The following is a 288,358-nucleotide window of genomic DNA, read 5'->3' as shown; positions in this document are numbered from 1 at the left end:
ATGAACACGGATTTAACGTGTCCTAACTCCCAAATACTTCGATATTAGACCCGAGTTTTGCAAACCAGTCGAAAGGCTTAGAACGATCATTTGGTTGGGGCGTAGCCAGACGGCTCGACTGGGCGTGGAAGCCGGCGAAAAGGTGGTCACCACGCGATCATCATGTAAAGCGGTCTCCGTCGGACGATTGTGTCCGTGCGCAACGAATGGTCTCGGCACACGTGGATGAGTTCGGCAGGACTCTCCACTGAGCGGTACTGGGCGCAGTCGAACGACGGTCGACGAAGCTAGCGCAGGTATTGTTACGAGCCGGACCAGTGTAGCGGGGCCGGAGCTTATATTGTGTGCTGTGTGGCGTTCCTTCGTCTTGACCGGGCCCGGCAAACGGGGCCTGCATATCGGCTTAAGCCACCTAGCCGGGCAGCATGACCTCCACCTCGCCGAAATGGGGCGAACGACCGCCCTCAGCCCTGCAATGACCGCGGCGCAGTTAATCTGGGTAGGTATCTTCCTGAGGTATGACACCCGCCTTGGCACAAGGCTTTATATAGGCCTTGGCGAATCCTTAGCCCTCTTGGTCCTAGAAGTAGGTGTAATGCAGTGCGCGCGAAGCCGCCTCGCAGCACCGCAGTTCACTCGCTCGGCAGCGGAACTGTCCGTCCAGCTACAGGTGGCGCCTCTGGGAACAATGTTTGCCGCTTCTTCCTCACTCTTTTGACATCTAGGAAAGAGGTGCGACTCCCAGATCCGTCGGGAGCGGGTCCCATCTATTATAGTCCCCACCTCATAAAAGGTGGGAGTGGGGGTCTATACATTGCGTGCACGTTCGACACGATTATTTTCTACAAGGTGCGACTAAAAGCAGACAAAAAGGTTAATTGCAAGTTGAAGGTATCGTAAAAATGAAATATAATAGGCTGACAGGAAAAAAAGATCCACTAAAACGCACGCTTCCTATCATGACCGTCATAAATGACGTAGGTTTACAATTTGGTGGTCTTGTATTGGCAAGTTTATTATGGTCTATTTTGTGGTTACAACTCTTAAAAATATATGTTATGTTTTCCAATAATAATATTTCTAAATCTTTGTTGTATTTGCATTAAAAAACACGCTTAACTTTACTTTTGAAACATGTTTTAAATAATTTATCAATCTCCTTGACCATTATCGATATCAAAATATCAGCTGACTGCCGGCGACAAATATTTCCGGCCGATGTTGGCTGGAATTTTTTTGTTGGTGAAACTCGTGGCTGTGTGGCGGCTATTTTTTTCGGCTGGATATTTTATTTCGGCGGCCGGCTGGTATTTTTTGGTAAAACTGGCCTCTGGTCCACGACTCCACAGCTTACAACAGGAGCTAGCTAACATAACAATTCACCCGCGCCGTGTTGGTGGCATGAACTTTCCGTCGAGTGCTTAGGGGAAGGGGGGGGGGGGCGTTTTACGCCCCTCCGTCTAACTCGGCTCCTGGGCCACGCAGCGACACGTGGTAAGCGGCAATCCAAAGAGCGTCAAAAATAAGAAGGAAATCACTCGGTCATTTTAAGGTCAAGGAAAAGGTCAGGTCACCAGAGCTCATCAAAGGTCAAATTTTGTCGATTTCAACGATTTTAAACATCCGACAGCTAACTCTGGAACCAATAGGGCTACAGCGCCGTGGAAAAGCGCATTCGATAGCTCTTTTAACGCTCTTTCGCCAACCTGTCCTCAAATTTGACCTCAGATCAACGGTTTAGCCCCCAGGGGGCACCGCTCTGATTGACCTCAAATTTGACCTCAGATCAACGGTTTAGCCCCCGTGTTTTCACCGCTCTAGCACGTCTCTGTCAAATCAAAAGTTATAGTAAAAAAACTGCTGAAGATCTTTCATGACCTGAGATGACCTCAGGGGCACACAAAGGGGGTACAGGTGCAATTTCCGATTCAGAGTGTCATGTTTACATAGGTATGAACCGATGTTTGAGAGGGTGTAGAACGACATTCGGCCAAAAGAGGCTCATTTCAATTTTCTCCCATTGACTTATATGGAGCAGTCGCAAAATTGACCTCACCTTAGGTCACAACTCACAGATATATAAAAACGAGATAACCATTTTATACATACTGAAAGTTTCAAAGTGATCGCTCAGTCGGTGTAGCTACAGCGAGCTTTCTAACCTTTTCTGAGGTAAGGTCACTTGACGTTACATGGTGACCTGACCTTGAATAACCGGGATCTGAAATTTTCATAGCATGTGCGAAAAAGATGTCGGAACGGGTGTATCTAAAACAGCGGCGCTACGCGTCGCCGTTTTTGAGATATTCGCGAAAAACCTAGGGGGCGTAAAAACGCCCCCCCCCCCCAGGACGGCGCGGATCAAACGGCCCCTGAGACCTCGGGATGGTGCCCCTGAGACCTTGGGATGGTGCCCCTGAGACTTCGAGATGGTGCCCCCTCAGACCCGGGGAGAGTGCTCCTTCAGACCTCGGATTTCGGAAAAGTGGCCCTGGAAACTTGGAATGGTGCCCCCGGAGACCTCGGGATGGTGCCCCCAGACCTCGCGATGGTGCCGCCGGAGACCTTGGGATGGTGCCCCGGACCCTCGAGATGGTGCCCTCTCCGACCTTGGGATGGTGCCTGCCGAGAACTCGGGATAGTGCCCCCTGAGAACTCGAGATGGTGCCCCCGCGGACCTCGGGATGGAAATAGATGGACAATACCTATAAAACTAAAAACTAAAAAACTCAACTAAACTAAAAAAAAACGAGGCGAGGGACAGAAATGGGCCTCCGGGCCAGACCCCGAAAACGGTACCCTATTCCGATAGACCTTCTGGATGGTGCCCCCTTAGGAGACCTCTGGGTTAAAGCTCCCGTCGGTGACCTCCTTGATGAATTAAAAAAAAACTCCGTGATGGGCCCCCGGGAGGCCCAAGGGGGGAGAATGGCCCCTATGCCCTCCCTCTTGATCCGCCACTGAAATGATCTGACCCAAGATCTTACCTAAAAACGACCAAAAGCCTTCCTTCATTGTCCGAAAAACGCTGACAGTTGATAGCTCAATGACACTAGAGCCGTGCATAAGGAGGCGTGAAAACACTCTCCTCATCTCGATCTATTACGAGAGGACCATGTCATGGCGTGAGAAAGGTGTTCTCAAAATAAATGACACTGTATGAATGAGTAAATAATTCGCGCCCCGTTGGGCTATTGGTGGACCCTGCCACCTGATGGGGTGGTGCAGCCGTTTCGTCCTCCACCTGAGATCTCGGAAAGTTACCGACCGATTTTGAAAATTCGAAGAACGTTCGTTCGATAGCCCCACCAGGGGCTATCGAACCTTGTTACCAGGTTTCGTTGACCTAGGTGCAACCCATGACGTCACAAGTCAGGTCAAAGGTTGCATTTTTCACCGATTTAGTCTAAGGAATGCGTTACAGTCAGTTAACACATCAAATAAAAGGCATGTTATCGAAAAACATCGATGGAGCGTGGTTGCCCAATACATATGTTGCTTAAAGAGGTCACTGATGCCAGGTCAGGTCAAAGAGGTCAGGTCACTAATGGTCACAGTATGAACCCAACTATGCTAATTGCTAGGGTCGCTGATACATGTTTTATGGTCAATTTTACATTAAAAATTCAATGGTGTGGGCTAGACGGCCATTGGGGCCGGTTTAGATTACGTTCTGGTGGAGGTCAGGTCAAGGTCAGGTCAAAAAAGGTTAAATTTCAAAGTTGATATTTTGCATAAAAGGGATATATTCGACGCAGCTCATCACGGGAAATCCAATGGTGGTCTTTGGCTTGCTCTGTGTGTTCTGTGACGGCTAAAAATTGAGTTTGAAAATTTAACGAAATACATTTTGAGTAGTTTTTTTTTTTGCCATAACTTTGCTAAAAATGGAGTTGTCGAGTTTACGTTTGGCATATCTAGAGCAGATAGTTCTATAACATATATTCCAGCTGCAATTTTGAATGTTGTTGGTATTTTCGGGGTGTTATACTTGATACTTCTATAGTTTTGATGGTTGAAATCAATTTTTGTTTAGAAATCAGAGTTGGCAGTTTTGTAGCGCTGTTTATTTTACATCTTTTTTATCTTGAATACCTATTTTTTGCTATCTTCAAAACTGTAAGCGTGACAGCTCTTCCCGCTAAACCTTTTATTGGGTCGAAAATGACCACTCTGACGTCATTTGTGACTAACCTATCATAAGAGCTCTGGAAAAATTTGGTCACAAGGTGTAAAATGATGCCCGGAGGGGTCTTGAAAGTTTGGTGGCGACCTACGCTATACTTTAGGAGATATCGACTGAAAAGGAGAGGGAGCTGTTTCGCGCCCCCTCCCCCCAACGGGGCTCGAGGCTTTCAGTTGTTGCTCTCACATAACTGATAACTCTTGGTTATATTACAACGTAGTGGAATTACAACGTAGTGGGAGGTATTGCCAGCGTCGGACTCCGTATGATGCCAAGACGGACGCATCCTACCAGTGCTCAAGAATGATATCTCTATCGGGAGATGTCGAGCTCAACCCCGGCCCAGCAATCGGAATTAAAAGCGAGCGTAGGCTGTCGCTCATTCTTCAAATTGTACAAAGTCTAAAAAACAAGTTTGGAGATCTAAGACAGTCGGCTCCTGCGCTGCAGAAGTTTAGTATCATCGCATGGACCGAAACCTGGTTGAACTCATCAGTCGACTCCTCAGAGATTGAATCTGCGCTGCCCTCACACACGCTGCACCGGAGGGATCGTGTCGGCCGAGTCGGAGGTGGAGTTGCCTGCATGATCGAGGCATCTCTCAGCCCCGTGAGGAGGGAAGATCTCGAGACCGACCGAGCTGAAATGATGGTAGTAGAGATTAAGTCATCTCAAGCCCTACTAATGGCTGTATGCTACTGTCCACCAGACGACTCAGCAGCCGTGACGGCAACCGTGGCCGCACTACAGAACATCGCTGCCGCTGTCCCGTCCAAAGCCCTTCTAGCACTCGGTGACTTCAATGTTCCTGAGGTCACATGGGAGACGTCAGACGCAGGATGGGCTGTCCCAGCTCTCCAGCGCCGCTCCCGTCGAGCTATTGACTTCTTGGACGGCTGCCAGCTCGCCAGGCTCCGACAGCACGTCACACAGCCGACCCGCGGCCCCAACTTCTTGGACCTGGTGCTGACTACGGCGCTACAGACGGAGACAACTGTTCGGGACGGAACATTCCCCTCCGACCATCTAGAGGTGGTTTGTGAGTTCCGAGCGGTCACCCTCCCAACGCCACAAGTGACCAGAAGTAAGGCGCTTAACTACAAGCGTGCCGACTGGGATGGCATGCGCGCCGCGCTGAGGCTGGTCCCGTGGTCGCTGCTGAACAATCTGCCGGTGGACGATGCCACCGAGAAGTTTTACGACGTGCTCACATCGGCCATCAGAGATCCCATGCCCTCGGTGACGCTGAGTAGGCGACACCCAGCCTGGTTCGACCGGGAGCTTCGTGGGCAGCCCAGCTGGCACAAAAGGAGGCGGCTCATCGAGCTCTGAACAGGACGAGAACGCCCGAGACCGAGGCGGCTTTCCGTGTGCAGCGCCGCGTCTTTAAACAACTAGCTGGCTCTCGTTTTTATGGTTACTTGAAAGGACTGATTGGTGATCTGAGAACTAACCCAAAGCGATTTTGGTCTTTTTTGAAATGTCTTAAAGGCAAAAAATGTGCAATGACATTTCTCATCGACGGTAATCGTAAGGTCACCAGCGATATAGAGAAGGCCAGCCTTTTAAACCGTACCTTTGCATCCAAGTTTGTAGATCCCCATGTTGCAATGTACCCACAGACAGTCGATTACCCCATTGATAGACTGACATCGTTCGATGTATGTGCTGACACTGTGAAGGCGATACTTGAGAGTGTGAATCGGCACAAGGCTTGCGGCCCTGATAACATTAGCGCGCGTATTATTCGGGAATGTGCCGACGAGCTTACCGTGCCTGTGACCAAGCTCTGTCAACTGTCTCTGGAGCAAGGCGTTGTTCCGAAGATATGGAAGCGAGCGAATATTGTGCCGATATTTAACCCTCGCCCGTATTGGTGTTTTTCCAGCCGCGAACGTATAAGGGGGGGGGGGTCCGTTGGACCCCCCCCCCTGCCGTTTCGCCCCTGATCAAGCTAGAGCTTCTCGGAAAAAAACGAGCGTGTTGCCCGTGACGAGAGGAAGCCGATGATACCTAATTTTAAGGTCCTAGGTCATTGATTGACCTTGCAGGTCAGGTCAATGACCCAAAAGTCGGGAATATCGGGACCTGTTAGAACGTCGTAAAGTGTGGCTGCTAAGGGGTTTTTCGGGGCGCTGATCACGAATATCATGTTAGTTTTGATCACAAATGATGTCTTTATGCATTTAGTCCAGGTCAGGTCAGGTCAGGTCAGGTCAACCAGTAGGGGTCCTGCCGGGTATTCCTAGTAGGTGTCAACCGCCTCTGACAGCTTCGTAACATGTTACGGAGGCACCAAAACTACTTCGTAAATGTTCATATGGTTGCTAAATTCGAATTCAGCTCCAAAAACTGGCCTAGAAACATATAAAACTCGAAAAAGTGAACCGAGGTCACCAAAGGTCAATGACCTGACCTGACCTTCAGGTGACCTTGCCACCCCCCTAATGCATGGGGGCAACATCATATCACATGTTTGAACGCTTGAAACCACGAAAAGACTGCAAACGCGCGGCTAATGCGAGCCGACATACGCCGAATCGCGATCCCGGCCAAACATGGTCTCGAAAAGTAGGTCACAGCCAGGTCAAAGGTCATTGGGGTCAGGGTCATGAAATTTTCAGGGTAGGTGTAAAATTGATGGACGCGAGGGTACTGAAAGTCTCGTTGCGATCGGCCGCTTTTTACGCGAGTTATTCGCGAAAAACCATGGGGGGGGGTCCGTTCGACCCCCCCCCCCTATACGGGCGAGGGTTAAGAAGGGTTGCAAAACATGTCCGAAGAACTATCGCTCCGTGTCACTTTTACCCCTTCTTAGTAAAGTGTTAGAGCGAGTCGTTTACAACTCGCTTTTTAACCACGTGCGACCTGTGCTTTCTACAAAGCAGCACGGTTTTCTTCCTGGACGATCATGTGCATCGAACTTGGGAACTATGCTACACTCGGCCTGGACCAATGTATCTGCTGGTTCTCAGACAGACGTGATTTACACCGACTACTCTTCAGCCTTCCAAAGTGTCAATCACAAGTTGCTCATTCAGAAACTCAAAAAATCGTTTCATATAGCAGATAAAGCTCTTGCGTGGTGTGAATCATCTGGCTGGAAGGGAGCAGCGGGTCATTGTAAATGGCCAGTGTTCACCGTGGGTTTCTGTGACGTCAGGTACCCCCGAAGGCAGCCAGTTATCACCGCTCTTGTTTGCCCTTTTTATCAACGATTTACCAGAAGCCGTCCGTGCTGACTGTGTCATGTTTGCTGACGACGTGAAATTGTACCACCGGGGTAGATCATTGTATTGATCATTGTACAGACACTGCTTTCCTCCAAGCTGATCTCGATCGTTTATATAGGTGGTCAAAGTCCTGGGGTCTGACACTTAACCCCTCAAAGTGTAAGATTCTGACGTTGTCACTGCGCCGGTCTCCTGTAATAGGCATATATTCGATAGACGGCGCGGTGTTGGAAAGAGTGACAGTAATGCGAGATCTTGGTGTCTTGTTGGATGAAAAACTTACTTTCGGGCCTCATGTCGATTCGATCTTACCCAAGGCCAACGGAGCACTAGGACTTATGAGATTTTTTCAGACAGGAAAAAACGGCAGGTCCTTACGCTGTCTTAGCTGCAGCGATCGCAAGGCTATAATCAGCACTTACTGTGCGAATGTAAGGTCGGTAGTTGAATACTGTAGCGTGATATGGGGAGGAGCAGCTCAGGCACACATGAAGCGGGTGGAGCGTATCCAGCACAAGTTTTTGATGTGGCTGTGCAGTCACTGTTGCCTGTCAGATGTCTCGTTTGAGTATGCAGAGCTCTTACGCTACTTCGGTCTGAGTTCTCTGGCGGCGCGACGAATGCAACATGATTTGATGTTCATGCGCAATGTACAAAACCAGTCTGTAGACTCGTCTTTTCTGCTCGAATATTTTCCGCTGACAGTGCCCACTCGTGCTCTGAGAGCACGGTTACTGTTTCATGTCCCATATGGTCGAGTCAGCACAGTTAAATCAGGAATGTTTTGTAGACTGCCGCTATTATGCAACGAGTTTTTAGATGCGTGTCGTGATGTAGATGTTTGGAACTCTAGCGCTGGCCAATTCAAGAGCTCTGTTCTGGCTTATGTCAACACTCGTAGTGAGTAGATGCTTTACCTTTACTGCTAAGATGTTTTTATATTGTGTTTTTATCTCTGTTTTTATCTTTACAGTTGCACACTTTTTTCTTAACGTAACAGTCATTTAAACGGTATTCGCTGAACTGTACTTTATAAGTGCATGTTAGCCGTTTTCACGACGGAACTTTCGCAGAGGAACCTATTTGATACCTGAAAAGTACCTACTCTTTGAGGCCTTAACATCCCTCAAACTGAAATATTTTATGTTCAAAATAATTTTAGAAGTTTAAATCCGGGCATTCTTTGCCCTCAAATCACTTATTTATTTACAAACACAGCAATTTTCGGTTCTAGTAGCCCACCTTTCGACTATGAGGTATCAAATCAGCGTGGCAACTTGCTCCCTCTTTGCTCCCTCGGGTATCTAATTCCGGAATTCTTAAAAACAAGGAAAGTATATATCGAGTTCTCTTTTATACCTATTCAGTTATGTTTTAATGGTGATTAAAATATGGCAAATTTTTTAATTACATTTCATATAAGAAAACACGCAAAACAATGAAACAAAAATAACTACGGCAGATAATTACCTTCAGGTATCTAATTCCGACCAATCAGCACCTCAGTAGGATATGTCGTCATACAAGAATGGTGGTGAAGGCCGTTTGCAGTCCCGGCCGGTAGGTCACGTGACCACCGGGCGCCTCGGGTCACGCGGCGGTCGGGAGTCGGACGCGGGGCGTGGTCAAGGGCGGACGCGCGGGGCATCATGCTTTGCTTGCTTTGTCAACTTCATATAACTTACTATCGCACTCGTGTGAAAGCCAAACACTGCTCAGTGCCCTTAGAAATTGAGTTTTGGAAAGCTCAAGTCCCTATAGCTCCTCAGGTCGGCAACAGTTGAAGCCTCATCTGAACCCATGTGAAAAAAACGAGGGTAAGGAACCTTGTGTTGCTTTTTCTTTTACCGTCATAATTATCTCAAACCATCACAATTTTGAGTTGCCACATTGTCTGCTTCACTACATTCGTGTAAAACTTGGGTGAAGGCTGGTGGCTCAAAGAAAGGTGAAGATATTTCTTTAATGCCTAATCCTTGAAATATCCCGGCTTTACAAATCTACACTTTTTATTTTCTCCACGATACATTTGTTAAAATTATTAAAATTTAATCTACATTTGTTAAAATCGGGGCTTTGGTTTTGTGTAAACTAGATCATAAAGTTTACTATAGTTTTGTATAAAACCTGGTGGCTGAAGAAACTATAGTGATTTTGCTAAAATGATGTGCGGAAATTTGTTGCTTTCCAAATCAAATTACTTATACCTATATTTCATTCAAAATTAGGAGGCATTATTACTGTTTTTTCTTGTAACATGAACTGAGTTTGGGTACAGTGCTCCGGAAACGTTGTGGAACTTTGCTTGCTAGAGCAGTTTCCATAAAAATTGTTTCGATAGTTGACATGGCTTGTTGACAACTGTTTTGCTGTTTCTAAAAAAGTGAAAAAATATTTTCCTGCATTAAGCAGACAAGGCATGTTATTCTCATAAGCTATCGAATGTATGTGCGTGTGTGTGTGTGTTTTTTTTTAAGCTGTCAATTGTAACTTCAGTCACTTCACTTTAGAACATATTGCCCAGAATGCGTCACTGATCATGAGCTGGTATATCATATCATATGTAGCAAATACATAAATGAGAATAGTGTGTTATGAATTTTTGTGCATGCTTCTGGATCATCTGCAATTACATCAAAGGCTCGGCTCAAGAGTGTCCTGCCGACCAGCTTATGCCCAACACTTTCTGTCCGCAGAACGTCGCCTGCGACTCCCGCACGCCGTTTGCCCCGGCCGTCCGTACTGGTCTTCGCGCTGCGAGCCGCGCTGGAGTTCGCGGCGGCGTCGTGGAGCTCCCATCGGGACGGCGCGTGATGCCGGCGTCGAGCTTATAAGCCGTGAGCTTCGATTGGCGGCTCACGCGGTCACCAGCTGTATGTACAGCCTCGGCCCCGACGACCCCGCTAATGGCCGAGACCGGCATACCCCCGGCATGGGTCCGCTGTCCGGCGCAGCGCTGGCCGCCCGCATGCTACTTTTGGCTGTATCGCTGCCCAGCGGGAGCGCGCTCCACGCTGCGGAAGAGGTACACGTTGCGACCCGACTGAGGACCGCAACCGGATGGTGACACGTCGGCCTCTGCGCCCTGGCCGGGGCAGGCGTGACCGACGTCACAGTGGAGGAACGCCCAAACAAGACCAGCCCACCGTCGGAGCAGCATGGAAATATCATGTTCTGCCTGGACGTCGGACCCGGCGGCCGCAGTGCACCTGCACACGTGCGGAGAGGGGCGCTGGAGGCTACTCTGGAGCTTCTGCCATTCCGCGGCGCGACTGCTGGCAAAACGGCGGCGATTGAGGCGGTTGGGAACAGCTGCAGCAATGGTGATGGCGGTGCTGGCGACATGGCGGCTTGGGACTTCATCTCAGCGCGGCCGCCGCCCAGGCGCCGCTGCGCCCGGCTGCTCAGCCACCTACCGGATGGCGGGGTGGCCCTTACGGCCCTCACGCCCGTTCGGTCTGCGGCCACGTTGTGGGGTGGCGGTCGCGGGGTTAGCGGCGTTGGACTTCGTCCTTTATCCAGACTGCACCGTACCATCTGAACGGATGGATCTGTCAAGAAAGATGACATCCAAGGCGGCTATGAGGCGGTCACAAAGCTTCACCAAGAGCTTCTCCTTCATGGGGCCGGCCGGCCGTTAAGTCGCAACACCGGCTGCCGAGTGCCAACAGCTGCGTGCGCTGGCGCCGACGCGTTGTGGGCCGCGCTGCTGGCGCCCAAGCTGCGATATCAACCATCTATGAATAAGTGGCAGCGGTGGCGGCTTGTCAGTTGTTAACGTGCCTTAACAGACGTTGCGAATAGCCCGCGTTGGAATCGCATGGTTGGCAACACAACGCAAGTAAAAATGGGCTTCCTTGATGAACCTACTTTTTAAGCATTGTAGCCTTTGTAATTTTGGATGTTTTGCTGTAGATATTATTTTCTACATATATACTATATAGGCACTCACGTGCTTTAAATCGCGCAATGCAATTGAACCATGGTAAAGACAATGATAAATGAACTGAGAGCTGACATGCCCCATGCTTTGTGTATGTGTGTGTGTGTTTTTTTTTTTTGGCGAGTCGATAAAAGTGGTTTTGGACACTGGATGAGTTTTTAGGGGTGTGGTGAGGGGGATGTAATTCCACAGACCTTCTGTCAGATTCACTAATGCAGTAGGTCTGTGCGGTGTTTAGTTATCGGAGCATTCTTTGAAAGTCGTGAATAGGGCCACCGAGTACCTAAAGTCGTGATATTCCCCCACAAAAACTTCTTTTAACCCGGCAGTTGCTGGGGTATTTCGCCACCCACCGTTTGCTGGGGGGGGGGGGGGCGTTAAACGCCCCCAGCCGATAACTCGAGAACCAATAGGCGCAGCGAAACGCACGAGGCGGCAAACGAAAGAGCGCGACGAGACGCTTCAGATGAGTACTTTAAAGTTGAATTTCGAGGTCACAGGTCGGGTCAAGGTCAGGTCAAACACCTGAAATCGGGCTTTCAGTAGCATGGACTTCAGGACTTCGCAATGGGCGCCTCTCGTCACAAACTCTGTCAAAACGGGGCACAATCCATCATATAAAGCCTACAAGAGTGTCCGCTCCATGTAGGGGTCAGTCAAGCATAGGTCAGGGTCAAGGTCAGGTCAACCGGGTAGGCACATATCCCCGAAAATCAAAACTGATATTCGCAGCCTGTGACACATGTTTTATGGGTAATTTGGGGCGTAGAACACGATGGTGACATTCATTTTATCATATGTGTACGTGTTTGGCTAAGAAAGTTCAATTTAAGACAGTGGCGCAGCCAGGATTTCGTTTCGGGGGGGGTCATCGCCTCCAAAGCGGGCCCCCTAGTGTGCGGCCCCCACCCATTTTTCAGAATCTTTCCATATTTCATACGCATTCTGCTGAGCGGGCCCCCTTTACCTGCATGATAACCCTGAGCGAGTTTGAATCGGAAAATTTTGATAGAACAATAGCTCGGTAATCACCCGGTGTTCAATTTCCACGTGAATTGACCATGACAGAAATATGTTACTATGACGTATGAATTCGTATCTTTCGAGGCCGAAATGTGCCCCTTCCGCAATATGCATAGCATATATGCAAATGGAACTGTTGTCTGCTTCTGTCGGACAAGATTTAAGCAGTCCCATGTGCCTGTCCTAACTCAGTCATCTATTGGCTGCTGTAGTAGATTGTGCTTTATTCTTCTTCATTACGTGAATTCGCTCACACGCAGTTTTAACCCTCGCCGGCACAGGGGGAGGGGATGATGCAACCTCCCCCCTAATGTTTTTCGCGAATAACTCTGGTAAAAATCGGCCGATCGCGACCAAACTTTCAGTACCCTCGCGTTGATCAGTTTTACACCTACCCTAGAAATTTCATGACCCTGACCCAAATGGCCTTTGACCTGTGACCTACTTCCCGAGACCATGTTTGGCCAGAATCGCGATTCGGCGTATGCCGGCTCGCATTAGCCGCACGTTTGCAGTCTTTTCGTGGTTTCAAGCATTCAAACATGTGAGTTGATGCTGCTACCATGCATTAGGGTGGATGTCAAGGTCACCTGAAGCCTGAAGGTCAGGTCAGGTCATTGGCCTATGATGACTTCGGTACTTTTTCGAATTATACATGTTTCCAGGCTAGTTTTTGGAGCTGAATCCGAATTTAGCAACCATTTGAACATTTACGAAGTAGTTTTGGTGCCTTCGTAACATGATACGAAGCTGCCAGAGGCGGCTGGCACGTAGGTACTACGAATACCCTGCAGGACCCCTACTGGTTGACCTGACCTGACCTGACCCGACCTGGCTTAAATGCATAAAGACATCATCTGTGATCAAAACTAACATGATAACTACTCATGATCAGTACCCCGAAATAACCTATAGCAGCCACAATTAACGACGTTCTAACAGGTCCCGATTTTCCCGATTTTTCGGTCATTGACCTGACCTGGAAGGTCAACCAATGACCAAGAACCTTAAAATTGGGTTGTAGTCGCCGTCTCGTCCAAACGCTAAGCCTCCACACGCCAGATGCTCACTAGTGGTGTATTGCCACAAGTTTCTGTCAAAAAGCACCGAACTCCGTAAGATTTTCAACTCGCAAATCAATATCACACGCCAGACAAAAAGGGGGGGTGAGAACAAGTGGAACCAGAAACAGCCAAACTCGCGATAAATCATCATAGTAGTTGGTCCCAAAGTTGAACAATCAACCACAAATCGATAAAGCGTACGATAACCAACCTACCATCAAATTGGCGTCCGTAGCCTGAAGACGACGACCAAACCAAAACCAAGTCCAAGCCAAGATGCTTCGCCGCAAGCCTCAAGCCATAACGCCGCCTGTACCAACAAACCCGTTCATGTGACACACGTGGCGCACCAGTTTCGATATCCGCGCACGAGGACATAACAGAAATACAGATACAAAGTCATATAATGGTTGAAAGGCCCAAAAAACTCAGTTCAATCATGAAACATCACTCCAGATAACGTTACATGAATGATATCCGAGCGGAATATACCGAAACTTCATTGTACTTACATCCCAACGACATCACGCACGCGCCAAACCGAACCAAGAACGAATGAAGACCGAAAAGAGGTGGATGACGACAACACCTCCGATTTTCACACCTCGTCCGAGAGCAGCCAGAGCGTCAAGAAATTAACCGTGTCCTAAAATTTCACAGACAAAATTTACCAGATATAATAACATATTTCCAAGGGCATATACATAAATCTGAACAGACAATTCTCCGATAACATCTCTATTCTCGCAGCTCCAAATAATATTTATCGATATGACCAATAAACAAATGCACAAAACGCAATTCGCAACCATCTTAGACGCTAAGATTTATATATCACCATTTCGCGGTACAAACTAAATTTATTGTCGCAGAAACTCTTACGAGAAACAACAAATACTGGCAGGTAGCGCCAACATCCGTAATGTGCTGCCACCTATAACACACACTGCTCAACACCTAGCTACACCGATCAACCCTCAACCAAGAGGTCGCTGTGATCGGCCCTTAGCCCATCCAAACAGCGCTTACATGGGTATCGTCGGCTTCCTCTCGTCACGGGGAACACGCTCGTATTTCCCGCGAAGCTCTAGCTCGATCATGGGCCAAACACGAAGGGGTCGTACCACCCCACCCCCCCCCCCTCTTGTGCCGTCGAAGGACGCAAAATGGCCGGAATGGCCTGTGCCGGCGAGGGTTAACGCGCTCATATGGGACATGTATTGCCATGGGCCGGGTTTGTTGTGGCGTGGTGATGTGGTGACGTAGATTCTGTCTGCTATCGAGGTCCCGGCATGGTGTTACTTAGCGCGGGGTACGGGCCCGACCGTTGCGCCAAGTGCGCTGAAATTTGCGCAACTTATAGATTAAGGATGGGCAACGTGCCTTTGAGGGTCTCAGCTCGATCGGATTGATAGCGAGCACATGACACGTGCTCAAAAAGTGCAAATTCGCGTTATGGACTTTACATGTATGTATAAATCGGCTTGCAAAATCGGGCGAAAATGACTAAATTTGCTAGACACTGGTCCGGTCCCCGTGCAGTATCTCGGTAACCGTGGGCCCAATCGCCACGGGGTATCGTGTAGAGAATCGAAAGGGCTATCGAATGGTGTGCGGTGCAGGGATGGCACGCGCCACGTGCACCCGTGAGGGCACTTATGCTGGGAAATTTACGTTTCGGACAGATTTGGGACTTAATGCTATTTTCGGGTGACTGTTTGACGGAACGGGTTCAAACAACGCCTGTTGGCAAAAGAAATGTACCGCCTCTCATGGAAAAATTGTGAAAAGCTAATTGATCAAAAACAAGGTGGAACAAATCGCTGGAGAGAATGGTATTTGTTAATGACTTACTTAATTACACGGGTTTTACTGCATAACCTGGTACGTTTGACAGTTGAAAATGGCATAGTTGGAAAGAGCATTCAATTTTGTCCAAAATCCAATCATCGCTTTTGCATGACGAGCAACAGTATTCTTAAAAATATAAATGTCGGAAACCTCTACATAGTAATTCATCGATGGCTGTCATTTTTCAATAACCTACGTCAACCGTTGTTATAAACTACACATGACATGTTCTATAGTAGAACGCATGCTTATCAGACACGAGCACCTCGATGCAATGGATATTTTTCCCAATCCAAAATGCTTAGCCGTCAAAAAGCAATCAACCGAAATGGATACATCACCCACGGACACAAGACCAACCAAACGCCCACCGATCGAAAATACCCCTTATTCGCTTTGCGGAGCAAGCGGGTCACCCTAGCGGGCCCCATTCAACCAGGGGCCCGGGCCCTATCCACACGGGGGCCCGGGCCACGTCCACCTGGGGCTCCGGGCCCCGTCCACCCGGGGCTCCAGGGCCCGTCCACCAGGGGGCCCGGGCCCCATCCATCCGGGGGCCGGGCCCCGTTCTCCCGGGGGCCGGGCCCCATCCACCCAGGAGGCCCGGGCCCGTTAACCCAGGGGCCCGGGTCAATTCTCCCGGGGGCCCGGGCCCGTTCTCCGGGAGGCCCGGGTCCGTTCTCCAATCTCCCGGGGCCCCGGGCCCGTTCTCCCGGGGGCCCGGGCCCCATCCACCCAGGAGGCCCGGGCCCGTTCTCCCAGGGGCCCGGATCAATTCTCCCGGGGGCCCGGGCCCGTTCTCCGGGAGGCCCGGGTCCGTTCTCCAATCTCCCGGGGCCCGGGGCCCGTTCTCCCGGGGGCCCAGACCCATCAACGGGGGGCCCGGGCCCCATCCACCCAGGAGGCCCGGGCCCGTTCTCCCAGGGGCCGGGCCCGTTCTCCCGGGGGCCCGGGCCCCGTCCACCTGGGGCCCCAGGCCGACCCCTCACCCGTGGTGTCCCAGTAGGCATTTCTCGAAGCGGGCTCGTCCGATTAGATTAGGGCCTCTCTCCTCCCTATCTCTCTCTCTCTCTCTCTCTCTCTCCCTCTCTCTCTCTCTCTCCCTCTCTCTCTCTTTCTCTCGAGTGGCCCCTGACAGAAATTTCGGGGGGGTCAGCTGACCCTCTGACCCCCCCCTGGCTGCGCCACTGATTTAAGAAATGCATGTATCATGGTCGTTAAGTAGTCACGAGAAATTGCCAAGATTCAGTTCAAGATTTTGGAAAATGCGGAACGATAATCAATAATCGAAGATAGCCATTTGATTGTTCATGGTATTGGCAGTCTAATGGCATTTACGGCATGTCTGTATGTCTATTCTGTGATTTTATATGATTTTTTGAACATATGCCGTTTTTGGTCGAAAACTCAGAAATCATGACGTCACTAAAACCTCGATTTCTCAAAAATTTTCCAACCGATTTTTTTGAAACTTTGTCACGATAAATTTCAATCAATTTACTACAGGTACCCAAAGTTTGGCGCGCCTGCGGCGCGCCGTTTTTATGCTATGGCCACGCGAAACAAGTGGGGGCGTTTAACGCCCCCCCCCCCCCAGCAACTCGCGGGTTAAATAACCGGGGATAGGTACATGAGCAGAGTAAATGCTATTACGAACGCCTATCACAATGCTGAGCGAATAGGAAAATCCATAGATGGGGAATTGTGCCGCGTTACGGGTGCTCGGGCGCAGCCAATCCATCGTTACCCCAGCGGTGACCTTGACCCGCATCGTCTGTCTCGGCTCCAAAGCCAAACCGGCGTGGAATTGGGAGCGTTCGAGCACTCATGGTCCAGCGCAATTCTCCACCTAAATCCATTCCTGATACACATTTGCTTGCTCATAGTCATGCAACCCCGGTAAATTCACCCAACTTTCATATTGGTCGCACAATAGACAGATGGCCACAGAGATCAACTTAAAAGGCCATTGTTGCATTCATTTAGTGGAGATCATTAAAGAGCCGTGACAGGCCACAAGTCGCGTGACATCATACGTGTAACGACCAATGACGTCGGCCTGCAAACACTGGCGGTCGCAGCCGCTAGCAAAAGGGGGGGGGGGGCCAAAGTCACACTCGCGGGACATAACATTTATCCGTCACCGGGGGGGGGGGGGGGTGATCGGCTAATTTTTTACGTCCACGAGGCGCCGCACAGTTGGCATTACTTATGCTTCATCCATCTCATTCTTGCGTGAAATCTTTGAGCTCAATTTAAGGCAAAATCACCAGTTCCATTTACCGTCTCACGGTGTGCCCACCGGTCGGGCCGCTGCACCGTCCATGACGACGGATCGGTGTAGCATAGGCATACTGGAAGGTCAGGCACGCGGATTCATGACCTTACCACTATAAAACAATTCGGAAAAGTACAGATACATCTTGCTAAAAAGTACAGATACCTCTTGCTTTGAACAAGCATGTGAAACCCAGAGAGCATTTTTAGACTTATGACATTTACCCATATAGGTACCTAGTTGTGTGGCGGCGGGAGAGAGTAGGTACACCGGCCTCTGGAGACCCCCACAGGTTCCGAGCTTTCAGAATTGGCATCTGAGGGCCGCGCGCGACTCCTGCGGGGCTTCGCAACGGCTCTGTTGGGGCTCACTCAACCTGCCTAGTCCTACTGCTAAAAAGACTGGCCCTGAGCCCTAAGGACTTCATCAGTCTCTGCCAGCCCCAGGACCCACACCGGCTCATGGGGTCCCGACCTCGAAATATGAGGGAATCAGCGCGGGACCATCAGGACGTAAAGCAATCTCGATCAGGACCAACGTAAGGCTGTGCCGGAGACTGCGTGAGCCCTCTGATCTTCAGAAACCCACCCATGTATGTTTTCATGTAGAGGCTAGTTTAGGGCCCTCAGAGACCAGTACAGGGCCTGCAAACTACAAAGGCCAGTAGTTTGAGACCATCAGAGACCGAGTTGGGCTCTCAGAGGCTAATGCGGGTCCTTACTCATTACAGGCCAGCATGGGCCCTCAGAGGTCAGCGTGGGGCCCTAAAAGACCGGCATGAGCCGTCGTTGGACCCCAGAGGCCAGCAGAGGGCCCTCAAAGGCCAAGATGGGCCCTCCTCAGAGGCCAATGCAGACCCTTAGAGGCCGGCATCGGGTCTTCAGCAGCCAGTGCGGGGCCCTTATTGGCACCTAAAGGTTCGTCTTGGGACACCAGAGACAGAAATAAGGCCACCAGAGACCGGTGTGAGACCCTCAGACGCCGGTTGGGACCCCTGAGGCCGGTTAGGGGCCCTCATAGGCCAGATGTGGGGCCTCAGAGGTTGATGTAGGCTCTTAGCGGTCAACGTGGGCGCTTGACCGCCACTGAAGTTCCCTCAGAGGTCAGTGTAGGACGTTCAAAGACCGGTGTGGGAGCTATATTAATAGCTGGGCGTGGGTTTTTTTTAGCCTCGTGACGATCGAATAATTGCCAGGGCCCCATACACCTATATGGGGGCCCATTGGTTGTTTGAGGGGGGGGGGGGGGGCAAATGATATGATGGCCACCTTTATTGACCTTTGGGGACATGGCCCTGATGCCCCCCCCCCGCCCCCGCGACCGCCACTGTGTACACATTACACACATGCCTCTGAGATTACATACTAGCTCATGCAAACTCTATGCAGGGCCCGGAGGTCCCACGCTAATCCTTAAGAAACCAAGCCGGCATACGGCGTCACCACCGGGCTTCTGAGGTGCACAGCACCAACCCATGAGGTCTTACTTTAGTGTCTTGGAGCCAATCTCCTTTAGCAGGGCCCACCCGCCACTGCCGAAGAGGGTCTGATGCCAGCCATTGCTGAATGCTGGGCCTACGAGAGCCTCAAGTAAACCCACGCTGATATTCCATATAAGATCCGGCCATACTCGTGAACCGGTGCCAGCGACGCTGACCGCCTGACCGCCAAATTGACAGAATGCGAAACTGAGCCCACTCATGAGTGAAATTTACGTCCTTTGATGGCGCAAGAAAGAAAATGAAACATACGAAAAGCTTTTCTAGGACTTTTGTTCGATCTGAAAGGTGGGGCCAAAAGATAGTATGGCCCCACCTTTCAGCACCAAAGGGGGGCCCCCCCGTGGCCCCCCCCTGCGACCGCCAGTGCCTGCAAAACCCAATGGAAGCGGCTAGCAGCGTGCAATAAAACAGGGCGCTGCTTTCTAAATGTCTGTCGTGCGCCATAAATGAATATATTCTTTGTAGCCTGGCAACTCAGTATCTTTTTTTAACTATTGTACTAGTATTTAATAATTTCATAATTTTATAATTGTGCTTACGCTTTATGTTGATATTAGTGATAAATCCTTAGATAAAGTAAATCGATGTGATATTTAATAGAAAAATAGCAAACTAACGCACCATTCATTCGAAAGCTGGGGAACCTACTAAAAAGAACTACTAAAATTCCTGAGGAACCAAAGGATCAAATGGGGATCAAATAGATGCCTGCTATTCCGTCGTGAAAACGGCCTATAGGAATGGGCATCTCAACCTCTGCCGGGGAATCCCAAACGCTGGGCATCACAGCCACTGATAGTGATATCCAGGGCTGCGGAGTCGATGGATATTTGGTGATTCCGGCTCCGACTCCCGGCAGACCTGTCGACTCTAGCCCACTCCTTCTCCGAATCCGAGTCTGTAGCCCTGCCAGGTCTGCGGAGTCCATTATTTTTCGGCTACTCCGACCCCGACTCCGGATCCGGTTTCCAAAATCGACTCAGACTCAGACTCCGACTCCGGTCAGAACTGTCGACTCCAACCGATTCCGACTCCGACTCCGCAACCCTGGATGTAACCTCTGCTTTGGGCATCGTATCCACCGACAGGACGGGAGTATCTCAGCCTCCGATAGTGGGTCAGTCAGTAGTCACAGCCACCGACACTCGACAGGAACAGTGTATCTACCGTCATCTGCAGACATTTCAACGGCCGGTCAACTGTTCTGCGTCAGGGAAGGAGTCACTCGCGTTGAAGAATATGCCTCAGTCATGCGCGGATTATCTGCAAACGGCACAGGAACAGCACCACTGGACAAAATGTCTGGAACAGCGCTTCATTTGCACGTGCAATAATCATGCATGCACTGAGGGAGGTAGGGGAGAGTGGGGTAATTTGGCCGGTGGTGTAAATTGGCCGCCCCCACCTGTACGAAAGCTGATAAAAGTGAATGAAATAACTTTAGTCTTTATTCATTTGTCATCGGCAGAACTAACTCGAGAAGAAATGTCGAAACTTTCCCCCTCTTAGTTTTATTCAAAATTAATAAAACGTGAATTTCGTTAGAAAATGGTAACTTTTACTTTCGTTTAAAAATTTGTATAACATGTAGTATTTGGGCTGTAAACGAATTCCAACATTATAGCGCCATTCTTGAGGGTGTTCAGCGGTTCCAAGAGCAATTTCATCTAGTTCTGTACAGCCATGACGACTTTATAGACAAAAATTTTCAGAATGGCAATGTGGGGTTATTTGGCCGGGACTAGCGGGGCAACTTGGCCGGTGCGCTCAGAGTCACTATGCTGGGACGGCCGAGTTGTCATGGTCAATTATACCATAAAGTACATAACTCATGACCAACTTTGACTACCTTGATGCCATATTTCCTATTGGACAGCTGTAAGGGCATGTGACGTCATCAACGGCTACCTAACGCTTTTTTGCTAAGAAATACTTACAGAAAAAAAGATACAACCGCCCAAATGGTCTCATTTTGTTCAGCTCGTCAAGGCGCATCGAATGATATGCATGATGACCTTGAACTCACGTAACCTTGAGGTCAAGCGACCTGAGGTTAAGTGACCTGAAGCCAACCTTTGACCTTGACCTCTCGAGGTCAACACATACATGTTTCGATGCGGAATGACGAGAGAATTACGATGGTACTTTTAGTTTTGGCCTAGCTTGATTACTTCAAAAGCTATTCATAAAAATCTGTCATTGCATCTAGAGCCGCTATTTTGACTATTTTCGAACCCTGTGACGGCTGAGTCAACCTCCAAAATGCTTCAAATGCGTCGTAGGACACGCGTCATTGCTGAATGTGAAGCTGACTCGCCGATAACAAAAATCATGGCCTCAAACTAACACCGGCCAAATTGCCCCACACCCCCGGCCAAATAACCCTGCTAGTGGGGCAATTTGGCCGCTTTGCAGACCTTTGTAATGCGTCACAATTTCAATATAAGTAGTTATCATATCATTTCAAGTTTACTGTCCAGGGAAGTAAAATGTATGCCACACCTGTCAGCGTTGAGAAAATGCAGAAATGTGTTGTCGATTTTTAGTTACATCGTTTTCTAAAAAAAGCGGCCAAATTACCCCACTCTCCCCTAATTAGACAATGCTAGTTCATGCGAACTACGTTTTGACATTTACAACCTCTTATCATGCTACAGTTGTTGCAATATTACATTTCCAGTGAATTTTATTTAACTAGCGCACCGACGGGAGTCCACGCCAACTTCGCTCCGACGGGGGGGGGGGCAAATACCTGCTCCCCCCGTGATATGTCGAGAACAAAGCAAGCTAGGGACAATTGGTAGATGGTATTGGATACAGGCGGACAAGATATGTTTTACCACATGCCGAGATATCCCTTTAACATTAGCACGTGCATTTGGGAAATGGCTTCCGGCCCGCCTCGGCTAATGTTGAAGGTATTTGGGAAACGATTCGGCCCTAGGGCTTTTTGATTTTCCCAGACAAAGCTTTACTGAATATTCTGAGCGGAAGAACTAATTTCAAAGAAGATATTTACGGATTGTGTGTTCACTAACAGCAACAGCAAAAGCAAGTGACTGCGTGTTTACATACTTTTGCTGTCAACGTAATTCAACTAAACAAGGTTATCGTTCCAATGCCAATGTATTTATTGCTGCAGAACATGGTGGGAATAATCATTATTTCTACATAATGCACGCAAAAAACGAACAATTTAAATGCGTGAAGCATCTTAACGTGCCACAATGAAACATTTGATATTGTTTCAGCTGGGATCCAAGACGCGTTTGATTCAGCGTTTCACCCAATTTTTAGTTTTCCTCGCGGTTTCCTCACTCCTGCTGGACTCCATATCTTTATTCTAACTTCTGGCGTTTCACCATCTTCATCCTCAGCTTTTTCAAACCCTAAGTAAGGGGGAGTAGGAATTTCATCTTTCATACTCAACGCAGCCTAATAATGAAAAACACAAACAAATAATCACGGTGACTATAAATATGAACATAGTATTAATATAATATTAACACAATATTAAGATTAAAGTGTAAAATATCAAATGAATATGATATTAACTGTTGCGCCGGTACGGCATGTGGTAAATCTCTTCCCAACCTTGGGCTGTGAAAATGCAGTTTTATTCACCTCGGTTTTTGCTACGGACCTCGTGCCTACCGGCACTCGGTCCTCCGCACAAAAACCTCTGTGAATAAAACGCATTTTCCCAGCCCCGGTCGGGAATATATAATCCCGCGCATGACTGGGGTATTTTCCATTACGCGAGTGACTGGGGGGAGGGGGGGCTCTCCAGAGCCCCCCTCCTCCTATCTCCGAAACTACTGGGCCGATCGTCAAAATTCAAACGGCGTCTGATAGCCCTGGAACAACTGTCGAACGAAACCTATTTTCATTGACCTCGAGGTCACCGATGACGTCACAGGTCAGGTCAAAGTAAAAATTATCGACATTTTTGTTAGTTCACAATTTAGGCTCTGGCCGCCGGACCGCCGGTCCGATCAGGCTCATTTTTGGTTTACGCACTCCTTGATGGATGCCTTAGATACCCTGAGGGTACCGAACTTTTACTTCGAATTTTTAACCCGCGCACCGACGGGGGTCTGCGCCAACTTCGCACCGACGGGGGGGGGGGGCGGATGACCGCCCCCCTGAGATCTCGAGAACGAAGCAAGATAGCGACAAGCGGTAAACGGCATCGGATACGCACGGCCAAGATGTACAATTTTTACTAAGGTCATTTTCAGGTCAGGTCAAAGATGACGTCACAGGGGTCGAAAAAGTCAAAATGGCGGCGCTAGATATGGAGAGTTTTTCTCGAATAACTTTCGAATTAGTCAAGATAGGAACAAACTAAGGGCATCATCGTGATCCTCTCGTCAATCCGCATCGAATGATATATATGTTGACCTCGAAAGGTCAAGGTCAAAGGTTGACCTCAGGTCACGTGACCTTGAGGTCATCATGTATATCATTCGATGCGTCTTGACGAGCTGAACACAATGAGACCATCGACGCGTCTGTATCTTGTTCCTGTACGGAGTTATTGGCCAAAAACCTTTGGTGACCTTTGATGACGTCACATGACCTCACAGCTGCCCAACAGCAAAACAGACCTCAAGGTAGTGAAGGTTGATCGTATATGAAGTCATGTATGGTATATGGGGCCATTCCGACCCGTTTTAGCGGTAAAAACAGGGAGTTGATTTTTCCCCCATTGACTTATAATGGGGAGGTCGCGAAATTGACCTGACCTTAGGTCACCGATATCAAAATTCCGAGATATACGAATTGTAGCTACTAATGACCCAATAATATCCTGCGACTTTCAAAGGCCTCCGACATCTACTGTAGCTCTGGCACGGTGACAAAGTTGCAAAAAAGTGACTTGAGGTTGGGTCATTCAAAGTGACCTGGTGACCTGACCTTAAAAGGTAGGAGGTTCAAACTTGCACACCATGTGTAAAATTGATGAGGTTATAGTCATACCAAATTTCGCGGCGCTACGCGCCGCGGTTTTCCCGCTATTCGCGAAAAACCTCAGGGGGGGCGGATATCCGCCCCCCCCCGTCGGTGCGCGGGTTAAGGTCAAGGCCAGGTCATCCTAGGTCACGAAAATTGTATATCATGTATCGGTCACGTGACGCATGTTTTATGGCCCATTTTACTCGTATATTTCGATAATAGTGTCGTCTGTGTCATTTGAGGTCATTGTCAGCTGAATTTACCGGAGGTCAGGTCACTTTCAGGTCAGAAGAGGTCAAATTTTGAAAATGAAATTTTTCAACAAAAAGGTGCCTATCAGATGCAGTTTGAGCTCCGGAACACGATGGTGTCATTTATATTGCTGTAAGACGTTAAAAACGTACTGAAAAATGGATTTGAAAAAAAAAAATTGTAAAATTTTGACAATAATGCGAATAACTTGGCTATTTTTTAAGATATTGGGCTAAAACTTGCAAATGTAGTTCATCAGTGTGTGTTCTATCACATATATTCTGGTTTTTGCGAAGTCAAAAACTTTTTGAAAAAAAATCAAAAAATATATTTTTGTAATTGTAAATACATATTTTTCAAAATTTTCAAAATTTCGAAAATTCGAGATAGCAGTTCGATAGCTACGTGTATTTGTAGTCCACTCATGCAAATAAATGGATCTAGCTTTTAAACTGAGCTCTTGAGAGCGTTTGCCGTATTTCAGTATTTTGCATGAAAATCGGCCGACATGACGTCACTCTGACGTCATTCCCGGCTAAACTATGGTAGCTAGAAAGTTTAAATTGTAGCACAATGTGTCAAATTGATGCATCTGAGGGTACCGCAAGTTTCGTGTTGATCCGTCAAACAGTTTAGAAGATATTGCTGAAAAACATGAGAGGGGGCTCTGTAGAGCCCCCCCCCCCCAGTCATGCGCGGGTTATTTTTAATGAGGCCATTTTCAGGTCATGTAAAAATGACTTCACAGGGTAGGGGTCATAGACAAAATAGCGGCGCTGAAGCAAAGATAGCTTTTCACAAATAGCTTTTGAAGTGATCACTAATCAAGCTAGGCCAAAACTAAAAGTACCATCGTAATCTTCTTCTCCGTCCGCATCGAAAATTAAAGTGCCGGTGCTCTGATGGCCAGCTTCTGGACCTACGTCGGCCTCTGGTAGCCCACATTATTCTTTCCTGTCCCCAGAGACAGACCACCAGGCTGAGCCTACGATCACCCAGATGGAGCCTGCTTCATTACAATTAGGAGCTACTCTTGCTGCACACCGGTGACCGTCCAGCCAGAAGTTCGACGTCGCGTAGTGAGGAAGACGATAGGTAGAAACAACAGATTGACGCCCGAGGACAGAAATAACAAGAGAATACGTGAAAGAGAATATGCGGGACACGGAGTTAGGTCGCCTAAAACCCGAAATGTAACGTATTGCTGAGCGAAAAAAAGGTATCAGGTAAACAAAATAAACACGTGTAAACAGTCAGAAGTAATCGGGTTTATCAATGTGTTCACATTGCATCCATGTTTCGTTTACGCATTTGCTTTTATGTGCACCGACGCCTTACAGTAAAAATTCGTTTGCCTTTCCGCTTTTGCCCCCCCCCCCCAGTAGTGACATTTTTACCCAGACTGGGGGGGGGGGGCAAACCGGTGGCTGCGGGGGTTTGTCCCCCCCCCCCCAGTTAACATGTTAGACGAAGCCCTGGTTAGCCATTACGACGCGTTTCAGTGAAACATTAATGTAGGTGATTTTCTTGTAGCAACTTGTAGCTAACAGCAGCCTTATTACATCTTGCTACTTTCAAAGAACTCGGTCATCTGCTGTAGCTCTGACACGGTGACAAAGCTGCAAAAAAGTGATTAGAGGTCGGGTCATTCAACGTGACCTGGGCCTTGTTTCATAAAGCGAGTCCGTAACTTACGCCGGTTTTTGGTCTTGTATTGCAAGTGCATGTGAAGCGATAAATTTATTTCCCCTTCTCCCTTCTGTTCTTGCTTGCAAGATAAATAAATTCAGCGAATCAAACTAACGTCATCGCTTCACATGCACTTGCAATACAAGACCAAAAACCGCCGTAATTTACGAACTCGCCGTATGAAACGAGGCCCAGGTGACCTGACCTTGAAGGTTAAGAGGTTCTAATTTGAACACCATTGATGTCATTGATGTGGAAATAGCTGTGTCAAAATTTCGCTTCCGCTATTTACGAGAAACCTCAGAGAGGGGCCGATAACGCCCCCCCCCCCGTCGGTGTGCAGGCTAATGCGTTATCCATAAAATTAGCCGTCTGAATAATCACTGCTATTTAAGCTATATGAATGGATAAGATAACACCTTTGTCATCTTTGGATTAATTTGAGAAATAATAGCATCGAATTTAACGTAATCGAAACATAGCTATAGCTTTTATCATTGATGCGCAATGACATCTTTACCGAGCACTCCAATTCACAAGCAAATACAAATACAAGTATTAAATATTGGATGCTGAAGTTCTTACCGTCTGATGGTGTCCACCGAGCAGTTGAGATGGAGCTCCGCCTTGATCTGGTTAGCTGTGATTATCGGCTGCCTCGTAACAAGCTCCAGAATCGCTTGTTCTTGAGCCTCATTCACAACACGAGGGTGACTTCCTCCATGCCGGTCGAGAAGGTTCCCATCTTCGTTGTGGCGAATGCCACCAAACAGCAACTGTTGCCCTGTTACGGCCCAACTCGCGAGCTACGGCAGCAATAGACATATTCCGCCGTTCTATCATCTGTATAGCCAGCATCCGCTCGCCCATATCGGCACGGACACCGACACGACCACGTCTGTTCTCCATGGCGGCAACGAGGACGAATAGGTGGCATTCCAGAGCCGCCAACGCACCATGAATGGGCTCCTTGACCAAATGCGTCACTCAAGGGGCTTGCAAGGGCGATACCAAGAGCGGTACAAAGGGCGAATCTAGTTAAACATCCTAATAATGGATGCCTATTATCTCCTAAATGGTAAATGGTTTCTGTTCTCTTTCTCTCTCTCTCTCTCTCTCTCTCTCTCTCTCTCTCTCTCTCTCTCTCTCTCTCTCTCTCTCTCTCTCTCTCTCTCTCTCTCTCTCTCTCTCTCTCTCTCTCTCTCTCTCTCTCTCTCTCTTTCTCTCTCTCTCTCTCCCTTTGCCAATACTATTCACTGGCGCAGCATTGTAAGACTCGTTTCCAGGCAGGTCCAGGCGCTCCCCAACCCGCCGACCCCAGTCCGCACGGCCAAACCGCCCAAACACCCTTCGGCGGATGACCTCTGACCTCGGCGACCTGACCCCAGCCGACCGATCGCGTCCCTTGTCACTCCTCCGCCCCGCTTCCCCCACTACGGCTGCGTAGTATTTGTAACGTGCGCAACGGTCACGTGGCATTATTTACCTCGGTGGTTTGTTCGGCTGACAAGAGGTGGCAGTAGTTGTCTGAGGATCAGAGGCGAGGCTAGGTTCTACGACTTCTTGGGGCATACTTTAGGGCGAAAAGGGGGTTTTTCGGCTTTCCATCCCAAAATGTTGGGAATATCTTGAAACAAGGTAGATATTCGAAAATCGGACGGCCTAACGGATCATTTGATACATCTTAAGCGGCTGAGAACGGATCGGCCTTCCAACCAGTGACCGAAAACGAGGTGATTAGTAGCAAGTGCTGGTGACTGTACAGTTGCTCTTACGGTTGCTCTTATCAATCGCTGGAAGTTTCAAAGCGATCTTTCACTCGGTGTAGCTATGACAGACATCGAAACTTTTTATGAGGTGAGGTCACTTCACGTGATCTGTCGACCTGACCTTGAGTGACCTCGGTCTGAAATTTACACATGTGCAAAAAAGATGCATGATCAAATTTGCCAGAAATATCAGAAATGCCAGAAATAACTCGCGCGCCAGCAGGGCGCGGGTTAAACTTATCCTGTACCGAGTTTTTTTCGGGGTGGGTTGGGGTAATCGGTGCATCCTAAACCTCAGTATGGAGTTTTGAATGGGCTCGGAAAGTGGCCGGTTTTGGCCCCTCCCTTTGAAAATGGCTGGATCCGCCCCTGCATGTGTTTCATAGTGTTTGGTTTTTGAATATGTTAGTTCTTTCAGATAAATATTACTTGCCCTACAACCTTTGTAAAAACGTTTCATTTTTCATAAGCCGACCGCCAGAGTCCTAAAAATACATCAGCACTACAATCATTGTAAACAAACAAATGGAGCACCACTTGGCTCTGTTCCAAGGCCCTTTTCAAATGGCCTTGCTTTTCAAGTTTATCTGGTGGTTTCCTGTTGGACGTAAAAGCCAAGCTGCTACGCGCCCAAGGCTATATAAGATTGAGATTGACTTGACTAAGATTGACATTTATTATATTTAAGAAGCACGTTGACTGAAAACAATCCCAAGTATCCAGGAGGCTGACAGAGGTCCTGACCCTGAGCAATATCAATATCAAGTTGAACTTGAAGTTATGAAATTTTGTTTGATAAACGCAAGTTGATCGGGCTCACACATCAGCAAGAAAAAGTAAAATTAAAAGAGCTTATCATTATTGGCCGAAAACAAGCTATAATATTGCAGGAGAAATTGGATCAATACTGAAGAGCACGCTGAGCATGGTATCATGACAGAAACTGTTGACTGATGAGTGCATGTTGATGTATTGGTATGAATATTGAATGATAACTTACAACAGCAAGATAAGTTAGTGCTAACTATCAAGTGACAAATCTAGAATGAATGGACTCGGGCAGCTTTACTATGCTTAGATGCTATGCAGATGGTAACATTACCATGCACATGTGCATCAGGTACTCAGTGTCTGGCAAATGAAACATGCGATCATTCCATTGCTACTGGAGGAGAAAGCTTGGATCACTAAATCCACTTTATGTTGACTTTGATGTTCATCATTACTGTATTTCTTGAAAAAAAGGATTGTAGTAATATTGTCAATGTGACAATCCATGCAACAATGTGATCATATACACATCACACATGTAATGTGTTCATAGTCATTTGTGATAGTGATTGTTGGTCCAATATACAATGGCAAAGCTCTCAGCATTTCTTTCTGTGGATGGCCAGCTGTGACTCAGAACTTAGAAATATTAGTTTTCTTCACAGGGCTGGGATAAAAAGTACTGAGGGTAATCTTCCACCAAGGAACTTTACTTTGACATGGTATAGAGACGTAGGCACAAGTAGTAGGTGCTTGGAGTGAGTGAAACCTGGCTGAGTCCGTCTGTCGATGACAGTTTTCTCATATTCCCTGGGTATAAGGTGATACGACGCGACCGAGGTGGTGACCGAAGGGGAGGGGGAGTGTGCGTGCTGTACCGAGAGTCTCTGAGAGTGGAGGTGCTGACAGTTCCTAGCACCGGCTCGCCGCTGGAGTCACTCTGGCTGAGCTTGTGTAGCACTACTACAGTGGTAATAGGTATCATGTACAGACCGCCTAGCGCGCCCGTGACTGCTGTGTTAGATGACCTGCAGAGTAAGTTAGCGCATGTGTGCGGTACCGATAAACCCCTGTATGTGCTTGGCGATGTTAATTTCGATTGGCTGCGGCTGGCTGAGCTTGACGTCCGGCGATACTCTCAGGTATTAGAGGACGTAAACGTTAAGCAGCTAGTGTCGGTTCCGACACGCCCCGTGTCGGGGACGGCGCTCGACCACGTCATCGTCCGAGCATCAGACGCCGTTACGACAGCGACCGTCGTTCCATGCAGCTGGAGCGACCACGACATCGTCATCGCCGAGACACCACTCACAAAGGAGCGCCGACGACCGGCCGAGATCACCGTGCGATCTACCCGATCTCTCGTGCCGGACTCGCTGTGTATGGAGCTGCTCCTGTCAGACTGGGACGCGGTGTACAGCGCGGCCGAGCCGGCGGCTAAGTGGCAGGCCTGGCTGGCGGTGTGGACGCCCGTGCTCGACCGTCACATGCCGGTCGTCACCATCAGGCCGCGGTACCCGCCCTGTCCCTGGCTAACCGATAATGAGGAGGTGCGTGCACTGATGCGGGAGAGGGACCTGGCCCGCGCAGCACAGCGGGACAACCCGACACCGGAGACGACGGGCGACTACAGGCGGTGCCGTAACGGCGTAAAGCAGGCTATCGGCCGCGCTAAAGCCAACTTCTTCGTCTCATCGTACCGCTACGCACGCAAAACGACATGGAAAGATATCCGCCGGTTTCTGATCGCGCCGAAGGGAGGACTGACGCCTACTGACGCGGCGGGGGTCGAGGCCGGCTGGGCCGACAGACTGAATGGATATTTCGCGTCTGTGGGGCCGAGAGTCGCGGCGGAGTAGAGGCGACCCAGCGCGACTCGAAGCCCCTCCCCCCGCGCCCGCCGCGCGTGGTGGCCGGTGCCTACCGGGTGAGACCAGCCACGCTGCCGGAACTCGCCGCGGCGCTGGGCAGGATGTCGTCGTCGAAGGCATGTGGAGAGGACGGAGTGACTATTGGCATGTTCGCATGACTTGGTCTGTGATCGCACCACATGTACTCGAGGTTGTAAACGCGTCACTTGTGTCGGGTGTACTACCGGGAGAATGGAAGCGTGCCACAGTTGTCCCCATCCATAAGTCCGGGAGCACTTCGGAACCTAACAACTACCGGCCTGTGTAGTGTGTCTATTCTTCCGGTGGTAGCAAAATTAGTAGAAAGTGTCGTCAGCTCCCAGCTATTGGAGTATTTGATAGCACACTCGGTTCTCACTGATGTTCAGCATGGTTTTCGGCCGGGGCGCAGCACAGGGTCAGCGATGCTGGACACGGTAGGATATCTCATGGACGGCATGGATAAGGGATATATAGGGTGCCTAGTGTAACGTAAACGAACATTGGCACCGTGATGTATAATTTGCGTTCAATTTTCAGTACAAATTTCATCCTGAAACATAATACAAAATTAAAAACACTGTACATATTCTCGCTTATAACAAACACTTTCGATCGAATACACGGCGTTTAGGTGGGCATACAATAGCAAACAAATCCGAATAAGGAAACTAGATACAAACATATATGAAACGTATAAATGGTACTTACTACGGTGCGCGTAGTCCTGGTCATAATCATGATAAATACAAATTACCAACTATCAAGATAAAAAGAAATCAAGGATAAACATAAATAAGATATGAGATCATGACATGTTCAAATTTCAAATTAACTATGCCTGGTTAAACGATTATTCAAATAAATCGCGTCCCGAATTTTAAGCATGATACAAAAAGACCACAGTACTTCCGCCGTACATATCGCCGTTGCCTTTCTGGCGATACACTCCCCGCCCCTATCTTGAGTCAGCTTCGATGAGGAGGACGAGCCGATGGACTGACCGTTTTATGATGATATCGGGTTGGCCGGTGTATGCGTTTCCGTCCGTCTGTGCTTTGTAGCGGAGGATTACGTCTCGAACGTTCCCATCGGTGCTTGGTTCGACATCGGTAACTTCAGCTAATTTCCATTTACCCCGTAGTGGCTTGTTTTCCTGTACAAGGACAATATCTCCTGGTCGAAGGTCGCAGTTCTTGTGGTGCCATTTCTGTCGTATCAACAACGATGCAAAATAATCCCGGTACCACCTTTTCCAAAAGGACGTAACGATTCGTTGAAGAAATAAAAATCTGTCGGCCAGCCTAGAAGTCTCAGCCCACTGTCCCTGTGGTGGCGCGATTTCTGTTCGTCCTAGAAGGAGGTCATTGGGTGATAGATAGACGCCCGCCGTGGGATCAGCCCCGGGTTTTCTGCCGATCGGTCGTTCGTTTAACAGGTTGGCAACTTCGAAAAGAACTGTTTGTAATTCGCCAAAAGTGAGAATGTTTTCTGCTATGACGATGTTCAAAGTGCGTTTCACTAGACGAATTAGCGCCTCGCTACAACCATTTTGCCACGGAGCGTCTGACGATTTTGTGAAATTCCATCGTAAACCTTGCGCGGAGCCTATGCTCGACAATTCATTCAGATCCCAACGACGGATCATATCTCGGAGTTCCTTTTTAGCGGCTGCTAACTGTGACCCCGCATCGGAATAAATTGTGGCCGGGTAGCCTCGCAGCGTAACGAAGCGGCGAAAGGTTTGCAAAAAATCTTCGGTACTATATCCCTCGGCGAGGTCTATGTACGTGGCTCTGGTCGATAAACAGGTGAACAATACGCCGTAGGCTTTGGCTTTCGTTCTGCGTTTCACGGTGTCTTTGATGAAGAACGGTCCGAATAGATCCAATGCTGTGTTGTAAAATGCCGGGGAGGGCTGAAGTCTTTCGGGTATGACTGGACCCATTATTTGGCTGTGGGTCTGTTTGAGCAACTTTCTGCATGTCACGCATTGTCGTTTGATCCGTTTTATCACCCTTCTGGCACCAGGCACCCAGAATTTGGTCTGTAGACGAGCTAGAGTGGACTCGACGCCTCCATGATCCCTATTATGTAACTTTTGAACGATTAAGTCGGTTAGGGGGTGCTTGACTGGCAAAAGTATGAAACTGTGCCGATTCCAATTGTCCCTCAACCACTTCGAAATGCGATTGCCGACTACCAGGATACCTTCGCTATCAATGCTGGGACCTAGTCTTCGGAAACGATTTTGCCAGTTGATGAGCAGCTGCCTTTGAGCATGTTTTATCCATAGTTTTTCAGCCTTTGCCAGAAGTGCAGCATTCAATGGCTGCCCAATGTTCTTAAAGGATCTGTCCTCAGCACTTCTTATCACTCGAGCTGTCACTCTGAGGAGCTTGTCAAAACTGCTAAAGTTGCTGATTTTGATGTCGTTGCATATATCAGGATCGGAAAGTGGCGTGACCGTCGTCATACCAACGACTATTCGATCCGGTAATTCGTTTTCGTATGGTTTCTGGCTGATGGGCCATGTTTCTTTTGGTCCTCTCAGGAATGAGGGTCCGTTTTGCCATGTGGTCTCTACCGCCAATTCTTCCGGTTTGGACGGTCTAGTTACCATATCCGCAGGGTTGTTGCAACTACTAATCCACCACCATTGGCAGGGGCTCGTTTTTTCTTGGATTTCGGCAATCCTTGTTGCTACGAAAGTTCCAAAGCCGTAGGATTCTTTCTGTATCTGTGACCTCACAATAATAGAATCAACAACGTAAACGACTGCGTTAAATCTGTAGGTCATTTCTTTTTGGATGGTTTCACCAAGTCGACACCCAACAATAGCAGCACAAAGCTCGAGTCTTGGGATACTTAGTTGGCGGATGGGAGTTAATTTGCTCTTTGCCGATATGAGGAAGGCCTTGTGTCTTTGCGCCTCCATTTGCCAATGGACATAGGCACACGCTCCGTATGCTTGCGAACTGGCGTCTGAAAAAATAATCAACGTTGGTTCTCCGATGGCCCCTGGCGGTCTTATACATCTAGGGAAGCGGAGATCTTCGATTTTGAACATGTCATTAAAGAATGCAATCCATTCGCTTCTACATTGAGTCGGCACGGGCTCGTCCCAGCTTGTTGATCCACTTTGCGACGAATGCTTTGTCACAAGCTGTCTCATCATTAATTTGCCCCTTAGAGTGAACGGTGCGATGAGACCCAAGGGGTCGTATATCGTTGCAACTTGTCTCAACAACAATTTCCTCGTCAACAACTCAGGTATCATGTGTTCAACGTTCTGCCTAGTTAAATTCGGTCCCGTCTCTAGTTTGCCTTGCTTTGGCGAGAAATTCAATTTGATTTCAAATAAGAAGTGATCGCTGTCTGGTTCCCATGTTACTCCCAGTATCTTCTCACGTTTAGTTTTCAGTAAAGTGACGTTTGTGTTTGCTGATTTAATTTGTCCAGACATGATCCAATGCTTAACTCTAAAATTTCCGAGAGCAAGCACGTTTTGAACGTCGGAGGCCAGAGAGAGGGCATCGTCTTCGCTCGGAACTGATTGCAGTAAATCATCCACGTAGCTATTTTCTTTTATCATTTCCGCTGCCTTTGGATAGGTATCCTTGTTCATATCAGCTATACTATGCAGTGCGACCATGGCAATGGTACCGCTCGGCCGATCTCCGAATGGCACCGCTGTAAGGGCGTAATGGCCAGGTTCCTGATCGGTTTGTAAATCACGCCAAAGATAGCGATGGACATGTTGGTCTCTTATCGATAACCGTATAGAATTATACATTTTGGAGATATCGGTTGTAACTGCTACGGCAAATTCCCTAAAACGAGTCAGGATTCCAAATAGACTATTAACAAAATCGGGACCTTTAGCCCAGTAGTCGTTTAATGCATGTCCCATGTATGAGGCCGATGAATTGAAGACGATGCGAACAGGTGTTGATGTAGAATTTGCCTTTAGTACCTCGTGATGGTGAATGTAATGGATTGGTCCATCGTATTGAAGCATCTCAACTTCTGATAACTTGCGAGATACCCCTCTGTTTAGCATATCCTCCATTTGATTTCGATAAGCCAGTTGTCGATTTTGATCTAATTTTCTGAGTCGAGATTCAGTCGATCGTAGCTTAGCCCTAGCTACTGCAACGTTGTTTGGAAGACATTCAGGATTTTTGATCCACGGATAATTAATGGTGAATGACTTGCTTTCGTCACTGTATACAAGACCGCCTTTTATCATTGCCAACTCCTTTTCCTCCTTTAAAGTGTAGCCGTTCATACCCATCGAGCATTTGCCACATCGGCATCCCCCGCATTTCGGACTGCAGCAGATTCCCAGGTTTTCAATCTTGAAGAAGTCTTCGAGGATGTTCTGCGTAGCTGAAACCGAATCGATTTGAATATTGTTCGTTCGTAGAAGCATTTGATTTGTACGTATTAATTCGTCTTGTTCGGTTCGCCTTCCGCTTGTCCCAGCAATTGAACCCCTTACACAATATCCGAACTGATTTTTTAGCAACTGGGTATTGCCAACCGTCTTCACAACATTTGGCATGATGACACAACAATCAACACCGACAAGGAGATCTACCTTGCCGGTTGGTCTGGAGATATCCGCAAGTTTCATTTCGGGAAAATATGATGCAATTTGCTTGTCGTCTATGTATTGAAGATCCGCTGTTATCTCGTCTATCCCATATGCGCAGATGTCCCACGCGTTGTTTTGCAAATCTATTAGAGAAATATTGTATTTCTTGCTATTTAGAACCGTGGGATAATTTCCAACTTTGATGAGAGACAATTCAATGTCAGTTCCAATCAGATTTAGCCGATCTGCTGCTGCATGTGTTATGAGCGAGATGTCCGCTCCGGAATCCCATAAAACGGTCAGTTTGCGATCGTTACACCGAACCGAACTTATCGCTAGTAAAGTTGAATGGTCCCTTGTCTGTGTATTGTGAATGGCCATGTGCTGTTCGGGTAGATTTTTTGAAACAGTTGTTCTGTGTAATAGCGAGTGATGCCTCTTCCCGCATGCTTGGCCAGAAACAATTATCTGACACCTTGTGCGTTGCAAACAGTCCTTCGCTATATGTCCTATCTGCAGGCAATTGAAGCAGGCTCCGACTTGGCGCATGCTGACTAATTTCTCCTCGTGTGTCATTTTACAGAAGCGATGGCATGAGGCGACGGTATGGTCTCCTGTCTTGTGAATCCAACATCGGAAATTTGATCCCGTGCGATGCATTTTGTTATAGTCCGGACGATTAGCGCCATAAACATTGGAGACTTGAGCAATATGTTCTAAACGATTCGTAACCTTTTCTATCTCGTCAAGAAATTGTCTTTGACTTAAGGTTTGGTTCTCTTCTGGAGAGCACATTTTCTCCATATGGTTCCTTTGTTCGTCGACAGATTCGGTCAGAGTACCGATGATAGTTTGATTTACATTTCGATTTTTGCCCAGCATTCGCACATCGTGTTCCATATATTCAATTACACGTTTTTCCTGAAGAATGTACTGTAAAAAATCTTCAAACATGTTCTTTGACACCCTGCCCTTTGAATCCACCCTCAAGATCCACTCTCGTTTTTGTGTAGGTGGTAACAATCGCTCTACCATGCTAATCATAGCAACTGTATCCATTTCCTCTGCAAGGTCCATTTTCTTCAAGTCTAGCCAACAACGTTCTATTGTATCGACCATGGCAATGAATTTTTTACTGTCTCCCTCAGGGACAGTTCTGAGGGATTTTAGTTCTTGGATAATTGCATCAACAAATTTTCTAGGATCACCGAAGGTCCTGTCTAAGCGATAAAACATCTCGTCAAAATTGTCTTCGACCCCCTTAACTGTTTCTAGTGCAGGACCGGTCAAACAAGAGCGCAGAGCATATGCGTCTTTTCCATACTGTTTTGTCATTAAACGATTGAAGTCTTGCCGAAAACTGGAGTATTCGCGAATGTTTCCCGAGAACCGAGGAGTATCTAGAGGCTTAACGTGTACTTCTGATCGTTTAGGAACATTTTCGGGCATGTGACGGGCATATGTAGCCCTGATAGAATCCAGCGTTGAATCGACCTCTTTCATAAAGGCATCACATTCGTCTAGTAGGGAATTCATCACTACGTGAGAAGCGGTTCTATTTATAACAGTGAGCAACCGATCGCTGATTTTGTCAATTTCCTTATGTGCTTCTCTGATATCCTCGAATTTTTCCTTCAAAACTAAAAGGTGTTCGTCATTACGACTTAACTCCATAAATGCATTGCATTTACGGGTAAACTTACGCCTTGTATTCGTTCGAAGCCGCTTGATCGTTTCGAGTGTTTCTTCCCCGTCTTGATTCATTTTCTTGATTTCGTTTTCTATTTTTTCCATATGCTAAATTTCCGTAAATGAGATTCTATGTATATCAAATTGTCTTGAGTTACGTTAACGCTCGTAGATGAAATGTAACGTAAACGAACATTGGCACCGTGATGTATAATTTGCGTTCAATTTTCAGTACAAATTTCATCCTGAAACATAATACAAAATTAAAAACACTGTACATATTCTCGCTTATAACAAACACTTTCGATCGAATACACGGCGTTTAGGTGGGCATACAATAGCAAACAAATCCGAATAAGGAAACTAGATACAAACATATATGAAACGTATAAATGGTACTTACTACGGTGCGCGTAGTCCTGGTCATAATCATGATAAATACAAATTACCAACTATCAAGATAAAAAGAAATCAAGGATAAACATAAATAAGATATGAGATCATGACATGTTCAAATTTCAAATTAACTATGCCTGGTTAAACGATTATTCAAATAAATCGCGTCCCGAATTTTAAGCATGATACAAAAAGACCACAGTACTTCCGCCGTACATATCGCCGTTGCCTTTCTGGCGATACACCTAGCAACAGCTGACCCATCAAAAGCTTTTGATAGTGTGCAACATTCCAGACTGCTAGAGAAACTTGCCTGGTATGGCATTCAGGACCACTGGTTCAGTAACTGGCTTGAAAATCGTTTTCAGAGGACTAGGGGAGGGGAAACACTGCTAGAAATCACTCATGGGGTAATCCAGGGATCATTAATCGGGCCAATCTTGTTTTTAATTTTTACAAACGATTTACCGTCATACCTTGAAGATAGCAAAATTGTAATGTACGCCGACGACGTGCAGTTTCTCCATCAGGGTCAACCGCGTCACATTTTGGATCTCCAGCAGAGAGTGGAACACACGGTCAACACAGCTCACCGATGGTTCACTGCAAACAGCCTAAAAATTAATCCTAAAAAACAGATCTGGTGTTAATTAAGTCCAAAAGGCGTCAACTGAACCATAACTTCACGATCAATTTCGGCAATGCCGAAATTCCTCTGTCACCCGCTGTCAAAGTTCTCGGTATGACACTGGACAGTAATCTGTCATTTGACGCTCAGGTGTCAACCGTTATTCGTCGCTGTTATGCTACCATGGGAGGTCTCGCAAAATTGGCGCGGTCTCTCCCGGAGGAGGTGAAGAAAATGATAATCGAATCTTTAGTTTTTCCCCATTTAGTTTATTGCATGTCAGTCTGGGCCGGATGTGGGACAACTCAGAGGCAGCGTATTCAAAAGGTTATCAACCACTGTGCGCAGATAGTGAAGGGTGTTCCGCGATCTGCCCATGTATCGGCGATACTGAGTGAATTGAGCTGGCCGAACGTGGATGTTTTGGTGGCTGAGCGTGACATGGCCATGATGCACAGCATACTGTATAACGACCAAGCGCCGGCCAGTCTGCGTGAGCGCGTTGTGTATCGCGACACTGTGTCAGTGCGAGACACGAGAGCGACCGATGCCGGTCAGCTGCAGTTGCCGCGAGTCCGCACCGAGCACGCTCGGAAGTTTTTCAACTCCCGAGCCGCGGCACAGTGGAACAGCGCGCCCGCAGAAATCAGGGAAGCTAGCACCGCCGCAAAGTGTCGCAGAATGGCTAGAGATCATTTTACTAGAACCGATTAGATGGTGAGCATGATATGTGATAGCGCTCTTTTAAAGGTGTATATATTTTTTAGAGTTTTTAATGTCGCTTTGTTTTAACTCGACCATATTTTAACTATACATAGTTCAATCGTCTGTGTTCCTGTGTACTGACGCAAAGACGTAAGAGCCGCGGTGAGTGGAAGTCTTTAAGAAATAAATGATCGTTCCTATAGTCAGTAGTTGTGTAGGTTTAGTTGGGATAGCTTAGATTGTTTTAATTTGGCAAGTGTCCATAAAAATGTGACCTGAGCAGTGCGCATACCTGACTAACCTGACAGCTGATCTAACCTCAATCATCACACATATTTGCAACCTACCCAAGACCTGCATAGCAGTAGCACCCAGTTATAGGTAGGTACTCACCCTAACTCAATCTTACCTGCTAACCTTTAACTTGCCAACAGTTAGCTCACCTTGCCAAGCTGCATCCAGGGAAACAGTCAACTGAGGAACTCATTGGGTGGCTGGTGTGAGTCTGTGCATTTAACCCGCGCCCGGCTGGGGGTCCTGGATTTCCACGCCCTGCTGGGGGGGGTGTTTGAACACCCCCCTTCTAACTCGGCTCCTGGGCCACGTAGCGATACGCGGAAGGCGGCGTTCGAAAGAGCGTCAAAAATAATGAGGAAATCAATTCGGTCAATTTTTTGGTCAGGTCAATGGTCAGGTCACCAGAGGTCATTGAAGGCAAAATTTCGCCGATTTCCAGGTCGAATGTCGACAATTTCCAAGAAGCCAACGCATAACTCGGGAACCAATAGAGCTACAGCGCCGCGGAAAAGCGCATTCGATAGCCCTATTAACGCCCTTTTCTCTCAGATTTGACCTAACGTCAACGGTTTTGCCTGCAGGGGGCAAAAACTGCAAAAATAGCCGATTTTTCGGAAACAGTTTTTCTGCAATAACTTTTGACCCAAGCATTGTACGAGCTTACTTTTACCGGACTCGTGTTCTTCTCGTCAAGACGCATCGAATGAACTATAACTTGACCTTGAAAGGTCAACTTGAAAATTTGACCTCAGGTCAAGGTCATAACCTGACCGGAAAGGGTCATGTTGCATATCAGTCGATCCGTATCGTCGAGCTGAACCCATCTAAGGCGTTTTCATCGCTCTAGCATGCCTCTATCAAAAGTTATTTGCGAAAAAACTGTTAGATACCTTTCGTGACCTAAGATGACCTCACGGCATAAACAGGGGTCACGAACACCATTTTCATCTTCAGTGTGTCTAAACCACTTAGAATTCAGTGTTTGGGAGTGTTTATAATGTCTTTCGTCCAAAAGAGGCGCATTTCAATTTTCTCCCATTGACTTATAATGGGGAGGTCGCAAAATTTACCTGACCTTAGGTCATCGATATCAAAATTCTGAGATATACATTTTGTACATGCTATTGGTCTTAGCAATCGCTGAAAGTTTCAAAGCGATCGGTCATTTGGTGTAGCTATGACAGACATTGAAACTTTTTATGAGGTGAGGTCACTTCAAGTGACCTGGTGACCTGACCTTGAATGAACTTGGTCTGAAATTTTTACAACATGTGTAGAATTGATGTATGATAAGTTGTACCAAAAACGGCGGCGCTCCGCGCCGCCGTTTTTGAGATGTTTGCGAAAAACCACAAGGGGGGGTGTTCAAACACCCCCCCAGCAGGGCGCGGGTTAAAGTGTTTCTTCTCTGAAGCTGCTCTGCACTGCTGTATGTCATGTTAGATGCTCAGAAAATGTGAGAAATGATAATTAAGCTATTTTAGTGCTTTGTTAATGCTTGAGACATGAACAAGTACAAATCCTGTAGGGTACAGCTATGAGGTAGGTGCTAGGTGAGTATGTTATGTGAATGTGCTGTTCCCTATTTGACTGTAGTAAGCATACAAACAAGCACAGGGTCACAGTTATATTCAATCTCCACATAAACATACAACAAAAACAGCCATATAGCCTCACTCCGAACACACCACAAATAACTTAAGCCTTTGCAGGCACAAAAATGCTTTGATTTACAGGACATGTATATGTTACAGGGAGTTTGAGAAATCCGTGAGTTTGCAAACTCCCTAGGGAGTTTGCAAACTCCCTGACCCATCAGTGAGTTTGCAAACTCACTAGGGAGTTTACAAATTCGCTAGGGAGTTTGCAAACTCACTGACCGGTCAGGGAGTTTGAGAAATTCCAGAGCGATTGGGCCAAATAAAAAGAAGTGTGCGGCATGTGGGTGTCATACGTGCCGTCCGTGATGTTAAAACAAAGGCGGCTAGTTGTAGGGCCTCGCACGCTGAAAAAAAACTTATAGATTATATGCACACCATTAATACCTTTTTCATTTTAACCCTCGCCGGCACAGGCCATTTTGAGTCCTTCGACGGCACAAGGGAGGGGGGGGGGGTACGACCCCCCCTCGCGTTTGGCCCCTGATGGAGCGAGAGCTTCTCGGAAAAAACGAGCGTGTTGCCCATCACGAGAGGAAGCCAATGATACCCTATTTTAAGGTCCTAGGTCATCGGTTGACCTTCCAGGTCAGGTCAATGACCCAAAAATCGGGAATATCGGGACCTGTTAGAAAGTCGTAAAGTGTGGCTGCTATGGGTTTTCCGGGGTGCTGATCACGAATATTGTGTTAGTTTTGATCACAGATGATGTCGTTAAGCGTTTAGACCAGTTCGGACCAGGTCAGGTCAGGTCAACCGGTAGGGGTCGTGACGGGTATTCGTAGTTCCTGTCATCCGCCTCTGACAGCTTCGTAACATGTTACGAAGGTACCAAAACTACTTCGCAAATGTTCAAATGGTTGCTAAATTCGAATTCAGCTCCAAAAACTAGCCCAGAAACATGTAAACTCGAAAAAGTGAACCGAGGTCACCAAAGGTCAATGACCTGACCTGACCTTCAGGTGACCTTGACACCCCGCCTAATGCATGGGAGCAACATCAAATCACATGTTTGAACGTTTGAAACCACGAAAAGCTTGCAAACCCGCGGCTAATGCGAGCCGACATACGCCGAATCGCGATTCCGGTCAAACATGGTCTCGGAAAAGAGGTCACAGGTCAAAGGTCATTTGGGTCAGGGTCATAAAATTTTCAGGGTAGGTGTAAAATTGATCAATGCGAGGGTACTGAAAGTTTCGTTGCGATCAGCCTCTTTTTACGCGAGTTATTTGCGAAAAACCTTGGGGGGGGGGTGCATCACCATTCACCACCCCCTCCTCCTCCCCTGTGCCGGCGAGGGTTAAACTACTCAGTGATCTATCCATGCATGTACCGCCGCTTTATTTAGTCATACATTTATTTAGTTCACGTCCCAATTAGATCCGTTCCACTCAAGTGTGGCTATTCCAGAGGCAGGCGCAATATGTCAAAGTAGAAACCGCTCACTGTTGGTCACTTATGCTAAAGTACAGGCACACGCACCAATTCACGCCCATTCCCACTCCGCCATAGACGTGTCATGGAGAGTCGGCGCTGCTGGCAGCCAGCCCAGCTGCGACTGGCGCACGCTGCTTGTTTGTCTTTGTTTTGTTGGGTTAGGCTCGGTCTGACAAGACCATTTCAGAGCCGGACGAATGATAGGAAATAGGGGGAGACATTGGTCTGGGCAAACGCCCTACAGAGTCGCCGGGGCTGAGCCCGTCCGAATGGACAGGCCGACCAGCCCCCCCCCCCCCAAGGTTACTGACTGCACCCGGCTACGGGGTCGCGCTCCCTCGGGAGCAGCGGTGCCGCTCCAAGGGAACAGCCCGCATGAGATAAAGGTACCTGCCCAGCCCGGAGTGGGTGTTTCGGCGTGGAGGAGCAGGATTTCAGTATCCTGATTCCTGAGGATGGAAACGACGGAACGGAGGAGCACGCTGCTCCAAACCTCCCCTTTACCGCCGCGAGTAGCATTTTTTTTCGGTAAAACATTTAAGGATCTGTAAGCTTTTTGTCGGCGTGCGACGGTTATATAGGCCGTACCACTAGTCGCCTTGTTTTAACATCACGGACGGCACGTATGACACCCACATGCTGCACACTTGTTTTTATTTGGCTCAATCGCTCTGGAATTTCTCAAACTCCCTGACCGGTCAGTGAGTTTGCAAACTCCCTAGTGAATTTGTAAACTCCCTAGTGAGTTTGCAAACTCACTGATGGGTCAGGGAGTTTGCAACCTCCCTAGGGAGTTTGCAAACTCACGGATTTCTCAAACTCCCAGTAACATATACAATATATCCTCTGTCCTTGGGGATCTTGCTGCCAAGTTGAGGTACGATGACTGTACTTCACGATTGATCAACCTTGTCTTCGTAGCCACTGCTTATATACGAGAAATACTTCATGCTTGTTTATAAACTGCCTTGAAAATTTAATGATCCACCTTCAATTCTGACATGAAGGCACAAATAAAATAGTTCCCTCTCCTCTTGGAATACACAAAGCAAAATATTTAATAACTTTTAGTGGATGGACAAGAGCAATTAGCACTGCATAGGTTCCCCTCAAGTTAACTTCTGGCACTGATGAATTACACTGACACCTCTGATCCAAGATAAACTTGGAATGTGTAAACCTGCCTAGTCAATCATGCAAGAGATGAACTTGAGGTCAACATGATATTTTGCGATAGGTATATATCGACGTTACTTGCACTTTGGAACCTTTTTGCTTATTCGCTTCATATTTTGTAACAAACGCGCAAAAACTGCAATATAACAGCGCTATATGCTTCTTGACAAAATGCAATTATAGTAAAACTTAACCCTAATAGCATTCAGTCTCAGTGGAAATGTAATTACAAAATATTTTGTAGTAACTATTAAATTCCGGCTGAAAACAGTGCACGGTTTAAAAAAGAATCATTCCCATGACGGTCCATTCTTGCGGTCCTGAAATCGCCACTATTTCCGGCCTCTCCAACGCAACTCGTTGTCCACACGTAAATATGCCTTTGCCTACGGAACCTCCGTCAGGTTCGCTGCTGTTGGGATGGTCGTCTGGAGACGTGAGCTGGGGTTGCTCAGAGAAACGTCTCAGACGGTCGACGTGAACATGCTGCATGTCATCAGCATTGTGCACGTGCTGTATACGAGCATTGACAGGGCTCTTCATATACAGCACACGATAAGGGCCTCGGTTGATTTTCTGAAACTTCCTAGTCAAACCGGGCTTGAACTGCGGATTGTGGAGATATACAAGAGAATTCGGTGGGAATGATGAGGTTTTGTCCTGAGTGTAGCCTTCTCCTGTGCCAGTATAGCGGATTCATTGTTTGCACGCACGACGGAGTGCAGTGAATCCAAGTGTTTGTGGAGGATGTCACGATAAGAATCGATGGATGCAAATGGATCAAAAGGAGCTTGTGTATCCACATCCAGTGGTAGGATAGGATCACGCCCAGTGAAAATTTGGGCTGGAGTGTCTCCAGTTGAACAATTGACTGATGACCGGATCGGAAAAAGAGCAAGTGGTAGTGCTTCATCCCAGTTTCTTTGTGAAGAGTCCACAAACTGAGATAAAATGTTGCTGATTGTCGAATGAAGTCGCTCGACACGTCCATTTGCTTGAGGATGACGTGGCGACGAGAAAATACGTTTGACTCCTAAAAGTTTGCAAATAGATTGCATTAGCTTTGACGTAAAGTTGGATCCACGATCGCTAAGCAAAATTTTGCTAATGCCATGACGAGAAATGATCTGCTGCCTGTGCTACTGCTTCAGTAGTTGTTTCGGTTAAGGGAACAGCTTCAGGATATCTACTGAAATGATCTATCCAACTGAGATAGTGTGTGTTACCACGGTAACTTTACTTGAGCGGTCCGACTATATCAAATGATGCAATGTGCATCGGGTACTCCGGAACGAGTGTTCGCTGAAGAGGAGCACGTTTGATATGCCTGTGGGCATGTCTTTCCATGCAAAGACGGCAGGACTCTACATACTTTTTCACATCTGTGTACATGCCTTTCCAGAAGAATGCCAGTCGTATCTTTTGTAAAGTTTTGTCGAACTTGAGATGACCGGACCAAATAGTATCATGAAACTTTTGAATAACATTCATTTTCATTGGCTGTGGAACTACCATCTGATCTATGTATGGGCGAGTCTTGTTCTTTTGCGGAGAAACATGATACAGCAAACCATCTGAACTAAGAAAATATGCAGATATTTCCTCATGTAGTTGCAAATCTTTGCGTTCCGTTTCTTTTCCTGATAACTGATCGATGATAGGTACTAAAGTTGGATCTTTTCTTTGTTCAAGTTTGATTTTCTCTCGAGTCCACCCTCCACTTTCCAGGGAGGTGCTAGAGACGTAACCAAGAAAGTCATCTTTGGACTATGAATCAATTCTTGTTCGAGAAAGAACATCAGCTTTGACATTCTTACGTCCCGGTAGATAATGTATTTCGAAATCAAAGACATTCAACTTTTGGGACCATCTGGTTAAACGACCACCTGGATTGGTACCTTTGAAGATACCACGCAATGGCAAGTGGTCTGTAAAGACATGAGTGAAGTGACCTAGAAGGTAACACCGCAAGGTTTCGAAAGCCCAATAGATAGCTAAACATTCTTTTTCTGTTGTAGAATAATTTCGTTCAGCTTTGTTGAGCTGACGACTAATGAACGCAATAGGGTGGAGATCGTTTCCATGTTTTTGCTCTAGAACTGCTGAAATTGCAACATTGCTCGCGTCAGTTGACAGATAAAACTCTTTGGTGAAACCTGGAAAACGTAAAACGGGGAAGTTCACCAATGATCGCTTGATGGCCTTGAAATTTTTTTTCACATTGGTCAGTCCATTCAAGTGGAATATCCTTTCTTGTAAGATTGATAAGTGGTGCCGCTAATTCAGACATATCTGGGATGTGTTTGCGATAGTAGTTTGTAAAACCGAGAAGTGATCGCACTTCTTTGACTGTAGAAGGCGTCGGAAAATCCTGTACCGCTTGAATTTTGGACGGGTTAGGACGAACATCATTTTCGTCAATGATGTGACCCAAGTACTTGATTTAATGTTGCATGAACGAACATTTTGAGGGTTTCAAAACAAAACGCGTTTCTTCGAGACGAGTTAATACCTTTTCCAACTTTTCTAAATGCTCAGAATAGTTGCGACTAGCTATCAAAATGTCATCTACGTATAGAAATGCATCAATGCCCTGTAAACCAGAGAGTGCTATTTGCAAAGCTCTGTTCAGAGCAGAAGTAGCTGATTTCAATCCAAAAGGAACAGAAGTATAGCAATAATGCTGATTGTTTGCCGTAAATGTTGTATACGGACGTGAAGATGGTGTCAATGGGACCTGGTGAAATGAACTGAGAAGATCAAGAATAGAAAATAGTGTACATCCAGCTAATTGATCAATAGCGTCAGATGCGAACGAATTTGGAAAACGATCGTCTTTGATTTTCTGATTGAGCAAGCGCAGATCAGAAACTAGTCGATATCCCCCTGACGATTTCGGAACGACAATGATAGGTGCATTGTAAGAGCTCACGGTAGGCTCAATGATACCGCTAGCTAATAATTTGTCTGTTTTGACATCACGATAAGCAAAAGGTAATCGATAGGGATGTTTGAAAGCAGGAGTTGCATCAGACAACTCAATATGATGCTCGTAAACATCGGTAAATTTAATGTCTTTCAAATCTTTTCCAAATGCTTGAATATGATCCATCAGTAGGTCACGTAACTGGGATCGATATGGTTCTGGAACATGATCAATTTTGAAGTCGTCGACTGTGATCTTGCTTTCAGCTGAGGCTGCTGCAGCGTGCAAGACATGATCTGATTGCACAGATGTCAGCTCTGGACTGGCGGAGATCATCGGTTAGCTGATCGATGACCCCGTCTCGCACCTCGACGTGCCGCTCCAGGTCTCTGACACGCTCGTTGAGCTTGTCGATTTCGGCTGTTAGCGACTCGCGGAACTCGTGGAGCTCACGTGAGAAGGAGGCGACGAGCTGACTCTCCAGGCCGTCGATCGCGTCGTCCAGCCGCTCTCTGAAGCCGCGGCCGCCGAGAGTCGACGGACTGGGCGTGGGCTCACCGCCCAACTCCCTTGCGCCACGCTTGCCGGCTGGTGCAGGATCTCCGGACTCGGATCTGTCTCTTTTCTGTCCTTCGGGCGGGTCACTGTATTTCCTTACTAGCTCGCTCACCGATTGTCGCTCCCTAGTAGTGTCACTGTGCACTAGTGCGGAGGTGTCTCTGGCACCACCATCCCGAGATGAGGCCTGCCTCGGCCTGGCCTCCGCGCGGTCACTCATCACGGGCGTACGGCAGCACTCGTACAAGAGAAAACGACGCTGCCGTTGCAGGCTCCGCGTTCACTGGAGGACTCACGCGGTCATAAGGCTACTGTTAGCCAGTTTCGTCACCAGTTTCGCGCGCGGTCATTCGTTATGGTCGGACACGCACTCACTCGCCACGCGGGCGGTGCGGGCTGGAGCGGAGCGTAGCACGACCGACCGCGCCGGCGGCAACCAGCTGACTCGCATCTCTGAAATTTTGTTTCCTGCTGGGTAAGTCGGCGACTGAACGGTTCCAATGCTTCAAGCAGCATACAAAGATGCTGCCATGAGCAAGACGCGGGCCCGCTATTCGCGAAAAACCTCAGGGGGGTTGATAACCGCCCCCCCCCCGTCGGTGCGCGAATTAAAGGGACCCTCCCACCTTCAAAAAAGTTAATGAATTGGCACGAAAGTGATGTCGCTCGGTTCAGAAAGAGCGAAAACGAATATCTACCAAATTTCATCGAAAAATATTCACCGGTTTTCAAGATATTAGACTTTTACTTTTGTTTACTTTTTGGGATCTCCGCTGTTCCTAGCGACTTTATTTGAAAGTGCGGCATTTGTTGCGCGCAAAGCAGCATATACCACCGCGTGCTACCAAACGTTTTAGTAAAAGATTTAAAAATCGTTAGATCTCCGCTGACGTCACAAATTCTAAGGGGGCATACCAATGCACTAGCCCCTTAGAATCCGAAAACTGCAAGTTTGAAATTCCATATCTCCGAATTAAAGCATTTGTCGATGTTGTGAGTGCCCAAACCGGTATTTGCAGGCCATGGCCACCAATTTGGCTATCTCAACTAAAAACTAATGTTAAGGTGGGAGTGTCCCTTTAAGATCCTAGGTCATCATGGTGTGTCAGAAGTGGAAAAAGACGACCGGCTTTAGTTCTCCAGCCTTGTCAATAGATGGCAGTACCGCAATATGGGCGGCGGATCGTGCAATTGACGTCAAATTTTCGGTACCTACTAAGAATTGAATGGCGGATCTTGTCATGCATGAATCACCCCGCGTTCGATGTCTCTTGGACGGCGAAGATTCTACGCCGTCCGGCCAATCACGTTCCGTAACCGCAGCCGAGCCCCCACTGACCTTGAACGGGATTGGCCGGACGACGTAGAATCTTCGTCGTCCGAGAGACATCGAGCGCGGGGCAAGTAAATCGGCCCACAACTTTTCTAACAACAGGGGTATAAAGTCAAACACCCTGCCAGAGCGGCGGCGCGGCGGCCGGCGGCGGCCGTTACGCGCCGTCGGGAGACTGCCGGCGCGGGGCGGTTCTGACTTTGCATTGCACTAAAACCTGTCAACTGCTTGGAATAGTCATTATAGCAAAATTTTCATTCAAGTGAGGAACAATCAAGGGCAGGAAGCATGTATGTTTGTGTGCATACTGTGCAAGTCAAGAAGCTGCATTAGCAGATACTCGCTAATATTAGATCCAGCCAAGTCCAAACGCATTCAACGGGATCTGTTTCTGATGCATCAATAACATTTATCGTTCGAGGGCGGACACAGTTGAAGCAATACAAAAAAATATTTTTGCACAGCTCTATTCCTTGAATAATTATCTTCAACGCCTTATTCCTAGTTAAGCAAATTAGTCCACCCTGGTTGAATAAATAAGGTGATTTCGCCAAAACGTCGCGGAAAAACAACCGAAAACGGCTGCACTCAATGTTATTTTGGGCATGTAGTCTGTAGACTCTTAAAAACTCGCATTGGGCGGATAGGGTTTCCCAGGTATTGGCTCCAGAACACCGTATTCGGCTCCCGAATATGTCCAAGTGATCCGCCTCGTTCCTAGTTAACCCGGCAGTTGCTGGGGTATTTCGCCACCCACCGTTTGCTGGGGGGGGGGGGGGCGTTAAACGCCCCCAGCCGATAACTCGAGAACCAATAGGCGCAGCGAAACGCACGAGGCGGCAAACGAAAGAGCGCGACGAGACGCTTCAGATGAGTACTTTAAAGTTGAATTTTGAGGTCACAGGTCGGGTCAAGGTCAGGTCAAACACCTGAAATCGGGCTTTCAGTAGCATGGACTTCAGGGCTTCGCAATGGGCGCCTCTCGCCATAAACTCTGTCAAAACGGTGCACAATCCATCTTATAAGGCCTACAAGAGTGTCAGCTCCATATAGGGGTCAGTCAAGCATAGGTCAGGGTCGAGGTCAGGTCAACCGGGTAGGCACATATCCCCGAAAATCAAAACTGATATTCGCAGCCTGTGACACATGTTTTATAGGTAATTTGGGGCGTAGAACACGATGGTGACATTCATTTTATCATATGTGTACGTGTTTGACTCAAAAAGTTCAATTTAAGTAATTCATGTATCATGGTCGTGAAGAAGTCACGAAAAATTGCCAAGATTCAGTTCAAGATTTTGGAAAATGCGGAACGATAATCAATAATCGAAGATAGCCATTTGATTGACCATGGTATTGGCAGTCTAATGGCGTTTACGGCATGTCTGTATGTCTATTCTGTGATTTTATATGATTTTTTGAACATATGCCGTTTTTGGTCGAAAACTCAGAAATCATGACGTCACTAAAACCTCGATATCTCAAAAATTTTCCGACCGATTTTTTTTAAACTTTGTCACAATAAACTTCAATCAATTCCCTACAGGTACCCAAAATTTGGCGCGCCTGCGGCGCGCCGTTTTTGTGCTATGGCCCGGCGAAAAAAGTGGGGGCGTTTAACGCCCCCCCCCAGCAACTCGCGGGTTAAGCTCTAATTAGATCAAGTGACTCATAAGGAGCGAAAAAGCGACAAAAAACATAAATTTCCCTATGGCGGCGGGCCGCCGGGTTGCCAGACGGCGCACCGGCTTTTTCCACTTTTGACACACCATGTCGGTTGACCTTCCAGGTCAGGTCAATGACCGAAAAGTCGGGAAAATCGGGGCCTGAAAGCCGTTAAGTGTGGCGGCTATGGGGTTTTCCGGGGTACTCATCACGAATATCGCGTTAGTTTTGATCACAGGTGATGTCTTTAAACATTTAGACCTGGTCGGGTCAGGTCAGGTCAGGTCAACCGGTTGGGGTCGTGACGGGTATTTGTAGAACGTGTCAACCGCCTCCGAAAGCTTCGTAACATGCTACGAAGGCACCAAAACTACGTCGTAAATGCTCAAATGGTTGCTAAATTCGAATTCAGCTACAAAAACTAGCTTAGAATCATGCAAAACTCGAAAAAAGTGAACCAAGGTCACCAAAGGTCAATGACCTGACCTGACCTTCAGGTGACCTTGACACCCACCGTAATGTATGGGAGCGAGCCAGGCGCGGATACAAGGGGGGGGGCCATGGGGGCCATGGCCCCCCCCTTGGCCGATTTTTTTTCAAAAATAAAATAAAAAGTTAAAAATTTAAAAAGCTGAAAAGGGGGCCTCCTGAAAATAAAATGGCCGAAATCCGATGAGTTTTTTTTTAACCTACCCACTTAGTTATTTCTTAGAAGACTAGCTGAGAAGACTTCTTTGTTAGGAGATTGGTAAAGCTTTTCATAACTTGGAGGTCTCTTATACTCACAGAGATGACCACTTTTACAGGGCCTCCTAACCTGTACAGAGGGCCTCCAAGCCTGCACAGATGTTGAGATGTTGCCTGAACAGCTAGATAAGCTCAATAGACGCAGTTTTTTTTTTGGGGGGGGGGCCCAACAAGTGGGAAGATGGGGCCTCCAACAGGTGGGATTATGGGGGGGGGGGCCTCCTGGTTTCTAATGGCCCCTCCCTTGAATATTTTCTGGATCCGCCCCTGGTCAGCGAGCAACATTAACCCTGGCATGTGCGCGGCGTTTGCCAGCTTCTAAAGTGTAGGGGCGTCGGTTGGACCCACCCCCTTGCCGTCTGGCCCCTGATCGAGCTAGAGCTTCGCGAAAAACGAGCGTGCTGCCCGTGACGAGAGGAAGCCGATGAAACCCAATTTTAAGGTCCTAGTTCATTGGTTGACCTTCCAGGTCAGGTCAATGACCCAAAGGTCGGGAAAATCGGCACCTGTTAGAAAGTCGTTAAGTGTGGCTTCTATGGGTTTTTCGGGGTGCTGATCACGAATATCGTGTTAGTTTTCATCACAGATGATGTCTTGAAGCATTTAGACCAGGTCGGGTCAGGTCAGGTCAGGTCAACCAGTAAGGGTCGTTGTAATGAAGTTCGTGATAATCAAGATACGCCGTTTCACGTCATATTTGAATGTCCGAGATAATGAGTTCGATTGAGATGAGCCGAAAAGAACAAGTGAAGGTAAGCGACCGGCGAGGGAGCGGCCCTCACACGGTCCGAGCCCGTTGCTGTCCTTGAATTGACTCTCCCGACTGCCGGGGGCTTCGGCCTGCTCCGGCGCGGCACGCGGCACATACACACGTCACACATGTACGTCATATCATAACACCAATCGTTGATTTTGGTTTTTAGGTAGTCAAGGAGTGGTTGAATGTTGAGTGTATCGTAGGCATTTTATAAGTCCGGAAAAAGTGCTGCTGTATATTGTTTAGAGTCGAAAGCGTTTCTAATATCTGCTGTAATTTTGACAAGGTTATCTATATTTGATCGTCCAGGAAGGAAGCCGCAATGATTTGGAGATTATACAAGGTTTTCTTTTTCCATAATGTAAAGAACTCTGTTTTTAATAATTCGTTCGAAAATTTTGTGAATTGTGTTTGTAAGAGAGATGGGTTGGTAACTGTTTAATTTAGTGGGATCTTTATTAGGTTTGTTTATGGGGATGATGTGAGCGTGAAACCAGTTTTCACGATAGGTGTGTGAGGTAAATGCATAATTCAATGAGTAAAGAAGGGCTGATTTAGCGGTTTTTCCTAAATTTTTAAATAGATGATAATGAATTTGGTCTGGGCCAGGACTTGAATAATTCCACCATGGTACTGATTTCGGCTTAGGGTTGTTGTTTGATTTTGTGTATGGTATATGAAGTTTTGCAGCGTCCGTGATGCTTTCGATGAGTTGCTGGGGGGCTGGTTGTCGCTCTATTTCATTTTCTAGGGTGTTCGTAAAGGAGTGCCAATCTGCTTTATTGAGGTTGAAACGTTTATAGGATTTGTGTTGTGTGGTGGTGTGTCCTAATGTGATGTGGATTGGTAAGTGGTCACTGAAGTAAGGGTCTGGTGAAGTTTCCCATGTTATTGAAAGTGCAAGTGATGGTGACGTGGCTGTAATATCCCGTGTGGTGTCAGTGTGTGCTGTGTTTCTTGCAGGGAAGGTATAGGGGAGCCGTCATTATGAATGATTATCTGAGAAGAGTCTGCTAATTCTAGTAGAGCTTGGCCTTTGGTATCCGGAGTTGTCCTACTTTTATCCCATAGTGGGTGATGAGCATTAAAATCTCTACATATAATGAAGGGGGATGTCGAGGAGGCTATCAGAGTTTCTAAGTCGTGAATTAGTTCTGGGAGGTTAATGTCCGGCGGGGCATAAGTATTGATGACGGTGAGAGAATTTTGATTAGTGCTGATTTCGATTGCTTGGATGTCAAAGTTTGTTGTAAATTGGATTTCTCGGAAAGCAATGTTACTTTTGATGTAGTTATGTACAAACTCCTCCTCTTCTTCCGAAAGGTTGAAAAACTGCATCTTTTCTAATTAATGAGTAAGTTGAAATATTGAAGTTATATGGATCGCTTGGTTTATGATGAGATTCCTGTAAACAAATGATAGATTTTGATGAAGCTATTAGGGCTTATTTTAATTCAAACCAGTTTTCAGAGACTCCCCTAACATTCCACTGCAAGAGTGTGATGTTTTTGTTGTGGGTGGTTGTGTTATGTGTGGTTGGGTGGTGGGACATTATTGTGTACATACTGTTCTGTTTACTGTTGTTTGTGACGGAGTGTGTAGTGGAAGTCGGACGGAGCCGACTGAAGGCGAGTGCGGCGGGTCCTGGGTGGCGTGGTGGGGCTGGTTGAGGTTGATGTGGAAGAGTCAGAGGATTGGGTTTTCTCCGAGTTGGAGAAGACGGCAGGCCGAGGTGGTGGAGGTCTGCGCTCGGGAGCAGGTACTGGCTTGGAGCCCCCGTTGGCTTCCGGCCTATGTAGGAGTCGGTTCCTCAGACGGTGGGTTGGCCGGACGTCTGCGGGGGTCCCGGGTGAAGACCCCAACTGGGGTCTCGGCGACCGCCTCAGGTCGCTGCGCTGAGCGGGCAGAGCCACTCGTCGCGCTGGCCGGTCGGGGAGGAGGAGTGGGGCGGTAGGAGTGGGCGTTGGTGGGTGGCTGGGAGGTGGGAGGTGCGGCGGACCGGCCAGAAGGGGTGGAGGGCTTGAGGGTAGGGTACTCCGCCTCAGCCAGTACTCAGTGGAGGGGGGTGGGACGTGGGAGGGTCTGGCTGAGGTCGGAGGGCGAGGAGTAGGATTGGGTGAGGGGTGGGAATCCGCGTACGCGAGCGTCGCGGGGATCCCAACCCCGGCGGATGAGGAGGGTGACTTGGGTCTCGTAGGCCCAGCGGGGGCAGGATGGGTTGTTCGCGGGGTGGGCGCCGCCACAGCCTGCGCACAGAGGATCTTCGGCAGGACACTGGGAGGATTCGTGCCCCGCCTCGGCGCAGTTGGAGCACGTGGGGGAGTCGGATCGGCAGTGCTGCTGGCGGTGTCCATAGCGCTGGCACCGCCGGCAGCGGAGAGGTTTAGGAGGGACTGCACGGACGGGGAAGGACAGGTAGGCAGCGAGGATGTAGGGGGGAGGTTCAGCGGTGGTAAAGGTTAGGATTAGGATTTTAGGGGAGCGGGGTGGGCGGTACACAGAGGTAACGCCCACCCTGGAGAACCCCTCCACAAGGTCGGACAAGGGAAGATGTTGCAGGGATGGGGCATATATCGATCCCTGGCTTTGGTTTAGGTGGGGCGGAGCCCACACCTTCACCTCACCACCCGCGATTCGCCGGAGACCGAGCAAGGCTCGCTTCTCCGACGCCTCGCAGGCGACAAGGAGGTCGTCCCCTCGCAGCGGCCGGGCACGAGGACAGCGCCCGATCGCCGACGAGAGAGCGTCCCCCACCGCCCAGGGGGAGAGGTCGGACATAGGAGAGCCGTCTGTAGTGTATCGAGTACCTAGTGCATCGGGTGTCCGAGGCTCGGCATCGGGCCCCCGGTAATACGAGTGTGAGGCGGCCGCACCCTGCTCGGCTCCAGTCAGAGCCAGCAGTCGAGAGGCTCCGCCCGGCCGCACAGCACGGCAGTGCCTTAGTGTTCTGCACCGCGAGTTTGTGAGAATACATCGGAATCCGGAGACGGCGGTGGACACTACATCTGGCGACGAGGATGAGATGCTGAATACTACCGACGATGAACGTCGAGGGGGTGTCGCCGCCAACTCCGTTCCTGGCGAGACCAGGAAAACCGGCACTGCCCTGGAGTGACTGGATTTTCAGTTTCCACAACTACCTGACTGCCCTGGGAGGTGAGGCCTACAGCACGGAGAGGAAGACGGCTCTCCTTCTGCACTGTGTCGGCGCCGAGGCGCAACGGGTGTACCGTACCCTACCGGTCCAGCCGAGGAGAGAAGACGAAGACGAGTTCCATGCGGCTGAGCGGCAGCTCGCCGAGTTTTATGAACCTCAGGTCAACGTGATCGCGGAGCGGTTCTTCTTCCGGCAGCGACGGCAAGAGTCGCACGAGCCGACGGCCGACTACGTGGCGGCGCTGCGCCGCCTGGCAGTAAACTGCTCGTTTGGACAAATGACAGACGCAATGATACGTGACCAAGTCGTGGAAGCAACAGTGCATCCGATTCTCCGCGAGCGTTTTCTGCAGGATAAGGGCCTGACCCTGGACCGCGTTCTGGAGATCGCCGAGGCATTCGAGCGATCCCGACGCGAGGCGACCGCCATGGCCGGGCCGGCGCGGCCCGCCGCCGACGGAGCGCAGTCACTGCATCCGATATCTGACGCTCGTCAGCGCCGCGGGCGCCGGCCCTGGCGACCCGCCCGGCGGCAAGACGACCGCCGCCCCGCCCCTGCCCAGTTGCAAGCCGACCGTCGTTCCGGACCTGCCCAGCTGCAACCGGACACGTGCCCCAGCTGCGGCCGGCGCCAGCACAATGAGCGCGGTCGGTGTCCCGCTACCGGGGCCAGGTGCAGGCAGTGTGGGCGGACGGGTCACTTTGCCGTGGTCTGCTGGTCTGGTGAACGGAACGACGACAGAAGGTGTCACGAGCTGACTGTTCTCTGCTGCGCCGTACCAAATACTGATAAGATGATGTGCGAAGTACAGATGGAGGTACCAGGTATCACGCAGACCGTGAATCTGCAAGTTGACACGGGTGCCACGGTGTCCGCTTTAGGACTCGGCATCGCCAGACGTCTCTTCAAAGGCAATCGTCTCAATAGAACGTCTGCTCGTCTGTTCGGTTTTGGTCGACACCAGCTTCAAGTGCTTGGCACGCTGCCAGCGCTGGTGACCTACCGTGGACGGCGAGCCAACACAGAGTTCTTCACCATAGATTCCGACGGTGAAGAAGCCGTCATGGGACTGGACCTGCTGAAGCAGTTGGACGTAAACCTGCACCCCGCGAGTGGGGCAATCGATCAGCTGGCGGTCACTGGGAGCGCAGAAGTCCCGGAACCGCCACCGTCTCAGCCCGACCCTGGCGAGATATGCTCACTGACGACAGTCCGTGGCTACCAGCACAGGATTGTTCTCCGTCCTGATGCTGTACCGGTGCGTCACAAGCTCCGCCGACTCCCGTATGCTGTTCGTGAAGAGGTCAGCCGCGAGCTGGACCGACTCCAGGAGGAAGGAGTCATCGAACCGGTCGAAGTCAGCGACTGGGTTCACCCGATGGTCGTCAGCAGGAAAAGGAACGGGAAGCTGCGCATCTGCGTGGATCTCAGGGACCTGAATCGACAGGTCATCGCCGAAGTTCATCCCCTGCCGACGGCAGAGGAGCTCCAAGACCAGCTGAAGGGCAACATCTTCACAGTTATCGACCTGCAGAGCGCATACCATCAGCTGGAGCTGGAGCCTGCTTCCCGTCAGCTCACCACGTTCCTGACTCACCGAGGCCTACGACGGTTCACGAGGGTTCCGTTTGGTCTGGTCTCGGCAGGATCTGCGTTCCAGAGATTGCTGGACAACCTGCTGGACGGCATCCCGGGATGTGTTCACTACATGGACGACGTCGCGGTCGTGGGAGTGTCACAGGAAGAACACGACGACCGTCTTCGGCGCGTCATGGCCCGACTGAAGGAGGCCAACTTGACAGTCAACAGAGAGAAGTCTGTGTTCAGCAAAGCAGCTGTCGACTTCTGTGGCTTCACGCTGTCTGCGTCGGGAGTCACACCACTGCAGTCACAGATCAAGGCCGTGACTGACGCACCACCGCCGGAGAACGCCAAGGAGCTGAAGTCGTTCCTGGGGATGTGTGGATGGTTTCTCAGGTTCGTCCCTGGGTACGCCGAGACCGTCCATCCACTGTACCGGCTGCTGAAGAAGGGCACCAAGTTCGTCTGGGACGACACAGCGAACCGAGCTTTCAACGAGGTCAAGCTGAAGATAGCTGCAAGCCCGACACTGAAGCCGTTCGACCAGAGCCTGCCTACATTCGTCACGTCCGACGGCAGCGGCAAGGGCGCTGGAGCTGTACTCACGCAGCTGAGCGCCGATGGAGAAGAAAACGCCGTAGCGTTCTGGTCTCGGGCGTTCACCCCTACCGAGCAGCGCTACTCAGTGTCTGAGCTGGAAGCACTGAGCGCTGTTCTCGCCGTGGAACACTGGAAACTGTATCTGTGGGGACGTCCGTTCACTCTCCGCACAGATCATTCGGCGCTGCAGACACTGCTCTCGCCCAGCTTCTCGGGGAGAGCGGGCGCGAGGATCGCGCGCTGGCAGGCACGCCTGCTGCCGTATGCGTACACAGTCCAGTACGTGCCTGGCCGGAACCTAACTCCTGCAGCAGACGCCCTCTCCAGGATGCCAGTTCCTGCCGAAGAAGCGGACCTGCATGAAGACAGCTCCGCTGAAGAAGAGGTGATCGCTCTTCTGACAGATGAAGAGAGCGTGCTGACCGAGCAAGACGTCCGCACCGCGTCAGCTGCTGATCCTGAGCTGCAGCAGCTGCGTCATCAGATCAAGCGCGGCTGGCCGAGCAGCGCCAAGGCCTGCCCGGTTGAAGTCCAGCCGTACTTCAAGATGAGACACGAGTTGTGGGTGCGCAACGACGACGTCATCCTGAGAGGAGCCCAACAAGTTGTTGTGCCCGTTCAGCTCCGCCGCAGATACCTGGAGCTGGCGCACAGCGCGCACGACGGAATCGTCCGCATGAAACAGGCGCTGCGGAATCTGGCGTGGTGGCCCGGCATCAACCGTGAGGTGGAGGAGCTGTGCCGAAGTTGCGAGCGCTGCCAGCACAGCGACGCAGTCCTCTCCCAGCGCGCACGCCCTGCGCCCATGCAGCCAGTCGACCTGCCGGACCGCGCCTGGTCGAAACTGGGAATGGATATCGTTGGTCCAATCAACGGAGCACCAGCGACTGCCCGTTACGCCATCACTCTGATTGACTACAGAAGCAAATGGGCGGAAGTCTGCCTGACGTCATCGACTGAGACTGAAGACGTCATCAAGTTCTTGTCAACTGTGTGGGCCAAAGAGGGCTATCCCGACGAGATCGTGACGGACAATGGGCCCCAGTTCACGAGCAGGGAGTTCACTGCGTATCTGGCCGCCCGAGGGGTGAAGCACACCAAATCGTCCGTCTACTGGCCTAGAGGCAACTCCGCCGTAGAACGCTTCAACAAAACGTTCAAGTCGTGGATCACAGACTGTCCACCAGCAGCGTTCATTGACGAGGTACGCAAGAGCCTGGCGGTGTATCGAGCCACCCCACACACGACAACTGGGAAGTCACCGTCCGAGCTCCTGCATGGACGACAGATGAGGCTGAACCTGCCTGTCATTCAGCCGTCAACACCAGGAGCCGACAGTGTGGCGTCTCGAGTTCGACGCCGACAGCAGTCCAACAAGAGGTCCTACGACCGCCGCCGTGGCGTGACGACGCCGCGCATCACTGAGGGCGACTACGTCTGCGTGAGACGGCAGGGACACCGCTCGAAGACGTCCTGTCGGTTCACGTCTCCGGTGCGAGTCACTGGGCGCGTCGGTCCCGCAACGTACCGTCTGGCTGACGGCCGGATCTGGAACGCCGCCCATCTGGGCCCGCTGACCTCGCTCGCCGCTGCTTCTCGCCCGTCGACCGAGACAGCTTGCGAGCCGTCGCCGGACGCCGCCGATGTGAGCGTGCAGCGTCCCAGGCGAAGCGACCGTGTCTGTAGACGACCGGACTACTACGTGTCGCAGTGATGCTGTTCCTTTTTTTGCGAGAGGGGGGAATGTGTAGTGTATCGAGTACCTAGTGCATCGGGTGTCCGAGGCTCGGCATCGGGCCCCCGGTAATACGAGTGTGAGGCGGCCGCACCCTGCTCGGCTCCAGTCAGAGCCAGCAGTCGAGAGGCTCCGCCCGGCCGCACAGCACGGCAGTGCCTTAGTGTTCTGCACCGCGAGTTTGTGAGAATACATCGGAATCCGGAGACGGCGGTGGACACTACACCGTCCATACGGCGGATGCGGATAAAGGATGGGGCAGGAGTAGAGGACGAGGGATAGGAGGTGTAGATAGGGGTAGGGTTACGGGACATGGTGGAGGGAGGGAGGCGAGGTGGGTGTGTGGGGTGCGTGGGTGTTGTGGAGGTGGTGTTGGTAGGTGGTGTTGTGTGGGCATATGTGAGTGTTGTCTTGTGTAAAGTTGTTAGTGGTGAGGTGCAGCAAAGTGTGACTTACGAATGTGTGGAGTGGCGATCGAAGGCAGCGGCAGCAGAGGTAGCACGTCGGTCGGAGAGCGAAACACGACTGTGAGCACGGGTGTCCTTGTCCTTGTATTATGTGGCTGGCCTGCCGCCAGAGGCGACATCGGCCGAGTTGTGATATAATGGTGTCTCTTGTCTCGGCGTGTATTGGCGGACGTGGCGTCGGGAATATGTCCTTTGATGGGCTCTGGAGTATTTCGTTTTCTCTCTTTTCTTTCATTTCTTCTTTAACCACTTGTGTTCGGTCCGGTCGGTGGCGGATTGCACTCTTTGACGGCAGCCTCACGAGCAACACAACTTTGTTTTTGGCCTTTTTTAACAACTTTTTTTGCCTTTTTTAATACGGGGTGGGGCGGCTTTAAATATATCCAAGAGTTTTTGGATAAGTGAGCCTTTTTTATTTTTTTATTTTTTTTTTGTTTTTGTTTTTTTTTATTTTTTTTTTTGCTCATCCATTTTTTTTTGTTAGTTTACATGGCACAGTGGAGGGGGACCGGGCGGCAAACCACGGAGTTGGACGGGTGAAGACAGTGAAGTAATAATGTGTGTTGCACTGCCGGCAGGGCGCGCGGCGGGCGCCGCCACCGGCAGCGCCGGCGCAACACTGGGGTGCCGAGCGGCGTGTGCTGCTGCGACGCCACTCGGCCTCCCAGGCGCTGGGTATCTCCATTGTGGGCGGCAAGGTGGACCTGTGTGCCGTCACGCCCGGCAGTACCATCCTATCGGGCGTCTTTATCAAGAACGTGTTGGCAGACAGCGTGGCCGGCCGTACGGCTCAGTTGCAGGTGGGTCCACAGTAGAGGTCTGCAAAGGCCGGCTACATCCAAACGGCTAGGGGGCGGGGCGGCTTTAAATATATCCAAGAGCACGGCTACGGCTGTGGCCACGACTGAAAGATTTCAAATTCAGTTGCTGCAAAAAAGTTTTTGGACTGTAACATGCTGCCTCGTGAATAATTTTATTGAAGTAAATGATCCAACACAATATTGAATTCTTATGAAATCAACATTGTGAGTGTAATTCACTACAAGAAAATTAATTTCCTTTTAACCCGGCAGGCGGTGGGCCTACCAGCCACCTTCCGCGCGGTGGGGGGGGGGGCATTTTTTGCCCCCCCCCCGTATCTCCGAAACTACTGGACGGATCCGGAAAATTCAAACGGCGTTCGATAGCCCTGTCAAATTTGTCGAAGGAAACCAAATTTCATTGACCTCGGGGTCACCGATGACGTCACAGGTCAGGTCAAAGATAAAATGTTCACCGTTCACGGGGCTTCTAGGGAAAGCGCTATAACACCGAGTAAAACGCATTTTGTCGAAAATCAGCGATAAGGCGTCAGTTGTCTAGTACATATGTTGCTATTAGAGGTCACTGGTCATACCAGGTCAGGTCACAGGTCAGGTCACCAAAGGTCACCAAGGGTCACCACATGAGCCCAACTTTACTAAGGTTATGCGATGCATGTTTTATGGCCAGTTTTTCATTTCCAACTCAATGGTGCTGGTTATAAGACCATCAGGTACGGTTTAGGTCACTTTCTGGTGGAGGTCAGGTCAAGGTCAGGTCAAAAAAGGTCAAATTTCAAAGTTGATATTTTTGCATAAAATGGGTATCGATTCGATGCAGCTCGTCACGGGGAGTCTAATGGTGGTCTTTGTTTTGCGCTACGAGGTCTAGAATTGCTAAAAATTGAGTTTGAAAATTTGACGTCATAAATTTTGAACAGTTTTTTCGCTCTAACTTGGCCAAAAAAAGAGGTATCGATCTCAAATTTAGTATGTAGATAGAAGGCGGTAGGGACTATCACATATATTCCGTTTTTTTCGAAATTCAAAAAACTTTTTGGATTTTTTGGCTATTATATTAAAAAAAATCTATTTTTTTATTTTTGGGGGTCAAAAGCCGAAAAATTCGAAAAACCAAAATAGCAGCTTTGTAGTCCTTTTGATTCCACACCTTTTATGTATGAAACATTTTTCTGTATCTCTAAAGCTGTAGGCCTGACAGCTCTTCCCGCGAAACCTTTTTTTGGGTCGAAAATGGCAAAAATGACGTCACTCTGACGTCATTAGCGGCCAACCTATCATAGCCTTTGCAAAATTTTTGGTCACCATGTGCGCTAGCTGTTCCCGGGAGGGTACTGAAAGTTTGGTGACGATCGGCGCAGCGGTTCTCGAGATATATTGAAAAAACTAAAGGGGGGGGGCAAAAAATGCCCCCCCCCCCACCGCCTGGAAGGTTAACCTTTGCCCCAGTGGGGGGGGGGCATATGTTAACACCCTATCGCGATTTTTGGGGTACCTTTTTGTACATCAATTTTGGACAAGGTGTGAAATTTTTGACCCCAGGTCATGTCAGGTCAGGTCACCAGGTCAAGTTAACTGAACAAGCCTAAAAAAGTTTGCAATCCTCTCCAGCCTGCAGTGTTTGTCAGAAAGGTTTGAAACTTGGTGGATTGCATGATGGTATGGGCACCTATAATTTATATATTTCGGATTTTTTATATCCGTGACCTAAGGTCAGGCCAGTGGCGTGACCTTACCATTATAAGTCAATGGAGAAAAATGAAAATGCCTCTAGATCCGTGTGTACGCATAGGAGCAGTCCAATTATTTCAGAATCACAATGCTTGGACCACTCGTGACGACCATGGTGTCTTTTTGCTGATAGCCTCTAGAAAGGTCATCGGAGGTCATTTGAGGCTACAAACAGATTTTTGCCAATAACTCTCGATTGGAAAGAGATAGAACGCTGGGGATGGCCTAATTGTGTTTGTCTTGTTGAGACGCATCGAATGATATGCAACGTTACTTTTTCCGGTCAGAACATGACCTTGACCTGAGGTCAAATTTTAAAGTTGACTTTTCAAGGTCAAATCATAGTTCATTCGACGCGTCTCGGCGAGAGGAACACGATTCTGGCAATAGAAATATCGTGGCTTTTTTTAGTCAAAAGTTATTGTCGAAAAACGCTTTTCGTAAAAACAACTATTTTTGGAGTTTTTGCCCTCTGGAGGCTAAACCGTTGACCTGAGGTCAATTTTGATTATTACCTTATCAAAAGAAGAGCTAAAGAGCTATCGATTGCTTTTCCATGCGTTTTTCTAGCTATCATAGTTCGTGAAATAAATGCATGTTTTCTGAAAAATATAATGCATTTGGCAAATTATGACCTTTGATGACCTCCAGTGACCCCAATATTGCTCTTAGATGAAAAATGACAAAACACTTTCAAACGTACGCATTAAGAGCCATCGACTGCTTTTTTACCGCGTCTTTCTAGCCCTCTTAGTTTTTGAGTTAGAGGTGGGTGGTAACATATGCCCCCCCCCCCCCCCCACATAGGGCGAAGTTGGCTGAGACCGCCACTGGGGCGCGCGTTAATAGTTGAACCAAAAGGGCATTTGAATAAAAATTAAGTCATCATCTTACATCCTTTCATAAGGGGAGAGGATTTTCAAAGTCAATCCATGGTTCTTTTATTATTTTGCGCCACTTTGTATTAGTTTTGTCTGCATTTTGTGTTTTCTTGTAAGGATAATACAGGGTGTCTCAAAAGTTCGTTTACACATTTCCCATGCCAATAAAGCATATAAGAACCGGCCAAAAGTATAAGGTTTTGGTGTCTGTGTGTACACTAGACAAATACGCATGCTTTGACGACTGATTAAGAAGGTTGGAAACCAACCCCTTTGCTGTATCTCCAAAAATATTAGCCCATACCGATTTTTGTTGCTCCGTCAGCTGCCGGAGGCTGATAAAAGGTTACCAGCTTTCAAGCTCTTGCAGGGGAATCCCCTGCAGTTTCTGCGTCGGATTTAGTTTTGACTAGCTCCCCGGCAACATCTGATTTTCCCTGAAGCCGACAGCTTGCATCGACACCATTCATGAGTATTTTGTAGGCATTCTCTGGCGCTAACTCCTTCATGAATGACTGGCGCCGACATCCCAAGCGCCATTTTCCTTTTCAAAACAACCCCAGTCCTGAACAAACGGGAAGTGCCAGGAGTAAATTTTTCGCATCATATGGTAGCAGAATGTGTGGGACGTCTGTTTCTCAGACACATTGTGCACATTTTGCAAATTCCAAGCGCTCGTCATTCCCCATGCCAAGACCTTCACTCGGTTGCGGAGTGTTTTCCTCGGGAGATGTTCCTTTGTAAACGGCCCAAACCTGTCCATCGTGTGGTTTTATCGGGATTTTGTGTTTTAACCCGCGCCCTGCTGGGGGGGTGTTTGAACACCCCCCCCCCCTTGTGGTTTTTCGCGAATATCCCAAAAACGGCGGCGTCCGCGCCGCCGTTTTTGGTACAATTTATCATACATCAATTCTACACATGTTGTAAAAATTTCAGACCAAGGTCATTCAAGGTCAGGTCACCAGGTCACTTGAAGTGACCTAACCTCATAAAAAGTTTCAATGTCTGTCATAGCTACACCAAATGACCGATCGCTTTGAAACTTTCAGCGATTGCTAAGAGCAATAGCATATACAAAATGTATATCTCAGAATTTTGATATCGATGACCTAAGGTCAGGTCAATTTTGCGACCTCCCCATTATAAGTCAATGGGAGAAAATTGAAATGCGCCTCTTTTGGACGAAAGACATTATAAACACTCCCAAACACTGAATTCCAAGTGGTTTAGACACACTGAACATGAAAATGGTGTTCGTGACCCCTGTTTAAAAAATCGGCTATTTTTGCAGTTTTTGCCCCCTGCAGGCAAAACCGTTGACGTTAGGTCAAATCTGAGAAAATTACTCAGAAAGGGCGTTAATAGGGCTATCGAATGCGCTTTTCCGCGGCGCTGTAGTTCTATTGGTTCCCGAGTTATGCGTTGGCTTCTTGGAAATTGTCGACATTCGACCTGGAAATCGGCGAAATTTTGCCCTTAATGACCTCTGGTGACCTGACCTTTGACCTGACCAAAAAAATTGACCGAAGTGATTTCCTCATTATTTTTGACGCTCTTTCGAACGCCGCCTTCCGCGTATCGCTACGTGGCCCAGGAGCCGAGTTAGAAGGGGGGGTGTTCAAACACCCCCCAGCAGGGCGTGGAAATCCAGGACCCCCAGCCGGGCGCGGGTTAAAGAAAATGATTCGCTGCAGATCTGCCTCTTGAAACTTCGTTAGATAAAATTTTACAATAACTGACACTTTTGGAGGGTCAGGTGTCCTTGGCATTGACGATTTTTGTGTTATTGTCCCAAAAATTAGCGTTATAGATATAATAAACAATTTTAAATAATAATTTGTCTTTATTTTACGATGACCTGCACTTTTTGAAAATGGGTAACCTCTGTCTGTGAGCTTCTTGCCAGTTTTCAATAGTTATGACCGCATGTTCAGCTGCTTTCCGGAACACGAGTCTGCTGTCGTGCGAGGGTCGTTCAAAACGCCGTTAGTCTCGCATGGTTTCGTACTTCAAAAATTTTAGCCACCGTTTTTATGAGATGATCATCATGTTGCACTCATCCTCGCCGACACTTAGCCATGTGCCATTTCCGACTTAACCATTCCCATTACTCCTGAAACAGAGAGTTTCACAACATACCCGACTTTGCAACCTACATTTTCGTGCATGACCCATGGTCAGAGGTGAACCCTTTTTGTGAGCTCATGAAGGGTCGAATGCACTTGAAAACAATGAGACTGCTTGAGGAAGGTTGTCACCAATGCCCATGCAAAATTTCGACTGTTAGTTTCTTGTTGATTCAGAATTATTGACAAAAAGCATGGCTGGTACCTGTCAACGAACTTTTGAGACACCCTGTACAACATGCCAGTTAAGTTAATCATCATTTCATTTTTGGGACGAAATTCAGGCTTAGGGCTACCTAATACCTGCCTTTTCAGCTGGATTTTCAGTGTCAGATTCTTTGTAGAGTATCTCAGACCACATCTCAAGACTCAAGGCCAGTTTCCAAACAATGTGTTTTGTGGTGTTTTGATTCTGCCTTTTCTCCTAGGGAATGTTGTCATGAACATTTAATTATTTTATTGTATCATATCTATTACCCACCATTAGACTTACCAATTGATCGTGCTTTTGCAACATGAATGAGTATTCTTCCTTACATAGACCACAGTAGATTCTGGACAATTCTAATTAATCAAATCTGTGAAATGCTGAGGTCCATGTGTTACCCCTACCCTTAGCGATGCTATTTCTACCACAAAGTGTATTTTGTAGTGGCTAAGAGTTGACTGAACTTGGATTGAAATGTTATTTCCTGTTATTTTCAATCAAAATTTACCAAATAATTTGGTTTCGGGGGTAAAATAATAGCAAATAGAATTTCCGTCCAATCTCGGTCAAATTCTGTCTTGGGATGTTATCGGTCGCTATTCAGTCGGAAATTTTCCCAAATTTCGGTTTCGGTCGGTATCGGTCAGCCACTTTTTGCAAAATGACACCACTACCTTGCACAAATCTTCCTGAATACCTAGTCGAGGTTGTGTTTAAATTTAGGGTCGATCCCATTTCAAATGACGTCACAGTGACGTCAGAAGTCAAATTATAGATTTGCAACTTTCGGTTTCCTTACGATATGTCCGACCAGTAGGACGCCTTTTGGGGCGACCAACGGAACGAGCGAGAGGGTGGGCCTTGCACGTGCGAACTTGCGAGGGGTACCTCCAACTAATTGTGCACTGCACCCTATTAACCGGTCCCTAGCGATGTGCCAAATTTGAGCGTAATCGGCCTATCCGTTCTCGAGATCTGAAAGCGGTACACTGCACGTGCGCACGTGCCAAATGGGTCCCAACTCCCAACTGACTTTTGCACGGCACCCTACTAACCGGGCCCTAACCATGTATGAAATTTCATCGCAATCGGTTCAGCCGTTCTCAAGATCTGGAATCAACTCCTGCACGTGCGCACGTTCAGCAGCACCCCAACTGTGACGCATGGATATGCATTGCCTAGTGGGTGCCTACCTACATGCCAACTTTCAGCGCAATCGGCCCAGTAGTTACCGAGATATTGCAATTGTTACAAAACAGACACCTCTTCGTTTTGCACGTGGCACGTGCATAAGGGGCCACCCCACCCATACGCATCGGGAATATTCCAATACCGTAGTGTCATGCAACTTTGGCCACCAAGGGCAACTTTGGCCCACGCCTGCAAAAAAGAATCTGTTTTGCTGTAGCTTTTTACAATTTGGGGAGACCCGGGAGGTAGGGGAGACCCGGGAGGTATGGGCCGGTTTTGTGAAAAGGCAATTTTCTTCCAGTGGGCAGTGGCTAGGCTCGGTTTTTCACTCTGTGTACGTGAAATTGCCTTTCGCCTGCAACGTGTGCCTGATATTAGGCATCTGGGATCAACTAGTTTGTCTCGAGATAACTTTCAATAAATCATGTGCTTTTTCGATCCATCAAAATGCACCGGGAGGTATGGGCCATGGCCTGGGAGGTATGGGCCGGTGCCATGTTTCATATTATTTTCTCCACAATGAGAATAATACTCGTAGCTGGTATCTACCTCGATCTCTCTTAGAGCCCAGGAACCGCATAAGCGGCGAACAGCGTGCTTCGTGGAGGTCACTTGGGCCCATATGTATTTTGGTAGACTCAATCATGCACCATGAAATAAGATGAATAATATTTTTCTGTTCGAATGAAATTCGAGTTAAATTTTCGACCTTGCGCGACAAAAATAAAACTAATTGACGCGGACATTTAATGAAAGCATCTTTTTATTTATTTAGGATCACCGGGGGTGGGTGATCCAAACCTCCCGGTTAGGACGCCATAATTTGCGTAGCAGCTCAGCTCATAATCTTGCAAGAAAGCTTCATATTGTCTATCCAGTCTTAATTTGCATGCTTCAAACTTTATGTTAGCGATGGTCTGACATCATAAAACGAGCCTGGCTCAAATTCATCACGAATTTTCTGTATGTACCGTATTTTACTCGAAGAGGGCAAAAACGCTTTATAGACGCTCATTGCCATAGAAGACTAAGGAAGGTTTTGAAAATCACTTGGGATGTAATGAACAGCTGGTACAGGGACCCGCAGTTGCTACTGTACACATATATTACCAATTTAGAATTGTGCTATTATTTGCTAAGTGCTGGCCATTGGAGAAAGGAAATGTAGCCCAAAGTATGGAGGAATAACACATGTTTCATCCTAGGACGTATGTTTTGTATAATTCCTCTTACCGCAACATATATTCTTTCAAAACTACAATCGTGCTATTTTTCCGTGCCGGTTGCCTCCCCAGAGCCGTCCTTGGTATCGCCTATAGCTTCCGTTCCACAGTGATGCAAATGGGGTTCACGAGTGGCCATAAATACCCAAAAGTCAAGTTTACCAAATCGAGTTAATTGCGATATGGCCGAGTAGACAAATGTTTGGGGCATCTGAAATCACATGGTTTTCATGTTTTTGTCAAAACCGGCCTCGTGTATAATCGTCAGAAGTCGTGACATTTTCTAGGTCGTAAAATGACGGTCAGACACTCGCAAGTTCAAACGCCGCTGGTTTGCGTTCATTTCGTACAAATTGAAAAAAAATTATGCATGGGAATGATCCCCAAAGCCTTCTGCTTCTAATGCCGGGTCACAAAAAGCCGTGTCTTATTCGCTTTGGCGGTAATCTGACTATTTATCATCATGTTGCAATCGCAGTTTTTTACTAAGAAAAAAATGCTTTCGCTTCGCCTACAGCACTTAACACAGTGTGTGCCCGTTAGTCCACCATACCATAGCCTTCCCTAATCATTTCTGAGTCGCATCGTGAAAGAATTAAGGCGCTAGCACAGGGCTGACCGGTGCTAGTCTAGTGATGTCAATTACAGAAAATCGGAATACCGATACCAAACCAAATACCAACCAAAACCGTGGGGAAATACCGAAACCGAACCAACTTTGAAAGATGAGGGAAATACCAACTATTTACCAATTTCTTAGCCTCTTATACATTGGTAAGCGTTCATAATACCAACAAAATACCAAACACATTAGGATTGAAATACCAAATACCAAGTTGGTATCGGTTTGGTATCGGTATACCAAAAAGTTGGTATCCGATTGACATCTCTAGGTGCTACATAGGTTTTTGTCCGGGCGGTTGGGTGCCGCAGTGGGCGCGCAGTGGGCGGGTGGGTGCCGCCGCGCGGCGTCCGGGCGGCGCGGCGGCGCGGCCGCCCGGGCCACCCGCTGCGCCGCGGCACCCGACCGTGCCGGACGAAAACTTCTGTAGTGCCGGTCAGCCCTGTGCTAGCGCCTTAATTCTTTCACTATGCGACTCAGAAATGATTAGGGAATGCTATGATATGGTGCACTAACGGACACACACTGTGTGAAGTGCTGTCGGTGAATTGAAGGCAAATATTTTTGGTAAAAAACTGCGGTTGCAACATGATTACAAATGGTTAGCTCACCACCAAACCAAAATAGATACGGCTTTTTATGACGTGGCATTAGAAGCAGCAGATCTCGGGGATCATTTTCATGTATAATTTTTGCAGTTTGTATGACATGAACGCACGCTAGCGGCACTTGAATTTCAAGTACCTGACAGTCATTTTACGACATCGAAAATGTCTCGACTTCTGACAATCATACACGAGGCCGGTTTTGACAAAAACAATAAAATCATACTTTTTCAGACACCCCAAACATTTGCCTGACTGACCATATTACGATTTATTCGATTAAGTGAGCTTGAATTTTGGGCCTTTTTCGTATTTATGGCCACTCGTGAACCCCATTTGCATCACTGTGCGTTCCCGCTACGTGAATGAATGTCACGTGACTACTACACGTTTGCACTCAGTACTAACACACCTAGCCCGAGGGCCGGTCCGTAGCGGGGAGGGGTAGAACGCCAGAGCTCCAGCGCAGTGGAGGTGGTGGTGGCCCGTATCATAAAGAGGCTACCGTAAGCAGAACTACAATGCCGCAGTACGAGGCTATGATAAAGTTTTCTTTAAATGTATTGATTAACAAGAAAGTGCAATGCTTATCCGATATAATAAAACGGTGTCCAAGGCCTTGGAAGAACTATAAAACATATTCAGCAACGTATAAATTTATGATACAGGCCATGACTTTTCACCTTGCCTCCGGGGAGGACCGCTCAGGAAGCCACATACCGAACGAATCGAGGCCTCGCAGCGCGGCGGCAGAAGAGGTGGATAAACCATCGCCAGATCTTTCAGTTACTTATGTTTCCAGAAGAAGGGGATTGGAGGGTGAGGACTGTTTTCAACCCACTCACCAACCCTTTCCTTATTAACCCGCGCCCTGCTGGGGGGGGGGGGGGTGTTTGAACACCCCCCATCCGCGCCGCCGTTTTTGGTACACCTTATCACACATCAATTCTTCACATGTTGTGAAAATTTCAGACCAAGGTCATTCAAGGTCAGGTCACCAGGTCACTTGAAGTGACCTCACCTCATAAAAAGTTTCAATGTCTGTCATAGCTACACCGAGTGACCGATCGCTTTGAAACTTTCAGCGATTGCTAAGAGCAATAGCATATACAAAATGTATATCTCAGAATTTTGATATCGATGACCTAAGGTCAGGTCAATTTTGCGACCTCCCCATTATAAGTCAATGGGAGAAAATTGAAATGCGCCTCTTTTGGACGAAAGACATTATAAACACTCCCAAACACTGAATTCCAAGTGGTTTAGACACACTGAACATGAAAATGGTGTTCGTGACCCCTGTTTAAAAAATCGGCTATTTTTGCAGTTTTTGCCCCCTGCAGGCAAAACCGTTGACGTTAGGTCAAATCTGAGAAAATTACTCAGAAAGGGCGTTAATAGGGCTATCGAATGCGCTTTTCCGCGGCGCTGTAGTTCTATTGGTTCCCGAGTTATGCGTTGGCTTCTTGGAAATTGTCGACATTCGACCTGGAAATCGGCGAAATTTTGCCCTTAATGACCTCTGGTGACCTGACCTTTGACCTGACCAAAAAAATTGACCGAAGTGATTTCCTCATTATTTTTGACGCTCTTTCGAACGCCGCCTTCCGCGTATCGCTACGTGGCCCAGGAGCCGAGTTAGAAGGGGGGGGTGTTCAAACACCCCCCAGCAGGGCGTGGAAATCCAGGACCCCCAGCAGGGCGCGGTTTAACTTACAGCTTACCGAAAAAAATGCAACACAATGGTGGCCGCCACGGATGTAGCGAATAGTGCCTCAGCCACACCGGTTTTGAGTAAACTAAGCATTGGAATTCAGGCCAGTGATCCTGAAGCATTATTTTATTTTTGTCGTGCATAAGCTGGGGTGACGTGGGCTAAGTTGATTGCGAAGAAACGGTTTTAGTTTCAGAACATTTCTGAGGCTAGTCGCGCCAAATAGTATACGGTTGTTGCAAAATGAGAAAAAGAATGTTGACGTGCTATCCAGATGATGGAATTAATTTGACACCAGAGCCCTGTTCGGGCAGCGCATCCTACTGCAAAATTTTGCACCACGCATGCGCAGTAGGGGTCTCTCGGGTGCCAGGCTCCGCCCTTCGGCGTATGACGTCACATGTGTGACGTCGGCACGCGCAAAATCTTTCAGTTTTGCGCAACAAGAAAATAGGAGCTGCAGGAGGCGAAAGTGGCGCGAATTAAAGTTTACCGTCCTATATTCCTATATTTCCTTATCCCCGGTAGGCAAAAATCAGTAGGTTAGGTTAGGTTAGGTTAGGTTGGGTTAGGGATAGGCAAAAATCAGTAGGTTAGGTTAGGCTCGGTTCGGTTAGGTTAGGTTAGGTTAGGTTAGGTTAGAACTTATTCTTTGGAGCGCTCTTGCGAGGAACATTATGAATATTAGAGAGAGAAAATATATGAAAAAATGACCTCTCCTCGACATTTAAAATTATTTGAATAGCCAAATATTTTTGTATTGATATTTCGACCAACAGGTCTTCTTCAGAATAAGACAATGTACACAATTGTACGAGAACGAGAATACAATAATTGATGCAGCAGACTTAAGTCTGCTGCATCAATTATTGTATTCTCGTTCTCGTACAATTGTGTACATTGTCTTATTCTGAAGAAGACCTGTTGGTCGAAATATCAATACAAAAATATTTGGCTATTCAAATAATTTTAAATGTCGAGGAGGTCATTTTTTCATATATTTTCTCTCTCTAATAGGTTAGGTTAGGTTAGGTTAGGTTGGTTTTGGATGTTGCGTGCCTTGGATGTCGTGGTCTTGGACGTTGTGGTTTTGAAGGTTACGTACTTTGGATGTTGCGTCTTTGGATGTTGCGTTTTTTGGATGATACGTTTTTGGACGTTGCGGTTTTGGATGTTTCGGTTTTGGACTTTGTGAATGCCCCCTATAAACCCGATTTTGGACTATTTTGGACGTGCGTACCTTGGACGCTGCGGTTTTGGATGTTGCGTACTTTGGGTGCTGCGGTTTTGGACGCTTTGATACGGACCCGACTCGGTATCTCGTGCGGGGACAGAGTTTCTGGTGGCTGCGAGGTCCGGTATGCCAGGCAAACCGGACACCGGAGGACTGCCTCTTTATAATGGCTGTCATCCCGACCCAGAACACATTCTGTCGCGCCAGCCGGAGGATTGAGGCGACCCCGATGTGGGTGCTGTGAAGTCTGGTAATGATGTCCCGCTGCTGAGACGAGGGTATCACCAGACACCGTCCCTTATATAGCAGGCCGTATTCCAAGGCCAACTCCCCACGGAGGTGGTGGAAGGCCCTTAGACTGGCCGGCAGGCGGCGCCGGTCATCCGGCCATCCCAGCTGCAGCTGTCGGATGACCGTCGTCAGAAAAGGGTCCGCCTCAGTGGCGGCCCGAATCGCCTCCAGCCGCTGCGGAGACACAGATATGCCATTAACGAGGCGAAGTGACGACTGACGAGGTCTCCACAGCGAACGCGGCTTGCGGCGTTTTGACTGGGGCTCGGCTCAGGGCATCGGCTACTGGGACCTGTGAGCCGGGACGATACACAATTTTACAATCGTACCGTTGGAGCTGAAGCAGCATCCGCTGAAGACGCAGCGGGGCATCACACAGGGGTTTTGCCATGATCGGTACCAGCGGTTTGTGATCTGTCTCCACAGTCACGTGCCGGCCATACACATACTGATCGAGCCGCGTCAACGCAATCTGATCGCCAGTAGTTCTTTTTCCAGCTGGGAGTACGCGATTTCACATGCCGTGAGTGAGCGGGAACAATATGTGACAGGCTGTCCCCCCTGAAGCAGGACGGCGCCGAGGCCATAGCTCGAGGCATCGCACTGGACGGCAGTGTTCGCCACGGGCCCCAAAATCCCCAGCCCAGCCCGGCCCGGGCCCATGGGTTCAGAGCCCGGCCCAGCCCGTAGCCCGCTCTTGGCAAATATGTCCAAGCCCAGCCCGGCCCGGCCCGTCAAAAATAGCAATCTAGTTATCGTCTTAGTCTACATATTGCTGTAATAAGCATGATTGATTACACTATTTTGAGAACAATTCAAATTGCATGAATATTAACATGGCAATCATGACTCCCTTCTTTTCAATGAATATAATCATTTCAAGTACCTACGGCACAAATTTTAACAGTAACAGCAAGCACCTCAGTCAATTAGGTCATGATTACACACCTATAAAAAGTTTACATGATTATATTAACTACATTCTATGAGTAAAGTTATCTTGCAAGCTGATGTGTGTGAACATTATCATGCATAATTGGTGACTCTAATGCATACTTCAAGGAAGTATTTGCAACTTACTCTATACTTCCCAGCACTTACCAGCAGAAAAAAGCTTGACTTATGGGAATTGATGAATCTGTCTGGGATTGACCTTGCTGTTAAATTCACTCCATTGATGCTGCAATATCAAAAGCCTGAGAAAGCATACAAAATAGGTGACACTAGCTTTAGCACTGTCTTCCAAAAAAGAGAATATCCATCCATTTATCAGCAAAACTGATTTAATCTATTTTCAATTCATGCCCACGTGTCAACTGAATCTCTGTGGACAACTATCTGCTGCTTTCCTTGCTATTTTATGCTAGGCTCTTTTCAAGATATGGATATCGCTAGCAGCGTAAGCAGAAAACATGGTAAGCTTGAAATGTCATTGGATACTTTTGCGACTTTTACGCATCATCATCATCAATTGAAAATGAGCGAACACTTCTTGATTGTCGCAGCTGCGGCAGATAGCGATTCTGAACAATTATATAATAAAACATATATGATCACATTTTTATTTTGTTTTTCGTTCGAGTTTTCAGACTTCGTGATTTCGGTTTTATTTTTTATTTGTTTTATTTTGTTTTTCACCTTGATACTTACTTAAAAAACGTATTTATTTGATATACTGTTGTGTATACTACCTACATCTACCTACTGTAGATGCCGCCACATAAACATAGCGCCATGATCGCAAATTTTGTTGAGAAGGGGCTGGTTTGTTGTTGTTGTGATTTATTTTGACAAATTTATGGACATTTAAAGAAGCTTTCATCGCGAAATAATCTGTAGAATTCCTCGTTACTTACAGTGTGTTTCGTATCCTTTTAAGGTTCTGTTCGTTAAAAAGCCGTCGATGAAGGAAAAAAGACTGTGTTGGAATTGTCTCTCTATCGCCATATATAAGTGTTAAACTTAATGTAGCCCTGTAGCCGATCATTGTTGAGTGGCTTCTTAGTTTTTGGAGTTGAAGTGCTATGTAAGTTATTCTGATAACAACATTTTAACTTTTATTAACAAACTAATGATGCTAGAGATTCTCTGATCTTTTTGGTTGCGGAATTTTTATGAAAACCCTCCTATGTGTGACATGATGTGATATTGGATGATTCTCAAGATTCCCAAAATTCAATATCAAGTAGGTTTTCTTTCACATTGCTTAAATTTGGTTTAGTTTTAGTATTTTCCCAGTGGGTTTTGTTTGAATCAGTTTCCAAATTTTCTTAAATTGACATTAGTTGCAAAACCCATAGTCCACAAAGCTCTTGGCCCGGCCCGTCCATAGCCCGTTGACTAATGATATTTGGGTGCCCGGCCCAGCCCGTAGCCCAGCCCGGCCCATGGCCCGTTGGGCTGGCCCGGCCCGTGGCGAACACTGTTGGACGGTAGCCGGTGACCGCGGATCGTAGAATTTCAGAACTGGCGCGCTCGTCAGCAGCGTTTTGACTCGGTCAAATGCGCTTTGACACACGTGGGACCACGACCACTCGTTGCGCGACTGTGTCAGCGCGCGGAGCGGGGCCAGGAGGTGGGAGACGTTCGGAATGTAGCGGGAGAGAAAACTGACCATGCCTAGAAACCGTTTCAGACTGGGCACGTCATTGGGGACTGGGTACTCGTGAACAGCCGCGACTTTCGCCGGATCTGGCCGCATGCCTCCCTCGGAGGTCAGGACATGACCCATCCACTTGATCTCCAGGACCTTGTAGCGGAATTTGTCCGGGTTGAGCACCAAGTTCCTGGATCGAGCACGATCGAGGAACGCACAGAGATTTCGATCGTGATCATCCTCCGCCTCAGACATGGACGCCCCCTGCCTACAACCACTACATCATCGGCGATAACCTCTACGCCGCGTAGACCACTAACTAGATCATTGATGACTCGCTGCCAGATTTCAGGGCTCGAAGTAACACCATACGGCAGGCGCTTCCACACGTACCGGCCGAAGGGTGTGTGGAAGCAACACAAACGCGCTGACGCCTCCGACAATCCGATCTGCCAGAAGGCGTTTGCGGCATCCAACACGCTATACACTTTAGCATCACTCATACGCGCGGTTATCTCGTCAACAGTCGGGGCTGGATAGTGCTCCCGGCGCACCGCCTTGTTTAGGTGGCGGGGGTCGATGCAGTCGGGAGTCGGATGTCACCTGACGGCTTATCTACGATCACGGGGTGGGAAACCCAGTCAGTGGGTTCAACGATCGGTGACACGACGCCAAGAGCCTCGAGCTCGTCCAACTTCCGTTTCAGTTTGTCCCTCACGTGAATACGGACCCTGCGAGGAGCGTCGACCACGGGGACCGCAGAGCAGTGTTCGCCACGGGCCCCAAAATCCCCAGCCCAGCCCGGCCCGGGCCCATGGGTTCAGAGCCCGGCCCAGCCCGTAGCCCGCTCTTGGCAAATATGTCCAAGCCCAGCCCGGCCCGGCCCGTCAAAAATAGCAATCTAGTTATTGTCTTAGTCTACTGCTATAATAAGCATGATTGATTACACTATTTTGAGAACAATTCAAATTGCATGAATATTAACATGGCAATCATGACTCCCTTCTTTTCAATGAATATAATCATTTCAAGTACCTATGGCACAAATTTTAACAGTAACAGCAAGCACCTCAGTCAATTAGGTCATGATTACACACCTATAAAAAGTTTACATGATTATATTAACTACATTCTATGAGTAAAGTTATCTTGCAAGCTGATGTGTGTGAACATTATCATGCATAATTGGTGACTAATGCATACTTGAAGAAAGTATTTGCAAATTGCAACTTACTCTATACTTCCCAGCACTTACCAGCAGAAAAAAAGCTTGAATTATGGGAATTGATGAATCTGTCTGGGATTGACCTTGCTGTTAAATTCACTCCTTTGATGCTGCAATATCAAAAGCCTGAGAAAGCATACAAAATAGGTGACACTAGCTTTAGCACTGTCTTCCAAAAAAGAGAAAATCCATCCATTTATCAGCAAACCTGATTTAATCTATTTTCAATTCATGCCCACGTGTCAACCGAATCTCTGTGGACAACTATCTGCTGCTTTCCTTGCTATTCTATGTTAGGCTCTTTTCAAGATATGGATATCGCTGGCAGCGTAAGCAGAAAACATGGTGAGCTTGAAATGTCATTGGGTAGTTTTGCGACTTTTACGCATCATCATCATCAATTGAAAATGAGCGAACACTTCTTAATTGTCGCAGCTGCGGCAGGTAGCGATTCTGACCAATTTTATAATAAAACATATATGATCAAGTTTTTATTTTGTTTTTCGTTCGAGTCTTCAGACTTCGTGATTTGGGTTTTATTTTTTATTTGTTTATTTTGTTTTTCACCTTGATACTTACTTAAAAAACGTTTTTATTTGATATACTGTTGTGTATACTGCCTAGATGCCGCCACATTAACATAGCGCCATGATCGCAAATTTTGGGACGCCGGTGAAAACAGGGCGCCGGAGGGCATATTAGTCACGTGACATTTGGAACCTCTCCCGCTCCATGGGCCTTCCATGTGCCAAACGTCACGTGTAAATTTCACGAACCTTGATCAAATCGCCCCAGGCGCCCTGTTTTCACCGTCGTCCAAATTTTGTTGAGAAGATGCTGGTTTGTTGTGATTTATTTTGACAAATTTATGGACATTTAAAGAAGCTTTCATCGCGAAATACACTGTAGAATTCTTCGTTACTTACAGTGTGTTTCGTGAGTATCCTTTTAAGGTTCTGTTCGTTAAAAAGCCGTCGGTGAAGGAAAAAAGACTGTGTTGGAATTGTCTCACTATTGCCATATATAAGCGTTAAACTTAATGTAGCCCTGTAGCCCATCATTGTTGAGTGTCTTCTTAGTTTTGGGAGTTGTAGTGCTAAGTAAGTTATTCTGATAACTACATTTTAACTTTTATTACCAAATTAATGATGCTAGAGATTCTCTGATCTTTTTGGCTGCGGAATTTTTATGAAACCCTCCTATGTGTGACATGATGTGATATTGGATAATTCTCAAGATTCCCAAAATTCAATATCAAGTAGGTTTTCTTTCACATTGCTTAAATTTGGTTTAGTTTTAGTATTTTCCCAGTGGGTTTTGTTTGCATCAGTTTCCAAATTTTAGTCGCAAAACCCATAGTCCACAAAGCTCTTGGCCCGGCCCGTCCATAGCCCGTCAACTAATGATATTTGGGTGCCCGGCCCAGCCCGTAGCCCAGCCCGGCCCATGGCCCGTTGGGCTGGCCCGGCCCGTGGCGAACACTGCCGCAGAGGGATCGGTGACAATCTCGTAGTCGTTCAAAATCAGACCCACCTTGCTTGTATCAAACACATCCCGATACTGGTCGATAATTCGTGACCGGCCACTGGGCGGAGGGGCGGGGGTCGGTGCCCGTGACCGGCTGTTAGATGAGTGAGCGAGCGGGGATGCGTGAGTGGGAGAGCTGCGGTCGGTCTCAGAGTGGTACACATACTCCAACGGATCACAGTCCTTGACGTCGATCAGCCCTAGACGGAGCGATGTCAATTTAGACTAAGGATCGGCGCGATAGCCGCCTGAACTACTTTACATTGTAGCGTACAGTTGTGCCCCGTCACAGGGTTACTAAGTTCAAGATTCACTTTTCCATCCGTGTACACGAGTCCCCCGTCATACATGCGGAGTGCCGTTGAGCACGGCCTCAGCCGCTCACCCTGCTCGTCACCCATCAGCCGCACATAGTCAGCACGTGTAATGGTGCCGCATTCAGCACCAGAGTCGATTAAAAATGTCACCGGCACTCCACCCGCAGTGAAAAGTGTTTTGTGGGCCTTACTTGGAAAACCTTCGGTCGTCATGATGTCGAACTCAGCCTCCGGGCTGACGTTGGCTGGCGGTGATACCTCCGGCTGTACCGCCGCCGCCGCCGGCCGACTCGCCGGCCGCCGTCCCTGCGCGGCGGCTGGAGCCGGCCGCCAGTCAGCTGATCGGCGCGCCGTCGGCTGAGCGCTGCCGCCGGCTGGGCGGCGCGGGCGCGGCTCAGCGGCGCGCCCCGGGCACTAGAGGTCTGCACCGGCCGGCTGCAGCCGCGGCTGGCTGCAGCCCCACGGCTGTGGGCCGGGGCGGCTGCAAATATCTCCAAGAACACGGCTACGGCTGTGGCCACGGCTGTGAGATTTCAAGCTCAATCTTAAGTACTCAAATATAAAATTTTAAATCCTAAATCTTACATTCTGATAAGCAGTCTAGCCTGTAAAAATCATGCAAAGGATGCCCAGCAACATTGAAAGTGTATAAGCCTTTGAAAACCTGTAATGGTTTTGCCATTTGCTGTAGGGGAGTTTGCACTTTGGTACAGAATACTAATTATAGGTACCAATTGTTCCTTCATCATCAAGAGCTTGACAGTTTCAGAAAATGCAACATGTTGCATTGTCACATCCCTCTCAAATCAATCTCACCTGGTCATTAAGAGAGCACCTTACAGCTATTGAAGACGAGCATTCAATAGTTATTTCAGGTAATAGAAAAAAAATCACGCCTAGGTAAAGGCAGGTAAAGGCTTCATAAAATATTATCTAAAATAACTCTTAGATGTATTTCTGGATTTTCGGCAAGTCCTATTACATAATATAAAACTGGCGCTTTATGTTCTAACTGGTGTGTGAGTGACCGCTAACAGAAAATGCTGATCAACGAAGCCAATGGAATTAGATAATAAGTGAGCATGAACCTTACTTACGGTTTATTCACATGATGGTGAAAACCCTGAACACGTAATTCACATGACGGTGAAAACCCTGAACACAATTTTTCTTACGCGAGGTGTTGACTTTACTAATAAAATGACGTCTTCTTCTAAAAATGTAAAAATAATTGATAATGATTCTTTATTTGAGGGCAAGTTTTTAATTGTTTAGCATTATTATTTATGTTTTAATTTTTTATGGCTGTTGATAGTGACACAAAACAAATAATTGCCACTTCTTTGCTATTGACGTCATGAAAAACTCAAGTAAAATTTTTGATTGAAAGAGGCAATTGTGACTCGCACGTCCTTGGGTGGGGATTTGAGCGAAGATCATTATTTGGAAAAATCAAAATAGATGAATGTTTTTCTTTCTTGGATGCTCACTAGTGTTTTGATGCCTTGCATATCAAATTAGTTTGAGACTTGCTCAGAAGGCTGCTTCAAGCCTGGCATATCACACCCCAGAAAATATGCAAGGTAAGAAAGAAGCAAGAGTTTTGACTAGACAATAACTGTTTGACAGTCCATCAACTTCAGTTTCATTTTCCATCCCTAACATTGATAATGAAAAGCATCAGGGTCTGTTGTTCTGTCCCACAACCATGCTTCAGGATTTGGCATTACCTAGATGTCTACACTGCTAGTGCTTCTATTCTGGTTCGTTGTTTATGTTTTCTGTTGATGTAGGTACCTACCTACCCATCTTTCTTAACCCCTTGCAAGGGCTTGTGTAGGCATGCGATGCGCATCAGGCTTCAGGCCGAAGCAGATACACAACCACTTAACCTATGATGCTTCATGAGCTTGAGAATCTATAGCCCATTGCAATGTGCTTTTGGCTATATGTTTCAACTAAAAACAACTTATTATATACTATTTGGTTGCATTTCATTGAAATTATCCACGGCCGGCTGACGGCTGGCTGCCCACAGTTTGCCACGGCTGTGGGCGGCTGTGGCTGTGGAGCCACGGCTGCGGGGCGGCTAGGCTGTGGAAAATTGCAGCCGTGCAGAACTCTACCGGGCACTGCTGGCTGCCGGCGAAGTGGTTCGTGCCTTGGCACACTGCACACGTTTTGCCGCACGCTGGGCAATACTTTCGAGCCATCTGGTGAGATTGGCAGCAGAAGCGACACTGTCGGGCCACCATAGATGCAGCTACTCCACTCTCAGTCGGCGGCCGCTGCTCGTCTCCGGCGCTGATCAGCTTGGAGTCACGGCTGGCCGCTTCTTCGGCAAAAGCGATGTCAATCGCCTGTGTGAGCGAGAGGCCAGACTTCTTCAGAAGGGCCTACTGTGTGCGGGAGTCCCTCACGCCCATCACAACGCGGTCCCGTAGCATATTGTCGCGATCCGGGAACTCGCATGTTGCAGCCATGGTCCTCAAAGCTGCCACGAATTGCAGGATGGGCTCGCCCGGCCCTTGGGTTCGATTATAAAACTTGAATCGTTCCATGACGATATTTTGCCGTGGGATGCAAAACGCATCGAAGCGCTCCAGTAGCGTTTCAAGGTCGCCATTTGTCGCTTCCCAGTCGGGAAAATGCGACGCAACTTCCTGAGCCCCACGTCCTGCGCAGTTAAAGAACGTAGCCACCTGTACCAGTGGCGGTTTTGTCATGAGTTCGGATGCCACTGCAGGGCCTATTTTAACATGTTAACTGGGGTGGCAAAACCCACCCGGTTTTCCCACCCCACCCGGTGGGGTGGGGTGGGGTGGGGTAGGGTTCACCAAACCCACCCGGTGCGGTTTTCCACCCCAGTCGTCTTACTTTGCCACCCCAGTAAAAACCGCCCAAAAGTCTGCCCACAGATATTAGCTGCCGACAATCACGGAGGCCCTCTCACTACTGGGGCGCCCTGCCGCAACTGTGGCGCCCTACTTTGATTGGGACTCATTACCGGTAATAGGGCACCCTACCACGACTGAAGAGCCCTATCAACATTGGGGCGCCCACAGTGACTATAAATAGGGCGGCGCCCAGACACGATTGGGGCGCCAACCACCTTTGGGCGCCCTATCAGAAATGGGACGCCGTACCACTACTGGGGCGTCGTAACACTAATGTGACGTTCCGCTGGTAATGGGGCGCCCCAAGTTTCTGGTGCACCCCGCCGCCACGAGGCACCCTACCACCACTGGGGCGCCCACCACTACTTGGGCCTCCGGCGCCCTGCTACAACGGGGCGCCCTACCATCACTGGGCGCCCTGACGCGGCTGGGCCGCCCATCACCATGGGGCACCCCACTACTCCTAGGACACCATCCCACTCCTTGGGCGCCCTTTCACAATTTGGTTCCGTACCACTCCTGGGGCCTGTAGTGGAGCGCACTTAACCCGCGAGTTGCTGGGGGGGGCGTTAAACGCCCCCACTTTTTTCGCCGGGCCATAGCATAAAAACGGCGCGCCGCAGGCGCGCCAAATTTTGGTTACCTGTAGGGAATTGATTGAAGTTTATTGTGACAAAGTTTTTAAAAAATCAGTCGGGAAAATTTTTGAGATATCGTTATTTTAGTGACGTTATGATTTCTGAGTTTTCGACCAAAAACGGCATATGTTAAAAAAAGAATCATATAAAATCACAGAATAGACATACAGACATGCCGTAAACGCCATTAGACTGCCAATACCATGAACAATCAAATGGCTATCTTCGATTATTGATTATCGTTCCGCATTTTCCAAAATCTTGAACTAAATCTTGGCAATTTCTCGTGACTACTTCACGATCATGATACATGCATTTCTTAACCCGCGCCATGGATGATATAACACTATATCATATCTATCACTATCTCATAACTATGGATGATATAATTACTATCTCATCCGTGCCCGCGCCCTGCTGGGGGGGGGGGGGTGTTTGAACACCCCCCTTGTGGTTTTCGCGAATAGTACACCTTATCATACATCAATTCTACACATGTGAAAATTTCAGAGCAAGGTCATTCAAGGTCAGGTCACCAGGTCACTTGAAGTGACCTCACCTCATAACAAGTTTCAATGTCTGCCATAGCTACACCGAGTGACCGATCGCTTTGAAACTTTCAGCGATTGATAAGGGTAATAGTATCTACAAAATGTATATCTCGGAATTTCGATATCGGTGACCTAAGGTCAGGTCAATTTTGCGACCCCCCATTATAAGTCAATGGGAGAAAATTGAAATGCGCCTCTTTTGGACGAAAGACATTATAAACACTCATAAACACTGAATTACAAGTTGTTTAGACACACTGAACATGAAAATGGTGTCCATGACCCCTATTTATGCCCCTGAGGTCATCTCAGGTCACGAATGGTGTCTAACAGTTTTTCGCAAATAACTTCTGATAGAGGCATGCTAGAGCGGTGAAAACGCCTTAGATGTGCTCAGCTCAACGATGCGGATTGACTGATATGCAACATGACCCTTTCCGGTCAGGTCATGACCTTGACCTGAGGTCAAATTTTCAAGTTGACCTTTCAAGGTCAAGTTATAGTTCTTTCGATGCGTCTTGACGAGAGGAACACGATGCCGGTAAAAGTAAGCTGTTGTTGTTGTTGTTGTTGTTTCCCTCCAGCCCTAGGGCGTAGCCAGTCGGCTCTGGAGGGAGACGAAGGCGGCCCCCAGGGTCGCCACCGCATCGTTGCTGCGCAGGTCCTCGTGGGTCGGGTGTATTGTTCCAAATACACGGAATCGGCTGTTCATCAGGGCGGGGCACCGCATCAGCACGTGTGCCGGGGTGTCCGTCTCTTCGCGGCAGAGCTCGCACCGGGCCGCGGGGCACCTCTTGTTTTCGCACCCGGCGCAGGCATTGGAGGGTTTCTTGCCGATTCGGTGTAGGTATTGTGAGGACCTGGACCAATGTCCGGCGCGCAGCTGATGGACGTCCACAGCGCTTGACCGGTCACCCCCGGGATCGGCGGGGGGAGACGGGGGCCCTGTAGCTGTCGGTACCAGCCGTCGGGCCAGGCTGCTATTGTCCTCGCGCGCGCCAGCCTTGCCGCTGCTCTCTGGATCGTCCTGGTGTCCAGTGGCGTGGCTGCGTTCTGGTCCAGGGCGGAGGCCTCCCCCGCCAGGGTGTCTGTCCTCTCGTTTCCATGGATCCCGCAGTGCGAGGGGACCCATTGAAGGTGTATGGCTCGTCCTGAAGAGGCCAGAGAGCGAAGGGCTCTCCAGATTTGGATTCCGAGCGGTGTCGTCTGCGCCGTCGGTCCCTCGCGAAGGCGCGCGAGTGCCGCCATGGAGTCGGTGCAGAAGATGATGGGGTCCTCCTCGTGTGCAGGGTTGTCTACTAGGTAGTCGGCGGCTGCTTGGAGCGCGATCATCTCCGCTCTAAAACTGGAACAGAGGCGGCCGGCGGCGACGCGGAGCTCTGTCACCTCGCCGTCCGGTCTCTCGATGAACGCGCCTGCTCCTCCGTCGGTGATGCCTCCGGATGCCGAGCCGGCTGTCCAGCACCATGTGGCGCACTGGGGTAGTGACGCCAGATGGAGCGTCGCGGTGGCTAGTCTTTGTTGGTCTGATGCTGCTGGAGGAAGTGCTGCACCAACGTCCAGGCAGAAGTGGACCGGGCCCGTCGGGGCCCATGGAGGCTCTCGTGGAGGGAGTATCGGTTCGACAGGGGGAGCGACCCCCATCGCCGCCAGGACTTCACCTCCCACTTGGCGCCAGCCGGTTGTCTCTAGTCTTGTAGGGGGGTCGTTGGATGCCACCGAACGGAGCGGGTCTCCCTCAGGCAGGGCGTGGGCCTTCGCCAGGAGTCGCGCCGCCAGGACTAGGCGGCGCTCCGCCACCGGAGCGAGGCCGGCCTCTGCCATGACGGCGTGGGAGGGAGTCGAGATCGGGCACCCGGTGATCACCCGCGCCGCTGCACGCATCTCCCTCTCCAGGAGGGTTGCATGAGCGGGGGATGTGGCCGGGAGCCAGGCGGCGGCAGCGTGCTCGATGGCGCCGCGCACATACCCGTTGGCGACGGTGTACTCGAGTTGGCGTTCTTCGAGACCCCAGTCTCGTCCAGTGAGCCTCCTGAGTTGGGCAGTTCGTGGGCGCACTCGTCGACGCAGGTTGCGGCAGTGGGGGCCGAAGTGCAGCAGACGGTCTATGGTGACTCCCAGGAGCTTGAGGTGGTCTCCCGCGGACACGGTCTTCCCCGCAACCCGGAGGGAGCAGTCAGTCGCGTCGCGGGACCACTGGGAGAGGACCAGCGCCTGAGTCTTCTCGCCTGCCACCTGCATCTTGGCAGAGCGCGCCCATCCCGAGAGAGCATCGGCTGCTCGTTGGGCTCTCTCCTTGGCGGTCTTGATGTCATTGGCCGCGCACAGGGCCGCGGTGTCGTCGGCGTACATGAAGGCGGTCGTTCCTGGGACTCTCTAGAGTGCAGCGACGAGGGGCGCCGACCATAACAGGAACAGGGTCGGGGACAGGACGCTGCCCTGGGGCAGGCCCGCCCTGAACGCCCTCACGTCGCTGTAGGTCCCGTTCAATTCCACACGCGCCCTACGGTCTCTCAGGAACTGCCAGATCCATGTGATAAAACAGAGCGGGATGTCTTGCTCTAGCAGTCTCACTCTTAGGAGTCGGTGATCCACCGTGTCGTAAGCACGACTGAAGTCAAACGCGAGGAGGACATACTTCTGGGCGCACGATCCCTCCTCAGGGTTCTTGCGACGCGCCTTCGGGCGGTTCCAGCCGTCTTGGACCTGCTGGACCAGTCTGCCGAGGCTGTCTTCCACCGAGCGACCCGCTCTGAAGCCGACTTGTTCGGCTGGGATGAGTTTCTTCTCTTCCGCGATGAGGGTGAGCCGTGCCAGGATCAGCCTCTCAACGAGCTTACTCACGTGGCTCGTGAGAGCTATAGGCCGATAGCTGGTCACCATCCGCTTATCCTTGCCTGATATCGGGATAGGGATGATGTTGGCGTTCTTCCACTCGTGCGGGACGGAGCTCTCCCTCCAGGATGCGTTGATGAGGTCGAACAGGGTGCGTTGGGCGGTCGGACCCAGGTGGCGGAGGTGTTCGTTGGCGATTCCGTCCGGACCGGGGGCCTTCTTCAAATGTAGCTTTTGGAGTTGGCGTTGCAGCTCTTCGGGCGTGAACTCGGAGCAGCTGTTGCAGCGTCTGCCGTGGCACTCACGGCAGCTGGACGGCCTGTTGTGGGTCCACTTGTGCTTCGCCTCCTTGTCCAGTTTGGGCGCGCGGACTTGCCTCGAGACGTGTGCGTACGTTTGGATGAATGCCGTCGCTTTCTCCTTGTCAGAGGCGAGTAGCCGGCCGTTGTATGTCATGGCCTCTCCGGGTCGGTGGTCGTCGGACGCCCCATCCCATTTCTTCAGAATCTTCGAGACCCTCCCCAGGCTGGCAGGCTTGTTGAGTGTGGTCTCGACGAGCTCTCTGAAGTGTGTTCGGGATACGCGTTGTTCGACTTCAGCCGCTCGACGCTTCGCTGCAATCCACCGTTCTCTGCTGGGCGGGTCGTCCTGTCGCAGCTGCTGGCGCGCCTCCCGACGCTCGGCGATCGCGATTTGCAGCTCAGGGTCGAGCGCCCAGGGCTTCGGGTCCGCTCTCGCCCCGCTGGGGATGTGGCGTCTGCTGGCGCGTTGGAGAACCTCTGTGAATCTGGTGGCGAGAGACTGGGCGGTGCATCGGGGGGCGGGCGGCTCCGATAGAGCGGCCTCGCACTCCTCCCGGAACGCGACCCAGTCGGCTTTATGGAAGGCTGGCTTCGTCTTGCGGATTCTCCGAGTGCCACCGGGGGTGGTCCTCACGCTCACCACCATCGGCAGGTGGTCGCTGCCGAGGTCTGGGCCCAGTCTCCAGGATGCCCCGAGCCGGGCGGCAAATTTACAAACTGTATACACGTCTTCGGAGACCGAGCCGTGACGTCATGCCAATGGGCGGAGTGAAAGGCTGTAGCGGCGCTTGGCAGGTGACGTTAAGTGCAGGGGCGGAGCGGAAGACTCGCGGATCGTGGAGCTTACCTACTCACTTCACTTCTCTCCTGCCCCTCCTACCCGACGGACGTGTTCCCGACCGCTCCTCCGCTCCAGACACGCAGGCCAACTGGTTCAAGGTCAAACAGACTGGTGGTCGCGGGCCGAGGCCGTGGCGACCCGCGGTGAAGCAGTGTTGTTGTTATAAGTAGCAAATATCACACCGATAATTGATTTACAAGTAAGGGTGAACCAGAAATCGTCGTCGCATAGACTCAAGGTAAGAGATGCCCCCAAAGAAAGGTATCGGAAAAGGCGGGAGAACTGCAAGCGTCACAAGTGCGCCAAAATCGCCTGCAAATGAAGGAAGCAAAGAAGACGTGAAGATTGCTGAGCAAGAGAGTGATTGCGATACAGACAGCGACACAGAAGAGCGAGGAACTGTCAGAGGTAAGGCCATTGGATTTTCTCCCTGTGGCAAATCAAAGAAACAGAGGTTTATATGTAGTGGCGGAGTCAAAGTGTGTGGTACCAGGATCACCACAGGTGAGGACAGTGTGATGTGTGATGTATGCAAAGAGTGGTATCATCCAGGATGTTAAGGGCTGTCTACTAAAGCCTTTGAGGCTCTGTCCGAACACATCAACGATTTTCTGTGGTTGTGCACAAATTGCAAACCCAACCTCATGTCAGTTATTCAGGTAGGCAAAAACATCGAGAAACGACTGGAAGAGACAGAGAGAAAGATAATCAAGGTATTCAAGGAATCCCAGACTGAGGACAACTGTCAGAAACAGATAGAGAATAGAATCAGCAGCATGGAGACAAAGCTGAGTTTTGAGATAAGAGAAAAACAAGAACAAATAAAAGAAACACTCAACAAGCAAGGAAGCAGCACAGAAGGGATCAAACGACTTGTTGAAGCGAAATTTGAAAAAGAGAAAAGACAACAGAACATCATCTTGCACAACATCAAGGAAAGCTTGGCAGATGATGCAGAAGTTCGGGTAGCTCATGACACTGAGGTGTTTGAAAAAGTAGTAGGTGCTCTTCTAGGAAAGCAAGATGAAGTGCAAGTAGAGAAGATATATCGGCTTGGAAAGAGGCCAGAAGGCAGTGATCGAGGCAACCCTCAACAGAAGCCAAGACTGATGCTAGTCAGAGTGAAGAACAAGGAGCAAGTGGATGTACTAATTAAGAGAAGAACCCAGCTTAAAGACAAAGGATTCCCCAATGTGTATCTGACCCGCGATCTCAGTCACGAAGAGAGGGAAGTTCAAAAGAAACTCAGGGCTGAGCTGGAAGCTAAAGGGAAAGACACTCATGTGATTTTTCAAGGGAAAGTCATCCGAAGGAAGTAAAGGCAGAGGGAGCACACATACAGGTAGATTAAAATGTTGGTACACGAATGCATGTAGCCTCCGGAACAAGTTGGATGAATTCCGTGCACGTGTTCAGAGTGAGCAGCCACATATAGTTGCAGTCACAGAAGTGTGGATGAAAGAAGAAGTGGCATTAGATGGGTATCATCAGGCTGTGAGACACGACAGGGAAGATGGGAGGAAAGGAGGAGGAGTGTTATTATTTGTTAACCCGCGCCCTGCTGGGGGGGGGTGTTTGAACACCCCCCCCCCCCTTGTGGTTTTTCGCGAATATCTCAAAAATGGCGGCGCGGAGCGCCGCCGTTTTTGGTACACCTTATCATACATCAATTCTACACATGTTGTGAAAATTTCAGACCAAGGTCATTCAAGGTCAGGTCACCAGGTCACTTGAAGTGACCTCACCTCATAAAAAGTTTCAATGTCTGTCATAGCTACACCGAGTGACCGATCGCTTTGAAACTTTCAGCGATTGCTAAGAGCAATAGCATGTACAAAATGTTTATCTCAGAATTTTGATATCGATGACCTAAGGTCAGGTCAATTTTGCGACCTCCCCATTATAAGTCAATGGGAGAAAATTGAAATGCGCCTCTTTTGGACGAAAGACATTATAAACACTCCCAAACACTGAATTGCAAGTGGTCTAGACACGCTGAACATGAAAATGGTGTCCGTGACCCCTGTTTATGCCCTGAGGTCATCTTAGGTCACGAATGGTATCTAACAGTTTTTCGCAAATAACTTTTGATAGAGGCATGCAGAGCGATGAAAACGCCTTAGATGTGTTCAGCTCGACGATACGGATCGACTGATATGCAACATGACCCTTTCCGGTCAGGTCATGACCTTGACCTGAGGTCAAATTTTCAAGTTGACCTTTCAAGGTCAAGTTATAGTTCATTCGATGCGTCTTGACGAGAGGAACACGATGCCGGTAAAAGTAAGCTCGTACAAGTCTTGGGTCAAAAGTTATTGCAGAAAAACTGTTTCCGAAAAAATCGGCTATTTTTGCAGTTTTTGCCCCCTGCAGGCAAAACCGTTGACGTTAGGTCAAATCTGAGAGAATTACTCAGAAAGGGCTTTAATAGGGCTATCGAATGCGCTTTTCCGCGGCGCTGTAGCTCTATTGGTTCCCGAGTTATGCGTTGGTTTCTTGGAAATTTTCGACATTCGACCCGGAAATCGGCGAAATTTTGCCTTCAATGACCTCTGGTGACCTGACCTTTGACCTGACCAAAAAATTAACCGAAGTAATTTCCTCATTATTTTTGACGCTCTTTCGAACGCCGCCTTCCGCGTATCGCTACGTGGCCCAGGAGCCGAGTTAGAAGGGGGGGGGGTGTTCAAACACCCCCCCCCCCAGCAGGGCGTGGAAATCCAGGACCCCCAGCCGGGCGCGGGTTAAAGACAATCTTCCAATGGTTGAATGCAATGAACTAAGCAATTTATCCTTTGAGGAGTCAGTATGGTGTCTAGTCAGACTGACAGGCTCTGAGTCAATGTTGTTGGGGCTTTGTTATCGGTCACCTAGTAGTGAGATGGGTAATGACAAGCAGCTCCTCAGTGTCCTGAGGTCAGCAAAACAGCTGCAGGCGAAACATGTTCTAGTCATGGGTGACTTTAACTTCCCACAGATAGATTGGAGTTTGGGTAAGGTCGATGGACCGGAAGACTCAAGCCAAGCACAGTTCTATGAAGTAGTGCAAGATCTGTTTTTGGTGCAACATGTTGATTTTCCTACTAGATTCAGGATTGGTCAAAGCCCTTCGCAGTTAGACCTTGTGCTTACTAATCATGAGTATGCTATCGATGAGGTGGAAGGAACTGCCCCACTAGGGAAAAGTGACCATTTGGTCCTTACGTGGACCTATCAGTTCCAGCCTGACGACTCACCCGCACAGCTCCCTGAAACAACATTGAGGCGCAATTTTCGAAAAGGAAGGTATGATGCCATGAATGAAGAATTAAAAGGAGTTGACTGGGCTTTCATTCAAAACATGGATGTTGATACAATGTGGACCAAAATTAAAGAGGTGGTGGTCACTTGTATTGAGAAATATGTCCCACTTTCAAAAAAGAAAAAAGAAAAACATAAAACACCTCCATGGTGGACGAAAGAGCTCACAAAAGAAGTGAAGACAAAATACAAGCTGTGGAAAAGGTACTCTCAATTGAGGTCACCGGTCAGCCACCAACATTACACTGCCCAGAGAAACAAAGTCACAAGAATGCTAAGGGAGTCGAGAAGGAGATACGAGGATCAGATTGCAAGTGAAGGAAAGCAAGACCCACAGAAAATCCACAAGTACATACGCTCTCAGCTTAAGATAAAACCAAAAGTTGGAGCACTTGAACAACCTAATGGAACACTGACTACAACTGATAATGAAGCAGCTGAGGTATTAAATGCTTTCTTTCAGTCGGTATTTGTCAAAGAAAATCAAAGTAGCTTACCAGATTTCCCTGATGTGATAAGTGATGACCATGCTTTGACAAGCATTGAGATAACCGAGTCAGAGGTGCAAGGACAACTACAATGCCTAGTGGAGGGAAAAGCTGCTGGTCCAGATGGGATCCCTGCTATAGTGTTTAAGCGATGCTCAGAAGGTATAATGAAGCCATTGACAAGCTTGTATAGAAAAACACTTCAAACAGGGAGACTGCCAAAGGAATGGAAGGAGGCAAAGGTAACACCAATTTACAAGAAGGGTAGTAAACTCAAGGCTGAAAATTACCGACCAGTGAGCTTAACGAGTCAAGCTTGTAAAGTTCTTGAGCGGCTGATTCTTAAAGGGACCCTCCCACCTTAACATTAGTTTTGAGTTGAGATAGCCAAATTGGTGGCCATGGCCTGAAAATACCGGTTTGGGCATTCACAACATCGAAAAATGCTTTAATTCGGAGATATGGAATTTCAAACTTGCAGTTTTCGGATTCTAAGGGGCTAATGCATTGGTATGCCCCCTTAGAATTTGTGACGTCAGCGGAGATCTAACGATTTTTAAATCTTTTACTAAAACGTTTGGCAGCACGCGGTGGTATATGCTGCTTTGCGCGCAACAAATGCCGCACTTTCAAATAAAGTCGCTAGGAACAGCGGAGATCCCAAAAAGTAAACAAAAGTAAAAGTCTAATATCTTGAAAACCGGTGAATATTTTTCGATGAAATTTGGTAGATATTCATTTTTGCTCTTTCTGAACCGAGCGACATCACTTTAATGCCAATTCATTAACTTTTTTGAAGGTGGGAGGGTCCCTTTAAGCATGTAAAGAAACATTTAAGTGACAATGATTTGATAAGCAAACATCAGCATGGATTCCAACAGGGAAAGTCATGTCAAACCAACCTACTAGAGACATTTGAGTTGCTGACAAAGTGGCTAGATGCTGGCAAGGATATAGACATTGTATATCTAGATTATCAGAAGGCGTTTGATAAGGTTCCACATTTGAGGCTCATCAAGAAATTGAATGCATATGGAATAAGAGGCTCCGTGATCAAATGGATTGGTGACTTTTTGAGTGATCGGAGACAGCAAGTCGCAGTAGGCCGTGGTACTTCTTCATGGACAGGAGTTGTCAGTGGAGTACCCCAAGGATCGGTGCTGGGTCCAACCTTGTTTGTTATTTATATAAATGAGATTCCCAAGATTATCAAAAGTAAATGCAAGCTATTTGCAGATGATACAAAACTATTCCATGCAATCTCGAATGATGCGGATGTGTCAGAGCTGCAAAGTGATTTAGACAAGCTTACTAAATGGTCTGCAGAATGGTTGCTCAAGTTCAATATTGAAAAGTGTAAAGTCATGCATTGTGGACACTCCAACCCAGCCAAGGAATATGTTATGAAAGAACCTCACAGCCCACCTAGAGTCTTGAAAACAACAAAAATGGAGCATGACTTGGGAGTTGTTGTCTCAGAAGATTTAAAGGCCACACTTCATTGTCAGACTGCTGCTTTAAAAGCCAACAAGGCATTAAGGTTTTTGAGGATGGCCTTCAGCAATGTTACTGTAAGAAACTTTAAAGTGCTATACACAACTTATGTTCGCCCACATTTAGATTATTGTATACAGGCAGTGGGACCTCATATGATACAAGACCTACAGAAGCTGGAAAAAGTACAGAGAAGAGCCACCAAGATCGTCAAAGCTATAAAGTCACTCACATATCAAGAACGACTATCAACATTGAAACTATTGAGCATTAAGGATAGGTTACACCGGGGAGATTTGATTGAAGTGTACAAGATTATGACTGGCAAGATAAGCATTGACAGACATCAATTCTTCGAACTGCATGAGGATCCGAGAACAAGAGGTCATGCATTTAAACTCAAGAAAAGGAGAACGTTGCATCATTTTAGAAACAAGTTTTTTGCCAACAGAGTCGTAACATCGTGGAATAGCTTGCCTGAACATGTTGTGGCAGCAGCGTCAGTCAACAGCTTCAAAAGAAAACTAGACCAACATTGGGCCACCGAAGTCTGACCAGTTAACCTGCTAACCCATCCGTTCATGCAAAATCCAGTCCCAAATCTTTGATATGAGCACCAAATAGACCCCTGGTCTACTCCAAGCTCATCAACCTAACCTTAACCTTAACCTTACTCGATGAGAAATTGTAATGTTGTGTTGAATATTTACAACTAGCTAAAACCCCTGATCTTGTTTGGGAAAATAGTTCATCCGAAAGACCAAGTAATACTTACGATAGCATAATTGGTAAACACAGTTGCCTGCAAAGCTTGAATGTCAATCAGACCGATCGTCCACCAAGCGCCTGTGGCCAAGTGGCTATGATTCTCGCATATCACCTGGAGGAGCCGAGATCGATTCTCGGGGCGGCGAGTTTTTCTCATGAGCTCCGACGTCTAATTGAACGGTTTTACGTAATTCTATAAGTAATATAAAGCAAACCCCTCTTATTGACGAACGCGGTTGGCGGCTCACACGCATGTTGCAGGTCAGAGTGGGTGGTATGAAACGACGCGTCTCGACCGTCTCCGTGTTGTTTGCTAGGTGTGCACGCTGTCAGTGCACGGGTTTTGTGCATTTCGCCGAAAATCATTCTGGATTCTAATGAAATCGGACGTCTAAATAGGCCGACTCGGCGGCGCTCTGAACGGCAGACGGCTTAAAAGATCAACTTGAAACTTATACGCCCGTCTAGCGGCATCGATTTTGGCGAGGCACTTTTCGGATCTCTAACTTATAGGCTTACGTAAAACCGTTCAATTAGACGTCGGAGCTCATGAGAAAAACTCGCCGCCCCGAGATTCGAACTCGGCTCCACTAGGTGATATGCGAGGATCATAACCACTTCGCCACAGATGCTTGGTGGACCGTCGGTCTGATTGACATTCAAACTTTGCAGGCAACTGTGTTTACCAATTATGCTATCGTAAGTATCCTCATCCATGATACTCGTCGCATCACATCAATCAAACAATCAAAATCAATCACGCTGCAACCATCTATACCAATACGGCCTTGGCAACGATTGTTTACAAACAAAATCGCGCGCTCGCCGCACTGCGCCGCCCGCCGCGCTGTGAAAACAGCTGGCTAACCAACTTCGCTCCGCCCCTTCTCTGACGTCATGGCCGACGTCACGCCAGCGGCTGGTGCAATATGATTGGCGCTCCGAAGGCGTGTATACAGTTTGTAAATGCGCAGCCGGGCGCGGGTTAAATTGAACTTTTTGAACCAAACACGTACACATATGATAAAATGAATGTCACCATCGTGTCTACGCCCCAAATTACCCATAAAACATGTGTCACAGGCTGCGAATATCAGTTTTGATTTTCGGGGATATGTGCCTACCCGGTTGACCTGACCTTGACCCTGACCTATGCTTGACTGACCCCTACATGGAGCTGACACTCTTGTAGGCCTTATATGATGGATTGTGCACCATTTTGACAGAGTTTATGACGAGAGGCGCCCATTGCGAAGTCCTGAAGTCCATGCTACTGAAAGCCCGATTTCAGGTGTTTGACCTGACCTTGACCCGACCTGTGACCTCAAAATTCAACTTTAAAGTACTCATCTGAAGCGTCTCCTCTCGTCGCGTTCTTTCGTTTGCCACCTAGTGCGTTTCGCTGCGCCTATTGGTTCTCGAGTTATCGGCTGGGGGCGTTTAACGCCCCCCCCCCCCAGCAAACGGTGGGTGGCGAAATACCCCAGCAACTGCCGGGTTAACTCTAGGACACCCTACTATCACTGCGGCGCTTTATTTTTACTTGGGCGCCCACCACTATTGGGGCGCTTCCCACTATCGGGGCTCCCTATCACAATGGGTGCACCTTACCACAACTGAGGTGCCGTACCACTACAGGAGCGCATTTACTGATAGCAGTAAGTCAAGTACAAACTCGCCCTTACTGCCAGTACTGGTGCGCTATGCCACAACTGGGACGTCTTACAACTAATGGGGCGCCCAGCGCTGTTTGGGCTGAGGGCTCAATGCCGCTACTGGGGCTTCATTACACTACTGAGAGGTAGTGTAATGAAGGCGCCCCCGCCACGCCTGGGGCGCCTTACCGATACTGGGGCGCCCTGTCACTACTGGGGCGCCTCTCAGGGACGCCAGACCGCTACTGGGTCGCTCCTACTTTTGAGGCGCCTTACCACAACTGGGGCGATATGTTGTTGTTGTTGTTACTCCTCCCGGTCACCGCCGAGGCGATGACGTAGCCACGCGGCTATTGTGGGCCGCGTAGCCGGCAGCTAAAGCCGCCACCAAGGGGCGATATATCGGTAGGTATCAACGGCGCATCAATGACAAATAGCAATATACAAATTACAGCAGTGACGGCGGAACACCTTCAATTAAGTGGGCACCGCCGCCTTTTGGCCGTATTCTTTCCATGCAACGCCAATAGGGCTAATGTTAACCCGCGCCAGGCGGGGGGTGGGGTGGGGTGTTTCAACACCCCTGCGGTTTTTCGCAGATATTTCACACAAAAACGACGGCGCTCCGCACCGCCATTTTTTTGGCACACCTGTTTGTGCATCTTTTCCGCACATGTTGTGAACATTTCAGACCCAGGTCGCTCAAGGTCAGGTCACCAGGTCACGCCAAGTGACCACCTCACCTCAGATGAAAAAATAGAATGCTCTTCAGTCTTCATAGCTACACGGACTGAACGATTGCCTTGAAACTTTCAGCGGTTGATAATAGTAGCAATATCTATAAAACGTATATCTCATAATTTTGATATCGGTGACCTAAGGTCAGGTATATTTGCGACCTCTCCTTTATAAGTCAATGGGAGAAAATTGAAAGGCGTCTGTTTTGCACGAACGCCATTCTAGATACTCAAACATCGGGGTGCAGGTAAACTTGACACACTGAAATGGAAAATGGCACCTGTGATCCCTCGTCATGTCCCCGAGGTCATCTCAGGTCACGAATAATATCTAACATTTTTTCGCTAATAACTTCTGATAGAGGCATGCTAGAGCAATGAAAACGTTTTAGATGTGTTCGGCTCGACGATGTGGATCGACTGATATGTAACATGACCTTTTCCGGTCAGGTCATGAGCTTGACCTCAGGTTAAATTTTCAAGTGACCTTTCAAAGTCAAATTATAGCTCATTCGACGCGTCTCGACGAGAGGAACACGATGCTGGGAAAAGTAATGTCGTACCTCTTTTAATTCAAGTTACTGCAAAAAAAAACACTTAACCTTCGCCCCAGAGTGGGGGGGGGCATATGTTACCGCCCTGTCGCGTTTTTTTGCGTGTGAATAAAAAAAAAACGCGCTGCGTAGCGCCACGCCGCTTGGACTAGGTTTTTGTACATCAATTTTGGACAATGTGTGAAACTTTTGATCCCAGGTTATGTCAGGTCAGGTCACCAGGTCAAGTTAACTGACCAAGCCTAAAAAAGTTTGCAACCATGTCCAGCCTGCAGTGCTCGTCGAAAGGTTTGAACTTGGTGGATTGCATGATGTTATGGGCGCCTACAATTTGATTATCTCGGATGTTATATCCGTGACCTAAGGTCAGGTCAGTAGCGTGACCTTTCCATTATAAGTCAATGGAGAAAAACGAAAATGCCTCTAGATCCGTGTGTACGCATAGGAACAGTCCAAATATTTCAGAATCACAATGACTTGGACCACCCGTGACGACCAAGGTGTCTTTTTTGCTGATAGCCTCTAGAGAGGTCATCTGAGGTCATTTGAGGCTACAAACAGATTTTTGCCAATAACTCTCGATTGGAAAGAGATAGAACGCTGGGGATGGCCACATTGTGTTTGTCTTGCCGAGACGCATGGACTGAAATGCAACATGACCTTTTCCGGTCAGGTCATGACCTTGACCTGAGGTCAAATTTTCCAGTTGACCTCTTAAGGTCAAATTATGGTTCATTCGACGCGTCTCGGCGAGAGGAACACGGTTCTGGCACTAGAAATAACGTGGCCTTTTTTAGTCAAAAGTTATTTTCAAAAAACACTTTTCGTAAAAACAGCTATTTTCGGAGTTTTTGCCCTCTGGAGGCTAAACCACTGACCTGAACTCATTTTTGATAATGATCTATCAAAAGAAGAGTTCAAAAGCTATCGATTGCTCTTCCAAGCGTTTTTCTAGCTATCATAGTTCCTGAGATAATGGCATATTTTCTGAAAAATATAATGACAATTCGCAAGTTTTGACCTTTGATGACCTCTGGTGACCCCAATTTTGCTCTAAGATGAAAAACGACTTAAATACTTTCAAACGTACGCATCCAGAGCTATCGACTGCTTTTTACCGCGTCTTTCTAGCCCTCTTGGTTTTTGAGTAAGAGGAGGGTGGTACCTAACATATTGCTCCCCCCCTCAACTAGGGCGAAGTCATGGCTGAGACCACCACTGGGGCGCGGGTTAATAAAAATGGTTATTTTGGAGTCTTTGCCCTCTGGAGGCTAAACCGTTGACCTGAAGTCAAACCTAAGAACATTTTACAGAAAGACCTGTAAAAGAGCTATCGATTGAGTTTTTCGCGGCGCTTTCGCTCTTACGGTTCCCGAGTGCCAACTGCCAACGGTTCCCGTTGGCAGTTTCCAAAATGTTGAAATAGCCAATTCATTTTATCTTTGATGACCTCTGGTGACCTGATTTTTGACCTGACAAAAAACATGACCGAAGTGTTTTCGTCCTTATCTTGGATGTTCTTTCGAATGCCGCTTACCGCATGTCGCTACGTGGCCCAGGAGCCGAGTTAGAAGGGGGGTGGGTGTTCAGACACCCCCCCCCCCCCTGCCCGGCGCGGAAGTGGTGGAGCACCGGCCCGGCACGGTTTAATGCCAACTGGTTACCAATGCATCTTTCTTGGCATTAGGTACAGAGCCATAAGCGATTCAAAATCTGGAGAGCGTCTCGGGGCAGTGGCGTGGCGAGATATTTATATTTATCTACAATCAACAATGGGGTGAAGTTGGTTGGAAGTAAAGTTGAAAGTTGGGGGGGGGGGGGGGGCGCCCACACAAGAGACAGGGGCGCCACCACTGCCTGGCCACCCCAGTCCATTTGTCTTAAAATAGGCCCTGTGCCACTGCATAAATTCTCTTCGCCACTGTCCATAAGCGTAACTTAACCCGCGCCCCACTGGGGGGGGCTATTTATAGCCCCCCCTCCCGTTTTTCTGCAATAACTTCCAAACCGCTTGACGTATCAACGCCAAACTTTCAGTACCTTTGGCTGCATCAATTTGACACCTTGTGTGAAAATTTGAACTTCGTACCTACCATAGGTCGGCCGGAAATGACGTCAGAGTGACGTCATGTTCGGCCGATTTCGACGCAAAACATTGAACCACGGCAATCGCTCCCAAGAGCTCAGTTTTTAAGCTAGATCCAATTTCTTTGCATGAGAGGACTCCGAATAGACTGCGCTATCAAACTGCTATCTCGGATTTTCGAAGTTTTGAAAATTTCGAAAATTTCATATAATAAAGTTCAAAATTTATATTTTTACATTTTTTTCAATTTTTTTTTTGAGTTTTCGAAAAAACCTGAATATATGTGATAGAACGCATTATTATGACTAACTCTAGCAAGTTTTAGCTAAATATCTTCAAAAATGGCCAAGTTATACGCATTATTGCAAAAAAATTACCAATTATCAGTTTTTCAAATCAATTTTTCAGCACGAATTTGACATCGTACGCCAATATAAATAGCACCATCGTGTTCCTGAGCTCAAACTGCATCCAATAGACACCTTTTTTGTTGAAAAATTTTAACTTAAAAATTTGACCTTTTTTGACCTGAAAGTGACCTGACCTGAGCTAAATTTGACTCAAAATGACCTCAAATGACAAAGACGACATCAAATTCGAAATGTTTGGCCTAAATGGACCATAAAACATGTGTCACGTGACCGACGGATGATATAATATTTTCGTGACCTGTGATGACCTGACCTTGACCTGAAAATCAAAGTACAAGTTTGGTACCCTCAGAGTATCTAGAGCATCTGTTCACGAGTGTGTGAACCAAAAATGAGCCTGATCTGACTTGTAAGACGGCGGCCAGAGCCCAAAACGTGAAGAAGCCAAAATGCTAATAATTTTTACTTTGACCTGACCTGTGACGTCATCGGTGACCTCGAGGTCAATGAAATTAAGTTTCGCTCGACAGTTTTTCCGGGGCTATCAGACGCCGTTTGAATTTTGACGATCGGCCCAGTAGTTTCGGAGTTAGGAGGGGGGGCTATGAATAGCCCCCCCCCCCAGTAGGGCGTGTTATACGCAGACCCCAGTGGGGCGCTATCTCTTTGTGGGTGCTCAAGCACCCCCAATCCTGAGCTCAGCACCCCCTGCCTTCTTAAAGCACCCCCAGCCTCCTCAAAACATTCCCAGCTGACTCAAGGCCCTCAATAATCAGAATGTCCATCTCCTAGTACTGTAATGAGCCCAGTGAATCATGCAAATACTATGCTTACTCAATTCAGTGACTAAGAGAATATACATTGAATAAATCATCACAAATTTAGATGCATGACATTTGTGTTAACATTACATCTGATATTATCAGGGGCCCGGGAACCATTTTCAAGTTGGGGGGGGGGGCGAGCCTAAAATACCTGACATGATGCATATGAAACAGTGGCATAGCTAGGGGTCTAAGGGGACACGTACCCCCTCCCCCCATCGAGTTCAAAGGGACCCTCGGGTCCGAGAGGCCCTGCGGCGCCATTTGACCGCTGAGGGTTAACGATGGCCATATTTCTACTCAGAAGGGCCCCGTGGGGCTCGTTAGAGCACCTCATGGGCATAGGCGCGGGAGCCGGGGGGGGGGGGCAGTGGGGGCAGCTTGCCCCCCCCCCAACTCTGGGGCCGTGGGGGCGGTGCCCCCACAGCTTTGAGACGGAATACCACACTTTTTTTGCAAATGTTTTCTTTTTTGTTGAAAAAGCCGAGGGGTGAAAAATAAGTGGCCTGAAACCGGTGAGAAAACTAGATTTGGGGGTACCCTAGGTTGATCTCTATTATGGTGTGCCCCCTCCCCCCCCCCCAGTCGGAAAGTAGTTCCCGCGCCCCTGCTCATGGTCCCTAAATAGCCACACTAAGGTCTCCATAAGGGCCCCACGCCGACTTCTGAGGGCCTCTTGCGGCTTTTAAGGACACCTCGGTGGTCTTCAAAGGCCTGTTAGGCCTGAAACAGACTCTTTCCGCAGTCAGGAAATCGCATGCGAGAGCCTATTCAAATACATGGAAGCACGCTCGCATCAATCGCACGCACCTCCCGCGAGCGATTGATGCGAGAGGAATTACAATGTATTTGAATAGGCTCTCGCATGCAATTTCCTGAATGCGGAAAGAGTCTGCTTCAGCCTTTACTGGCCTCTGAGAGGTCTTACCGGCCTTTGAGGGGACAGTTCTAGGGGCATTTCCTACCTGTGATGGTCCCACACTTATTTTTCTAAGGGCCCCATAACGGCAACTGTGGGCCCTCGTCGGCACCTATGAGGGCCCACACCGGTGTCTCAGATGTTTCACACCCCCAACTCTGAGTGCCTACACCAGTGCCTATTAAAGCCCTATATCGGCGGCTCTGAGGACCCACCCAACACCTGTGCATCTAAAGGCCACCCACTGATGACTTGAGGGCCCCACAACGGTGACCCTGAGGGCCCCACCGGCGTCTGACAGTACCATGCCGGTCTCTTAGGACCCCGCAGGACTTCTTCTGCCGGCCTAAGCCCTAAGGACCCCTTGCCGGTCACTGAGACCCCCAGCCGGCTTGTAGAGAGTTCGCGCCAGCAGCTCTAAAGGCCCCACACCCGTCTGTAACGGCTCTACACCAGCGTCTATGAGGGCCCGGAGCAACGCCTGTAAGGACCCTCATCGGCGCCTCTGAGAGAATCACACTAGCACCTCTGATCGTCCACACCGGCACCTGCATGGCGGCCCCACACCGGTGCCTCCCTTACCGGCGGCTCTGAGGGCCTTACGCCGGTGATTCTGAGGGTGCCACCGATAACTGAAGGCACCACACAAGCCCTTAGTGTAGCTGAGCTTTAATCCCATACCGGCCCTCCGAGGGCGCCACGTCAGTGCACTCATTGCCCCCACATCCCTCCCTCACACCCGGAGCGGGTAAACTGTGTTATACCTATAGCAACGATTTTACCACCGTTGTACGTTATGTATTTCTCAAAGTTGACTCAAAATGGTCCAGTACAAAATCTGGCCTGCCAAACTTATGGCCAAGGTCAGGCCCAAACACGTTTTGGGCAATCAGTCTCAGTCCATGACTCCATTCTTCGGCAACTATACGGTGCAAGGCCGATGCTGTAGAAACTTGCAATTTGTACCCTTGACCTGACCTTGACATTGACCTCAAACTTTAAATTAAGTATATGTTTTTAGTTATTCGTGATGAGATCTTTCGATTGGCGTTTGAATTTTCCAAATCGGACCATTAGTTCGGGAGATAACAGGGGGTAAAATTTATCCCCCCAGCCCCGCGCGTTCGGCTGGAGACCCCAGCCCCGCGCGGGTTAATCATCATCATCATCATCATCATAACCAAGTTTATTAAACAAATGATGCATTGGGTGAGCCAAAATTGTTTTACAGTGGCGCTATTAAAACAAGCTCTCGAACCGATTAAACATCATTTCTTGCATGATGCCTGATGGCTACAGTAAAAAAGAACAGCTAAAAAAAACTACAAAAACTATGGCATGCCTTTCTGAAAGCTATTGAGCACCCCCAATGATTTTTGGAAAACTACACCCATGCCACTGTCGCCATTCGGAAGCCAGTGTCGGCGACGCCATGTTTAGTTCTGGTGGAGGGCGAAAGTTCGTAGCCATTTTCTGACACCATGTAACGTAAGGTATTGTCCTGTCTGTATTGAGTTCCAGCACTCAGGTTGAACGAATAAGGCTCATCTCCTAAACACGGAGCGGTCACTCCGACCGGCTCAGTACACAACACAATAACAACAACATGGCGCTCTCCAGCAAACAACAGCTAGCTCCCTTGTGCTGCCATCTAGGAGCAGCATCAAACACATGTACGGTGCATTTAAGATACGCACGACACAATTAGGTACGAGAAAATACATACATGAGACAAACAAACATACGTACATTGCGCGATCACGGATCATAGAACGGACACAGCCCGTCTCTACAGTGTGTCACGAAGAGGAACCGAATACCGATTTTGAAACGGCATTTATTCGCAAAGTAGGGCATGGGTGTGTGCTTTACCCTATTTATAGTCACCGTGCTTTACCCAAGGCTATAGAACTCCAGGTAAAGACACCAGCCGTTTGACCTTGAAGGCCGCCGGCCGGCCGATGACGTCATCGGAGGCAAGCCGGCTCGGCCTACACATTGGGCGAACGCATAATGAAGGAGCATTGGAACGTTGCGGGAGCCGGGGAGAGATTGTAATGCGTTTGCATACCACCATTGTTATGCTGCTTGATCTAGACAGTATTCTTATCGTTATCGATATATCCTAGGCCTGGATGGCGCGTACGGCTCTCGCGAGATTAAGCGGTAGGTTTTGCATTTTTACATTTCCTGTTATATCTCAGAAACTAATCGACCTGCGATGAAGCCATTTTACACGATCATGGCCAGCTTGTGTACCAACAAGTCGACCGCATCTTCAACACTTACAAGCTTAACCCGCGCCCCACTGGGGTCTGCGTATAACACGCCCTACTGGGGGGGGGGGCTATTCATAGCCCCCCTCCTAACTCCGAAACTACTGGGCCGATCGTCAAAATTCAAACGGCGTCTGATAGCCCCGGAAAAACTGTCGAGCGAAACCTAATTTCATTGACCTCGAGGTCACCGATGACGTCACAGGTCAGGTCAAAGTAAAAATTTCTCCTGAATGCTTGAGACGAGGTGTTAGTATCACTGATGTTAGTTGTCGGACTTTCGTCCCCGTCTTGAGTTGAGATGTTAGTTTCACAACGTTTCGGCCAGTTACTTCTCCGGCCGTCGTCAGGTGTTCTTTGGCCCTTAGAAGGACCTGGATGTTGGTGGCGTTGCGCCGTACGCGTCATACCGTTCGAAAGCTCCTGTAGTCAGCGGGAATCGAACTCGGGTTTCCCCGGTGATAGTCCACGGTCCTAACCACTCCACTATCGAGGCAGACATCGTTATCACTACGTTATGGAGCTGGAAACTTGGTGTCATTTATCCCCCAGATGTTTTTGTGATTTCCTTAGTAGTGGGAGCCATATTGGGCTGATGTCAACGCTTGGCTTGCTGATGGGGTTGCTGGCCAGCGCCATGTGTGCGGCTTCCTTGATCTTTCTAATTTTCCAGTGTGGCTCCTTGTCGATGATGGTGGTATCATCCCAAGCAGGTCTGTGATCTCCTTCAGACCATGCATGCTCCGCCACACCGGATTTCAGTGTTTCGCCTCGGATGGTGGCCTTCCTGTGTTCTTCGAGCCTGACCGCCAGTGGGCGGCCAGTCTCGCCCTTGTATGACCTGCCGCAGCTGCACGGGATGTCGTATATGCAGTTCTTTGTTTTCTCCTTGGTGGTTGGCGGTCTGACCTTTGTGAGTGACCTGCGGAGGGTGGTGGTACTTCTGAACACCGTCCTGATGTTGTATGCTCCGCAGATTCGCCTTAGCTTCTCTGACAGTCCTCTGTTGTATGGGAGGGATACTGTCGCGATGGGCTTATCCCTTGGTTGTTATTGGGATGCTTCCTTGGGTTTGTGTTTCATGAAGCTCGTTGGGTATCCGTTTCTCCTGAAGGTGCTGGTAAGGCGTGACATTTCCATCTTTCTGGCTGCTTCGTCTCCATAGATGTTGGTGGCTCGGGTCTGCAGGCATCTGACGATGCCTTTCTTGACTGTGTCTGGGTGGTGTGACTTGAAGTTGAGGTAGCGGTCGGTCGCTGTTGGTTTGCGGTAGACCGATGTTCTGAATGCATCCTCAGATTTCTCCACTTGGACGTCAAGGAATGGTAGTTTGTTGTCGACTTCTGTTTCCATTGTGAATTGGATGGAGGGTCGGAGGCTGTTGAGGTGGTCTAGGAACGGTGTTATGTCCTCGCGATGGTCCCACAGGACGAATGTGTCGTCGACATATCGCAGCCACAGGGATGGTTTCAGTGGTGCTGTTTGTAAGGCCAGTTCCTCGAAGTGTTCCATGTAGATGTTGGCGATCACCGGTGGCAGGGGTGATCCCATGGCCATTCCTTCAGTTTGTTGGTAGTAGTCATCGCCCAGTTGGAAGGTGGTGGTGGTGACGCAGAATGTCAGGAGTTCCATGATGTCATCAGTCGGGATTGTCGTTCTTCCGGGCAGTGTATCGTCGCTCTCCAGTCTTGTCCTCACTATGCTCAGAGCTTCGGTAGTGGGCACATTGGTGAACAGACTCACCACATCGAAGCTTACCATTTGCATGTTCGGCGAAGGTCGCATGGCCTGAACCAGTGAGACGAAGTGGGCTGAGTTCTTGACATATGTAGGTGTTTTGCGTATTTGGAATTTCCGACCTCGACGAGCGTCTGTGGTAGAAAACCACCACTTTGGTAGGGGAAACTACTGCTGTCTGCTACAATTTGCACTGCATGTCAAGCCATTGTGGCGACATCTATGCATATACATTTCCGACCTCGACGAAATCTCGCGGCGCTTCCCGCCGACCCGCGCCGCCTATTCATACTGGAGACCAAAAGAGATTATGAGTTCAGAGTTGTGACAAATACCTAAAGCAACCACCACGTATGATCAGATTGACGGCATGTGTCAACAATAATACCCTGATAGAAGACCGGAGGCTCTGGTTAACCGCGTAAAAATGAATAGTTACTTCAGACGCGTACCGCGTAGGAATTCAGCCCAGTATCGTTGAACAGATAATGCATCGGCCTGAAAAAGTACGGTAACGATACCTAATTTTGGGTTTTTAGTCGGCCGATCCGTCCCCCCTGTCGAAAATCTGTGCAGCGACGCCCCCATGGCACGTAAGACAAAAGTACGTATCGCAAATGTTCGTACAGTATAAGGTACGCATGGACAAAACTACGTCAAGGACAAAAGTACGCATGGCAAAAGTACGTACAGTATAAAGCACGAATGGATAAAAGTACGTCAAGGACAAAAGTACGTATCGAAGAAGTACGTATAGGTGCATTATTAAGTACGCATGAACAAAAGTACGTCAAGGACAAAAGCACAGCACTGAAGCACATATCGTAAAAGTGCGTACAGCATAAAGTATGTATGGACAAGAGTACGTCAAAGGCAAAAGTACGTATCGCAAAAGTACGTCGAGCATAAAGTACGTATGGAATAAGTTGGGAATAAGTACCTACGTCAAGGACAGAAGTTATAGGCGTATCGCAGAGGTGTAGGACCTACGTACAGTACAAAGTACGTATACCTAGACAAAAGTACGTTAAAGACGAAAATACGCATCGAAAAAGTACGTGAATTATAAAGTACGTACCTATAATATCGCTTAAGTACGTACCCTTGCTGACTTGCATAGATGTCGCAATCGGTCGCAACTACAGCGAGACATGCAGTGCAAACGGTAGCAGACAGCAGTAGTTTCCCCTACCAAAGTGGTGGTTTTCTACCACAGACGCTCGTCGAGGTCGGAATTTCCAAATACGCAGGTGTTTTGCCACTCAGTGGGTTGATGATCTTGACGAGGAACTGGCTCAGAGGATGGCAGGCTGAGCCACGGCAGCTTACTATTGGTCTTAGCGGTACATTGGTCTTGTGTACCTTTGGCAGCCCGTACATGTGTGGAAGTTTGCTGTGATGTTGGCTCAGCTTTCTGTACTGGGCGTCCGTGAGTTGTTCCTCGTCCTTGTTCTTCTTAAGGAGCTTTGTTAGTTTGCGTTCACAGGCCGGGGTTGGGTCTTTCTTCAGTTTGGTGTACGATCCATCTGTCACAATGCTGTTCATCTTGTGTTCGTATTCCTTCTTGTCCATGACAACGGTGGTGTTTCCTTTGTCTGCTGGAAGTATGATGATGCTGCCGTCTTGTTTGAGGTTGTTGATTGCTGCCAGTTCCTCTTTGGTGGTATTGGCCTTTGGCGGTTTGGCCCTTTCCAATGCATGCCTGACTTTCCAGCGTAGTTCTTCTGCATGTTCTCTGTTAATGTGGGATGTTGCTTCCTCGATTGGGGCCACGATGTCCATGTTGTTTATCTGCTTGGTGGATGTTGCGAAGTTGAGTCCCTTGTTGAGTATGGTCTCTTCAGATGCCGACAGTTGTCGCTTGCTGAGGTTCACTACAGCTCTGATGGGCTGTAACGGAGTCCTGGTAGGTGCGATCTTCTTCAGTTTTTCGAGTTTTGTCATATGCTGCTTCTTTATGGCATGGTCCACGATGGTATGTGACCTGATGACTGATGATTTGATGCGGTTGAAGTCGTCGGAGCATGTTACTTTTGATCGGATGGTTTCTTCGATGGCAGATATTGATTGTTCGAGTTTCGCTTTGCTGTGTCGATGGAAGGCGATCCTTTCTCTTATGAGAGCTCGGCTGGCTTTCTCTCCGATTCGTCTCGCTTGTTTGGTGTACACAGGTGTCTTTAGTCTCAGTCCATTAGGGATGATGTCGTTATCCCGGCATCTGCACATGAATGTCAGATGGTTCTTCTCTTTTGCTAGCTTGATGTTCAGCTTCTCCCATTTTCGCCAGTTGTTCACTGTTTCGGGTCCGTACCGATCAGATATAGTTCTTCTGAATGCTTGAGACGAGGTGTTAGTATTCATGAAGTTAGTTGTCGGACTTTCGTCCCCGTCTTGAGTTGAGATGTTAGTTTCTGAACTGAAGAAAGACCCAACCCCGGCCTGTAAACGCAAACTAACAAAGCTCCTTAAGAAGAACAAGGACAAGGAACAACTCACGGACGCCCAGTACAGAAAGCTGAGCCAACATCACAGCAAACTTCCACACATGTACGGGCTGCCAAAGGTACACAAGACCAATGTACCGCTAAAACCAATAGTAAGCTGCCGTGGCTCAGCCTGCCATCCTCTGAGCCAGTTCCTCGTCAAGATCATCAACCCACTGAGTGGCAAAACACCTACATATGTCAAGAACTCAGCCCACTTCGTCTCACTGGTTCAGGCCATGCGACCTTCGCCGAACATGCAAATGGTAAGCTTCGATGTGGTGAGTCTGTTCACCAATGTGCCCACTACCGAAGCTCTGAGCATAGTGAGGACAAGACTGGAGAGCGACGATACACTGCCCGGAAGAACGACAATCCCGACTGATAACATCATGGAACTCCTGACATTCTGTGTCACCACCACCGCCTTCCAACTGGGCGATGACTACTACCAACAAACTGAAGGAATGGCCATGGGATCACCCCTGTCACCGGTGATCGCCAACATCTACATGGAACACTTCGAGGAACTGGCCTTACAAACAGCACCACTGAAACCATCCCTGTGGCTGCGATATGTCGACGACACATTCGTCCTGTGGGACCATCGCGAGGACATAACACCGTTCCTAGACTACCTCAACAGCCTCCGACCCTCCATCCAATTCACAATGGAAACAGAAGTCGACAACAAACTACCATTCCTTGACGTCCAAGTGGAGAAATCTGAGGAAGCATTCAGAACATCGGTCTACCGCAAACCAACAGCGACCGACCGCTACCTCAACTTCAAGTCACACCACCCAGACACAGTCAAGAAAGGCATCGTCAGATGCCTGCAGACCCGAGCCACCAACATCTGTGGAGACGAAGCAGCCAGAAAGATGGAAATGTCACGCCTTACCAGCACCTTCAGGAGAAACGGATACCCAACGAGCTTCATGAAACACAAACCCAAGGAAGCATCCCAATAACAACCAAGGGATAAGCCCATCGCGACAGTATCCCTCCCATACAACAGAGGACTGTCAGAGAAGCTAAGGCGAATCTGCGGAGCATACAACATCAGGACGGTGTTCAGAAGTACCACCACCCTCCGCAGGTCACTCACAAAGGTCAGACCGCCAACCACCAAGGAGAAAACAAAGAACTGCATATACGACATCCCGTGCAGCTGTGGCAGGTCATACAAGGGCGAGACTGGCCGCCCACTGGCGGTCAGGCTCGAAGAACACAGGAAGGCTACCATCCGAGGCGAAACACTGAAATCCGGTGTGGCGGAGCATGCATGGTCTGAAGGAGATCACAGACCTGTTTGGGATGATACCACCATCATCGACAAGGAGCCACACTGGAAAATTAGAAAGATCAAGGAAGCCGCACACATGGCGCTGGCCAGCAACCCCATCAGCAAGCCAAGCGTTGACATCAGCCCAATATGGCTCCCACTACTAAGGAAATCACAAAAACATCTGGGTGATAAATGACACCAAGTTTCCAGCTCCATAACGATGTCTGCCTCGATAGTGGCGTGGTTAGAACCGTGGACTATCACCGGGGAAACCCGAGTTCGATTCCCGCTGACTACAGGAGCTTTCGAACGGTACGACGCGTGAGGCGCAACGCCACCAACATCCAGGTCCTTCTAATGGCCCTTTCACACGTAGCAACTTTTCAGTCGCCGGCGACAGCAGCAGTCGCCGGCGACCGCCAGCCAACGATCGTGTGTGACGTAGGTATGACGTAAGCAAGTCGCTGGCGATCGACGTGCCACGGCCGGGCAATCGCCAGCAACTGGTGATGTCAGATCCGCGTCACAGGCCAGTCGCCGGCGACTCTTCTCGAGCAGCGGACGCCGCCATGACAGTTTTGTCCTCGGTGAGTGGTTTAGGTGATTTGTGATGCATTTTTTCTTAAATTGGTTGGTGTGGCTACCTTAAATTTGTTACACAGTAGCATAGGGATTATTATCTTGTAGTTTGCCTGCGGTGAAGCTGTTGTGACTTGAAATTAAGCTTGATTCGACAGTATTGGAGGGCTTATTTCATTTGTGGCGCACTTTCCCATGATCACCCATGATTTTGATTTGTGATAAATATGTATTTATTCATCAAAAGTGAATATTTTAATGACATTGAAATTGAAACTGGTTTCATAAGGTAACGAAAACTTGTTTGTTATGTCACAAGAACATTGTTTACATTCAGTATCAGTGCCCTTGAGGGCAAAGTACATACCCCATCAGTCTCAGCTATTTACCTACCTATGTTGTCCGACACAAGGAAATATTTGATAGCAACTAAATATTGCTGCTCATTAATTAGCATGATCAAAATCAAACAGGTAGCTTTGCAATTTTTGTTATTGTTTCTGCTGGAGTATTCCTTGGAACCACGGATAGACAACCCAGGCCAAAGTAAATCCGCATTGGCTTCATAATTGTGTGCGTGCTGGTATGGCAAATGATATGGCTTATTAGTACTTAAATAAATGCACAGTAGGTGGTATGTCGTGTATTTTGGCAAGGTATTAGGTGGTATGTGTTTTGGCCCTGGAGCTGTTTCCTATTCATTGCAGCAATGCTGTGAGTGCCAGCGTACCTACCATGCGCACACAAGCTCCACCAACGTAAAAATGTCATTCTCACACAAAACTCATAGTTGGATGAAGGTAGAGCAGACAGAATGAGTGGGCATTTGCTGCAGTGAAGATGAAGTCACTAGAGGCTTGAGACTTTTTTACATGCAGCAGCCTGGGGGATGTCCACAGAGGCGGAATATCCAGGCAATAGTTTTTACCATCTTCTCCCCTTGTGCCCGCTGTGTGTTGTGCTGACTGCTTGTCCCCCTTCTGGCTGTGACTAGACTCGCCTCTGCGTATCTCCCCAGGCTGCTCCATAATGTCTAAAACAGTCTCAAGCCTCTCGTGACTTTATTCACTCCAGTCTCCACAGCATATGCCCCAGTGTTCTAAAATTGGATTTTGGTTGGGTGTGCTGATGAAAAAAATCCTAGGATGAGAAAAAGAAAGTAAATACCTAACTGAACTATTTTGAAAAATGCTGTAGATAATGCTAATTTTTATGTCAACTAATAAACCAGGATTTCATGTCAGGATCTTGACAGGGTGTGAAACAAAAGGATGTGGGTCCATCAACTGTCAAGTGACATGTTAACTGGCTGTTCGAATACATGAAACCTTTTTCAGAGATGAAGTTAAGTCAGTCATTCATATTTTAGGCATGAAAATATTTTCCCCATCAGGTGTGAGTTGCCACCAAAAAGTCTGAAAAATGGTACACTGATATGCCCACTCATGCTACAGCTGCCGTAACAATACCAAAATTAGTAACAATGGTCTCATAATCATATTCAGTAAGAAATGAATTACCTAGAAAATTATTTTTAAAAAATCCACTTGCTTTCAAAAGGAATGAGCACTGCCTTAACCCTCGCATGTGTAGGGGGGGTCGGATGGACCCCCCATGGTTTTTCGCGAATAACTCGCGTAAAAAGCGGCCGATCGCGACGAAACTTTCAGTACCCTCACATTGATCAATTTTACACCTACCCTGAAAATTTAATGACCCTGACCCAAATGACCTTTGACCTGTGACCTCTTTTCCGAGACCATGTTTGGCCGGAATCGCGATTCTGCGTATGTCGGCTCGCATTAGCCGCGCGTTTACAAGCTTTTCGTGGTTTCAAACGTTCAAACATGTGATTTGATGTTGCTTCCATGCATTAGGGTAGGTGTCAAGGTCACCTGAAGGTCAGGTCAGGTCATTGACCTTTGGTGACCTCGGGTGACCTCGGTTCACTTTTTCGAGCTGTACATGTTTCTAGGCTAGTTTTTGGAGCTGAATTCGAATTTAGCAACCATTTGAACATTTACGAAGTAGTTTTGGTGCCTTCGTAACATGTTACAAAGCTATCAGAGGCGGTTGACACGTACTACGAATACACGTCACGATGCCTACTGGTTGACCGGACCTGACCTGACCCGACCTGGTCTAAATGCTTAAAGACATCAACTGTGATCGAAACTAACACGATATTCGTGATCAGCACCCCGAAAAACCCCTTAGCAGCCACACTTTACGACTTTCTAACAGGTCCCGATTTTCCCGACTTTGGGTCATTGACCTGACCTGGAAGGTCACCCAATGACCTATGACCTTAAAATTGGGTATCATCGGCTTCCTCTCGTCACGGGCAACACGCTCGTTTTTTCCGCGAAGCTCTAGCTCGATCAGGGGCCAAACGGCAAGGGGGGGTCCAACCGACCCCCCTACACATTAGAAGCTGGCAAACGCCGCACACATGCGAGGGTTAAAATGCTAGGTGTGAAAAATGCAAGTTTCTGAACCACAAATTCCAATTCTGTGCCACCGAATACCGAAACTGACTGCCAAGTGCCAATTGTGCAAGACAAAAAGCATCAACAATGCTACATCAAGGAGAATGATGCAAAGATAATTCTCATTTTAGCCTGAAGTGTAAAAACCTACCCTTAAATAAACCAGTATAACGCCTTTGGGGCGACTAACGGAGCGAGCGAGAGGGTGAGCCTTGCACGTGCGAAATTTCGAGGGGGTACCTCCAGTTGACTTGTGCACGGCGCCCTACTAACCGGTCTCTAGCGATGTGCCGAATTTGAGCACAATCGGCCCAGCCATTCTCGAGATCTGGAAGCGGCACCCTGCACGTGCGCACGTGCAAAATGGGTCCCAACTGACTTTTGCACGGCACCCTACTAGCCGGTCCCTAACCATGTACCAAATTTGAGCGCCATCGGTCCAGCCGTTCTCGAGATCTGGAATCGACCCCTGCACGTGCGCACGTGCAGCAGCACCCCAACTCTGGCACATGGATATGCATTGCCTAGTGGGTGCCTACCTACATACATGCCAACTTTCAGCGCAATCGGCCAAGTAGTTACGGAGATATTGCAACAATTACAAAAGTGACACCTCTTCGTTATGAGAATGAGCTTTCGCTTTACAGCATCATCAGATTCCTGATGATGCTCATTCTCAAAGCTCATTCTCATATTTGGTCTATTTTACAATAAATCTTTTACATTTCTGCCATGTTATTGATCATTTTTGCATATTTATATCTATTCATCATGGCAAAAAGCACCATCACACATATTCAAACCTAACCTGATTGGGTATTTGGGTAGTTTTTATGATGCTAAGCAATAGCCTATTCCAGGTTTCCTAATTTGCAGAGTTTTGGTTAAAAATGATTAGTAAAAAATGTCTTTGAAGTATGTTCTGACATGTCCGCCCTCTGTGCCTGACAGACAAGTCACAGCGTTACCTGATGAGTCAAGAGGCATTATTCTGGTCTCTGGAACACCACCTGATGGCCAACTCGACGGCATTCCTGACCCAAAAAGGAGCCTAGATCAAATTCAGCTGAATCTTCAACTTCTGCCACTGCACTGTTGACTCTGCGCAGGGACAGAATTTGCACCACGGCCCAAAGACGATCTTCCGTGGGACGGTGTGCTGCGCGCCAGTCACCACACTGACGGCGGTCACCTGTGTGCTGCACATTGCACAACTTTCTGTGAGATCAAGAGATCGACACTGACGGCCCCGGACGGTGTGCTATGATTGCGCCAAGTGTGCTCCCGCGTGTCCGGGCCTTGATACCAATACCGCACGCGAGGCGGCGCGCGTCCGCCAAGCCCTCACATCAAGCTGCGTCCAAGGTGCAGGTGGTGTTCGGTGACAGTGTGCAGCTTCTGCCGGCCCCGTGAACGGCACCGCGTGTGACCATGGCATGAACATTCGATTTTCTGACATAAGTGCAGTGAATTCATTTGTCATTTGCTTCTGATTGCTGTCGCCGCTCGGCAGATTGGTCGATTCTGCCAGAGTAAAGAGGTCGCCACGATCGGCGCCGGTGCGGCAAGGAGCAAGGCACTCAGCAATCGGCTGCCGGGAGGTGGCGGCGGCGCGGCTGACGACTCGGGCCTCGAAAATCCTGTCGTGTGCGTTGCTGGCTATTATGCGTTGTTGGTGTGCGCTGTTTTGCAAGGCCTTTGGAGCGGCATGTCGAGTTTTGAGTTTTGGACGAAGGAGCCTTGGTGTTTTGCTGGTCTATTTTCGATAAAAACAGTCATGAAGAGTGATATGTGTCCAGGCTGATTTTAAGATTTCTGTCACAGTATTGTCACCTTTGACCTAGGGTTGCATGTCTTTTTGGGTATCGGCATATTGTGCCACCGTCCTTGCCCCGTGTCCGCGCGTGCTGCATTTTTATGTGATCGCGCGTATGGTGTCATATACTGTCACCTCGCCATGTTAGTGTTATCCACTGTGTGGAAAAATGCATTTTGTTTGTTTCTTTTTTTGGGGGGAGGCCTACACTTGTGTTCCCCAATCCAGCGCTTTAGATAATACAGCATCTGTTTTGACATAATGAAAGCCTGTGTTTTATGTGGGTGGCAGGATTCGCCGTGCCTCAGGTCCGTTTCTGGCATTTGAATTTCTCCTACATTTCTAGAATGCCTTTTTTCTGTTTTTTTTTTCACATACAAAGCACGGTTCAAATGTGTGACCAAAAATCACTGTGATTGTCCCATGCTTACCACCAACCATTCCTACAATGCTAATGTCGTTACAGCGAAGTTTTTCATTTATTGAGAACAGGGTAGTAGTTGAATAAACAAGACAGGTGAGCAAAATCTGCAGCACTCGTAGTCTTGGCTGATGCGTTAGGAAAAATGGAGGAACTGCAAGTACACACCACTTTTCAGTTTTCATTTATATTATGTATTGTTTCAATAATAGATCTAATAAATATTATTCCAATATTACCTAGACGGTAGTTATCATCCTGCAAAACATGTCCAAATATTTAGTACCTTGAATATTGCAGTAAAATAAGCTGCGCCGCTGCATGTATCAGCAGCGCAATATCTGGTGCCAACTCAAGGTCAAGCGGGTCACGTGACAGTTGAGCGGCGGCTGGCTAGAACAGTCGCCGGCGACTTCAAAATGTTGGAAAAATTGAACTTTCTCGGCAACGCCGACAACTCTTCAATGATTGGCTGACACGACTGCTACGTCACACCCCGGCGACTGGTCAGCTGATATCGACAACTGCGGAGTTGCCGGCGACTGACCCCGGTCGCTGGCGATCGCCGGCGACAGTTGCCGTCGCCGGCGACCGGAAAAGTTGCTACGTGTGAAAGGGCCATAAGGGCCAAAGAACACCTGACAACGGCCGGAGCGTTGTGAACTGGCCGAAACGTTGTGAAACTAACATCTCAACTCAAGACGGGGACGAAAGTCCGACAACTAACATCAGTGAAAGTAAAAATTATTAGCATTTTGGCTTCTTCACGTTTTGGGCTCTGGCCGCCATCAAACAAGTCAGATCAGGCTCATTTTTGGTTCACACACTCGTGAACAGATGCTCTAGATACTCTGAGGGTACCAAACTTGTACTTTGATTTTCAGGTCAAGGTCAGGTCATCACAGGTCACGAAAATATTATATCATCCCACGTGACACATGTTTTATGGTCCATTTAGGCCAAACATTTCGAATTTTATGTCGTCTGTGTCATTTGAGGTCATTTTGAGTCAAATTTAGCTTAGGTCAGGTCACTTTCAGGTCAAAAAAGGTCAAATTTTGAAGTTAAAATTTTTCAACAAAAAAGGTGTCTATTGGATGCAGTTTGAGATCAGGAACACGATGGTGCTATTTATATTGGCGTACGATATCAAATTCGTGCTGAAAAATTGATTTGGAAAATTAATAATTGTTAATTTTTTGCAATAATGCGTATAACTTGGCCATTTTTGAAGATATTTAGCTGAAACTTGCTAGAGTTAGTCATAATAATGCGTTCTATCACAAATATTCCGTTTTTTTCGAAAAGTAAAAAAAATGTTTGATAAAATGTAAAAATATAAATTTTGAATTTTATTTTCAAAATTTCGAAAATCCGAGATAACAGTTTGATAGCGCAGTCTATTCTGAGTCCTCTCATGCAAAGAAATTGGATCTATCTTAAAAACTGAGCTCTTGGGAGCGATTGCCGTGGTTCAATGTTTTGCGTCGAAATCGGGCGCGGGTTAAGACGACGAAGATATAGCCTGAAGTACACTAAATTTTCTAGGTGCAAAACCTACCATTAAAACCCGTGAGACCTGTACATTAGTAGAACGGTCGCCCTGTCCGACGTCCGCGGTCGAAGCTGTCTATGCACCTATAAAGACGCTAAGACGGGTGCAATAACGGCGACTCGGTCCCGTCTCTGGCGAATCCAGAGTGGCCTTTAGGACCCAGGCCGAATCTGACCGTCTTTTTTAGGGAAACGGGATGATAGAGTTTATAACCGATGGTTTAAGAATGAATGAGAGGGATCCCGTCGTCGATGGTTGTTTGACAGACAACAACCATGGCGGATAACCATAAGAGATAATGCCTGAACGTAGGCAAGTATAATTGGTATGTCATATTGTTTAGGAATATAAAGTCGTAGTGGAGATCATTGAGGATGCGATCTCTACATTACGGGGATTCGCCACCGGTGAAGCTACTACGGTCCATAGAGGCAACGCCGGAGCTGTTCATGTTTTTCCCTCGGTCTCGGGCAACTCCGGGGAGCTGCAGTACCCGGCGGCCAAGGCGGCCACCTCGTCGACTTGCAGGTCCTGTGGGCTTCCGTAACGCTTCACTTCTTCACCCACGGAAGCACGGGTAAAGCAGAAGGATGTGGGGTGAGGTGTCTGTCCGCCTCTTTATTGTAGGTACGGCTCTCGCGAGATTAAGCGGTAGGTTTTGCACTTTTACATTTCCGGTTATATCTCAGAAACTAATCGATCTACGATGAAGCTATTTTACACGATCATGGCCGGCTTGGGAACCAACAAGTCGATCGCATCTTCAACACTTAAAAGCTTAAGACGACGAAGATATAGCCTGAAGTACACTAAATTTTCTAGGTGCAAAACCTACCGTTAAAACCCGCGAGACCTGTACATAATAGGTATACGAGCGCCCGGTCCCGCCGAAGCTCGGTATCGACCGTGATATATTCATAACAGGCAGATCCAGGAAACGGTCTTGGACACCGCGGGTCATACCCCAAAAAGGTGTTTCCGAAAAAAAACTTATCGGATTTCGATTTATTGTGCACTGCTGTGCAGTTTGATTGGCAAACTTTACCTCAGAAAAGCTGTGAATTGTTTTCGTTTTATTCTCGAAAAGCAATTTCGGGCGCTGCCCCGGATGTGGGGAGAAGACATATGCCTCAAATTTCTTCCCCTGGATTCGCCGGTGGGTCGTTCTACCCTCAGCTTTACTAAAAAGGTCTTCAAACCCCAACAGACAGCCGATGGTAAGATCAATTCAAATCCGATAACTCAACTTTGTCTGCCCTCCTAAATAAACTACACACTGTACGGCGCCAGGCCCCGTCAGAGCTCTGAGCCGGCCGTGACATTATCGGTTTTCCCACATTCAAAGCTCGATTAGAAACGTTCTCTCTCCCCACCCGATGCTGATGATGTCAATTCAAATACAATACCTCATCTCTGTCTGCCCGCCCATTCATTGCACTCCGTACGTATGTACGTACAGCGCCTGGTCCCGCCAGAATGATCCTAGCGCGCGAGTAGTTGCCTCCAGCCGCCTCATCACGAGGCCCCGCGAGGCCCATAACTTAATGCATTGCGTGAATAGCCGTTTCGCCCCCTGGTTTTACGTATGTTGTTATATTCAGAAATTTCCGGGGAACTAAACCATATGCAATTTACAATTTATACCGATTCTTTTCAATTTATTAAACCCTGATAATCCCTTTAAGGCCTTGTGGCAGTGTAGCGTTGTGGCCTGGTGCTGGGCTTGGCTGTGACGCTGATGGCCCTTTTTCAGACGGGTGACCGTATTCTGTACGTGGACGGCGCCGACCTGCGCGCCGCCAGCCATGACCAGGCAGTGGAGGCCATAAGAAGCTCGGGCGACACTGTTGAGTTTGTCGTCCAGAGTCTAGTGCATCGGGTGAGTAGCTGAGACTACAGCCGCCGCCGCGGTGACTCTGATCTCAATACACGCTCTAGTAGTAAGAACCTACCTGCCGGCTGTGTGGAAGGCGGAGTCGTGTCGGCGCCAGCGACCCACTCGCAACCTCGTTTCACAAAGAGGACCATTTACGACTTCCCATTAGTTATGCCAGCCTTTGCGTATTTGATGTCAATGCTGTATCATGAAGCTCGAGATCGTAGAAGTCATCGAAACTGCGGGACATCATTTACGGCAAATGCTTGATTCTGAATGCCAATTGATGCCATTTGCGTGCCATTTGGTTTTTTTTCTTTCATTATACGAAAGAACAGACATTTGTGAGTATGTATGGTGAATTTCTAGTTAATCCAACAATAAATATGGCAGTTAGTAGCCTGCTAAGCGTACCTAAGATGTCGCCGGCTGAAGCGGGATCGGCTGACGCGGGAAACGCGGCAAGCACAATTTTGTGTTTACACAGGTTTACACACTCATAACTCAAGTTGTTACTGGCCGATTTTCAAAATTCTTTGACCATAAGATTGCCTGTACATTTCTTAGTCTTCTCACAAAATTTGACGCGAATCGAATGTAATCAACGGTAAGGAGCGCGATGTAAAGACGGAACCGTCCCGCCCCGGCACAGTCTACAATTCAGGCGGCGCGTAACGGCTAGCGCCGGCCGCCCGCGGCGGCAGGATGTTTGACTTTACACCGCTATTACTAGAAAAGTGGTGAACCGATTTTCTTATTTCTTGCGTGAGAAGATCTGCAGTTCAATTCTGGACAGGTAGCCAAAATTTCACATTGATATTCTGTTTGCGGCGCGAGTTATCGGCGAAAAACAGGAGGGGTGGGCAAAATCCCCCCTTTCACTGCGCGTGTTAAAGTTTACTTAACCCTCGCATGTGTGCGGCGTTTGCCAGCTTCTAATGTGTAGGGGGGGGGGGGTCGGTTGGACCCCCCTTGCCGTTTGGCCCCTGAGCGAGCTAGAGCTTCGCGGAAAAAACGAGCGTGTTTCCCGTGACGAGAGGAAGCCGATGATACCCAATTTTAAGGTCCTAGGTCATTGGTTGACCTTCCAGGTCAGGTCAATGACCCAAAGTCGGGAAAATCGGGACCTGTTAGAAAGTCGTAAAGTGTGGCTGCTAAGGGGTTTTTCGGGGTGCTGATCACGAATATCGTGTTAGTTTTGATCACAGATGATGTCTTTAAGCATTTAGACCAGGTCAGGTCAGGTCAGGTCAGGTCAGGTCAACCAGTAGGCGTCGTGACGGGTATTCGTAGTACGTGTCAACCGCCTCTGACAGCTTCGTAACATGTTACGAAGGCACCAAAACTACTTCGTAAATGTTCAAATGGTTGCTAAATTCGAATTCAGCTAAAAAACTAGCCTAGAAACATGTACAGCTCGAAAAAGTGAACCGAGGTCACCCGAGGTCACCAAAGGTCAATGACCTGACCTGACCTTCAGGTGACCTTGATACCCACCCTAATGCATGGAAGCAACATCAAATCACATGTTTGAATGTTTGAAACCACGAAAAGCTTGCAAACGCGCGGCTAATGCGAGCCGACATACGCAGAATCGCGATTCCGGCCAAACATGGTCTCGGAAAAAAGGTCACAGGTCAAAGGTCATTTGGGTCAGGGTCATGAAATTTTCAGGGTAGGTGTAAAATTGATCAATGTGAGGGTACTGAAAGTTTCGTTGCGATCGGCCGCTTTTTACGCGAGTTTTTCGCGAAAAACCATGGGGGGGGTCCATCCGACCCCCCCTACACATGCGAGGGTTAAAATTTAAGAAAAAAACTAAGTACACTTAAGCAAGCTAAAAAGTATACCATTCGACGCACCTTGACTTGCTGAGTTCACTGGTGCTTTTTCGTTTTGCTCTATCGTAATTACATAGATGAAAGGTTATAAGCTAAAAACTTTTGACCTGTTTTTTTTAGCGAAATTTTTACATTTATACCCCCAAAACTCCCCTAAATATTGACCTAGAGCAACAACATTTGCACAAGGGTGAGAACTCTACGGAGCCCACCTACCTACCGAATTTGGTGTTTATAGGTGCCATACGAGCCAATCGCGAGGGGGAGTTGCATCGACCCCCCCCCCCCCCTGCCAGGCCGTGTTATGAAAAATGCCCTGCCATTGGCGAGGGTTAACCCTCGCCCTGATAGGGGGGCCCAGTGGCGCAGCCAGGATTTCGTTTCGGGGGGTCATGACCTCCAAAGCAGGCCCCCTAGTGTGCGGGCCCCCACCCATTTTTCAGAATCTTTCCATATTTCATACGCATTCTGCTAAGCGGGCCCCCCTTTAACTACACACGATAACCCTGAGCGAGTTTGAATCGGAAAGTTTTGATAGAACGATAGCTCGGTAATCACCCGGTGTTCAATTTCTGCGCGAATTGACCATGGCAGAAATATGTTACTAATGAGGTATGAATACGTATCTTTCGAGGCCGAAATGTGCCCCTTCCCCAATATGCATAGCATATATGCAAACGGAGCTGTTGCCTGCTTCTATCGGACAAGATTTAAGTAGTTCCATGTGCCTGTCCTAAGTCATCTATTGGCTGCTGTAGAAGATTGTGCCTTTAACCTTCTTCATTACGTGAATTCGCTCACAAGAAGTTTTAACCCGCGCACCGACGGAGGGGCGGATATCCGCCCCCCCCCCCCCCCTGAGGTTTTTCGCAGATAGCGGGAAAACCTGGTACGACTATTCTCTCATCAATTTTACACATGGTGTGCAAGTTTGAACCTCCTAACTTTTAAGGTCAGGTCACCAGGTCACTTTGAATGACCCAACCTCAAGTCACTTTTTTGCAACTTTGTCACCGTGCCAGAGCTACAGTAGATGTCGGAGGCCTTTGAAAGTCGCAGGATGTTATTAGATCATTAGCAGCTACAATTTGTTTATCTCGGAATTTTGATATCGGTGACCTAAAGTCAGGTCAATTTCGCGACCTCCCCATCAGCGGCGGGTAGCTGTAGGTGAACGGTCCACCGGGACCCATAAGCTTCTCGCTCTCGATCACCTCCAGCAGGCGCGCAGCAAGCGAGTATGCCGAAACAGCGTCGTATGCCCCTCTCCCGCTGGAGGCCCTTTCTTCTGCTGGACCCCTTCTGCTGCCGGGGGCGCCCCTTCTGCCATTGGCACCCATTTTCTTATGGAGCTCCTCTGATTTGCTGGGGCGCCCATCTGCTGTCAGGGCGCCCCTCGGGATATGGGCGCCTTTTTCGGATGGGGGGGCGGCCTCCTCCGCCGCCCCCCCCCCCTGGATCTGCGCCTGGCTGGCACGGAGGTCAGCGCTGGTCGGCATTTACACCGTTAACGGCGCCGTCTGCGGCGCCGTTAACGCCTTCGTAACATGTTACGAAGCTGCTAGAGGCGGCTGACACGTAGGTACTACAAATACCCGGCAGGACCCCTACTGGTTGACCTGACCTGACCCGACCTGACCTAAATGCATAAAGACATCATCTGTGGTCAAAACTAACATGATAACTATTCGTGATCAGCACACCGAAAAACCATATAGCAGCCACACTTAACGACGTTCTAACAGGTCTCGATTTTCCCGATTTTTGGGTCATTGACCTGACCTAGTTCAACCAATGACCAAGAACCTTAAAATTGAGTATCATCGGCCTACTCTCGTCACGGGCAACACGTTCGTTTTTTTTTCGCAAAGCTCTAGCTCGATCATGGGCCAAACGCGGGGAGGGGGTCGTACCACCCTCCCCCTTGTGCCGTTGAAGGACGCAAAATGGCTGGAATGGCCTGTGCCGGCGAGGGTTAACGCGCTCATATGGGACATGTATTGCCTTGGGCCGGGTTTGTTGTGGTGTGGTGATGTGGTGACGTAGATTCTGTCTGCTATCGAGGTCCCGGCATGGTGTTACTTAGCGCGGGGTACAGGCCAGACCGTTGCGCCTAGTGCGCTGAACTTTGCGCGATTTATATATCAAGGATGGGCAACGTGCCTCTGAGGGTCTCACTCTCAGCTCGATCGGATCGATAGCGAGCACATGGCGTGGCTTAAGAAGTGCAAATTCGCGTCATAGACTTTACAATACGTTTAAATCGGCTTGCAAAATCGTGCGAAAATGGCTAAATTTGCCCGACACTGGCCCGGTCCCCGTGCAGTATCTCGGTTCGGTAACCGTGGGTCCGATCGGGGAACACAGTATCGTGTAGAGAATCGAACGGGCTATCGAATGGTGTGCGGTGCAGGGATGGCACGCGCCACGTGCACCCGTGAGGGCACTTTTTTAGAAATTTTGTCCGAATGGATGAATGGGTGGCTATGGGCCCGGGTGCCCCGCTAAGCAGAGCTTGTTGCGAATGACACCACGGACCCACCACCCCACCTTGCCCGCGCCCGGTTCACCGGTGATAATTTGGATCGAAAGTTTAACACGCGCAGTGGAAGGGTTGCGAGTACTACGCCCAGTGGAACGGGGGGGGGGGGCGGATGTCGCCCCCCCCCCCCTAAGATCTCAGCTCCCACTGAAGCTAGAAAGACGAAATTTGGAGGGTAGGTGGGGGCCATGGGGAACTCTGTTGTGTGTGAATTTCATGACCCTAGGTCAATATCGTCAAGGTCAAATGAGGTCAAATGTGGTCAAATCTGCCATATGAGCGACTTTTTTTGCGTTTACACGCCGATAACTTAAAAAGTTACCGGCTGATTTTCTTTTTTCTTTCACTATACGAAAGAACAAACATTTGTGAGTATGTATGGTGAATTTCTAGATGATCCAACAATAAATATGACAGAAGCCTGCTAAGGGTAAGATGTCGCCGCCTGAAGCGGGATCGGCCGACGCGGGAAACGCGGCAATCACAATTTTGTGTTTACACACTCATAACACAAGTTGTTACCGGCCGATTTTCGAAATTCTTTGACCATATGATTGCCTGTACATTTCTCAGTCTTCTCACCGAATTTGACGCGAATCTAATATAATCAGCGGTAACTGCTCGATGTAAAGACGGAACCATCCCGCCCCGGCACAGTCTACAATTCAGGCGGCGCGTAACGGCTAGCGCCGGCCGCCGCGCCGCCTCGCCGCCGCGGCGGCAGGATGTTTGACTTTACACCGCTATTACTAGAAAAGTTGTGAACCGATTTTCTTATTTCTTGCACGAGAAGATCTGCAATTCAATTTTGGACAGGTAGCCGAAATTTCACATTAATATTATGTTTGCCGCGCGAGTTATTGGCGAAAAACAGGAGGGGTGGGTGAAATCCGCCCCCCCCCTTCCACTGCGCTTGTTAACGTGCCGCAGGTAGATATAGCATTAAGTCCTAAATCTGTCCGAAACGTCAATTTTCCAGAATAAGTGGGGTCCGGGCCCTATCCACACGGGGGCCGGGCCCTATCCACAAGGGGGCCGGGCCCTATCCACACGGGGGCGCGGACCCTATCCACACGGGGGCCCGGGCCACGTCCACCTGGGGCTCCGGGCCCCGTTCAACCGGGGTTCCGGGCCCCGTCCACCAGGGGGCCCGGGTCCCATCAATCCGGGGGCCCGGGGGCCACCCGGGGGTCCAGACCCCGCCCACCCGGGGTCCGGGGCCCGTTCTCCCGGGGGCCCGTGCCAGTTCTCTCGGGGGCCCGGGCCCGTTCTCCGGGAGGCCCGGACCCAATCACCCAGGGGGTCCGGGCCCGTTCTCCCAGGGGCCCGAGCCAGTTCTCCCGGGGCCCGGACCCATCCACGGGGGGCCAGAGCCCGTTCTCCCAGGGGCCCGGGCCAGTTCTCCCGGGGGCCCGGGCCCCATCCAATCGGGGGTCCGGGCCCCGTCCACCCGGGGACCGGGGCCCGTTCTCCTGGGGGCCCGGCCCCATCCACGGGGGGCCCGGGCCCCATCCACCCAGGGACCCGAGCCAGTTCTCCCGGGGGCCCGGGCCCCATCCAACCGGGGTCCGGGCCCCGTCCACCCGGGGCCCGTTCTCCCGGGGCCCGGACCCATCCACGGGGGGCCAGGGCCCGTTCTCCCAGGGGCCCGGGCCAGTTCTCCCGGGGGCCCGGGCCCCATCCAATCGGGGGTCCGGGCCCCGTCCACCCGGCGACCGGGGCCCGTTCTCCTGGGGGCCCGGCCCCATCCACAGGGGGCCCGGGCCCGTTCTCCCAGGGGGCCCAGGCCAGTTCTCTCGTCCGGTTAGATTAGGACCTCTCTCCTCCCTCTCTCTCTCTCTCTCTCTCTCTCTCTCTCTCTCTCTCTCTCTCTCTCTCTCTCTCTCTCTCTCTCTCTCTCCCTCTCTCTCTTAGAGTTGCAAAATTTCCCTACCGCACTACCGGCATGCCGGTAATTTTTCACTACCGCAGGTTTTTTCGTGGTATCTGGCATGTCTTGCCGGTAGCATGCCGGTATTTTTGATTTTGCACCAAAAAAAAATTATCAGCATATGATTCAAACTTTGGACATTAAGAGGCTATTGAATTGTAATAACAGCAATCTTAGCCACTGCAAAATACACTTTGTGGTAGAAGTTCCATTGCTAAGGGTAGGGGTAACACATGAACCTCAGCATTAGAGCACTTCATGGGCCGGATAAATCCGTTATCCACGGATAAATCCGTGGACCGGATAGGATTGGATCCCAAATTTGGAAAAATAGAACGGATCTGGGCGGGCCGGATTTGGGAATTGAATGTTGAACACGGATCAGAACGGATAAAATTGTAGCATTCAATATTCATGTTAAGAATTAGGTAACTTAACTTGTTAGGCACTGCAGCAGAAGTATTAATTGATTTACATGAGATTTATAAGCATACCTTTGTGAGCCATGATACCTAGTCTGTAAGGTATATGGCAGCACCAACCAAATTTTTAAATATAGATGGTCACAACATAAAATCTGCAGACTCAGCCATGTTCCTAACCGAGGAAGCAAGAACAACCGCCATGGCATCATAGGGCCTGTTCCAGCGCCTCCAGAAACCTCCAGAAAGCTCCAGAAAGCTCTAGAATCCTCCAGAGAGCGTTCCAGCGCCTCCAGAAAGCTCCAGAAAGCTCTCGCCAAAGCTCCAGAAACCTCCAGTAGCCTCCAGAGAGTTGAAAGGTCCAAATTTCTCTGGAGGCTCTGGTCTACAATTATGGTGCACATGTGACAATCACGAATGTAAACAAAGGACATTTGACTGATTATTTTACAACTTGAATGAAAAGAAAATTACATTGCTATAATTTTATTTATCTTTTTAACTAAAATTGAAAACAAATTTTGCGTTTCAAGAGAGAACAATCGTCATTCTTTTGGTATCTATGACGCCAATCTCCAGAAATCTCCAGATTGCGTTCCAGCGCCTCCAGTAAAACCTCTGGTAGAGCCTCCAGTCAAGAATTTCTTCTGGAGGCGCTGGAACAGGCCCATATCCACCATGGCTCGCTGGTTCCTGAATAAGATACGAATCATGTAAAAAAATGTGTTGATAACTCACTTGTCCTGAGAACAGTCCCCATATAATATGTATAAAAACGATAATGCGTTCTCGAATTTTTCAATCTTCCAGACAGCAACAAACACTGCGCAAGGTTAGAAACACATGCGCAATAACGGATGCTTTTACACAGCTGAATAAAACGCTGCAAAAAAAGTTTTAAACTTGGCGCAATGCCTCGTGGATGATTTTTTTTAGAAATAAAAACGATCCAAGACGATATTAAATTCTGATGTTATCAACATTTTCAGTGTAAATGACGCCAAAAAATATTTTCTGATCAGAAATTCAACTTAAAGGGTAAACGAATCAATATTACGTCATCAGCTCGCCTATTTCATAAAGAGAGAGCGGATCTTAAAAAAAATCAATCCTTGCTTGCTTTTTTGCGCCACTATCGTCAATTTTGTCTGTGTATTGTGTTGTGTCGTCTTGTTGATACGACAAAATGCCGGTTTAACTTATCTTCCTTTCATTTTAGGACCAAAGTCAGGCTCAAGGCTATTTAATACCTACCTTTTCAGCTGGGTTTTCAGTGTCAAATTCTTTGTAGAGTGTGTCAGACCACATTCCAAGGCTAGTTTCCAAACAATGTGTTTTGAGGTGTTTTGATTCTGCCTTTTCCCATATAGAATGTTGCCAATGTCATGAAACTTTATTTATTCATTGTATTATACTTATTATTACCTACCATTTGACTTACTAATTGATTGTGGTTTTGCTATATGAGTAAGTACTCTTCCTTTTATAGACCACAGTAGATTCTTAACAATTCTAATGATAGCCAACCTTGTGAAATGCTGAGGTCCATGTCAATGTGTTACCCCTATCCTTAGCAATGCAGCTTTTACCACAAAATGTATTTTGCAGTGGCTAAGATTGCTGTTATTACAATTTGATAGCTTCCTAGTGTCCAACGTTTGGATCTTATGGCGATATGCTGAAGTCTCACAACCGGTTTGTAATGAAACGGATTATTATGGATATTTTTTGGATGTATGGCTGAGATACGGGCCATGGGCGGGCCGGATTTTGAAATTCAAAGAAACACGGATAATGGGCGGATCTGGATATGACTTGCCGGATATGGGCCGGGCCGGATCCTGAAAAGCCTATCCGTGAAGTGCTCTACTCAGCATTTCACAGGTCAAGGTTTGGCTCTAATAAGAATTGTCAAGAATCTACTATGGTCTATCAAAGGAAGACAAAGAATACTCATTCATGTTGCAAAAGCATAACCAATTAGTAAGTCTGATGGTAGGTAATAGGCATAATACAATAACTAAAATAAATAAATGTTCATGGCAACATTCCCTAGGCAAAAGGCAGAATCAAAACAACACAAAACACATTGTTTGGAAACTGGCCTTGAGTCCTGAGATGTGGTCTGAGATACTCTACAAAGAATTTGACACTGAAAATCCAGCTGAAAAGGCAGGTGTTAGGTAGCCCTGAGCCTAACGTTGGTCCCAAAATGAAATGAAAATGAATTAAACTGGCATTTTGTCTTATCTTTACAAGAAATGCAACATGCAGACGAAATGAATGCAAAGTGGCGCAATGTGGCGCAATGGCAACCAAGGATTGACTTTTAAGATCCTCTGTCCCCCTAATGAAAGGATGTAAGCTGATGACGTAATATTTATTCATATGCCCCTTTGGTTGAATCACTCAAGAGAAATCAATTTTCTTGTAGTGAATAACACTCACAGTGTTGATTTCATTGGAATTCAATATCGTGTTGGATGATTTTTATCAATAAAATCATTCACGAGGCAGAAGTTTGCAGTCCTAAAACCTTTTTTGCAGTGTTTTAATCAGCTGGTTAAAAACTGTGTTATGGCGCAGCTGTTTCGAAATCCTTTATAACCTTGTGATAGATGGCCTTGACCTTGTGTTTGTTCCCGCGTTTGAGATGGGGGAGGATATTATATCGTTTTTATACATATTATTTGGTGACTTCTCAGGACAAGTGAGTTATTAACACATATTTTTACATGATTCGTATCTTACTCACGAGCCAGCAAGCCATGGCGGATAGGATGGCCTTGGCGGATAGGAAAAAGCTGATGTTGATCTCGCTTCCTCAGTTAGGAACATCGCCGAATCTGTAGTTTTTTATATTGTGATTTGTGACTATCTATAGTTCATTATTTGGTTGGTACCTGCAACATTTTAGGAGAATGTGGAAAATAAAAATTAAGAACGCTTGTGGTAAATGTGATTGCTGCTCACTGTGCAATCTTCAGAAACACATTTCAGTAATTCAAGCTCTTTTTGTCCTTGCTATTTTGATGAATGTGTTAATGCTTTTTGTAGGCAATACCTTTTTGATTACCTACAGGTGATATTTTAACAGCTGTAGACTGGAATTGTGTTTCAAAATTGTGGTGTTTGTGGGGCGAACTCAGCCAACATCAGGCTGCTGGTAGTTTTGGTTGAACAATGGGTGGCTGCTGGGTGGGGCAGCTACTGAAATTGCCAAAATGTGGCATCTCATGTAGGGGTAAGCCAGAATCAAGAATCAAGTTTTTTTGGTATGCCGGTAGTTTGGCGGTTTTTTTTTTTCTCTCTCTCTCTCTCTCTCTCTCTCTCTCTCTCTCTCTCTCTCTCTCTCTCTCTCTCTCTCTCTCTCTCTCTCTCTCTCTCTCTCTCTCTCTCTCTCTCTCTCTCTCTCTCTCTCTCTCTCTCTCTCTCTCTCTCTCTCCCTCTCTCTCTCTCGAGCGGGCCCCTGACAGAAATTTCGGGGGGGGTCAGCTGACCCTCTGACTCCCCCTGGCTGCGCCACTGGGGGGGCCATTTTGGCCCCCTGTGGTTTTTTTTTTAAATAGCGAGAAAACGGCGGCGCGCAGCGCCGCCAAATTTTGGGTACCTTACCGGACATAATTTGACACCTTCACACAAAATTTCAAGTCACAGGTCACCTCAGGTCAGGAGTTATTGAGGTCAAACTGAGGTTATCTTCGAGTAAAAATTAGCAAAAAACATGACATCTTGAAACGCTCACCAATTCTACAGTTAAAGGGACTATCCCACCTTCTAAAATGTTGTTAAAACCAGTTAAATTGTGCCCGACTTTATAGACTGGATGACCAGGAACACGGTTCTGGCATTTATTTTTCATTAAACATCTTAGGCTTCCCATATTCCAAACACAAACTTTCAAATAGGTGACGTCACAGCCCAAAATTACCTCCTTCCCCAGGCCACATTACTGTCATAAAGCTAATTCTTTTTAGTCTGTAGGCACCACAACAAAGTTCAGACCTAGTTTTAAGCGATTTTTCAACGAACAAACCCATTTAAATCAGAATGACTAAACGAGGTGACGTCACACTAACGGTCGCTCCATGTTGAAGATAGGGCCTTGTACAAGGCCCATTTTCAAACGAAGGGAACGAATTTCTTCAACACCAAGAGGCCGCGGGGGTTGCAACCTAGATAGATAGTGGTTTCTGAACCTCGCCGCAAACTTGGCTATCTCAACTCAAACCCCATGTTAAAGGTGGGATAGTCCCTTTAACAAGCAATTTTAAAGATCTTTATGTGGTTATGTAGAGAAAAGACGGCGCTACAAAACTGCAATCTCGGATTTTCGACATTTTGATATTTTGACCCCCAAAAATAAAAAAAATGATTTTTTTAGAAAAACTCAAAAACATTCCAAAAAATTTCGAATTCCAAAAAAAACGGAATATATGTGATAGTCCCTGCGCTCTTCGATATACATACCAAATTTTAGATCGACACCTCTTTTTTGGCGAAATTATAGCGAAAAAACTGTAAAAAAATTGATGACGTCAAATTTTTTAACTCAATTTTTAGCAATGCTAGACCTCGTAGCGCAAAGCGGAGACCACCATTGAACTCCCCGTGACGAGCTGCATCGAATCGATACCCATTTTATGCAAAAATATCAACTTTGAAATTTGACCTAATTTGACCTGACCTTGACCTGACCTTGACCTGACCTTGACCTGACCTTGACCTGACCTTGACGAAAACGTGACCTAAGCTGGCCCAAAAGTCTGCCTGACCCACATAATCGCATTTGTCACGTAAAATGGACCAAAAACATGTATCACACGACACTTTCATATTGTGACCCCCCCAGTGACCTGACCTCTGTGACCTGACCTGGTATCAGTGACCTCAACTAGCAAAATATGTGTTTGAAGAACATTTCCCCATCGATGATTTTCAATGAAATGCATTTTACTCGATTTTACAACGCATTTCTTGAAATGCCTGTAAACGGTGAAAATTCGACCTTTGACCTGACCTGTGACGTCATCGGTTTGACCGAGGTAAATGAAATTGGGTCACAAGGTAGTTGCCCGTTGGGGCTATCCAACGCCGTTTACCGCTTGTCGCTATGTTGCGTGGTTCTCGAGATCTTAGGGGGGCAAAATGCCCCCCACCCCCACCAGACCGCGTTGCTCGGCAGACCCCATCAGGGCGCGGGTTAAGAGCTTTGCAATTTAACAATTTAACCCTCGCCTGTAGACGGCATTTCGCCATCCTTCCAAGGGAAGGGGGGGTGGTACGACCCCTCTGCTGTTTTGAAACGCGGCGTCGTAGAACCTAGCGGAAAAACAGCGTATTGCTCTCGACGAGAGCTCGCGATTGCGTAAGTAACTTTTGACCATAGGTCAATATTTGGCTTATAGTTTTGGCAGGTCAAAGGTCAAATTTCGGCGACGCCTGTAGCGTCGCCGATATGGCAGAGCTATCGCCATGAGATTTTCACTGTTGTATTACTTGATAAATCTGGAGCATTTTGGTATATAGTTTTTTTCAAGAACTACTTTCTCGCCCACGAATATTTCCAAGACGACGCGGAGGAATTCGTCACCTCTCCCCTTCGTCGCCATGACAACGAAACTGGACGGCCGAGCTCCCCCTCTCCCGGGGCCGCTCGAGGGCTCACAGTCCGGCTAAAGTCAACAATGCCGGATGGTGGGACGGTCGCCGGGGCACGTCCCCGGCGGCCGGCCAGGCGGGGCTGCCGAGGCGGGTGGAGGGTACGCCGCGCCAAGGCACGAGGGAGCGGCGACCAGCCGACCGCTCCCGGCGCGCGTTGGGGTCCCAGCCGGACCTCTCCGTGTAGGGCGCCACTCATCCCCACCCCGACCGCACCCAGACCGGCCTGCAGCTCGCTGTCTGCTGGAACCACCCCGTCTGACCACGCACCAAACCCGCCAGCTGCTACAGCAACAGACGGAGACATACCATCAACATAAAGTTACCAACATAACGCTGGAGCTACTCAACATTCAGTCTCTTCTCCCAAAATTACCAGATGTTCGACAAGAGCTCACCCGGAGAAACGCCGACATTCTATGCTTTACCGAAACAAACCTGAAAAGTGGCACGCCCGACCGTCTCGTCATCCTCCCCGGCTATAATATCTTCCGACGGGACCGGATTGTCGGGCGTAAGAAATCTGGTGGAGGAGTCGCCGTCTTCACCAGAGAGACGATACAGACAACCAAGTAGAATCTCGTCTATCTACCTGCTCAAATCACACGCCGAAACCTTATGGCTCAATGTCAAACTCAACAAAAAACGATCAATCATCTTAGGCGTTATACATATTGGGTCCACGATAGATCGTACCAGGCCCGTCACCCTCATCTCTCAGATTTGAAGGAAGATTGGTACAAGGGGTAATCATAGGCTCCAAAAACACCTGCCAAAATATCAGACATCTCAGATGAAAACTTTTTGAGTTACATTGCATAATATTTTGTAAACTTCAGATTGTAGGGGTGAGTTTGATGAGCTATAACTCAAAAACGAGCTAAGCAAGCAACACACGGTAAACAGCTTTGAACTAACGATGAATCAAAGATTAATACAGTATTTTTAAAATTGGAAAGAAAAGCTTTACATATTGAAAAAAGGCGTAGTATTTTTTTAAATTGTCTATAACGGCCCTTGGGACCAAACTTTTTGCCATTTTTATTTCTTCAAAATAAACCTCAGGTCCTTTGAAATCGACATGCAAAAAATTAGAAAGGTGTTCTTTCTATAATATCCTCATTTAAATGTATACAAAATGGGTTTCCGGGGGGTCGGTACGACCCCAGCTCGCCGTTTCGCCTCTAATGGAGCTACAACCTTGCGGAAAAAACTAGCATGTGCGCCGTTACAAGATGCATCGCATGATACCTTATTTTAAGGTCTCGGGTTGATTGGTGACCCCTGAGGTCATTTCAAGTGACCAAAATTACGTGTCCGGTTTTTGATAGATAACTTCGCAACAAATGGTCGTAGAGCCGCGATTTTAGCATCTTTGTGTTTGCCTAGCTCCGGCGCGTCGAATGGTATACTGTTTGTTCTGGTGAAGTCAGCTTAAGTCGCTGACCTCGGGTCAGCACACTGCCGTGTATTTGGCTCCGCTCCCCGACCGGGCGGCCCAGCCGGCAGCCAGCCCGGGTGCGTATTATTTAGGCCAGGGTTCATAATGTCCAGGGCATGATGTGTCCAGTGCTCGAAATGGCCAGTGCCTTGAATTGGCCAGTGTTCATATTGTCCAGGGATTACATGGTCCAAATGTGGCCAACTGGCTGCAGATAGGGTAAATTCAAAGAGACCAGGGTTCATAATGTCCAGGGCACGATGTGTCCAGTGCTCGAAATGGCCAGGGTTCATAATGTCCAGGGCACGATGTGTCCAGTGTTCGAAATGGCCAGGGTTCATAATGTCCAGGGCACGATATGTCCAGTGTTCAAAATGGCCAGTGCCTTGAATGGGCCAGAGTTCATAGTGTCCAGGGATTACATAGTCCACCCAACCCAACCAAACCTAACCTATCCTAACCTAAAATAACCTAACCTAACCTAACCTAACCTAACCTAACCTAACCTAACCTAACCTAACCTAACCTAAGGTAATGATGTTTGCCTACCGGGGATAAGGAAATAGTTTCTCGCATGAATAGATTGCAAGCAATAGTAAATCAAATATTTTTAGGTTAAGTGGTTATGCATCAGGCTTCAGGCCTTCGGCCTGAAGCCAGATACATAACCACTTAACCTAAAAATATTTGATTTACTATTGCCTGTAATCTCTCCTAAGGCATTGCCTTCGGCACTGCACTGCTTGGCATTGAGCTGGTTCCGTGTTTTTTACATAATGACGTCACTTTCAGTGACTATGTAATCCCTGGACACTATGAACTCTGGCCCATTCAAGGCACTGGCCATTTTGAACACTGGACACATCGTGCCCTGGACATTATGAACTCTGGCCATTTTGAACACTGGACACATCGTGCCCTGGACATTATGAACCCTGGCCATTTCGAACACTGGACGCATCGTCCCCTGGACATTATGAACCCTGGCCTCTTTGAATATACCCTATCTGCAGCCAGTTGGCCGCATTTGGACCATGCAATCCCTGGACATTATGAACTCTGGCCCATTTAAGGCACTGGCCATTTCGACACTGGGCATAACGTACCCTGGACATTATGAACCCTGGCCAGAATGAATGCTCCCCGCCAGCCCCCGGGCATCACGTGACCGCCCGAGTCCGCGGCAAAGCCAACCAGCGCGGCGCTGGACTAACAGCGCCGCTACAAAGATGGTTAACAGTCGGGTCAGGCCACGAAGCTTGGTGAATGAGATCATATTGCACATCATTCGATTCGCAAGGTCTTCCCGAGTCCATTGGTAGCTTTCCCGTCTCTCTAGCTCAATTTGATCGAGAGTTATTGACGAAAAACTCTTATGACCCTAGTGACGTACGAATGACGTCACGCAAGGTCAACAATGCAAAAGTGAGGCAAAATGACTTCAATTGAACTTTCAGTAACCAGTGATGTCACTAGGCAGCTTTACCACACCATTTGTAGGCTCTCTTCCAAAATTACAATTCGAGACCATTACGGTGACGCAAAATAAGTACATTTATAGAAAGAACACCTTCCTAAATTTTTGCATACTACAAATGATCCAAAAATGTTTTTAAGTAAATAAAAATTCAAAAAAAATTTGGTCCCAAAGGCACAAAAATGCAAATGAAAGGAAACTCGAGGTGTTATATATAAAAAATAGTATATACTTCAAAATTTTTAAAATGCATATTATTCTTTGTTTCAATGCAAGTTCAATGCCGTATAGCATTTGACATTTGGATTATCCGTCTTAGAGTTACAGCCCGCCAAACTTGGGGCTGCAACGCAAGATCCAAAACATGTTATACACTATAACTCAAAAACCACTCATCTGATAAGCCTGAAATTGTTACAGGAGGATTCAGAGCCCCTGATTACCCCTTAGACCAATTATTTTTAAAATCCGAGAGATGAGGGTGTCAAATTGGAAAAAAGTGGTACGATCTATCGTGGAATGCCCCATATATCGGCCCCCTTCCTCCAAAGTATCGCAGACCAACAGCGACTTCGACCACATCGAGGACCAGCTGCAGTCCATCATCGCGGCTAATCCCTCCAAAAGGATTATGCTAGCAGGGGACCTTAACGCAGACGCCCACACGAACCCAGCGGCTCATCAGCGCATGGCGGAACTACAAAAATACGGACTGCGAAACCTAGTCAAAGAGCCCACCTTCTACCGAGGCGACACCAGGTCCATACTGGATGTCGTTATGGTGTCCGACCAGTTGATTGAAGGACCCAACCCACCCAAGTGCACTGCACAACCATGTGACTACTCGTCTCATCACCATCGGGTGACAGTCACCACCGACATGCCACGCATCAGGGCACAACCCACATACAGAACAGGGCGGGCATGGCACCGTATGGACAAGGTGGCATTTATGGCCGATGTTTCCAATGTGGACTGGAGAGTGCTAATTCCGAGATCAGACACGTGCGAACAACAGTGGAACCTGTTCATTCAAGAAATGAGCCAGATTATCGATCGCCACGCCCCCGCCCGCAGATATCGTGTTCGCAATCCGTCTCCACCGGTGGTTACTGGTTAGCGACGACACACTGCATCTCATGAGGCAACGCAGAGCTGCCAGCAACCAAAAGGACGAGGCTTACCACCGTCTCAATGCTCAAGTGAAGCGAGCCATCAGGAGAGACACACGTCAAAGCATAGCCGAACGGATCGCCAACACACCGCCCTCGGCACTGTATCGACAGCTGCAGCAGCTGTGATGGCGCCGAGACGCGGGCGGCCCGTTCAGGCCGAGGGACTAACACCGGGCCAGCTCAATGCGTATTTCACCAGAGTGGGAACTGAAACCAGGGACGAAGTTATTGATCGATTTGAAACGTCTAACCGAGAAAAATTAGGAGTGCCTCGTCAACCTCGTGTGCACACAGGGAAAGCTGAACATTGTACCGGTAACTCTGGATCAGGGAATTACTGAACATTGTACCGGTAACTCTGCAGATCAGGGAATTACTGAACATTGTACCGGTAACTCTGCCGATCAGGGAATTACTGAACATTGTACCGGTAACTCTGGATCACAAACAGGGAATTACTAAACATTGTACCGGTAACTCTGGATCAGGGAATTACTGAACATTGTACCGGTAACTCTGGATCAGGGAATTACTGAACATTGTACCGGTAACTCTGGATCACACACAGGGAATTACTGAACATTGTACCGGTAACTCAGCAGATCAGGGAATTACTGAACATTGTACCGGTAACTCTGCAGATCAGGGAATTACTGAACATTGTACCGGTAACTCTGCAGATCAGGGAATTACTGAACATTGTACCGGTAACTCTGCAGATCAGGGAATTACTGAACATTGTACCGGTAACTCTGCAGATCAGGGAATTACTGAACATTGTACCGGTAACTCTGCAGATCAGGGAATTACTGAACATTGTACCGGTAACTCTGGATCAGGGAAACTGAACATTGTACCGGTAACTCTGGATCAGGGAATTACTGAACATTGTACCGGTAACTCTGTAGATCAGGGAAACTGAACATTGTACCGGTAACTCTGGATCAGGGAATTACTGAACATTGTACCGGTAACTCTGGATCAGGGAAACTGAACATTGTACCGGTAACTCTGGATCAGGGAATTGCTGAACATTGTACCGGTAACTCTGCAGATCAGGGAATTACTGAACATTGTACCGGTAACTCTGGATCAGGGAATTACTGAACATTGTACCGGTAACTCTGGATCAGGGAATTACTTAACATTGTACCGGTAACTCTGGATCAGGGAATTACTGAACATTGTACCGGTAACCCTGCAGATCAGGGAAACTGAACATTGTACTGGTAACTCTGCAGATCAGGGAAAATGAACATTGTACCGGTAACTCTGCAGATCAGGGAATTACTGAACATTGTACCGGTAACTCTGCAGATCAGGGAATTACTGAACATTGTACCGGTAACTCTGGATCAGGGAAACTGAACATTGTACCGGTAACTCTGGATCAGGGAATTACTGAACATTGTACCGGTAACTCTGCAGATCAGGGAATTACTGAACATTGTACCGGTAACTCTGGATCAGGGAATTACTGAACATTGTACCGGTAACTCTGGATCAGGGAATTACTGAACATTGTACCGGTAACTCTGGATCAGGGAATTACTGAACATTGTACCGGTAACTCTGGATCAGGGAATTACTGAACATTGTACCGGTAACTCTGGATCACACACAGGAATTACTGAACATTGTACCGGTAACTCTGGATCACACACAGGGAATTACTGAACATTGTACCGGTAACTCTGGATCAGGGAATTACTGAACATTGTACCGGTAACTCTGGATCACACACAGGGAATTACTGAACATTGTACCGGTAAGTCTGCAGATCACACACAGGGAATTACTGAACATTGTACCGGTAGCTCTGCAGATCAGGGAATTACTGAACATTGTACCGGTAACTCTGGATCAGGGAAACTGAGCATTGTACCGGTAACTCTGCAGATCAGGGAATTACTGAACATTGTACCGGTAACTCTGCAGATCAGGGAATTACTGAACATTGTACCGGTAACTCTGCAGATCAGGGAATTACTGAACATTGTACCGGTAACTCTGCAGATCAGGGAATTACTGAACATTGTACCGGTAACTCTGCAGATCAGGGAATTACTGAACATTGTACCGGTAACTCTGGATCAGGGAATTACTGAACATTGTACCGGTAACTCTGGATCAGGGAATTACTGAACATTGTAACGGTAACTCTGGATCAGGGAATTACTGAACATTGCACCGGTAACTCTGGATCACACACAGGGAATTACTGAACATTGTACCGGTAACTCTGGATCACACACAGGGAATTACTGAACATTGTACCGGTAACTCTGGATCAGGGAATTACTGAACATTGTACCGGTAACTCTGGATCAGGGAATTACTGAACATTGCACCGGTAACTCTGGATCACACACAGGGAATAACTGAACATTGTACCGGTAACTCTGGATCACACACAGGGAATTACTGAACATTGTACCGGTAACTCTGGATCAGGGAATTACTGAACATTGTACCGGTAACTCTGGATCAGGGAATTACTGAACATTGTACCGGTAACTCTGGATCACACACAGGGAATTACTGAACATTGTACCGGTAACTCTGCAGATCAGGGAATTACTGAACATTGTACCGGTAACTCTGGATCAGGGAATTACTGAACATTGTACCGGTAACTCTGGATCAGGGAATTACTGAACATTGTACCGGTAACTCTGGATCAGGGAATTACTGAACATTGTACCGGTAACTCTGGATCAGGGAATTACTGAACATTGTACCGGTAACTCTGGACCAGCTAACACAGGGAATTACTGAACATTGTACCGGTAACTCTGGATCAGGGAAACTGAACATTGTACCGGTAACTCTGCAGATCAGGGAAACTGAACATTGTACCGGTAACTCTGCAGATCAGGGAATTACTGAACATTGTACCTGTGACCGCCGCATGTATGAATGCTGATGTATGTTCACCGGCTGTGGCTCGTCGCCGGCCAGGTAGACCGCCGGGACCGGCCGGCCGCGAGGGCGCCGGCCGCCCGGGCCCGGCCTGACCGGTGTAACGAAATTCGTTCCTACCCCGTCCTCCACCTCCCTCTGTACCTACTTACTGCCCAGCCCCCTCGCCCACTTACAATATCCTTATATGGTCCTCACTCCTCACCTGCGACGCCTGTCCTTGCCCGCTTCTGATTGGTGCTATGATATGACGTACATCTATATGTATGACGTGTGTGTATGACGTTTGAATATAGCGGCCGACGCCGAACGCCGAGCAGGAGCTGTGAAAAGATTGATTCGAAAGCCAACCGCCGTAGTGGCATGACGTATCGTTATTCAAAGTCTCGGCCGACTGTTTATTACTTTTGGATTCTGTCGTCAAATTTGCAATACATACTTGAAGAAAAGAAAAACCGTGTTGGTTATACGGCTGGAACAAGAGGTCCCAAAACAGACTATCACAGAAGAAGAAATTGTTTATTTACTTTTTACATTTGTTACAACCGGGCCGCCTGACCCTTTCGCCGCCGCGCAGCCTGGGAGGGCCGAGACCGGTCCCCCTGTTTTTGACGCCGGCGTCTGGAATGTGTATTGTTCACGCCGGCGTCCCCGTCCCAGGTATGCGCGCGGACCGGCCAGGTGCGGCTATTTTTGTGACCGCCGCGCGTCGCTAGACGTATTTTTCTTCTCCCCTCGTTTCCGGACCCATTCAGCCTCCCCATCTGTGCTTTTCTTCGTGACCCCATTTCTCGCCATATATAAACTACTGTAAACATGTTTCTGCCCCTGTTCTGTTCTGGCCTCCGCACCGTGCGGACGTGCGCCTGTCTCGTCTTGGTCGTCGCTCTGCAATACAGAAATACCTCTTCAGTGCTGTGTCGGGAAGTGTGGAAACAACGAGACACAGTGAGCAACAGTGAGCGGGCGGAGTTAGAATCGGGCGTGTGCGGCGCGTGCGCAACTCTTCATTCTACACAAGTTACCTTACCTTCACTCCTCTACCTTTCCTGGTCTGCTGAATTGTGGGCCTCCTTGTCGCTTGAATTGTGACTTCTATCTCTACTCACTTAACCTTCCCATTTTACCCTTCCTGGTCTGCTGAATTGTGGGCCTCCTTGTCGCTTGAATTGTGACTTCTATCTCTACTCACGTAACCTTCCCATTTTACCCTTCCTGGTCTGCTGAATTGTGGGCCTCCTTGTCGCTTGAATTGTGACTTCTATCTCTACTCACTTAACCCTCCCATTTTACCCTTCCTGGTCTGCTGAATTGTGGGCCTCCTTGTCGTTTGAATTGTGACTTCTATCTCTCACCTGTGTCACGCTGAATTGCCGTGGCTCCTGGCTGCTGAATTGTGGCCATCCTTCCTATCCGATCGATCTGCCTAAAGCCCTTCGCCTACTTGTGTTGAATAGGGTGGCACGAGTTTCATTTCGACCAAATGCCGTGGACCCGCTGGTCTGATTAGCCCCAGAAAGGAGTGTTTACAGTCCGCTCCGCCAGAGGAGAGTCGGGCGCCGCGCGGAGCGGTGTCCCGTCGAACACAGGCCGGCGCGCGGCCGCGACAGTACCGGTAACTCTGGATCAGGGAATTACTGAACATTGTACCGGTAACTCTGCAGATCAGGGAAACTGAACATTGTACCGGTAACTCTGCAGATCAGGGAATTACTGAACATTGTACCGGTAACTCTGCAGATCAGGGAAACTGAACATTGTACCGGTAACTCTGCAGATCAGGGAATTACTGAACATTGTACCGGTAACTCTGCAGATCAGGGAATTACTGAACATTGTACCGGTAACTCTGCAGATCAGGGAAACTGAACATTGTACCGGTAACTCTGCAGATCAGGGAATTACTGAACATAGTACCGGTAACTCTGCAGATCAGGGAAACTGAACATTGTACCGGTAACTCTGCAGATCAGGGAATTACTGAACATTGTACCGGTAACTCTGCAGATCAGGGAATTACTGAACATTGTACCGGTAACTCTGCAGATCAGGGAAACTGAACATTGTACCGGTAACTCTGCAGATCAGGGAATTACTGAACATTGTACCGGTAACTCTGCAGATCAGGGAAACTGAACATTGTACCGGTAACTCTGCAGATCAGGGAAACTGAACATTGTACCGGTAACTCTGGATCACACACCGGGAATTACTGAACATTGTACCGGTAACTCTGCAGATCAGCTAAAACCAATATCGTTCTCAATGCCTAACACAGATTCTAAAATGGAGGGCGACATTCCCGTGCACATTCTCAGGCTCTGTTTCGATTTTATCGGGCCGGCCAATATTGCTACAAATTATTAATACTAGCATTGTTACAGAGACCGTGCCTTCCAGCTGGAAGTGTGCAACTGTCATCCCCATTCACAAAAAGGGTGATCCGTCAAACGCTTCAAATTTCAGACCAGTCACGACGGTTCCAGCGATCTGTAAAATAGTCGAGAAATTGGTTCATGATCAAATAATCAATTATCTCAAGCACTACCATCTTTTCAGTACAGACTAACATGGATTCAGAGAAAATCACTCTACCTGTACACTGTACAGTGTACGGTGCTCATATCAATCACTGATGAAATATTAAAAGGAATGGACCGGTCTGAAGTAACTTTATTAAAGGGAGATAATGAGCTTTCTTTTTTCTTAAATAAAAATTACTCGACATCTATACTATTTCTACTGTAGTTTCTATAAAATATGAAAATATCCTAGCACATTTTCGTATGTGAAAAAGGTTTTTATTTTTGCAAAAAAGAAGCAGTATTTGCAGTACTTGTAACACCCACCGAAATGCGTTGTCCTTCTCTATAAAAAAGTCGCAGTATATGGCGCTTTTGTTTCAAACAGCGACGCTTGGGTTTTTGTTTGTGTTATCGCCTTGTCGTTGCTTGGTTGTAAGGATTCTAATTTGAATTAGAGTTAATTCGGTTTAGAATTAATTAGATTCTAATTCGGGGGTACATAGTGCCTACTCTTCTTTGTTTCCAAGTATTATTTTGCGCCACAAATGAAAGGCATGCGCCAGAAACGCAGCCAAATCTTGCGATTGCGACTACGAAATTCATTATTTCGGCGTCAGAGCCTGAAGCGAAAAATACAAGCATATTTATTTCAAAAAGACTTCAGGCTTGTCGAACGGTGTTATGAGAATTTTGATAACAGTACTGCATAAGTTTTTCAGTGATGCCGCAAAAGTGTTGTATCTATCTTCTTTTATTGTGCAGTCGGCGGGACCGATTCAAAATTGAGTCGTTGCTACTAAAATAGCAGCATATGGCGTCAGATGATGAACAGGAAAAATAGTTGCGTAAATTTAGACATAAACCACCCCCAAACCATGAATATCTTTTGAAGGCACTATAGACGACCATTAACTAACTAGATGTGATGAAGATCAAATGTAAGGAATACGCTCATTTTACAAAATTACATGCAAGTACCAAAAAGTGATGTAAGTACTTATTCAACGGTCATTTTCAGCGCTCCCCGCTAACGTGACTTCAAGTTGAGATATTTGCGGGAAGGTACCGAATTGAGCAAAATGGTTTTAATTTACATTATAACTTGTTGTGTTTTGTCAGAAAATGGTCCTAACTCAGATTTTGTGGAAAAAGGTCATTATCTCCCTTTAACATTGATTGATCTTAGTCGCTGTTTTGATGTTATTGACCACAGCATGCTGATAACAAAATTGAAACAGCTTCAAATCAGCGGCCCTGGTGGCGCAGTCGGTTAAGGCGTCGACCCGCGGTGCGGGCGGTGCCGGGTTTCGGGTTCGATTCCCGGTTCCGCCCGTTCCGCGGGCGTCGTCCCCGGCTGCGTCACCAGGTGTGGGGTAGGCTCCCACTTCAGCCGTAGCCTGGGGGGTGGGGAATAGGACGGCGGAAGGAGCAGGTGATCTTTCCTATAATTGGGACAAGAGCCCGTTGGAGAGAGGTCCGACTAAATAAAAAAAAAATTCGACCGGATGGATCCAGAGTTACATTGAAGGGCACACACAACGCGTCAGAGTAGACCAAACACTGTCTTCATCTCAAAATATCGGTATTGGAACGTTCCAGGGATCATGCTTGGGACCGCTTCTGTTCAATATTTTCAGCAACGATTTCTCATGTTTTATCCCAACGCACATGAATGGCTTTTGTGTCACTTTAGTTCGATACGCTGACGATGCCCATATAGCTATCACAGGACCTCGCAACAAACTGAGATGCGGGCTTCACTTGAAACAGTGCTTGATATCGCTGTACATGGTTTATGCAACATGGTATGAAGGTGAACGCAGGCAAAACCGAAATGATTCTGTGTGGAGACAGTCGACAGCTTCGGCAGGTTGACTCTCCATCAATAGTTTATGGGCAAAACGCTGAGATGTTCGCAAACAGTGAAAAACCTAGGAGTTGTTATGGACCCGTCACTGTCTTACAATTGTCACATCGATCGAATTGTTAAAAAGTGCATCGGCATCCTTATCGGTATACTTAATGTTAAATATGCCCTACATCAAGCATTGCTTCCGAAAATAATCGACGCCCTCGTTTTCTCTCATGTAAGGTACTGTGCACAAGTGTATGGCAGCGCAAATCAGTCAAATGTGTCCAAAATCCAAAAATATTTAACTTCGCTGCAAGGATGATTTCAGGCCGTAGAAAATATGATCATATTAGTAGCGTTTTAAGCGAATTAGGCTGGCTATTAGAGATGCCACTTTTGAACCCGCGAACCCGCTTTCTGCGGGTTTTCAAAACCCGCAGGGTTTTTGGCGGGTTCGAGAAGCAAAACTTGTCGTGTGGCGGGTATTTGGCGGTCAGACTTAAGAACCTATATATTTTTTTTTAAGATGCAAAACACAATGCCAAGTGCATTTGCTCAGGTTAGCAATACAATATTCATCAAAACAACTTTTAAAACAGAACCAAATATAGAAATAAATCAAGGAAGCACATTTCAAATGCAAAACTGAAAACAACCAGCAATAGCATCCACAGTCTAGCAATGACCAAACCAAGGTATAAGCAACAAACTACAAAGCATAAATAATTGCTGATGAAAGCATTCCATAAAACATAAAAGAACCTGAAAGCAAACTTATAGGAAGCTGAACTGAAGTCTATGTGCACTTGCAGTGTGCACTAGATATACATTATGGAAGAACCCAGAATCAGAGCAAATGCCACATGCTACTTTATTTGCGTCTGGTCGGCATAAAAAAGAGCTATCAACTAAACAAAATTTGATGCAAATTCATTGATTACCTATCCTATGCTCTGTTCCACCCTATATTGCGAAAATAACACACCAATTACCCTTACCAAACCCTTACAAAAAATCAAAATATTGACTGGGCGGCCCAAATATAACGCAATACAATACTGGCGCACTTCCGACATTCTGACAAGGATTGGCATTTGACTGCGTCAATTTTGGTCTCTGAGGCAAAGGAAAGCTGTCATTGATGACGCAATAATTTTACAATCAATTTTTCTGTCTTGGTTTTGAATACCTCAAAATAGCAGTTATACATGTTACATACAAAACCACGTAGCTGGTCGCATTTATTTCTTTTGTCTTTTTACGTGCTTATCATTTGTATGACGAGAGAGCCGGAGAGCATTACCAAGACCATGTATGAAATTATTACATTTAATTTAGTAATTACTGTCTCTTTATTTCTTAACCGGTTATTCACCTCTAAATGGTAAAACTTTAGCTGTTGTGTAAAATAACTTTATCAGAATGGCACATGAATATGCATTATACATCGGTGTTTTCGCAACAAGTTCGCACTAACTACGGCCGCAATAATTTAGTCGCTGTAACATTCTTTGCAATCAGCTGTTGGTGACGCTTCTGACGCATGTTTCCAGAAACGCGTGGTTCATTGGTGGTTAGTTGGTTTTTGCTGGGATTTTGCATGATTTGTATTACGTGTAGATCGACTGGATACTTATTATTCACCGTGTCACTATTTATTTTTAACTGGAAATCGCATATCTTTTATATCAACATTCATTTTGATAACAATATCATTCCAGAAGCCTAACATTGAGAGGGAGCCAGAGTAAAATTTTGATCCTCAGCCAATGCTGAAGGGTAAGGTGAGAGAAAGATTTTACTGAACTCTTTTCAGAAAGGAATTTCAAATGTATTGATGCATTATTCGTTTTCCACTATCCAGTGTGCACTTCCTGAGGACTTAGCATAGCAATTTCAAGTCCTTACTATTTGTTTGACTGTCTTTTTCTGCACAGCAATGAAGCAAGTAAGGTTTATATAGCTCTAGCATTGACCCAGCTGTATTTTTTTTTCTTGCAAAAGCAGGTTTTCAAAATTGCGGGTTTTTTGCGGGTTCGGCTCAGCCAAAATCAGCTTGCGGGTAGTTGTGGTTGGGCAAGGGGTAGCTGCGGGGCGGGGCGGGTAATGAAATTGCAAATTTGTGGCATCTCTACTGGCTATCCGGCCACAAGTTAATTATTTATTCAGATATCTGTTTGATCCATGACATTATCAGAACCGGCAGACCTCACATGATCCGATCATCACTGGTGTTTAACCGCGAGAGAGCTGCCCGCGACACCAGACAGTCAACTCAACTTAGCTTACCGCGCGTTAAAACAAACTATGGAAAGAGGCAATTCATGTACCGTGCAGCTCAAAAGTATAACAAATTTATAATTTCGAAGGGCTTGTCCAGTACATCCAGGCGAACGGTGCACAGAAACGCACGACGCACGTATATCGATTCAGGCAGATGCAAGGTGATCGGTCCGCATGTTGTGATCTGTCAGGCTTACGTGTGTACGTGAGATGATGTTTTTCGTACTCCAGCGTGGATGGGTAGCCATACGGCTTCCACGGTTGACAGTGATGACATCAGTCATCTTTTGCAAGCTCGTTAAAGATTTGGGCTATACGGGGGGGGGGGGGGGGGTTGACAGTGATGTCATCACTGTCAACCGTGGAAGCCGTATGGCTACCCATCTACGCTGGAGTACGAAAAACATCATCTCACGCTCTCAGTCCCAGCGGATAAAAACAACACCTAAGAATCTTACGTGTGTACCTAATTGAGTGTGCTTTATGACCTGAGTGTGAATACTCTTGTTTTACTGTATCTTGTCTAGGAACTGTGCCTCGACTGAAAAGCCCTCTTTGAGTGGATGTCGTTGTATGTTTAAATAAATAAATAGTTTGTTTCATTTTTCCCGATAACTTCCGGGGCAGAGCGCCCGGAAGCCGGCGGGGTCACGTCGGTGCTCGGGTGGCCGAAAATGCCGTCTGACAGTTGGGGTCGAAAACGTTTAATTCTTACCTGTCGGTGACCTCTTCTTGACCTTCAAACCCTCAATAAACCACGTGTCTGAGCTTTATTTGGCCGTCAGATTTGAATTCAGGACCAAATATTACCCTCGAAAGGTCAAACTGCAAGAGGTCACCAGAGGTCACTGACATGAACTTGACCTGAACTGGAGGGTGTGTCAGTGCCGTGTCATTAACATTTGACCCAAACAACGCCAAAGTGCAACCAATTTTTTACATTTTTTAGCTTATAACTTTTGATCTAATTACGATAGAGCAAAACGAAAAGCACCATCCTCTAGTTACTCCACATCAAACTCCCCCAAACTTCCCATAACTCCGCTCCAGTCTCCCTTCCCCCGAAAATAAATGCTGGACGAATAGCGCAACAACCCTAAGCTCGTGTACCGAAGCAGAGATAAAAAATGTATTTCAAGATATGTGTATTCATAGTCCGCGGTGGCGGGAGGCTTAACAAATTGACAAACGCTTTCGACATCCCGCCGCGGCACGCTCTCCGGGGATCTCACTCCATGCTTCACGGTCGCGAGTTTTGATGTTAAAAATCCAAAAGGCGGCCTACCACAGCAAGAATGCTTGGTCTGGTGGTGCCGCTACCACCTCCTGGGCCTCGACGAATACCGCGTCTTCTCCGTCCGGCTCTCCTTTCACGATGGTGGGATGGATATTTTGCGGGCCTCCGTTGGCTTCCGACGTCTCTTGCGGGATGCGCTGCAGGTTCTCCAGCTCATCCCCTGCAAAATGTTCATAACTGTTACGGATTCCGTCTTGTCGACTGCTGCGGCTGTGGGCTATCCGCTTGGATGGTGGTGCCCACTGCTGGGCCGATAGTGGTGCCATCTAGGTGCTCTGAGTCTACCGAGTCCTAGAGTAGATAAAATGTACTACAGTAGAGAATATGGCTGCATTTGGCAACGCTTGCGCCAGTTATTTGTGTCATTGCGCCGTTTATGTCGCTCTTTTTGTTTACATTTCGGTAGATTTTTCGTCGTTTGTTACTCTTGTCCTGATTGGTGATAATCGGACGCGTAGTAGTTGTTCGCCAATGATTGAAGGGGGCTCAAATGCGTCTCTTTTCGCGGGCTTCTGGCCCCCATTCTTCCTTGAAAGGTCATGTCGGGAGATCACTCGTGGATCGCTCGTGAATTTCGTGTCGTGATTGAATCTGAGGTCAAATAGATTCGAAGGTCAAGAGAGCAGTGTGTTTAAGCCCTGAGCCTGGTCAGTGAATTTTCCGTCCGCAACAGTGGTGCCGAAACTCGGGACTCAGTCAGTCAGCATGGCTGAGTTAGAAAAACTTCGACGGCGGAAAATAAGTGCTCAGGGCTGGCTCACAAGAACTGTTTCCAAGCTAGAAGGTGTATTGTCTAGCAAGGAGGTGCAGAAGTTGCCTCTGAGTGATTTGCTGTCCGAGTTTAAAAAGCGGCTGGAAGATTTCGACTTGACTGAGGCCGACTACGACATGGAGCTGCCCGACACTGACATAGCTGCTGCCATCGAAGCAGCTGGTGAGGTCAGGGACCAGGCCGTGCTCTCCAGGCAGAGAGCGGTCAAGCTGCTGGGAAACATGGAGGAGAGTGCCGAGGCTGGATCCAGCTGTTCCTCCTCGGATAAGGTCAGGCTGCCCAAGCTGCAGCTGCCCAAGTTTGCTGGGGATGTGCTGAAGTGGCCCCAGTTCTGGGAGGTGTTCTCAGTGACAGTGGACAAAAGTGACATGCCAGAGGTAACTAAACTTACCTACCTGCGCTCCCTGCTGTCGGGAGAAGCTCAGCGGTGTGTGGAGGGTATGTCTCTCTGCAAGGACAGCTACCAACACACTTGCGAGATCATCCAGGAGAGGTTCGGTCGGAAGGAGCGAATCATCTTCGGACACATCCAGGCCCTTCTACAAGTAGGGCAGGAGCAGAAGCTGTCGCTGAAGTGTCTGCAAGATGAGCTTCTTGTCCACGTGAGGAGCTTGGAGACACTGGAGGTGACAGGAGAGAGGTACGGAGTGGTCCTGACACCGCTCTTAGTGTCACGGCTGCCAGAAGAGGTCCACAAGAACTGGGCAAGAGAAGGAGGAGGCAAGGAGAGCGACCTGGACTTCCTGCTTCAGTTCCTGAAGAAGGAAATCAACAGCCTGGAGAGGTTCCAGGCCTTCAGTGGTCTGGCAGCACCTGCAGCTGAGCAGCTTCCTGGCCTGCGGCAGGAGCGGCGTGCCAGGTGGGAGAGGCCCGCAGCCTCTGCTGCTGCCCTGCAGACGTCAAGTTCAGCTGCAGCCTGTGGATTCTGCAGTGGTGGTCATCAGACGGCTAGCTGCCCAGACCTGCTCAAGCTGGCGGTGGGTGACCGACCCGCCAAGATACAGAAGGCAGGTATGTGTTTTCGTTGTTTGAGGATGGGCCACAAGGGGTATAACTGCAGTGAGAGGTGCAAAAACTGTAACGGTAAGCACCATGCTGTGTCGTGTTTTAAGCAGGGTGATCGTCCATCCCTTGCTGCTGATGGTCCCTCTGTGAAGCCGTCACTGGACACTAACTTGTCATGCTCGTCGCCCTCTCTGAGTGTGGTGTCCCCTACTGCCACAGTGATTGTGAAGGGGAGAAAGGGTACCACCAAGGCTACTGTGCTGTTGGACACTGGATCCAACCGGTCATACATTTCGTCTGCCTTGGTGAACAGGTGTGCCCCTGACTGGATCGGTTCACGTGAGATGTCATATGCAGCGTTTGGTGGGGGCGAGAGTGGTTCTAGGCTTAGAAACATCTACTGTGTCAAGATGTCAGGTGCCTGTGTGTCTCAGCCCACAGAGGTGGAGGTAGAGGTCGCTGAGGTTCCAGTGATCTGCGCTCCGCTCGCTCGGCCTTCGGTCCCGTCCAGTGCGCTGGCTGCGTTCAGCAACCTGGAGTTGGCCGATCCTCCACAGGATGGTCGAGAGCTTTCTGTGGACATTCTCATTGTATCGATATCTTGCAGAGAAGTTAGATTAGCCAAGTTTTCTTGTATTGCGTTGCGTAGCGGCCACACCCAACAGTATCGAAACAAGGTCGCCCGAAAAGTCGAGGGGCGTATACGAGGGGCGTATCCCTACTAAACTGCTGCAACTAAGCTACTCGCGGTACACCTCCCCCCTTTCAATAGACGCGCAGGTCAGGCGAGAGCGCACATTGGAATATACAAGCTTGCTAAGCGTAATGCAAATTAAGCGGGAACAATAAATGTCAGGTTCCAAAACTTTTACGTGTCGCACCACTTTAGTAATAATGATAGTCCGCACGTTTTGTGGGCTTCACACGACGACCACTGCGCGTGAATCGCGGAAGCTCGCCCGGTGCTGCTGTTGCTCCTGCTGGAGCTGCTGCTGTTGCTCCTACTGGAGCTGCTGCTGGTGGTGGTGCTGTACCCGTTCTCTGGGCAGGCTGAGCAGGCGGTGGCGGCGGTTCGGCTGCTGGCAGCAGTTCTTCGGGTTCCTCGGGTGCTTGTGACGATGCCGGAGGCGATTGCGGCGAGGACGACGGTGCACTTTGCGGTGATGCACTCAGCGGTGAGCTCCGAGACGGTTGTGGAGCAGCGATGTCCCAGGATGCTGGTCGGGTAACTGGCGGAAGAGCAGCATCTGGACTCGGGCGAGAATCGGGTGGAATCGGAAGGATGAAACGTCGGTTACGGACGACAGGCGTTTGCGTGGTAGCTGACGGAATGATGAATGAGTTTGGCTGCGCAGCTGGTCCGATGACGCGCACTGGTCCGTTCCAGTGTTTCTCGCCGTCATGGCGCACACGAACGTCATCACCCACTGATGGAGGGTCGAGGAGCGCTGCGCCATGCCTCTTGTCATATCCCTCCTTTTGACGAAGCTTTTGCAGATCATGATGATGCTGAAGTTCGATGAAGTCAGGCCATTGCGGCTTCATGTGCACCGGATGAATTGGTAGTCGGGTTCTCAGATTGCGTCCCATGAGCAGGCGTGCTGGACTGTGTCCAGTGACTTCCAGTGGAGTATTCCGGTAGGCCAAAAGCGCCAGCGTCGGATCCGGTTGCTGAATGATACGTTTGGCTGTCTGAACAGCACGCTCGACAGCTCCATTGCTTCTCGGGTTGTGAGGGCTACTCATGATGTGCTTGAAGCCGTACGTTTTGGAGAAGTCGGCGAAGGCTTGAGAAGAGAATTGCGGTCCACCGTCGGAACGAAGAATCTCTGGGATTCCGAAGCGTCCGAAGAGACCCCTGAGTCGGTCGATCGTGCTTGCGCTGGTGGTTGACGTCAGGTGAAGAATTTCCAACCAGCGACTGAAGTAATCAACGACGATGAGGAAGGTCCGGCCCTCATAGGTAGCGAAGTCTACCCCCACTGTATTCCACGGGCCATCGGCGAGCTCGGTGGGCTGGAGTGGCTCTGCATGCTGCCGCCGTCTGTGTGCTTGACAGAACCCACAGCGGTCGATCCATGCTTTCAGTTGGCCGTTGATACCAGGCCACCAGACTGACTCGGCGATCCTTTGTCGGCACTTGACCAGACTCAGATGTCCGTCGTCGTGAATCTTTCGTAGCATTTCACGTTGCATGTCTTCAGGGATGACAATTCGGCTCCCGTACATCAGTAGAGGTTTGCTGGTTTGATCGTAGGACACGCTGAAGTATCCACGAGCTGAATAGAATTCCAGCAGGTCAGGATGGACAGGAGATGACCATCCGATTTCAGTGAAGTTGATGACCTGACGGATCTTTCGATCTTGATGTTGTTGCTGCGCGATGTCTTCAAGCTTGCCGTGGCTTGCGGGCAAGGCTGACATGATGGCGTTGACATGGGCTTCGATTTCCGCCACGTCCTCGTCGGACGAGTGTTGTTCACTGACGGGTTTGCGTGAGAGGAGATCAGCAATGAGCAGCTGCTTGCCTGGCGTGTAGACAGCTTCTCCAGCATAGGCTGCCAGTCTCATCAGTAGACGTTGACAGCGGAGTGGCGTATCAGCGATGTCTCTGGCGTTGATGAGCGGCACTAGCGGCTTGTGATCTGTAAGCAGTGAGAATCGTTGAAGACCGTACAGATATCCGTGGAACTTTTCGCACGCCCACGCTCCTGCCAGGCACTCTTTCTCGATCTGTGCGTATTTGCTTTCGGCACTGGTCAGTCGGCGTGAACAGAATGCAACTGGTCGTAGCTCACCATCTTTCTTTTGCATGAGGCAGCCTCCAATGCCATAGGAGCTTGCATCTGCAGACACCACAGTCTCCAACTTCGGGTCGAAATACGCCAGGACTCCTGCTTCGGCTATCTTCTTTTTGATGTCTTCGAAAGCTTTTTGCTGAGGGTGATCCCAGATCCACTCGGCGTCCTTTTTCAGGAGGTCATGCATAGGTCCCATGATGCTTTGAGCGTTGGGCACGAAGCGCGTCAGGAAGTTGATGGCACCCAGCATCGATCTCAATTCCTGAACGTTTTCTGGCGGTGGCATGTCTTGCACAGCTCTGAGCTTCTCTTTGTCGGGTTGGACACCAGCTGCGGATAGGCGGTGACCCAGGAACGCCACACTTCTTCGGCGAAATTCGCATTTCGATTCGTTGAGCTTGATGCCAGTCTCTTTGATGCGCTGCAGGACTGCAGAGAGGCGCTTGTCATGCTCTTTGCCTTTGCCGTGCACGATGATGTCGTCCTGGAAGAATACGACTCCCGGTAGGTCGTCCAACATCTCTGCCATCTTGCGTTGGTACACTTCCGGAGCCAGGGTGATTCCCATCGGTAGGCGGTTGAAGCGGTACCGTCCGAACGGCGTCAGGAACGTCGTGAGGTGCTTTGACTTCTCTGCCAGCGGGAGATGAAAGAAACCACTGGTGGCATCCAGCTTGCTGAAGGTGTCAGTTCCTCGAACGGCATTGCTCAGCTCCACGAAGGTTGGCAGCTCGTAGCGTTCTCTCTTCACGGAGGCATTCAGCTTTTTGAAGTCAACAGTCAGTCTGACTTTGCCATTTGGTTTCGGCACAGGTACGATCGGCGCACACCAGTCGCTGGGTTCGCTGACCTTTTCGATGACACCGGTGCTTTCCAGGCGCGCAAGCTCTTCTTTGACGGGTTGCTGCAGCGGTAGTGACACTCTGCGTGCTGTCACCACGGCCTAGGGCACAGCTCCGTCTTTCAGCGTGATGCTGACCGGCGTTGTTTTCCACAGTCCGACTTCTTTGGCAAACAGCTCACTAGGAATGTTCACTTCATGGAGAAGCTTTACCAGTCCTAGCTTCAGTGAGTCTTCTCTGCCTAGCAGCGGGCGGACGAGGCTGTGTGTAGCATACAGCACGACGTCTCCGACTTCCTCATTTGGAGACTTCAGTTTCGTGACAACTTTGCCTAGCACGTCCACTTGGCCACCGGGACTGTTCAACTTGATGTTCGCTTTTTGCATTCTGTGAGCCAGATTCAGCTTTTTGAGCGTGTCATAGCTGACCACAGAGACGTCTGCTCCAGTGTCTATTTTCATCAGGATTTCTTCTTCCGCTTTGCCTATCTTCAGCATGACCATCCCCGAGTTCTGTTCATGTTCCACTGCACTGACCTCTGCTTTGTCCATCTCTTTCTTCATTTCTGTGCAGCCAGTCATTTCTTCAATGAGCCCCAAATATGCATCAGACTCAGCATGTCCAGCTTCTGCTTCTCCAGCTTGAACTTCTGCCACTTGATGAGGTACTGCGCTTCGGCAGACTTCTGGGAAGTGATTTCTCTTGTTGCATCTTGCACATGTTTTTCCGTACGCAGGACAGTTGTTTCTGCCGAGACGATGACTCCTACCACAGAAGTTGCACATTCTGCCACTGGTTTCCCAGTGGGGAGCTTGGTACCGGTTTCTGTTGCCTGCGTCGTGTGCTCCCTGCATGTTCCTAGTCATTGGCTGGTTTGTCTGAAGATTTGGACGAGTGCCAACACCTTGCTGTCTTTGGTTTCTGCTTTCTTGGTTGTTTCTCATGTTATCTGGATGGTAGGTCCTTTTGTTGCTTTGCAGATTGGGCTTTGACCATTGCACAGCATCAGCTTGCTTTGTTTCTTCTGATTTCTCCTTCACAGCCTTTTTCACTGCTTCATATTTCTTTGCGTAGTTGATCAGGTGATCCAGCTCCTGGTCTGTTTCAAGGGCAAGTCGTTCGATTAGACCAGTGTCCTTGACCCCAACAAGGAATCTGTCCCTGATCTGGTCGCGTTTCTGCTGAAAGCCGCAGCTCTGGGCCATTGAGTACAGCGCTCGGACATATTCATCAATTGTCTCGCCTTCATGCTGGTTTCGTTGATGAAACTGTGACCTTTTCACTGAACTGTTGGATTTTGGCAGAAAGTATGCAGTGAATTTGTCCATCACTACTTCGAAGTTGGCCCTTTCAGCTTCAGTTAGTCCAAACGAATCGAGAATTTCACCACTGTCTGGCATTCCCATGAGATACAGCAGTGAGGTAACCTGATATTCTTGAGATTCCCCATCCAATCGATGTAGAGTTCTAAACATTTTGTAGCTTTCCTTCCATTTTGGCCAATCCTCTGGTGCTCTACAATCAAATTTCTCAGGTGGTGGATAGAGAGGCATTATCACATGGAAAGTATTTCAATCCTTTTTTTTTTGCTTACCTCTTGCTTTTGAGCTTGCTTTCGTCTTGAATTGCTTTTAAAATAACCTTCAATATCAGCTTGAATTGCTTTGATGCTCTGCGTCACTTTCGTCACAAAAATATCCAATCGTTTTGCTGCGTAGTTTCACTGTGAATACCCTTGGCACTTCTCTAGCTTATCGACAATGAATTTGCTGATCATTTCTCTGTGTTTTCCTCACTCGGGGCACCATGTATCGATATCTTGCAGAGAAGTTAGATTAGCCAAGTTTTCTTGTATTGCGTTGCGTAGCGGCCACACCCAACAGTATCGAAACAAGGTCGCCCGAAAAGTCGAGGGGCGTATACGAGGGGCGTATCCCTACTAAACTGCTGCAACTAAGCTACTCGCGGTACACTCATCGGACTCGACTATTACTGGCAGGTGATGGGGAACGGTTTCATCAGGGTGGATGAGTCGGGTCCGGTGGCTCAGCAGACAGTGTTCGGCTGGGTGTTGTCTGGGCCCTCTGGTGAGCCTGCGGGTCACCGGACTGTGACTGGGACTCAGCTCCTCGTCATGTCAGATGTGTCTGAGGATAGACTGAGACGGTTCTGGGATCTAGACAGTGTAGGGATCTCAGACTCGCCGTTTGAGGAGGATGTGTCTAAGGACCCAGTCGTGCAGGAGTTTGAGTCGTCTGTGTGCTTCCTAGATGGGAGATATGTAGTTCAGCTTCCGTGGAAGCATGAGAAGCAGCTCTGTCTGGAGGACAACAGGAGAGCTGCTGAGGTTAGACTAGCTAGCCTCGATAGGAAGTTAGATAAGGACCCTCAGTTACATGCAGCCTATGACCGTTCCCTAGAGGAGCTTGAGGCTGAGGGGATCATTACCGAGGTGTCTTGTGATGAGGTGGATGGTCCTGTGTTCTACCTGCCGCACCGACCCGTAGTGCGTGAGTCCAGTGCTACCACTAAGGTTAGGCCTGTCTTTGATGCGTCAGCCAAGGGACCCGATGGCGTGAGTCTCAATGCCTGGAGACCGGTCCGTGCCTACTGCCAGACCTGGTTGAGGTGCTGATGCGGTTTAGGAGATGGAGGTTCGCGGTGTCGGCGGATATCCGCAAGGCGTTCCTCATGATTGGACTCAGGGAGCGTGATCAGCACGTTCATAGGTTCCTGTGGCACAAGGATGATGTCGTGAGGACCATGTCCTTCAACAGGGTAACTTTTGGGGTCAAGAGTAGCCCGTTCCTGCTTGGTGCCACGCTGAGACACCACCTGCTCTCGTGTCCTCCCTCACGTGCGGTCTCGGAACTTGGTGAGAACATGTATGTAGATGACCTCTTGTCTGGTGCTGACTCTGAGGATGACGCACTAGCTCTGTACTCTGAGGCGAAGGAGGTCCTGGCTCAGGCTGGGATGGAGTTGACTAAGCTGAGCTCTAACAGCTCTGTCGTGTTGGACAAAGCGGCCGCGCTGTCTAGTTCAGACGATGCCGCCGAGAGTCACCGTGTCCTGGGAGTCGAGTGGAAGCCCGGTGATGATGTGTTCTCGTTCAATGGGGTTTATGTTCCCGAGGAGGTGAGGGTGACTAAAAGAGTGATCTTGTCTTTCATCGCTAGACTGTTCGACCCGCTAGGCTTCCTGTCTCCCTACATCATGACTCTGAAGCAGCTGTTCCAGGAGACTTGGTGTCTGGGTCTCGACTGGGACGAACCTGTGTCTGACGATATCTGTAGCAGGTTCATGACGTGGTTGAACGGTCTGAGACTTGTCAAGGGGATCACTGTGCCACGGAGCTACTGTTGTGAAGGGTGGCGTGATGTCAGTGCTCTGACCGTGCATTCCTTTGGTGATGCTTCAGAGGTGAGCTACGGTGCCGTGGTGTACCTGCAGCTGACGCTGAGTGACGGATCAGTGGTGACGCCTCTGGTGATCGCTCGCGGCCGAGTGGCTCCGCTGAAGAGGGTCAGCCTGCCGCGTCTCGAGCTGCTCGCCAGCCTGATGGCTGCCCGACTGCTCAGGTTTGTGTTTCGCGCGCTCAACTTGCCAGCGGATTCTCCGTACCGGCGCTGGACGGACTCGATGGTGTCGCTCGGATGGATCAAGGGTGATCCGTCCAGGTGGAAGCAGTTTGTTCGCAACAGAGTGACAGAGATCCAGTGTTTGACTGACCCTGCTCAGTGGGTTCACTGTCCTGGATCAGACAACCCTGCTGATCTGATCACGCGAGGCGTCAATGCCAAGGCACTGACGGACTCGTGCTGGTTCACTGGCCCGGACTGGTTGAGAGAGGGTGATGATGGTGCAGCTGACCTTCCCCCCCCCCCCCCAGGGCCGGACTTGATCGAGTCTGAGCTGTCTGCAGAGGCTACTGGTGCCCCGGCTCCGGTCGCAGCAGCTCAGCTGGCGGCCACTGTTGTCGCTGCCAATTCGTCTTCGGAGCCTGTCTTTGAGGTAGAGCGGTTCTCCTCTCTGACAAAGGCCATTCGTGTCGCCGCTCTGGTGTTGAGGTTCATCAAGAGGTTGAAAGAGCGGCGAGTTTCTGGTAGAAGTCGTGACCTCCCAGCTCTGAGTTTTGTCGAGCTGAGGGAGGCAAAGATGTGTCTCATCAAGTTGACCCAGTTGCAAGCCTATCCTACAGAACTGAATGCTCTGGGACGAGGCAAGCCTCTTAGCGGCGGCTCCCGAGTTGCATCTTTGCGTCCGTTCTTGGACGAGCAGGGGCTGCTGCGAGTGCGCAGTAGACTGGTGAACTCTGACATGACTCTTGGTGACAAGTGTCCCATTCTGATCCCCAAGGGTCATCTCGCTGACCTGATCATCAGTCTTCAGCACGTGCTGTTGAAGCACGCTGGTGTTGACTCGCTCCTGACGACTCTCAGACGCGAGTACTGGATCGTCGGAGCCCGGAGAGCAGCCAAGAGAGTAAAGCGCGCCTGCGTTGCGTGCCAGAGACAGGATGCTGCCGCTCTGAACGCGCCGGTGGCGCCTCTCCCGCCTCTGAGGGCAAGTAAGGCTCCGCCTTTCTCTGTGACAGGCGTGGACTTCTGCGGCCCGCTCTTCTGTCCTTCCCGACAGAAGGTCTACATTTGTTTGTTCACATGTGGTGTGACCAGAGCGATTCATTTGGAGCTGGTCGATTCTATGTCGCTGTCGGACTTCCTGTTGGCTTTCAGGAGGTTCTGTGCCCGGCGTGGCATGCCGTCGTTCATATACTCTGACAACGCCTGTAGGTTTAAGAGTGCGGCTGCCAGTCTGCTGTCCGAATTCGGACCCGCCAGCCCGGAGTGGAAGTTCATAGCCCCCAGAGCCGCTTGGTGGGGAGGCTGGTGGGAACGGCTGGTTCGCACAGTCAAGAGCGCCCTGAAGAAGACGCTCGGCAGGAGCGTACTTTCGAAGGTGGAGCTGGAGACTCTGCTTCATGAGGTCGAGGCTGCGGTGAATTCTCGTCCTCTGACGTTTGTCAGTGATGATTTTGACGCTGCTCACCCCTCGACTCCGAGTCACTTTTTGTCAGGTGGAGTGGCAGGTGCCCGTGTTCCCGTGGTGGATGACTCCGCTGAGGTCACGGCGTCCTCTTTGGCAGAGAGGGAGCTTCAGCGCCAGGATTTACTCTCGAGGTTCTGGGATGTGTGGCAGGCTGACTACCTGAAGAACTTGCCTCACTCTGTGAGGAAGTTCAAGTCTCGAGGTAGGCTCCAGATAGGTTCGGTTGTACTTATCCGAGAGGATAATGTCCCGAGACTGTCCTGGCTGATGGGTGTAGTACAGCGTCTGCATCCTAGCTCTGACGGTGTTGTGCGGTCGGCGGACGTGAGGACGACGAGGGGTGTCCGCACGCGACCGGTGCAAAGGCTGCACGATTTAGAAGTAGCTGAGTAGGTAGGATATGCGGTAGTATTCACTGATTGGCGTTGTGTGTGGTTTCGACGCGCGCTGTGTTTCCGAGTAGGAAAACTTGTGTGCGATTGCTTTTGTATTGTGTGTGTTGTTTGCATTGCTTGTTTCGGTTAGATCGTAAGCAGGTTAACGCTCTAAGGTGGGGAGTGTTACGGATTCCGTCTTGTCGACTGCTGCGGCTGTGGGCTATCCGCTTGGATGGTGGTGCCCACTGCTGGGCCGATAGTGGTGCCATCTAGGTGCTCTGAGTCTACCGAGTCCTAGAGTAGATAAAATGTACTACAGTAGAGAATATGGCTGCATTTGGCAACGCTTGCGCCAGTAATTTGTGTCATTGCGCCGTTTATGTCGCTCTTTTTGTTTACATTTCGGTAGATTTTTCGTCGTTTGTTACTCTTGTCCTGATTGGTGATAATCGGACGCGTAGTAGTTGTTCGCCAATGATTGAAGGGGGCTCAAATGCGTCTCTTTTCGCGGGCTTCTGGCCCCCATTCTTCCTTGAAAGGTCATGTCGGGAGATCACTCGTGGATCGCTCGTGAATTTCGTGTCGTGATTGAATCTGAGGTCAAATAGATTCGAAGGTCAAGAGAGCAGTGTGTTTAAGCCCTGAGCCTGGTCAGTGAATTTTCCGTCCGCAACAATAACCATGAAATTATAGATGCACTTAACATTGCGTGGGAGGAAATGGAGGAGAAAGAAAAAAAGAGAGGGAGGGAAATAGTGAAGGAGGAAGAGAGGGAAGGAGGGGAGAGATGAAGGGAGGAAGGAAGGAAGGGAGGAAGGGAGGGAGGGAGAGAGGGAGAGAGAGGAGGGAAGGAGGGAGTGAGGAAGGAAGCGAGGAAAGATCTAGAAGGAAGAAATGAGGGAGGAGACTGAGAGGTAGGCAGATGAGACAAGACGGACGAGACGAGACACACGCGAACTGGCGTGTTGGCACTGATACTGCATTTCGGCACATGATGTGAAAATAATGAAAACAAGAGATTGCAAAGTTAGCATACTTTTTATGCACTACAATTTTGATAAAGTTAAGTTTCAGTAAACAGCCTCCATCTTAGTTGCAGACACAGTAGGGAAATGCTATAAAACGTACTCGAGCACTCAAAAAGTTGAGCGGGTCGCTAAAAACAAGCTAATGACGTAATACGCTCCATAGGTACAGTCACCAGCACTTGCTACTAATCACCTCGTTTTTGTTCAGTAGTTTGAAGACCGATCAATTCTCAGTCGCGCAAGACACGTCAAATGGTCCGTTTGGTCCTCCGATTTTCGAATATCTAATTTGTTTTTGTATAGTCGAAGCATTTTGGGATGGGGAGCCAAAAAACCTCTTTTCTGCCCTAAAGTGTGCCCCAAGAAGTCGTAGAACCTAGCCCCGCCTCTGATCCACAGACCACTAGTGCCATCTCTTGTCAGCCGAACAAACCGCAGAAGTAAATAATGTCACGTGACCTTTGCACACGCTACAATTACTACGCAGCCGTAGTGGGGGAAGCGGGGCGGAGGCGTGGAGAGGGACGCGATCGGTCGGCTGGGGTCAGGTCGCCGAGGTCAGAGGTCACCCGCCGGAGGGTGTTTGAGCGGTTGGGCCGTGTGGGCTGGGGCCTGTGGAGTGGGGAGCGCCTGGACCTGTCTGGAAACAAGTTCTACAACGCTGTGGCAGTCGAGAATATTGTGAGGAAAGAGAGAGAGAGAGAGAGAGAGAGAGAGAGAGAGAGAGAGAGAGAGAGAGAGAGAGGGAGAGGGAGAGGGAGAGGGAGAGGGAGAGGGAGAGAGGGAGAGGGAGAGGGAGAGGGAGAGAGAAGGAGAAAGAGAGCGTTGCATGGAAAGAATGGGACCAAAAGTCGGCAGTGCCCCCCCCCCCTTGAAGGTTTTCCGCCGCTACTGAATGGGGATGATGTTGAGGGTCTCGCAAATACTTCATAAAAGAAATGCTATTTTTTGCACAAACTATTAAACTTTTTTTTTGACGTTTGCTATGGAAATGTTAGGCCCAGTTCCTTCAAGGTCAGGTCCACGACTCCACAGCTTACAACAGGAGCTAACTAACATAACAATTAGCCCGCGCCGTGTTGGTGGTATGAACTTTCCGTCGAGTGCTGGGGGGGGGGGGGGCGTTTCATGCCCCTCCGTCTAACTCGGCTCCTGGGCCAAGTAGCGACACGCGGTATGCGGCAATCGAAAGAGCGTTAAAAATAAGGAGGAAAACACTTCGGTCATTTAAAGGTCAGGGCAAAGGTCCGGTCACCAGGGTTCATCAACTGTCAAATTTTGTTGATTTTAACGATTTTGAACACCCGACGGCTAACTCGGAAACCAATAGAGCTACAGCGCCGCGGAAAAGCGCATTCGATAGCTCTTTTAACGGTCTTTCGCCAACATGTCCTCAAATTTGACCTCAGATCAACGCTTTAACCCCTAGAGGGCACCGTTCTGAATGACCTCAAATTTGACCTCAGATCAACGGTGTTTTCACCGCTCAAGCACGTCTCTGTCAAAAGTCAAAAAACTGCTGAAGACCTTTTATGTCCTAAAATGACCTCAGGGGCACACACAGGGGTCACAGGTGCAATTTTCCGATCAGTGTGTCTATGGACCGATGTTTGAGAGGGTGTAGAACGAAATTCGTCCAAAAGAGGCGCATTTCAATTTTCTCCCATTGACTTATACCTAATGGAGCAGTGGCAAAATTGTCTTAACCTTAGGTCACAGAGATAAAAAATCCGAGGTATCCATTTTATACATACTGTTAGTCTGTTACCCTCAGCAATTACTGACAGTTTCAAAGTGATCGCTCAGACGGTGTAGCTACAGCGAGCTTTCGAACCTTTTCTGAGGCAAGGTCACTTGACGTCACCTGGTGACCTGACCTTGAATGACCGGTGTCTGAAATTTTCATAACATGTGCGAAAAAGATGTCGGAACAGGTGTATATAAAACAGCGGCGCTACGCGTCGCCGTTTTTTAGATATTCGTGAAAAACCTAATGGGGAGGGGCGTAAAAACGCCCCCCCCCCCTCCCCAGCACGGCGCGGGTGGTCGACATAGCAACTCGGACTGAACAAATGCCTTGAACGTTTCAACGGTTGAATAAGGTGAGAGGATTGAGGAAGGCTTGTGTCAGATTTTTCTTCTGTTTGTCGGTAGTTTAGGTTGAAGTCAATTTCGCGAGCTGTCCATAATCGTTCAAGAGGGAAAATTCAGCTGCACATCGTTCGGGTCAAAGTAAAAGGAACATTCTCAAATTTTGTAGTAAAGAGCCAGTAGTCTACGAATATATTCAAAAAAACAATTAGAAAAAGAAAAAGCGGACCGGTTTCGTCTATCAAAGACTTCTTCAGCGCTTTTTCAAAAACGTATAAGAAGAAAACTAGCACAGTGACAATCGTTTGAAATCAAATTGGATTCAGTAAGAACTTCATTGTCCGAAAACCGCTGACAGTTGATATAGCTCAATGACACTAGAGCAGTGCATAAGGAGGCGTGAAAACACTCTCCTCATCTCGATCTATTACGAGAGGACCATGTCAGGGCGTGAGAAAGGTGTTCTCAAAATAAATGACACTGTATGAGTGAATAAATAATCCGCGCCCCCTTGGGCTATTGGCGGACTCTACCACCTGATCGGGTGGTGCAGCCGTTTCGCCTTCCACCTGAGATCTCGGAAAGCTACCGACCGATTTTGAAAATTCAAAGAGCATTCGATAGCCCCACCAGGGAACTACCTTGTTACCAGGTTTCGTTGACCTATGTGCAACCCATGGCGTCACAAGTCAGGTCAAAGGTCGCATTTTTCACCGATTTAGTCTAAGGAATGCGTTACAGTCAGTTAACACTTAACACATCAAATAAAAGCCATGTTATCGAAAAACATCGATGGAGCGTTGGTTGCCTAATACATATGTTGCATAAGGAGGTCACTGATGCCAGGTCAGGTCACAGAGGTCAGGTCACTAAGGGTCACAATATGAACCCAACTATGCTGGGGTCGTGTGATACATGTTTTATGGCCAATTTTACATTTACAATTCAATGGTGTGGGCTAGACGGCCATTGGGGCCAGTTTAGATTACATTCTGGTGGAGGTCAGGTCAAAGTCAGGTCAAAGAAGGTTAAATGCAGGTCCCGTAGCTCAGTTGGTTAGAGCGTTGGACTCCGCGTGGTGAGAGCACGCGTTCCCGGTTATGACAGTCCGGGTTCGAAGCGCGACGGGCGCTCGACATTTATGGGCCTCCTGACAGGTATGGTTGCGGTTGGTGGCAGGCCGTAGCCAGGCGAAGTCAGCGAGGGGACCGGCCGTGCGCGGCTTTGGGCGCACGTTAAACTTTGGACTCTAAATTCTGCCATAGAACTGGAATTGCGCGATCGGAGGGTAGAGGGCAGGGTCATCGCAACAAGCTTTGCTTAGCGGTGGCTCTGTCCTTGTGAATCCTTCCCATCAAAAGGTTCGGACTAAATTTATAAAAAATGTCAAAGTTGATATTTTGCATAAAAGGGGTATCTATTCGATGCAGCTCATCACAGGAAATCCAATGGTGGTCTTTGGCTTGCTCTGTGTGTTCTGTGACGGCTAAAAATTGAATTTGAAAATTTGACGTAATAAATTTAGAGTAGTTTTTTTTTGCCATAACTTTGCTAAAATCGGAGCTATCGAGTTTAAGTTTGGCATATCTAGAGCAGATAGTTCTATAAGATATATTTCAGTTTTAATTTTGAATGTTGTTGGTATTTTCGGGGTGTTATAAATCAATTTTTGATTAGACATAAGAGTTAGCAGTTTGGTAGCGCTGTTTATTTTACATCTTTTTTATCATGAATATTTTTCGTCATCTTCAACACTGTAAGCGTGACAGCTGTTCCCGCTAAACCTTTTATTGGGTCGAAAATGACAGAACATGACATCACTCTGACGTCATTTGTGACTAACCTTTCATTAGAGCTCTCGAAAAATTTGGTCACAAGGTGTCAAAATGATGCCCGGAGGGCTCTTGAAAGCTTGGTGGCGACATTTGCTATACTTTAGGAGATATCGACTTGAAAGGAGAGAGGGGGCCGCTTCGCGCCGCCCTTCCCCCCCCCCCCCCTCAACGGGGCTCGAGGCTTTCAGGTGATGCTCTCACAGAACTCTTGGTTATATTACAACGTAGTGGAATTGCAAGTGGCAAGTATAAGCTTCCTGCCAGCGCCGGACCAGAGTGTAAACATGCAGGCTGAATTTTAACATTTAACTTTTGAATTTGTAAACCGTTGAGCTTTTTAGAAGTTGTATGAACTGTTCAGCTCCTTTTTTGGTCCATCACAGCGGGCTTGTATGTCATTTGCCAACCAAAATCAAATTAAAAACTTTTTATTTGGTCTGGCTACCTCGCCAACTTCTTAACTGAATCGTTTAGTAGCTTTTGATTGGGCACTGCCCACGTTGTCTGTCTAGCTTTTCGTGTCATAGACACTGTCTATGACACGAGAAGAGGCTGCTGACATCGTTTGTCGCGGTTGGATAATACCAATCCACGTCCCAGTGGCTGCTCGATCGCTCTTTCCCTGGCCCGCCTCTCCCGCCAGGCTAGACTTTGCTCGGCACAGCCGTCGCCTCAGTGCCTCGGGTGGTGACCCGTTCAAAGGGGCTCACAATTCGTATGGTGCCGTGGCTCTCAAACCAACACAGAACAGTGAAACGCACAGGCTCATTTTCCATATAAGGCGAACGGCTGATTCTGGCGCCGGGGCTTCATTCATGCCAAGGCGCCCAATCACAGCGCCGCATTTCAGTTAGTGTCGGGCGCAAAAGCTACTATGCTCCGCCCCTCCATCACGTGACCCTGCCCTCACGTGGCCTCAGTCACGTGGTGTTTCCACTTCTTGGCGCATGGCGGCGCTAGTCTCGCAGGGGCGGTGGTAGCTTGCTCCCCCGCCGTCCGGGGGTGATGGGTAGCAACTGCTGGTGACTGTACCCATGTTAGCATTAAATAACGAAATTCAATTTATGGACACTTCAAAGAAAATACAAAAATGTATGCAAAAATTATCTAAACACTGGTTTGTTGATGGTTTCCATCATTGGGCAGTGGCAGTGGTAACTGATTTTTTTTATATAGGGGCTAGAAAAAATCAGGGCTTATGCCAAAATAGTCTAAATTTCTAGCTCTGCTTTGAAAGCCCTTCAAATTTGATATTTGTTATTGACATGGACGTTAAAACAATTGGGTAATAACAATAGGATTCATGGCGTGTAAAGCTTGTATAATCCTAACTTTCCAATTTATTCAAGGGAAATAATGTATGATATTTGCCAATACCTAGAAACTCCGAGCATGCTATTTCCAATCTTTATCCCACTCAGGAACGAAACAAATCAATTACCCTTCCAGAGACCATTGCAGCCCATCAAGAACATAGGTAGGTACCATATGTTCTCATCACAGCATTATAGCACTTTGCATTATAAAAGCATGATGAGAAATACAGCTAAGCTTACCTTTAAGTCCAAAGTCAGGTCCAATTATCCGTCACTGTGTTGGTCAGGTCCGTCTAAGTCAACACGCTCTTCACTAACACCTCGCCCGCCGCCCCGCACTGCCCCGCACAACGTGCTGTATACTACTCGCAAAAGATGGCGGCCGCCGGCAGCCTCGCAAGGTATGCTAAAAACCTTTCGTAACTCACTTTTACTCCTGTCGGAACGTTCGGGAATTTTTTTTCGGGAGTAATGGAGAGTTGCGTCACAGAGTTATGGAGTGTCACACATGGAGTCATTTCGTCATCCATTAAAGGGACCCTCCCACCTTCAAAAAAGTTGATGAATTGGCATGAAAGTGATGTCGCTCGGTTCAGAAAGAGCAAAAACGAATATCTACCAAATTTCACCGAAAAATATTCACCGGTTTTCAAGATATTAGACTTTTACTTTTGTTTACTTTTTGGAGATCTCCGCTGTTTCTAGCGACTTCATTTCGGAAGTGCGGCGTTTGCGGCAGATGTTGCGTGCAAATAGCATATACCACCACTGCTTCACAAAGATGTTAGTATAAGGTTTTAAAATCTTTTGATCGCCGCTGACGTCACAAATTCTAAGGGGCATCCCAATGCATTAGCCCCTTAGAATCCGAAAACTGCAAGTTTGAAATTCCGTATCTCCGAATTAAAGCATTTTTCGATGTTGTGAGTGCCCAAACCGGTATTTGCAGGTCATGGCCACCAATTTGGCTATCTCAACTCAAAACTAATGTTAAGGTGGGATGGTCACTTTAAGAACTCTTGAAAACTCTTTCGCAAAATGAGGAAGGCTCGAAGTTACCCTAGAACACACTCAATAACTCTGCTGGAAAGGGTGTTCACTGGCGGATCCAGGGTTCCAGCGCGGGGGGCATACCAGGTCACGGAGACAAACCTAGGGTACCCCCAAATCCTGTTTTCTCATCGGATTTAGGCCACTTATTTTTCGTCATAGCCCTGACACGAGTTTTTTTAACAGAAATGGTAGGACACCTGACCGCCATTGGCAGATCCAGGAGGAGGAGGCTTTTGCGACAAATACCCGGGCAGCGCCAGAAATCGACGAAAATTGGTGGGGCCCGTGGGGCCCTCAGGATGACTGGTGTATACAGGGTGTCCCATAAGTTCGTTCTCACCTAAATTTTACGTTTTTAGGCTTTCTTGCTTAAAGGCACGCTGAAATTGGTTCGTAACTGAGCTTACATGGTTGCCATGGCTGGTAGAAATATGCTCCACAGTAACTAATTTCTGTAGACAAAATAGTTTTTGCTAGAGTGCCCGCTTCCTACAGAGACGGCTAACGCCGCAACATAGAGGTCTCCGATACGGGTACGTCTCAGTATTTAGTCAGCACGTGACCATTCGCGACGATTGAGGGTGATTGAGGCCTACCAGTCTGTAGCCAATATCCATCGCTAACTGGACGCACAGTCAGCAAGTGACGCCGATGATTTGTTGGGAGTCAATCACTGCAAGTTTATCCTCTTTCTAGCCAGCCCTCAGGAATGAGCCAAGTGGCCAAAACTGTGTGGCGCCAAAGTGGCCATCAAAAAGGTCAAAGGGTTAAAAAGTTGGTAAACAGACTTTTCATGATGGATTACCAGCTGTCTAAGAGTGTTCTTTCGGGGTACATAACTCAAGGTGACTTAAGCTTTGCTTACCGGAGGGCACAAAACAGTCAAAAACGTCTTAAAATGGCCAAACATGAGTTTCGTTATGCCTGAGGCTAAACAAAACTAGAGGGCTGATGACATCAACCAGGTCATCTGGACTAACTAGTCCACGTTCGAGATGAAACACCCGTCCAAACCCGAAAACAACCCCATAAGGGCGAAGGAGGAGGCCTTCATTTCGTCCCGTTATGTTCCTATGCAAAAGGCCAGGGTCACTGTGTTGTGGGGTTATAGGCGTTCTGGAGTTGATCAAGTTACAAGTGGCAACCCAGAAACAGTTTTAGGAAGCAGAATGCTTTTCCAAGAACATCTAGGAGGAATTTCAGCCCTCAAGCTGAACTCGAACCGCGAGTATGAACACATTTATAGAGGAGAAAATGGCATCCGGGAGGTCGTAGGCCCATCTTCAGGCAAGACAGTGCATCAGTGCACAGGTCAAGCAAAGCTTAAAAGCGGTGCAAGGAGACTGTGACAGGCGTTTGTGGCAAGATCACATGCCAGGCACCTCATCGGATCAAAATTTCATAAAAATTTGTTGGTTATGCTGAAGTTGAGGCTCGTCGAAGCGTAGCGCTGTTCCAGCCTCGAGGAGCTCACGGCGCATGTCAAGTCAGTCTGGGTTAACTTTAAGCCTGCTATGCAGCCAAACATGCCGGTTGGCATGCCGCAGCATGCATTCATGTGTTTGCCTATTAAATGGGGAGCACATTGAGGGGTCATAAATATACCAAAACGCAATGTACTCTGTTTCACATGCAAACATAATGTGAGAACGAACTTATGGGACACCCTGTAGAGCCGACCGAGGGCCGCCGGTGTGGAACCTTAACCCGCGCCCGGCTGGGGGTCCTGGATTTCCACGCCCTGCTAGGGGGGGTGTTTGAACACCCCCCCCTTGTAACTCGGCTCCTGGGCCACGTAGCGATACACGGAAGGCGGCGTTCGAAAGAGCGTCAAAAATAATGACGAAATCACTTCGGTCAATTTTTTGGTCAGGTCAAAGGTCAGGTCACCAGAGGTCATTAAAGGCAAAATTTCGCCGATTTCCAGGTCGAATGTCGAAAATTTCCAAGAAGCCAATGCATAACTCGGGAACCAATAGAGCTACAGCGCCGCGGAAAAGCGCATTCGATAGCCCTATTAACGCCCTTTCTGAGTAATTTTCTCAGATTTGACCTAACGTCAACGGTTTTGCCTGCAGGGGGCAAAAACTGCAAAAATAGCCGATTTTTTCAGAAACAGTTTTTCTGCAATAACTTTTGACCCAAGCGCTGTACGAGCTTACTTTTACCGGCATCGTGTTCCTCTCGTCAAGACGCATCGAATGAACTATAACTTGACCTTGAAAGGTCAACTTGAAAATTTGACCTCAGGTCAAGGTCATGACCTGACCGGAAAGGGTCATGCTGCATATCAATCGATCCGTATCGTCGATCTGAACACATCTAAGGCGTTTTCATCGCTCTAGCATGCCTCTATCAAAAGTTATTTGCGAAAACTGCTAGATACCATTCGTGACCTAAGATGACCTCAGGGCATAAACAAGGGTCATGGACACCATTTTCATGTTCAGTGTGTCTAAACCACTTGTAATTCGGTGTTTGGGAGTGTTTATAATGTCTTTCGTCCAAAAGAGGCGCATTTCAATTTTCTCCCATTGACTTATAATGAGGAGGTCGCAAAATTGACCTGACCTTAGGTCATCGATATCAAAATTCTGAGATATACCTTTTGTACATGCTATTGCTCTTAGCAATCGCTGAAAGTTTCAAAGCGATCGGTCACTCGGTGTAGCTATGACAAACATTGAAAGTTTTTATGAGGTGAGGTCACTTCAAGTGACCTGGTGACCTGACCTTGAATGACCTTGGTCTGAAATTTTCACAACATGTGTAGAATTGATGTATGATAAGGTGTACCAAAAACGGCGGCGCATATTCGCGAAAAACCACAAGGGGGGTGTTCAAACACCCCCCCCCCCCTCCCCCCAGCAGGGCGCGGGTTAAGAGGTACTGGCGTGGGACCATCAAAGGTATCGGTGTGGGTTCCCCAGAGGCAGTGGTGTGGGGCCCTCAGAGGCACTGGTGCAGGAACCACAAAGGAGCCGGTGTGGGCCCTCTAAGGTGCTGGTGTGAGGCCCTCACATGGACGCCGTTGTGGTGCCTCAGACACTGGTGTGGCGCTGAGCCCACACCATTCACAGATGGCTGTGTGTGGGGCCCTTGGAGTTGTTGGTGCGAAATGCGAATGCTTAATAACCCAGTAGGACCTCTCAGCGACCGACAAAGGGCCCTCAGCGGCTGGTAACGGGCCGTATGATGCCAACAATGGGCCTTCACAGGCCGGCAAGTGAGCGCCGGCAGTATCTTGAGGAGCCCTGTGGAGTCCTTAGAGATCGGCATGGTACTCTCAGACGCCGGTGGGGCCCTCAGAGTCACCGGTGTAGGACCTACAGAGTTACCGGTGGCTGGCTGCCAGAGGCACTGGTAGGGGCCCCAGAGGCGCCGGTGTGGGACCCTCAGAGTCGCCGATGTGGGGCCTCCGGAGACACTGGTGTCTCAAGAGGTGGCGGTGTAGGGCCCTGCCTCAGACATGTCTGTGTGGTGCCCTCACAGTCGCCGGTGAAGACTTTCAAAGACATCGTTGTGGGAGTCCTCACTCCTCAGAGACACATGCATTGGGGCAAGGGGTCTTCAAGACACCAGCAAGGGCCAGCAGAGGCCTTCAGGGGCCCTGTGGGATCCTGGAGACCGGCGTGGTACTCTCAGGCGTCACTGGGAGCCTCAGAGTCACCAGTGTGGGGCCCACAGCGTTGCAGGTAGGTAGCCGTCAGATGCGCCTATGTAAGACCTTCAGAGGCGCCGGTGTGGGGCCCTCAGAGCCGCCGCCGATGTAGGGCCTTAAGAAATATTGGTGTAAGTCCCTCAGATTGGCGGTGTTAGGCCCTCAAAGGCGCCGGTGTGAGACCATCACAGGCGCCGTTATGGGCCCTCATAGACACTGGTGTGGAGCCGTTCCATGCGGGTATGGGCCAGGACCATAATTAGAGCTGACGCTTAATAGGTCAGCAAGGTCACTCAGAGGCCAGCACAGGGCCCTCAGAGGCCGGAGTGGGGCCCTTATGGAGATGTGATGTGTGGCGACTCAGGAGCCCGTGACTCCGTGAGGTGCTCTCACGAGTCCTGCGGGTCTTACCTCAGTCGAAATAAGGCACGCTTGGACCCTGAGCGGCCAATTGGCACTGCAGGGCCTCTCGGACCCATAGGGCACCATGCATCTAATGAGGCGGCACGCGCCCCTTGTGCCCCCCCCCCCCCCCCCCCGGTTACGCTGCACTGGCTGCGGCCATACAGGTAAATCATATTCTAACCGTCCCTATTCCCAAGCATAGGCAGCGGCCGATTCCTGGTTTGCGCAATATGAGTGCCATCGTTAGACAATACGTTCAAAAGGGTTGAAGCGGCATGACTCCCCTGTGGTAAGAACTAAGAAGCAACATATTTTTAGACAAAATAAAGCAATGACAACTAAATTGAGGTTACTAAAACGACTCTGATCACAAAGGTAGTTATCAGGAAGGCTTTCTAATCCATTTTTATTTAGTTCCTCGTTATAGGCGTAAGAAGTGTAAGTCTGAACGGGGGGGGGGGCATACTTGTACTGAATGCCCTCCCCAGGCTCCTGTCGGGGGGGGGGGGCATATGCCCCTAATGCCCCCCCCCCTGGATCCGCCAGTGAGGGTGTTATCAATGGTTTTCAGGAGTTTTCAGGGGAGCATTTTCAAGAGTTTTGACCCATACGGATTCAATTTTTTCTCTGCAGTGCAGTGAACTCAGAAAGTCAAGGCGCGTCGAATGGTATACTTTTTAGCTTGCTTAAGTGTACTAAAAGTTTGTTTTCTTAAATTTTGGGTAAACTTTATTTAATTAATTAAGTTCAAATTAATCAAATTGCATTATATTGCATATCATTCGATTTGGCTGCTCATAAGGAACACAATGACACCATTTTGTAAGCTCTAGCATCATTATGTGCCAAGTTGTTGGCAAAAACGTCACTTGACCTCAGTTGACCTTATTTGACCTGACCTATGGACATGTACACCAAACAAAGAAGCACCAAGTGACCTGCTTTTAAGTACTGTGGTTTCAAAGCATAAAAACCAGTATAGCGCCTTTTGTGGCGACTAACGGAGCGAGCGAGGGGGTGAGTCTTGCACGTGCGAAATTTCGAGGGGGTACCTCCAACTGACTTGTGCACGGCACCCTACTGACCGGTTTCTAGCGATGTGCCAAATTTGAGCACAATCTGCCCAGCCGTTCTCGAGATCTGGGAGCGGCACCCTGCACGTGCGCACGTGCAAAATGGGTCCCAACTGACTTGTGCACGGCACCCTACTAACTGGTCCCTAACCGTGTACCAAATTTGAGCGCCATCGGTCCAGCCGTTCTCGAGATCTGGAAACGACCCCTGCACGTGCGCACGTGCAGCAGCACCCCAACTCTGGCACATGGATATGCAGTGCCTAGTGGGTGCCTACCTACATGCCAGCTTTCAGCGCAATCGACCAAGTAATTACCGAGATATTGCAACAATTACAAAACTGACACCTCTTCGTTTTGCACGTGGCACGTGCATAAGGGGTCACCTATATGCATCGGGAATAGTCCAATACTTGGTAGAAGGAATAAAGCTACCCTACAAAAATTACCGCGTGTAAATCGGTCAAGTGGTTGCTGAGATATAAGCCTCGCAAAAGCGTCCGCACGGCCGGCCGGCCGGCCGGCCGGCCGCTCATACTCAGAAATTTCCGTTAATCTAAGGAAAGACTTCGCTCGCTTCGCTCGCTCCGTAATGATAGAACGAAGCGCATATCTCCAGTATGTATTTTCCGAACTTCGTATTTTCCCATTGGCTTAACATTACGACGTATTGACCTCTAACTGACCTCAGGTCAGTGACATCAAAAAACCCGAACTATATGCTATACATTTCTATATTTTCTATATTTCTATATTTCTATTATATTTCATTATATTTCTATATTTCTATACATTCTTCTTCTGCTATACATATGCTATACAGTTTGAAGGAAATCAGTGAAAAACTGTGAGTAGGACAGGTGCAAAAAGAAAATTGAAATTTGACCATGACACTGTACCGGTTTTTCTGACTTGGTGACCTGACCCAAAGTCACCCGGACCTGAAATTTTCAGGTCATATGTGAAAAAGTTGTCCCATAGGCTGTGCCAAATATGGCGGCGCTGGGCGCCGCCGTTTTTACGCTATCGTCGAAAAACCTTAGGGGGGGGGGGGTCGCATCGACGCCCCTGCCAGGGCGAGGGTCAAGCACCGACTCGGGCAACTTTTTAGCGGTAATACCGAGGGGCACACATTTATGACGCATTCCCAAAAATGTGAATTATTATATCACAATGACGTTACGTTGCCATATAGTTGTGGAGAAGCAAAACGTCTAGTTCAGACAGAATGGCGGTGGCGAATAGGAAACTTGTAGCAATTTCCGCTCATAGTTCGGCTCGATTTCGGGTGATATTTGTGCTCCCGGTACTTATTTGATATAAACGGATTTTGTTATTGAGGTGAGATGAGCACTTTTTTAGAAACGTAGCAAAGTTCCATTCACAATAGCTAAAAAGTGTGCTCATGGTTGGGAAGAGCAGGGCGAAAAGCAAGAAGCGAGGCCAACAAAAAAAAAAAAAAAATCAGGAGTTATTTTTATTTACAAAACGAGGGGGTGAGAGCAAGGAGGGCGAGTACTTTAAGGACGATCCCAAACTACGTATCGGCACACCTTAAAACGCAGAAGCCTCTTTAATCGCATTCCAACAGAAGGGTCTTTCCTCGGCTGGTCGGCCATATTACAGTAATACACTGTTGCACCATGTCTGCGGCCTGCCTGTGTAGGGGAACGGCTATCTGCTAGGACCGCCCGGGCCCGCTCCTCGCACAGAGCCACTGTGATCAAAGAGCTTCGAACAAACCCAAAACTACGCTTTGAATCCCGAGAAATAATCCCAATATACACACTGCCGCACCAACTCCACGCGGGCTGCTACCGCATGAATCGCTCACCTTCCCCGGCCTCCCTCCCCAGTCGGTACGGAAACAGTCGCATGGATTATGTCATCCAGTGGCCCTCGAAACTCCCTGTGTGCACCCGCGGCCTTTGAGCAATTATCGGGCTGGTTATGCCCTCCGTGCGGTGGCTGGCCGAAGTTCACCAGACAGTTGCCGACTAGATGGGATACTGTTCCGCATCACACTAATCGGTACACTATCTGATACACCAGGCCTGCCCCGCTTCGGTCCCGGTATGAGCGCGGATTCTGCGCTCAATAGTACTGTCCACACTCCACAGCAAAAGTAATGTGTGGTTTCAGTCATGGGTATGTTCTGCTTCTGAAGCTTAGGAACGATTAGCCAGACTACAATGGCCGTTTTCACGACGGAATAGCAGGCATCTATTTGGTACCAGTTTGATCCTTTGGTTCCTCAGGAATTTTAGTAGTTCTTTTTAGTAGCTTTCCCAGCTTTCGAATAAATGATGCGTTAGTTTGCTATTTTTCTATTAAATATCACATCGATTTACTTTATCTAAGGATTTATCACTAATATCAACATAAAGCGTAAGCACAATTATAAAATTATGAAATTATTAAATACTAGTACAATAGTTGAAAAAAGATACTGAGTTGCCACGCTACAAAGAATATATTCATTTATGGCGCACGACAGGCATTTAGAAAGCAGCGCCCTGTTTTATTGCACGCTGCTAGCCGCTTCCATTGGGTTTTGCAGGCCGACGTCATTGGTTGTTACACGTATGATGTCACGCGACTTGTGGCCTATCACGGCTATTTAATGATCTCCACTAAATGAATGCAACATGGCCTTTTAAGTTGATCTCTGTGGCCATCTGTCTATGGAGCGACCAATATGAAAGTTGGGTGAATTTACCGGGGTTACATGACTATGAGCAAGCAAATTTGTATCAGGAATGGATTTATGTGGAGAATTGCGCTGGACCATGAGTGCTCGAGCGCTCCCAATTCCACGCCGGTTTGGCTTTGGAGCCGAGACAGACGATGCGGGTCAAGGTCACCGCTGGGGTAACGGTGGATTGGCTGCGCCCGAGCACCCGTAACGCGGCACAATTCTCCATCTATGGATTTTCCTATTCGCTCAGTATTGTGATAGGCGTTCGTAATAGCATTTACTCGGCTCATGTACCTACCTATCCCCGGTTATTTAAAAGAAGTTTTTGTGGGGGAATATCACGGCTATAGGTACTCAGTGGCCCTATTCACGGCATTCAAAGAATGCTCCGATAACTAAATACCGCACAGACCTACTGCATTAGTGAATCTGACAAAAGGTCTGTGAAATTACATACCCCCTCACCACACCCCTAAAAACTCATCCAGTGTCCAAAACCACTTTTATCGACTCGCCAAAAAAAAAAAACACACACACACACAAAGCATCGGACATATCAGCTCTCAGTTCATTTTTCATTGTCTTTACCATGGTTCAATTGCATTGCGCGATTTAAAGCACGTGAGTGCCTATATAGTATATATGTAGAAAATAATACCTACGGCAAAACATCTAAAATTACAAAGGCTAAAATGCTTAAAAAGTAGGTTCATCAAGGAAGCCCATTTTAACTTGCGTGGTGTTGCAAACCATGCGATTCCAACGCGGGCTATTCACAACGTCTGCAAAGACACGTTAACAACTGACAAGCCGCCATCGCTGCCACTCATTCATAGATGGTTGATATCGCAGCTTGGGCGCCAGCAGCGCGGCCCACAACGCGTCGGCGCCAGCGCACGCAGCTGTTGGCACTCGGCAGCCGGTGTTGCGACTTAACGGCCGGCCGGCCCCATGAAGGAGAAGCTCTTGGTAAAGGTTTGTGAGCGCCTCATAGCCGCCTTGGATGTCATCTTTCTTGGCAGATCCATCCGTCCAGAACGGTGCAGTGTGGATTAAGGACGAAGTCCAACGCCGCTAACCCTGCGACCGCCACCCCAGAACGTGGCCACAGACCGAACGGGCGTGAGAGCCGTAAGGGCCACCCCGCCATCCGGTAGGTGTCTGAGCAGCCGGGCGCAGCGGCGCCTGGGCGGCGGCCGCGCTGAGATGAAGTCCCAAACCGCCATGTCGCCATCACCGCCATCACCATTGCTGCAGCTGTTCCCAACCGCCTCCATCGCCGCCGTTGTCAGGTGTTGCCAGCAGCCGCGCCGCGGGATGGCAGAAGCTCCAGAGTAGCCTCCAGCGCCCCTCTCCGCACGTGTGCAGGTGCTCTGCGGCCGCCGGGTCCGACGTCCAGGCAGAACATGATGTTTCCATGCTGCTCCGACGGTGGGCTGATCTTGTTTGGGCGTTCCTCCCCTGTGACGTCGGTCACGCCTGCCCCGGCCAGGGCGCAGAGGCCGACGTGTCACCATCCGGTTGCGGTCCTCAGTCGGGTCGCAACGTGTACCTCTACTGCAGCGTGGAGCGCGCTCCCGCTGGGCAGCGATACAGCCAAACGTAACATGCGGGCGGCCAGCGCTGCGCCGGACGGCGGACCCATGCCGGGGGTATGCCGGTCTCGGCCATTAGCGAGGTCGTCGGGGCCGAGGCTGTACATACAGCTGGTGACCGCGTGAGCCGCCAATCGAAGCTCACGGCTTATAAGCTCGACGCGGGCATCACACGCCGTCCCGATGGGAGCTCCACGACGCTGCCGCGAACTCCAGCAGCGCGGCTCGCAGCGCGAAGACCGGTACGGACGGACGGGGCGCAAACGGCGTGCGGGAGTCGCAGGCGACGGAAGACGTTCTGCGGACAGAAAGGGTTGGGCATAAGCTGGTCGGCAGGACACTCTTGAGCCGAGCCTTTGATGTAATTACAAATGATCCAGAAGCATGCACAAAAATTCATGACACACTATTCTCATTTATGTATTTGCTACATATGCTATGATATGATCAGTGACGCATTCTGGGCAATATGTTCTAAAGTGAAGTAACTAAAGTTACAATTGACAGCTTAAAAAAACACACACACACGCACACACATTCGATAGCTTGTGAGAATAACATGCCTTGTCTGCTTAATGCAGGAAAATATTTTTCACTTTTTTAGAAACATCAAAGCAGTTGTCAACAAGCCATGTCAACTATCTAAACATTTTTTTTTTTGGAAACTGCTCTAGCTAGCTTAAAGTTCCACAACGTTTCCGGAGCACTGTACCCAAACTCAGTTCATGTTACAAAAACAGTAATAATGCCTCCTAATTTTGAATGAAATATAGGTATAAGTTATTTGATTTTGAAAGCAACAAATTTCCGAAAATCATTTTAGCAAAATCACTATTTTCTTCAGGCCACCAGGTTTTAGGCAAAACTATAGTAAACTTTATGATCTAGTTGACACAAAACCAAAGCCCCGATTTTAACAAATGTAGATTAAATTTTAACAATTTTAACAAATGTATCGTGGAGAAAATAAAAAGTGTAGATTTGTAAAGCCGGGATATTTCACGGATTAGGCACTTAAAGAAATATCTTCACCTTTCTTTGAGCCACCAGCCTTCACCCAAGTTTTACTTACACGAATGTAGTGAACCAGACAATGTGGCAACTCAAAACTGTGATGGTTTGAGATAATTATGACGGTAAAAGAAAAAGCAACACAAGGTTCCTTACCCTCGCTTTTTCAGATGGGTTCAGATGAGGCTTCAACTGTTGCCGACCTTAGGAGCTATAGGGACTTGAGCTTTCCAAAACTCAATTTCTAAGGGCACTGAGCAGTGTTTGGGTTTCACACGTATGCGATCGTAAGTTACATTAAGTTGACAAAGCAAACAAATCAAAGCATGATGCCCCGCGCGTCCGCCCGCGACCACGTCCCGCGTCCGACTCCCGACCGCCGCGTGACCCGAGGCCCCGGCGGTCACGTGACCTACCGGCCGGGACTGCAAACGGCCTACAACACCATTCTTGTATGACGTTATATCCTACTGAGGTGCTGATTGGTCGGAATTAGATACCTGAAGGTAATTATCCGCCGTAGTTATTTTTGTTTTATTGTTTTGCGTGTTTTCTTATATGAAATGTAATTAAAAAATTTGCCATATTTTAATCACCATTAAAACATAACTGAATAGGTATAAAAGAGAACTCGATATATGCTTTCCTTGTTTGTAAGAATTCCGGAATTAGATACCCGAGGGAGCAAAGAGGGAGCAAGTTGCCACGCTGATTTGATGCCTCATAGTCGAAAGGTGGGCTACTAGAACCGAAAATTGCTGTGTTTGTAAATAAATAAGTGATTTGAGGGCACATAATGCCCGGATTTAAATTTCTAAAATTATTTTGAACATAAAATATTTCAGTTGGAGGGATGTTAAGGCCTCAAAGGGTAGGTACTTTTCAGGTATCAAATAGGTTCCTCTGCGAAAGTTCCGTCGTGAAAACGGCTAATGAAACTCTGAATGTAGCTTATATGTATCGTCACCCCTGCAGCTGCAACTTTAGCTATTGACATCTTCTTTTCGATCACTCCGCATTAAACAATCGCCAGTCAAAGCCAACCGTTGAGATTAGTAAAACCCTACATTACTTTAGCGGTGGGCTGTACATTACATTTCTCTTGTGGATCGCATGACTGCACATGACTGGCATGACGAGCCGTGCTCAGTGCTGCATGACCTGGCTGCACGGTTGGCGGCCCGCAGCTGCCGGAGAGCTCCGCCGACATCCAGCCGCAGCCACCGCCCACCGAGGGGCCCCAGCCGGAGCCGGAGCCAGAGCGTCTGGGGTCGGAGCCGGAGCCGGAGTCAGAACGTCTGGGGCCCGAGCCGGAGCGGCCGGAGCAGGAGCCGGAGCGTCTGGGGTCAGAGCCGGAGCGTCCAGAGCCGGAGCCGGAGGTAGTCCAGGTGGGTGGAAGCGTTGCCGCCAGGTTCTGTTTTCCGTGTTTTGCATCATTATTTTTCACAATTATGCTTGTAATGATTAAGCTGGGTGTGGCTGTGATCGCACCTTGTTTCAGTTCAGTAGCTTTGCCGCTTGCCGTACCACTGGGAAGTGGGGACACTTGTCATCCTGCTATGGTTGGGCTGCGTGCTGCATGTCACTGTGACCGCCTCGCCACTGCTCGTGTGCGCGCTGATCGATGCAGTCCCCCGCCCCGCGTCTCTCTCTCTCTCTCTCTCTCTCTCTCTCTCTCTCTCTCTCTCTCTCTCTCTCTCTCTCTCTCTCTCTCTCTCTCTCTCTCTCTCTCTCGTCTTTGGCTGCGGCCACCGCTGGCCGTGTCGCCTGCGCTTGTGCACGGCGCTGCAGGCTGGCCGCCGTATCGCTCAGGCGTCGCTCGACTCTTCCGACTCGACTGAAGACGAAGAGGCGCGCACCGCCGGACGCTTCATCACGCCGGCTGGAGTGGAGGTGAGAACGCAGGCCAGCCGACCGCTATCACCTTGTATTCTTGTATTCTTGTATTGCATAATATCACCAACAGGCATGATCCCTATGATAGGTGAAGTCAAAAGATAAAATACGAAAAAAAAAAACATGCACAATAAACTATCATAATAAAAACAGTATTCTCATGTACATTGCCCTAGAGTCTCACGGATCCGGTATAGAGGACGAGGCGCCTCTTGATGCTTCCAACAGGATCACATAACACATCAGTTTGAGGCTGGGCTTCCAGAAATTTGTTGGTGGCACGAGGACAGCGCGTAAACAGGCCGTTTGCAATGCAGTTCACTCGCCCACGCGGCACATGGAACAATGTCGACACAGCGCTGCGTGTCGCTCTGAGCGGAGCGTGTAACGAGAACGACCGTAGAAGATGAGAGGATGACACCGAACCTTTGAATACCTTGCACAAAAATATAATGTCACTCTCAATGCGCCTGGCATGTAGCGATCTCACGTCGAACAGCTTCAGCAGGTAATGATATTCAATCGAGTCATGGTGAACGTTCGTCATGTTTGCCAGCCAAATCAAAAACTTGTGTTGGACACGTTCCAAACGCACGAGATGACACTTGGAAGCACCGGCCCAAACTACAGAACAGTACTCTAGGATGGCCCTAACATTTGCATTGAATGCCGCGAACACTGCTCTCCTGTCCAGTTTGCACCGCGGAGAGGTCGCCTGGAGGCTCCGCATGAGTAGCCCTAGTGCCCGATTGGCCTTTGAAACAATCACATTTGTATGGTCTGCAAAAGTAAGTTTTTGGTCAAGTACCACACCCAAATCACGAATCGAAGTCACTTCCTGCAGAGTGCTACCACTGATTTGATACACAGATGGATATATGTCTCTTTTGAGCGTGATTTTAAAAGTTTTACACTTCGAGGGATTCAGCTTGAGCCCCCAGACCGCCGCCCATTCCGTTACAGCATCAATATCGTTCTGGAGCCTTTGTACATCATCGTGATTTCTAACTTTCTGAAAAATCTTCAAATCATCGGCAAACATCAAGCAATCTGTCTTGACGACAGATGGCAGGTCGTTTCACGACGCTTATCTGGTAAATGTTTGGCTCACATTTGGTTCACATTTATTGCCTATTCGGTCAATTAAAGTTCATAGTTTATTCAAAGTAATCGAATTTCGGAGAACGTGTATAGTAAGTCTCTCTTGAAAGAATCGCTAAACGGAGCTGAAGTTGCCACCCCACAGGGTGTAACGAAGTTATGCAGACATCTAGTTTTACGCCATATCTGGTCGCAAAGTTTCTATTATGAATTTTCAGCAGGAAAATTGGATGAACGTGTACACTCGGGGGCAGATTGATGTTCTACAACTCTTTATCCACCGGGTTCCTATGGCTCAGCATTGGCAGCAGCCGCCTGGTACCCAGGGCTGAAAAAAGTGCTTCGGTGGTTGTCGTCCGAAAGAAAACGGGATTATTTGGTTGTCAACTCAAGATGTCTAATCCGCGCCCCGCTGAGGGTCCTTGATTTCCACAGCTTGCTGGGGGGGGGGGTCAACAACTCGCTCTTAAGTCTGATCCTAGGTCAAGTAGTGACAAGCAGTAAACGGCATTCGAAAGAACGTCCAAAATAAGGACGAAAATATGTCATTCATTTTTTTTTTTAGGTCAAGTAAAAGGTCAGAGGTCACCAGATAGGGGAGAGTGGGGAAAGATGCCCAGGGTTTTAGTATGTCGTATATTATTCGAAAATGACGATCGGAAAGCAAAAACTTGGAGTTTCAACGGAAGCCGACATAATTTTTCTCCAAAAATATCACACTTTCGTGCCTGAACTATGATCACTTTTTTTGCTATTAAGCATTTTCCTGAAGAAGTGAAAGGGGGCATCTTACCCCACAGGGTGGGAAAGACGCCCCCTGGCGTTGGGGAAGATGCCCCTGCACTATAAGTGACATAAATGGGCACGTGAATCGCCTAAACGAATCAGTAGTCCCTTCGAGCTTGCAGTAGACACCAAACGTCATCGTAAGGTCCCTCAAAAGTGGTCGTGAGGGGCTTCAGAGGTCATCGTTAGGGCCATCATAGTCAGGCGCGGCCAAACAAGCCTCCGTGGTGGCGTTCGGAGACCACTGTGGGGCCCTTATAGGTCTTCATGATGCTTGAGGGCCCTCGAGCCCATTGTGGGGACCTCAAATGCCAGCGCGGCCCGTGGAGCCAACGTGGGAGCCCTCAAAGGATGTCGTGAGGGTCCCTGGAGCCAATAATGGGGCCCACAGAGGCCGTCGTGAGGGCTCTCAGAGTCAGATGCCGCCCAAAAAGTCGCTGTGTGGGCCGAGAGACCGGCATGGGGAGCACCCGACCGTACTGGACTCTCAATAGTCCCAGATCGGCTTTTGTCTCTCATCACAAGCATTAGAGCACTTCATGGGCCGGATAAATCCGTTATCCACGGATAAATCCGTGGACCGGATAGGATTGGATCCCAAATTTGGAAAAATAGAACGGATCTGGGCGGGCCGGATTTGGGAATTGAATGTTGAACACGGATCAGAACGGATAAAATTGTAGCATTCAATATTCATGTTAAGAATTAGGTAACTTAACTTGTTAGGCACTGCAGCAGAAGTATTAATTGATTTACATGAGATTTATAAGCATACCTTTGTGAGCCATGATACCTAGTCTGTAAGGTATATGGCAGCACCAACCAAATTTTTAAATATAGATGGTCACAACATAAAATCTGCAGACTCAGCCATGTTCCTAACCGAGGAAGCAAGAACAACCGCCATGGCATCATAGGGCCTGTTCCAGCGCCTCCAGAAACCTCCAGAAAGCTCCAGAAAGCTCTAGAATCCTCCAGAGAGCGTTCCAGCGCCTCCAGAAAGCTCCAGAAAGCTCTCGCCAAAGCTCCAGAAACCTCCAGTAGCCTCCAGAGAGTTGAAAGGTCCAAATTTCTCTGGAGGCTCTGGTCTACAATTATGGTGCACATGTGACAATCACGAATGTAAACAAAGGACATTTGACTGATTATTTTACAACTTGAATGAAAAGAAAATTACATTGCTATAATTTTATTTATCTTTTTAACTAAAATTGAAAACAAATTTTGCGTTTCAAGAGAGAACAATCGTCATTCTTTTGGTATCTATGACGCCAATCTCCAGAAATCTCCAGATTGCGTTCCAGCGCCTCCAGTAAAACCTCTGGTAGAGCCTCCAGTCAAGAATTTCTTCTGGAGGCGCTGGAACAGGCCCATATCCACCATGGCTCGCTGGTTCCTGAATAAGATACGAATCATGTAAAAAAATGTGTTGATAACTCACTTGTCCTGAGAACAGTCCCCATATAATATGTATAAAAACGATAATGCGTTCTCGAATTTTTCAATCTTCCAGACAGCAACAAACACTGCGCAAGGTTAGAAACACATGCGCAATAACGGATGCTTTTACACAGCTGAATAAAACGCTGCAAAAAAAGTTTTAAACTTGGCGCAATGCCTCGTGGATGATTTTTTTTAGAAATAAAAACGATCCAAGACGATATTAAATTCTGATGTTATCAACATTTTCAGTGTAAATGACGCCAAAAAATATTTTCTGATCAGAAATTCAACTTAAAGGGTAAACGAATCAATATTACGTCATCAGCTCGCCTATTTCATAAAGAGAGAGCGGATCTTAAAAAAAATCAATCCTTGCTTGCTTTTTTGCGCCACTATCGTCAATTTTGTCTGTGTATTGTGTTGTGTCGTCTTGTTGATACTAACCCAGAACAACAACAACGTCTTGTTGATACGACAAAATGCCGGTTTAACTTATCTTCCTTTCATTTTAGGACCAAAGTCAGGCTCAAGGCTATTTAATACCTACCTTTTCAGCTGGGTTTTCAGTGTCAAATTCTTTGTAGAGTGTGTCAGACCACATTCCAAGGCTAGTTTCCAAACAATGTGTTTTGAGGTGTTTTGATTCTGCCTTTTCCCATATAGAATGTTGCCAATGTCATGAAACTTTATTTATTCATTGTATTATACTTATTATTACCTACCATTTGACTTACTAATTGATTGTGGTTTTGCTATATGAGTAAGTACTCTTCCTTTTATAGACCACAGTAGATTCTTAACAATTCTAATGATAGCCAACCTTGTGAAATGCTGAGGTCCATGTCAATGTGTTACCCCTATCCTTAGCAATGCAGCTTTTACCACAAAATGTATTTTGCAGTGGCTAAGATTGCTGTTATTACAATTTGATAGCTTCCTAGTGTCCAACGTTTGGATCTTATGGCGATATGCTGAAGTCTCACAACCGGTTTGTAATGAAACGGATTATTATGGATATTTTTTGGATGTATGGCTGAGATACGGGCCATGGGCGGGCCGGATTTTGAAATTCAAAGAAACACGGATAATGGGCGGATCTGGATATGACTTGCCGGATATGGGCCGGGCCGGATCCTGAAAAGCCTATCCGTGAAGTGCTCTAACAAGCATGTAATAAATGATTTGACGGGCTGCTTGAAGGACAGCCTACGGATTTAGGGGGGCGTCTTTCCCCATCAGGACAGGGGGCATCTTACCCCATGGTACCGAAGTAACATTAAATCAGTACAATTTGTTAGCCATAAAACTACACCCTGAAACAAACAGTTTGGGACACAGTACACGCATGTTAATGTATCACGACTATAGCAACTTAGCAAGGGACGCAAAAATTATCTACCTTCTTGGATATTTACAATTTTTTGACACCAAAATATTTTTTGAAAGTAGCAAATACAAAACATGCATTCACCAGCCAGCCGTTGCCCAACTGAGCTTCGCAAATTTTTGTGCAGTTAACAAGGCAGGCTTCCGCTTTACGCTAAGAACATTATTTTCCGGGTTCGATTCTTTGTTTCGCCGCTAGACGGGCTGGGGCGTCTTTCCCACCCTGGGCGTCTTACCCCACTCTCCCCTACCATTGAATGATTTTTTTTTCGAAACAGCGGCCAGGGGCGGCGGATTCGGGGGGCAGGGGGGCAGCTGCCCCCCTGGCAAACTCGTGGGGGGGCAAAAGTATCTTTTTGCCCCCCCCCCCATAATTTGTGACAAAGCTTAGACAAGAAACCATATATCTGATTATTCTGTTCGATCATCTGAAGATGTAACCAGATGCCCATATACTTTATCATACGTTGCCTTTCTTAAATGGCAAGCGTTCACGTTCAATTGAAGTTTTCCTCTCTTCAACCTAGTTTTGGAGGCATTATAAGCGTCAACGTGACGCAGCGGCAAGTGCAACCCAGGCCTTCAGTGACCGCTTACAGGGGCGACGGATACGGGGCGGCAGAGGAGGCATCGTTCCCTAAGAAACTTTTGGAGGAGGGGCAAACGTATATTCTTGCCCCTCCATAATTTGTGCCCTAAACATGAGGAAAATTTATATAACCTGATATTGCAGCTATGTGCTCCTACAGTTTGCCCAACGGTGCCTTTTGAATATGTGTAAATGCTAACCATTTCCGCTTTATATCTTTTTTTTTTGTCTTTTCAGATTCGATTTATAGATGTGTGCAAGAGACGCAACTCATACCTTCAGTGGTCGTTTACCTCTATTTTGTACCTACATAAGTGCCAAATCGCAAGCGGGCGGAGACGGAAGGGCTAGCCATTCGCTTGCGGGTAGTTAGGACTGATGAGCGCTCATAATAAGTCTCTCCCCTGATTTTTTCGAGCGCAACAGTTTCCAGCGCATAAAATGGTAAACGGCGAGGTAGTACACATTGACGACATTGACCAATGTACGGTATGGTATGAAACCCAAAGGCCAGTCATCAGAGATCTGCTTTGGGCATTCGGAGGCTTGTGTGGGGCCAGTGTGAAAACTGGATGTTCACAGTTCAGTATCCGCTTTATTTCAGTTTTCACTATAAAAAAGTAAAAATTAATGTTGGAAACTTTTGAGGGTTAGGGCACTGATCATTAGTGGCCCCCCTCTGTCTAAAGGCTGACTATAGAATAAAGAGCATCAAACACGAACAGTAGCAGCGGAACACCTTCAATTAAGGGGGGATGGGGGCACTGCCGACTTTTGGTCCCATTCTTTCCATGCAACGCTCACAGGACTAACGTTAAAATGCCAAAATCAAAGGGGGCACGGTGCCCGGTGCCCTCCCCGTTCCGCCACCTATGAACACGAAAGCAAAATCTGAGGCATTTTGGAAAAATGAGTATGCCCCGCAGCGTCCGATAACTACCACCTTCCAGTGGGTCAAGCCAACGGGGCCCAAGTCTATAATGGCACTTAACGATAGCACTAACCTTGTCTCACTTTTTGTTGAAGTCTGTTCCGAATGGTTTCGGCCACAGACTGGCTGCACTGAGGTCGTTTGGTATATGCAACTGTAATTAAACCCACCTGAGGCACCCTGAGTCCCTGACACCAGGCTAAAGCTGGGTTGGAAATGCTTCGTCTTTGCAGATATCACTGGCCGCTGATTCTCGAGTGCCTGAACCGGTAGATGTCGTGGCAAAATTTGGTGTGATAATTTGGACCTTACCGCAGTCAGCGCACCCTAAAGCCCTAATAAAGAAACGCCCTACCCAGAACTTCTGGATTCTCGTTCCAGTCCACCGTTCCTTCACCCCAGCCCGCCGCCGCGCTCCCTCACCTCAGCCCTCCGTTCCCAGCTTGACGAGCGTTTGGGCCTTAGTTAAGCCTTGCTGTAGGCTAACTGTATAAACCCATCGAGACAGCCCGTCTCGGTGAGCTTAGTTGGCGAACTACTGCCTTGGGGAGGGTTTCTGGCGGATCGCTGCAAGGCCATATATAGAAGGTACAGTCACTCCCCCGCCGACCAATCAGAGACAGATCCTGAGTGACGTCATCCCTGATGCTCGCAAGGGGGACTAAATTCCTTAAAGGGACCCTCCCACCTTAACATTAGATTTGAGCTGAGATAGCCAAAATGGGGTCCCTGGCTCACAATTACCGGTTTCGGCACTCACAACATCGAGAAATGCCTTAAATCGGAAATATTGAATTTCAAAATTGCAGCATTTTGATTCAGAGGGGCTAATGCATAGGAATACCCCTCTGAATGTGTGAGGTCAGCGCAGATATCTAACGATTTTTAAATGTTTGACTAAAACGTTTTGTAGCACGCGGTGGTATATGCTGCTTTGTGCGCAACAAATGCCGCACTTTCAAATAAAGTCGCTGGGAACAGCGGAGATCCCAAAAAGTAAACAAAATCAAAAGTCTAATATCTTGAAAACCGGTGAATATTTTTCGATGAAATTTGGTAGATATTCGTTTTTGCTCTTTCTGAACCGAGCGACATCACTTTCATGCCAATGCATTAACTTTTTTGAAGGTGGGAGTGTCCCTTTAACAACGTAAAAATGACAAACTTCATTTGAAGATTTTTGATGGTATTTTTCACATATTGCTCAACCGTTGATGTCACTGGAAAGCCCAACTAATTTTCTAGCGACAAAAAAGAGCAGCAATATGCTAAGAAATGGCCGGTTTTGAAGATATAGGCAATTTAAAAACCCTCTGCAGTAGCAGAAAAGCAGCGTAAAAACGCATCGAGCTTATATTTTTACTATAAATAAATCATTTTTCAGTATGTTTTTAGATAACGGATTGATATGATGCACAACTTTATTACAATATCTTTTATTATTCGTAACTTTATTTCGAAATAATATTTTCAAAAATGGCAGCTGTTGGCAAGAAGCTTAGAAGCGATTGTGGCGCACCACGCCATTATTGTCTTGAGGCCCCCTTATGATGTCATCAAAAGTGGAGTGACATGGGCCTGGATCGCTGTCCCAATAGGTTTAGATGCGACCGACTGTCTGAATGTTTGAGCGGTCTCTTCCCGCTGTGAGCTAGTTTCAGTTGATATCTGTCTCAGAAATACTTTTTAAAGGAAGGTTAAACGGAAATCGAGCGTAAAATGAATAGAGGAAATGGTAACGAGTTACCTCATTGAAGAATAGCGCTCGCCTACTTCAAAAGGTTTGGAACCGTTCTTCATAATCTGATATGCGATCGGGTTATGGCACAACTTTTTCCATTGGAGCTTTTTTCTAATACAGCAATACGAAAAGCGTTGCATCGTCCACTGGCAGATCCAGGGAGCGGGCATTTAAAGCAAATACGTGTCGGGTCGTGGCCGGCCGGCCGCGGACCATTTTCAGAAGTGGCGGGCAGACCGTGCGTCGAGTACTTGCTTTCTCGCGCGGCGGTACTGGGGTTCACTAGCATTGTTTAAAATATTTGCATTTGCCATGAACTTGAAATTATATACTGTAATTAACGATCATTTGTCAATTATTACAAGTTCTTCAAAATTCTTCTTTGAAAGCAAATGATTTCATTTCACTCAAGAATTGTCTTGTCCACCACTACAACCGCCACCCAGCCGCCATCCATTGGAAGAGATAGGCTCTGCGGCACAAAGTGTCGTTTTAAACTGGACCGGGAACCAATGTGTGATGACATTTCGATCTAAATTTATGCTCATTGTGTACCTAGAAGCATTGGGAACAACGCTCTGACTGTACATTTTTAGATTTTTGCCTCTAAATGAAAATATTTACAATCAAGTACTTTGCGAGCGCAGTTTAGAAGCTCCCGTAATGTTAAAGTCCTATCTCCTACAAGTATGTAAATACTGCTCTAGGGAACCAACAGTTCGCATCGTACTAGCTTTAAATTATATCCATATTGTTCCCAGGACTTTGCTGAACACTGTGGTGAGTGTACATTTTTCGTTTTTTTTGCTTTACAAGCGTAAAATTCGTCTGGTTTTACACCACTTCATTCGCCTCCATAGCCCGGTAACGGCGCCGCGCGGCGCGGCCGGCCGGCGCCCGCTGTAGTTTCAAACACTGCCCGATAGATGGCAGGCGCAGAAGTGGTCCCAGCCGTCCCGGTACGATTTACTCTCCCTCCCCTGGCCCCTGCAACGCCTGAAGGAGACAAAACGTACCTTATGTTTCCTAATGATAACACTTTTATCAGGATTTTTTTTTGCTTTATACTGTTCAGCAGTAGATCCGTAAGGAATCGAAATCCGAGTTTTTGGATTTTGGACACTTTTTTTGGGGGGTATGTCCCCTACAGCGTCGAAAACGCCTTTCTGGATCCGCCTATGACATCATCTCGACTGGGATCTTGCCCCCCACGCCAAAATCGAATCCGCCGCCACTGACAGCGGCACGCAACCCGGGAACCAATTATAGAGCTACGGCGCCGCGGAAAAGATTCGATAGCATTTTTGACCCTTTCCGCGCCTCTTCGACGGTGCCACTGGTCGACTTCCACTCACCTTTGAACAAATTACAAAACGTGCTCAAGTTAGTACATGCACTTCAGTCGTGCAGAAGCCACGGACCCTGCGTGCGAATACATTCTAATTCCTCTCCTTGATAGCGCAGCGCGCTCAGCTGTCAGGCTCAAATGTCCGGCGATCTTTATTCCTCGACCTTGGAAGTCCCGAGACACCATATCCTCGTGGGCATGGCATGGCGTGCCCTCCCCACATCAAAATATTACCGGCACTGGTGCGGTCCCACTGCGGACCTACCCCCAGGCGCCGCCGGGGGTGGGTATGACGTCACAAAAGGAGCCCCGGCGGATTGGAGGGGACGCTAACTGACCGCCGGCCAGGGGCGGCGCTGAAGGGTGCGGGCAGGGGCCGGCCGAGTCCTGGAAGGTACTGGATTTGCCAGACACGTGTTGCCAGTGGACAACCACGGCGACCACTTGGTATTTCATTGGTCGCCTTTATGAGGGTCGCCGGTCGGCCGTCCGAACGATGGTCGAACGACGCAGTATATACATACTAAATAGCTCCGGGGAGTTGGAATATGTCTGTAACTACCAGGAAATTTTCCACTGGGATGCCGCCGCGTAGGGAGGTAACGGACTCGAGAACTGCAAGTCGATTTGATGGGGTAGGGGCAGAGAATGGTTTGCGTAGGCAGAGGCGATTGGGTTGGGTGGGCAGACGCGAATGGATTGCGCGCTACTAACCGCACTAAGCGGAAGGTCTAAGTCCATTCAGGCGCTGCTCGTGGTCGCCATAGCCCATAAGATCGTCTTCTCGGTTGTCGTTGACAACGACAAAACGATACAATTTTTCACCCCTGTGGCGTCCATCTAAAAGCGGATGACGTCGCCATGTTCGGCGTCTTCCACGACTCGAGAGTTATTGCCGCTCAACGCTTCCTCTCACTCCCGGAACCTCTGATCGAACAGTTCGTGAGACATCCCCACAGAACCACAGAGCAACCACAGAACAGAAACTGCGATCACTATGCTGCCTCTCCACACTCCGCTCAGCACTGATGACCCGCCAGCACTGTGCAGTGTGCACCGTCCACCAGCCGTGACCCAACAGCGCCTTTCATCCGTATCCCGCAGGCACACACTGACCTGACCTGTCAAGCTCAGGGCAGTCGACTGCTGGCTAACAGGATCGGGTGGAAGCGGGGCGTTGGGTTGACTGGTAGGTACTATCATATATTTTTTTGTTTTTTTTTCGAAACTTAAAAAAAAACTTTTTTTGATTTTTTGGGTAATATATCCAATTACATTTTTCATTTTTGGGGGTCAAAAATCAAAAATTTTAAAAATCCGAGATTGCAAATTTGTAGCCCTGTTGATTTCACACCTTTTATGTCTTGATCATTTTTCTATATCTTCAAAGCTGTAGGTCTGACAGCTCTTCTCGCGAAGCACTTTTTTCGGTCGAAAATGGCAGAACATGACGTCATTCTGACGTCATTTATGGCCAACCTATCATAGCCTCTGGAAAATTTTGGTCACAATGTGTAAAATTGATGCCCGGAGAAGCCCTGAAAGTTTGATGGCGATAGCTGCAGCCGTTTAGGAGATATTGACGGAAAAGGACAGGGGGCCGTTTCGGGCCCGCCCCCCCCCCTTACGGGGCGCGGGTTAGAAATCAGGATGTCATCTTTAGTCAACCCTTGCCCTGAGCTTGACAGGTCAGGTCAGTGTGTGCCTGCGGGATACGGATGAAAGGCGCTGTTGGGTCACGGCTGGTGGACGGTGCACACTGCACAGTGCTGGCGGGTCATCAGTGCTGAGCGGAGTGTGGAGAGGCAGCATAGTGATCGCAGTTTCTGTTCTGTGGTTGCTCTGTGGTTCTGTGGGGATGTCTCACGAACTGTTCGATCAGAGGTTCCGGGAGTGAGAGGAAGCGTTGAGCGGCAATAACTCTCGAGTCGTGGAAGACGCCGAACATGGCGACGTCATCCGTTTTTAGATGGACGCCAGACCGGTGGAGGAGAGCCCACTGACGTCCAAGGAAAGGAGGTGGATGGCAACGTAATATGTTGTTGACTACAATAAAAAGCAGACATTAATCTGTAAGATGATATTTGCGAGCAAGACAAAAATAAATAGTTAGCTGCGAAAGAGCGTCATCAAAACACCACATCGTCTCGTTATGCACCATTGCTGCCAAGCTTCATTCTGAGCTATGAACCAATTCATCGCGTCTTGTGTACTCGTATATATACGCTCGTATATATACTCGTATATATACAGCCATATATGGCTGTTGTTTCGTCGTTTTTGCATTTTACCTATAGGTAGTTTGCAACAACCCTAGGGAGTTTGCAAACTAACTAGGGACTTTGCAAACTACCTAGGGAGTTTGCAAACTACCTGTTCGACCAGGTACTTTGCAAACTACCTAGGGAGTTTACAAACTACCTGATCGTTCAGGGAGTTTGCAAACTCCCTAGGTAGTTTGCAAACTAACTGATTTCTCATACTCCCTGTAACATATATGTTACAGGGAGTTTGCAAACTCACGGATTTCTCAAACTCCCTGTAACATATATATGTTACAGGGAGTACATATATATGTTACAGGGAGTTTGAGAAATCCGTGAGTTTGCAAACTCCCTAGGGAGTTTGCAAACTCCCTGACCCATCAGAGTTTGCAAACTCACTAAGGAGTTTACAAATTCACTAGGGAGTTTGCAAACTCACTGACAGGTCAGGGAGTTTGAGAAATTTCAGAGCGATTGGGCCAAATAAAAACAAGTGTGCAACATGTGGGTGTCATACGTGCCGTCCGTGATGTTAAAACAAAGGCGGCTAGTTGTAGGGCCTCGCACGCTGACAAAAAGCTTATTACGGAGCGAGCGAAGCGAGCGTAGTCTTTCCTTAGATTAACGGAAATTTCTGAGTATGAGCGGCCGGCCGTGCGGACGCTTTTGCGAGGCTTATATCTCAGCAACCACTTGACCGATTTACATGCGGTAATTTTTGTAGGGTAGCTTCATTCCTTCTACCAAGTATTGAACTATTCCCGATGCATGTGGGTGACCCCTTATGCACGTGCCACGTGCAAAACGAAGAGGTGTCAGTTTTGCAATTGTTGCAATATCTCGGTAACTACTTGGCCGATTGCGCTCAAAGTTGGCATGTAGGTAGACACCCACTAGGCACTGCATATCCATGTGCCAGATTTGGGGTGCTGCTGCACGTGCGCACGTGCAGGGGTCGTTTCCAGATCTCGAGAACGGCTGGACCGATGGCGCTCAAATTTGGTACACGGTTAGGGACCAGTTAGTAGGGTGCCGTGCACAAGTCAGTTGGGACCCATTTTGCATGTGCGCACGTGCAGGGTGCCGCTCCCAGATCTCGAGAACGGCTGGGCCGCTTGTGCTCAAATTTGGCACATCGCTAGAAACCGGTCAGTAGGGTGCCGTGCACAAGTCAGTTGGAGGTACCCCCTCGAAATTTCGCACGTGCAAGACTCTCCCCCTCGCTCGCTCCGTTAGTCGCCCCAAAAGGCGCTATACTGGTAGATCATATGCACACCATTAATACCTTTTTTATTTTAAACTGCTTAGTGATCTATCCATGCATGTACCGCCGCTTTATTTAGTCATACATTTATTTAGTTCACGTCCCAATTAGATCCGTTTCACTAAAGTGTGGCTATGAAGAAATAGTATGCAGAGCTCTAGCGAGGAACATCTTGATATATGTAGTTAGGATTTTAAATGACATTTTCCTCGATAATTAATTGGAAATTCAATAAAAAGTAAATAATATATTGTTTGGCAAATATCCGAACAACAGTTCATTCTCAAGCCACATGAAACAATTGACAAAGTTGACAAAGTTGACAATTGACAAAGATGTCATTGACAAAAGTTTGCTGAGTTTGCTCACGGCACCCTACGGGAGCCGTGAGATCTGGAAGCGCACAGAACGCATGATAATACGACACGGGCACCTCGATGCGATGTATCGTTGTTTTATTACAAAATGCTTGGCCGTGAAAAAGCAATCGAACGAAATGGATACCAATCAAATCGACACAGACCAATCCATGCATGGGAGCGTCTTTATTCTTCTATAACTTTTATCTTTAGTAAGATATATAGGTGAAAAGGCGCTGAAACAAATCATCAAAAGGAACGTCACCCCACAGAAGAAGGAAGACCGGCTTCAAGTAGTAATCTACTACAGGAGCAAGCGCGCATCAAGCCTGGTGATGAAAAACAGCGTACACGAGGGAGGAAAGTTGAAAGCGACTAATGTTGTCTACGCCTTCAAATGTACCTACGGAGACTGTGAGCTCCGTCCAGACGCAGTCTCTGACGAGACAGAGCTCCGTCCACATATATATATATATATATATATATATATATATATATATATATATATATATATATATATATATATATATATATATATATATATATATATATATATATATATATTTGTGAAGTTAGGGAGCAGTCCATCTTCAATACATTTTTTGTCAAACACGATAGCGTAATGAGCGTTGGTGATCTTCTTGTGGTTTTGCTCGATACTTCGCACTATGCTTTTCGTATCCGGGTCAAGTTGGCTAAGCACCTCTCCAAAAGTCGACATTTTATTCCAACGTTTCGTCAAACTTATGACATTATGAAGGAGCAAAATAATGAGTGATACAATGATGATGTTGATATGATACATTGCAGATCGGTCGGTACTAATCGTTACTCATAGTTGATTACATTGAAAACACATGATAACATTCGGTCGATACTAGTCGTTACTCATAGCTGATTACATTGATAACATGTAAGAAGCATATACCTATGTCGCATTCGTTATGAACACACGAAAATTCAAAATTAATGTCACGAAAAAACTAGCTCACAAAAAAAAATAAATCATTACACACGGATAATCACAAGGAGCCCCTCCGGGCAGGTGACCCCAGTTTCAGGTCAGCGACAAATCAAAAAAGGTTCCACAATGTAAGTATGCCATCATGATCCTGTTGAGTGTTAATTAGGGTTTTCGCATCCTGATGAGCACAGCCAGGGGCGGATCCAGAAAATCTCCAAGGGAGGGGCCATTAGAAACCAGGAGCCCCCCCCCATAATCCCACCTGTTGGAGGCCCCATCTTCCCACTTGTTGGGCCCCCCCCCCCTAAAAAAAAACTGCGTCTATTGAGCTTATCTAGCTGTTCAGGCAACATCTCAACATCTGTGCAGGCTTGGAGGCCCTCTGTGCAGGTTAGGAGGCCCTGTAAAAGTGGTCATCTCTGTGAGTATAAGAGACCTCCAAGTTATGAAAAGCTTTACCAATCTTCTAACAAAGAAGTCTTCTCAGCTAGTCTTCTAAGAAATAACTAAGTGGGTAGGTTAAAAAAAAACTCATCGGATTTCGGCCACTTTATTTTCAGGAGGCCCCCTTTTCAGCTTTTTAACTTTTTAACTTTTTATTTTATTTTTGAAAAAAATCGGCCAAGGGGGGGGGCCATGGCCCCCATGGCCCCCCTTGTATCCGCGCCTAAGCACAGCTTCAGTAATTTGAAGTCTTTGGCGATTACTCTCATGAGCGAGGATGGTAGTATTGTCGGTGAGGTCAGTACGAGTAAGTTTCCGTTTGTGTGCATCTTGCATGTGCTGTAGGGGGGATCCCGATTGCAGGTGGCAGGTCAGCCTACGAGAGAGGGAAGTTGTCGTGTGACCAATGTATATATATATATATATATATATATATATATATATATATATATATATATATATATATATATATATATATATATATATATATATATATATATATTTTTTTATCACAATGTTGGTTAAATGACACCGCAGCTTTGGCACTGATTAGTTTCTTTTCAAGTGACTCGATTGATCTAATAAGCTTTCTATTACTTGCCTCGTGTTCGTATAAGATAGTACCCAGGTTCATCGCAAATAGAACAATGTAAAGTTTCCATGACATGACCTTATTTATCGACGCGTTTCGTTTATTCCTTAAACATTTTCAAGAATAAGGTCACAGAGAAGAAAATTGGCAATCAATACACTGAGAAAGATGTGCTAAATCTCGCGCATTTAGCAGTAAACATTTCCTACTTAGCTGTACTATTGGTCTCAAGATAAGGGTCCAGGCGACCTGTAGGTTTGATGCGGTGAATACCCCCACCTTCGCCACACTCGCTCGGTGCTACGGAGCTCCGATCTCGCGACCGGTCACCTGTACTTGTAGACTGTGCCGCATGACATAGCAGTTGAGCGGGCCAGCGGAGCTTAGGCGGAAACTAGCGCCGCGTTTGACAGAGAAGGGCGCTTACCATTCCGGCGGGAGAGCCGCTCGCCATTTTAACTCCATGTAGCGTCTCGCTGACAATGAAAGACGCTACAGGACGACACTACATGGGTCGGCAAAAGTTATGTCCACTACCCATGACAACACTTTCCGGTTCCTAATCGTGTCTACACCTGAGGGATGACGATTCAGGCTGCACTCCTGCATTGCACGGTCCTTGGCGGCAGAACATGTGGTGACGAACGGACCTCGGGTCACGGATCACCGAGCTACGGCCATTTTCACAGAGATTGTCCACCTGAAAGGCTGCGTCGCTACATGAAGGTCTGACATTTCTATCAAGGGAGCTGAATCAGACAGTCGGCATGTTCCAGGCCGAAATGACACAGCGTGTCATTGCTGATTGGTTGGGACATCTGCCTGTTGTTTTTGTTTGCAAGTCTTAATTATAGACGAACTATCTGCACAGCCCGGTGTTGGTGGGATAAGCATACGGCTGCTGGCAGTGTCGCTGATCGAACGAGGACGCTTGAGCTACCATCGCTGATCGTTCCAGTTTGCAGAGTGGGCCTACCATTTCAAACGTTACAGAAGTCGCATTGAAAAAGGCGGCCGGGAAGAGGGGCCAATAGTTCGCGACAAAATTGGCCAAACGGCTCGCGCTGAAGCGCTATCACATCTCCAAACAGGACCGTGAGACGCTATTGGAAGAGCTCTCCGAGGCTCATTACCTACCTTTGGCCCAATGCTAGGCCAACGCATGGTCAATGACATGTTGACATGCATTTTCAATCAGGACGGCGCGCCAGCTCATCGCTCTGCCAAGGCCTAGCGGTGGTGCGAATTGAACGTGCCAGACTTCTGAAGGAAAGACATGCTAGCCGGCTGCCATCCAGACCTCATCCTGATCGACGAACTTCGGGCTATCGTCCAGCAGGACCTGGACAAACAGAAGCCGGCTGCTAGCCTCGGCGCCTTGTCGTTACAGCTCAAACGGGCAGGAAAAAAATCCAGCCGTATTTACTGCACAACCTAGTTACCAACATGCAAATTTGCGTTCGTAATGTAAATCCCTGTTCGTGGGGAATAAACTGAACGCAAAAGAATCGCTGTCCCCTATGTAGCAACTTAGAGAGAATATTTTTTTTTTAGAGGATAAAACTTATGCCGGACCATATAGCTCACGCATCATTCATTGCAGTTTCAACTTAGGCTGCAATACGTGGCAATTTGTTTAAGACGTAGCAATTATAATGTTGTCATGATCGGCATACCGCCGCCAACGTCGCTGTTTATATCATTATCTTAACGGTGGCATATTTCAACCTTCATAACTATTAATTTCCTACTGTTTCGTATAATCTCATTTATTGCGCTGAACAACTGTTGAACAGTTCATTTCAATAACTGCATTGTTAAACCTTCGGTAGGGTTAACCATTAAACAATATGTTAATCTCGCCCCGTTCGTTATGTGTTCGCTTTATGCTTCTATCGAACGTGATATCATTCCAAGAAAGCACTAATAGTGTAGAGTATAGAAGCCATTCCCACTGATGGGACTCGAAACGATGCAGCTAGGTAATGCATAAGACTGATTGGCGAATTTCAGCTTATAGACAAGGCAAGGAAACGTTCTCAAAAATCAAATCCACACTGAACAAACATATTTCAAGAGTGCACGTGTCTCGTTGTCGTTGTATCCGTTATTCCTCGTCGGACCTATCGACTTCCTGAATACCGAGAGGGGTCTAGAGTGTGTGTGTGTGGGGGGGGGAGGTGCTGGACCCTCGACGCCGTTTCGCCCATAATTAAGCTAAAAGCCTTGCAAACAAAAACAACACCCAGCGATTCACAATCATGTTAAAAGTGTCAGATGAACATGTGACCTCTGAGGTCAGGTCACGTGCACTAGTGCAGGGTGTTCATTAGTGAATGACATAAAGTAAGCCCCCGCTGGAGCCCCAAATGATCGCCGGCTATCGTGCAGACGAACCTTCGACGACTCACGGCAGCGTTCAGTTCATCAAGGGTCTTGGACTCTTGAGTTCGCTCCGCAACTTGAGTTGCTTGAGGTTAAACGGTGAGGTCCAAGCACGAAAAATCCAGACTGCAGAGTGACCAGGGGTGCTGGATCTTGTTCAGTTGCTCGAAGGTGAAGAGAGTCTAGCAATTCTTCAGTTAATCTGTCCAGTATTCACGTTCGCAATGGATAGAAACCTGGGAAGGCATTTTTTTAAATATATGGACTAGTGCTGTCAATTACAGAAAGTCGTGATACCGATACCAAACCAAATACCAACAGGAACCGTGGGAAAATACCGAAACCGAACCGACTTGGGAATATCAGGGAAATGCCAACTTTTTACCAAAGTCACAGTCTCTTTTACATTAGCGAGGATTCACAACACCAACAAAATACCAAATGTTTTAGCCTCGAAACGCCAAATACCAAGTTGGTATCGGTTTGGTATCGGTATGCCAAAAAGTTGGTATTCGATTGACATCTCGTCATCATCATACGCAGACGGCACCACACAGGCCAGGTGCCGTCTGCGTGGCGCCGGGCGACCATCAGGAGTAAACTTCGATTGTGAATATGACCACAGAAATAACCCGTTACCCGTTACTCCTGCCCTACCCTTAACCCGTGATTGTGAATACGGCCACTGAAGACATCCAAGGCCAGTGTCACAACTGATTTCTGTTTGTGCGATGTAAAATGTCTAAGATTTATCATTCCAACGGTGAGCTGTTTATGCAATACATTGTCTTACGCCTCTGGCGGGGGCTCACTTTATGTCATCTTTTATTGATCACCCTGTAATTTAGAGGATAGCGCGTGGATGTTTAAATGCGTTTATCCCGCACCATAGACAGTGTTTACAATTGCTTCACGTGCAAAGAGAGAAAACTATCAGATATTGTGTAACTTTGTGTATATTGTGTAATATTGTGTATTGGTTTGTAAACGTCTAGGCGATTAATAAACTGTTAAACGTCTAGTAGACATTTCGTCTAGTACGAAATCTGTTGTATTTTTATATAAAATGTATTCCTTATCATTTAGCGCTCGAAAGATATCGGCGGTAGGGAATAAAATTATTAAACCGCTCGTAGGTAGAAAAATCATTTAAACGTCTCGCCTAACGGCTCGACGTTTAAAAGATTTGTTCTGCCTACTCGCGGTTTAATATATAACCACCCTGTATTTCAGTTGGAACGGTAGTTAATGACAAAAAACACCGATATCTATGTAACGTCATTTATGACGTTGCACATGGTTCAAAACGCAAAAGTTGAGCATCGATCTTGCAAGGAGTGAAGCGATACGAGCACGACTCCATGTCCAAAGATAGTCTTAAATCATTTTTTCAGCAAAATAAATTTTAATATTTCCCTTGTTGAATTACGATGGTGAGGTCACGTCATTGACCTAGCTTTACCTGACTGCTTTATAGAAAATTACGAGACATAAAAGTTGCAAGGTCTCGGAAGAATATGAAGTCTTGTGAATTTTATTTGCCTGCAGAAGTTGACCTAGCAATTACGGAGTTGCCAAGCCCTAATGTTTTAGAACCGAGTGAAGTCTTTTATGACGTAATAGGTCAGTGACTCGACAAGAATTGAAAATGTAATTGGTCGTTGGTGTCACCAGAGAATCGGCTTGAATCAAGTCAGGTGTGCTATTTTTCAGCTTTCTATGGTTGCCTTGTTGAGAGTAATCGCAAGAAGTCTGGGGTAGGTAACACCCGTCACCCTCAACCATGGAAAGTTATGCTTTTGCGGAGTGACCTTCAAAGCTAGTGCGCCCCATGCACTGTCGTTTTTCCAATACATGGAAGCCAGTTACAGCCTACAGGCGTCTCTTAGTCTCTCATTGGTCAATCGCACATACCACGTGTGGTCCATCAATGACCAATGAGAAGATGAGAAACGCCAGCAAACTGACAGCATGCCGATTTGGTGGGCAAACGGCGCCCTGACCACACCCCCTCCCATCTATCGCTGACACCCTGCTCGGTAACTCGTCTCGAGACGCGACTGAGCCAGGCCCTTCGACCGGTTACCGCCGCCGGCATAATTCCGCCTGATTCCGACTGCGCCGCTGGACACCACACTGCGGCGAGCGACCCCGCTGTCAGACTCGGGCCGAATGCACCCCCTCCCCTACCCCCACTCGAGCTGTGGCGAGGGTGAGGGTATTCACCGCATCAAACCTACAGGCCGCCTGGACCCTTATCTTGAGACCAATAGTACCAATAAGAGACACATTTAGATGAATAGGGCGTTTCACCTACACTTAAAATGAACAAAAGAACACCATTCACAGTTCACTTAACAATCGACCACCGTACTGATCTCGCTAAGTCAAACGGGGCCCCTCATATAAATGAAGGGTGCCCCTGGCATTCATTTGGCGATTGATGGCAGGGTCACGCTCACGAATGAGAACAGCCTCGAAGGCGACCAGACGTCGAAAATCAGGGGCGCTGGTCAGGATCGTGGTTTTGGCTACGAGGTCTTGTCTGGTAAGTCGGGTGCCGTGCTGACGCTCCGTGTGCTGCTGAGGTCCTCCATTTTGTAGGTGCATCGTGAGGCGCCTTGACAGAGTCGTGGTGGTATAGCCGATGTAGCCACTGGTTGAGAGGAGTGCGCAGTCTCCTTTTATGCAGTTGTAGTGGTACACGACGTTACTCTGTTTCAGCTTTGATGTGTCACGGGTCATGTTGTTTGTCATAATCAGGGATGTTGTAGTAGGGCTTCGGTAGTAGATATGTAGGGGAGAGCGGGGCCAGTTGAAACACGGGGTCAGATGAAACATGGCTTTATTTTCAACAGTATGCAACATATGGCGCTGCCGACACCACTGCGCATCCGCACTCGACCACTTCCTTTGTCAACGGCGTTTGGTCGGCAAACGGACGGTAATTTTGATTTGACACTTGTTTTTGTGTTTTTGAGGGGCGTTTGGGAGAAATCGTTTTTATGAATATTTTGTGATATCTCATATACCTTTGTTTGCTGAAAGAAGAACTCCTGGCTCCGGAATAACACCTTATTTGGCCCTTCATTCAGCATGATGCCGTCCCTCCAGCTCGTTTGACATGTGCTTTACGGCGCGTGAGAGATGGCGGGAGCGGATGGGGTCAATTGAAACGCTTCTCTGAAGGTCAGTTGAAACAGGGCCACAGGCCGTTTCAATGGACCCCGGTGACCTTGGCAATGGTTATTGTTCAGGGGCTGTAAACATTAAAGGAAATAGTCCACCTTTGAAATGAGCTTTTAAACTGAAATAGTAGTTTAATAGAGCTAATTTTTGACCCCTTTTTCTCCAGCCTTTTGCTTGAAAGCACACTATAGCCTGAGATATTTATCATTTTCCTCATCCGCCCATTTTACCATAGTCTATGTACTTTATGTCACCTATTATGAGGAACTTTGCACTTTTAGCTTTCCAACGACCTATTGAATGTAGCATTTGGAAAAGTAAACCGGACAAAATATCTCCTTAAGAAAGTGTCCTTAAAGAGGAAAACACCCCATTGTTAAAGATAGGTGCAATTGACCCCATGGGCTGGTTCAATTGACCCTCGCATCGGGGTCATTTGAAACGGGCGTAGAGCTGTTTTATAAGCATGCGCTTGGCAGCAAAATATGTTTGAAACATAATTTTACATACCTTAAAATAAAGCCAAAAGAGCATATTTTTTCATGGCATTGTGCATTTTTCGATATGACAACTAGATCTCGCTGTGCATGTCAATATATAAAAAGTGGTTCAACTGGCCCCGCTCTCCCCTAGTCGAATCCGGTCAGTAGGGCTGGTTGGCTTGCAGTTGCGTTTTATGATGTTTTTCAACGCTACCTCATCAGCACGATGACTCGGTGTCATTTGGCTCTTGTAAAATAGGTTGATGGTAGTATCATGCTCAACTGCCTTGTCGCGGTGTAGGTGATATCGTTCGATGGCAGCTTTGATTTCTTCATCGATGGACTTGATTGCATAGTTGTTATCAGTGAGGACTTGTTTAATGCGCTGTAGCTCTTGATGTAGCAGCGGCCACGTTGAGCAGTGTTTCAAGGCTCGATGTACGTATGCTTTGATGACGCTGTTCTTGTAGCGTTCCGGGCATGCGCTGTCGCCATTGAGACATTTTCCTTCGTCAGTTGGTTTGCGAAAGACAGAGGTGATGAAATGACCGTCTTCAGCATCAACAGATACGTCAAGGAAGTTGATTTTGTTGGATTGACCTCGCTCGACAGTGAAGTTCAGTCCTGAAACCTCCTCCAAGCGGGTCTTCAACTTTTCCAACATTGTCAGATCTTGAACTTCCACCAAGATATCGTCCACGTAGCGACAGTACAGCGGGGGCCTGATGGTCTCATCAGCAAGTACTTCATCTTCGACAGCAGCCATGAAGGCCTGTGCGAAAAGAACGCCCAATGGTGACCCCATTGCGATGCCGTCCGTTTGGTAGTACAGGTTCCCCTGTGGGCACCGGAATGGTGCCTTGGTTGTGCACAGTCGAAGCATGGCGCTGATGATGGTTCCTGGAATGTCCGGTGGCGGTAGGGTGTCGTGGTGGTAGACGTATTGGATGATGATGTCGATGGTACGTTCAACTGGCACGTTTGTGAAGAGACTGCTGACATCCAAGGATGCCAGGGTCCCATGTCTTGTTCTGGTCTTGACAAGTTCGATGAACTCACTAGCAGACTTTAGCGAATATTTTGCTGGTATGTATGGACTGATGATGTCATTTAGTGCCTTAGCTAACTTGTAAGTCGGCAGAGGAATTTGTGAAATGATCGGGCGCAGCGGGTTTCCGGGCTTATGGGTCTTGACGTTCCCGTAGAAGCAACCAGGCTGGTACTCACCGGTGACCTTATCCAGCTTTCGCTCTTTGCTGACCTTGTTTGCAGCGCTAATGAGGTCATTTGCGCTCCTCTTCAGTTCTTCCACTGGGTTCCTTGTTAGCTTATTAGATCAATCGAGTCACTTGAAAAGAAACTAATCAGTGCCAAAGCTGCGGTGTCATTTAACCAGCATTGTGATATATATATATATATATATATATATATATATATATATATATATATATATATATATATATATATATATATATATATATAATAACCCTTGCCCTGAGCTTGACAGGTCAGGTCAGTGTGTGCCTGCGGGATACGGATGAAAGGCGCTGTTGGGTCACGGCTGGTGGACGGTGCACACTGCACAGTGCTGGCGGGTCATCAGTGCTGAGCGGAGTGTGGAGAGGCAGCATAGTGATCGCAGTTTCTGTTCTGTGGTTGCTCTGTGGTTCTGTGGGGATGTCTCACGAACTGTTCGATCAGAGGTTCCGGGAGTGAGAGGAAGCGTTGAGCGGCAATAACTCTCGAGTCGTGGAAGACGCCGAACATGGCGACGTCATCCGCTTTTAGATGGACGCCAGACCGGTGGAGGAGAGCCCGCTGACGTCCAAGGAAAGGAGGTGGATGGCAACGTAATATGTTGTTGACTACAATAAAAAGCAGACATTAATCTGTAAGATGATATTTGCGAGCAAGACAAAAATAAATAGTTAGCTGCGAAAGAGCGTCATCAAAACACCACATCGTCTCGTTATGCACCATTGCTGCCAAGCTTCATTCTGAGCTATGAACCAATTCATCGCGTCTTGTGTACTCGTATATATACGCTCGTATATATACTCGTATATATACAGCCATATATGGCTGTTGTTTCGTCGTTTTTGCATTTTACCTATAGGTAGTTTGCAACAACCCTAGGGAGTTTGCAAACTAACTAGGGACTTTGCAAACTACCTAGGGAGTTTGCAAACTACCTGTTCGACCAGGTACTTTGCAAACTACCTAGGGAGTTTACAAACTACCTGATCGTTCAGGGAGTTTGCAAACTCCCTAGGTAGTTTGCAAACTAACTGATTTCTCATACTCCCTGTAACATATATGTTACAGGGAGTTTGCAAACTCACGGATTTCTCAAACTCCCTGTAACATATATATGTTACAGGGAGTACATATATATGTTACAGGGAGTTTGAGAAATCCGTGAGTTTGCAAACTCCCTAGGGAGTTTGCAAACTCCCTGACCCATCAGAGTTTGCAAACTCACTAAGGAGTTTACAAATTCACTAGGGAGTTTGCAAACTCACTGACAGGTCAGGGAGTTTGAGAAATTTCAGAGCGATTGGGCCAAATAAAAACAAGTGTGCAACATGTGGGTGTCATACGTGCCGTCCGTGATGTTAAAACAAAGGCGGCTAGTTGTAGGGCCTCGCACGCTGACAAAAAGCTTATTACGGAGCGAGCGAAGCGAGCGTAGTCTTTCCTTAGATTAACGGAAATTTCTGAGTATGAGCGGCCGGCCGTGCGGACGCTTTTGCGAGGCTTATATCTCAGCAACCACTTGACCGATTTACATGCGGTAATTTTTGTAGGGTAGCTTCATTCCTTCTACCAAGTATTGAACTATTCCCGATGCATGTGGGTGACCCCTTATGCACGTGCCACGTGCAAAACGAAGAGGTGTCAGTTTTGCAATTGTTGCAATATCTCGGTAACTACTTGGCCGATTGCGCTCAAAGTTGGCATGTAGGTAGACACCCACTAGGCACTGCATATCCATGTGCCAGATTTGGGGTGCTGCTGCACGTGCGCACGTGCAGGGGTCGTTTCCAGATCTCGAGAACGGCTGGACCGATGGCGCTCAAATTTGGTACACGGTTAGGGACCAGTTAGTAGGGTGCCGTGCACAAGTCAGTTGGGACCCATTTTGCATGTGCGCACGTGCAGGGTGCCGCTCCCAGATCTCGAGAACGGCTGGGCCGCTTGTGCTCAAATTTGGCACATCGCTAGAAACCGGTCAGTAGGGTGCCGTGCACAAGTCAGTTGGAGGTACCCCCTCGAAATTTCGCACGTGCAAGACTCTCCCCCTCGCTCGCTCCGTTAGTCGCCCCAAAAGGCGCTATACTGGTAGATCATATGCACACCATTAATACCTTTTTTATTTTAAACTGCTTAGTGATCTATCCATGCATGTACCGCCGCTTTATTTAGTCATACATTTATTTAGTTCACGTCCCAATTAGATCCGTTTCACTAAAGTGTGGCTATGAAGAAATAGTATGCAGAGCTCTAGCGAGGAACATCTTGATATATGTAGTTAGGATTTTAAATGACATTTTCCTCGATAATTAATTGGAAATTCAATAAAAAGTAAATAATATATTGTTTGGCAAATATCCGAACAACAGTTCATTCTCAAGCCACATGAAACAATTGACAAAGTTGACAAAGTTGACAATTGACAAAGATGTCATTGACAAAAGTTTGCTGAGTTTGCTCACGGCACCCTACGGGAGCCGTGAGATCTGGAAGCGCACAGAACGCATGATAATACGACACGGGCACCTCGATGCGATGTATCGTTGTTTTATTACAAAATGCTTGGCCGTGAAAAAGCAATCGAACGAAATGGATACCAATCAAATCGACACAGACCAATCCATGCATGGGAGCGTCTTTATTCTTGTAGTGACCGACGTCGCTATCTCCTTCTCGTGCCGCACCGCCTGCCCAGCCAGAGCCTCGTGTCCCTTCACCGAAGACTGTATTCACCTTCTCAAGCAGTCCCTTTTATGCCCTCTGTCCACGTCCGCAAAACCCGTCACGCAATCACCACTATAGAGGACAACACAACTGTGGCGCACAACAAACTGAATCGTCTCTTCCAAGGCCGCGGATAACGCAGTCACTAAATCACTGCCGTATCCGATACTACATATCCCCTCCCTTAAGGAATCCCCACGGTTACATGATACACAGGTGTACTTTACCCCGGACTATAACGGTCCGGCGCGTAACGACGCCGACCGCGGGCCGAGGGCTGCAGCTCGCGATCCGTCCGCCGCGCCGACCTCCGGGGTGACCCCGAAGCGACGTCGCTCGCCCCCGAGCAGTCGGGCCGGCCCTCCACCGACGGCGACGACCGGCGGCCAGTCGGCGATCGAGCCGCACTCCGCCGGGTCCGTCCCGCAGTCGGCGTCGACGTGACGTCCGTCGGCTTCGGCGTCGCTGGCCCGGGGCCGGCCACGGGCAGCGCCGCCCGGTCCGCGCGGGGCGGCGGGCACCGTGGAGGCGAGACCGGCGGCGGCTCCGAGCCAGTGCCCGGCCGCGCCCCCAGGGGCGCGCTCAGCGGCGACGGCGCGCCAGAGCCGACTTGTCCGGCCTCCGACCGCACCGCAGGGGGCGCGCCCGGCGCGCCGGTCGGAGATTCCCCATCTGGAGCTCGTTGTCCGGTGTCTGGAACGCGCGCCAGGTGTGCGGAGTTCCACCGTGTGCCGTTCTCCAGCTCGAACGTGCCAGCGGCCACTTGCCGCGTCACCTTGAGCGGCTCTGAGAACTTGCGGTCGTCCTTCCTGATGTGTCCCGGTATCTTCACACGCACCACGTCTCCAACCTGGATCCGGGTTGGGCGGACGGCCTGCCGGCTGTTGTAGTTGCGGCGGTTCCGCCGCTGTTGCCGTTCAACCCTCCGGTGAACTTCTCGGTCGGGTGAAGCAGGTTGGCCGATGACTGGTAGGTCGAGCCGCATCACCCGGCCGTGTAGCAACTCAGACGGCGCCCTGCCGGTCGTGCAGTGTGGGGTGGCCCGGTACCTCGCCAGCTGCAGCTGGAGGTACTGCTGCAGCGACACTTCGCTCTGGTTGACAGCAGCCACGAACCAGGTCCTCAGTGTCCGGTTGAACCGTTCCACTGCCCCATTTCCTCGGGGCCAATAGACGGACGACCGTCGATGCTCGATGTTCCGCTCCTTGAGGTAGGTACGGAACTGGTTGCTGGTGAATTGGGTGCCGTTATCTGTCACGATAACGTCCGGATATCCCTCCCGGGACCAGACAGACGACAAGATGCGGATGATGTCCGATGTCGTTACCGTCGACGTGAGACCCACTTCAACCCACTTGCTTCCGTAATCGGTCAACGTCACAGCGAACCGCGCGTGTGCTGGCGCTCCGGGCAGCGGTCCGACGACGTCCAGTCCCAGCTGGGACCACGGCTTGTCCGGGTAGGGTACTGGTTGCAGCGGCGTCTTCCTCACCGCCTGGCTGAGGACCTTGTCGCTGGCCTGGCAGCGGTCGCAGGCGCCCACCAGGGCCGCCACGTCCCTATCCATCCCTGGCCACCACGAGAGGCTGCGCAGCAACTGCTTGGTGCGTACGACCCCATCATGGGCCCGATGGGCTGCTGACAGGTACTCCGCTCGCAGTGCGCTGGGCACTATCACCCGATCCGGTCCTCGGAGGATGACGTCATCAGTGCGAACTTGCAGTTCGTGACGAACAGCGAAGTACGGCTTCACCTCCGGCGTGCAGCGCTTCGCCGAGTCCGGCCAGCCTCTGGCGATGACGTCCCTCAACTGCTGCAGGACAGGATCCGTCTTCGACTCCATTCGCACCTTTTCTTCGGTGAGGACGGCTTCTCCTGCGGCTGCCTCTGCATAGACGAGCGCCACGACGTCCTCGCCCGAGTCGTCCTCTGACGGTCCGGGGCAGCTGAGCGGCAATCGAGACAGGGCGTCTGCCACGGGGACGCTCCCCGTGCTCCCAGCGGTGTAGACAACCTCGTAGGCGAACGGCTGCAGACGCGCCTGCCACCTGGCGATCCTCGCTCCGGCTCTGCCGGAAAACTTCGGCGAGAGCAGGGTGGTCAGTGCGGAATGGTCGGTCCGCAGGGTGAAGAATCTTCCCCACAGGTAGAGCTTCCACCTCTCGATGGCCTGGACGGCGCTGAGGGCCTCACGCTCAGACACTGAGTAGCGCTGCTCGGTGTCTGTGAAGCTCCTCGACCAGTACGAAACTGGGTGCTCCGTGCCGTCCGGATGCACCTGAGCCAGCACCGCCCCGGCGCCCTGGTCAGAGGCGTCCGACGTCACGATGATCGGCAGTGCAGACTGGAACGGCTGCAGGATCGGACGACTGGTGATCAGCCTCTTCACCGTCTGGAAACTCTCTTCAGCTTCTTCAGACCAGGTGAACTTCACGTTCTTCCGCAGCATACAGGCGAGAGGGCGAACGACGTCAGCGTAGGCTGGGATGAACTTGGCAAACCAACCGGCGAGGCCCATGAAGCTCCGCAGCTCCTGCACGCCCGTGGGCCTCGGCGCGTCCCGCACCGCCTGCACCGTGGAGTCTGACGGAGTGATGCCACTTGCTGTCATCCGGTGACCACAGAAGTCCACTTCTGCAGAGGAGAACACCGATTTCTCCATGTTGATGGTGACGTTTGCAGCTCTCAGTCGGTCCAGCACCTTCCGTAGACGCTCGTCATGCTGTCTTCGGGTCTTCCCAGAGACGAGGATGTCGTCCATGTAATGGCCACATCCAGGGATGCCATCCAACAGGTCATCCAGCAGCTTCTGGCAGGCTGAACCAGCTGACACCAGTCCGAACGGGACCCTTCGGAACCGCATCAGCCCATCATGAGTGATGAAGGCGGTGATGTCCCTGCTGCTCTCCTGGAGGTTCAGCTGGTGGTACGCAGAGCGCAGATCTATCTTCGAGTAGATGACACCCTGAAGACGGCTTTGCAGCTCCTCGATGGTCGGCAGAGGGTGTACCTCGGGAACAATCTGGGAGTTGGGACCACGTAGGTCCACGCAGAGGCGAATCTTCCCATCTGGCTTGCGAGACACCACCAGAGGGCTCACCCACTGGGATGCATCGATCCTCTCGATCACCCCAGCCCTGAGAAGACGCTGCAACTCCTGGGAGACCTCTTCCCTGACGGCGAGTGGCAGCCTGCGCAGCCGGTACGCAGTCGGCACAGCATCTGGACGAAGGACGATGCGGTGCTCGTACCCGGTGATGGCTGGCAGCTCCGCTTCTGCAGTCACACTGTCCACAGAACAAGAGGCAGGGTGCAGGGTCAGGCCACTGTGGCTCTGGATGGACAGACCCAGGGCTTGCATAAGGTCAAGACCCATCAACCTCTCTGACGATTTCGTCTCCACCAGGTAGAAGGACACTTCCGCAACTGCATCACCATGCTGAACTCTCACTGGCAGAGTGCCAACAACCTTGAGCGGGGTCTTGCCAAACCCGAACAGCTTTGCATCACTGGGGTTGTACCTGCAGCCCTTGAACATGGCCCGCGCAACATCAAGGCTCAGGATTGAACATGTTGCCCCAGTATCCACTTGCAACTCAACTTCGTGACACTTCTCTCCTACAGATAGAGTCACTGGGCACTTTACTTTACTGAGGTTCTGTGCTTGGCATGCTAACACAAAGGCTTCTTTGACCATACCTCTGCTCTTCGGACGTTGTGAAGGTCTGCGGCTGGACTGGGCTGCTGTGGCACCTGCTGCGCGGTCCGGACACATGACCGCGAAGTGTCCCCTCTTCCCACAAACTCGGCACTCGGCACGCCGGGCTGGGCACTGAAGAGATGCAGCATTATGGTCAGTACGGCCACAGCTTCCACACTTTTTCTGGTTCGGACCCTTGGGTGGCTTGCTTGGGGACACTTTGGCAACAGACTGAGACACATCGGGATGGTTCATCATCATGTGCGACTCATGAATTGAACGCTCAAAGGCTTCTGCAGTAGTCAAGACTTTCGCAAGAGTTAGCTCACTATCCTGCAAGAACTTCTCCCGGAGGCGAGAGTGCAAAGTTTTCTCCACCACCACGTCCCGAATTAACTCATCTTCCATGGCCCCAAACTTGCAAGTTTTCGCCAGCCCCCGCAACACAGACACATACTCAGCAGTACTTTCTGTGGGCAGCTGTGAACGCTGTCTGAAAGCAAAACGCTCCACAATTACGTTCGCTTTCGACACAAAGAAAGAGTCGAGTTGGCGAATAGCAGCAGCAAACTCGGTCTCACCTTCTACCTTGACGCCCTCAGGCAAGGTGTCAAAAATTCGCTGGCCCTCTTCACCCAACGCAGAAATCAGAAGGGCTCGCGCAACCCTCGGCGAGATAGGTGCACCCTCACCCGCCGCAGCCACCAAGAAAATGTCCGTAAAGTAATCACGCCATTTTTCCCAAGGCTTCGCAGGCTTTCCCGGCAGCGGCAAAAACGGCGCAGGCAGCGGCACGTCGTAGTTAGGCATGAGCACGGCAAAATCAAGATACTGGCCTTAAAATTAATACCATCTGATCCTCGTCGCCATAATGTAGTGACCGACGTCGCTATCTCCTTCTCGTGCCGCACCGCCTGCCCAGCCAGAGCCTCGTGTCCCTTCACCGAAGACTGTATTCACCTTCTCAAGCAGTCCCTTTTATGCCCTCTGTCCACGTCCGCAAAACCCGTCACGCAATCACCACTATAGAGGACAACACAACTGTGGCGCACAACAAACTGAATCGTCTCTTCCAAGGCCGCGGATAACGCAGTCACTAAATCACTGCCGTATCCGATACTACAATTCTTCTATAACTTTTATCTTTAGTAAGATATATAGGTGAAAAGGCGCTGAAACAAATCATCAAAAGGAACGTCACCCCACAGAAGAAGGAAGACCGGCTTCAAGTAGTAATCTACTACAGGAGCAAGCGCGCATCAAGCCTGGTGATGAAAAACAGCGTACACGAGGGAGGAAAGTTGAAAGCGACTAATGTTGTCTACGCCTTCAAATGTACCTACGGAGACTGTGAGCTCCGTCCAGACGCAGTGTACATTGGTCACACGACAACTTCCCTCTCTCGTAGGCTGACCTGCCACCTGCAATCGGGATCCCCCCTACAGCACATGCAAGATGCACACAAACGGAAACTTACTCGTACTGACCTCACCGACAATACTACCATCCTCGCTCATGAGAGTAATCGCCAAAGACTTCAAATTACTGAAGCTGTGCTTAGGCGCGGATACAAGGGGGGCCATGGGGGCCATGGCCCCCCCCCCTTGGCCGATTTTTTTCAAAAATAAAATAAAAAGTTAAAAAGTTAAAAAGCTGAAAAGGGATCCCTGAAAAGGGATCCTGAAAATAAAGTGGCCGAAATCCGATGAGTTTTTTTTAACCTACCCACTTAGTTATTTCTTAGAAGACTAGCTGAGAAGACTTCTTTGTTAGAAGATTGGTAAAGCTTTTCATAACTTGGAGGTCTCTTATACTCACAGAGATAACCACTTTTACAGGGCCTCCTAACCTGCACAGAGGGCCTCCAAGCCTGCACAGATGTTGAGATGTTGCCTGAACAGCTAGATAAGCTCAATAGACGCAGTTTTTTTTAGGGGGGGGGGGCCCAACAAGTGGGAAGATGGGGCCTCCAACAGGTGGGATTATGGGGGGGCCTCCTGGTTTCTAATGGCCCCTCCCTTGGAGATTTTCTGGATCCGCCCCTGGCTGTGCTCATCAGGATGCGAAAACCCTAATTAACACTCAACAGGATCATGATGGCATACTTACATTGTGGAACCTTTTTTGATTTGTCGCTGACCTGAAACTGGGGTCACCTGCCCGGAGGGACTCCTTGTGATTATCCGTGTGTAATGATTTTTTTTTTTGTGAGCTAGTTTTTTTCGTGACATTAATTTTGAATTTTCGTGTGTTCATAACGAATGCGACATAGGTATATGCTTCTTACATGTTATCAATGTAATCAGCTATGAGTAACGACTAGTATCGACCGAATGTTATCATGTGTTTTCAATGTAATCAACTATGAGTAACGATTAGTACCGACCGATCTGCAATGTATCATATCAACATCATCATTGTATCACTCATTATTTTGCTCCTTCATAATGTCATAAGTTTGACGAAACGTTGGAATAAAATGTCGACTTTTGGAGAGGTGCTTAGCCAACTTGACCCGGATACGAAAAGCATAGTGCGAAGTATCGAGCAAAACCACAAGAAGATCACCAACGCTCATTACGCTATCGTGTTTGACAAAAAATGTATTGAAGATGGACTGCTCCCTAACTTCACAAATATATATATATATATATATATATATATATATATATATAAACTCAGCCTTTTTCCGGACAGTTTCGTGACTTGTATTGTCACTGCGTCGGCGGTTATAGGAGCTTGCGTTGCACACTATAAAAATAAACAGAGTTGAAATTACACAAGAAAACACGCGTCACATATATCGCTGACTCCTCATCCAGACTGCAGATTTTTTGGCATCTAGGTCATCTCGGTCAGCGAAGAATTCATAGTGAATGGTGAGGCAACACAAACAGAGCGGAGCAACCTGGTCATGGACGGATTCAATGAAACTACGAGAACCGTCAAAGCTCCAAGTTGAATCCCACTCCCAGAACTGGCTGCCAGAGAATGGCGACCGCTTCCGCAATTGGGCCAAACTGGCAGCTCTAACAGCCCCGTAAAACCATCAAAAACTAACCTTATCCAAATCATCCCACTGTGCCTAAAATACCACACTGCAGCCCACTGCCTCCAGCACCTCCCGACAGATGGCAGTAGCAGTCCTGCCCCTGTCAGATGCTGTACCGCTCAACAGGCATGTTTTTATTAAGTCCCCCCAAGCGTTGGTAGGTGCCCAACAGGTCCATCCAGCGATGCTCCCTTGCCTTTCTGTACGTTACCCAATTTTTATATACTTTCTCCAGACCTATAATCCTTACATCCTCCACCAAATGTCCTTCCCCACTAAAATGACTTGCTACCTCCATCCCCTGCCTCCTACACCGCACACTCGACAGATGGTTTAGCGCGACCCCCACCGGACACGATTTGGTAGCCGAGGTCTGTGACGTCAGCTGGGCGTGAAGTTTTCCCTTCACCATAGGCTTTACACACAAATTGGCCAAAGTTCATGCCAGGATATCTCAGTCTGGAAGTGCAAAAAAGATTAAATCTTGGCGTCATTAGATTCAGTGTTTCATTTTATATCTGTAAACGTCCATTATTAGGCCTCAAAGAAGGTACAAGTACTCGAAATCGAAGTTCAAGAAGATGCTGTCGTGTGCATGATCTGGTAGCATCACGTGACCTCTTTACAGCAGTTTATTGATAATTTCAAAATCTAGTTACACGATTGCTGCTTCAAACAACATAAATAATACATCTTCAACATTTATTACTTCCGTTTAGGTCACAACATTGCAAAAAGCGAAGATCACCACCGTAGTCACGTGACCAAAGGTGTAGCGGGGGGTTGGGACAAACGCTTGAAGGGTTCTAATTTTTTAAAATAAATTATATAGTTTTCGTGATGAAATTGAAAGATTGTAATCTTTCATTACATAATACGAATTTTCGTATGTGGGATATTTTATTTGTAGGCGGAATTCTCCACATAAAAAATGATAATGACGTCACGGGGGCTTTACTCAAACCAACTCAAAACATCGGACCTACCTGTTTCTTATAGGTATCTTGGTTTAGCGACCGTTGATAGAGAGTTCCCCCCGTTTCACCTACATAGACTACCAACCGACAGACACATCACCATATGCCATAAATAACGTTTGTGGATCTGCACCCTATAGTTTTATCGAATGTACACACCAATTTACTAGGACCGACTATTTTGTCGTCCTCGTCAAACATCACTCTACAAATGCAGCAGTTTTTCCACACCGTCCCGAAATATTTTCGCCCGCATGCGTTAGTCGCCGAGTTTTCTTGTGAACTAAGAGGTCTCCTAAATTTGTACCCCTCCGATACGAGACAAATAGTTTGTCCGTGAACATGTCTCCTAACTGGTTTGAGCGCTCTAGGATATACATATCCTAGAGCGCTCAAACCAGTACAATTCTAAACGTACAAACCAGCCAGGGAAGTATCGTTCCTGGGGTGGAGGATCACTGCAGACAGCATCAGACCGGAGGAGGACGGCACAACGGCGCTCCTGGACGCGCCGGAGCCGCGAGACGTACAGCAGCTCCGATCCCTACTGGGATCGGTGAACTACAGCTATTTTCGTTGGCTTAAATGTTCATGTTATGTTATAGGGGCGGAGGGTGTTGTACCGTAGCCGCTCTACCAGCGTTGAGAGCCTCTGGAACGGCCAGCTGACTAGCAGTCGGCTGAGAGTGACGACCATGGCGTGACGTGTCCGTGTGCGCTCGCGTTGTGCCGTGTGTTAGCTATGTCCAGGCTCAACGTTCGGGGATAATACACCACAAAAGGGACTATCCCACCTTCAAAAAAGTCCCATTTAGGATTCGGAAATGTTACTCATGATATTGTGACGAATTCTGCAAGTTTTTACGCGTTTTCATCGTATACTTTTTGAGATATTGCGACTTTTATATTTCATCGTGACGTCATTTAGATCGGATCTGTGACGTAATGAAGGATTTACTTCATGTCAGTGTGGGGGAAATTTGGCAGCAAATATAGGTATTTGCTCTCAAATATGACTCGGCTCATACAATAACAAAAGTGTCTCTGATTGGCTTATTCGTAAATCAAGTGATACTTCACTGGAACAGGCGTTCAAAAGGCAAATGACGTCATCAGATTACCATTAATGGTTAAAGGGACTATCCCACCTTCTAAAATGTTGTTAAAACCAGTTAAATTGTGCCCGACTTTATAGATTGGATGACCAGGAACACGGTTCTGGCATTTATTTTTCATTAAACATCTTAGGCTTCCCATATTCCAAACACAAACTTTCAAATATGTGACGTCACAGCCCAAAATTACCTCCTTCCCCAGGCCACATTACTGTCATAAAGCTGATTCTTTTTACCTGTAGGCACCACAACAAATTTCAGACCAAGTTTTAAAGGGAGATAATGACCTTTTTCCACAAAATCTGAGTTAGGACCATTTTCTGACAAAACACAACAAATATAATGTAAATTAAAACCATTTTGCTCAATTCGGTACCTTGCCGCAAATATCTCAACTTGAAGTCACGTTAGCGGGGAGCGCTGAAAATGACCGTTGAATAAGTACTTACATCACTTTTTGGTACTTGCATGTAATTTTGTAAAATGAGCGTATTCCTTACATTTGATCTTCATCACATCTAGTTAGTTAATGGTCGTCTATAGTGCCTTCAAAAGACATCGATGGTTTGGGGGTGGTTTATGTCTAAATTTACGCAACTATTTTTCCTGTTCATCATCTGACGCCATATGCTGCTATTTTAGTAGCAACGACTCCATTTTGAATCGGTCCGGCCGACTGCACAATAAAAGAAGATAGATACAACACTTTTGCGGCATCACTGAAAAACTTATGCAGTACTGTTATCAAAATTCTCATAACACCGTTCGACAAACCTGAAGTCTTTTTGAAATAAATATGCTTGTATTTTTCGCTTCAGGCTCTGACGCCAAAATAATGAATTTCGTAGTCGCAATCGCAAGATTTGGCTGCGTTTCTGGCGCATGCCGTTCATTTGTGGCGCAAAATAATACTTGGAAACAAAGAAGAGTAGGCACTATGTACCCCCGAATTAGAAGCTAATTAATTCTAAACCGAATTAACTCTAATTCAAATTAGAATCCTTACAACCAAGCAACGACAAGGCGATAACATAAACAAAAACCCAAGAGTCGCTGTTTGAAACAAAAGCGCCATATACTGCGACTTTTTTATAGAGAAGGACAACGCATTTCGGTGGGTGTTACAAGTACTGCAAGTACTGCTTCTTTTTTGCAAAAATAAAAACCTTTTTCACATACGAAAATGTGCTAGGAAATTTTCATATTTTATAGAAACTACAGTAGAAATAGTATAGATGTCGAGTAATTTTTATTTAAGAAAAAAGAAAGCTCATTATCTCCCTTTAAGCGATTTTTCAACGAACAAACCCATTTAAATCAGAATGACTAAACGAGGTGACGTCACACTAACGGTCGCTCCATGTTGAAGATAGGGCCTTGTACAAGGCCCATTTTCAAATGAAGGGAACGAATTTCTTCAACACCAAGAGGCCGCGGGGGTTGCAACTAGAGTTGCAAAGTTTTCCCAATGGGCTGCTACCGGCACCGCCCCGCCCCACAAACATTTTCTGGGATACCGGCATGCTGCCACGCCCCAAGCAAAAAAAACGCCAAATTAGTACCGGCGTACTAAAAAACCTGCATTCTTTATTCTGGCTTACCCCTACGTGAGATGCCACATTTTGGCAATTTCAGTAACCGCCCCACCCAGCAGCCACCCATTGTCCAACTTATTACAATTCAATAGCCTCTTAGTGTCCAAAGTTTGAATCATATGCTGATAATTTTTTGTGCAAAATCAAAAATACCGGCATGCTACCGGCAAGACATGCCAGATACCACGAAAAAACCTGCGGTAGTGAAAAATTACCGGCATGCCGGTAGTGCGGTAGGGAAATTTTGCAACTCTAGTTGCAACCTAGATAGATAGTGGTTTCTGAACCTCGCCGCAAACTTGGCTATCTCAACTCAAACCCCATGTTAAAGGTGGGATAGTCCCTTTAATTAACCCGCGCCGTGCTGGGGGGGGGGCGTTTTTACGCCCCCCCCCCCCTCAGGTTTTTCGCGAATATCTCAAAAACGGCGGCGCGCAGCGCCGCCGTTTTTGGTACACGTGTTCCTACATCATTTCCGCACATGTTGTGAAAATTTCAGACCTAGGCCGTTCAAGGTCAGGTCACCAGGTCACGTCAAGTGACCTTACCTCAGAAAAAGTTCAAAGGCTCGCTATAGCTACACCGACTGAACGATCACTTTGAAACTTTCAGCGATTGATATGAGTAACAGTATGTATAAAATGTATATCTCGGATTTTTGATATCTGTGACCTAAGGTCAGGTCAATTTTGCGACCTCTCCATTATAAGTCAATGGGAGAAAATTGAAATGCGCCTCTTTTGGACGAATATCGTTCAAAACGCTCTCAAATATCGGTTCATAGGTAAACATGACACACTGAATAGGAAAAATGCACCTGTGACCCCTCTGTGTGCCCCTGAGGTCATCTCAGGTCATGAACGGTCGCCAGCAGTTTTTTGGCTATAACTTTTGATAGAGACGTGCTAGAGCGGTGAAAACACGTCAGATGTGTTCAGCTCGACGATACGGATCGACTGATATGCAACATGACCCTTTTCGGTCAGGTCATGACCTTGACCTGAGGTCAAATTTTCAAAATGACCTTTCAAGGTCAACAAATAGTTCATTCGACGCGTCTCGACAAGAGGAGCACGATGCTGGCAAAAGTAATGTCATGGCGCTTATGAGTCAAAAGTTATTGACGAAAAAACGTTTTTCGTAAAAACGGCTATTTTTGGAGTTTTTGCCCTCTGGAGGCTAAACCGTTGACCTGAGGTCAAATCTGAGAACATTACTCAGAAAGGTCTGTAAAAGGGCTATCGAATGCGCTTTTCCGCGGCGCTGTAGCTCTATCGGTTCCCGAGATAGCCGTTGGCAGTTTCCAAAATGTTGAAATAGTCAACATTTTACCTTTGGTGACCTCTGGTGACCTGACCTTTGACCTGACCCAAAAAATGACCGAAGTGTTTTCGTCCTTATTTTTGACGCTCTTTCGATTGCCGCTTACCGCGTGTCGCTACGTGGCCCAGGAGCCGAGTTAGACGGGGGGGCGTGAAAACGCCCCCCCCCCAGCACTCGGCGGAAAGTTCAGGCCACCAGCACGGCGCGGGTTAAGAGATTGGGCCTTGCGCAGGACTCATTTCAAATGAAGGGAACGAATTTCTTCAACACCACGAGGCCGCGGGGGTCGCAACCAAGATAGATAGTGGTTTCTGGACCTCGCCGCAAACTTGGCTATCTCAACTCAAACCTAATGTAAAGGTGGGATAGTCCCTTTAATATTAAAAAATGAAATCATGGCATCCGAGCTGTGACGAAAAATAGTGGCCTAAATCCGATGAGAAAACTGGATTTGAGGGTACCCTAGGTTTGGCTTCTGAGCCTCTGGTCCCCCAGTGAAAATTTCTTAGAGGAGGCCCTGGCGTGGTTCGTAAATTACCGCTTTCACGATTGGAGGCCCCTAATTGCTTGGAGGCCCCCCCCCACTCAATGGAGGCCCCCTTGGACGTTTGGAACCCCAATGATAATGTCAAAGTTAACCTATGTTCCTTCATCATCATGAGCTTGACAGCTTCAGAAAATGCACCATTGCCATGTTGCATTGTCACATCCCTTTCAAATCAATCTTACCTGGTCATTAGGAGAGCACCTTACAGCTATTGAAGACAAGCGTTCAAATGCTTTCAGGTAATAACAAAAGAAATAACGTAGAGGTAGGTAAAGGCAGGCAATCATGGGTGGAGAATTGTAAAAATCCACGTGGGTGTTGAGTCGGTGGTGGTGTTGGGTGCCTTGCCGATGGCGCATGTCGGTCGACTCTATAGCAAGGTAGGGTACTCCCAAACCGGCTTTTCTCATCGAATTTCGGCTTCCTTTTGGTCCTGGTCGTCAAAATGATAAACGGAAATGGGTGCAACATTTTGCTTAAAACCTCAAGTTAGCATGCCACGTCGTTAATGACAAGTTAGAAGAAAGGCCATTCAAATCAAATGGAGCTTGCACGTTGCACACTGCACAAAGCAAGGCCCTATATACCAGGTAGGGTCGTCCGGCGATTCTACCTTTTCGTGACGTCAGCTCGTGACGTCATTTGGAGTCAAGTTTCGAAGCCCCGTTCAATCCCCATGTAAATGAGCGATTTTCGAAGCACTGTAGAATGAAGTCTGCACAAGAAATATCAAACCTAAGTATCTTATCTGAAAGAGCAGACAATTTTCTGCAAGTTATCTATAACGTGTTTTTCGCTAAATCTTTTGCTTTTTTCACAAAAGCGTAACATGTCCCCCATGTCTCCGCAGCCTCCCTGCCGCCGGCCGCCGCGCGGTCGCGGTAGTGTAGTGGTTAGCGTGCCCGCGCAGTATTTCAAAGGTCCCGAGTTCGAATCTATGCGGTGCGGAACTTTAATTGCAATTCCAAGCTGAATATACGCACATCCATAATAAATTATTATTCGTATAGCTAAACTGTCACCAAGCTATCCATATAAATTGACTTCACCCAAAATATCGGCAAGATTCTATTAAAATATAAATTCAAATATGGCGGCTTGGACTGCCGCGTGCGTTAGGCTCCGCCCATAGCTCCGCCCACATGCGTGACGTCATTCGTGTTAGTGGACACACGCGGAGATAGGGGACGACATGGGCCTGGCACAAAGTACACGTGCAGAGGATTCTTTCATGTCTCAAAAACTGCTGGGCTGATTGCGGTCTAATTGGTAAAGCACTACAGTTCGGTTAGAAATGGTGGTCTGCAAAAATCATCACATCACACTTACGCATGTGCTGTGAAGGGCTCACTATTCGGCTTGCTCATTTCTCGCTACTGATCTACAAGAACTATTAACCCGGCAGGAGGTGGGCCTCCCGGCCACCTTCCGCGCGGTGGGGGGGGGGCATTCCCCCCCGTATCTCCGAAACTACTGGACGGATCCGGAAAATTCAAACGCCGTTCGATAGCCCTGTCACATTTGTTGAATGAAACCAAATGTCATTGACCTCGGGGTCACCGATGACGTCACAGGTCAGGTCAAAGATGAAATGTTTCACCGTTCACGGGGCTTCTAGGTAAAGCGCTATAACACCGAGTAAAACGCATTTTGTCGAAAATCAGCGATAGGGCGTCAGTTGTCTAGTACATACATATGTTGCTATTAGAGGTCACTGGTCATACCAGGTCAGGTCACAGGTCAGGTCACCAAAGGTCACCAAGGGTCACCACATGAACCCAACTTTACTAAGTTTGTGCGATGCATGTTTTATGGCCAGTTTTTCATTCCCAACTCAATGGTGTTGGTTATAAGACCATCAGGTACGGTTTAGGCCACTTTCTGGTGGAGGTCAGGTCAAGGTCAGGTCAAAAAAGTTCAAATTTCAAAGTTGATATTTTTGGATTAAATGGGTATTGATTCGATGCAGCTCGTCACGGGGAGTCTAATCGTGGTCTTTGTTTTGCGCTACGAGGTCTAGAATTGCTAAAACTTGAGTTTGAAAATTTGACGTCATCAATTTTGAACAGGTTTTTTCACTATAACTTGGACAAAAAAAAATCGATCTCAAATTTGGTATGTAGATAGAAGGCGGTAGGAACTATCACATATCTTCCGGTTTTTTTAAATTCAAAAACTGGATTTTTCGGCTATTATATTCAAAAAATCTATTTTTTATTTTTGGGGGTCAAAATCCAAAAATTTCATGAATCCAAGATAGCAGTTTTGTAGCCCTCTAAATTCTACACCTTTTATGTCTGAAACATTTTTCTGTATCTCTAAAGCTGTAGGCCTGACAGCTCTTCTCGCGAAACCTTTTTTTTGGGTCGAAAATGGCAGAAATGACGTCACTCTGACGTCATTAGCGTCTAACCTATCATAGCCTTTGGAAAAATTTTGGTCACAATGTGCAATAGCTATTCACGGGAGGGTACTAAAAGTTTGGTGACGATCGGCGCAGCGGTTCTCGAGATATATCGAAAAAACTAAAGGGGGCGGGTAAAAATGCCCCCCGCCCCACACCACCTGGAAGGTTAAACTAAGAGACCCCATTTGTCGGCCCGACGTCCCACACCAGTCTCTATAAATCTTACGCGGGGTTCTGCTGGTCTACGCCAATCTTCGAAAGCCCCATTTAGGCCTCTGCGGGCCACCACATTGGTCATAGAAGTCCTATCCTGGGACCTCTGAGGGCCCCACGGCCCTTGTGGCCTGGGTTGTGGTGACCCACATCCCTGAGCGGAGGTGCACACAATACTTGAGTTTGTGCTGTATGTGTAATTGTAATTTTGGTTCAGCGAAAATGTAAAAAAAGATTAGATATTCAGAATCACTTCAAAATACAAAAAGTGTTGTTTCTAACTGCAAATAAAACTTAAAACTAAAAGTATTATTTTAACTCATACCATTAACCCATAAACTGGTGACCCCGACGTGATTTTTACATTGCTACATTGCCTAATACTATTCCTAGTTCATAGTGAATAGGTATTCCCACAACAGCAACAATGGAAGGAGAACCGGAACAGGTTGCAGGTTCCGTGATGCTTTCTAACGTAAAGCCGCCGGCGTTCATGGACACAGCCGTTGAAGGTTGGTTCGCCATAATGAATGCACAATTTCACCTGGCTCGCATCACAAGCACTCAGTCCAAGTTCTACCATGTTCTGGCGGCCCTTCCTCCTGATACGGTCAGCCGCCTCGACCCAGACGTACTCTCCAAAACGTCATTCGATGACCTGAAACAAGCCGTGATCGGTCTGTATGCTCAATCGAAGCCGGAGCTATTCGAGCGTCTTATAAGCAAGACACAGATGACCGGACGTCCATCAGCATTCCTGCATGAGCTCCGAGACACGGCGTGCAAAGTCGGGGTTAGTGAAGACCTCGTGCGCCACAAGATGATAAAGAGCTTGCCGCCCTCCGTTGGTGCCGTGCTGGCAGCCCAGCGTGACCTGACTCTGACACAGCTAGGTCAACTAGCTGATGAGCTGGTGCCGCTGATGCAGTCTTCGTGCATGGTGGCACAACCTCACAGTAGCCGGCAGTCACGAGCACGGTCACCGTCACCATCTGAGCGCTATGAGTCGGACCGCGGCGCATACTATTCAGACGGACACACACGCCCATCGAGACAGCACAGTACCGGACAGCGATACAGCTCGCGACAGCGCGGTCCCTATCCGGATCGGGACCATCGAGAGGGTGTGTCAGCAGGACTTCAGCCGTTCCGTGAAGGACAGCGCCCCAAGGTCTGCCGAGCGCACATTTACTTTGGCGTGGAAGCGCGCACATGCAAGCCGTGGTGTCAGTGGCCTGATAAAGCACACACCAAGATGCAACCCCGTTCTCGCTCCTCCTCACCGAGGCCGTCCCAGTCGGGAAACTAGAGGGGCAGATCCCAGTTCATGCTGCTCATGGACTGCCACTCATGCAAGTAGCAGCAACACTTGGCCAAAAATCAGTTGATTTTGTCATTGACACCGGAGCAGGTGTTTCCCTCCTGCCCAAAACCGTCCCGGTTGGCTCTATCCTGCAGCCTTCAGCAGTGCGAATATCAACCGCAAACGGTGAGTCTCTTCATGTTGTGGGAGAAGTCACATGTGATGTCACAATCCCTCAACTGCGCCGCACCTTCACATGGACATTCGTGGTGGCTGACGTCACTACACCACTGCTGGGTCAGGACTTCTTGAGTCAGCACTCACTCCTGATCGACTGCGGTACCCGGACTTTGATTGACAGATCTACTGATTTGTCATCACAGTGCCGAGTCAGTAACCAATCGAAGGCCAACCTGGTGGTGAACGACCTGTCTACAGTTTCAGCTCCGATCAAGAACATCCTGGAAAGACACCGCTCAGTGCTAGAGCCATGCCAGCCAGGTGACCTGGAGGGGGCAATGAAACAGCTGCCAGGATGTCACACCATTGACACAGGGAGTGCACCACCGACATTTGCGTCACCGAGACAACTGCCACCAAACAAGCTCAAAGCCGCCAAACAGTGTTTTGACACACTGCTGAAAACTGGGGTGGTGCGGCCTTCAAAGTCTCCATGGGCCTCTCCTCTGCACATGGTGGAGAAGAAGACACCCGGTGAATGGCGCGTCACAGGGGACTACCGAGCTGTGAACTCGATCACGAAGAGGGATCGCTACCCTCTACCTCACATTCAAAGCTTTTCGACACAGCTCGCCGGAAAAACGCGCTTCAGCAAGATCGATCTGCTCCGAGCATATCACCAAATACCAGTGAGCCCAGCGGACAGCGAGAAGACTGCAGTGACCACGCCCTTCGGCCTGTATGAATACATATTCATGCCAATGGGCCTCTGCAACTCTCCAGCCACATTCCAGAGGATCATGGACACCATCTTCCGCGACGTGGACTGCGTGTTCATCTATCTCGATGACATTCTTGTGTCATCTGCGACCCAAGAACAGCACCATGCGGACCTGGAGAGAGTGTTCCGCATCTTGCACGAGCACAACCTTCGCATCTCACTAGACAAGTGCGAGTTTGACCAGCCAGAAGTCACCTACCTGGGACAGCTGGTGACATCAACTGGAATTCGTCCTCCAAAGAGCAAGGTGGAGAGCATCTCAGAAATGTGCGCGCCGAAGAAGTCGGATGATCTACGCAGATTCCTGGGCATGGTCGGCTTCCACAGGCGAATGATTCCGCATTTTGCGGAGATCGTCTTCCCACTGACCGAGCTCATGCGCTTGTACCCCAAGTCGAAGGAACTACCATGGGGCGACAGCGAAGCCAAGGCCTTCAACGGCATCAAGACAGCACTGGAGGCCGCCTGCACTCTCCACCACACTCAGCCAAACAGCGACAGCTTCCAGCTTGTCACAGACTGCTCCCAAGTCGCTGCTGGTGCAGCCCTTCATCAGATGGTCGACGGCAGTGCAGTACCGGTGAGCTTTTTCTCAAAGAAGCTGTCTGCACCGCAGCGCAAGTACTCAGCCTACGACCGAGAGCTGCTGGCTGCCTATCTCGCCACGCTGCACTTCCGAGATCTGCTCGAAGGGCGGAACGTCACGCTCTTTACAGACCACAAGCCCCTGGTCACAGCCTTCCACAGTCCTCATGTGGCGAAGTCAGATCGACAGCAAAGACACTGGTGCGTCATCACCGAGTACATCGCAGACGTCAAATACATCAGGGGCGCTGACAACATCGTCACAGACTGCCTTTCGCGCCCTGTGAACGCCGTTCAGGTTGACGCCTGTGACCTCCCAGCCATCGCCGAGGAACAGAAGAAGGACGAAGAAATCGCAACATACCAGGATCGCCTCAAAACTGTGCCGCTGCAGAATGACTCCTCAGTGCTTTGTGACGTGTCTACGCCACAGCCGAGGCCGTTCGTTCCGCTGTCATGTCGACGAAGTGTGTTCGAGAGGTATCACAATCTTTCACATCCTGGTCTGAAAGGATCACTTCGGCTCATCAAGGCAAGATACTTCTGGCCAGACATGGATCGACAGATCAAGACGTGGGTGAAGGAATGTGTGGCTTGTCAAGAAGCCAAGGTCCATCGCCACACGAAGACCGCAACTGGAGAGTTTCACCTGCCATCATCACGTTTTGAAACGGTGCACATCGACATAGTTGGACCGCTACCACCTTCATCTCAGCATGGGCAACCGTTCCCGGCGACACATCGGTATCTACTCACCTGCATCGACCGCGCTACCCGATGGGTAGAGGTCGCGCCCATTACCGACATCACTGCCACATCAGTAGCGAACGCGCTCCTCGAGACTTGGATTGCACGGTTCGGCGTCCCTCTCTACGTGGTAACTGACCGTGGAGCCCAGTTTGAAGCCGAGCTCTTCCAACTTCTGGCTGAAATGATAGGATTTCATCGCCTCCGGACATGCGCCTACAGACCGCAAAGTAATGGAATGATTGAGAGATTTCATCGCACACTAAAGACAGCACTGAAGGCGCGGAAGGAAGACTGGCTGAAGTCACTCCCAATAATTCTCTTGGGTCTGCGTGCAATGCCAAACGAGTCTGGTGCCTCACCGTTCACAGCAGTGACAGGTGGCTTGCTGCTCTGTCCAAAACTGTGCTTAGAAGAACAGTCTTCAACACGTTCTTCATTCAAGATGATCCAGGAGCTGGCCCAGCACATGACGGAACTGGATTTCACCACGGCCTCCCTCGGAACCGATCACGGTGCTGTCCAGGAGCACATTCCCAAGGACTTAATGACATGCACGCATGTGTGGGTCCGAGTGGACAGGATCCAACGTTCACTCCAAGCTCCATACCAGGGACCGCTACGTGTAGCTCACAGAGGAGCAAAGACTTCGCATAGAACTACCGTCTGGGGCGATAGACACTGTATCAGTGGACCGACTGAAGCCCGCCTACTTCCCGCGACATGACGACACCCGGCGGCTGGTGGACAGGGAGCAGGAGCAGCCACAGCCGAGCAGTGCCGCTGAGCCCGGTCCAGCAGAATCGGTCCCTCCAGAGGTCGTGCCGGAAGCAGAGTCACCACGTACCAGAAGTGGAAGAAGGGTTCGTTTCAGAGTGGATCCAGCGACTATATTTAGCTGAGGTGGAACCCAGAAAAACGATGCTGTAGTTGTGATTTTTTCAGATTGTGTTATCTGTGACGTGTTACGTTGATTGGCACAATGTCAGCACACTACGTAACTCCGTTCTAGGTGGGGAAGTACCTGTGGTGACCCACATCCCTGAGCGGAGGTGTACACAATACTTGAGTTTGTGCTGTATGTGTAATTGTAATTTTGGTTCAGCGAAAATGTAAAAAAAGATTAGATATTCAGAATCACTTCAAAATACAAAAAGTCTTGTTTCTAACTGCAAATAAAACGTAAAACTAAAAGTATTATTTTAACCCATACCATTAACCCATAGGGTCTCCCCGTCTCTGAGGTCCCAGTCAGTCGTTTGAGGCCCCATACGGCCGCCGAACCGTTCTCACCGGCCTCTAAGGCCTTATTCAAGGCCCAATTGTTCCGGAGCCGTTTTTTGTTTGCAACATTGCCCACAGATAAAAACACGCCGATCTCTAGCCACTCTGAGGGCCGACGGAGGTCTCTGAGAAACTCCAAGGCGGCCTCTGTGCTGGACCAAGCTCGCCTGGGATGATCCCACACAGGTCTTTGAACAGGGAGCCACACAGGGCCGGTGTGCAACTCAAAAGTCCTGTGCGCATAGGGCCCTCAGAGGCAGTGGCGGCGGAAGAGAGGCAGCAAAGAGGCTGTGCAGGTGCACCCCCATTCAATATGAGTGGCCCTGGTTGCGCAGTCGGTTAGGCGTCTACCCGCGGTGCACCCGCGGTGCGGGTGGTGCCAGGATCGGGTTCGAGTCCCGGTAGCGCCCGTCCCGCGGGCGTCTTCCCCGGCTGTGTCACGGGTGGGTAGGCTCCCACTTCAGCCGTAGCCTGGGGGGTGGGGATCAGGACCGGGAGGAGGAGGAGCCCTCTTGTAATTGGGCCGCCAAGTTGCCCGTTGGAGGGAGGTCTGAATAAAAAGCGAGCAGTGGTGCAAGCTGCAAACAACACTTCTTGTACCCAAAACCTGGAAGGGTGCCCTTTAAGCCGCTCATTCAACATCATCATGCATTTTTCCAGGAAAACTGCTGACCGGGCCCATAAGACAGATGTGGGGCCCTAAGAGAATAGCATAACCCCGACGTCCCAGCCCCAAGTAGACTCAGCTGGGATCCCACACCGACTCCTTGGGATCAACACAGGCCTCCCCTACTGACTCTGACTCTGAGGTCCCCATGACAGTTTCATAGGGTCCTATGTCGTCTCGTCAACTGGGCCCAATCTTATTAATGCCGTAGAAAGAATTTGGTAGCACTGGCTGATGTTGAGCTGCCGAAAACGACTATAACTGCGAAATATTTGTTACGCCCTTCAGTCCATTGCATGTTGACGGTCTCAAGAGCTGTTTTGTTGATTCGGACACGCATTTGCGAATTCAATGTTATCAATATCATCGTACCTACCTATATCGACGTGTTTTTTTTTTCAAACCCATATCTGCTCCCCCGTGAATTTCCGGGAAGCTCGTAAGATCTCATTAGTGTCCACTCATTCGATCCTGATCAAATATTTACATATGTTAGCAAGCTTGTTCTGACATTGCTTGAGCTGCGAATACAGACAAACTTGAGAAAAATCGAGTCACTGTACCTTTTTTAAGTTTTTTTTAACTTGTCGGAAATTCACGGAAGAACAGATACGGGGTTTGGAAAAAAAACACGGCGATATGTTACCTTATGCCGTGAATATAATAGCACGGTGCCTCATAAGATTAGAACCTGGGGCCTCAACTGTTTCTTTGGGCCCTCCTCCAGAACCTGAATCTCCACACCGGGCTATAAGGGTTCCACGCATGCTTCTCAGAACCCACATCAGCTCCTACGGGCATCACGTCAGACTCTGAAGTCCGCGAGGGCCCGGCTTCTGAGGACCCCACGGGCGGGCCACGCAGGCTCCTGTCCTCTCCCGCCTGCCTTTGAGCGTCCCCACGCTCTTATTTGCCAGCGTGCCCTTGCGTCTCGAGAGCCCCCCAATGGCGTGTTCTTTGGGGTCTCACGCAGTCTTCTGAGAGGCCCTCACGCCGACCTCTATGGGCCCTATGCACACAGATGTTAGCCTCAAAACGCTTTTCGCAGGCCTATCTACGCAGTCTATTAGTTCTGGAATAGCTTTGTAACTTTCTTAGCATGATCGTTGGCAGCTGACCTGACACGGGTGTTTCGACACCAACACATGGGAACAATTTTTCGGAATGCTTTCTTCTAAAAGTCACTACTCACTGAGCAAGGTGTACATATCTTACAAATACATGATAAGTACAAAAAGAGATAACTATTTCGGGTGTAGTCCATTATCATGTCTGACTTGATCAATAGACTTGATAATGGGCTAGGCCAGAAACAGTTTTTCGTTTTGTCTCGTATCAATTGACAATATATTCAACATTATCACGAGGTTACAATTTTTAATTTTTATTTTGGTGTTGTGGGTGTTGAGAGTTTGACGTGGGTGTTCATTTATTTGGCGTGAGTGTTGGCTGATCACGTGGGTGTTTGGACACCCACAGTTGAATACAATTCTCCACCTACTGCCGGAGCACATGCTGTCCCGCTGCCCGGCCCTCGCTGACTCCCGCCAGCCTCGAACACACTGCTCCGCCGATATTAACATCGGCACAAATTTGTGACCCCGGAACTCACGGCTACAGCTTTGTTTCACGGCATGAAGCTAGAGTGCGCTAAGACTATTGAGGTATTGGGTTTCCGTGGAAATCAAAAACTCATTCGGACGCTCAAACATGGGAGAGCGTACAAGGCCCCGGAACATTCTGTCTGGTTCAATAGCTTTGATCGGTAGATGTGCACATGACATGTCACATGTGCTTTATATAAAAAGGGCTTAATTTTCGCACAAATGGGCATTGAGCACCTAACTTTTGGCGCAAATCATAGAAATTTCAGCGCAAAATCGCTTGCGACGAATTTCGGCGCAAGAGGGTCTCACAGGCGTCCGGCGTAGTGTATGGTTGTATTCCAGTCTGGCAAGGGCTTGTGTAGGCATGCGTTGCGCATCAGGCTTCACAACCACCTAATCTATGATGCTTCATGAGCTTTAGAATCTATAGCCCATTGTGAGATGATGTTTTTCGTACTCCAGCGTAGATGGGTAGCCATACGGCTGCCACGGTTGACAGTGATGACATCAGTCATCTTTTGCAAGCTCGTTAAAGATTTGGGCTATACGGGGATTCGAACCCCGGACCTTTGGATTAGCGCTCCAATGCTCTACCTCTGAGCTATATAGACCAAGTACTTTAACGAGCTTTCTGCCAAGTTTTATGCGGATCATTCTTAGGTGTTGTTTTTATCCGCTGGGACTGAGAGCGTGAGATGATGTTTTTCGTACTCCAGCGTAGATGGGTAGCCATACGGCTGCCACGGTTGACAGTGATGACATCAGTCATCTTTTTTCTTTCAGAAATTCAGTCATCTTTCATCTTTCAAAAAGATGACTGATGTCATCACTGTCAACCGTGGCAGCCGTATGGCTACCCATCTACGCTGGAGTACGAAAAACATCATCTCACGCTCTCAGTCCCAGCGGATAAAAACAACACCTAAGAATGATCCGCATAAAACTTGGCAGAAAGCTCGTTAAAGTACTTGGTCTATATAGCTCAGAGGTAGAGCATTGGAGCGCTAATCCAAAGGTCCGGGGTTCGAATCCCCGTATAGCCCAAATCTTTAACGAGCTTGTAAAAGATGACTGATGTCATCACTGTCAACCGTGGCAGCCGTATGGCTACCCATCTACGCTGGAGTACGAAAAACATCATCTCACGCTCTCAGTCCCAGCGGATAAAAACAACACCTAAGAATATAGCCCATTGCAATGTGCTCTTGGCTATATGTTTTAACTAAAAACAACTTATTATATACTATTTGGTTGCATTTCATTGAAAGTATCCACGGCCGGCTGACGGCTGGCTGCCCACAGTTTGCCACGGCTGTGGGCGGCGGTGGCTGTGGAGCCACGGCTGTGGGGCGGCTAGGCTGTGGAAAATTGCAGCCGTGCAAAACTCTACTCTCCATCTTGATATTCACAATTCACAAGTCACAATCCCAGTCTTGATACCATAAAATCAATCAGCAAATCATCAAAGAAACAAATTTAATAGAAATGTTATACTCTGGGCTTAAAACTCCTGATGCCACACAGGCTTGCCACACAGTATTCCCACACAGTGCCACACAGGCTGCTCTTCAAAAGATAACAAAATGTATTGTAGCCCACCCGGTTACATTTCAGAACAAAGACTCGCCACAACGCAGAAAACCACGCTGCGCCAGGCTCGCGCAAACAACACCGAAAGTGACGCCCACGCGAGCACTAAACAGCTGCATAATCCTAAAATTCCCCCAACACAAATCAGCGCTCACGAACTACAGATCTAGCCTATCAGGTGGCCGCACACGCCGACCAGAACGCGTAGTAATCGGAGCTGCGACGCCGGAACTACGGCTCGACGCCACAGGGACAGACGGCACCACCGGTTCCGGTTCAGACGGCACCACAGGGACCGACGGCACCACCGGTTCGGGTTCCAGCGAGAACGGAATCTGAAGACGATGCACATCTCGAGACTCGTCGGGATCAGCATCCGCGGGTCCCACGGCTGGCGTTGCACGCACTATACACTTCTTCAGGTTGCTACCATGAACTAAGAGACTTTTCCGGCCGCTCCGGATAACATAATCGGGCTGCTTCTCCGATACAATCATGAACGGACCCTTAAACCTATCTGCAAGTTTCTTTGTGCAACCCTTTTTCACTGCGTTAACCTTCAACATCACCATATCTCCAGCCTTGAAATCGCTAGAGGATTCAACACGACTATGCTCTTGACTCGAGCTAACATGCTTAGCAGCATTGTCACGCACACTGACAAGTCTACTCTGCATGTCACGAACGTATTGCTCATACGTCTGACTCTTCAGCTCAGGCAAACCATCACACATCTCGGACACTACTGGGTGTCGTGGTTCACAGCCTGTCACCAACTGGAAAGGTGAGTACTTGGTTGACGAATGTACACTAGAGCGGTAAGCTCCTACCACCACAGGTACCCACTGGTCCCAGTCATCCTGCTTTTCAGACACATAGAATGACAACGAATCACACAAGGTACGGTTGAAACGTTCAGTCTGACCGTTACAAGCAGCATGTGCCGGTGTCGTACGGAGTTTCTTGATACCTAACCGCGAGCAGATCGTACGGCACAGCTCACTGTCGAAGTTGCGCCCCTGGTCTGTCAACAAAGACTTTGGCACACCATATCGACAGAACAAGTCAATATAACAATCAGCAACCGTTACCGCCTTCTGGTCCTTTAGACAGTACACTTCCACCCATTTTGTGAAAAGGTCTGAGCACACAAGCACAAAGCGATTCCCAGACTTAGTATCTGGCAGAGGACCCGGAATGTCTGCTGACCACTGAGCAAAAGGCTCCCCCAACACAGGGATCGCACCTACCCCTTCCTTACTTCCCCTGTTTAGACGCTTGACGCGCGCACAGGCGGAACAACTACGACAGTAGGCACTCACGTCACGTTTCATGTTCCACCAGAAAAAATGAGGAGTCAACCTTTTCAGAGTCCTCACCACCCCAAAGTGAGCCGACAGTGGGATGTCATGAGCTAATCTCATCAGCTCCTCTCTGAGAGCAACAGGCACGAGAACCTGAGGACTCATCACATCTGACGTCTGTCTGAGAATCACAGAGTCCTTCACACAGAGGTACTCACGGTCACGCAGGTAGAACCTGACCTCCTCCGACGCGTCATCTGGTGGCTCGCCCCCGGACTCGAGGCAGGCCATCACCAGCTGGAGCGTGATGTCCTCTCTGGTGCCCTCCTGAAGACGGTCCTCCTGCAGACGAACTTCATCTTCTGCTTCGTCTGGCTGCTCCCTTTCTTTTCCAGCTTCCGCTGGATCTTCTCCTTGGTCTTCGGTCTTGGTGAGTCGTACTGGCGTTTCGACTGCCTCACGGGAGAGAGCGTCTGCGTGAGGTATGTCAGCGCCTCTTCGATGTTCGATGTGGAGGTCGAACTGGCTCAGGTACAGGATCCATCTAGCTAGACGACCACTCGGCTCTTGAAGACCCCAGAGCCACTTCAGTGCTTGATGATCAGTGATCACCGTGAACTTCGTACCCGTCAGGAAGTAACGGAAACGATGAACAGCTCGAATGATCGCCAACAACTCGTGCTGCGTTGTCGGGTACTTCTCTTCTGCAGACGTCCACTTGCCCGAGGCGTACGCCACAACATACTCCTCTGCGTTCGCCACCTGGCTGAGAGTCGCTCCCCAGCCTCTGGAACATGCGTCAGTTGTCAAACGAAACGACAGGTTCGGATCAGCAGGTCGAACAACAGGATCACTTGCGATAGCTTCACACAGGTCTTTGAAGCTGACTTCTGCTGCTTCTGTCCACTCAAACTTCTCTCCTCTTGTCAGATCAGTGAGTGGCGCTGCTCTTGTACCGAAGTGCGGTATGAGATGTCGAAAGTATCCGACCATTCCCAGGAATCTGAGTACTTCGGTCTTCGTTTCTGGCTTCTTGTACTTGCTGATGGCTTCCACGTGGTTCTCTGTTGGTCGAATGCTGCCTTCGGATATGATGTGAGCCAGAAACTTCACTTCTTTCTGAGCGAAGCTACATTTTTCAGGATTCACCCGGATCCCGAACTTCTCTATCCTGCTGCAGACCTCATCCAACAACTCCAAATGCTCTTCAAACGTCTTTGTAAACAACAGCACATCATCCAAGTATACCACCACCGACTTGTAGAGCAAATCTTTCAGAACCTTTGTCATCAAACGTTGATATGTGGCAGGACCATTGCACATACCAAATGCGAGTGTTCGATAGCAGAATTGTCCTTCTTCAGTCAGGAACGCGGTCTTCAGTTGTGCCTCTTCTTTCAGCTTGACTTGCCAATAGGCTGCGGTTTGATCGAGTTGGCTGAACCAGCACTTCTCCGTACCGATTGAAGCCAAAAGTGACTCGATCCTTGGCAACGGGAACGCATCCTTGATCGTGCACCGATTCAGCTCCCTGAAATCTGTGCAAAATCTGTACTGATCAGTCCCCTTCTTCTTGACCAGCAGGATCGGACTGGCGTAGGGACTCTGACACTCCCTGATCACTCCTTTGTTCAGCATATCTTCAACTTGCTCTGCTACTACCTCACGGAGAGCTGGTGGTACAGGATACACCTTCTTCTTCTTCGGTTCTTCACACAGTACAATGTCATGCTTGACCGCATCCACCTGACCCAGCTCCATTCCCTCTCGCGTGAAGAAATCATGCTTCTGAAGTACTTGTTTCACCTTCTCTGCTTTGTCTTCAACAAGATGGTCGAGCTTCACTTCTGCTTTTGACTGGACATGCGGCTTCGCATATGGCACATCCTCTTCTACGAAGCTTTCTTCCATAGACATGTCTTCTATCACACATCTACACACTGTGACTGGGGCTTGATCCACAGGAATTCCAAAACATGACACTTTTCCTGTTGCAAAGTCCATGCTAACCTCTGCAGCTCTGAGGAAATCAGTGCCCAACAGCACTTGGTCACTGCATGCTACCACAAGCACTTCAAGATTGACCACTCCTCCTGTTTCTGAGACAGAGATGTCACAGTCTGCACATCCACTTACTTTCAAGGCTTCCTTGCCTGCTCCTGTCACTTTGACACCACAGTTTTTGCTCACGAGACCAGCTGCTCTTGCTGTGGCTTCAGACACCAGTGTGCGCTCACTACCACAATCTAAAACTCCCTTTACAGCACGTCCATTCAGCTCAATGTCCAGTGACAGTGTTTTGCCCACAGTTACTCTTCTGGTTGAAGCACAGTTTTTGGCAATGTGCCCAGTTCTCTTGCATTTGTGACATGTTGTACGACAATGCTCTTCACTGTGTCCGTGCAGAGTACACTTTCCACATCTCTGAGCTGAGGTATCACTTCGACAGTCCCTGGCTAGGTGTCCTGCTTTCCGACACTTGTAGCACTTGCGCTCAGACACTCTCCGAGATGCCACCTGGTTGCTAACTGGCTGGCTGTTCACTTGAAGCAAAGTCATGTGCTGCACAAGTTGATCCACAGATTTGAAATCCTCATCACCTAGCTTGTGAGCCCAAGCCTGCGGAGCACCCTTGATTGCCTGAACAATCAGAAGTCTAGTCATAGAATCTTTAGACAAGTCTGGCAAAGCCTGCTTTAGTTGACCTCTCAAGCTTTCGACATACTCTCGAGGGGTCTCACCTTGTTTCAGCTTCCGCCCCTCTAGACTTTGGAGCACATGTGTCTTGAGCACTTCAGGTTGAAGAAGTCTCATTACCAGCGCTTCAGACTTGCTGACCGTGTCCTTCAGATCCACTCCTGCCAGCTCAGACTCCAACTCTGTCGCAATCCAAGCAGCTTTTGGACATTCGCCAATCACAAAGAGCAACAACTCACGCTGAGCGACACCTGCGAGTCCAGAAATTATACAGAACCTCTTGAATTGTGCAAAAAAGTGACTCGGTTCCTCATACACAAAGGTTGGTGGCTTTAATGACATTGCCATCTTGATCTTCAGATTAGCACTTGAAAATTCCGCGATACAAATCTGGCGCACTCAGCTTCTTATAACTTGGCTTCTTAGGTCTTTATATCCCACCGCTGATTGTTATACTCTGGGCTTAAAACTCCTGATGCCACACAGGCTTGCCACACAGTATTCCCACACAGTGCTTCACAGGCTGCTCTTCAAAAGATAACAAAATGTATTGTAGCCCACCCGGTTACATTTCAGAACAAAGACTCGCCACAACGCAGAAAACCACGCTGCGCCAGGCTCGCGCAAACAACACCGAAAGTGACGCCCACGCGAGCACTAAACAGCCAGGGGCGGATCCAGGAAAACTCCAAGGGGAGGGTCGATCGAATCGAAGTGGTGCCCCTACCTATACCCAAAATTAAAAACTCAACGGATTTCGTCCACTTCATTTTGGTGGTGCCCCCATTTTCAGTTTTTTATTTTTATTTTTTATTTTTAGTCAGTATCTTACCTCTTAGCCACAACCACATTTACCAATTGTAAGCAAGTATATATGAATGTGCTATGTGTATATATGTTGTGGACGCTGAGTAATGAGTACTTACCAGGAACGTTATCAGGTAAGCAAATCGTTGTCAGTCCGACGAACTTGACCCTGGCGTCTAAAGGGTCTGTCCTTGACACTTCAGGCTTGTCAGGGGCACCAAAGTCCTTCCAGGGACACCACAAACCTGTCAGGGGCACCTACGGCCTTGTAGGGGCGCCACAGGCCCGCCAGGGGCACCACAGGCCTGCCAGGAAGCAGGGGCACCACAGGTCTAGCAAGTATACACGACAGGCCTGTCAGGGGCACAACGGGCCTGTTGGGCCCATGAGCACCCCTAGGGGCAGGGGCACCGCAGTCCTTCCAGGGGCACCGCAGGCCTGTGAGGGGCACCAGCGGCCTAGCAGGGGCACCAGTCAACACAGGCCTGCCAGGGGCACCACAGACCTGCCAGGGGCACCAGAGGCCTGCCAGGAGCACCACCGACCTCGCAGGGGTAACTTGGGCCTGTCAGGGCCCAGGGGCACCACGGGCCTGTCGAGAGGCACTTCAGGCTTTTCAGGGGCACCATAGTCCTCTCAGGGCGCAGGGGTAGCAGGGGCACCAGAGGCCTGCCAGGGGCACTACAGGCCTAGCAAGGGCACCACTGGTCTATCAGGGGCACCACGAGCCTGTCATAGCCAGGCATCTCAGGCTTGTCAAGGCCCAGCGGCACCACAGGTCTGTGAGGGGCACAGCGACCTAGCAGGGGCACCAGTCAACACAGGTCTGCCAGGGGCGCCACAGACCTGCCAGGGGCACCACAGACCTGCCAGGGGCATCAGAGGCCTGCCAGGGGCACCACCGGCCTCGCAGGGGCACCTTGGGCCTGTCAGGGGCACGACGGGCCTGCCGAGGGGCACTTCAGACTTTTCAGGGGCACCAGTCCTCTCCGGGTGCAGGGGCACCAGAGGCCTGCCAGGGGCACCAGCGGCCTAGCAAGGGCACCAGAGGCCTGCCAGGGGCACCAGCGGCCTAGCAAGGGCACCAGAGGCCTGCCAGGGGCACCACAGGCCTAACAAGGGCACCACGGGCCTGTCAGGGGCACCTCAGGCTTGTCAGGGCCCAGGGACACCACAGTCCTTCCAAGGGCACCGCAAGCCTGTCAGGGGCACCAGAGGCCTGCCAGGGGCACCACAGGCCTAGCAAGGGCACCTCTGGCCTGTCAGGGGCACCTCAGGCTTGTCAGGGCCCAGGGGCACCACAGTCCTTCCAGGGGCATTACAGGCCTGTCAGGGGCACCAGAGGCCTAGCAAGGACACCACAGGCCTGCCATGGACACCACAGGCCTGCCAGGGGCACCACCGGCCTTGCAGGGGCGCCTCAGGCCTGTCAGGGGCACCACGTGCCTGCCGGGGACACTTCAGGCTTGTCAGGGGCGTTACAGTCCTGTCAGGGCCCAGGGGCACCAGGCCCGTGGTGTCCCTGCTAGGCCTGTGGTGCCCCTGGCGGTCCTGTGGTGCCCCTGTCAGGACTGTGATACCCCTGATAGGCCGGTGGTGCCCTGGAAGGTCTTTGGGCCCCCGGGCCTCAAGGGGGGGCCATGACCCATGTGACCCCCCCCCCTTGGATCCGCCCCTGTAAACAGCTGCATAATCCTAACAAATGAAAAGTCATCCGGCCCGGAGGACTATGTTGAAAATCAAAATGAAATAAATTGGGCCGGCTCTCTGGTTCGACTTGAAAAACTTGAATATATATGAACACTTCAATTACATATATTGGTGGCGGCGGTGGCAGGCTAACACACTGGCGGTAGACAACCTCACACGGCGGCGGTGGCGACAGAACTCAGAACAAAATACGACAACAAAGCGAAATCGGCGCGGTTAGGAAAATATTCGTGAAGGATGCAGGGGTTACCAAATGGGCTGCCATAGGTAAAATAAAATGACGGGGCGTAAAGGAAAGGTAGGATACAACACAGTAACGATGTAAAACAAATACGGTACGGTAACATTAGGAGAAAAAGTCACAGGGCAGTAACGAACAGCGACAACTTGAAAATCGACGAAAGTTGGTCTTTAATGACCTCTGGTGACCTGACCTTTGACCTGACAAAAAAGTGACCGGAGTAATTTCGTCATTAATTTTGACGCTCTTTCGAACACCGCCTTCTCCGTAACGCTACGTGGCCCGGGAGTCGAGTTAGAAAGGGGAAGGGCTGTTCAAACACCCCTCCCCCAGCAGGGCGTAAATCCAGAACCCCAGTGGGGCGCGGGCTAAATTGGCGCCAAACTGGTGTGTCGGCCACACTGTGCGCTGGAATGAGCAGTTATCGAGCCCGTCTCTCGGCGTGCTGCAGCTGACCCGCCGTCTTCGGCCATCTCCGACAGATTGATCGCGCCAGCGCCGGCTTCGTCAGGCTCAGCCGTGAGGAGCGTGTTGAAGACACCGAGGAGGAGGACCAGTTTATGTATACGACAAGTGAGTGCCACCAAGGGAAGGCAGGGCGCAGGGCGCCGACTACCGCCATCTCATAAAACCGGGAACGGGGGAGGGGGGCAGCGGAGGCGCTGCCCCCTAATTCTACAGCCGACGGGGCGTCAACATTAGCCCCGTTTCCATGACACAACTCAAAGCGGATCTGAGGTGTAAACCAGGGCTGGGAAAAATGCTGAATCTGCTACATACCAGAAATTACGAAAAACTCTTATTAGCTACATTGCCACAAATGTTCCTCACATCATGTCTGCTAGAGAAAATGATTTTACAAATTAATCAAAATTATTGACAGAGCTTTCAACTTCCATTTTCTATCTGTTCTCAAATTGAGCTTTAAATGTTTTTATTTAGTTGGTTGCACAAACAAAAACAGATAGGTAGTAGGTACAGTGTCTTGCTTATGCCCCCTGTGAATGTTGTTTTTCTTATTTCTTACTCTTTGTAGGTAGGTACTCAGGCTTAGAAAAAGCATACAAATATAAAAAAGGTGCTGTGGGGCTTTCCCAGGGCAAGTTCCAGCACCACCCAAGAGCACCAGGAAGCTCCAGTGAGCCCTAGAATTTTCCTATCAGCATTCCAGCAACTTCAGGATTCAGATGCTATTAGCCTACTCAGGCAGAAAGTATTTGAAAGAAATCAGGTTGATTTGGCTACTCAGTCTGGTCAACAATTTACAATCATTGTGCATGCCGAACCCGCTGTACAAAAGTTGCCAGTTGTCACCAATCAAGGTTAAGACTTAATACAATAATTGAGCATGTAAGGAAGTAAATAAAAAAAAAATCTTTTCTGGGCGTTACTTGATCAATATTTCAATCAGATCTCACCTGCGCAAATTCGATCATATCTCCCTATATCTTCACATCTTGCTTTGCGTGCTGGGCGGCTACCTTGCTCTTTAACTGTGTACTGCATGCCGCTATAGGGACAGTTGTCATTACAACACTTGAAATTAGGCCTGGAAAGGGTGCGTATTATTTAGGCCAGGGTTCATAATGTCCAGGGCATGATGTGTCCAGTGCTCGAAATGGCCAGTGCCTTGAATTGTCCAGTGTTCATATTGTCCAGGGATTACATGGTCCAAATGTGGCCAACTGGCTGCAGATAGGGTAAATTCAAAGAGGCCAGGGTTCATAATGTCCAGGGCACGATGTGTCCAGTGCTCGAAATGGCCAGGGTTCATAATGTCCAGGGCACGATGTGTCCAGTGTTCGAAATGGCCAGGGTTCATAATGTCCAGGGCACGATATGTCCAGTGTTCAAAATGGCCAGTGCCTTGAATGGGCCAGAGTTCATAGTGTCCAGGGATTACATAGTCCACCCAACCCAACCAAACCTAACCTATCCTAACCTAACCTAACCTAACCTAAAATAACCTAACCTAACCTAACCTAACCTAACCTAACCTAACCTAACCTAACCTAACCTAACCTAAGGTAATGATGTTTGCCCACTGGGAATAAGGAAATAGTTTCTCGCATGAATAGATTGCAAGCAATAGTAAATCAAATATTTTTAGGTTAAGTGGTTATGCATCAGGCTTCAGGCCTTCGGCCTGAAGCCAGATACATAACCACTTAACCTAAAAATATTTGATTTACTATTGCCTGTAATCTCTCCTAACTCCTAAGGCATTGCCTTCGGCACTGCACTGCTTCGCATTGAGCTGGTTCCGTGTTTTTTTACATAATGACGTCACTTTCAGTGACTGTGTAATCCCTGGACACTATGAACTCTGGCCCATTCAAGGCACTGGCCATTTTGAACACTGGACACATCGTGCCCTGGACATTATGAACTCTGGCCATTTTGAACACTGGACACATCGTGCCCTGGACATTATGAACCCTGACCATTTCGAACACTGGACACATCGTGCCCTGGACATTATGAACCCTGGCCTCTTTGAATATACCCTATCTGCAGCCAGTTGGCCGCATTTGGACCATGCAATCCCTGGACATTATGAACTCTGGCCCATTTAAGGCACTGGCCATTTCGACACTGGGCATAACGTACCCTGGACATTATGAACCCTGGCCAGAATGAATGCTCCCCCCTGGAAAATCCCTCCTCCCTAAAACAGAGCCAAAATGAGAGCTAAAATAGCTGAAATTATGCAAAAACACCTCTCATTAAACTACCCACGAGAAACGACAGCTAGAACTGTCTCTAATGCGCCAGAAACAACGCATCAACAAAATATACCAACAGCAATGATGTAATTTGTGTGTATTTGTTTGAATTTGTAAATAAAACTTTAAAAAAGGTTAATTTTTTCTTTTAAAACTTTAGTTTATTTCAAATTAGTATGATATAAACAAAAAATACTCAAGATTCTGAAAAAAAGATTGTATATGACGTCATCAAAAGAATAAAAGACGTAACAGGACACCGTTTCATCAAAGATGGCTTTTTAGAGCTGTCATGGGCGAAATGAGTTGATTCTTTTCGTATTTTTATTTATCATTGAACAATGCCCTTTTTTAGACAATTTGTTTTGTTTCACAAATATGTCTTTGGAATATTTCACGAATAATGAAACTCCTTTTTGCAAAATTCATAAGAAAGATAGCGCGTAAAAAGGCGTAGCAGAATCCTTTAGCTACACGACTCAGAGTATGAAGAATTAGTGATGCTACAATGGAAACTGCTACAAAGAGCCGCCAGATTCGTCATAACCTGGAGCACATAGCTGACGTTTTGAAGTTGTGTTGGTTTTACAGATGTTTTGTTCTTATTCGCGGACGAGATCAGTGACCGGTGGTACCTTTTTTAAATGTGCGAATTTTGATGTTTTTCATTGTGTTTTTTCTTAATGATGTACGGAAGAGAGAAATGTTGATTTTGCTACAATTGATTGAACAATAAAGCGATATCTGCTACCTACTGGGGTATGAAAGTATGAGAGATTTCCCAGCCCTGGTGTAAACCGATTTAGATGTGCCATTGAAACGCCCATTTTTACTAAAACCGCTTAGAATTTCAAACGGATTTGAAATTCGGCCTAGCTCGTCTAAATCCATTTTCCTCCCCCCTCGACATCTGTGGAGAAATCGACATCGTCAAGTGCCTCTTCACCAGATCACGAGACAGTTGCATGCTGAGTGCTGGGGTAGGTATATTATCACACAAAGGGGATGCCATAACATCATGCGTAACACCCAGTTGCGCTTTATTGCACCATCCCATGCACCGCCAAAATCATTGTACGAAATCACTTCCCGCGCGCAGCCACTTCCCAGGGCAAAACTGTGCCACCACCATATACCTGACTGAAGAGGCAACGCTGGGCATCGCCGGACCGCAGGCTGTAAAAAAAAACGCCAGAAACTCATCAGGGCCCGTTGGAACTACTCTACTTACCGTTCACTAGCGGTGTGCCAAGTTTGAGTGAGATCGGTCGAGCCGTTCCGGAGTAAAGATCGTCCATGACGTACTATTGTTTCCAAATTAAGCTTGATCCTCGCTGTGCCGCACCGCTGCACAGTGTGGCCAAACACCAGTTTAGCGCGAATTTAATCCCAGCGCTGCTCGGATCCGTTGAAAATGGTTCCCTGGTTTCAAAATTGACACTTAAACCTATGTGAGACCTTTTACGATGCATTATAAATGCTTGCTGACATATTATGGCATAGTTCCGCCTCTAAAAGTAAGGAGAACCAGCTTACGACGGGTGATGTGCTTACCAGGGCTCTGAAGTCGATGGATTTACTCCGACTAGGCTTTCAAAAGTCAATTTCAACTCTGACTCCGGGCAAAACTGTCGACTACGATCGACTCTGACTCTGACTCCGCAGCCATGGCAAGGCCACGCAGTCGATGGATTTTCGGTGACTCAGACTACGAATCTTGGTCCGGATTCCAAAATCGATTCCGATTCCGACTCTGACTGGGTTCAGAACTGTTGACTCCGAACGACTCCGACTCTGATTACGAAATCCTGGAATTTAACCGCATATAAGAGGCATAAAATTGTGGGTCCCAGTAATGATGAATTGGGCATGTTAGGAGGAGGAATCGTTTACGAAATTCCCATCATTTCTCTAGTAAATTCTTATGATTGTCCAAAGTTTGCTTGGAAAAAAAATCAATCGTATCGTATCGTATCGTATATTGAGGGCTTATCCACATGTGGCTATTATGGCCCAGTCATTTTACATGATACAGGTGCGTCAACAAGGAAGCATAACACATTGACATAATAAAAATACATGGTAAAAAGGTGAGTGAGATGGCTTAAAATACAGTTACGTACACATAATCTACTAATCAAAACAGTTGATCACCCTTCGCCGCGATGCGGACCCGGTGGCATCTCGTGGAAGCTGATTCCATGCCGCCGCGGCTCTATACGGGAAGAGCCGCCGCGTGGCTGTCAGGCGGTAGCGGGGGAGCTCGAGTGCCGCAGCGCCTGCAGCAGTGGCACGCGTCAGGCGCTCAGACACAGCGCTACGCGGGCGTATCATGTCTCTTAACGCCACAGGCGCACCGCCGACATGTAAGGCACGGTGGACATTCACAGCATCACGGCGTGCCACTACCTGCTCCACACGAGGCCAACCGAGTGCCGCCAGCGTGGGAGAAACGTGGTCACAGCGGCGAAGCCCGGACACCAGTCGAGCTGCAAAATTCACAATCTTCTGCAGGCGGTCTAGACGGATGTTTGTAGCACCGCCCCACACAGAGGAACAGTACAGCAGGTGAGGAAAGACATGATTTTGGACTAGGATTTTAAGGATATCGGGGGACAGGTGAGAGCGGACTTTGAAGAGGGATACGATAACTGCATTTGCACGCCGGACTATGGATGATATATGAGAGTCCCAGCTCAACGTCTGATCAAAGATGACACCGAGAACTTTAATTTGCTTTTGAGGCTGGATTTCAGTGCTGTTAACCTGAATTGTGAACGAAGGAACTTTCTCAACATGCACCTTGGTGTGCCAAGAAGAATAAAACAAGTTTTGCCGGCGTTCATTTTGAGACTGTTAGCACTGAACCATTGCTGAAGGCACTCTACGTTATTTTCTGCTCGGAATTTCAGCGCCTGAAGTTCAAAGGGAGTGGGTGGCGCTGAATCAAGGATTTGGGTGTCATCTGCATATGATATCAATCGGCCATGGGGAAGGAAACAGGATAGGTCATTGACAAAGACAAGGAATAGGATTGGACCGACTATGGAGCCTTGGGGCACGCCGTGGGATAGGGGGAGAGCCTGTGAGGAACTGCCACGGACCAGTTGGGAACGGTTGGAAAGGTAGCTGTGGAACCAGTTGGAGGGGATGCCGTACTGTTGGAGTTTGGTCAGGAGAATGGAGTGGTCTACACTATCAAAGGCCTTGCTTAGGTCAATCGATGTCAGTGACGTGACGTCACCAGCATCGATCTTCCCAGCCACCCAGCCGATGATGTCGAGAAGGGCGTCCTCGGTGGAATGAGACGGGCGGTAGGCGTACTGAGTAGGTGAAAGGATGTGGTTACTGATAAGGTAAGAGCTGAGTTGGGAACAAACGACCTTTTCGAGGATTTTGGAGAGGACTGGAAGGATAGAGATGGGGCGGAAGTTGCTTGGGTTCGTTGGATCACCAGATTTGTAGACGGGGGTCACTATCGCAACTTTCCAGGCGTCAGGAAAGGTAAGACTAGATATGGATGAATTTACAAGATGAAGGATATGAGGGGCGGTGGCTTCCAAACACCCGCGGATAGCGAACATCGGCACGCCATCGACGCCGACAGCCCGCGACGCGCTGAGCCTGCTGATCGCCAGTATCAAGACTAATTCTAAATCAACATCTAATTATGTTTCTGTGTGAATGTTCCTGGTGAAGCACATGAATCGGTAGACAGTTGCTAAAATACACGCACCGATAGGACTGAACCTCAGCAATGGGAGTAAAAACAAAGACTCCTACACCATAAGCACCTTCATGTCATTAACCCTCGCCCGTATTGGTGTTTTGCTAGACGCGAACATAGGTCGGGTCAGGTCAGCCGTCAGGTCAGGCCAACCAGTAGGCGTCCTGCCGGGTATTCATAATTAATAGGTGTCAACCGCCACTGACAGCTTCGTTGCATGTTACGAAGGCACCAAACTTCTTCCTAAATGTTCAAATGGTTACTAAATTCTAAATCAGCTCCAAAAACTAGCCTGGAAGCATGTAAAACTAAAAAAGGTGAACCGAGGTCATCAAAAGTCATTGAACTGACCTGACCTTCAAGTGATCTTGATACCGACCATAATGCATGGGATCAACATCATGATATTACATGTTTAGACGCTTGAAACCACGAAAAGACTGCAAACGCGCGGCTAATGCAAGCAAACATACGCCGAATCGCGATTCCGGCCAAACACGGTCTCGAGAAATAGGTCACATTTCAAAGGTCATTGGGGTCAGGGTCGTGAAATTTAAAGGGTATGTGTAAAATTGATAAACTCGAGGGTACTGAAAGTTTCGTCGCGATCGGCCGCCTTTGCGAGCTTTTTGCGAAAAACCGAGAGGGATCCCTTCGACCCCCACCCTCACCCCCTATACGGGCGAGGGTTAAAAATTGCCAAGATTTATTCATCGGCGACCGTATTCTGCAATATAACAAGTCAGAAATACAGCGGTTGAGCCATCCACGTAACGTTACGGAGCCGCCGCCGCGCCCACCCTGTAGCCGGACCTCCCCGGGCGGGCCAACCCGATACGTTCAAAGTTGAGCCAAAGGCCGGGGGGCAGGTTGGGGCAGGGTTTCTTGAATGGATCATGTCCAGAAAAGTGTGGCAAATCTTCTCATGGTAGATTTGGCGTGGAGTTTTTTGGCCATTTTCTTATCTCTACGCTTTTACGATGGACAGTGTTTTCAGGGGGTGTCTGAAAAGGTAATTTCATAATGAGCATAACTCATCGGTTAGTCTAGACCAGAAGCGCCTAGCTCACCCTGCACTGTATCACGACTTACTCGATGTCGACTGGGATTATGTTTTCTCTGCCGAAACTGTCAGTGACAAGTGGCATGCTTTCTTGTCGTTCTTCGTACCTGTTTTTGATGCCCATGCCCCAATCAAGCGTGTGTCTATCCGTAACCCGACCGCTCCTCCCGTCTCCGCCGCCACCCGTAACCTCATGTCTCAACGTCGCGCTGCGCTTCGCCATCTAGGCCGCAACTCGAGCGAATACAGAGGCCTAAACCGCTCAGTCCGGGCGGCAGTGCGTCGAGACAGGCGCATAGAGATACGGAGGGAAATTGGGGAGCGGGGCCCCAACAAAGTTTGGCAATGCATCAGGTCAGTGGTAGCCGCGAAGAAGGACGGCCCAGACGTCCAGCCCGGTCTATCTGCCGATGATTTAAATTCTTTTTTTTTTGCATCTGTCGGTCCTCGTGTCGCTGACGAGATCCGAGCCCAAAACACTCCCACCGATTTGGATGTGGGTCTCACCCGTGTCGGCGAATGCAGTTTTCTACTTCGTGAGATAACACTGGGGGAGCTCGAGCGGATTATTTTCAGCATGCGTATTTCGAGTGCCTGCGGCTCCGATAGCGTCTGTGTCCGCATGCTGAAATTCGGATTCCCCGCTATTGGTGGTGTCATCTTGCATATTATCAATACCTGCTTAATCCAATCTGACATCCCCGATTCATGGAAACATTCCATAGTTCACCCTCTGTTCAAGTCCGGTAACCCTTCAGACCCCGCAAACTTCCGACCCATTTTCCTAGTTCCTGTAATCATGAAAGTAGTTGAACGCATTGTCCATCAGCAGCTCTACGCCTACCTCTCCCATTATCACCTTCTGGCATCCTCCCAGCACGGCTTCCGCCCCCGGCACTCCACGGAAACCGCGTTGCTGTCCGTCACTGAACACATCTTGGCCGCCACTGATAGGGGGGTAACCGGACAAAAGATCGTAAAGCAGAAGATCGTATGGCAGAAGATCGTAGGAAGTTGATCGTATGCAAAAGATCGTAATGGATAAAGATCGTACGGTATAAAGCTCGTATGGACAAAATATCGTATCCGCTAAAGATCGTCAAGGCAAATAATCGTATGCCAAATATCGTATGGGATAAAGATCGTACGGCATAATGATCTTATGGACAAAAGATCGTATGCGCAAAAGATCGTAAGCGAAAAAGATCGTATGCCAAAGATCGTATGGGATAAAGATCGTACAGTATAATGCTCGTATGGACAAAAGATCGTATTAGCAAAAGATCGTCAAGGAAAATGATCTTACGAAATAAAGATGGCACAGTAAAGATATGGTATTCACATGGTGTACCCCAAATCCAGCGCATACAAAGCTTATAAAATTTCTGTGTTCGCGACGTAAGCGGCCGTCTTAACCCGCGCCGTGCTGGTGGTTTGAGTTTTCCGTAGAGTGCTGGAGGGGGGGGGGCGTGCTAACTAGGTTCCTGGGCCAAGTAGTGACACGCGGTAAGCGGCACTCGCAGAAGGAAAACCTCGGTCATTTTCAGGTCAGGTCACCAGAGGTCATCAAAGGTCAAATTTTGCCCATTTCAACAATTTTCAAAACAGCCGTCGCGACGGCTAACTCGAGAACCAATTGAGCTACAGGGCCGCAGAAAAACGCATTCGATGGCTCTTTTAAGGCCCTTTCTAAATATTTTCTTCAGATTTGACCTCAGTTCAACGGTTTAGCCTCCAGAGGGCAAAAACTAAGAAAAACTTTTTTACGAAAAATATTTTCTGTAATACGTTTTGACTCGAGAGAGTTACGTCATTTTGCCAGCATCGTGTTCCTCTTCTCGAGACGCGTTGAATAAACTATTATTTGACCTTCAAAAGTCATTTTGAAAATTTGACATCAGGTCAAGGTCATGACCTGACCGGAAAGGGTTATATGTTGCATATCAATCAATCCGTATCGTCGAGCTTAATTAACCCTCGCTCGTTAGGGGGGTCGAACGGACCCCCCATGGTTTTTCGCGAATAACTCGCGTAAAAAGCGGCCAAGCGCGACGAAACTTTCAGTACCCTCGCGTTCATCAATTTCACACCCACCCTGAAAATTTCATGACCCTGACCCAAATGACCTTTGACCTGTGACCTACTTTTCGAGACCATGTTTGGCTGGAATCGCGATTCGGCGTATGTCGGCTCGCATTAGCCGCCGGTTTGTCTTTTCGTGGTTTCAAGCGTTCAAACATGTGATATGATGTTGCCCCCATGCATTAGGGTGGGTGTCAAGGTCACCTGAAGGTCAGGTCAGGTCATTGACCTTTGATGACCTCGGTTCACTTTTTCGAGTTTTACATGTTATAAACATGTTATAAACATGGCCAGTTTTTGGAGCTGAATTCGAATTTAGCAACCACATGAACATTTACGAAGTAGTTTTGGTGCCTTCGTAACATGTTACGAAGCTGTCAGAGGCGGTTGCCACCTACTACGAATACCCTCACTGGTTGACCTGACCTGACCTGACCCGACCTGGCCTAAATACATGAAGACATCATCTGTGATCAAAGCTAACATGATATTCGTGATCAGCACCCCGAAAAACCCCATAGCAGCCACACTTTACGACGTTCTAAGAGGTCCGGATTTTCCCGCCTTTGGGGTCATTGACCTGACCTGCAAGGTCAACCAATGACCTAGGACCTTAAAATTGGGTATCATCGGCTTGCTCTCGTCACGGGCAACACGCTCGTTTTTTCCGCGAAGCTCTAGCTCGATCAGGGGCGAAACGGCGAGGGGGGTCCAACGGACCCCCCCCCCCCCCTTATACGTTCGCGGCTGGAAAAACACCAATACGGGCGAGGGTTAACACATCTGATGCGATTCGACCGCTTTAGTACGTCTCTATCAAAAGTTATAGTTACAAAACTGCTGGGGACCTTTGATGACCTGAGATGACTTCAGAGGCAAAAAGATGGGTCATGGGTGCAATTTTCCGATTCAGTGTGTTAGGTGCAGAAAAGATGTATCAAAAGGTGTGCCAAACACGTTTTTGAGATATTCGCGAAAATCCTGAGGAGGGTACGTAAAATGCAGCACGGCATCCCCCCCCCCAAGCACGGCGCGGGCTAAGCTCGACCATACATTGATCTTGTGTTAGAGCTTAGATGGCTCAATGACACCTAACTGTTAAATATTCAGCAACTGTGTGCTGTGAAAAAGAATAGATTCAGACCAGCCTGAAGAAATGTCCACAATTGCAATGTTTACTCGCGCAGTTCACAGACTACCACAGGACTAATTCAGATAAGACTAATTGAAATTCAAAGTCAAACCTGCTTCAATCCCTTTAGGCTCCTGGAATTCCACGCCCTGCTGGGGGGGGGGGGGTGTGTTTAAACACCCACCCTCTAAATCAGCTCCTGGGTCACCAGACAAGCGGCAGGCGGCTTCCGAAAGCTCGTCAAAAACATTATAAAATTATGTTTTGTCATTTTTGAGTCAGGTCAAAGGTCAGGTCACCAGAGATCATCGAAAGTCGAATTTTCCGGATTTTTGTTAGTTCGATAACTTTTTCTTTAATGCGCTGTAGCTCGTGAACCAGCACACAAAGAGGCCCATGAGGCGCTCCTATACGAGCCCTGTGGAACCCTTCTGAGTCGAAATACGGTCAGTGTGGAGCTAGAGATGTCAATTACAGAAAATCGGAATACCGATACCAAACCAAATACCAACCAAAACCATCAGGAAATACCGAAACCGAACCAACTTGAGAACATGAGGAATATACCAACTTTTTACCGATTTTTCAAGCTTGTATACATTACCAAGGGTTCATAATACCAACAAAATACCAAAAAAAATTGGATTGAAATACCAAATACCAACTTGGTATCGGTTTGGTATTGGTATACCAAAAAGTTGGTATCCGATTGACATCACTAGTGTGGACCCTGACGGCCAACTGGAGCCACAGATCCCCTCGGGCTCGTGTTAGGGACATTCGAGACCGGTGTTGGCCCTCAGAGGCGCCGGTGAGAGCCCTCACAGTCGCCGTTATGCGGGCTCTCGAAAAAAATTGGCGTGGAACCATTGCAGGCGGGTGTGGGGCCCCTAGGGCCTAGAGCCTGCCCCTGGTAGGCTGGTAAGGGCCCTTAGAGGCCAGTTCAGTAATGGATGCTCGTTTCTTTAGTCGGTCCCACAATTTTCGTAGTTCAAAAGTTGTTAACGAAAAACCTTTTTGTCAATAACGGTCATATTTCCATTACTTGACCTTCCTCTGGACATCGGGAGCCTAAGCCATTGACCAGAGGTGAATTCTAATTAACAATATCAAAAGAACAGTTCAAAAGCTGCCGGTTGCGTTCTTGCGCGGCTTCCTACATACTAGATGCCGGCAGCGCTCGTGCGTTGCCTTGGGCCAGAATTGGAGGATCCATAGCCCAATGAAATGTGCATTATTTTGGAGACCTTGCCTGGGACTACCATTGAACCGATTTTGAGGTTGATAGCTTAAAATTTCTTTGAGCCAGAGGACCTCACGTCAAAACGGTTTTCCGACCCCAGCACGTGCAGCCTGCACCCCTCGCAGACGGTGACCCCCCTGGAAACGGGTTCAAGGTGTTACCGATGTGTCCCGCCAGTATGGCTTTGCCCGTGACCTCGGGTTGACCTGTAGCCTTGACAAAAAATTTCGTGTCACCGAAACTTTGAAGCGGAATAGCATGTGCCACGAAGCACCGAGCGAACCGAGGCCAGCACCAAAAGTTTACCTCGCCGGAGACGAATCAAACGGTCCCACTTTCGTCCCGATCGGTCCACCCATTTTGACTCCAGGTCCAAAAAAGCTTGGACAACCTCACTCACATACTCACATACTCACTCACTGACAAACAGGTTCAGCCGAACTTTTTTTTTCAGCGACCCACCAATGGGAATTTCCGGATGCAAAAGCATGCTATCGCATGCTTTTGATCCTCCAATTCTGGATTATATTTTCTGAGATAACAGCACGTTATACGAGCCAGCCCGTAAAATGGTTACATAATATTGTTAACTTAGTGGAGTGTGGCAGGAACCGAAGCCGGAGCCGCCGTGACATTTTGCACAGAGTCGAAATCGGAACCGAAGCTTCCAAAACTTTTGATCAAATGCTTTACGATCTTTTGCTTTCGATTGTTTTTTTTTCGTAAAATCTTTTGCGACTTACGCTCTTTATCCTACAATCATTTACCTACAAGATTATTTAATACGATTATTTACTTTACGAACTTTTGTCGCACGATACTTTATAGCATAAATCTTTATCTTACGATTATTTTTCGATTTTTTTCTGGGATCTTTTTAAACACGATCATTTGCTTTACGATCTTTTGCTTACGATCTTTTGCAACATACGATTTTTATCTTACGATCATTTTCCAACGATCTTTTTTCCTACGATCATTTGTTTTACGATCTTTTTCTGACGATCTTTCGTCGTACGATCTTTTACGACATACGATCTTTATCTTACGGTCATTTTCCTACGATCTTTTCCATACGATCATTTGCTTTACGATCTTTTGCTTACGATCTAAAGTCGTACGATCTTTTGCGACATACGATCTTTATCATACGATCATTTTCCTACGATCTTTTTCCATACGATCTTTTGTCTTACGATCTTTTGTCACGTAATCGATAGGGGGGATTTGTCAATGCTATGCCTTCTCGATCTCAGTAAATGTTTTGACGTGATTGACCACGATCTTCTGATGCAAAAACTGATGTTACACGGCATTGAAATTTCCTGGTTCGCCGCCTATCTACATGGACACACTCAGAGCGTGTCTTTGAAAGATGTATCCGGACGTAGAGTGCTGTCTAGGCCTCTTTCTAATGCTATGGGTGTCTTCCAGGGCTCTGCGTTAGGGCCGCTTCTTTTCACCATTTTCTCTAACAACTTATCGCTATACGCGGGCGACGCAAAAGTGTTTCAGTATAACGATGACACTCAAGTATTGGTTAGCGGTCCAGCTCGGGACCTCGAAGTTCTCATCTCGCGCATGGAGGACTCGCTCGCGTCTCTCAACGACTGGTTTTGCGCTAACGCCCTCAAAGTGAACGCAAGTAAAACACAGCTTATTGTATTTGGCACTCGTCAAAATCTACGTAAATTACCAGACTTTAGAGTACCATTCCGCAACGCAGCGTTGCAACCGTGCGCACAAGTCGGGAACCGTGGCGTCACTTTCGACAGCACTCTGTCATGGGACGCACACGTCTCTGAACTCTGCCGCCGGTGTACGGGACTGTTGATTGGTCTTTCACACGCGCGCCACTGTCTCCCAGATGGCATCATTCGAACGCTCGTGACGGCACTCGTTGTATCGCGTATCCAGTACTGCCTTTCAGTTTATGGTAATGGGTCCAAAAAAATTTCGATCGACTCCAAAAAAATTCTTAACTTCGCTGTTAGAGTTATTTTCGGCCGCCGTAAATTTGACCATGTCTCCGACCCGCGAACAAAACTCGGGTGGTTGTCCCCGCGCGGTATGTCTGATTTCCACACTCTTGTCATCGCACACAAGGTCATACAGCGCCGAGAACCTGAGCAACTAGCAGCCCTGTTCGTCGCTAATAGCGCTATCCGCGAGAGACCATCCAGGCAAGAGCACCTCTTTTATCTTCCCCGTCCGCGGCTGGAAACGGGCAAGCGGCGGTTTGGCTATCGAGCTGCAGCTCTGCTGAACAGCCTGCCACCTCACCTGTCGCACCTGCCTCCCGCCCGCTTCGCCCGCGCTGTTAAAGCCGCAATCGAGGACGATGAATCAGCACATCGTCGCTGACCAATAGGATGGGGTGGATAAAAGCGATGAGGCTGTCCTGAGTGTTTTGTCCTTGTTTTGACGTGAGTGAATGTGCAACTGTTTTGAATGATTAGATTAGCAACCGCGGATACGGATTCTGAGCAGTAATCGCCACGCACTTTGTATGTGGATCGCTCTTAAATGTAAATACAAATACAATACAATACAATAGTCCAAGGATGCCTATAGAATTCGGGTATTCTATCAAACATAGGCTCAGTAGTCATATACCACTACATTTATTTCCAAACCTCTCCGACAATTACGCCAAAATGTGTTGTAAACGGGACGCGGGTTTTCGACGATTTCAGCGCCGGGACTGGCATTGCGTATGTCCACTTTAGCTAGCTTTTTGGACACCGAAAGGAAGACATTGAACCAAAGTATTGTGATATTGACATACTTTGGACAATTTCCTATCGACTGATCTATATTATAAATCCTAAAAAGTCCGCCGCCGTCGGGGTAACTCCCTAAAAGGCTTATTACGACGCCGTCGATTGACGCAGGAGGGTGAAATTTTCACGACTCGTGGGTCACGTCAATCAACAGGTCGTATTAAATTTTGGGCACGATGCGGCCGGGGGTGCGCCCGTGGCGCGTGCTCACGTGGTGTGCCATAGGGTTTACACTAGAATCGGCAACAGACTATTGCTCGGGAACGGTAAGGGCTACGGGGCTGAAATTTTCACGCCAAGTCGGTCGCGTGCACTCATTTGTCGTATTAAATTTTCGAGGGTGTGGGTTCAGCGGTGTGCACGTGATGGGGCCGCGACCGGCGCCGAGCAGAGGGCACGTGCTTTAGGCTCAGTTGTTCGCTTAAAAAACTGAGTGAAAAGCAATAGAGCCGGCAGGTCATTGACCTTTGACAACGAAGGCCGACACAAGGCACCGCTCGCCAAGGGGATTCGCAAGTAAATACTTTTAATTTGTTTTTGCAATATCTCAGCCGTTTCTGGGCCGATTTAGCTAAAACTTGGACTGTCGGTGGTAGTGTAGTGTAGGGTAGGGTAGGGTAGGGTAGGGTAGGGTAGGGTAGTTTAGTGTAGTGTAGTGTAGTGTAGGGGTAGGTTAGGGTAGGGTAGTGTAGGGGTAGGTTAGGGTAGGGTAGTGTAGGGGTAGGTTAGGGTAGGGTAGTGTAGGGGTAGGGTAGGGTAGGGTAGGGTAGGGTAGGGTAGAGTAGGGTGGGTAGGGTAAGGTAAGGTAGGGTAAGGTAGGGTAGGGTAGGGGTAGGGTAGGGTAGGGTAGGGTAGGGTAGGGTAGGTTAGGGTAGTGTAGGGTAGGGTAGGGTAGGGGTAGGTTAGGGTAGGGTAGTGTAGGGGAAGGGTAGGGTAGGGTAGGGTGAGGGTAGGGCAGGGTAGTGTAAGGGTAGGGTAAGGTAGGGTAGGGTAGGGTAGGGACTAGGGTAGGGTAGGGTAGGGTAGTAGGGTAGGGTATGGTAGGGCAGGGTAGGGTAGGGTAGGGTAGATTTAGGTAGGGTAGGGTAGGGTAGTAGGGAAGGGTATGGTAGGGTAGGGTAGGGTAGGGTAGGGTAGGGGTAGGGTAGGGTAGGGTAGTAGGGTAGGGTAGTAGGGTAGGGTAGGGTAGGGTAGGGTAGGGTAGGGTAGTAGGGTAGGGGTAGGGTAGTAGGGTAGGGTAGTGTAGTAGGGTAGGGTAGGGTAGGGTAGGGTAGGGTAGGGTAGGGTAGGGTAGTATGGTAGGGGTAGGGTAGGGGTAGGGTAGGGGTAGGGTTGAGCTCAAAAAGGGCCCAATATACAAAACACTTGAACACCCCGCAACTATCACCATCCCTTACAGTTCAATTAAAAACAGCTACCCAAATCTACCCAAATAATACAGCTAAAAATACAAGTCAATCACCCAAACTAATGCACCCGTAACATAACATAAATCAAAACATACAGTTATCGCGTAAACCTGTACCTCTAGTAGGTATAAAAAGACAAAATTCCAAAATTCGTTTTTTGATTAAATTCGCGCTAATCTGGCGTTTGGCCACACTGTGCGCTGTAGTGAATACCCCAGCTGTGAGCGCCGAGACCGAGGATTTTCGGGAAGGTAGACTGACTGCAGCACTCTGGTGTTCACCGGGACAGTCTACCACTTCAGGCTTATGTGTCCAGGCTACTTGCGAACCGTGTCAGCCGCGCTGAGGCGGTGCCAGACATCCGGGAATCCGAACATCCGGGAGTCCGGACCGCGCCGGGGACAGGGAGGTGGGCGTGACCGGTGATTGTGGCGGGCACGTGGGTATAACCTGTTGTTGGGCCATGTTTCATCCAATTGGAAACAGCGAGGGCGGCCGCGGACTAGTTTTGTGGGCCAGACTGGTTTTGCTAGTTGTGAGCGACACAAATTTAGACAGATAGACAGATGAAGCGCCGCACTACATTACACTGGTCAGTGGTCACTGACACCGTGTGAGGATAAAACATTGAAGCGGGGGTTCGGGTTGGAGACGCTTTCACGCCCCTTCTGGCTATGCTCCTGGATCGGCCCACTGAGCGACAGTCAGCATGTGACGCGTGATAGATCGTCAAACAATGTTATCCCGCGCCCCGTTGGGCAGGGGGGGGGGAAGAAATGTCCCATGCCCTCTTTTTCTCTAAACCTCCTGAACAAAGGCTGCCACGGAACTTTATATACACTTTTTGCATTCATTCTACACTCTGGACAAAAGGAAAATACGGAGATCCCAACAGGGCGGCCGGAATGGACGTCAGAGTGACGCCATAATCAGTCAATTTTGGTGCAAAACTGTTGTCTTTAGAGAGAGAGAGAGAGAGAGAGATAACTGTATTTGACAGACTCGAGGTCCAGTACCAGTCACATCACATCAAAATTTAGGTCACATCTGAAAGAAATACTCAGAAAGAGAGTTGATAGGGCTATGAAATGTGCTTTCCTGCGACGCTGTAGCTCTATTGGTTCCCGAGTTATGCGTCGACTTCTTTTAAAATTGTCGACATTCGACCTGGAAATCGGTGAAATTTGGCCGTCTATGACCTCTGGTGACCTGATCTATGACATGACCAAAAAGTAATCAAATAGTTTCGTCTTTATTTTTGACGCTCTTTCGAACGCCGCCTGTTGCATATGGCAGCGTGGCCCAGGAGCCCAAACACCTCCCTCCCCCAGCAGGGCGTGAAAATCCAGGACCCCCATTGGGGCGTGGGTTAATGAAATACACGTAAAACAATTCGCGAAATGAGTAGTCCCAAGTGTCGTCGAATTTCGTCCCCTTTACATAGTGCGACTGGCCGTCATTCTTGGAGCTTTGGAAGGTAACCAGCCGACCGCCAGGTGTGACAGGTCAAGGACACATATGGCCGCCGGGCGGGGCCAGCGAGCCAAGCAGACTGCCGTGAGTCGGTGCAGTGGTGAGCTCTGGACCCAGTCGCCCAAAGCCGAGATACTATCATTCAGACAATGGCGCATTTTGGAATACTACCCATGGAGGACAAATGAAAATAATAGTTTCATCACAATGCCCATTGATGAGCCCGCATTGTCACAAATGGAACGTAATAATCTATTTACATACAACTGCAACCTGCCCACCTGAAAATGATAACCTAGACTCGTCCTTGATTACCTGTAATTTCCATCTGTTCCACTGTGAAGTCTCCTTGAATAGGGACGCGAGAACCTGGACGGGGTGGCCGCCAGTTGGTGAACCACCGCAGCTCCATGGGACTTATCTCACCTGTATGTATGCCGAGCCCAATGAATGCCGAAAAAGGATTTGGCAGCATCCGTCTATCTTTTCCATCCTCAGGATACTGAAATCCTTCTCCTCAACGCCCCAACCCCACTCCGGGTTGGGCAGGCGGCAACTTTATCTCGTGCTGGCTGCTCCCTTGGAGTGGCACCGCTGGTGCAGAGAGTGCTTGGGGGGGGGGCTGGCCGGCGTGTCCAATGTTCATTCAGATGGGCTCAGTCCCGGTGACTCTCTGGAGTGCCTGTCCAGTCCAGACCAATGTCTCCCCCTAATTCCTACAATGGTTCCGGTTCTGAAATGACCTTGTCAGACCGAAATGGCGCCTAACCCAACAAAACAAAAGATTTTGTAGCACTAGCTGATGGTCAGCTGCAGACAACGAAGCTGTCGGATACAAAATGGTTATTGCGCATTTCCGTTTATCATGTATTGACTTCCCAGGAATCATTTTGCAAGCTTGACTGACCTGACTACGCACTTGGTAGCACCGGTATCGTGATACAAGTTATCAACTGCGGCGAATAGAATATAGTTCGCCGGTTAATAAGATTGGTCCCGAGAGCAGCAGCCGTCTGGACCGGCGCACGAGGGAAAAAAATCATCAAAGGGATAAATGCGTCCTGAGGATCAGGCAGGACGAAGAAGCTATCACTAAGAAAGAGGTCTAAATTACGTTACAATAACAATCAGTTTATCTTTTCAATGATTTCTAAAAAAAGTTTCTGAATTGCACAGTTCCCAGTGATACTGTTTCTACGGCGAAGGGTTCGACAATTAGCTTTGCAGTGGCAGTGGCTATGTAGTGGCACGGAATATATAGTCTACGACATGGAATGGACCAGGGAATGGACAAGATCGAGATTTCCTGTAACTGCTGATTTTTTGGCGACCTGATGATTTAGTCGTGCGGATGTGCTGTGGTTACTTCCTTTACGAGGATGAAAGTATAGTTGCCAGACCTATAACTAATAGGGGAAGGTGGGGCATAACGGGGTACCGGGGCCAGTGTCCTGAAATTGATTTTTCGGAGAGTGTGATTGAAGCCGCAAGGACGTCACTATTTCAAAAGGACGTCGATATCGGTGCGGAGCCTAGGCCACTGAAGATCCCTTAAATCTCTTAAAATTTGCGATTTTTACTTGCAATTTTGACTAATAACACCTCAAGGCACCTCAAATGATAGACACAAAGTAATGCCAGTTTACCCCTAGTACAATACAAAATTCAATTATTCACCAAAAACACCAAAACAACACTTTGAAGATGTTTAGTTCTTGTCCATGATCGTACAAAACAGTCAACAAATATGCTTCAACAAAAATCAGCCCAAGAGCCAGCGGCTATCACTAAATATTGACGTCATAAGAGGGATATTATATCGAGCAAGAGGAGTGACGTAAAAAACAGACGTCCAAACAAATAGATGGAAAACAGTTCGGAAAATTAATTTCCATAGCTTCCTGTTATGAAATTCAATCAAGGTAGACGCTGAATTTTTCTTGGCTGGAAAAAATGTGAAACCATTGTGCACTTTTCAGTTTTGTACCGACGTCGATTAAACGGGAATGACAAGGTCAATCGACGTCCCCAACATTTCGTGTAATTTTAAGCCAAGGACGACATACTTTAATTAAAACTGCTGAAATTCGGTAACTTTACTTTAATTCAAACAAATAAACACAAACTTTTTTCCCCAACCACTATCAACATTGCAAAATTAACTACTTTTGAAGGGCATGTTCAAGGGGCAGCGCTATCCCGTTAGGGGCGTTCCACGTCAAATCGACAAGTGCCCTGCACCCTCATATTTTATTTTTTGCTTAAAATTGGTCTAATGGGTTGTGATGGGCGGGGAAGCCAGCTTTGACAAGGATTTTTTTCTTCGAACAACGGTTTCCGAGATATAGCCTCGGGCAATTCCTGGAGGTCGCGCTGCAGCTCTATGTTTGGCGGCCTATAACTCAGAAACTTTTGGTTTTCTACGATAAAAACCTTATATGGTTCAACTCACAATCAACCAGCAAACATTTTGGCTATCTCGGATTTTCAATTTTTGAAAATTTTGATCACGTGACCTTTTGACCTATTTTTCGAAGAGTGACCTTGATATTTTCCCCACTGAAAGTTAAAATTTTGTCTGATGACGATTCAAGTCTTATCAATTGTCATTCATATGCGATAATAAAAAAGTGGTTTTCGCCTTGCGTAGACCTCAGGTCAGGTCATTTTTATGACCTGTCCAGTGTCCAATATTACGAGCGGGAGCGACAGCGAGATCTCGAGAATAAAGTCCGCGGATAAGGTCTATAATTTTTACTCAGGTCATTTTCAGGTCAGCTCAAAGATGACGTCACAGGAGCAAAAAGGAAGTCAAAATTGCGGCACTTACATATATATGAAGTTTTTCTCGAATAACTTTCAAGGTATCATAGCTAGGAACAAACTAATAGCACCATCGTGATCCTCTCGTCGATCCGCATCGAAACATATGTCTGTTGACCTCGAAAGGTCGAAAGGTCAAAAGTTGACCTTAGGCTTTTGACCTTTCGACCTTTCGAGGTCTACATATGTTTCGATGCGGATCGACGAGAGGATCACGATGGTGCTATTAGTTTGTTCCTAGCTGGGATACCTTGAATGTTATTCGAGAAAAACTTCATATTTATATGTAGTGCCGCTATTTTGACTTCCTTTTTGCTCCTGTGACGTCATCTTTGACCTGACCTGAAAATGACCTCAGTAAAAATTATAGACCTTATCCGTGTGTACCCTGTACCGTTTACCGCTTGTCGCTATCTTGCTTTGTTCTCGAGATCTCGCTGACGCTCCCGCTCGTAATAATGGACAGGTCATAAAAATGACCTGACCTGAGGTCAACTCAGGGCGATAACCACTTTTTTATTATCGCATATGAATGACAATTGATAAGGCTTTAATCGTCATCAGACAAAATTTTAACTTTCGGTGGGGAAAATATCAAGGTCACTCTTCGAAAAATAGGTCAAAAGGTCACGTGATCAAAATTTTCAAAAATTGAAAATATGAGATACCCAAAATGTTTGTTGGTTGATTGTGAGTTGAATCATATTAAGTTTTTATCATAGACCCCGTTTCCATGGGCATCACTGATCCGGATCAGTGCCTCGTAAGGGATTAGGCTGCCCATGGAAACACCCGTAATCCCTTACCGCTGATCCGGATTCTAATCCAGCTTCGAAAGAAGCTGAGCCGTTACGATAGGGATTAATGTTTGACTTTTTAATTTTCTTATTTTCATGTTGATTGTTTTAATGGGCCTGGATGCATATATTACATTAGAAATATTTTATTTAAATTATACTATTACTAAAATGATATGTTTCAAAATTTGGGCTATATTATTATAGATTTAAACCATTGGAGATATTTGTTTGTGTATTCCTCCTGCACGGTGTCATGCATTCCGTTGCGCAACAGCATCCAACCATCAGTTATCTTGCTAAGATCTATTGTGCCAATATTCTTAATCTATTTGTTGGTGTTAGATGGCAAATCAATTTTGCAATCTTTTCCAGCATTTTTTCATTACCCATGTAATCCCTTACAGCACAAATGTAGACTTTCTCGATGTTGCATCATTTGCCTGTCAACTATTTTGGCATATAAGTTTAGGACAAAAGGTGCGGAGTGCTGCGGTGGCCCAGCGGTATGATTTTCGCCTTTTGAGCCAAAGGTCTCGGGTTCGAAACTCGGGGTCGTCCGAAACGTTTTCTGAAGTAATGAAAGACGGACGAATTGCTATTTAAATTTATTTGTTTATTTTTATTTTTTAACATGAATCGAACTGAAAAATTAGTTATTGACTATTGTAGAGAGTTTGGAAGATTTTCCCAATAGCCGAGTTTGCTATCGGTATGATAAAAGAAAGCCAATCTTCAGGACGGAAGATTATAGTCGATTTTTGCACAAGACCAGGCAAAAATGTTAGCTGGAGTTTTTATTAATTGCCAAAGTGCGCCATACTCGTCCCTCCTAAGCCGATCAGTAGCGGCTGAGCTCTTATTTCACTGATCCGGATCAGTACCGGCTTTGCCCATGGAAACGGCCCCAGTCATCCGGATCAGTAGCGGCTTCACTGATCCGGATACGAATCCCCTTGCCCATGGAAACGTAGTCATAGAAAACCAATAGTTTCTGAGTTATAAGCCGCCAAACATAGGGTTGCGGCGTGACCTCCAGGAATTGCCCGAGGCTATATCTCGGAAACCGTTGTTGGAAGAAAAAAATCCTTGCCACAGCTGGCTTCCCCGCCCATCACAACCCCTTACACCAGTTTTCAACGAAAAATAAAATATGAGGGTGCAAATTTAATTTTTTATTTGTCGATTTGTCGTGGAACTGTGACATTCTACTGTGACATTGACATTTACTGTGACATTCTGAGGGGAAAATAATTAAATGTTACAGTGATTTGATACAAAGGGTATGTTGTGTGCTTATAGATAAATGTCGAAGCAATATATTCGCATGATTAATTTCTATCAATACTCTGCACAGTTACTAAAACTGAAAAGTGGAAAACGACGTCCTCAGATCCCTTTATTCCGACATCTTTCCTCCTTCATATGGCAGCTTACATCTTCACATGGTAAAAGAAAAAACCTATCCATATCTGACGCACAATAAAACCGCGTTGTTTACTGTTGCGGCAGTTGGCCAGCGGTGTAGGCAAGGGGAGCTGAGTATAAGAGTGGGTTTGTGAGGCCTTGGGATATATTTATTTCATTTTGCATAGCCGTGTTTTTAGGCCACAGAGGTGACATTTCTTTTTTTTTTTTTTTGCTTTTGGTGTTCGATATACCTGTCGACGTTTATCTGTCAGGGACGTCGTTTGGCTTTGCGGGACGTCACAAAGAGAATCTGTTCGGGTGTGTGTTTCCACCCAAATTCACGAAAATCAGGACACTGACCGGGGCAATATGAGAAGGTGCATTTTATTCTAATCAGGTGTTGCTGTCTGGAATCACTTCTGGCACTTTAAACTTCGCTCGTTTGCCGCCCTTTTCCGGTGGACGCCGACGGGAGGCGGCGTTGCTGAGGATGGTGGGTAAGATTTTTTCATGGTGCTGATGTATTTTTCAACATTCGCTTGGTAACTTCCTAGGTGAAAATCCGTTCGAGTAGGTTTGTCATAGTCAGTGAAAGCAATGACTCTCGTCCTAGCCAACCTTTCGCTGCGATAGAAAGTTGCCGGCTGTTTTGATAAACATGAACGATCCTGCTCTATTGCCAGTGTCCTTCGGGGGTTAAAACGGGTTTCCGGTAGAGGCGATATGGGGTGTACCCATTTACGTGCCCAGAAGTGCTTTTTTGTTACAGTTAAAACTAGTTGCCTTTATTGGCCCACTCACGTTTCATAAATGCATTTAGAGGAGGGGTTGTGTTAAACGTTTCAAATGTTGTCATAATGTTTCTTCATTACACTGTAAAAAATGCTAACAAACCAGTTAGTTAATTCTTCAAGCAAAATCTAGTATTAAAACACACGTTGTTGCAAAAAACGGGTCAGATAACACATATGTTTGCAACCTAACACCACATCCATTTCATCGAAGCAGAAAAGCTAACATCATTGTAAGCCGACAAATATTATCCGTGCAAACCATGCCGTGTTATTTGACAAACATGTTTGTTTATGCTTCCTTTGCCTTTTTTTCTGGGTAACGTGTTAACTAACAAATCAAACGCATGTTTTAACTCACAATCTTAGTTTTCTTGCTACCCTTTTTGTTGTAGCATTAAGGTCGTTCTCCACGGTACATGTTTTGCGCGTTGTTAATGACGTTTTAACGCTTTTTTGATGTTTTGCGAGTTTTTCATGATCCGGCGTTGATCTGTACCATTAAATTACACGGTGCCATCTCCACGGCGGAAGATTTGTCAAAAATCGAAAAACGCGTGGCTTCATAAAATTAAAAAACTGCAAAACTCGTAAAACGCGTCAGTTGTGTCATGCAAAACTCGTAAAACTTTTAAAAATCGCAAAACTCTCATTTGTAAATCGCGCGATTTTATCCAAACATTTGGATCGAATGAAAGTTTTCCGGTTTTTGAGAAGGCTAAAGAGGTAATCATTCTGCTATTAATACCATTTTACGGTGAAATAGATGCAATGGAAAGTGTGGAAAGCGATGAAACGCAATTTGATTAAGCCAATGATCATGGCAAGTACTCAGACAACCATACCAATAACTTCTGTTGCTATTCCAACGATGTGGATGTCAAATAATTACATAGTGCGTCTATGGATAACAGATATTACGATATCAGATCATTTCAGATAATTGATAATTAACTGATGTCATAGCGGTGATAACAATAGGGTAACGTGATGATACCCCTATAACTATCTTTACAGCGAAAATCGAGGGGTTAATAGAAGCAGTGCGCCAGATACCTGCCCTGTGGGACAAGAGGGCCACGGCATACAGCGCACGAAGGGCGGAGAAAGATGCTCTTTCTCTGAAATTGAAATTGTTCTGAAATTGTAATTGTTCTGAAAGACTGACAAACTAAAACCGTAAAAAGCGAAAAACTCGCAAAACTCGCAAAAGCGTCTGTTAAAAAGCGAAAAAAGCGCAAAACTCTCGTTTGCTAAAACGCGTAAAAACCGAAAATGTTTACACGTGGAGACAGTACTTTACAAAGACCTTAGTTAATTGAAAAAATCGCCATTTTGTGCGCATCTCTGCGCCCGCCATGATGTGTTCAGTCTGTGCCAAGTCAGAGAAGGGAGAGGACGTGTGCGTTGTGAAGGAGCTGAGCTGTGGCGTATAAGTGTTGCGTGTGCAGTATAAGGAGCTGCTGTGGTGTTAAGAATAATAATAATAATAAGAAGTCAAACAGTGAATTGATATGGATTGTTGGACATAGCTTTCATCCTTACTGGTATGGTGAGTGACTATGGGAAAGATCAGTGCAGATATTGCTGGCGTTTTAGTGTGGTTTATGTACCTGATGTCACTCATTTTTTTTCAAATGAAGCTCCAACCGGCTTGGGTCTCAGGTTGGAGACACTGTTCATTTGTTGACTGTCAATTGACGTCTATAAGTACATATGACGGACTGATCAATGAGCATGTTGCACACTAAAACTGCATCAAGCTTTGAACATGAAATTAAATGCACCTAATTTTTGGTTGGGCACTCACCAGTGGACGCGGTGAGGTGCTGTTTTATGCAATTCCTGTCACTGCACCCATGTTGTCAAATAAAATTTTTGTAGACACATGAGCCACCATTGTTCGGTCAGGGAATTTTTGCCCTTTTGTTGCAATTTAGTTTACCCATATCGACAGAAATGAAGCATTCTCAATGTTTTCGTAATAGGTATTTGGAGCCTTGGTGTCATGGCTGGTGCGGATTCCTGCAGGCTATGTTGCAGGTGTGAATCAGTGCAGATTTGTCACCACGACCGGTGCAGATTACCGACTGATTTATGACGTTGGTTGGCATGAGGTTGGTTGCGTTGCATACTTTGGTTTGAATAAACATCTTTGTGTTTAAATACTCGTCTGTATGATACTTTTTTTTAAATAAAAATTTCGACGCGTGTCGCAACACGGTGTGTGAAAACGCATAACATGAATATATACCTACTGTAAAACATATTTGCACGTTTCGAGTCGTCCTTGCAAATCTCACTAAACAAATGCGTGTAAACTTTGTATTTACACACTGCATCCCAAAGTTTACACGCATTTGGCTAATGATATTTGCCGGGATAACATTGCACGTTGTGCAAATCTCGGCAGAAGCTTGTGAAGCTTACTCACATTTTGCGTGTAAGCGTGTTTTCTTCTGTGTGTGTTATGTAACACCGAAGTTAGTTATCCTGCAACTAGGCGATGCCTAGTTGCATGATAACTAACTTCGGTGTTACATAACACGCACAAAAGGAAACACGCTTACACGCAAAATGCTAGTAAGCTTCACACGCTTTTAAAGGCGTGTAGGTCAACACCACGTCGGAAACTAATGTCTTAGTTTCATAACACGTTTTTTCTTAAAAGCGTGTTATATAAAACACGTTTGGCCAGTAGATGCGTGTAAACTTTACACGCTTTAGGTTAGTGAGATTTGCCATGATAACACGGAAGTTAGTTACCATTTTTTACAGTGTATAAGATAGGTACACACTACACAGGCACCGTGCATGTGCCTAATATATATTTTTGCCGAGATAAACTCTTTCATTTTCAGTAGCTTCACTGTAAAAAATATTGACTAGCCCCTCGTCAAATGATTCTCAACGCTAAATGTCGGGGGTACAGACTAGTTTTGCATCCTACTTTTGACACACGCTGCGAGCCCCTGGCTTGTTTTGTGTTCGTCAGATGACAGTTACCAGGTGTCGGTTAGTTTTTACCACGTCCCAAAAATAGCTGAAGCGTTTCTGCCTTGTTTTGGAAGCAGGTCCTCGTTAATGCTGTGTATGATAACAAAGTACCTAGTAACAATAATAACGAAAAACAATGTCAAAACGAGGGCGGCTTGTTTAGTGACGATGTTCAAAAGAAGCATCGTCTTGTTCCTACTTAACGAATGAAGCTCAAACTAGGTCAAAACTAGGGGCCCAACTAGGCCCTAATCAACCGATAGTCATATGACCAGCAGATCCTACGCCGCCCAATCCAGTCATCGAATTTGCCAGCGAATTCGTTTGAAGACCATCATATTATTAAAGGTAGTGTGCCAGCTTTCTTGGACCGTATGGAGTTAATGGCCCAGATAAGGAGAACCGGATTTTTAGGACTTATCCATACCTTCAAAACTCATGGAAACGTCTTAAATTCTTCAAATTTTGAGTACCCCAGTGCGAAATTCGCCCCGACGGGTTGTCGGTCGTACCCCAACCACATTTCACACCACTATGAACAATAAATGCACACACTGAAATCGCTATTACCGATATGCTCATCCAATCAAGTTTCGATAAACCCGTTCATCATCATCTCCTGCGGTTTCGAACACGCCTGTTAGGTGGCTTCTGATGCTCGTCGAGGTCGGAATTTCCAAATACGCGTGGTGCGTCGGGCCGCGCGCTCTGACTTCGGCCAAGAAAAATGCGTCAGCTGATCATTGTCATTTCTGCCACTTGCGTGTGGTGAAATGGGGTCATAACTTATAAGACGGCTTTTTCATATCAATGGGGATGTTCGCGCTAAGAGTTCCGAAAAGTCTCGCCAGGTGGCAGCACGGTATGCTTTGGACACAACGCGCCGGCCGGGCCGGGGATAACACTGCGGGCGGCGACGGCGGCCGACGCGCCGCGAACGGAAACTGCGTTTCATGTCATTTTCAGGTTCATCATTTTGCTAAAATGAGTAGCTACAGTTGATTTCGATATTAGGAAGACACTGACGCGTGTGAAAGGCAAACTACTTTGTTTATTTGTTTATTTATTGGCATAGCGTCCACAGGCAAAGCCCCACTTACGGATGCAGTCGCACACTGACAATAACAACCACTCACACACACTGGATGGAAATAAATATGAGTGATAACACTGATCAAAATCCAATAAATTAACAAGATGGCAAGAGCCTAAAAGTAAGCCGACAGGCAACAACCTAAGAATATAGAAGACATGAGCAAAAGCCTAAGAGAATATACAAGTATAGGCACCTGGGTAATGAGCGAGGCTAAAAGTATACTGACATGATAAATCCCCTAAAAGTAATCAGCACAGGCAATAGCCTGAAATCCTAAAAGAGTGTAGGTATAAGCAAGAATGACAGTGGATGAAATAAAAGGACAAAAAAAAGACGAAAAATGAGCGTAGACAATGACAATGAGAATAAAACCGGTAACGGCTAGTTGCTACATGAGGAGCTATATCAATGACCTTAGGCTAAGTATGTTCCCTGGTCGTCAGCAAATTTGGCTATCTCCGACCTTAGCCTGCAGCTAGGCATAAAGAAATCGGCCTCGGGGCTGCTGTGGACAAGCGAGTTCACGTGCTGGGGAAGACGAATCAGAAATCCTCGCTTCACAGTGTCCACTCTTCCGCGCGGCACATGAAAGAGCTCGGGACGGCGCGTGCGACGGCCGGGTGCCGATAGAGAAAACATGGCCAAGATGTCGGGACAGTCCAAGCGACCACTGAACACTTGCCTGAACAGAACATTGTGGATTTGTTAATTAAGTACTTCTTTATTACAAGTTTGTGCCCATTACAAGCCAAGCTTAGTTTACTTAGTTTGTTGCAAGTTTTCCAGGCAGCCTTACTACACCGTCATACTACACCGTCATCGCTCATACTACATCGTCATTGAGCGGAAGGAAAGGGAGCTGGTCGAATGGTCACCAAAAGCTACGGAGTACGAACGATACGATGTTATCACATATTTTAACTTACACAGTTGGAATTAAAAACCTTATTACATTCAGACATATATTCACACGCATGAAACAATCGATTTACAACACACATTCCATGACAAGAACGCATACCTACGGTCTTAAGTTGACCTGTAGCGCTCGTCACTGTCAGATAAGTCAATCACATCCCTGTAGTTTGTACAGACTATTGACTTAACCCTTCATCCGGCATGCGTTCATTCTGTAATGATGGGCAACGAATGACCGGCGATTTCTGCGTGGCTCTATATGACATCCTCGTCCATTCCCCAGGTCAATTGGTTCGGTGACTTTCAAATTATAGCCCAGGCCCTTCCTCGGTCAGGCTTGATGGATCCACCGTCACTTTGCGCGGTACTTTTAAGACAGACTGTACCTTCTACCAAGTACCAACACGACTGACTGATTACAATCTGATGCGAAAGGGACAATATCTCGTCGGTCTATCAGTTAAAGTTTAATATTCGGCGACACAAGTGTGAAGGCTGCCTGGAAAACTTGCAACAAACTAAGTAAACTAAGCTTGGCTTGTAATGGGCACAAACTTGTAATAAAGAAGTACTTAATTAACAAATCCACAATGTTCTGTTCAGGCAAGTAGCCTTCACATATGAAGCATTGCTATGACTACTCTTCTAGAGCTGATTGATAGCTTTTGAAGGAAGGAGCTGAGTGGCTGAGCCCTACCATTCACCACTTATCACCTTCAACAATTGCTTGAGGCATGCAGTTCTCTATCACTAGAAAATGTCTGACAATTTGCTGGCTCTCATTTGTGTATGATGCAACACGCTTTGCATCAGTGATACGACACGAAATGTTGAACACTAGCATAGGTTGCAATGTAGATCCAAGGTGTCCCAGAAGCCAGAGCAAAAATTGACACCTTAATCAACTTCATGATTGTGGCAAAACTCCACTGCTTGACTACACAGAGCACCAACTGTTTGCTCCTCTAAACTTTCACCAAAGAAAGTGTTGCTGATGTCATTTGTAGCAGCAGTGACACTGGTAACTTCAAATCACAGGATCTGGTAGCATCCATGCTCTTGAATCTGGATCTTATCAATGCAGCATTGCACCTGTGAATAAATGAAAAATGGCATAAGACAGAAGATATTGGCAAGTCATAATGAGATACATATGTTTAACATGCATGGATAAAAGGACATATATACTGAAGCAATTAGCAAAACATCGCAGTTTAAGCACAGTTGAAATCTGATATGATGAACTGGATACAGTGACATCATCAAGACCCATGAACTTTACACAAAGTATTTGCAATTTTGAAATGCACTTTTATTGCGGTTACCTATACAAATATTCTAGGTGAAAATTTATTTTAAAAAAAACAACAAAAAACTTGCCCGTATTTAGTTGCTAAAAAAGCTGAGTGAATATTCTAAAATAGTGTTCACTTCAGTGTGAATCAAAACTTAGAGTAAACAATTATTTACCTGATGATATGAAGATATTATATCAATATGAATAGCTTAAGTGGTGATGAGTTAAAAAAAAAAACATTTTGCAAGAAAGGCCATCAGTGCAGTGCACAAGCTGTTCACCAACTCCTACCTGGTCTTTCAGTGGGATCCCTCTGTATGCACCTCAGAACTTCATCCGCAGGGCTGGTTCCTTCATACGCAGGTCCTCTGCCTTCCTTGATTCCTCGGACTCCATCCTGACAACTCCGCACCAGAAGCATGATTGCACTGGGCACCTGTAACACCATGTAGGATGATCAATACTTGTAACAATTCATAAATAGTAGGTAGCTTAGTGTTCTATTACATATACCTCCTGGTTGCTGGTGTCAAAATAGATCCTATTTGTCTTTTTCCATCATAACCTTTATCTGCATGCAATATCTTTGGTACCAGACAAAGCAGAACACTGCTAAAATGCTTGCAATGAATCTTACAAAAATGCATTGAATTTATATAATCATTCTCAGCAGCATGTATCATCTTTTAAAGCCTTTCTCAAAGGGCAGGTCAATTTCCTATAGTGGTATGCCCATAAACTTATACAGGTAAATTACCTCATATGGACAATACAAGATCCAGCTATGAGTAAAATTAGACTATTTCATACTCTTAGTTATGCTCGCCATAAAAAAATGTCGGGAAACGTGTTACATCGATGGAATTACCGTTTGGAGTCGGTCTATCTTCGGCTTCTCGCCTCTCTTCGGCTACGTCAATTGAAGCCTTCCTAAGTCTCCTGTCCTTTGTAAACTTGCCTTTCCATGTTTGTGACACTTGCTGAATATAAATTCACAACCCATCTGAGCAAAATTCAAATCAATTGCTATCAAATTCACCGAAATTCAGCCCTACTGCTGTCAATTTAGCAGCACTTTGATTATCCAACTACAGTTTGATATTCAGGGTGCGTCGATTTCGCCCAAACTTGCCCCAGGGACCAAGTCTGACACGCTGAGCACGAATCTGGTGTCAGAAATCCGCTATTCTCAACCGATCACCCAAATTTACCGTTTTTGAGTTCGTCCATCTACAGATTGACAAACTCCAGGGGCCATCGATTTGGCCCAAAAATGGGTCTAGGGGACCAAGTCTGACACGCTGAGCACGAATCTGGTGTCAGAAATCCGCTATTCTCAACTGATCACCCAATTTTACCGTTTTTGAGTTCGTCCATCTACAGATTGACAAACTCCAGGGGCCATCAATTTGGCCCAAAAATGGGTCTAGGGGACCAAGTGTGACACGCTGAGCACGAATCTGGTGTCAGAAATCCGCTTTTCTCAACCGATCACCCAAATTTACCGTTTTTGAGTTCGTCCATCTACAGATTGACAAACTCCAGGGGCCATCCATTTGGCCCAAAAATGGGCTAGGGAGACCAAGTCTGACACGCTGAGCACGAATCTGGTGTCAGAAATCCGCTATTCTCAACCGATCACCCAAATTTACCGTTTTTCAGTTCGTCCATCTACAGATTGACAAACTCCAGGGGCCATCGATTTTGCCCAAAAACGAGTCTAGGGGACCAAGTCTGACACGCTGAGCACGAAGCTGGTGTCAGAAATCCGCTATTCTCAACCAATCACCCAAATTTACCGTTTTTGAGTTCGTGCATCAACAGATTGACAAACTCCAGGGGCCATCGATTTCGCCCAAAAATTGGTCTAGGGGACCAAGTGTGACACGCTGAGCACGAATCTGGTGTCAGAAATCCGTTTTTCTCAACCGATCACCCAAATTTACCGTTTTTGAGTTCGTCCATCTACAGATTGACAAACTCCAGGGGCCATCGATTTGGCCCAAAAATGGGTCTAGGGGATCAAATCTCACACGCTGAGCACGAATCTGGTGTCAAAAATCCGCTATTCTCAACCGATCACCCAAATTTACCGTTTTTGAGTTCGTCCATCTACAGATTGACAAACTCCAGGGGCCATCGATTTGGCCCAAAAACGATTCTAGGGGACCAAGTCTGACACGCTGAGCACGAATCTGGTGTCAGAAATCCGCTATTCTCAACCGATCACCCAAATTTACCGTTTTTGAGTTCGTCCATCTACAGATTGACAATCTCTAGGGGCCATCGATTTCGCCCAAAAATGGGTCTAGGGGACCAAGTCTGACACGCTGAGCACGGATCTGGTGTCAGAAATCCGCTATTCTCAACCGATCACCCAAATTTACCGTTTTTGAGTTCGTCCATCAACAGATTGACAAACTCCAGGGGCCATCGATTTTGCCCAAAAACGAGTCTAGGGGACCAAGTCTGACACGCTGAGCACGAATCTGGTGTCAGAAATCCGCTATTCTCAACCGATCACCCAAATTTACCGTTTTTGAGTTCGTCCATCTACAGATTGACAAACTCCAGGGGCCATCGATTTCGCCCAAAAATGGGTCTAGGGGACCAAGTGTGACACGCTGAGGACGAATCTGGTGTCAAAAATCCGTTTTTTCTCAACCGATCACCCAAATTTACCGTTTTTGAGTTCGTCCATCTACAGATTGACAAACTCCAGGGGCCATCAATTTGGCCCAAAAATGGGTCTAGTAGGGGACCAAGTCTGACACACTGAGCACGAATCTGGTGTCAGAAATCCGCTATTCTCAATCTCAATCAATCTGTAGATGGACGAACTCAAAAACGGTAAATTTGGGTGATCGGTTCAGAATAGCGGATTTCTGACACCAGATTCGTGCTCAGCGTGTCACACTTGGTCCCCTACACGCATTTTTGGGCGAAATCGATGGCCCCTGGAGTTTGTCAATCTGTAGATGGACGAACTCAAAAACGGTAAATTTGGGTGATCGGTCGAGAATAGCGGATTTCTGACACCAGATTCGTGCTCAGCGTGTCAGACTTGGTCCCCTAGACCTATTTTTGGGCCAAATCGATGGCCCCTGGAGTTTGTCAATCTGTAGATGGACGAACTCAAAAACGGTAAATTTGGGTGATCGGTTGAGAATAGCGGATTTTTGACACCAGATTCGTGCTCAGCGTGTCAGACTTGGTCCCCTAGACCCATTTTTGGGCCAAATCGATGGCCCCTGTAGTTTGTCAATCTGTAGGTAGATGGACGAACTCAAAAACGGTAAATTTGGGTGATCGGTTGAGAATAGCGGATTTCTGACACCAGATTCGTGCTCAGCGTGTCATACTTGGTCCCCTAGACCCATTTTTGGGCGAAATCGATGGCCCCTGGAGTTTGTCAATCTGTAGATGGACGAACTCAAAAACGGTAAATTTGGGTGATCAGTTGAAAATAGCGGATTTCTGACACCAGATTCGTGCTCAGCGTGTCAGACTTGGTCCCCTAGACCTATTTTTGGGCCAAATCGATGGCCCCTGGAGTTTGTCAATCTGTAGATGGACGAACTCAAAAACGGTAAATTTGGGTGATCGGTTGAGAATAGCGGATTTTTGACACCAGATTCGTGCTCAGCGTGTCAGACTTGGTCCCCTAGACCCATTTTTGGGCCAAATCGATGGCCCCTGTAGTTTGTCAATCTGTAGGTAGATGGACGAACTCAAAAACGGTAAATTTGGGTGATCGGTTGAGAATAGCGGATTTCTGACACCAGATTCGTGCTCAGCGTGTCATACTTGGTCCCCTAGACCCATTTTTGGGCGAAATCGATGGCCCCTGGAGTTTGTCAATCTGTAGATGGACGAACTCAAAAACGGTAAATTTGGGTGATCAGTTGAAAATAGCGGATTTCTGACACCAGATTCGTGCTCAGCGTGTCAGACTTGGTCCCCTAGACCCATTTTTGGGCGAAATCGATGGCCCCTGGAGTTTGTCAATCTGTAGATGGACGAACTCAGAAACGGTAAATTTGGGTGATCGGTTTAGAATGGCGGATTTCTAACACCAGATTCGTGCTCAGCGTGTCACACTTGGTCCCCTAGATCCATTTTTGGGCGAAATCGATGGCACCTGGAGTTTGTCAATCTGTAGATGGACGAACTCAAAAACGGTAAATTTGGGTGGTCGGTTGAGAATAGCGGATTTCTGACACCAGATTCGTGCTCAGCGTGTCAGGCTTGGTCCCGTAGACCCATTTTTCGGCAAAATCGATGGCCCCTGGAGTTTGTCAATCTGTAGATGGACGAACTCACAAACGGTAAATTTGGGTGATCGGTTGAGAATAGCGGATTTCTGACTCCAGATTCGTGCTCAGCGTGTCAGACTTGGTCCCGTAGACCCATTTTTGGGCAAAATCGATGGCCCCTGGAGTTTGTCAATCTGTAGATGGACAAACTCAAAAACGGTAAATTTGGGTGATCGGTTGAGAATAGCAGATTTCTGACACCAGAATTGTGCTCAGCGTGTCAGACTTGGTCCCGTAGACCCATTTTTGGGCGAAATCGAGGGCCCCTGGAGTTTGTCAATCTGTAGATGGACGAACTGAAAAACGGTAAATTTGTGTGATCGGTTGAGAATAGCGGATTTCTGACACCAGATTCGTGCTCAGCGTGACAAACTTGGTCCCTGGGGTAGGTTTGGGCGAAATCGGCGCACCCTGAATATCAAACTGTAGTTGGATAATCAAACTGCTGCTAAATTGACAGCAGTCCCTCGGACCGACACCGCACGGACTCAACACAGTGCAAAACACAGTGGCGCATTCGCCGCCACAGTTTCTGTGTCCAAAGAAGGCAGTGCTGCCACCTGGTGAGGAAATAAGCCGAACATCCCCATTATTTTACATAAAATCATATTTCAAACCATAAATAATGTTCGACAGCCAAATAAAAGAAACAATACCAATACGGGCTTACAGTTTCAGGCTCGACATTGTGTTGTCTACGATTAGACAGCTGATAACTCATTCCCGTATACGTCGTATGGTCGTAACACTATAATGACCTTTGCTTATTGTCACAAGTGCGCCGCATTCGCGATTGTTGCCCGACGCCTGTTTGGGGCTTTGGTAAAAACTGGATTTCGTCAGCTGGCTGGCCAGCTGGCGACGCACGAAAGGTATTTAATTTTAGATATAAGCGCGGTAGTAGGATAGACATAAATATTTCAAATGGCTTTAAATGAAAAATTGATTGGTAAATATTTATTCTTTTATATCTAGCATTGATATGTAAGAAGCTCTGCTAGCGCCACCATACGGCGCCAGCTGGCAAAAAATCCAGTTAATACCAGAGCCCCCTGTTTGCAGGTGAGCCCACTACAGTTGTTATACATATCTAAAAACGAAAAACTTTTAGGCGAAAAAGGCACTATTCCAGGCCCATTTTTGATTTTTTTGCGATATTAGGTAAAAACAGAAGCTTCTTATCCTAGGAAAAATAAAATGGGAAATCTTTCAAAGGTGGCACACTACCTTTAAAAAAAAAAACAGAAGCGTCACAAACATAGGTCACAAAGTACAGTATAGTGAGTTGCCATTCAACTAAATTAAAAAACAGAATAAAAAAAAACAGAGAAAATTCATTCAGAGTGACGATAAGACTATTAAAGGTAGTGTGCCAGCTTTCCTGGACCGTATGGAGTTAATGGCCCAGATAAGGAGAACCGGATTTTTAGAACTTATCCATACCTTCAAAACTCATGGAAACGTCTTAAATTCTTTAAAATTTTGAGTACCCCAGTGCGAAATTCGCCCCGACGGGTTGTCGGTCGTACCCCAACCACATTTCACACCACTATGAACAATAAATGCACACACTGAAATCGCTATTACCGATATGCTCATCCAATCAAGTTTCGATAAACCCGTTCATCATCATCTCCTGCGGTTTCGAACACGCCTGTTAGGTGGTGCGGTAGACCGCGCCCAAAGCCAGGGCCCCGGTAACGTGAGGTAGCCGAGTCGGGGCAGCGTGCGCTGACCCAAGCCGGGGCCGCGCGTCCTCCCGGTGTCATGTGATAGCCCGGGGCTGCCCGCGGGGATGCGGTAGACCGCGCCCAAAGCTGCGGCCCCGGCTTGGGTCAGCGCACGCTGCACCGACTCGGCTACCTCACGTTACCGGGGCCCTGGCTTTGGGCGCGACTTCTGCTCATACTTTGTGGTGCGGTGGTGGTGCGTCGGGCCGCGCGCTCTGACTTCGGCCAAGAAAAATGCGTCAGCTGATCATTGTCATTTCTGCCACTTGCGTGTGGTGAAATGGGGTCATAACTTAAGAGACGGCTTTTTCATATCAATTGTTTTACATAAAATCATATTTCAAACCATAAATAATGTTCGACAGCCAAATAAAAGAAACAATACCAATACAGGCTTTCAGTTTAAGGCTCGACATTGTGTTGTCTACGATTAGACAGCTGATAACTCATTCCCGTACGTCGTAACTCTATAATGACCTTTGCTTATTGTCACATGTGCGCCGCATTCGCGATTGTTGCCGACGCCTGTTTGCAGCTCAGCCCACTACAGTTGTTATACATATCGAAAAACCGATAAACTTTTAGGCGAAAAAGGCACTATTCCAGGCCCATTTTTTATTTTTGTTGCGATATTAGGTAAAAACAGAAGCTTCTTTTCCTAGGAAAAATAAAATGGGAAATCTTTCAAAGGTGGCACACTACCTTTAAATATCGGTGGTCTTCAAACGAAATCCCTTACCAGTTTGATGACGAATTCATCCGGCCCATTCCAAAAACGCTCAAGATAAAATGAAAGTGTATTTCTGAAATAATGTGCTTTCTTGCAATGCACCTTTCGTATATCAAGCGAACCTTTCACTTCCAGCGCCCGTTTACAGTTATCAATCGAATCAGAAGCATGCACATACCTATCGATAGATCTGAACCTAAGAACACAGAAGACATTTCGTAGAGTACCTGTCTGAGCCTATGCAGTGGAGACCGTGAGCCGCCCAAACCGCAGCTGCCTCATGAACTTGATGATAGGTCTGAACCTCAGATTGGCCAGAGCTTGGCCGTCAATAACCAGCTTATTTATATCCACAGTTGTAGTGACTTAGGGTTTGGAATTTGCGAAACCTAAGTTTCGATTACCAAGAGAAGTTTTGTACTTCTTGCACTTGCCTTTTCTTCATAACTTTGGCGGAAATCGTCGTAGTGAAACTTCAGTGTTCCGTTAGCTGTCGGTTCTTGAGAGAGTTGGCCAGGCCGGACACCGGGGGCGGCTCCACAACTTTCGAAAAATTAAACCTAAGTCCTATTGCACTGCATGGAGAGCAATTCATTTAAAATCGCTCTTGTTCCCCCCCCCCCCCTCAACAACTTTGCAAACGTCTCTGCGCGATTTGGTTGAGAATAATGGCTTATGGCAAGTTATTGAATCAGAACGTCGATCACTGCAGGTCATATATCGGCAAGCAATTCTTCATAACTAGACACTGCACAAATGGAAACGATACAGGTTTGCCCAGTGATAAACACTCGCACTTCACAGACGCGCGCAGCCCCGACCGAACGCGGCACGGCACAGCGCAACTGGCGCCGGGAAGCCGGGAACGCATTCAGTGAAGGATTCACAGGTGCGCAACTTTATTGCGAACAATAAAAACCTACCGCAAACGATTAAAAAAAAGTTTTAGGGCAATCGGAAATACAAATGTATTGACTTATAGAAATAAAATTGTCATTCACCTTCCAAATAGCCCAACAATTTATTTGCCGTAAAAAGTGTCTGGAAATGGAAAGTTGCAAACATGATTCAGCAAGTAGGGAGACGCAGCAGCTACCTGGCGAATAATCTCAGGCTGGTTTAGTGACGAGTGCATTGCTACGGCTTGTTCCTCACCCTTCACAGATTACTATGACAAAACTACCCCTAGTATTTTGATCATCCTGAGGCTGGCTTTCACCTAATAATTTGATGAGGGTCTTCCTCGTTTCGGATTGAGGCGAAAACAAACGTCAAACAACCTTGATAGTTAATTCAGCACTTCAAAACAAAGGTACACCTAGGGGATCATTACAATACCGGATCATAACGATCTGGATAGTTCTCAGCCTGTAAGCTAACTAAGCGGTAACTAGTCAAGTGGTAGGTACTGGAAGCATTGACAACCTGGTGACTGTTCCGAGACCCTTGTTTTGACACATAGCTCGTCAATATTTTTTACAGTGTTGGACGGAGACCGAGGAAGATGGTATAGCTATGGTGAAAGTCATCGAGAAAGCCCGTATTGCCCCATGCCATTTCCCGTTTAACCCCATGGGTGGGGCAAAACGGAAAAACGTACAGACCTGTTCAAAAAAGTTTTAAAATGCGTCTGGATATCAGATTAAGTAAATGCACTGGCACTTTATCAGCAAGGCATCAAGGTCTCGCATAGCACCGGGAACAGTAGTCTTGATTCATTCCTTAAGGAACAGACAAATTTTCTTACGGTGCCCATATTGCCCCACCTTCCCCTAGAGGGATGAAAAATGTCAAAGGTGTATAAATATGACAGAGCAGCAGTTTTAGTATGGAATGTCGTACTGGAATGAGGGCAGTTCCAGAAAATCACTTTTAATGGTGGCGGCAAATTGAAAAAAGTAATCCTTCATTTTCCACAATACCTACTTGGGATTTGGAAGGCTGGCTGTTGCTGGCCCCTGTGCCTAGCTTATTCGGCAGCCGGTGGCATGCACATGCGATGTAGCTCCATACGGATGTATGTGACCGCCATGGTTCGCAGGATGTCAGGATGGCACATCAACTGCGCCAGATGTTCAGCTTCACGCATGGTCATGACGCAATTCACCAGACGTTTGCATAGGTTGTTCTCCAAATGCAAGCTTCCTGCTTGGACTTGCTGTTTGAACTGCTTGTAGCACGCTACAATAAATGCGTCACACTCTTCCGTGGGGCGAAGTAGGCTACCCACATCGTTGGGCCTGACGGCAGTGTAGGATTTCAACGCAGTAAAGGTTTCAACATTGGCCAGCGGCACCGTAGCTTCCTTGAGGGGTGGCTATCAAAGCATACAAAATCGTAGCATACAATCGTCAAAACATACAAAATCGTAACATACAGCGCGCCAAACCTACAAAACAGGTCGGTTAGGGGCCAGTCAAAGCATACAAAAGCGCAGCGCACAAAATCGTAACGTACAAAAGTTTAACGTCCAATGAATGAATCGTACAAGAGCAAATCATACAATGATCAGAACGTACAAAATTAGAACGTACAATTGCAAAGGATACAACCGCGTAGCATACAAAATTGCAAGCTACAAAAAGAGCCGATCGTATCATACAAAAGCGCATTGTCTAAAATCGCAAGGTACAAAAGTTGCCGCCGAGTGAACTGATATTTAACAAGTCAGCCGCTAGATGGGGTAGTGGTACTGTGGCAGTGTGTTTTTTGGAGGGCACCAGGAAGTACAGTGGAATGCCACTAAGTCCCTAAGAAACACGATACCGATTGCCGCTGCACCGGCCGCCTATCGACGCTGCGGGTGGTCGGAGAGTGCCGAGGGGACCGGTGCCGAGCAGGCAGGAACATGATACCTCTGGACGCTGCACCGGCCGACTATTGACGCTGCGGGTGGTTGGAGGGTGCCGAAGGGATCGGTGCCGAGAAGGCGACGAGGAGAAGCGGGCATGAAGACCGTGAGAAGTATATTTTGTTGGCGGGCGCGCACATAAGGCAAGCGTGCGTACTGCGTATGTAACAGCCTTATCCTTGATCACACCCACTCTAACCCGCGCCCCAGTGGCGGTCTCAGCCAGCTTCGCCCTAGTGTGTGTGTGGGGGGGGGGAATATGTTACCACCCACCTCTAACTCAAAAACTAAGAGGGCTAGAAAGACGCGGTAAAAAGCAGTCGATAGCTCTCAATGCGTACGTTTGAAAGTATTTCAGTCATTTTTCACCTGAGAGCAATATTGGGGTCACCAGAGGTCATCAAAGGTCAAAATTTGCCAATTGTCATTATATTTTTCAGAAAACATGCCGCTATCTCAGGAACTATGGTGGCTAAAAAAAAAACGCATGGAAGAGCAAACGATAGCTTTTGAACTCTTCTTTTGAAAAGGTCATTATCAATATTGACCTCAGGTCAACGGTTTAGCCTCCAGAGGGCAAAAACTCCAAAAATAGCTGTTTTTACGAAAAGAGTTTTTCGACAATAACTTTCGACTACAAAAAGCCACGACATTTCTATTGCCAGAATCGTGTTCCCCTCGCCGAGACGCGTCGAATGAACTATAAGTTGACCTTGAAAGGTGAACTTGAAAATTTGACCTCAGGTCAAGGTCATGACCTGACCGGAAAAGGTCATGTTGCATATCAGTCGATGCGTCTCAACAAGACAAACACAATGAGACCATCCCCAGCGTTCTATCTCTTTCCAATCGCGAGTTATTGGCAAAAAACTGTTTGTAGCCTCAAGTGACCTCGGATGACCTGTCTAGAGGCTATCAGCAAAAATGACACCTTGGTCATCACGAGTGGACTAAATCATTGTGATTCTGAAATATTTGGACTGTTCCGATGCGTACACACGGATCTAGAGGCATTTTCATTTTTCTCCATTGACTTGTAATGGAAAGGTCACGCCACTGACCTGACCTTAGGTCACGGATATAAAAAAATCCGAGATATACAAATTGTAGGCGCCTATAGCAGCATGCAATCCACCAAGTTTAAAACCTTTCTGACAAACACTGCAGGCTGGACATGATGGCAAACCTTTTTAGGCTTGGTCAGTTAACTTGACCTGGTGACCTGACCTGACATGACCTGGGGTCAAAAATGTCACACATTGTCCAACATTGATGTACCAAAAGCTACCCCAAGCGGCGCGGCGCTACGCGCCGCAGTTTTTTATTCACACGCAAAAAACGCGACAGGGTGGTAACATATGCTCCCCCCCCACTTGCTTTGGGGCGAAAACCCGCGCCCTGCTGGCGGGGGATGGGGAGTGTTTGAACACACCCTCCGGTTTGGTTTTTCTCGAATATCTAAAAATGGCTGCGCGGAGCGCCGCCGTTGTTTGCACATCTTATCAACAATTATCATACATCTTTTCTACACATTCTGTTAGCATAAATTTTAGACCAAGGTCACCCAAGATCAGGTCACCAGGTCACGTCAGGTGAACATACCTCATAAAAAAAGTTTGAATGCCTGCCATAGCTTCACCTAGTCACCGATCACTTGAAACTTTCAGCAATTGATAAAACCAACTGTATAACAAAACGCATACCTCGGAATTTTGACATCAGTTACCTAAGGTCAGGTCAATATGGTGACCTCTCCATTTTAAGTCAATGGGAAAGTAATTGAAAGGCGCGTCTTTTGGATGTAAGTCATTCTAATTCTAATCGCTTCAAAGCATCGAATTATAAGATAGACGTGACATACTGAACCGGAAAATGGCACCCGTGACCTCTCGTTATATCCCTGAGGTCGGCTCAGGTCACGAATGGTATCTTGGTAACAATTAGGTATTCACTAATACCTTTTGATAGAGGCACGCTAGAGCGATGAAAACGCCTTAGACGTGTTTGGCTCGACGAAACAGATCGACTGATATGTAACATGACCCTTTCCGGTCAGGTCATAACCTCGACCTGATGTCCAATTTAGAAGTTGACCTTTTGAAGTCAACTTATAACTGATTAGATGCGTCGTCTTGACGAGAGAAACACGCTGCTACTAAAAGTAAGCTCGTGCAGGTGAAAAGTGAAAAGTTATTGCAGAAAAACTGCTTCCGCAAAAAAGCGCCTATTTTGGCAGTTTTTGCCCCCTGCAAGCTAAACTGTTGACCTTAGGTCAAATCTGAGGAAATTATTCAGAAAGACTGTTAAAAGCGCCACCGAATGCGCTTTTGCGCGGTGCTGTAGCTCTTTCATTCCTCAGCTATGCGCCAGTTTGTCGAAAATTATCGAAGTTTGATCTGGAAAGTGGCGAAATTTTACCTTCGGTGACCTCTGGCGACCTGAACTTTGACCTGACCTAAAAATGACTGTTTGATTTCCTCATTATTTTGCCGCTCTTTCGAACACCGTCTACGGCGTGTCGCTACGTGGCCCAGGAGCCAAGTTAGAAGTAAAGAGGGGGGTGGGGGAGGTCAAACACCCCTTCTCCAGCAGGGCGCTGAAATCCAGGATCCCAGCGGCTTGCGGGTTAACCCTCGCCCGCACATGGGGGGGTGGTTGCCACCCCCCCAGGCAGTCTTTCTGCTCTGCACTCAACATTTTTTAAGCTAGAAAGCTGATTTTTCGTATAGCTGCTCGTCTATCCTTTCTTGATGTCCACTGAAAATTTCAAGTTTCTGTGGTTTTTGGTTTCGTAGATATGACCTTGTTTTTCAGGTCATGTCATGACCCAAATGGCCAATTCTCAACATCTTGCGTTTGCCATGGGTCTTGTGAGCTTTTGACACCCTGATTTCGGCCTTTTTTGCCAGTCTTACCTCCCACCTATCATGGAACATGTTGTTCGACGATGTACAGGGGTCAAGGTCAGGGTCAAGGTCAACCTAGGTCATCTAAGATAATTGCGTTTTAGGCAAGCTGAATTTACTTTTTGTGAAGTTTTTTGACTGCATTTTTGGTAAAAGCTTCTCAGATCATGATTTCATGTGATATGGACCCAAAAACGATCGGTGCACACATCAGTATACACACAGACACACACAGACATACAAACACATATAATTGACCTTGACCTAACTTGACCTGAAATGACCTCAGCAGCAAAATTCTGGTCGGATAGTGTGACAAAGAGGTTCTAGCTGGCTTGGCACCAGAAAACAGCATCGTCATCGGTATTTGATAAGCAGCGCACTTGATATCCAACGGTGACCCAAAACAGCAACATTTTTTAGTTTGACCTGACCTGGAAGGTCAATGACTGACCTGAGAAGGTAAAACTGGGTACCATTGGATTCGTCTCTTCCCAAAGAATCTTTTTGGTCTTTACTGCTAAGCTCTATCTCCAACAGGAACGAAATGGCGCGGGGGGGGGGGGGTGGCAACCCCCCCCCCCCATGTGCGTTCTAGGATGGGAAAATGGCATGTGCGGGCGAGGGTTAAGAGCTGACGGTTTTCCACTTTACCCTCGCACTTACCTATGGGGGGAGGGTTGAGCGGATCCCTTCGTTTTTTTGCGAATAACTTGCGAAAAAACGGCCGATCGCGACGAAACGTCAGTACCCTCGAGTTGACCAATTTTACGTCTACCCTGAAAACGCATGCTCCTAACCAAAATGACCTTCGACTCTGCCATATTCCTCGAGATCATTCACATCGGAATTGCGATTTGGCGCATGTCAGCGCACATTATCCTTGCGTTTCCAGTCCTTTTATGTGGTTGCAATTGTGAAATGGCATGTGAACTGAAGTATACGGGTATCCCATAGATAGCGTTATTATTTCTTTTTGTCATATATCCCAAATTGCGCAACAGATTGAAATAAAGAGATCGCATATGAAAGTATATTCTGTAAAAAAATTTGTTGTGATATATGAGTCATTGTATTTGTTCGTAGCCCCAACTTTACTGCTGCTGCAAAAATAGCGCTGGAGCAGAAGCACGAAATGTTTCGATGAGTCCTAATTATGGCAAAACATACTACTTCAATACTGTGAAATAAGATAATTTGTCTTCTGCTAATTATGCTACAAAAAGTATAAAACGTATTCCCGAAACGTAGAATTAGGAATTTATCGCAAATCACCTAAAACAATGCAGTGCACTGTCCATACCTGCACTTCTGTTGACGTCACGCTGCCAAGAGACAGTCAGCTGTCACCCAAGACCTTTTCATATTTCTGATATCGGGGTGGGCGGTGTTCCCAAAAGGGCGGTGTTCCCCCATCTTCCCCTATATGGTTAAAGTTGTAGAGCAAAAATGGTATTTTAAGATTTTTTAGCGAAAAACAGATATATTGCACTGTTTATGTTATACCATACAGTCCTAATATTTATAAAGAAATATAGAAACTGTTATTTTAGCGCCGGGAATGATCTAAAACAATCCCAAGCACATGGCATTGTGATTTCATGCACTCCTTGCAAATTCCGGCGCCTCTTTTTTGCATTGTTGACCTTGAGTGACGTCACTTATGACTTCACGAGAGACGTTTTCGTCAATAACTTCCAATCAAATTTAGCTAGAGAGTCGGGAAAGCCGCCAATGTACGGCCCTCCAGGTATTAACCCGCGCCCCACTGGGGTCTGCGTATAACACGCCCTACTGGGGGGGGGGGGGGCTCTCCATAGCCCCCCCCCTCCTAACTCCGAAACTACTGGGCCGATCGTCAAAATTCAAACGGCGTCTGATAGCCCCGGAAAAACTGTCGAGAGGAACCTAATTTCATTGACCTCGAGGTCACCGATGACGTCACAGGTCAGGTCAGGTCAAAATAAAAATTATTAGCATTTTGGCTTGTTCACATTTTGGGCTCTGGCCGCCGTCTTACAAGGCAGATCAGGCTCATTTTTGGTTTCCACACTCGTTAACAGATGCTCTAGATACCTTGAGGGTACCAAACTTGTACTATGATTTCCAGGTCAGGGTCAGGTCATCACAGGTCACGGAAATATTATATCATGCGCGGGTCACGTGACACATGTTATATGGTCCATTTAGGCCATAGATTTCGAATTTGATGTCGTCTGTGTCATTCGAGGTCATTTTGAGTGGAATTTAGCTTAGGTCAGGTCACTTTCAGGTCAAAAAAGGTCAAATTTTGAAGTTAAAATTTTTTCAACAAAAAAGGTGTCTATTGGATGCAGTTTGAGCTCAAGAACATGATGGTGCTATTTATATTGGTGTGCGATGTCAAATACGTACTGAAAAAATATTGAAAAATTAATAATTGTAATTTTTTGCAATAATGCGTATAACTTGGCCATTTTTGAAGATATTTAGCTAAAATTTGCTAGAGTTGGTCATAATAACGCGTTCTATCACATATATTCCGTTTTTTTTTCGAAAAGTCAAAAACTTTTTGAAAAAATGTAAAAATGTAAATTTTGAGTTTTATTATATATAATTTTCGAAATTTTCAAAATTTCGAAAATCCGAGATAGCAGTTTGATAGTGCAGTCTATTCTAAGTCCTCTCATGCAAAGAAATTGGATCTAGCTTAAAAACTGAGCCCTTGGGAGCGATTGCCGTGGTTCAATGTTTTGCGTCGAAATCGGCCGAACATGACGTCACTCTGACGTCATTTCCGGCCGACCTATGGTAGCTACGAAGTTCAAATTTTGACACAAGGTTTCAAATTGATGCAGCCGAAGGTAGGTACTGAAAGTTTGGCGTCGATACGTCAATTGGTTTGGAAGTTATTGCAGAAAAACGGGAGGGAGGCTATGAATAGCCCCCCCCCCCCAGTGGGGCGCGGGTTAAGTGGTTGGTTGCCATCATCACAATAAGCGATCTGCATTGATGAATACGTCTAATGGCTGTTGAAAACCATTGCGGAAGTGTGTGCACGAACCCTCTTCTCATTTCTATTGAGTCATTTTACAGGAGTGTCTCTGTCATTCAAAGTTATTGCACCAAAAGCACATAGGCTAACCAACGACTCTTTTGCTGGAGGGCAGTACATACTCAGAAAGACCTGTCAAATCCAATAAGTAATTACATGCAATATGACCTCCTCCGACCAGCTTTGTGACCTGAGAGACTCCAACCCGACTTTGACCCGAAGTCAACTCCTTGAATGCCCTCGCCCGAACAAAAAGTTACCACTCAACGCGCCTGAGCTAGGCCAACATGATGGTGCAAAATCGCGGCTCTGTGGCCATTTTTTGCCCAAGTTATTTACCAAAAACCGAACCCGTACCTTGTGCCACTTGACCTGACCTCAGAAGTCATCGGTTGACCTGATACCTTAAAATGAGGTACCAATCGCTGCCTCTCGTAACGGCGCACACGCTCGCTTCGCAAGGCTCTAGCTCTATCAGGGGCGAAACGGCAAGAGGGGTCGCACTCCCTCCCTGTCCGGGGCGTATGTAGAAAACCAATAGGCCCGGTGAGGGATAAGTGACCCCTGCATGCTACTGACACTTGTGTAGCACTTAGATGAGAGATTATGCACAATCCTAATACAGTTTTTGACGAGGGACGTCCAGAACGAAGTTCTTAAGTCCATGCTACTAAAAGCCCATTTTCAGGTGTTTGGAATAACCCTAACCCTCGCCGTATAGGCGGTGGCCGAGCGAACCCCCCTCCCCTCCTCGGTTTTTCTCGAATAACTCGCGTAAAAAGCGGAAAATTTCAGTACCCTCGCATTAATCAGTGTTACACCTGCCCTGAAAAATTCATGACCTTGACCCAAATGACCTTTGACCTGTGACCTACTTTTCGAGACCATGTTTGGCCGGAATCGCGATTCGGCGTATGTCGGCTCGCATTTGCCGCGCCCTTGCAGTATTTTCGTGGTTTCAAGCGTTCAAAATGTGATATGATGTTGGTCCCATGCATTAGGGTGGGTGTCAAGGTCACTTGAAGGTCAGGTTGGGTCATCGACTTTTGATGACCTCAGCTCACTTTTTCGAGTTTTACATGTTTCATCTATGCTAGTTTTTGGAGCTGCTTTCGAATTTAGTAATCATTTGAACATTTACGAAGTAGTTCTGGTGCCTTCGTAACATGTTAAGAAGCTGTCAGAGCCGGTTGACACCTACTCCGAATACCCGGCAGGAGGCAGGATCCCTACTGGTTGACCTGACCTGACCTGACTCGACCTGGTCTAAATGCATAAAGACATCATCTGTTATCAAAACGGCTAACATTCAACAGTCCGCACACAGACAAAACCTCTCAGCACCCACACTTTACGAGGTTCTGACAGTCCTGATTTTCCCGACTTTTGGGTCATTGGCATGACCTGGAAGGTCAACCAATGACCTAGGACCTTAAAATTGGGTATCATCGGCTTTCTCTCGTCACGGGCAGCATGCTCGTTTTTTCCGCGAAGCTCTAGCTCGATCAGAGGCCAAACGGCAAGGGGGGTCCAACAACCCCTCGTACGTTCGCGGCTGGCAAAACACCAATACGGGCGAGGGTTAAATCGACCTGTGACTTTGGAACTGAATTTAAATCATCAGAAGTGTCTCCTCACGTTCTTTTGTTAGCCGCCTCGCCCGTTTCGCTGCGCCTATTGGTTCTTGAGTTGAGTTATCGGCTGGGAATGTTTTACGCCTCCCCCTAGCAAATGGTGTGTGGCAAAATACTCCAGCAACTTCCATGTTAGGTTATTTGAAGTTCATTGGCAGTTTTCAATTTGATTTAGCAAATCTGTCCCGGTGGCTCTTGTCAATATAAGCAGAATGTGACTCAATTCGATGGAATTAATGGTGTGAAGTGCTTTAGCGAGGAACATAGCGAGAATAGATACGTGAAAAATCATTGACCTTTTCCTCGAAAATGTAAAAACAATGCCAAAAGTTATATTGAATGCGGTGAGCTTTCGGTTAAAAGCCGTCGTCAAACCAACAAAATGACACAATACAAAATTCTGTACAAAATGACAATACAAAATGACGGAATTTTGTATTGTGTCATTGTGTTGGTTTGACGAAGGCTTGTAGCCGAAAGCTCACCGCATTCAATATAACTTTTGGCATTGTTTTTACATTTTCGAGGAAAAGTTCAATGATTCTTCACGTATCTATTCAGAATGTGACTTGATGCACCAAGCGTCGTCTCGCTCTCCCAGAGAAGGCAGCGTCGTCTCGCTCTCCCAGAGACGGCGCGCCGGGAGTGGGGACGTGAGCCACGGGGACGTGGCCTTGGCCGTTTCCTGCGGGGCCGCGCCGTCTACGGAGGAGGGGAAACATTGCCCGGCCTGAGGGAGGGAACGGCGGCGGCACCGGGACGCCCCGCCGCTCCGAGACCGGCGCTCACTGTATAAACAAGCAAAAAACATTGGCTGTGCGAAGCCTGCCTGTGCGTTGACAGAGGAGGCCTCTAGAGGAAAGTTTCGTAACTGCGCAAACCTGTAACAAAGATGTCGCTCGAAGCGCAGTGGAAATTGTAGGTTTTGATCCATGTGAAAATTGACATCTCAAGGACGACGAAATGATGAAAATTAATTTGGAACGGTTTTGCATGATGCGTAATTTAATTAATGTCATTAATTATCTCCTGCCTTTTTGTGTGAAACGATTTTGTACCTTGCGCTTTTGTATGATACGATTTTGTACGCTGCGCTTTTGTATGTTTTGACTGTCCCCTACCCGGCCTGTTTTGTAGGTTTTGCGCGTTGTATGTTACGATTTTGTATGTTTTAATGATTGTATGCTAGGATTTTGTACGCTTTGATATGGAGCCTCCTTGAGCAGAGTGGTTTTGCACCCGCTACAGTTGAGTCGCGCTTTGCGTACGAGATAGCCTCCCACGTATGAGATAACGTTTCTTGTTTCCATTGGTATCTCGATACCATCTACCGGCTGTGGCTCCACCCGCGACACCGGTGACAGGGCCACACCCGCCCCAGAAACTGCCCATCTGTCCGCAGCAGCCGTCTCTCCAAGTGGCGCTTGCGACTCGCAGACTGCATTGCAGTTCTCTGGACGTCCAGGGAGGCCCACCCCGGCCACGGGCAGCCACGGATGTTTTCGCTGGCAGTGCCGTGCCGCATTAGCTGCGCTAAACCACTCTTTACAAATTTTACAGTAACGCGTTTTAATTTTCATTATAATTTTAGACCAATGTTAAAACTGTAATGCAACGAATATGTATAAATGCTCCCGTAACAATGTGTGCTAAAAGTTTCCAATAAAATATACGGTTACCATTTCAAAGTCACAGTCACAACCTGGCCCACGCCTTGCCTGGCCCAGGGGGGCAACACGGCTATTCGCGCAATGTATTCATTTATGGGCCGCGCGGGGCCTCGCGATGACGCGGCTGGAGGCAACTGCTCGGCGCGCTAGGATACTTCTTGCGGGGCCAGGCGCTGAACGGTGTGCAATGAATGGGTTATGGTCGGGCAGACAGAGATGAGGTATTGAATTTGAATTGACATCAGCAATCGGGTGGGGAAGGAGAACGTTTCTTATCGAGCTTGGGATGGGGAAAGCCGAAAATATCACGATCGGCTCATAGCTCCGACAGGGCCGGGTGCCGTATCATGTGTAGTATATTTAGGCGGGCAGGCACAGATGAGTTATTGGATTTAAATTCACCTTACCATCGGTTTCTGGTGGGGTTTGAAGACGTTTTTAGTCAAGCTCGGAGTGGGGCGGCCCACTGGCGGATCCAGGGGAAGGTATTTGGGGCAAATGTCTTCCCCCACAACCAGGGCAGCGCCCGAAATCGCTTTTCGAGAATAAAAGAAAACTTCGCAGCTTTTCTGAGGAAATGTTGGTTAATCACACTGCACAGCAGTGCGCAAGGAATCGAAATACGAGTTTTTTTTTAATTAATTCCGAGAAACCTTTTTGGGGTAAGCCCCCGCAGTGTCCAAGACCGCTTCCTGGATCCGCCAGTTGTGAATAAGTCACGGTCGATACCGAGCTTCGGCGGGACCAGGCGCTGTATACGTTGTTCTTTCAATGAAGAGGTGGACAGACACCTAGCCCCACATCCTACTGCTATGCCCGTGCTTCTGTGGGTGAAGCACTAAAGCATCACGGAATCCCACAGGACCTGCGAGTCGACGAGGTGGCCGCTTTGGCCGCCGGGTACTGCAGCTCCCTGGAGTTGCCTGGGACCGATGGCAAAACAACAGCTCCGGCGGTGCCCCTATGGGCCGTAGTAATTATAGTGAATTCCCGTAATGTAGAGATCATATCCTCAATGATCTCCATTACCATTTTATATTCCTTAACAGTATGACAGACCAATTATGCTTGCCTACGTTCAGGCATTACCTCTGATGGTCATACGCCCAGTACAACATGTGTTGTCTGTCAAACAACAATCGACGACGGGATCCCTTCTCATCATCTCTTAAGCCATCGGTTGTCAATTCACCCACCCCGTTTCCCTAAAAATAGACGGTCAGATTCGGCCTGGGTCCTTACGACCCCTTTAGATTCGCCAGAGACGGGATCGGATCGCCGTTATTGCACCCGTCTTAGTGTCTTTAATACTATGACAGCTTCGACCACGGACGTCGGACGGGGTGATCGTTCCACGAATGTACCTACGCACCATCCAGGCCTAGGATGCATCGAGGTTTAAAAGAATGCAGTCTGTAGATCAATCAACATAAGAATGGTGGTATGCAACCACATTAAAATATCTCCCCGGCTCCCGCAACGTTCCAACGCCCCTCCGTTATGCATTCGCCTTGTGTGTCCGCCGAGCCGGCTTGCCTCCAATGACGTCATCGGCCGGCCGGCGGCGTTCAAGGTCAAACGGCTGGTGTCCTTACCTGGAGTTCTATAGCCTTGGCCTGGCCCTTGAAGACGAATCATTCGATGATTGTTAAGAAAATGCATGAAAATGTAAACCCACGTGGAAAGAAATTCATCCGCATCCTCCGGATCTCCGGATATTCATCCGACAAAATCCTTGATTTTTGGTTACACACGTGGCAATGCTAATCGAAGCTCCTGTCCATTCCATGTCGTAGACTATATATTCCGTGGTAGTGGTCACCCATTCAAAACATTAAGGGTATCTTCTTCCTACCCTCATTCTATACATAAGACCACAAGCGAGGATCATCATTCGGTTCAGCAACCAGCCCATCCGCATTCGCCACACGCTTCCCTTTCTAGACTGGCTGATACCCCACCAGGTAACCGGCGGAGTGGTGAGGACAAATCCGCCTTGGACCACACCCTCTCTGGGGCAACCGTTTGAGCGACAGGGCTGTCTGTCCTATCATGACAATTCCGTCCCACACCGGGTCGATCTCTATTGCTGCGGGGCGCATTCCGCGTAGTTCGCACAGTCCAATGCCTAGTTTGCCTACCCCTATCATGTCGGGGGACCATCAAAGCGTCCAAAACCGCAGCATCCAAAGTACGCAACATCCAAAACCGCAGCGTCCAAAGTACGCAACGTCCAAAATACGTCCAAAATCGGGTATATAGGGAGCATTCACAACGTCCAAAACCGAAACATCCAAAACCGCAACATCCAAAACGTATCATCCAAAAACGCAACATCCAAGGACGCATCATCCAAAGTACGCAACATCCAAAGTACGCAACATCCAAACTACGCAACATTTAAAGTAGGCAACATCCAAAGTACGCAACATCCAAAACCGTTTGGTTAGGTTAGGTTAGGTTAGGTTAGGTTTCCTTATCCCCGGTAGGCATAAATCAGTAGGTTAGGTTAGGTTAGGTTAGGTTAGGTTAGGTTAGGTTAGGTTAGGTTAGGTTAGGTTAGGTTAGGTTAGGTTGGGTTTCCTTATCCCCGGTAGGCAAAAATCAGTAGGTTAGGTTAGGTTAGGTTAGGTTGGGTTAGGGATAGGCAAAAATCAGTAGGTTAGGTTAAGTTTGGTTAGGTTAGGTTGGGTTAGGGATAGGCAAAAATCAGTACGTTAGGTTAAGTTTGGTTAGGTTAGGTTAGGTTAGGTTAGGTTAGGTTGGTTTTGGATGTTGCGTGCCTTGGATGTCGTGGTCTTGGACGTTGTGGTTTTGGAGGTTACGTACTTTGGATGTTGCGTCTTTGGATATTGCGTTTTTTGGATGATACGTTTTTGGACGTTGCGGTTTTGGATGTTTCGGTTTTGGACTTTGTGAATGCCCCCTATAAACCCGATTTTGGACGTATTTTGGACGTTGCGTACTTTGGACGCTGCGGTTTTTGATGTTGCGTACTTTGGGTGCTGCGGTTTTGGACGCTTTGATACGGACCCATCATGTCAGCCCATAGCTCTACGATGGCCTCCCATGCCGGAAGAGTTTGCTCCCAGCAAAACAAACAAAGCAAACAAAACTGCTGACCCGAGAAGGCCGTCTACCGATCGGCGATGTTACGAGGCCGCACGGCGCACACGGCTCGGTCGGGGTCAGGTTACTTATGTTGAGTCGCGATGGTCTGTGCTTCGCCCACCGGTAACGTATGACCTTGACCTGCTACACCATGCCGCCGCTGACAACTACATATGTAGTTTTCCCACAGTCAGCCGAAAAGCTGACCGAATGTTTATGTGTCCTTGACAGGTCACGCCAGGGCCAGGGGCCGGTTGGCTCGCTGCCAAACTTCCGGGAGCTAGTCACACAGAGCTGACACTGACTGCGATAAATGCTATGCCAACTCCGACACCAGCACAATTCGTTGCATTTGTGCTAGTAAACCCTACTGTTATGTCGGTCCATTCAGATAAAAAATAACAAATACGTCTGCATGTATTGTATTACTTGTTAGAATGCGTTCAGTTATTGTAATGTATTGCTCGCAAATGGCTGGTGCTATTTTATGCACGTTAATGCTCGGTTCTTTGCCACTCACAGTACTGGCTTATGGTGAGCTCAATACACAATACACATCATGATCAGACCAAGGCAGGCCGCAGGGTCACGAGCCCAACTCACTCTCAGTCCACCCGGTCCGGCGCCGGACGGAGCCGGACGGCCACTCGCAGGTAGGCAACCCGCACAGCACCGGCAGCCGCGGGCGGTCAGCTGACTGACCGGCCGGCAGCAGGCGTGCGGCGGGCCACGGACGGCCGACCTTGGGCCGACCCGCCGGGCGGCGAGGGAGGAGAGAGGCGCATTGCGCAGCTCGAACGCTCGGCTACACACACACACCCGCCCCAGTTCCCGCTGCATTTGTAGCGGTTCGGTGGAGCGACGGTAGAGGGGTGAAGTTCGGGTAGATGGGTTGTGTGTTCGAACCGCAGCTGAGTTACGTTTTCAAAAACACACATGCACACATAATGCGAAATTGCAGCACTTGCGCTTAGCGCAAAGTGTTCATTGATCATTTTGTCACATACCCTTAACTCTACCTTAACTCTCGACATTACCTACCCAACGGATGGTGCTATGGACAGAGAGCCTAACTACGGAAAGCATGATTTTGAACATTTTTAGTGGTTGGTCAGTGCTGACCCAGCGAAAACTTACTTATAACTCATCCTCATCTAGAAAAATAAAAACTGGTTTTGTCGCGCTGAAACTGTGTTCAGCAATGAGGTCCGGTGCCATTGCCATTATAGATAGCATGCCGTAATACGCGAAAATACGCGATGGATAGATATAAATTGGACATCATATGAAAGAGCATTTTATAAAATTTTATTCTGATATACATATGAGTCAATACATTTGCTAGTAGCCCCACATTTGCTGCTTTTCTGCATGGCTACCATTTCGGGCCGCGTGCACGAATAGACTGCGTTTTACTTCCTCCACTATTCTGGAGCGATTCTCTGGTGAGATGCCGCTTATGTTTGCTCGGAGGGATCATCCTTTAGTTCTTCCCGGCTCGTTGGGTTGTCCTAAAAGACAACCTTTCCGTTGTGTATCCAGAGAATAAAAATATGAAGGTGTAACGTCAGGTGACCGCGGAGGCCATTCAATGGCGTTGCCCTGACTGAAAATTGCGCGATCTCACATCCACTCTCGGAGACAATGCATGATCTTCAGGACGGTGCAAGCATAGTCTATGTCTATTCTGTGATTTTATATGATTTTTTTTTTTTAACAAATACCGTTTTCGGTCGAAAACTCAGAAATCATGACGTCACTAAAACCTCGATATCTCAAAAAATTTCCGACCGAGTTTTTTTTTAAACTTTGTCACAATAAACTTCAATCAATTCCCTACAGGTACCCAAAATTTGGCGCTTATGTTATGGCCCGGCGAAAAAAGTGGGGGCGTTTAACGCCCCCCTCCCCCAGCGACTCGCGGGTTAAGGTCTCAGGCTAACCGGTAGCGTCTGAGGTCAGGTCAAGTGACTGAAGTTACGGGTTCGGTTTTTAGTAAATAACTTCGCAAGAAATGGCCGCAGAGCCGCGATTTTGGCATCATTGTGTTCGCCTAGCTCAGGTGCGTCGAATGGTACCGCAAACGGAGGTGGCTTTGCCATGTTTTCAACTTTAGACGCTTGTATTCTTTACAATTCCTAACTTGTTGGGATGGCTCTATGTTCAAAACACGGATGAAGATTAGCTCTTTTGGTTTTGCTATTATCGTATTTATATCTTGCCGAAAAATATAATTTCTTAACCCGCGCCCCAGTGGCGGTCTCAGCCAACTTCGCCCTAGTGAGGGGGGCATACGTTACCACCCACCTCTAACTCAAAAACTAAGAGGAATAGAAAGACGCGGTAAAAAGCAGTCGATAGCTCTCAATGCGTACGTTTGAAAGTATTTCGGTCATTTTCATCTTAGAGCAATATTAGGGTCACCAGAGCAGACTTGTAAACGACTCTGAGTTGATTCGTGAATCGACTCAGAATCAAACCGTTTTTCGATGAGTCATGAGTTGATTCGAATCACTTCATCGAGGAACTTGATGAGTCATGAGTTGATTCGAATCAATTAAATTTAACATCATGAGTCATTTGATGAATCGATTCAAATTTTCAGACTCAAACAAAGAATCGACTAAAAAAAAATTTGAGTCGTTTACAAGTCACCATCACCACCCTAATAATCAATGCTAGATCACCCCCTCAGCTTTAGCCATCACTTAACTCCATATTTTAGACTTACAAGAGCCTCAGAGGCTCAGGCACAGGCGCCTAATGAGCCAAAAGCATTTGGCAGTTGGTAGGTACTTAGTCTTACCAAACCAAGTGCCTGCTACACTACCTAGGTAGGTACCTACATTTTACATGTCAGAACAGTTGGGCAAACTAGACTTTTGGAATCAAAATATGGAGGCATCAATAATTTGATTCTGGTGGGAGGAACCATGACCAAATATGGGCATGGAATCAATTTTTTTATTCATTTGGGTACACTTTTGACTTCAAATGAATCGTTACGGTTGAAAAAAGGCCCACGACGGTGAGATTTTCCTTTTAAAAGGTAGAAAAATGTGGTAGGTTTGCAAAAAGTGTTACCTCAAAGCTAAGAAATTGTCCCTTTGGCCTTGTGAATGGGAAAAAGACAGAGCCACTGTTCATTACGTAAAAGATGTTTTGAGGAAATCACACTGTATGTTATTTTTGTATCATGAATCACATGCTAACCAATCAGTATTTGTGTAAAATGGCAAAATGAAATTTTTAAACCCCTAATTATCATTGTTGTAGTGCTTTTATATTATTTATATGGTTTTTATCTGTTGCTTCAGTTTTTGTACTCTTGACATTTAAAAATTGTGAATTGTTATCAAATGTAGTGAAGGTAAAGTACAACAATGCCATAGGTATCAGTTGTGGTGCTGAGGATACCACTAAATGAGAATAATAGTAAGATAAATGCTGTATTCTTGCAAGTCATTGTTGCCTATCTGTTAACCCTAGAACGCCTAGGGGGGGGGGTTGTATCAACCCCCCCCCCCCTGAGGTTTTTTCGAAGTGCACGCTAAACGGCTTGTCGTAGCGGGCTGAAATTTTCAATACCCTCTGGGGCAACCTTTGCGCATCTTTTGCCGAAAAAAAATTGATCGGGTCATGTCAGGTCACGGAGTTATGACGTCATAAGAGGTACAGCCTCCGGCCGACAGTTACCAAACGTGTGCGCCGAATCCCTAGGTTTTCTGCCGGTGATACCCACATTGTTTGATGGATCATGATGAAACTTCCCATGCATGTTGGGGCAAGCATTGGCTATCGTGTGGTGCAAGAAAATTGACCGGGTCAGGTCAGGTCACGGAGCTATGACGTCACAAGAGGAACAGCGTCCGGTACTATTTTTGAAAAGCGCCCGAACCACTATTTTGCTAATTCTTGTCACCTCAATGGGAATATGCAGCAATATTAGCTTCTATAGGGAGCAAATGGACCTCCCAAATCCAAAAATACAATCAGATTTCAAAAATTTAAATTTTGATTTTTCGAATTTCTGCCGCCGACTGTGACCTTGCCGACTTCCGGCGCTCCCAACGCGCCATTTTTAGAGCTAGGGAAACGAAATACATACCAAACGATAGAGAATTGATCAAGGAACACGATAGTGAAGGTTTCAAGTCGATATCTCCCACCATATTGCCGCAATCGCCGCGGAAAGTTGAAAAAGTTTGATTTTTTCGGAAAATTTGACCTTTGACCGGTCATAAGTAGGTCAAATGTTGACCTAGGACCAAAAAATATACCACCAATCGCGAGATCTCGTTGAGAGCAATCCGTTGGTTTTTTTTCGCTAAGCTCTACGACCTTCCGTTTCGAAACGCCAGGGGGGGTCGTAACAACCCCCCCCCTGGTCGTTCGTGTTATGAGAAATGGCCTGGTCGTGCGAGGGTTAACATTACCTGTGAATCAAAATAATGATTAGCCAGCTGATGGGGAATCAATATTATGATTATATGTTTAAAGTGAATCAATTCCTTGATTGCCTTTGACTACCTATAGAATTCAAATTGTTATGATAGGAGCAATATTATTTTGCTTAGGAGATAGTTCAAGCATTTCTGTTCAAGATCAGGCATGCTCCTTCTTGAAACACTCTTATTTTTATGTGATTATAAGTTAGAAATAGTCTGCATTTATGCCCAAAAGGAATCAATCTTTTGATGCCTCCATATTTTGATTCCAAAGGTCTAGTTTGCCCAACTGAGAAGTCAGAATTGACACCTGCGGCTGCCTCCCCTTCTCCCAGTCCCAATTTGGTCCCAATAATCAATCAACAGCATAAGAGTTTGGGCGTCTATAGAGTCAAATACGCCCAAACTACCTATAGCCTATAAACTACCTATAGGCTATGCTATAATATAAATAAACTCACCTATAAACCGCAAAATTGCGATGCTCAACTGCCAATAAACCACAAAATGCACATTTTTTCATGAAATAGAAGTTTAAAAAGAAACTTGTTTTATGACATCATAGAATTTTCAGAATAATGTAAAGGAGCGGCTTTGAAATATTTCCTCAGCGATCTCCATTCGCCTAAAATATGTACTATGAGTGACGTCATGAATTCGAGAATAGAATGTGAAAGTCATAGTATGTTTTAAGAAAACTACATTAATGGCGCAGTTGATAACTTTCACGTCTGAATCTCGATAAATATGAAGTCAACGAGCAATTTTGTTGAAAAATCTAAAACTAAATTGGGCACATTCCCTGAAAATTTCAAGTTCTTAACTTTACCAGGGGCGGCTCCAGAGCACTGGGAATTGGGGGGTCCTATTCGTGAAGCGAGTCATTTGGGCGAAGATCACGATGCTGCACCAGTTTTACGAACAGTGAATGAAAGGTATCATGTGATAACATATACAGTTATTGTGCATCCTCTTTTGACACGTTTTTGCTATAATAGGCGGATCCAGGCGTCCAAAAAGGGGGGTTATGTTTTACCTCCCAACATAGGTGCCCTGACACCGCCTATGCATGACCAATACAATTGTAGTCGTTCTCTCATAAGAAAATTGTAACATAACAAGACCATTACCACCCTTTTTAGAAACAGTACCAACAAAAACCTTATTTACTATACTTTTTGTGTACCCCCAATCTCAATGATCTGTATCCGCCTATGATTTTTGAAAATGCATATTTTTAGGATCCATGTGAATTCCTGGTTCATTCTCTATCGATCGGCAAAAGTTGCGTTAAGATTGGTTTAGAAACCTGGCCGTGATAAACAGTCTAAAATGTATCTGCAATTTGCCCGTTTTTACCCCCCTCTACCCCCCCCCCTATTAACATTTTTTAATTTTTATTTTTTAGAAATGTAGATCACGTTGAGCGAAATCGAATGCCGTTTGAATTTTGAAAATCGGCCCGTTAGATCTGGAGATATCAAGGGGGGTCGTAAACAGCCCCCCCCCCCTGCCACTAATAGGGGTAGCCAGGAGCCTGCCACTAATAGGGTTAAAGCAAAAATTAGTGGATAATGGTAAACAAAAACTTAAATAACGTAAATTTGGCCTCTTTCGAAAAAAGTAGACCAAATCCGAGGACTTTTCATATTTTTAGGTGGAATATTCATTTTTTAGTTCACTATGAGCCACATCCTGGACAAGGCTTGAGCACCCCCAAGTTAAAAAGAGCATCCCCAATTTTGAAATAGTTCCTACATCCCTGCGCCTGAAATCAAACCATCATATATCGTGCGTGATCTCAACATGCTTTCGCCACTTATATTTTAGTAGTGCATTCTCCTAAGACCCAAAGCCCAAAGGCGCCTTGGTGGCAAATCATGGCGCTTGCGCGATAAAGCAAGCATGGGATCCTAATTCTTTATACTTGACAAATTGGCCGGATGACGTTGCCCGAATTGCACCAATGACAATTTATTTTTACCAAAAGAGCCACTTGGTCAGTGCTCCGGTGCTCCTGATATCGATTAATATTCAATGACGTCATTTTTAATCTAAAATTGTAGACTAACAATATTTTTTTTATATTCCTTCATATTAATCTCCACGTTGAGCCAACATAAATGGTAAGTGACGGATGGGCTCTATTTAGCTGGCAGCCAGTTGGCACTGCTAAACTAGGTGCCGTTTGGAGAATGTATATTGTATGCCTACATTAACTACTTTCAATGAGTCTCAACTCAAGATCATATCTGATTCTGAGGCCTGAGCCACTCATGCAAGGTCATGGCCTCCTCGTGGCCCATGGAGTCCCTGCTGATGCTGAATGTTTCACAGGTGGGATTAATCCTATTTTTGAGGTTGTACTGTTTGAATAATTTTATCTGATAAGTAAGAAGTAGTAACATTTGTCTCACATGTAGAAAAAGTTTGATTAAAAAAAAACATGAATGCCTCTCGGAACTTGTGCTTTTGAATTTTCAAATAAGACTTTTTAGGTAATAATAAGAGATAGGTTAATATGCTACTCCTTAGTCCTTACTTATATTATAATTGTCTCTCAGAGTTACTTACAAATTTATCTGACATTGCACTGTTGACTGTTGAGTGTTGAAGATAGGTAGGTGTAAGGTAGGTACAGTCACCAGCACTTGCTACTAATCACCTCGTTTTTGCTCAGTAGTTTGAAGACCAATCAATTCTCAGTCGAGCAAGATACGTCAAACGATCGGTTTGGTCCTCCGATTTTCGAATATCTAACTTGTTTTTGTATGTTCGAAGCATTTTGGGATGAGGAGCCAAAAAACGTCTTTTCTGCCCTAAAGTTGCCCCAAGAAGTCGTAGAACCTAGCCCCGCCTCTGATCCACAGACCACTAGTGCCATCTCTTGTCAGCCGAACAAACCGCAGAAGTAAATAATGTCACGTGACCTTTGCACACGCTACAATTACTACGCAGTTGTAGTGGGGGAAGCGGGGCGGAGGCGTGGAGAGGGACGCGATCGCACAGTGGCCCTTTTTCAGAATTAGCACGCATTAATTCCCACATTACCTGAAAGTGGTGCTAGACATCACCACGTGATCAAGGACGTGTTCCCTGCCAATGCAAAGAGAAGAAAAGAAACGAACTGCCCAAGGAGATTCGGCCCAACAGCGACAGGCCGCTCGGCCCAAGATTTGGCGCACGTTCGCACGGCTCGCCCGCCGGCCCAGGCCGCTCTGAACGCAAGTGTGGCGAGCCCGCCAGCCGACCACGCTGCACTGACCGCCAGGACGCCCCAGGGCGTCACGTGACCGCATCTACAGCTGTTGCCAGCCACCGTTTCGGCCCCGGCCGGGCAGCAACTAAGGTCAGCGCGACGCGAACAATACAAACACATAGGCGCTTTTGACGTTAGATCTTAAGCCGACCACGGGACTTGTGCGGCTTGGACATCAAACGCGACAAGAAATCGGACAGTTTTTCTTGAGCACAGCGTTATGCCTACATGACATTTCAATAAGCACATCTTATGGCAAAAGTCAAGCCACATTTAGGCGCACACCAGGTGACACCAGCTTCGAGCCAGGTCAATGAGCTTAGTCGTATCGAACAGGAGCCACAGCCGCTCGTGGACTGAACTGGCTCACGTTATCCACCGTAGAAGCAAAATGGCGCAAAATGGCTCGATGCCCTTTGGTGGACATGGTCAGAAGAGATCGGCGATTCGAACGATGTATAATACGACATGTTCCAGAGTGTTCTACTTAACATAAAGCTTCATATGTATGCCGCCATCTCCAGTTGATAATTGTCCTGTTATTGTGTCCACAATATTCGGCAAAAGTGGTCTATTTAAGTTTACCTATACAATGAAAATTGTGGTTTCTAGGGCTTCTACGTAAACTCAGCTTCACAGTCATGCCACTAATTTTTAATATTTTCGCATCGAAAGTCTTACAAATTGATGTTCATCTCACCCTACTTTTTAGGGTCCGCCGGTGGTGTCCGCG

The 288,358-nt window shown here is 47.8% G+C and overlaps 3 protein-coding genes and 1 long non-coding RNA gene across 4 annotated transcripts; 1 reads left to right on the top strand and 3 right to left on the bottom strand.

Annotated features, from left to right (window-relative positions):
- Positions 1 to 30,896: 30,896 nt before the first annotated feature.
- Positions 30,897 to 33,708, bottom strand: LOC122379997. Its single transcript, XM_043362729.1, has 2 exons — positions 31,120 to 33,708; positions 30,897 to 30,961 (listed from the first exon to the last, which is right to left on the bottom strand). The coding sequence occupies exon 1, from the start codon at positions 33,686 to 33,688 to the stop codon at positions 31,367 to 31,369; it is 2,322 nt and encodes a 773-aa protein (XP_043218664.1). The 5' UTR covers positions 33,689 to 33,708; the 3' UTR covers positions 30,897 to 30,961; positions 31,120 to 31,366.
- A 519-nt stretch (positions 33,709 to 34,227) lies between these two features.
- On the bottom strand, positions 34,228 to 37,332 carry LOC122380011. The gene is made up of 3 exons (XM_043362742.1): positions 37,101 to 37,332; positions 35,641 to 36,942; positions 34,228 to 34,241 (listed from the first exon to the last, which is right to left on the bottom strand). The coding sequence occupies exons 2-3, from the start codon at positions 36,800 to 36,802 to the stop codon at positions 34,228 to 34,230; spliced, it is 1,176 nt and encodes a 391-aa protein (XP_043218677.1). The 5' UTR covers positions 36,803 to 36,942; positions 37,101 to 37,332.
- A 21,179-nt stretch (positions 37,333 to 58,511) lies between these two features.
- On the top strand, positions 58,512 to 233,418 carry LOC122380010 (multiple PDZ domain protein-like). The gene is made up of 7 exons (XM_043362741.1): positions 58,512 to 58,580; positions 59,099 to 59,320; positions 114,493 to 114,618; positions 171,783 to 171,983; positions 172,387 to 172,488; positions 228,652 to 228,742; positions 233,267 to 233,418. The coding sequence occupies exons 1-7, from the start codon at positions 58,512 to 58,514 to the stop codon at positions 233,416 to 233,418; spliced, it is 963 nt and encodes a 320-aa protein (XP_043218676.1).
- A 23,703-nt stretch (positions 233,419 to 257,121) lies between these two features.
- Positions 257,122 to 258,981, bottom strand: LOC122379996. Its single transcript, XR_006256267.1, has 3 exons — positions 258,805 to 258,981; positions 258,228 to 258,372; positions 257,122 to 257,731 (listed from the first exon to the last, which is right to left on the bottom strand). It is a non-coding gene; the product is annotated as an uncharacterized LOC122379996 (long non-coding RNA).
- Positions 258,982 to 288,358: the final 29,377 nt, after the last annotated feature.

The sequence above is a fragment of the Amphibalanus amphitrite genome, unplaced genomic scaffold (genome assembly GCF_019059575.1).
Source record: "Amphibalanus amphitrite isolate SeventyFive unplaced genomic scaffold, NRLGWU_Aamphi_draft 000089F_arrow, whole genome shotgun sequence".
NCBI lineage: Eukaryota > Metazoa > Arthropoda > Thecostraca > Balanomorpha > Balanidae > Amphibalanus > Amphibalanus amphitrite.
This window is presented reverse-complemented; position numbering and strand designations above follow the sequence as displayed.

Coding starts and splice junctions, on each gene's coding strand:
- LOC122380011 (XM_043362742.1), bottom strand. CDS start 36,802: ATGGAAAAAATAGAAAACGAAATCAAGAAAATGAATCAAGACGGGGAA.
- LOC122380010 (XM_043362741.1), top strand. CDS start 58,512: ATGTGTGGAGTGGCGATCGAAGGCAGCGGCAGCAGAGGTAGCACGTCG. Junction 171,984..172,386: donor CGGAGCCGGAGGTAGTCCAG/GTGGGTGGAAGC, acceptor ACGGCGCTGCAG/GCTGGCCGCCGTATCGCTCA. Junction 172,489..228,651: donor TCACGCCGGCTGGAGTGGAG/GTGAGAACGCAG, acceptor CATCTCCGACAG/ATTGATCGCGCCAGCGCCGG.
- LOC122379997 (XM_043362729.1), bottom strand. CDS start 33,688: ATGATACCTGAGTTGTTGACGAGGAAATTGTTGTTGAGACAAGTTGCA.